The sequence below is a fragment of the Lepisma saccharinum genome, chromosome 21 (genome assembly GCF_977018435.1).
Source record: "Lepisma saccharinum chromosome 21, izLepSacc3.1, whole genome shotgun sequence".
In the NCBI taxonomy this organism is placed as follows: domain Eukaryota; kingdom Metazoa; phylum Arthropoda; class Insecta; order Zygentoma; family Lepismatidae; genus Lepisma; species Lepisma saccharinum.
The window spans coordinates 60,848,979-61,137,336 of NC_139249.1; the positions used below are offsets into that span (position 1 = coordinate 60,848,979).

General features: G+C 37.5%; 4 protein-coding genes and 1 non-coding gene across 8 annotated transcripts; 2 read left to right on the forward strand and 3 right to left on the reverse strand.

The window, feature by feature from the left end:
* Nucleotides 1-803: 803 nt before the first annotated feature.
* TRNAT-UGU (transfer RNA threonine (anticodon UGU)) lies at nt 804-878 on the reverse strand. Its single transcript has one exon. It is a non-coding gene; the product is annotated as a tRNA-Thr (tRNA).
* Nucleotides 879-7,273: 6,395 nt separating this feature from the next.
* LOC146004336 (uncharacterized) lies at nt 7,274-154,307 on the reverse strand. 4 transcript variants are annotated; one of them, XR_014443915.1, is made up of 5 exons: nt 154,144-154,263; nt 132,674-132,850; nt 97,234-97,758; nt 86,789-86,877; nt 67,474-67,556 (listed from the first exon to the last, which is right to left on the reverse strand). XR_014443915.1 is itself a non-coding variant. In XM_083143123.1 (4 exons), the coding sequence occupies exons 2-4, from the start codon at nt 132,802-132,804 to the stop codon at nt 7,364-7,366; spliced, it is 663 nt and encodes a 220-aa protein (XP_082999249.1). In that variant the 5' UTR covers nt 132,805-132,850; nt 154,144-154,263; the 3' UTR covers nt 7,274-7,363. The 4 variants fall into 4 exon arrangements, 3 of the variants coding, with proteins under 3 accessions (XP_082999249.1, XP_082999248.1, XP_082999247.1); XM_083143123.1 differs by lacking the exons at nt 67,474-67,556; nt 86,789-86,877 and adding an exon at nt 7,274-7,370; XM_083143122.1 differs by lacking the exon at nt 86,789-86,877 and having other exon boundaries at nt 64,769-67,556; nt 154,255-154,307.
* A 4,381-nt stretch (nt 154,308-158,688) lies between these two features.
* LOC146004016 (uncharacterized) lies at nt 158,689-169,752 on the forward strand. The gene is made up of 6 exons (XM_083142580.1): nt 158,689-158,776; nt 163,936-164,145; nt 164,818-165,143; nt 165,490-165,785; nt 166,141-166,300; nt 167,387-169,752. The coding sequence occupies exon 6, from the start codon at nt 168,093-168,095 to the stop codon at nt 169,563-169,565; it is 1,473 nt and encodes a 490-aa protein (XP_082998706.1). The 5' UTR covers nt 158,689-158,776; nt 163,936-164,145; nt 164,818-165,143; nt 165,490-165,785; nt 166,141-166,300; nt 167,387-168,092; the 3' UTR covers nt 169,566-169,752.
* Nucleotides 169,753-223,504: 53,752 nt separating this feature from the next.
* LOC146004209 (uncharacterized) lies at nt 223,505-224,602 on the forward strand. The gene has a single exon (XM_083142879.1). It carries the CDS (start codon nt 223,505-223,507, stop codon nt 224,600-224,602), a length of 1,098 nt encoding a protein of 365 aa, XP_082999005.1.
* Nucleotides 224,603-240,633: 16,031 nt separating this feature from the next.
* On the reverse strand, nt 240,634-241,308 carry LOC146004210 (uncharacterized). The gene has a single exon (XM_083142880.1). The coding sequence runs from the start codon at nt 241,306-241,308 to the stop codon at nt 240,634-240,636; it is 675 nt and encodes a 224-aa protein (XP_082999006.1).
* Between the last annotated feature and the right edge of the window lie 47,050 nt (nt 241,309-288,358).

Here is a 288,358-nt window from a genome sequence, read left to right on the forward strand (position 1 = left end):
TAATAATACTACAGTCTGTGTGTTCGAAACGAGGCAGCAAACACATCATGTTTATATTTGTTCGTTCGTGGATTTACCCTAACTCACGTGTCCCTTGCAATGGTTGATATACACAAAATACTCCGTGGTGATGTGGTTAGCACAGCTCGCTACGGCGTCAGGTGTCTCGGGTTTAAATCCTGGCCCAGACATTGGTGTGATTTGTTATTTCATCATATATCCTCATCTTCGCGATTAGCCAAAGGTGGCAGAAAAGCGAATTAAAATAAACCAAATCAATCAATCAATTATGGAGATATTTTAGAATGAGTAATCTTGAATTTCAGTCTGCCCATTTTTTGTCTTGGTCAGTTTATAAATAGGCCTATTGTCAATGCTTCTCACAACATCGCAAGTGCCATTAATGTTTTGGATTTTGCTCAGGAAAGACTGCCAAGTTGTTGTTTTCAAGTCGTCTCTCTTAACGAGGAATGCTAGTAGCAACCCTGCCACGCGCCCCTGGTAGTTATGTCAGAGCAAGCGTTTGCTTTGTTGGGTTGCATACGTACAAGATAGATTTTAAGCGCTTATAGCGCAGAAACTAAGCGCTTTCGAGGTAAACTTTATAGGGAAAAGTTACTTGTTTTTATGATATCTACCAGCACCCAAGCGTTGTTGAAAGAGTTTTGCGACACCCTGTATATACAGAGTGTATCATAAGTGATGGTTTGATTTGGTTTGAGTTGGTGTTTTAAGTCCACTTTATGCACAGTAAGGCTAATCGGAACTGGACCTACAGTTTAAAGTGGGATCCGAACCACTTGTGCCTCCACCGGGTATCGAACCCGGGGCCCCTTGATTACAAGTCAATGACGCTACCACTGCGCCATGGGGGAGGCCCAAGTGATGGTCCTAAATGAAACCAGAGATACATCTCATCAAACCCAGACGAAAGTTCCTCTTACACTTTTCTGAGAGATGCTCAGTGTCGGAGTTAGACATCACCGAAAGTGTGGGAAAATACAGTTTAAACATATGTAGGACGAGTACTATGGCAGTTAGAAAGGCGGTTCCAAAGAAATCATAAAGGAATCTTATGCGCTCTACCAGAAACACACCATGGGAGATCTGTGGGACCTATGTGGAAAGGACTCCCCATAGGAAATGGGGTTCCGCATAGAAAGAATACGTGAATAGGGTATCTGAGAAAGCAAGTGGACGTCAATTACATGATATCCAGATACCATTCACAAATATGGAAACACGATAAACGAAACCGGGATAATTTTAGCATGGTTGCGTTCCCGGAGGTGCAATGGACATAGCAACACTGACAGTAAATGCAAGAAAAATGCTCGTTGGCTGACGAATGTCATCGGAAAACAGTGTTTCGCTGTGGTTGGTAGTTTGTAAAAGATGGAAAGAGTATGATGTCTGAAGGGAGTCGACGAGGGCCTATGACAAAACCTCCATGCCCCCTTTGTGACGAAAGAAACACCTGTACAAAGAAGATAATACGTAAGATGAATTTTGTTTTCCTTTGGTCACGGGAGTTGAACCCTCAACCTACTGAATGTAAGCCGAACACATTACCACTTGGGCCCTGTGACACAGTGTGTTGTGGTGTGAATGCAGGATGGAGGAGGCACAATACCTACGTACATACGTACGTACGTATTGTTAATCGAAACCAAGGATGGTACCAAGCCCGAGACCAGTCTCAGTCTTGTCTCGAATTCAATACCGAGACGAGAACAGGACAGCATATCTGCAGACGAGACGAGAACGAGACCACCACCCTCGAGACGAGACGAGAACGAGACGGCCACCTAGTACAAGAGATGAGACGGACAACGAGATCACCCTTTTGAACTCGAGATGAGACCGAGACGAATGAAAGTCTCACCTCGATACCATCCCTAATCAAAACGTACATGACGTTATTGGAAATCACTGTACTTGATACTGTAGGTACCTTTGAATCACATAAGAGGTACGACGTGTTCTACTTAATACAAAATTTGACATTTTTTGTTGTTGCAAATTTCAATAAATAAAAATTGGTTTTGTCAGTATATGGTAATAATTGCCTTATAATGTGGAAATATTTTTTCTCTCTGAACTGAAAATTTAATTGTATGTGCATGTGAAATTCTTCCCTTGTTTCTATTATAACCTTATATTATGAGAATATTAGTTTTTGCATTGCACTCAGTGTATCAGAATGGTAGTGTTCAAACTTTTTCATCATGAGCAGGGAGACATGTTGGTCCATTAGATTCATCAAAATTACTGATGTTCAGTAACATACACAATAACCAATTATTATTAATTCTCTTCATGGTCTCTGTAAGGGGGTTAGGGGGCATGCCTCTCCTACTCTCCGGACATTCAGAAACTTGTTATTACAGAACTTTTATATTCAGTTAAATTGTTGTGCTTGTTTTTCATCAATTTCATGAATTTATCATTCATCTCTATTGTAGCAATTTTTAGAGAAGAAATTACGAGAAGTGAACGAACTTACAAAAAATGTTCATTCTATCTGCATTACGTTATTCAATGGGAAATGTACCGATGCATATGCACAGTTTTGAGTGATTTTTTTTAGTTTCTTGATAGAGGCTCTTTAATGTGAAATGTGGCCACACAAAGAGTGTGAACTACAATATCTCAGTTTTCGTTCATTTTCCAAAGGAAAATAAACAATTTTTAATATAACATGACAAGCAGTCAAAAGAACGTAAAATTATTCCTGCTTAATTTTATTATTTGTGTTATTAATGTATTTTTATTCTTCATGCACACATCTTCCCCCACATTCCAGGACAATTGGACTGGATCAAAGAGGGTTGGTAACGTTAGACCCTTCTAGTTTGATTCACTTTTTGACTCTCTTTGCATTGATATGTGTACTTGGTTACAAAGTGCAACACTGTGTGTTGCCTACCTTGTTGATTGTTGTCACGTAGTTGTATTTTGTGTTTGCACTACATCCTGAATGCTGCAAAAATGATGTGTCTTTGGAGCGGTGTACATTGCTGTGTATGGTCACATGGTGCGTGATAACTAGGGCTCGGATTTTTATGACATATCATTTTCCCAGGGGCTGGTTTTCTGTGTGTTAAGTTAGTTTAAGCACGTTTCTTGGTGTTTTGAAATCAATAACACTGTTTTTATTGGTCGTATAAATGCATATTTCTACTATATTTTATTTTTGGTTTAGGGCACATTATGGCCCAAAAGTGTGGAATAAAAGCATATTTTCATGTTCAACACACAGTACTTCCAGTGTTTAAAAAGAAATTCCTGGCTTGTTTCGCAAATTTATCTAAACGGCAGATTTTTTTTCAGTTTGTTTTATACCTTGGTTGGAAAATAACCAATGGTGTATTTTTCCTGGATGTGCTTTAAAAAAATAAACAGTGAAACTGTTTTTCAATCGTTCTTTTCCTTGTCTGCAATCAGCTTAAAGATTGTTAGGCTATTGTTAATTCCTTATCGTTAGCTGTTCTGCCCCTCCCCTCCCCTTCTATACAGACAACCAGACAGCATTGGAAGCGTATGTTATTTTCAGTGAGGGAGCGTAGGAGCATATCAGTGCCAAGGAAGCTGAGAAAAGAATCCTGTCGTTTAGAGTTTGAAGCTTCCAGTTCGCAGTCCATCCAAAGACCATCTTTGCTCCAGAAAGTAGGGGAATGAATTTTGTAGGTAACGCATACGTTGTTATAATTTCAAGATGCCGAAAGTGAAGTGCCCAGAGAGTGTGAAATTATTTTTTTTTTTTTGAGAGAGAGTTCGGTGAAAAGTTTTTCAGTACTGATGGCTGAATTTTATTTCGTAAATTGTGTTTCATATATTTTTTAAATGTCAGTCATTTTAAATTTTACATATATCCTATTTGTCATATTTTCAGTTTTTAAGGTCATATTTTGCAAATTTTAAGGGCATAAATGCATGCATATTACAGAAGTTTTTAAGTCCTAAAAATCCGAACCCTAGTGATAACCAATCAAATGAACGTTGAAAGTCATTTGTTGAATATTTGGAGCTTGAATACCATTATTCTTGCGCACAGCATCTACTTGGTTGATCGCATTTTACTTGCACCAGCCTGACATGGGATACACCTGCATTACACCTAGTGTTGAAAAGTGCAGTGAATTAAATTGGGCCTATATCTTGATGGGTGTAAACTTAGGAAATTGCAATGTTGCCATATTTCTCACTACTTGTGTTGCTGATTTCGTCGTTGAGAGAAATTCTAAAAAAACAGCTTCGTACGAGTGGAATTATCTCAATAACAGGGTGCGTCTTATACATGCGTGCAGCCTATACATGCCAAAATGCAGTAGTTGTGCTTCATTTGGTGCAGTTTGGAAAGACTGTGTCGGTGTTTTTTTGTAAGAAATAAATGAATGAATTATATTTGGGGGCTGCTTTAGTACATGTGGCCATTTTGCATCTTCAGAGCACATAGAGGAAAAATGCCCCTATCTAAAATCTCTACCTGAAAGTTAGAAATGGTGTGTAAAAATCTCGAGAAAGGTAAAATGTGCAAAGTTGTAAAAAGAACATACACAACACGATTAAAACGTATGGAAACTAAAATTTTCTTCATGGCTTATGTTTCTCAAGAATCTAAAAACATTATTTAAACACTTATCATCTTCCGATGAGGATTTGGAAAGATGAAAACTTTTTCTGACAATATTACGTTCACTACATTCAATAAGGATGTGCTGAACACTTAAAACTTCATTTCATACACGGCTCAGTGGAGGATCCACTTCTTGCAGCAAATGGCAATGTGTCCTATGTGAAACCAAGTTAAAATGATTTCTCGGCAGGAGGGACAGTATGAGGAACACCATGTGCTAATGGTGGACTTGATAGCACGAAGCTTGTTCCCCATTGTCTCATCCGATCTTCCAGCCACATATGTTGAAGGGAAGAATGAAACGCATTCTTCAGTTCACTGGCTAGCAAAAGGTGAACCAGGACATCGCCATCTACAGCAGTAGCAGCAGCATCATTTCTGTTGATGCTCATGTGTTTTTTTGTAACGCAACAGAAACAAATATTAGGATTTTTTTTAAATGTTCAAGAAACAAAACCAACAAGTTATGTAGTTGGTTAATTGTATTACAACTTAACTAAATGTGCGATTGTGCTTAATCATTTATTTATGTGATTTTTTCTGCATACACCACAACTTTATAAATTATGCATAAGAAAGTCATATAGAATTCTAAAATGTAAGAGTAGATATAAGTGAAGTTCAATGAAGATTTCTCCTAAAGCACTTCCAGTGGTCATATGGGAATGAAAGTACACATCTTTACATGTGACATGTTACAATACAATTTGTAGCCATGAACTAATACATGTTTTTGTTTTGTGGCTGTAAAACTATAGAAAGGTGTGAGGATGGAGCCAGTGGAGTAGAGAAGTTATCAGGTTCTTGTTCCTGAAACACAACACCCAAACAAATTTTCCAGGACATGACGATGATGTATGTCCCAGATGTTACATCCTATGAAGTCCACCAGGCCTCCCTGATGATGCAGTGGTAGCGTTGTTGCCTTGCATTCAAGGGGTCCCAGGTTCGATACCCGGAGGAGGCACATAGTGGTTTGGATCCCACTTTAAACTGTAGGTCGAGTCCCAATTAGCCTTACTGTGCATGAAGTGGACTTTAAACACCAACTCAAATCTTAAAAGCACTGGCATAGGCAATTAAAATGTGAGGTCGGACATTGATGGAAAAGGCCCTCCTACTGCCGGTCGACTGCAGTAGCCATTGATGGAGACAGCACCAACAAAGTTGAGGCTTCACTTACAGAAGGTTGCCATATATACTCCACTGTCAAGGTGATGCTCACCAGTGGCGCAGGAATGGTGGTGTACAGGGGACATTGTACCCCCAAATTTTTGAAGGGGGTACTGTACCCCCATAAATCGAGTTGTACCCCCCTTTGGTAATTTGACAGCAGACGGAAGGTGCTACTGTTAAAATAACCTATTTTAAATTCACCAAATAAAAAAAGTGTATATTGTTTATAACTTATGAGCATTATCTTTCTTACCGTAGAAATTCAATCCATTGCAAACTTATTCTACTACATTGTGCTTTCTACTAGTTAGTTCATTGACCTGTGTTCTTGGAAACCTCTTGGAAACCTTTCACATGTGTGTGGAACGATGGAACCATATTTGCTCTCAGAAAATCACGCTGCAGACGAATGCTCCTTTGCATAAGGGGAATATACTTTGCTAAAGAAGTGGTCGCATCGATTCGAAGATAAGATATAAATCTTCATCAGAAGAGTATATGACTGACTCTATTTTCTTTTGAATGTTTAAAATGTAATTTTCCGAAACTAAATATTTCCACGAACGAGACGAGACACAACAGACCAACTTGCGGGGTACAATGTACTCCTGTACCTCACCCACATTTTTCATAACTTTCTAAGATGGTGTACAGAAAACTATACTTAAACCCATATATAGTCCCGATTAGCCTATTTGAGCATGAAGTGAATCTAGAATAAGTTTTAATAACTTCACAGTGGAAACCGAAACAAAAATAAGCACAAACAAGAATGAAAAGGACCTCACCACACAGGAGACGAGATGAGGCTGTGACAATTCTCGACTCGTCGCATTGCGATATCATTCCTAGGTGAAATTAAATTTTTCCTAAACATTTAAACAGGATGCAATTTGCGATTTATCAGGGGGGACTTATTTTTGCCTATGTAATAGGGTATACTTATAATTGGACATTAATTGCTTATAATCTAATTGTGATATCGAATGCAACACAAACACAACGCCATTTTAAGTTAAACCCTAAAGTCAATTAAGTTAAACCCTAAAGTCAAACTGTAAGAAAATTACATTAGTCAGATGAATGAAAGACATAAATGAGATTTGCTGCAGGTTGGTATATATTGGATTAGATGGATTCACAATTTGCTTAGTTCTATAAGAAGGGTCTGCACTGTGGCATACAATAAAGGGAGAAGTTTGTGACTTGATAACAACTATCTAGAGAAGGATTAAAAAGTGTAAGCCAGGTAAGTGGGTCAGGAGAAATCTTTATTGAACACCCGTCGTATTACTTGCTGAAACTTCTAAGTGAAAGATCATGGGATCATATATTTCTGTCTTTATTAGTTCAATGATGAAAAATCATTTGTTACTATTTCAATGCATAACTTGCATGAGATTGGAGCTTGAAGCAAACCATTACTGTTTAGTTGTCTGATTACTGGAGTCACTCGTTCAATAATATTACTTCCATTGCTCATTTTTATCATCCAATACATTGAATTCTCAGGTGTGTAGTGACTTTCCTTGAAACTGAAATTCCACTTCAAAGTCTGGAATGATAAAGGTAATTCATTTTCAGTGCAAAAAATGTTGTGTACGGACATATAAGTTGAAGCTGCACTCATGCTACTAGTTGAGAACTATTGCTATTGATCAGTTTTAAACTACTGTAATCATGTCCTTTGCATTGTTGTGTAGTGGAAAAATCTGTCAATGGGTCAGAGATAAACCAGTCATTCTTGTCTTCAATAACCTAATTTTCCCACCTCATATAATAATTCCTATGGTAACGCAAGAATCATAATATATGTTGTGTGTAAAAAATATGATGTTTATATTTCTTTTGAAAAAGGTATGGCTTTGTAGTTAAATAAGAAGTAATCTTTGCCAGCACCTGTGGCAGAGTGGTTAGCACATCGCACTATGATGCTAGAGGTCTTGGATTCGAATCCTGGCATGGGTGTTTGTGAATGTCCATTCATCAATTTCATCATGTCATCATTCATTCCCATCTTCGCAAATAAGCCAAAAGTGTCACAAAAGCGAAGTAAAATAAACTAAATCAAATCAAATCAAGGAAGTAATCTTGAGCAACTTTAACAAGTTTAACAAGTTATCAATATCAAATGGTTTTGCTTTCCTCCTCTTGTGTTTATCCTAGAAACATTAATGCACTATCAGCCATTTCAATCATTAACATAACTAGCATTGTATGTATACCTTCTTTAACCCATTAACGTCCATGATCCTCATTTGTGGATCACTCATATATTGCTTCACTGAGAATAATGTATTGACAATTTTTATCTTCTGCACACATGGACATCATTGAAGGTTTTTCTTGCATAACAAACAAGAAAAACAGTTGACACAGAAATTTTAAATATATATTTATAGATTCAGTTATGTTCAAAAATGCAATATTTTCAATAGTCAATTTTTCTCATTTTAACAATAATTTTTAAATGTAGTTGTATAAAGTTTTGGATTTGGATTTTTTTATCCTAGCATGTTTATTCTTTCTATATATCACCTTCATCAAGATCTTCATGTATGAGACGCAAAAACATCGCCTATATTTCATCGACAGTACAAAACATCAACAGTACAAAACATCGACACAAAAACATCAACAGTACAAAACATCGATGCTAAAAACATCGGCGCCAAAAACATCGACACAAAAAACATCGACACAAAAAACATCGACTGCAAAAACATCGACGGCAAAAACATCGCCACCAAAAACATCGACACCAAAAGGTTCGACGGTAAAAACATCGACACCAAAAACATCCGCGGCAAAAACCGACAGCAAAAACATCGACAGCAAAAATATCTACACCAAAAACATCGATGCCAAAAACATGGACACCAAAAACTTTGGCGGCAAAAACATCGACGACAAAAACATCAATGGTAAAAACATCGACACCAAAAACATCGACGCCAAAAACATTCGACGCCAAAAACATCGACACGAAAAACATCGATGGCAAGACCATCGACGCCACAAACATCGCTATTTTTTTTCATTAAAACCATTAATTTATAATGGAGTCATGTTTTATTATTATTGGAGGAAGGCAGAAAGTAGAAGGAGAGTAGAAAGATGGGGGTGAGTAATAGGGTGGAAAGTAGAGGGGCGTTATAACTCCAACTCGCCCAGGTGAAACTTATATCTTGATTCGCTCCATGAATAGCATTTAGTGTTGTGATAATAGCATCATGAAGCTACAGCTCTTCTTTGTTTTGACCAAACATGCCTACATTGGTCGATCTTGTTTTAGATTTCTTATCAGCCATGGTTGTTGCACAAGGCCGGTATTTTCATTGATTCGATAATTTCGTGCTGCACGCACACCTTCCGACAAAACAATATTATTATTAGCACCTGATTCTTGCCCCAAAGCTCAAACAATGGAATCGTAAACAATGCGAAGTGCCATGTTTCCTTCTGGTTTCTAGCAAGCTGCTTTTAACTTCATAGACAGGATAGTTGTATGCTCGTTATATTGTGGATGCGGAAGAAATGTTCCTTTATGACTATGGTACGAAACTGACTGAGGGCCCCTTTGCTTTACCTCCCCCGCCCTCCTTCACACAGCAGACCCCTTGTGACAGCGACTGGACAGAAGCCTTCAAAACATCGTCTCTCACAAACATCAGGGTTTATCTGCATCTGATATCAATTCTGCCAGTCATACCAGAAGGGTTTCTAGAATTTTTGTCACAAATGTAGATTGTGCATGAAGTGTTTTTAACAAACAACGTGTTTTACTTTTTAAAATACACAGCCTTATATGAACTTAAGAAAATAAGGAGAATAATTTAAGGAATTCTGTCCATTGGAATTTATTTAGCTGTAATTTTTTGCTACTAGTTTGTGTTAGACATAAATATACAGGTTGTCGCCATACACATAGGCGGATCTAGAACTTCTTTCTGAAATGATGTCCTCCTGCATCCACATATTTATAGGAAATTTTCACTAACAAGTATCAGTTCCTCTTTCAAAATTGCTTCAATTTATTTCTTCATATTTTCTTTCAATTCATCTGATATATGGCTTCCGGTATAAAAGCTTGGTAGCTTGCCACGATGACGTTAAAAATATGTCTGTTTCTTGTGCAAGGCACCGGAGAGATTTCTGAGGAGTATGTTTCAATCGTGTTCCAACGTCGTCTAGTTTAACCTCAGTAAGCACATGCCGTTTTACCTTAACAAGAGCAGACCCTAATTTGTTCACTGTCTCTGAGTGAAACAGGAACATCTAGGAATTCTGCTGCAAAACGCATTCTAATTTCCCTACAAGAATTCGTAATGACGTAAGAGTAGTATATAAAAATTTCTTGTTTAAAATTGTACGGATAGCGTGGCATTATTAGACTGCAGAAAGAAACTGGTAATACATAAACTAAAAAAAAACTATCTAAAACACTTGTTAACAATTTAACACTTCACACACACATGCAAACTGGACAACAGCTGTCTGGATACTGAAGCACGGACGTGTCCAATGCCAAGGTCAGCGTACAGTTGTGGGTTTAAATGCCGGCAGATGTGCTCTTACTTTCCGACGTGCTAGCCGCCACCCAACGGCCACCTCGGCCATGAAAGGCAGTGTATACGTATATCCTTATCGCTAAAAATTCCGAGAGAGAGAAATACGACGTTATGAAATCAACGAGTTAACAAACTATGAATTAGAAATATTAAAATTGAGCTCCACACCCAGGTAGTCTGGTAATAATAAGACTGTTGCCTTGTAACCAAGTGCACCCATGTTCGATCCCTTGTGGGGGTACATTTCATTAAGTGGCTCGAATTTCACTATAAAATACTGCAATTTGTGCAAAAGTCAGCACGCTTGGGCAAGTTAATGCTCGTCGGAGTCTTAGGAGTATGCCTACATTCCCCAAGCATGCTGATTTTTGCACCATATTGCAGTATTTAGTTGGTTGGATTTATATTAACCTCATTTCTGAGGTTAGAAAATAATTTGTGCACTGTCATAGTAGCCCATTTCGATTCCACCATGTGAATGCAGAAGAGCTACATGTGATAAGAATATTAAAATTATGATTTATTAGTTTCTAAATTAAAGGAAAGCTTTACTAAGGACAGTAAGTGATGTGTTAATTGGATTTGACCGTTTCAATTCAGAAAGTTCCGAATTTATGAACTACGGAAAGCTACAATCTTCTGCCACTCACTACTGTTGTGATAAGGAAGGGAATTAGAAATAAGAACCCTTCAGCAACTGCTTGCAATGGTTGAAACGTTCAAAATTGCCTTTAACGAACTTTATATGCTTTGTGTTATTCATCAACAGTCAAATGCATTGGAGGCGATTGGGTTCCAAAACTTGGGGAGGGGGCAAGAACATTTTACTTTCTCCTCGTACATACGGTTTAGCATAATGCGGGGGCAAAAGCAGCAAAAAGTGTGGGGGGCATCTGCACCCCCATGCCAACCTAATCGCCGCCACCACACTAATCGAGAATCAAAAAGTTGTTACATCCCATTAAAATAATATCCAGGACTATTTTGTTAAATAACTGTTACATTTGAGGGAATAAATACAGCACTCAACCTCCAGTTACCAATCCCATTATGAAGGTAATCCATGATTTGCTGCAAAGTAGAAAAATGTTCTTTCACATTTAACTAGTGGCGGAGATTATGGGAGCATGGGGGGGGCAGTTGCACCCCCCATACATTTTGTCACATTTTCTCTCGCAGTATGCTAAACCTTATGTACCAAGGGAAAGTAAACTGTCCTTGTCCCACCCCCCTTCAGTTTTGGAAACCAATCGACACCACATTTAGACATCATTTTGCCACGTATTATCTATTTTTTTTTTGTTTGACGAGGAATTTCTCTATCCAAGTTCATGGGCGTAACTTGGAATCTAACTTTAGGGGGTCACAATCAAACTTGCCGCTTAACTTTTTTGGGGAGGATTAAAAAGTTTTCTAGGCCATAAAAATAGAATCCAAGATTATTTTTATTTTGTGAAACAACTGTCACATTTGTGAAATAATAAAAATTCCTCCTCTGGCCCGAAGAGGTCAATAAAAGTACCATTGACTTGTAAATTTTAATAAACCTGAAAATTTTAGACGGCCAATGCCCCCCTTGCTTCCGCCATTCTCATTTGCGAAAGCAGTCCTCTTCTATTGCCTTCACTTCAGTTACTTTTGTATTTGAGATTATTTCCTGATGTCAAATATTTACGGAAAGAATTTATGACTGTCATAGCATTCGCACAGCAAGCCCATCTTGTTACAGATAGGATCCTTAAAGGAATAAGTTTCTATCCTGCATCTCTTAAGATGCTTTCGAAGATACCATGCCTTGTTGCACTACTTGCAATTAAGCTATATATGTATTGCATTATTAAAACAAAGATCACACTGTTTACATTATATGTGACTTTAAATTAATCTCTCAGGTTCAGATTCAAAACTACTACACATAATTTATTAATTTCCAAGTATGAGCCATTTATTCGCCAGCCACATTAAGCAACACAGCTCACAACTCACAGCTAACGAATAAAGTATGAGTGAGTGTTAATAACAAGAAATTTCCTAGAAAAGGGAGTGGAATAGTTCAATTATATACAAAGTAATACAAGCAACCCCCTCTCCCGTAGTTGCTTGGACATGTATAGACTTAAAAATAGGTAACATTCTTTTAGAGTATAATATTATAACTGCAATAAGATTACATTGCATTTCTAAGTAAAGGATTAGGGGAGAGAGTCGGCCACCCTTGCCTCCCGTGCGCATGCCTATGAAAATGAATCTTAAAGGTTCGTTAGGTGTTGAACATTCTCCTACTTATAAAAAAAATATTTTCGCACCTGTTACACCTATTCCTAAAAATAGTGATTCAATTTTTGTAGCAAGTTTGGTGAGTAATAATTGGCCAAATGGAAGTTTTTTAATGGAAAATATTGAGTGAGAAAATTTCTAGTTTTTCCTATTTTTGGTTGAAATGTGTCTAACCTACTATAAAAATCTTGGGGAGAAGGGAGCCAGAGATGTTTTGTGGGGCTTCAGTCCCCTAGCCCGCCTGGAACGCAGTCCCTGATGAGGTGGACATAAGAGCGAATATTCTGAGGGAAAGTGACTCACTAGAAAGACAGTTTGATTCAGATGGTCATTGATACCCATGACTGTAACATTTGTAAGAGTGCAGTGAAAAATTTAAAAATGCTTTCAATCACCAGTTACTTTATTTGCAAAAGAAACTAATTTTTCCAGTTGTCTCTGCAATAAACGCAGTGTTACCCTGTAATCAATGGGTTCCGGGTTCGATTCCTAGTGAAAGCACACTGTGGTTCAGATCCTATTTTAAACTGTGGGTCCAGTCCCGATTAACTTCTCTGTGCATAAAGAGGACTTAAAACGATTATTATTATTATTATTTTATGGGTGCACATGTAACATTGGAATTTTCGGTATTTAGAATATTATTTATTTTGTCTTGTATATTTATTTTTTAAACTGAAACATGCAATTCATAGTTTTATACAATATCAATTGTTTGCAAATATATTTATAACAAAAAACAATATATATATTTAATCGTAATAATCGTAATTTGGTGTGACCCACGAAGGGTTAATCTGAACTGAACCTATAGTTTAAAGAATCCATACCACTGTGAAAATTTTCCTCCACCGGGAATCGAACCTCAGACACCTTGATTCAAATACAACAGCAGTACGGATACACAGTGACGGCGCTTCATGGTGCGGCACCCGGGGAAAATGTCTGGACAATATTGCAAGGGGACAGTTATATTACTTGCACACGGTCTGTACCAGTGCATGAACTGAAAGAAAGTCACTACGGAAAAGTCAAGTTGCATATTGGCCCTTTCGGTCTCCTGCATCTAATAAACAAGGCATAACAATAGTCGGTGATCTTTTCATCTTTCACACGGAGGAGCCTTCCTTTCCCTTTCCCCGACCACAAACGCTGCCGGCGAGAAGAGATAAATGGTTACCAGAAACTAAACAATCACGTTCACTGCGCAATCTCATTGTTTGTAATTTTATCAATAATAATAATAATAATAACGTCTTTATTGAGAGGGCGTGTCTCAGCCTCGCGGACCGTTCTTACAACAAAGACCATTATACGTTGGTAGCGGGGTAGCACTATAAGTTGGCAACTTGAGTTTGCTCATTACACATTGTTCGTTTCACTGAAACACTTTATAATTTAGGGTAGGCCATCTCAAAATATTCGGGATTAGATCTGAATTCCTTAGTGTGGAAAACTTTGTCAAAACTTTCTCGACGATGTTTTCGGTGTCGATGTTTTTGCCGTCGATGTTTTTGCCATCGATGTTTTTACGGTCGATGTTTTGGCGTCGATATTTTTACTGTCGATGTTTTTGGCATAGATGTTTTTGGTGTCGATATTTTTGGTGTCAATGTTTTTGCCATCGATGTTTTTGCCATAGATGTTTTGTATTGTTAATGTTTTGTATTGTCGATGTTTTGTATTGTCGATGTTTTGTGCTGTCGATGTTTTGTGCCGTCGATGTTTTGTGCTGTCGATGTTTTGTGCTGTCGATGTTTTGTACCGTCGATGTTTTGTCAGCGATGATTTGACGCTACACCAATTGTCATAATCTCCAATTGGTAATCATGGGCATTTCCATGTGAAATTAATAACTTTTCTGTGGACATAAATTTCCCTTCTGTGTAACAATAAGAGTTTGGTCTTTTATTTAAATCAAGAAAAAACTACCTAGTAACATGAACATTTCTCCCCAGATTAAGCATAATGGACCCTTTCATAAAATCAGCTATACTCTGTCATGGATATCTCTTGAGCAAGGCCGAGAAGAGGAGGGGGACCTAGTGGGCAGAACAAAGCAGTACACACTGTGATGGCTGGTAACTGCAGTCTCTTTCCTCCCCTCCATGCAATCCCATTCCCTCTCATGTGTTCATTGGTGAAGTCATCTCACGTCACTACTTGCACAAAGACTTGTTTTCATTCCCTTGCTCCAGAGATAGGAATCACACTATAAGTCAACAAATGAAACATTGGTGTTTCTCGGCTGAGTCATGTTAAATGCAACAATGAGTCGGCATATGTGTCTGATCTTGTATCAAGCTTTAGATCTTTTGGAAGACCCCGACTTAGGTGTTAGTGGCAGTGGTTCAGATGAAGAACATAGTGGTACAATAGATATTGTGGAAATTCCACCAGAAGACGTGAACATTATTTCAACTGAAACAAATGGGAATATGTGCTACAGCAACTGTTCGCATCAATGGAATGAGTAAGTTGTCAGTAAAAAACAGACAAAACAATGAAAAAAAACCTCGTGGTACACATGGTTTTAGATTTGACATTAGCAATGAGTACCTCGCTATCATAACATACTGGTAAGGTGCGGATTACTCACAATTAAATATAAACTTTAAGCTAAAAGATTAAAAAATCGGCAACTTACGTGTGTGAGTATGAGATATTTTTCGTACTACGTTTCGGAGGTTACACTACCTCCTTCTTCAGGTTGAAACGTTGTTATTCAGACACCTGACATGGTGCCTCGTCGTGAAAGTGAAGGTTAAGGATTTAGGTTAAAAAGTTGCTAGAAGGACACTTTCTAAAAAAGAGTATAAATTACACATCTAAAACCGCGCAATACTATAAAAACAAAGGAACATCCAAGGCTGAAGTCGGCGAACTGCCGACCAATGCACAGGGTAGACGAATGCACAGTGTCAGCCCGTACCTGGGGAAAAGGAACTTCCCCTCCTCAAACCTTCCAAACTGGGGCTCGGGAGTCACCAATCCAAGGAGAAGTCGACCTCCACCTCGGCGGCTTTCCTAACCTCAGGAGTAACATGGAAGCCCATTTCGTCCCTAAACATTGCGGCTTTATCCCATTTTTTAAAGAAATTAACCCAGCCGTCTTCTAAATTCCCATCGTCCCTATTAAGCTTATTCCAATTTTCCGCGCATATATAAGCAGCTTCATATACGTTCCTGTCCAATTTATTGTTAACCTCCCTAATAATTTCCCTTTTAGCAATCCTATGTCGGTTAACCAATATATGTTCAGACAATCCGGTTTTGGGTATGCCTTCCTTTACGTCCTTATCATGCTCTCCCCACCTGACTTGCATACTTCTCCCCGTTTGTCCCACATATTCCTTTCCGCATTCACACACTATCCTGTACACCCCTTTCCGCTCCTCAGGGTTATTGCGTCTATCCCCCCTCCCTTTCTTATATGAAGTAAAGTGCTTTTCAATACTCCGGGGCGCTCTTACCCCACATTTTATTCCGTAACCCCTCACGGACTTTTCAATTTTCTCTGAGACCCCCTTAAAATACGGGATCCCCACGAAACATGCGTCTTTTTCGCCGTTTTCTGTCCCAGTTTTTTTACCCTCTATGTCATATTGCGATGTTTCTTGCCTAACAATCCTTTTGGCTCTCCTAGCTACTTTTTCCAGGTCGCGGATAGTGTACCCATTCTTTACCCCCACTCTCCTTATCCATTCCCCTTCTTTCCGTTTCTCTTTCTCGTCATTGCACAGTCTTTCGGCGCGAATGTAAAAGTTAAGAAAAACATTTAATTTGGTCCTATTCGAATGTTGGGATCTCTTATGGAGGTACAGCTCTCCAGCTAACGGTTTATGAAAGACCCCCGTAACGATCCGTTGTCCGGTTTTAGTAAGGCATAAGTCAAGAAAGTGGATCTTTCCGTTGACCATATCTTCCCTAGTAAACCCAATCCTGGGGTCCTGCTTCCCCAATTGGTCGAAAATGTTGTCAAGTTTGATTTCATCCCCTATGATGAGGATGTCATCTACATATCTCCCATAATATTTTACCTCCCCCCTCCCCCCTACATGCTCCATAGCGGTTTTTTCGACGTAGTGCATGAAGATGTTGGCCACAAGACCAGAGATGGGATTGCCCATGGCCAACCCTTCTTTTTGTCGGAAGATTTTATCGTTAACGTAGAAGTAGTTGTACCCCGTAATGAGAAAAAACCACCGGACGTACTCCCAGGCGACCAAGATTTCAACGTTTTGGTCAATCAACCATCTATATAAACAATCCCCAGCTTTGTCCCGGGGGACACTGGGGTACAGATTAATAACGTCGAAACTACAAATTACGTCCCGTTCTCCTATGGTGAGTTTCTCGATGGTTTCTTTGACCATAAGAGAGTTTTTGACGCTATACGGAGTGTCCATATCCATTTTTCCCATCCTCTTAATCATTTCTTTAGCTAAACCATATCCTGGATGTGCATACATGGGAATGATTGGTCTGAGGGGTATCCCCTCCTTATGGGTCTTAGGTATCCCAAAGGCCGTAGGAATATTTCCTTCCTTAACCCCCTTAAGTAATTTCTTTTTTTCCGCGCTTCCCAAGGTAAAACTGTAGTTTTTGTAGTTTCGACGTTATTAATCTGTACCCCAGTGTCCCCCGGGACAAAGCTGGGGATTGTTTATATAGATGGTTGATTGACCAAAACGTTGAAATCTTGGTCGCCTGGGAGTACGTCCGGTGGTTTTTTCTCATTACGGGGTACAACTACTTCTACGTTAACGATAAAATCTTCCGACAAAAAGAAGGGTTGGCCATGGGCAATCCCATCTCTGGTCTTGTGGCCAACATCTTCATGCACTACGTCGAAAAAACCGCTATGGAGCATGTAGGGGGGAGGGGGGAGGTAAAATATTATGGGAGATATGTAGATGACATCCTCATCATAGGGGATGAAATCAAACTTGACAACATTTTCGACCAATTGGGGAAGCAGGACCCCAGGATTGGGTTTACTAGGGAAGATATGGTCAACGGAAAGATCCACTTTCTTGACTTATGCCTTACTAAAACCGGACAACGGATCGTTACGGGGGTCTTTCATAAACCGTTAGCTGGAGAGCTGTACCTCCATAAGAGATCCCAACATTCGAATAGGACCAAATTAAATGTTTTTCTTAACTTTTACATTCGCGCCGAAAGACTGTGCAATGACGAGAAAGAGAAACGGAAAGAAGGGGAATGGATAAGGAGAGTGGGGGTAAAGAATGGGTACACTATCCGCGACCTGGAAAAAGTAGCTAGGAGAGCCAAAAGGATTGTTAGGCAAGAAACATCGCAATATGACATAGAGGGTAAAAAAACTGGGACAGAAAACGGCGAAAAAGACGCATGTTTCGTGGGGATCCCGTATTTTAAGGGGGTCTCAGAGAAAATTGAAAAGTCCGTGAGGGGTTACGGAATAAAATGTGGGGTAAGAGCGCCCCGGAGTATTGAAAAGCACTTTACTTCATATAAGAAAGGGAGGGGGGATAGACGCAATAACCCTGAGGAGCGGAAAGGGGTGTACAGGATAGTGTGTGAATGCGGAAAGGAATATGTGGGACAAACGGGGAGAAGTATGCAAGTCAGGTGGGGAGAGCATGATAAGGACGTAAAGGAAGGCATACCCAAAACCGGATTGTCTGAACATATATTGGTTAACCGACATAGGATTGCTAAAAGGGAAATTATTAGGGAGGTTAACAATAAATTGGACAGGAACGTATATGAAGCTGCTTATATATGCGCGGAAAATTGGAATAAGCTTAATAGGGACGATGGGAATTTAGAAGACGGCTGGGTTAATTTCTTTAAAAAATGGGATAAAGCCGCAATGTTTAGGGACGAAATGGGCTTCCATGTTACTCCTGAGGTTAGGAAAGCCGCCGAGGTGGAGGTCGACTTCTCCTTGGATTGGTGACTCCCGAGCCCCAGTTTGGAAGGTTTGAGGAGGGGAAGTTCCTTTTCCCCAGGTACGGGCTGACACTGTGCATTCGTCTACCCTGTGCATTGGTCGGCAGTTCGCCGACTTCAGCCTTGGATGTTCCTTTGTTTTTATAGTATTGCGCGGTTTTAGATGTGTAATTTATACTCTTTTTTAGAAAGTGTCCTTCTAGCAACTTTTTAACCTAAATCCTTAACCTTCACTTTCACGACGAGGCACCATGTCAGGTGTCTGAATAACAACGTTTCAACCTGAAGAAGGAGGTAGTGTAACCTCCGAAACGTAGTACGAAAAATATCTCATACTCACACACGTAAGTTGCCGATTTTTTAATCTTTTAGCTTAAAGTTTATATTCGCTATCATAACATTAATGGCACAAGTTTGCGAAAGTGAAAATTTATTTTAAGTTTATTTTATGCTCGGATAGTCTAAACAGGATTGGGCCTACAGTTTTAAAATTGAATCCAAATCATTATGCAATATGTCTCCACAGAGGATCAAGTCTGGTACTTATCCATTACAAGATAACAGCTTTACCACTATGCCATTGGGTAGACACATACATAAAAGTCACGTATGGCAAAAACAATTAGTAGCTACAGGGTATCCAAAAAGTCACGCAACCAAGATTTTGACTGGATGTAACTTTTGTACAAAAAGCGGTAAGGCATAAATCTTACATTGGGCATTAATTTTGTCCATGCAAATATTTTTTAAACATTAAAGTATAAAATCGTGCTGTTCATGAATGTTCAGTATAGGAAAAAGTTATTAAGGTGTAAAATAGTGCTGCAGCAATGGCTATTTGCTCTAGTATCTAATAGTTCGCATGGGCAAAAAGAGCGGTATATGCTCAAAGACCAGTAGTTTACACAACTCTAATTTGTCTGTGGTTGTGGGCCCTCAAATATGGATCTTGAAGTGAAAGACTTAGTGAACAATCATCTCCATGTTTCGCTTGCTCTCGCCCTCTGATTTTCGCTTATTAAAATCAAACTATTGGTCATAATGTAATGAAATTTGCTACGGATATACCTTCATGTATGAGAAGCATGGTGACATCACAGTGAGTGCTGGAAGTGGTCGCCATTTTGCCACTTTAGTAGTGGCCACCTACCCTGCAAAAATCCTTGAACTTATATATTTAAAAAATTGTAGAAAGCAGCTCCTTACTCAATTTTTGCACATATTTAGACTGGGTTGCCAATTATTTTATAATTAGCAACTCACGTTTTTTAGGTTTGTAACAATGATTAGTTTTATTTTTTGAGATATAATAACATGACTAAAAATGAATCATGCATTTTTTATACTACCACTACTTCTCTTTCATTGAAACAGAGAATAAAACATCTACTATGCCATCACCAATAGGGTGGAGTGAATTTTTTTCTTCTTGAGTTTCGAAATGCCTGTAGTCATAAAAGTTGCATTTTGGTATCAGATAGTCAAATAAAAAAATCAGCTCTCTAAGTCAATTTCTTCTGGTGCCCCAAGGCCTCCAAAGTTTTCATATTTCCACTTATTTTAGCGTATTGAAAGATACATGGAGAATTCTGGATGTGATGAAATTATATCTTCATATCCGCCTTTAAAAGCAAAATGAGAAAAACTCAGGAACCTCATGTTTCAGAAATTAGTGAAAGTGTTTCTCACCAAGTGGTAGGAATTTTGATTAAAGCTTCATTGCCATCAGTGTCACATCAGCAAGTCGTTGCAAAAGTGAAAAAATTTCACGAACACTATCGAAATCTCTTAAAGCCCTTTAAGCGTAGACAAAATGAAGAAAACTAGAAGAAAAAATTGCATTGTATTGCTCACATGCTAACTCTACATTATTTGATATATTGTGTTGCAAGTGCAAAGACTTTTCAACCTGTGTTTGTTCTAGAGAGAAGAATGTACCTATTCAAGAAAGATAATTTCCTTTGGATCAAAGAACAACAAGAAAAATGTTCATTGGAAAAACTGATTTAAAAAAATCCAAAGAATTGCAGAAGAAGCAAGCAAGAAAAGCTATGGAAGAAGCAAGACTTCAGAAACATTTGTCAAGCTGTAGTGTCAATGCTGCTACTAGTAGTCCTCAATCAAGTTCATCAACTGAACTGGAGGAAGAAGGTTGAGATACTGACAGCGACACGAGTAAAGTACTTAAAACCAAATCGGAAATGCCCTCCACTTCAGCGAATTCCTCATTAACCTCAAACGAAACTCAAATGTGGTTGCCTCTTAAGAATTTTGCTAGAGAGTGTGACAGACATCACATATCTGATAGAAGTGCAGCTAAAATTGCTAGTGCAGTTCTTCAAGATGTAGGTGTTATTAGTGATGAAGATGTTTCTAAAGTTATAGATGAGAGCAAGGTTAGAAGGGAAAGAATTAAAGTCAGGAAAACAGCTGCTGATAGTTTGGATACTCTGACTGGATTGTATTTTGATGGCAGGAAGGACCAGAGAAGAATTATGAGAAGAGAGGAGTGAAGAATTATGGTCGCATCGTAACAGAAGAGCATGTGACTAGTCCAGGAGCCAAGTTCCAAGTATATAGGACACGTCACTGTATCACTATAAAAAATGAGATCTTGAGCTTCTGTGCTAAAAAGGAAATAAGTATGGACGATCTTTTAGCAGTTGGATGTGATGGTGCAAATGTGAATACAGGAAACAAAGGAGGAGTTATTGTTTTACTCAAAAAATAACTTGGTAGACCCCTCCAGTGGCTTATTTGTTTGCTGCATATAAATGAACTCCCACTGCGCCATCTCTTTCAGAAAATTGATGGATTCACAACTGGTCCAAAATATTTTTCTGGGGAAATAGGAAAAGCTCTACAAACAAAAAAGCTCTCTGCAACATCAGTAGACAAATATGTAGGTTAGGACTAAGAACCATGCAAATTTGTAAATCTTTAATGTGTGTAGTGACCTGTATCTATCTTATTTATTACTATTATATATATATATAAAAAAATGGATGTGTGTGTATGTATATATTTGTTCCGGCATAACTCTCGAATGCCTGGAGCAATTTCAACCAAACTTGGTACGCGTATCACTTGCAATCTGGAAAGAAATACTGTGGGGGTAAGACACCCATGGCAGCCCTAGGGGTGGGAAGGGGACATAAAATAGCATTTCGTTGCGAAGCATTTTCATGTAATATCCTGCAAGTTATGCTTCCTGCTACACAGCACAGTGAAGATGGTTGCCTATAAAGAAGGGGTGATATTGCTATCCTGGAGCAATTTCAAGCAAACTTGGTACACGTATCACTTACAATCTGGATATAAATACTGTGGGGGTAAGACACCCCTAGGGTTGGGTGGGAAGGGGGTGACATGTAAAAATAATCGAAAACTACCAATATTAGTGTGGAATCCATAGTTTTCGGGGTCACTAAGATGAATAGTGACATTCCCAATGCCGTTCAACACTATAGTTAGAATTCATTATTTTCCTTTCTAATAGAAGATTGGGATAAATACCCGGGCAATCAGCTAGTATTATATAAAATGCAAATGAATTATTTTGTTTAATATTATCCATTCCATGAACATTTACCTGAGTGATGCCATGCCACTAAAAATGCACCCATTCAGACCAAATAATTAATGTCCCCCAGACCACTAATTGTTATGTGAGGAAGTGTTTAAAGATAGTACATTTTTAAAAAAAAAATCTACTTCAAGATGAAACTAATCCTAAGAGGGAAGGGAAGGGGAATCAGTTCTTAAAGGTCACAAATGATAATTTTCAGGTAAAAGTAAACATTTCGTATGTCACAGAAACAATGATGCTTCCAAAATATGAAAGCTATCTTAGTAGTATTATGTCTTCCACTCAATGTAATAGTGTATTTTGTACATTAGTGTAAGTTTTGTGAACAATATTTCAATATGCATTAATGCAAGAAAAGACTAAATGAAGGAACAAATTGCACATCACAATTTAAGTGCTGCATGTTCAATTAATCAGTGTAATATATTTTAATTATCTTGCTTTTTGTGAACACTGTTTGGTACTCATTTTGTTATTGCTATTGTTAATGCTTTTACACATCACTGTTATGTGAATCATGGTTATTTGTACACTTGTTTATGTTTCATCAATATTTTAATGAAGTAATTAATAATTTTTATTCCCATGTAACTGTAAGTTGTATGTACTTTAAAATATATACACAACTTCCATAAGAATATTTTTTTCTTTCTCCATGTATTATCATAATTGCTCTGTTCAAACATGAAAGCTTCTCACGTTTTGAAGCTCTAGGTTTGAGTACATAGCAGAGCATGGGTTTGTTGTTTGCTTTTCTTCATCTAATTTGTGTATTTTTGTAGCAACAATTTCACTGCAGCTACATGTTTTCTCAACGTTTTATTATTATTATTATTGTTTAGGCGTTGCTGAGTTGCTGTGCCTGTATGTTGGTTCCTATATGTAAAAAGTGGTTTGCTAAACTTTAAGAACAACCTAGACAAATTTAATGTGCTATAGTTTTGTACAGTAGATTTCTAAATACTTGGCTTCTTTCCCAAAGCAAAAACCATTGAAGTCGCCTGATTACATACATTAAGGAATATATGAACCATTCATGTTTTTCAAGGAATATTTACAATTTTACATCAGATCGGTAGAATATCAGGTACTGGTATCAGTAAAGATTACTAGGGTACTTTATTGGTGACAGTGAAAATTTCATATTTGTCTATCCCTAATCAGAATGTTTGTGTAGAGGGTAAACCTTTTAAATTGTTTGGAATTTCAATGTACTACACATCAAATATAATACAATTTAAAGATAATACAATGAGAGGTAAGTCTTCTAATGTGTTTCTGTTTGTCTTGTGTAGTATTTGTGGTGTATCTGTACGTGTCTTGTGTTGTAGTTGTGCTGTCTAGTATGTTTATTTGTCTTGCGTAGTAGTTGTGCTGTCTAATTTGTTTGTGTTTGTCTTGTGTAGTAGTTGTGGTGTGTAGTTTGTTTGTGTTTATATTGTGTAGTAGTTGTGGTGTGTTTGTGTTTATATTGTGTTATAGTTGTGATGTGCTTGTATGTGTCTTGTGTAGTAGTTATGCTGCCTAATGTGTTTGTCTTGTGTAGTAATTGTACTGTCTAATGTGTTTGTGTTTGTCTTGTGTAGTAGTTCCTCCATTCAAATTGGGGGTTAGGCGTAGAGCTGATAACTCTGCACTGTAAAAAAAATGTCAAGAAACAGCAATATAAGGACATGGATGTTCCCAAGGTAAAATATTCTGGAGGTAAAATAGTCCCCCGTTCGGATCTCCGGGTGGGGACTACTTTGGGAGGTCCCTGGACTAAGGATAAGATCTACATTAGGAATAAGGATATTAAATTAGGCACCTGGAATGTTCTGAGCCTTTACAGTTAATGAGATAGTTAAGTATAAATTAGATGTAGTAGCTGTCCAGGAAATTATACTTTTTTCTATGGTGGTACTGAAAATCATAATTTTGGAACAGGCTTTTTCATAAATAATAGAATTATCTCGGCTCTTAAAACAGTAGAATTTATTAATGATAGGATATCATATGCAGTTTTACAGGGTAAGTGGTGTAAAATTATTTTAATAAACATACATGCACCAATGGAAGATAAAGATGATAATACTAAAGATGATTTTTATACTGAGTTAGAACAGGTCTTTGATAAATTTCCTCAGTATGATATGAAAATTCTGTTAGGTGACTGTAATGCACAGATTGGCAAAGAAGAGACATTTAAACCCACGATTGGTAAAGAAAGTCTTCATGAGTTAAGTAACGATAATAGTATAAGATTGATTACTTTTGCAACCTCAAAGAATTTAATTGTGAAAAGTACCACTTTGAAACATAAAGATATCCATAAATATACCTGGTCTTCTCCAGATGGTAAAACTCATAATCAGATTGATCATATTCTCATTGATAAGAGAAGGGATACTAGTATAATTGACGTTCATACACATAGAGGTGCTGACTGTGCCAGTGACCATTATTTAGTAATTGCTAAATTAAGAGAAAGACTCTCAGTGATAAACCATAAGCAACAAAATCTAAAAGTTATAAAATTTGATACAGGAAAGTTTACTGATGAAAGAATTAAGAAAGATTACCAAATTAAACTGTCAAATAGATTTGATGTTTTGCAGGATTTAAATGATGATGAAAATATAAATGAAGCAGACGTAAATAAGAATTGGGAGCACATACGTAATGCAATAGAATCAGCAGCTAAAGAAAGTATAGGATACCATAAACCGAGAAAAAGTAAGCCATGGTTTGATAATGAATGTCATAATCTAATAGAAATAAGAGATCAGGCTAGACTTAGGTGGTTAAATAACTCTGATGATACAAATCTAAACAATTATAATAGAATAAAGCGAGAAGTTAACCGCACGTTTAGAAGTAAAAAAAGAGATTACTTGAAAAGCAAAATTAACGAAATTGAAACAAACAGCAAAAATAAAAATATCAGAGATTTATATAAAGGTGTAAATGAGTTTAGAAAGGGGTGGCAACCTAAAGTAAAGTTGATAAAAGATAAAGACGGTGATTTTCTAGCTGACCCAAGCGATATTCTAAATAGATGGAAGAACTATTTTAATGACCTTTTAAATGTCCATGTAGGAGATAAATCAGAAGTAAATAAAGTGCACACAGCAGAACGTTTAGTTCCAGAACCTAACTTGACTGAAGTTAAAGATGCTATTAAAAGGCTAAAGAATAACACAGCACCTGGCATTGATTTAATACCAGATGAGTTGATTAAATATGGTGGAAATTCATTAATATGTCAAATTCATAAATTAATTTGTTTAATATGGAATAAAGAAGAAATCCCTCAACGGTGGAAAGAATCCATAATTGTTCCTGTGTTTAAAAAAGGTGATAAAATGAACTGCAATAATTACCGTGGAATTTCTCTACTCTCAACAACATATAAAATATTATCTAACATTCTTTTAACAAGGCTAACCCCATATGCTAATGAAATTATAGGTGATTATCAATGTGGATTTAAACGTAACAGATCAACTACAGATCAGATTTTTCACATCAGACAGACACTTGAAAAAAAGTGGGAATATAATCAAAATGTCCATCAGCTATTCATTGATTTCAAAAAAGCATATGATTCGGTCAAAAGAGATAAATTATATAATATATTAGTAGAGTTTGGAATACCTAAGAAGCTTGTTAGTATGATAAAAATATGCACCAGTGAAACAGAAAGTAAAATTCGTGTGGGTATTAATATGTCTGACAAATTTACAATTCATGATGGGTTAAAACAAGGAGATGCATTATCTCCATTGCTCTTTAATTTTGCCTTAGAATATGCTGTTAGGAAGGTAAAAGAAACTAAAGAAGGACTAAAATTAAATGGTGTGACTCAGTTGTTAGCATATGCAGATGATGTAGACTTACTGGGGGATGATGTGAATACAAGTAAGAATAATGCTAAATATTTTTCAAAACTGCTAAAGAGATAGGTTTGGAAGTTAACAAAGAGAAAACTAAATATATGCTTACAGGCCGAAACCAAGTGTTAGGTAATAATCAAAATCTAATTATTGATAACAACTCGTTTGAACCAGTTTCCAAATTCAAATACTTAGGAGTAATATTAACAAATGAAAATTATATTAAAGAGGAAATAAAAAGTAGACTTAATTCAGGAAATGCATGTTACTTCTCTCTTCATAAACTTTTGTCTTCTCGTTTAATATCTAAGAAACTAAAACTTAAAATATACAAAACAGTAATTTTGCCTGTAGTATTATATGGATGTGAAACTTGGTCCCTTACATTGAAAGAGGAACATAAATTGAGAGTATTTGAAAATAAGATCCTTAGGAAAATCTTTGGACCTAAAAGGAAAGAGGAGACAGGTGAGTGCAGAAGGTTACATAATTTAGAACTACATAATTTGTGTTCATGATGGTAAGAGACCTGTAGGAAGGCCAAGACGAAGATGGAGGGACAATGTTGAGATGGACCTAAGGGAAATCGGTAGGGATGGAAGAGAGTATATAGATCTTGCTCAAGATATGGAAAGATGGAAGGCCTGTGTTGCTGCAGCCATGAACCTTCGGGTTTAAGAAGGCTAGAGAGTGAGTTAGTTAGTCTACAAACTTGCGAAAAACAACCTCTTGTGCAATTCGATCCAATAAATGTTCCTTCTTCTTGTCAGCTTGTTGGGAATGTTGACTTTGAAGATTCAAGTACTGATCAGAGGTATCTCTATAATTGGTGTATTAGTGTAACAAATGGACACTGCAGTGATGAATTAGCGAATCGCAAACCAGGCGCATTAAACCATTCTAGGTGGCTAACAACAGCTGCAAGACTGCTACTGTTGTATGTATAGACTGATAGACCCTCAAATAATTTGACAACTCTTGTGACCTTTGTGGTGATGGTACATACTCCAGTGCAAAGATATGGATTTATCTTTTCAACTATCAAGTCAAGAGCATTGATGAAAACATTTCACACTAAGAAAGAATATAAGTTGTAAAAGTAATTAATATTACGATATTGGGCTATATGTAAATGTAAAAGTTTAACATTGTTACATATTTTGGGTACTAATGGGTACTTGGGTAGTTTATTTTATGTATTTCGGTAGCACAACTTTATGGTTGTATTCAAATATCTATTTTTTGCACTTGTTTACTTAGGAAACAGGGTATTCTGTGTTTCAGTTCAGGAAAATAAATAAAAAGTTATAATTTTCGCTGAGTAAATGCTGATTTTCAACATGAAATCTTCGGTGACCCGGGGCACCACTAAAAATCAATTATTTTTTCTGAAATAGTTGGGGTTAATTAACTGTATAACAACACAGCTTTTCCCACTACAGGCATCTTCATTTTTTGAAAAAAAAAATTGCCCTATATTTTCACTCCACCTTAATCACCAACATCACTATCTACGAATGTTTCTTTGTCATGCTTTAGTGTGCAAGATATCAATTATCTCTCTAATATACTCATCATACTTGTAAAAGAGCTAGGAAATATGTGATTTGTGTATATACAAAATACATAAGGAGCATTTTGACGATGCCAATTTTGAAGTATGATGAGTATATGTCCTTAAAATGTGACATAGTTTCATAGATTCTTCCATGTTTCTTTCTTCTCCTGATCATTATCCTGTTTTTGATATGTCTTATAAAGCTTCGCAATCTCACCAAGAAGATTCATTAAATTCACCAAAGACTCTGGAGAATTGCTCATAAATGTAAAAAGTAATTGCATGGTCAAGATTGTTAAGAACTTTTTGTATTGTTGGGTTGCTGCCTAAAGCAAGTTTGGTGATTTTTGAGTAATTTTCTGCATTTTCAGATATAGCTTTTTGTATTGATTTATTTCAAGAGATTTCAGAGAAAGCAAGCTCTGCAAGGTTTACCATAGATTCTGGTGTCTGGCTGGTAGCCTTTGCTTATTTTATCGCTTGTTATTATGGATAGTACATTGCATTTATTTTATGGATTAAGAATGAAAAGTTTTGATAGAAAAAATCTTGATGTTTTAAGTGGCGCTTATACGTATGTTAGTAACAAATGCAAAAAGAGCAATTGTTAGCGTACACTAATCTGACAAAAGATGAGTGTATATTGTTTCAAAAGTATCTATCGCTTGGTTTTATATTCTTTAAATGAAATATTGTTGATCTTGAGCAAGTTCAAGGCTTACAAATCTTAGGAGATAATAATATTATATATGTGCATTGACAATATTGCGATAGAAAGGTTTTTTAGATCCATGAAATATAATTATATATTTATTAAGGAGTTAAAGGCAGGTATTAGTGATTATATTGATAAATAGAAGAAAAGACACACCTTAAAGACCCAAGTTATTGTAGATAAGAAAACAAAGCGTATAATATGCACAGCATTTTCAAATGGAAAGCATCGTGATTTTAGGTTACTTAACGAATCCAAAACCCATATTAATCCTGAGATCAAAGCCATTACAGAAACAGGAAACCAAGATTTGCAAAAGCTGTAAATTTAATCTTTTTTGGCCACATTGGAAGATCTTTTGTATCTTCTCTTTTCCTCCATTTAATAACGGTTTTTGGGTTAACATTAAATCTTTTTGCTGATTTTATTATGTTCTCTTTAGAATTACATATCTCTCTACGGATCGCCTCCATTGTTCTGGCATTAGCATGTAGTAATTGAATCTTATGCACCATGCATACGATATTTGTCTAAAAGCCTCTCATGTTGTTACCAGTTTCTTCACCAAATATTGAATTGAAGACTTTGTAGGCAGTTTCCAGACCCCAAACCGTGTAATAAACATGCCTTTATGGATGCAATTTACCAGTACACGCAAACAATAAGCACATGCTGTTCCACTGAGTACGGACTCATAATTAACCACATAAATTGTCTGTAATATGTAAAAATTTATTGTTCTCTTATCAATTCGGTATATACCCACAGAGACAGACCATCGATTTACATTGAAAACTTTTTGCAAGCAACTCCATAGCTGTATTGTATCCATGTTCGTTTCACCTTTGTACATAAACTTTTTTGAACCCTAGTAACTTTTCCCCCTTACTGAACGTTCATGAACAGCACAATTTTCTAGTTTAATGTTTGAAAAATATCCACATAAACAGAGTTAATACCCAGTTGAAGATTCATTCATAATTATAATTATTTGAACAAAAGTTACGTAAGTTCAAAGTCTCGGTTGCTTGACTTTCTGGACATCCTGTAGAAGAAATGGCAAAATATGTCTTCTCGTTGCTACACCATGTACAATTATTTAGCTAATTGCTAAATATGACATTAGGAACCTCTAAACTCTTAACTAACAATGCAAGTGAAATGGGTTAGCCGCAATTGGTAAAAAAAAAAGTTTTTTTTCCCAAAAAAGCCGGCTTTTTATCGGAAAAAAACTGGCCATTCAAAAAGCCGGCTTTTTTGCAACTCTAAACACATGCGACAAAATACTGTGTTTAAGGATGTTTTGCTTGCTCCCCTCCCCTACACCTGGTACACGATCTGCATTGTCCATGCATTCTACATGACAATACACAGCCCCTTCCATTTGTATTTTGGATGTTACAATTACATATGCCCCAGCCTCATAGAATAAGATGATGTGAGACCTCTTGAGGGTCCTCATTGTATAGCATAATGCACAAATGCATTAATTTATATCACAAATTATAAAATTTTGAGAGAGAGAGCATTTGCCAAGTCTCTATTATGCTTTGTTACAGGTACACACACAATGACATTTTTATTACGAATTAGCTATGACTTTATATACCTTCAAGCAGATTTGGTTGTTGGGAAACCATCAGAGCAATTACAACAACAGAAATGGTTATGGCAAACAAGATGTAGATCTTTTTCATGATCAGTCCAGCATTTATATCACCTGAAAGGGAAAATAGGTTTACAGACAAGCCTCAGTTTTATGTTTTACAGGGGACCGAGGTGAAAACACCTAAGATGTGGGAGAAATGTAAAATCTGGTAAAACTTTCTAATAATTGTCTCCATTGGAACCATGGGTTGCAGGAGGGGGTGGAACAGGTCGGTGGACCCCCCTGGAAATTGACATTGTTCAGTTAAAGATATAAGAAAGCCGAAAGTTTGTTACTCTTATTGTTAAGAACAGAAATAAAGTTTGTTTAGTTAGTATTCGAACAGAATAATCAAAGTAAAAATGCATTGGATCAAAAACATTGAGTGAAAAATACAGGAACAAGGTTCTATTCAACCATTTCATCCAAACTTTATGAAAAAAAAAATCCCCCTTACATTTAAACCATTTTCTTGAACGTGGCATGCAAAAGTTAATATTAAAAAGGCATTTCAGATACTAACTGCATAAAATGCAAAATAAATAATGGAAAATAGTTGTACTGGTATTCACTCGTTTGGTGGATCGAGTCTCCCCATTTTTATAATAATAATAAGAAGAATTATTATTATTTTGAATAAAATTTATTTTTGTTAGTTTATAATATTTATTATTGTATAATGACATTTATAACTGTGGTAATAATACTTATTATTTTTCTACTATTCAACTTTTATCATTTGCCTGACCCTTCCCCCTGCAAAAATTTCTGGTGACACCCATGATTGGAACCAAGAAGAATGGATGCATAGTGCAGGAAAATGTAGAATATATGAATAAAATTAGGGTTCCACTGTATTTGTATTTTTGGTATTTCGCGTTGTCCCTCTACCACCTTTGGATAATCACAACAATGAGGATGACTGATAATAAAATGAATTTTGTGAAGGGATGCACTCGAGTAACACCCATGCCAGGATTCAAACCTGGGAACTTCTGTGCCAAGAATGAAAATTGCTTACTTAACGTTAGTGGCGGTGATTGGGTTCCAAACCTGGAGGGGGCAAGGTCAGGCGCGGTTGGCCCTATAGCGCACAGGATCAGTGAACCCCCAGTAATATACGATAATCACCTCGAGAATGAACAATAAACAATGTCTTTACATTTTCACATTATTTCGCTAAAAATTCTACACGATAAGTCATGTATTTGTGCCCGTAATACGGTGAACTCTTTTGCTGAGAAGAAGAAACCGCGATTCGGCCACCCTGATACAGACCCTCAGTTGAACCCCCACAGGACAGCTCTTGCCATTGTGAAAGCTTCGTGCGGGAGCAGAAGCTCGAGGAGGGTATAGGACAAAATACATGGGAGGTGAGATTTGCAGAACCTATGTTCAACCCAACGGTCATGCGCAGTTCGTTCTCTCGCAGAAGGCGCGGGACAAGGCTCCGATCTCGCTGCTTCCTCCCTTCCAGTGTTGCTATGTGCGGTTCAAGTTTGAAGCGCACACATTACATATTCAATATTCTCTTTGTATCATTTTTGTACTGAACTTCTTGGAATAAATGCAAAATTGTGGCAGAGATGGATGAGTGGAAACAAATAAAAGCTGGAATTAGATGCGATGAATTAAAATAAAGGAGATACATTACCAAAATAGCTCGTGCATGCATTCAGAGGTTTTTCCTTAAAGGTGGAAACACTTCGGGTTCGCGAGAGAGAAAGAATGGCGCGAAGACGTGACTCGCTGTCGCTCGGTGTCAATCGTCTCAAGTTTGTTAGTTTTTGAAGTGCTTGGATACTTGTTGGAAAGTATTAAGTGATGCTGCGAGTGAAGCGAGGGATGGACTTTACCTAGGTTATGTCACATGATGCAGTGTAGGCGTTGCTGTCCGCGCAGGTAAGAAATGACCGATAGAAATGCACGTAATTAACGTAAACGAACTACCTTGTCCACTGAAAAAAAGCGTGTGCTGGTCGACCAGCCCCAAATTCGAACAAAGCTATCTTGTATCAATGAAAGGGTCTCAGGTTCGATTTCTAGTATGCGCATGCCATTAGTTGCCATTTCCCTTTAACAAATGTAGGACCAGTTCTGATTAGTCAGCATGGACGTCCGGAAGGGGAAAAGGGGGCCGCTCACCATGGAAATTGAATGTAAACCAAAAATTATATATTACACGCATATAATTTAATTTCAGTCACAGTAATTTTTGGTAATTATTATAAAAGCGTTGCAGTAACTTCAGACTGAAGGAGTGTTTTTTGCTCCTCCTGAGGAAAAAATATATTACTTGCCCCTACTTGAGGACGTCCATTCCAACAAAACTCAACTTTTTTCATAAAGGCACAATTTATTGTAGTTTCAGCCCTAAATTTATTCGCACACCCCTAATACAAAACCTTATACTCCCATATAAAAAAAATTCTGGACAAATCTTTTAAGCCCGCCCCCATCCTTTTGTTAGGCGAAGGAAGTTTATTTTGAGGAAACTGAATATATGTCACATGACTTCAGTGAACCCCCGGGTAAATAATGCACGAGCCGCGCCAAAACTTGGGGGGGGGGGGGGAGCAAAGACAGTGTATTTCCCTTTGTATATAAGATTTAGCATAGTGCGGGGGCAAAAGTGGGGAAAAGTTGGAGGGCAACTGCCCCCCACCAATCGCTGCCACTGCTTAACATGTTTGACCTCCAAGTTTCCATGTTTATGTGTTTGAGTTTACATTTTGTAATAATTGCAAACTTAGATATGTCCATGGATGAATGCACATATATTTCCATGTGTATAATTTTTATGTTACAACATTCAAATACTAAAATCTTTTGGATATTTCCTTACATTTTGTTACTTACCATGTAATTGTACATTGCTGGAAGCCTTTAGAAACAGTTTGTCAGTCTAGTTAGCTGTTTGAATTAAGTTTTTAACATTAATTTAACAGTGTTCCTTTTTACCAGTATTGTATCAAGGAATATTACAAGAAGAGATTATGACTTTTGTTTCAGTATTCAGGGTACCATCTCTTCACACATCTAATTTTCTTTCTCTTTAATGAAACAAAGGTGGCCGCGGTGGCTCAGTCGGTAACGCGTCTGACTACCATGCTAAAGGTCCCGGGTTCGATCCCCGGCCGGTTCAAATCCGGGAACTTTTCTAACGATAAAAGCAGCCCCGGCGCCCACCCAGCGTCGAATAACATGGGTACCTGGGGGAAACCCTGGGGGGTAAAGGCGGTCAGGGGCGTGATGCTGATCACATCACCCCCACTCACGACCGGATCAAGAAAGTGTGGGGCGTTACCCCCACACCCCCTATACTCCTTCATGGCATGGTGCTATGCACAGGGGAACACTTTACCTTTTTTTTTACCTTTTTTAATGAAACAACGAATGCTATTGTATTTAAAACTTTTACCAACCCACCTCTGGGTAAATTTAAATGATATTTTTTTAAAATATATGAATACATAAGGGAAAGGTGGGTAAAGTGGCCAGGGCGGGCAAAGTGACCATCAGTACTTTTGTCGTCTGTACATTGCTGCCATCTAACATAATTACATAAATGTGCCCAACTTCTTTCGCAAGTCGCCATTGCAATTGTATACGACACACAACATGGTGGATGGTGCAGTTCTCTTAGCTAATTTGTGTTTTTTGATAAGTTCATGTAAGATAAGTGTAATTTCAGTGATGCGTTTCTCATAGTTATTCATAACGTGAGCACTCTTTAATATATTTCTGTGCAAGCATAATGATTGCTGGTAATTTTGTGCATATGACGAATTCTGAAGTTTTGTGGTTTCAGTCCTACAGAAACATTTCCAAGCAGGCAAAGTGGCCATCGTGAGTTACTCCAAGTATGTAGGCTGTTTGGGCAAGCATACATACATGCATCTATTCCGAGTGTAGCAGTCAACGGATGGAAATGTTGGATTGTACCACTGGATCGTAATGTGTTTGGTGAATTAGATTTTGTTGCTGCTGAGATTACAAATGTAGTCAAAGACGTGACAGAAATGGTTGCAGATACAGAAGACAATGTTCAAGCACAAACAGAAGATGCTTCAGTGTCTTCAAAAGCCGAAGAGTTGACATCTGCTATGCATTAGCATCGACTCATTTCTTGCAACCCAATTTTACGCCATGTGCATTAGCATGGCCACTTTGCCCTACTAGGTTCGGCAAAGTGGTCATTTTACATGATCTCAAATAATCAATAATTACTCCTCACTTATTGTTCGAAACTGGTTCAATCAAATATATATGTTTAACTATGAATGGTACTATATCTATTACATTACGTCTGGTTGATAGAAGGTTATTTGTAGTGGAAACAAAATTAATTTCCTTAGCGTGGCCATTTTACCCACCCTTACCCTATACATATATATATATATATAACATAACTGCTAGCATGAAGGATATGATGGACATCTTTAACATAAAAGTAACCATGGAAATTTAAACTACTAGCTGTTATTGAGTTATTTCTTAAGAAAGAGTTTAATTAACTTATTCATTAAGATATATCTGACTTCAGTAGTATTCAGTAGAAATTCAGTTCATGTACTGTTTTTCCAAATCACTTCTAAATCACTGAAAATGTGTTGTAAAGAATTAAACTATCTATTCCTGGAGCCAATAAATGAGTGTATAACATATTGTAACAAGTATTATGCATTAGCATTCACATAGTTTTTCAGTACAGTAGCCCTATTGTTGAAGTACAGTAGCTGTACAGTAGACCTACAATTGGTTTTCAGTACATTTCATAGTACACAGTAGAAGACATTTTAGAACAGTAGAAATTTCCAGCAGGGTCTAAAAGTGAAAACTATTCAAAACCTCGTTTATGAACCTCTATCAGACTAATTACAGCATTACACAAACCAGTACAAAGTTGTTATACATTTGTATGTCAAATTATTATGTTCCAGGCAAATTAAACCTGGAATAATCACTAACCAGAATTGTTCCTGGGGTTTATAACCAACATGTTTCATGAGGCATAAAAATCACTAACTTTGATGTGTAGAGGACCAGTAGCTCTACTCGTGGATTATATTGCAAACCCCCACTCTCCTTTTCCTCATTCACAACCTCGGGGCAGTTCTTGGTGGAGCTGTGTTCTTTTATGTGTGAGGTCACACATGTACATGTAAGCTTATCACAATGAGTTCCAACTAGTGTGTCTTAGATTCAGGGGCGTGCCAGGGGGGCAAGAGGGGGTGCTTGTGCACCACTACATTCAACTGAAAACCCTAACCCTTAGAGTGTCATATTATGACATGTCGCCATATTGAGTGCCGAATGTTAGGTTATGTACTGTTGTATGTATGCAAAAGGCAAGCACTGACAGGGATGCCGATATACTGCACATACTTCCCATACAGCCTCTATAAAGATCATCGGCCATTTCTTTTTCTTTCGTCAGCATAGTTGTTATGAATTTTTTCTACTTTTGTTTCTTCAAGTGGTCTGTTTGTGGTTTTCAATAATTGCCTGCAGTAGGGTTGCCAGACATCCCGCATAATGGGATTGTCCCCTTTTTTAAAGAAATGTCCCGGTATCCCAGAAAATATTCGCAGGATGCCCATTTGTCCCGTATTTAGCTAAAGAAATAACGAATTCAAATTTCAATGTCATTTTATACAACAAGAAATTAATAACAAAAAAGGTCCTCTTAAAGGATGCCAAGAGTTCACTAAAATAGTAATATATTTTCTCAAAATGTTAAAAATTATGGATTAACAATGCTTTAAACAGCAATTGATTTTGTAATGTTTAAAAATGTTATAAAACATAAATGTAACTTAATCCATGTCTATATAGCTAATCTGTGTGTTTTTTTTTTTATTTTAGAAATCTGGCAACCCTAGCCTACAGCTTAATGTGAGTTTTTTTTTCCATTGTTGATAAACAGTTTATTTTCTGCCTACTTGTTCTTCCTCACACTGGAGCAAAAATTTCAGATGCTTTCAAGGAATCACCAAGTCGTGCTCATGAATTTATTTAATGCGAGTTATGACGTGAAGGGTAGTTTTGAGGTTAATACGTCTTGTGTATTTGTTCCAAGTATAAATGTCTAGTAAACGTACCATTTCAGGCTTTTTCAAAACCCGTTAGAAAGAGGCCCAATGTTCACAAAGAAATTTCACAGTTCGTTGTTGGTTGTTGAAAAGGTTCAAAAATTGTGTTTTTAAAGACAAGGATAATTTCATTTTGTATTTCAAATTTTGTATAAAATAAATATTAAAATAATTAGAATGAATTAATTGAATACTTAGGGAACCACTCCTTATATATCTATATACTCCTTGCCCACCAATAAACTCACTCCATCCACAATCAATAGATTCAATATACCACCTCCAATAGTAAAAGGACTACTAATTAAACACCCAGAAGATAAGACTGCAACGTGTATCTGAATGTTCACACTGTATGACCACTTTCTTGGGGTATAAGACTTAATACATATCATCATGGACATCTGGGGAGGGTAAGGGGGCATAGCCTCCATGGAAAATGAATGCCAATCTAAAGTTATTATATTTCACACATCCCGCACTATGCTAAACCTTATCTACCAAGGGAAAGTAAACTGTCCTTGCACTCTCCCCTGTTTTGGCACCCCTAGTTTTGAAAGGTTGCATGCGTGTTTCATGTTCTCCTTATTTCCAGCATCGCACCCCCTAAATTTGTTTCTGCACCCCCTCATCACCCCTAGATGATTAATCCTGCTTAGATTCAACAATGAACAGCGAACTTTGTGCACTAGGAAGGCATTGTGGAATTGATAACATTAATAGTGTAGTTAGTAGGATGTCATTTTAATTTTATCACATAAGCTTTGTCTCTCTCAAAATATAAGACTTGCATCCACCACCAACTTTTCTAATATGCAGCTTGAGCTGACTCTCAGGCAGTGAATCCAGCTTTTCACAATAGCAATGCTTTGAAATGGAAGTTCTACCATGAAAGTTATACAATTTGATATGTACGTTTGTGGACTTTTTGCAATTCTACATTAATCCTTACAAATATCCTGTAGCAAAAACTAATACCCAATGATTGTGTTTAAGATGGAAAGGTGTGACGTTAATATGGTAGGTAACAGATGTGATACACATGTACACTGTTTTTTAGTTCAGATCGGGATTTAAAATTACGTGTTATCAAGTTATCTGTACATAAAATTGACAGAAGTAATAAGATCTATTGTCATGTACATGCAAGGTTCGTCAAAGCCCACTTTCCCCCGCTCTAGAAGGTCTGGTCATAACAGGTCTTTTTGTCAGTCCCCGTGATTACAACCTCGGCAGGGTTCTGTGATGTCATCAGCATGATACTCTCTGCATGTCTGCTATTTCAGCACTGTAAAGCATGAAACGCTCTTCTTTTTAAGAGGAAAAACACATACTGAAGAGCATCGCAAAACAACTTACACAGAATACATGATAGTAATGGTGTATAGAAAAATTATAAGTATGTAAAAGCATTAACTTACCCACGGCTAGTGCTGGAAAGAACTGGAAGAGCAGCAGTTCTGGGTCCATTGTTTTTGTTTCATGGCATTTCTCCTTTTTATTTCTTGGGTCCTGCAATTCAGATATCGAACTCGGAAAAATGTTCTTGCTCTACAAAACAACTTGAGCATCTTCGGATCTTCATGGGGAAACCTATTTTTCAGAATTTCCAACAGACTGCTTATTACTTTTGCTCCCCAATTTATTGTTTTTCCGTGGAACTGCCGGAATATTCCCTCACACTCTTTTATAACTTGCATCCAAAGAGGAGAAGGAGACACAAAGTTTCTATCCATCCTCCACCCGATGAATTTGATGCACAAATTTCACCAGCTTCGACATTCCTACATTTTCTTGCAATATAGCCCGCAACATACCACAGAGCCTCCTTTTCTTCATTTTTCATCAAGTAAAGCATGTCACTGTTTTCATCTGGCAAGTCTACAGATGATAACGTAAAGGTCACTTCTGGTCTTCAGTCAGTTGTTTGAGAATCGACGAGACCATCAAACAATGAAGCAAGCATCGTGGTCTCCCCAGCATCTTCCACAGGAGCATTCCCCGAGTGAGGCAGGCGGCAACCTAGTATCAGTAAGCGCAACCTGTGCTTCACTTCTACCGGTAGCGGATTGTTGTAAAAATTCCCCATCGCACGAAGTTGAGAGAAAAGGTTCTCCAGAGCATCTTGGTTCAGCTTTCTGGTAAGAATGTATTTCAAACCTTTTGATTTTAAATCATGGTATAAACCTCTTAAGCTGGGAACGGAGACAAGAAATCCTTGTTTAAATGGAAGAAGATTGAATTTTCCCATTACTCTTGCCTCTGATATCGCTTTCTCCATTTCACTAAGCACTTCCATTTGTTTATCATAATGTATGCCAAAGCCACATTTGGTTTTATTGCTAGAATTCAGTGGCACACCTGAATTCATGACGTCAATAAAATTGTTAGCGAGATGGAAAAAATTTGCCTCAACCTCATTCTCTGGGAAGACATACTCAATAAGAGCAGCAGTGTGCCTGGAGAAAAGTTCCATTGCTGGCGCAACCCTTTGTCTGTCGTTCTGTTGCACTGAGTTCAGAAGAATCCATTTTAAGTATCCTTTCTATGATATTTTTCTTCATAACAGTTTCTTTCCACTGGATCCCATTATCGATAAAATGATTCCTCAATAATTTTATTAAGTGTGGCAAATCTGCAAAAACCCAAATTTTGTCCCCTGACAATGGAACTGAAAAAAAAAACCAGCTGCTCACAATTGACACTAAGATCGTTCCACAGTTTTCTATTACTTCCACCTAGATCCGAAACTATAGCGACTATTTTATACCCAGCTACCCCAACCATTGATATAATATCAAACAACAAAGCCTTGGTCATAGCCGTATCAAAGTTATAGTATACTGGCTGTTTCCATTCACCTGTCAATCCTCGAAGCATTGCAACCTGAAATTTCTATGAGGATGCAAAACTCTTGTCATTTTCACTGTCGTAGCACACTTGTCCGTTAACATTCATTTCATCAAACAACAGGACACTCAGTTTTTACAGTTCAGTCAAACACTGTACCTGTTGTTTCATAATATTCAAAACTGGTGCAAAAATTCCCGGTGGGAGTCTCAATTTCTGCACCCAGCGACGAAGTGTTGCAATGCTGGGTAATGGAATTCCGACCTCTGATCTTGTGTGGGTATACAATCGTTCACTGATCGCCCTTTGTGTTAATGCAGGAATTATATCTTCCTGTTTCCACCTCTGCTTTCTTTTCCCCTTAATTAACATGTTGATTTGCCCTGGAGTAAAGGTTTTGCTCAAAATTTGTCTCACTTGTTTGTTCACGATAGTTTCCACTTTCTTCCACTCTCTTGTTTTTAAAGCCACTTTTGACTGCAATACCTTCTTATACCTTGCTTGCCATTTTTGCAAATTGATTTTAAGGTTTTTGATTTCCTCATGACAATTATTTATATCTGTCTTTAGCTTTTCATTTTCCCCATGAAGCACTTCCAAGTGTTTTGTGTTTTCGACTTTTTTCACTTTCTATTGAACAAACGAATGACAACACAGATAAAGGCTTTTGTTCTTCAGGTGGCATGCTGCTGTTCACTAATAATTGTTCACTTACCTTAGAGAGAACCCTTTTCCTAGCACATCTTGCCTTTGCATGTCTTGCACGAACGCTGTTGTCGTCACTGACCTGCACATGTGTGACTGGAAGTAACAATGTAGGAATGGCATCTTTCTTCAGTCTCTTCTTTGGTGTAATTCCTAATAATTCCGATTTTAAATCACGTTCGTAACATTCTGGTGAAAAATGTGAAGAACAAATACTCGAGTAAGCAACCTGAAATTTGTCTTTTTGATAACATTTGCTCTCCCAGATTTTTTGGAACTTCTCGTTGGGAGGAAATTTATGGTAAACAATATCAATTTTTTTAGTTTTCCTGAGATAGTTTCGACATGTGCTCACAGCACAGTTAGACATTATTATTATCACTCACACTACAATATGAAAAACACAACAAAATGACTAAAAATACATGCAAATACACGAATCCAAGAGCAAGGAAAGAACACAGAAACGCGTTTCCCCTGCTAAAACTAACGGATACTAAACTTTCCCCAGCAATCTGTCATTTGTATGACGTCAGAGTTTTACAACCACCTCCGCTTGCTCAAAAGGTTCATTATGAACAGACCTTCCAAAGTGAGCGGCAAACACAGGTCAACGGACCTTGATGTACATGTCTGAAACATGGTGCCCAAAGGGAATAATAACCCATGGTGCAACAGCCCATGAGGGCCAGAGTCTACCTACTGGCTGACGGCCTCACTCCCCCTGCAGAGGTAGGAGATCATCCAACCAGGCACGGGGTGATGTGTGGTCAGCACGACTAACTCCCAGTCATTATTGTAGGTTTCCTTGGCCGGGTTACCCTACTCATTTGTAGCTCCCAAATTTCCAATTGATGCTGGGTGGCCACCAGTCCCATACACAGGCCAAAATCTAAGAAGGAAAGTTGCTATCTTTACCCAAGATGCTCTAATCTGTGTGTGTCCCCTAGCCAGACTTCAAAGCATGACACCTTAGACTGCATGACCACAAAGCAGAAAGTAATAGGCCCAAGGAAAGAGATGGAACATTTTCAATGGAAAACGAAAATCTAAAAATCTTTAGCCCTATAGTAAATCAAGAATAGTAAATAAGAATAAGTAATGAATTGGTTGATCTAAATAAGAATTCAGATTTCGTCAGAAGTAAACAAATAGCGTGTGTAGGACATGTCATAAAGATGGAGATGAGATAGTTGAAAAATGTATTCAATGGAAAACCTTGAGGAAACTAACAGGCTGAAGAAAATAGGGAGGACTGAATGGGCTAGTATCATTAGGGAAGCTAAGATCTACATGGGATGTGAAGTCATTGCTTGTGCATTATTTTAAGTACATTCAACAATTCTAATTCATCTCACTACATATTGAGGAGCTATTCAACTTTGAACCTGATTTACAATATGTTCAGAAATTGTCAAATGTCAAGTGGTATATGCGTTTAGCCAATAGAGAAATGAATAAAGAAAGTTACAGAAATGAAACATATTATATGATTTACAAGATTGACAAAATGGGTAAAATTAACTAAATCACCAATCCTCTTTAGTATCATTTAAAATCCCTTTCCAAAAAAATCATCATCCAGGGAATAAATATTTGAAACCAGGAAAGGGGGGATTGAAATTAAACCCTTTATTCCCATAACTACCACCCTGCATATGGAGAAAATCAAAGAAAAGCATAAACCTATAGTAATAGCTATTGCAATGAAAAAACACTATCCAAGCTATATATTAAAATAATAAGATTACACAAAAAGTGTTTGCCTGACACTCTGTAGCATCCTTACAAAATTTGGAGAGAATCAAGATTTGTATTTAAAAAATGCAATCACAACCTACAAGAGCACTTCATTGGCTACTATAAGAACATCATGTTTGTCATATATGCATTATTCTAATCCCAAACCAGGTGATTGATTTAAAATTCTCTTCTCATTTAACTGCATTTTATATGGGATGGCTGAACAATAAGAACTGCAAACAACCATATTATGTAATAAAATATTTTGCATGAAATTGTACTAACTTTGCATTGGTTGAGCTGTTTTTGTAAGTCCAATTTATGCACAGATAAGTTAATCTGGACTGGATCTACAGTTTAAAGTGTGATCCAAACCACTATGTGCCTGATAGAATCCAGAACTCCTTGAAAAGTTTCCTGAAATTGACATTGTAATTTCAGGATTGGTCAGCACAATGTAATCACTTTTAACGAACTAATAATAAACGTAATCTACCATTTCTTCCTAAATATTTCAAGTAAAATATTTAATTTTAGCAAAGAACAAATGTTACAGCAAAAAGCATACAACAGTTATGGTAGAAACTTTATATTGAAATTATAAAGTTTTTTAACTGTGTATGATGATGTCTGGACCTGGTACCAACTTTCCAAAATTAACCAAGTAGTAGGTAAGAGCAAACAATGTGAATTCACACAAAAATATTAAAATAAGTATCAACTATGACTTGACACATGTGTGTGAATATGAAATCCCAAAACTATTCTTCTGCTGCCTGTAGGAGTGTAGAGCTAAATTTCATTTTGCAGCAAAATCACATCGTTCTTTCTAAATGAATGAAACATTGATTTTTTTTTCTGGTACGGGTTGTTGCATTTATTTCAATGGTCATATGCGAGATACATTGGAGGGTGACTTCACTTTTTGAAAGTCACCAAATTTTTACTGTTTTTGACATTGAAATCTAACTGCGTTTTCAATATGTCACACATTTAACGTTTCAAAAAAGAGCCTTCCACTTCCAAATGGCAGATTTAGTGGGAGGGGCACTTGCCTCTCTCAAAAGGGGTGGCTAAGTATGGTAAAAACTACTGATAGCATTATATTGCAACAAACAAAAATGTTCGAGCTATCTTTTTCCTTATCAAAAAAGAATGAAACAAAGTTTTGCACAACTACATTAATCGGGACTATATTTACAAGACACTTAAATAAGTGGACACTGGAAATCCAATCCACGGGTTGTTGGTTACAAGGCAATAAGTTCAATTGATACACCCAAAGCGAGAGCATTCTATTTCAAATGTTCCCCATGTTTGTTATAGTTTTGCCTGAGTAAATTAATTATCAAGGTGGTCCCTTTCGTTAGTATAATTTATGTAAAGCTACTTGTATTTCCCAATATCTTCTAATGTTTCACCTTGTAATCGAAGGGTTCGTTTTCCAGTTGCTGGATCGAGAAATAAAAGACTTCCTGCACAATATCCTTTTGACTGTATTTTCAAGAACATGTGCACAATGTTGTTGTTATTTTAAATTAGCAACTAGTACAAATATATTATTTGTTTTAAGAAAAAATACAGAAATCTACTTATGAATTGGTATATTACACTATTCCCATAATACATAATTTGAACAGTAACAGTGATAATGAAATGTCTTTCTTCTTATCAAAGATTTTTATCATTAATAAAACTTAATTGTGAATGTTATAAAAAGATGACAGTCACAATAACCTCCCCTCCTGGGGTGAAGAAAATATAGAGGACATACTTTGGTGGCTTAAAAAGATACAAGATCTTAAATATACACATCGAACAGTTACATAACTTTAAAATATTCAACATTCAAAACAACATTTAATACTATAACAAATCTTTCAAAGAATGACAATCAATTCGAAACTACGTTGTTACCCTTGCGCACCCACCTATTTGTTAACATTCATCAACAGCTCGTGTTTCTTCTCCAATGAACAGTGGAAGGGTTTGATATTTTGTATATTGTGTCTACACTTTATCTGTTGTCCATCTAAAGATGCCAAGTTCACAAAATTGTTCCCCAGATAGCACATAAGCTTGTGGCAAGCTTGCGATAGCTTCCTTTTAGCTTGTCAAAGCAAGCTTGACATGGCAAGTTGGACGTAAAGCCTGATGCATGTGATAACTAGCGTGATAAGATGAATTTTTTTAAAAATAAAACAATACAGACACCCATTTAATATAACAATAGAGATACTTAATGAACATAAACAATAGTGACAAAATAAAATAAAACCGAAATACAGTGGAATGAATTCCAGTGTGAATAAAGCACCAAAGCTTTTATTTCATGCTGCTTGCACTAGATGGCAGTGCGACTCAAATATAAAACAAACATAAGTTTTAGTAACATAAATAAGGATAACTTTGATTGTAGTTACTGAAAAAATGTGTTTTATTATTCTTCAAAAGATGTGTGAATATTGAAGTTGCAACGAAGATCAGAAAATAAAATGTAGTGAATAAAACTGAAACTCCCATGATAAATATTTTCATCCCAGACTATATAAACAGGAGTTAAGTATTGGAAAGAAAAATTGATTACCAGTGTAAAGTTTGAGATTGATTAGTTCATGGAACTCTTCAGCCTAACTATTGCCTATTTTGGGGGAGCATGAAAAGTTTTTATAAGCTGCAAAGAGAAACTGTCATATTACAAACATGGGTGTTTGTTGTTAATTAGCCCCAATTGTCTCTAGTTTTGCTGCTATGCATATGTGTGTATACTAGTGATGGGTTCAAGCCGTTCATTTGTGTGAGTCGACTCATGAGCGCTCGCTCACTGAGAAGAGTCGTTCAAAAGAGTCGTCAAGCTTCTTTTTCTCGAAACACATGCCTGAAGGGGGGTAGGAGGTATTGAAGCAGATGATTGTATTTAAATAAACGAACACAACGGAACGTATCAGCCTATGTCCTTCAAGATTAATAAATTGTATTGCATTTTGTGTATGTGTGTGTGTGTGTAGCCGACTAGAAGGCCAAGATTCTGAAGTAATCGACATTTGATCTTGCCACAGAAGTTTCCGGGTCTGGGCAAGGAGTGTCCCTTCATCTATATCATCACGCATCATCCTCATCGTCGCGATTACTTATAATTTGAAGAAAAGCGGCATAAAATAAGAAAAATAGAAATACGAGTCTGTGTGTGTGTGGATATACATATATGTGTAAACAGTAAACACACACACACAAACAAAATTTATTGCACATACTTGTTTTCATTACTCTGGCTCATGAGTGAGATTTTCTATATTTGTATCTTGTTTCAGTTTGCATTTCATGCTGCGGATAATGCAAATTATGCAGTACGATAGCATGCACAGAAATGCTATATAATTAATCATATCAACCTTTTATTAGGAATAACGTGCATTTACATATTCTTCTTTTTTTGTATTCGATCACTGGTTTTAATATCGCAACAAATGGGAGTCAACAAAATGCACTCCAGATCTGCGCTGCGACACATGCTTGCCGACTCTTTAAACAGCACGAAGAGTCACAGCACAGTCCCATGACTCTTTCCCCATCATTCGTTCACAACTCTCCTGGCAGCTCGAAGAGTCACAGCACAGCACCACGACTCTTCTCCCGCCGTTCGTTCATGACTCTTGAGATGGCACGAAGAGTCATGGCGCACCTTAACGACTCGCTCGCCTTAGCGACTCTTCTGCTCCCTCATCGTTCACGACTCTCGAGACAGCACGAAGTAATCGCGATGATGAGGATGATGCGTGATGATATAGATGAAGGGACACTCCTTGCCCAGACCCGGGAACTTCTGTGGCAAGATCAAATGTCGATTACTTCAGATCTTGGCCTTCTAGTCGGCTACACACACACACACCTTAATGACTCACTTGCCTTAGCGACTCCTTCTCCTCACTTATCGTTCGTTCACGAGTCGCAAGCTCTCTTACACAAGGCACGGTGGCGTCAGTCTCGCCAGCAGACTGGATCTACAGTTTAAAGTGGGATCCACCCGCTCGCTCTCCGTGGATGGCTAACAGCTGTGTTTAAGAAATTTATATCGCTCTTGAACATTGTCCATGTCCATCCCAGATAACTGTTTGTTGTTCCACAGTCATTCAATATAAGTTTCTGCCAATATCATAATGTATGATCGAATTTCTATAAAGCGGGCCAAATTATAAGTATGTATTTTTTTTTTTTTTAACGTTGCTTTCTACTAGTAAAACACCTTAACACGTAGGCTCACCGCAGATGGCCAACAGCTGTTTATATCACTCGTGAACATGACCCATGTCCATCTTACGTAGTTGTTCCTAATTCTGCAGTCATTCAATAAAAGCTTTTTTGCAGTATCATGTATGATGAAATTTATGATTAAACTTCTATATTTATTCTTTAATGCTGTTTTCATTAGTAAAATATTTACACGTTAATGTTAATGAAATATTTCACGTCCTATGAAAACGATTTTGTCAGACAAAGTTTAAAGTTCACTTTATGCTCAGATAGTATAATCGGGATTGAAGCTACATCTTAAACTGGGGTCTAAATCACTGGGCAAGGTGCCTCCACCGAGGATCGAATCCGAGACAGGAAGCGATTTCCTTACCAGGATTTAACAAGGAATGAAAGGATGGTTGAATAACATAAATAAAACAAACTCCATGGTGCATGTTCTTTGTTTCTTGGTTTCTATGTTTGCCAGCTTGAAATAATCTTGGAGTGGTGTCGCCCTCCTCAAAGCAAGCCTATTGACACCAAAAGTTCCGGGTTCGAAACCCTGCCCAGAGATGAGTGGTAATCTGTATTTAACCTCCTGTCAATTACTCTTATCCTCCGTCGTTACCTTGTAACAATACCTGGTGGATCCCACTTTAAACTGTAGATCCAGTCCCGATTAGCCTATCTGTACGTAAAATTAATTCATCCTCACTGTCAATACTAAGTAATTAGGTATAAAAGATGCATAAAATACAACAAAGCGTGTTAGGCAGTTAAAATATTAAAATTGAATTAATAAATTATAATGCATGCTAATTTATAAGAAATTATAGCATTTTGAAAAATGTTTGTTCCTTAATGGGAAAATAACTAGTAGCTTATTTCTTCTGTTCATTCTCATGTTAACAAATTTGTTTTCTTGGATAAATAAAATTGAATGTGTAAATTAAAAGGTTTACATGTGCACGAAGCGGAAGAGCAACTCGATCGGGTATCGTGGTGAGACTACATGACTCGGCACATCGTTTCAACTCGTGAATGAGAATGCATATCTTGTTCGCGATTTGATTTCAAGTTAAAACACCTGTCTGGTCTTGTTCGCTTATCGATTTCTAAAGCATAAATCGGTATAGTTACTCCAATGAGACGAGATTCTCGGACAGTAGATTTTACACAGAGTGTCTCTCATCATCTCACCAACTTTGGAAGGGTTGGCCCTGTTTTCATTGTGATTTTGTAATGTCCTGATACTTGTTAAAGTGATTCACTTCCTCCAATTTCAGTAGCTTCTGTGGAGTAGTGGTTAGACCAGTGCGCTAAGAGGAATCCCGGAATTGAGTGTCACTTCAACAATTTTTTTCTGATTCACCCTAATAGCAGTGTTATAAGTCCACTTTTATGCTCCAATAGGCTAATCCGTTCTCCCCGATGGCGTAGTGATAACGTCGCCGGTAATCAAGGGGTACCGTGTTCAATACAAAGTGGAGGTTCGGATCCCACTTTAAACTGTAGGTCCAGTCACAACTATCCTATCTGCACATACACTATATCCCATAATACATAATTAGAACAGTAACAGTGATAATGAAATGTCTTTCTTCTTATCAAAGATTTTTATCATTAATAAAACTTAATTGTGAATGTTATAAAAAGATGACAGTCACAATAACCTCCCCTCCTGGGGTGAAGAAAATATAGACATCATACTTTGGTGGCTTAAAAAGATACAAGATCTTAAATATACACATCGAACAGTTACATAACTTTAAAATATTCAACATTCAAAACAACATTTAATACTATAACAAATCTTTCAAAGAATGACAATCAATTCGAAACTACGTTGTTACCCTTGTGCACCTATTTGTTAAAATTCAACAACAGCTCGTGTTTCTTCTCCAATGAACAGTGGAAGGGTTTGATATTTTGTATATTGTGTCTACACTTTATCTGTTGTTCATCTAAAGATGCCAAGTTCACAAAATTGTTCTTTACTTCCTTTAAAGCAATATTTGTAAGTAACCCAAATATTAAATGATACATTTGGTATTTGAGCAATAAATTAAATGATTAACTTCAGCTTCACAATATTCGTTGCCATAAACTTCCTTATGAATATCTTCTTTAGAAGCTACATAAACACAATCATCCACATGAGAAGATTCAAATGTCAAAGTTTTATAAGATCCAGCTACAGAATGTAACGAGCAAGTATTATTTGTGTAACTTGGAACAAAAGGAGCTGATACTTCCTTACCACTTGAATGAATTAGTTCAACAGTAGTCATACGATAATTAATTATAGCCTTGTAGTGCCACAAAAATGTTGCTCCCAAGATCAAATCGGCATGTAATTGTTTAACTACATATAAACCCACGTGGAAAAATTCATCTCCTAACTGCATAGTGACATATTTAAAACCTACAACTTTTATACGTTGCTCACCAGCGAAACAAGCCAACTGAATTCCCTCTATTGGTTCCAACTTTATACTTGGCAATAAAGAACTTAAGAGTGATCCAAACCTTGTAATCCAACAAATTACATTGACTACCAGTGTCAATTAAATAATTAAGAAACAAGTCACAAATTCTTCCCTGTATTTCTGGTGCTTCAAGTAAAGGTGTAGGAATTCCTTTATCTGTAACAGTCCACTCAGGTTCTGAATCAAACCACTCCAGCAAAAATGCAACAGGTAAAACATCTTCTTTATCAACGCCTAAATATTTAACTATTAAAGTCACCGAGACAAGACTTAACATGCAAAAGGTAAGGATCATAATTACAAGTAAGCTCCATGTGGTCATCCTTTGGCAGGGCGAATTGGAGCGCATTTACCCACCTTAGTTGTTTAATGTTCTCGGAGGGCTCCCACTAGTAACATTAGTTACTGAGGAACATTCTTGGTTTAAACTAATGTCATTGCAATTCATTCCATTTCGGAAATTTCCATTCTTCCTTGCTGAAATCTCTGAGTTAGTGTTAACGGAGTCACCTCGCAATTCTGTATTAGTCGGACTTTGAAATCTTCTATTTCTGTTGTATCTAGGTGCGTCTGTATTATTGCCATTACTAGCGTTCTTTTGAGTGTTTGTTCTTCGATTGTTATTATGAAAAATACAAACTTCGATCGTTACCTTGTCGCCTATAGCTCTCTTGGTTAGCTTCAGATTGCCTATAGTTGTTTCTGGGATTCCTAGCAGCTGGTTGGCCCATAAGTCTCTCTGAAGCTACTGTTTGGGTAGATGAATCACTGCATGACTTATTTTCCATAGACACTTGCCTTACAAAATGCCTAGATTTTTCGAACCTATTCGAGTTGTACTCCCCACTTATATAATCACCAGGTAGTACCAAAGATTTGGTTTTATCACTAGAATATAAGTCCATTGTCCTGAGTTTTTGTGTTAATTGTTTAAGGTTGAACATTTCGTGACAACCCACATTCTTAGAAACTGTTTCTGGCAATTGCTTCAGAATTACTCTTATTATCTCAGCTTGCTTAGGCTTTTCTACAAGGTTGCAATAAGATGAATATACCTTCAATGCATATGCTTCTAATGAAAAACCAGAAGATTTGTTGTATTTACGAGAACGCAAAACTGACAGTTGGCTTTCTAACAAATCATTCGAAGCAAATTGTTCAAGAAACTTGCACACAAAATCATCATATGATGAGAAATTCCGTCTTTCACTATTGAACCAATACGCTGCAGTATTGTAGAAACATTTGTGAATAACTTGCAGGCAATATTGAGAAGATACACCAATCAAATTTAACATTTTTTGTCAGCTGGTCTATAAACTCCCTAGCTGATTGTTTCGAGACGTCACCTCCAAAACGTGGTAACTGGCTTAGCTCATTTACACGAATAACTTTACCCGGGCATTCTCCAAATGGGTTTCCTGCAGAAATATTTGTATTGCATTCTGCATGCGCAGGTTTACAAAACTGGTTTGATACAAAATTTGGAGACTCAGAATTCCTAGAAGCAATGTTAATTGGATCATTCAAAATGTCATTTCTGGGAATGTAATTTTGATTACAAAACATCGGACTCATTGAAGTTGTAGCATTTGTATTACCAGCCACAGTATATATTGGCTTCTCACATGAAGGTGTATGCTGAAAATAATTTTGTGAAATTGGATTATCTGAATAAGCTTTCGTTGTACAACACTGAGTTTCATTATGAAAACTGGCATTCAGAGGACTCCCATAACCATAATGGTTAGTAGAACAAGGTTCATTGTAATGCACTCTATATGTATTCTTCGAAAGTGCGAAGTCCCTATTGGCCAACGGATGTGTAGTGAAATTAGCAGGTGATTCGTCACGTAATGGAGGATCCCACAAATAGGATGTATTGGAAAGCCTATAGGTAAAATCAGTTCCTAAAGAAGTAGCGTTCTGACCTGATTTATGTTTAGTAATTGCAGGTATATCAATATCAGATGAATCATAACCGGAAGAACCAACACCACGTTTGTCACTTCGAGCACTAGCCAGAAATTTAACATTTCATGATCTTCGATTTGAATTTGCATTATTTGTTTCACAAGCCGCATGCTCCGTTTGTTTACTATTTCCATCCTCTTCGCTCAGTTCTCGTCTTCCATTCAAAGTTTCGTTAGCAACACTGTTGCTGATGGCATTGCCTTGTTCCAAAGAAATAACCCTATCTCTAAGGTCATTTACCAAGGTTTCAGAGATACATGTAGCAGTCTGAACTACCTTCATTCTATCTAATTCCGCATTTAATGTTTCAAACCTAACCTCTTGTTGAGCCAATTTCTCCAAAATTGCCAACTTTCCGTCATGACTCTTTATTTGTTCTTGAACACCTGAAACTTCGACATGCATTGCACTAATACCTTCATCCAATTTACACCTCAACTCACTGCTAACATTTTGACAAGTTTGGGCATCATTTTGTAATGAATGTTCAATATGATCAAGCGAGCCCTTAAACCTAACATTATGCTGCTGTAATTCATTTCGAATGGCTTGAAACTTCTCTTCCAGATTTTCATTATTTTGTTGCATATCCTTTTGCAACATTTCATTATTTTGTTGCATCTCCTTTTGCAACATTTCATTATTTTCTTGCATATTCTTTTGTAATTCCTTTTGCAACATTTCATTATTTTGTTGCAATTCACAGCGAATGTTCTATTGCAATCTTTCTTGAAGATTTTCATTATTTTGTTGCAAACTTTGGGTAACCGTAACTTGAAATGCAGCAATAATCTTGTCCAAGTTGGGATTCACTGTACTTGTATAAGATTTTAACAAAAAATGGATCAAAATCTGGTTTACAAGATTTGCAGAAATAGCTTTCATTAGAAGAACTAAATATTACCCAGTGCATTACAGTCAAACCTCTGCACTCCAAATGTTCCCATTTATTGCAGCCATTGTACTTCACAAGACAGGAATCTGCTTATGATATGATATGATTTATTTGCATCCAAAGACTACAATTTTACTTCAATGTTACTGCAACAAATAATATTCTTCATTGGGTCAGCATTTTCTTCAATAGTTTCATTTTCCCTGAAACTATCGACATCGGATCTTAGTAAAACTTCCGTTCTTAAGTTGTAAGAATGTTACTTCCGATCCATTATTTAAAGTAATAGGAGATAACTTCCACACTATATATTCACGAATCCTGGCTGAAGGTCGCCATAATTGTTGATGTTATTTTAAATTAGCAACTAGTACAAATATATTATTTGTTTTAAGAAAAAAAATACAGAAATCTACTTACGATTTGGTATATTACACTATATCCCATAATACATAATTAGAACAGTAACAGTGATAATGAAATGTCTTTCTTCTTATCAAAGATTTTTATCATTAATACAACTTAATTGTGAATGTTATAAAAAGATGACAGTCACAACAACACACTAAAAAACATGACAATCTTCATAATTTTTGCCCGGGTAGTGAAAAAATAACACAGCATAGAACAAAAAAGACTACTACTGCACAGAATACATAGTAGACAATAGTGCCAGGTGCCAACGCACGTAATATCTAACATCCTCCCACCTGAGTTGGCATATCAAACAATAATAGTTTCTTAGGTAATTTTATCTCTCTCCCACTACATGTGGTACAAGGTTTGGTTTCATTGGGAGGGAGAACGTCTGTCTGATGTTTCTTTTTGGTTTGTGGTTTAGGTAATGAACTCTTCATTGCTTCACCCTCCACTGCAGTCACCTCCAATGTATATAATCTCTGTACAGGACGAAGTAGTTCACCATGGCAAGTTTTCAGATGTACCAATCTTGTCACTTGATCCTTACCTGGAAGAATCTGTTACACAACCCAATGGCCAATTATGTCTTTTCATATCGTCAAAACCAATCAACACAATATCTCCTACCCTGACAGACCCACATGCTCTGTTTATGGCTTTTTGCATTAACGCTCCAAGATACTCATTCCTGAAACGATGGCTGATATCTTGTCTCAACTTTTGACAGCAACGGAGATGATTGTTGAGCATTGAAGAATCCACATGCTCACAATCAGGTACACCTGCCTGCCTGATTTCTTGTAAGAACATGGCAGCTGTTAGAGGAACTAATTCTGTCTCACTTTCATACATGTAGGTAAGTCTGCGTGAATTAATATGGCTTCACAGTCACAGAGGATTGTTGTCATTTCTTCGTAGTACAAAACTGATTTCCCGAGTGTTCTCAACAGACCCTTCAGGACACGAACCAATCTCTCCCAAAAACCACCCCACCAGGCTGCACTGGGTGGAATGAACTTCCACTGGATTCGCTGAGCTGTGGAATATTCTTCAACTTTCTTCCAATTGAGGTCAGAAATGTATTCTCAGTTCCTCTGAAATTGGTACCATTATCACTGTAGATTACAGAGGGTCTGCCTCTCCTTGACACGTATCGTCTAAAAGCCTGGATAAAAATCCCAGTTGATAGAACAGTAACTAACTCTAAGTGAAAAGCTCTATATACTGCACATGTAAAAATACATATCCTTGCCTTTTTGCCATCTTTTTAAGATAAACAGGTCCTGCAAAGTCCACACCTGTTACTTCAAATACATTAGCATCTCTAACTCGATCAGCTGGCAATGGTGTTGGAAGGACTTGGATTGGTTTGGCTGCGTGTCTCCTGCAAGTAACACATTTCGAGAGCACTGAACGTATAGCTCTTCTACCATGAAGGATCCAGAAGTTCTCTCTTAAAATAATATGTTCACACCTGCATGACATGCTTTCTTGTGCCAATACATTATCAGCAATTTAATGACTGGATGTTGTGCTGGAAGAACTAGCATCTTTTCTGGCAATAATTTTGGTCTTCAAACAAATAATCTCGTCCTTGCCCTCATATGTGCACAAAGAGGAAAGGGATTTGTCATTCTTTCCTCGGAATGGTTCTTGTTGTATTAGTCTTAATACTGCATTTTCTGCTTCCTGAAGTTCACAAACACCAAGATCTCCAGATCTATGCTTCTACAAATTTCTACTATTATACAAAAATCTTTTGATACATCCAATGGGTTTAATCACTCGGTTATAGTTAGAGAAATATCTGTAATAGCATCTAGACTCAGCATCTTGAGGTTTCATACTAAGCATCGTCGATGAAGGTAGCACATTGCTTCTTTCTCTGTCAACTTTCTCCTTGTTGATAGAAAACTCCACCGGTGGTCACTCACACGGATCCCCTTTAACCAATGAGGTCCCTCCCACCATAAGGATCTCAACAACTGCTTTGCATCACAACCTCTTGAAGGAAAATCTGCTGGATTCATTTCACTGGGTACATATTTTCATGCACTGGGATCAGAGAGTTGTCTAATTTCTTTAACTCTGTTCCCAACAAATACTCCCCAAACTCCTTCTCGTCCAATCCAAGTCAGCACCCTGAAAGAATCAGTCCAAAAGATAATGGAGTTATCTTTTAAACCAAAATGTTCTCGAATCCTGGTTGCTAGCCTTGCTCCCACCATCGCGGCAAGCAATTCTAGCAGAGGAATTGTACTATTCTTTGGAGCTACTCGTGCCCTTGCCTCAATCAATTGTACGCTAACACCTCTCCTCGTGTCAATGCTCATGAAAACTGCTGATGCATATGTCACTTTGCTAGCATCACAAAACACGTGAATGCTCACAGAGTTAAGTTCATTGGATTCATAATCCCAGCACATGGAACTTCTCGGTTACCTCTTTTAGCAGCGGTAACTCCCGTATCCATTTTAAAAACTGTGTTTTTATTTCTTCACTAACTTGCTCATCCCATCCTAGACCCTCTGCCCAGGTCTGCTGAAGTAACAATTTTGGTAGAAGTGTCACGGGACAAGTGAAACCTATAGGATCAAATATATGATGTGCTAAAGATAATATCACATGTTTCGAAACTGTCTTAAGCTCAACATCTTCAATGTCCAAATAAACTGTAATTGTATCAGCTTGAGGATTCCAACTGAGTCCTAACACTGAAGTAGGGCTAATGTCCTCACCAACCCTTTGAGGGACTGAATACTCCCACCCTCTAGTGTCAAAACCTGCTCCAGCCATAACTGCACGTGATTCTCTTATAAATTTATGGAGATTTTCTTGATTGTCTACCCTGGTGGCACAATTGTCCACATAAAAGGAACCTCGTAATTTTAAAATAGTATCTTCTGTATAAGCTAAGTTTTCCTTCCTGAAATGACAACTCTGCAATGCTTGATCCAAATGATGTTCAATAACAGCACCCAACAGAAATGGACTGCTCATAAGACCAAACACTACACGAGTATGTCTGAATTTTTGAACTGTTCCAGTATTAATATCGTGTCACCAGAGAAATCTCAGGTAGTCTCTATCTTTAGGGTGTACAGCAATTTGTAAAAAGACTCTCTTAATATCTGCTATAACTTCTATTTTTCCTTTCCGAAAATGTAATAAAATATCAGCAATGGAGTTATAACCCATATCTGTTACAAGAGATTTGCATATATACGACTTTTTGTGAACCTGTATCAATAAGAACTCTCACATTCCTGCTCTTATTGTAGTTACCTTTCAAATCCACTACCAGTGTCTGCATGAATACATGTGGATTTTCAAGTTGGTTTATCAGTGTATTGTTTACCTCAGTGATTCTTTGCCTTCAGAATAATGGTCAGAATCATTATCTTTGTCTGAAATATTAGGACACATCAATACAACATGCTTCTTGTTGCAAACAATACATTTCAAATTGGCCTTGCACTTCTTCTAAAAATGACCAAATTTTAAACATGCAAAACAATGCTTTTTGTCTTTTAGAACCTTTTGTCTTTCAGAGAGACATTTTCTGGGCTTTAACTGAGGTTTTCGGCCCCTTTGAAGTAAAACGTAACAAGTGTAGACAATGTGGGAAATTCACTTCAGCTCTTATTTCAATATGAAAAGAATTGGGGCTCCCCTTGAAAATATTTGGTGGGAAGTTACATTTTAAATATCACGTGTAAAACTAAAGGTTACGAATTAACAATTTTGATGTTTATTGTAAAATAAGGATTGACTGCTTGAGCAACTGAATATTTCTACTGGATTCATAACTGTAGACAATTGACACACTACACTACGTTTACAACAAACTGCGTAGATACAAAGGTATGAGATGAGGGATATTTTCCTATTGATGGACATCTGCGAGCAAGTAAGTTAATTTTGCATTTCGGAGAGGACATGACAAGTTACTCGGGGCCCCTCTGGCTGAGATAATACATCACTGCTTGTTATCACAGACATCATATATGATGTTACAAGAGCCAGATTTCTGTTTCGTAAATCGATTTTTTTATAAGCGACACTATCTGTGGAATTTCTGCGATTATATAAAAAATTCAAGAGCACATTGTGGGGTCCCTCCACCTCACCCCACCCCCTTGCATTGCGGGGATGTGGGGGTGGCTGCTACGCCACTGGAGCCACTACGTGCCTCTACTGGGTATTGAATCCAGGGTCCCTTGATTACAAGGCGATGACGTCACCACTACACCATTGGAGAGGCCCTGATAACCCAAAGTGTGTAGCTTCTTGCACGAGAACAGTAACAACAGAATCCTGATTCCAAAGAGGAGAATTTATATTTTAGGTATTTTACTACATAATTTATGTTAGTTGGCCATTTTACTGTAACGAAATGAATGTACCGATGGGATCAAAAAGAAACATGCAGCTTCACAGTGTATAGGCTGGTGATCTCAAAGGACGATGTGTAAGATTTATTTCAACTGAGGAAAGGAAAACAGTTATTCTTCAGGGTTCCGGCACATCTGTCAATGGCCAGTGGGCACGACCATTCCATTATCCCCCTCCCTGCCAGATTGTAAAAACAGCGAGTCGGGTTGCAGGAACTGGATAACGATGGTAAGAATATGGGGGGTTTGAGGCTGGGGAAAAAGGAGAATTTTTTGAAAGCAATGTCAGCGCCTCCCTCGTGTTAACTTGGTACTGTTGTTAGATCGGAAATAACGACACCCTCGAAATTTGGATTTCTTTCAACATCCAGCCGAGGCTTAAGAAAAATTGGACAAACAGTCAATAAATCACACTCCACAGTTCAATACATAGTAAACAAATTTAGAGAGGAAGGTTGAACACAGAATGTGCTGAGAAAACTGAAAGAGAGACAGTTGAATAAACGTGATGAACGCTTAATTTTAAAATGAGTGCAAGAAAACCCCCGACTACGTGTTCCTCAATTACGACCATTAGTAGAAAATGTTACTGGCAAGATGATGTCCAATCAAACTGTCGGACGTGCCTTGTGGAAGCATGGATATTATGGCAGAATACCACGAAAGAGGCCGTATGTAAATAAGATGAATCGTAGGAACAGACTTTCATTTGCGAAAGAGCACATCCACACGAGTCCAAGATTAATATATATGGGTCAGATAGATAAATAGGGTCTGGAGGAAATAAAATAAAGTCAATGATCACATTAACACAGTTCCAATAGTTAAACACGGTGGTGGGTCATTAATGATTTGGGGCTGTATGTCGTCCAAAGGTGTTGGTATCATTTATGCATATGTCTATTTGGACATATTGAAGAACAATGTAAAGCAGAGTGCCCAAAAATGGACATGCTGCCTGTCTAGAGATTCTAACAAGACAATGACAGTAAGCATAAGGTGCGAGTTAACATGAATTGGCTAATATGGAAAGTGCTCAAACTACTACAAACACCAGCTCAAAGTCCAGACTTAAATCCCATTGAGCATTTATGGGCAATTTTGAAAAGCCTAGTCCGTAAATCAGCTGTCAAGTCCAAACAAGAGTTGGAAACTGTTGTGCAAGCCGAGTGGAATAAAATAAGCTCTGAAACATATTGGAAACTGGTTAATTCTACGAAGAACAGGTGTCAAGCCGTAATTAAAGCCAAAGGATATGCATCAAAGTATTAGAACTGTCTGTCAATTAGCTCGGAATATACTTTTTTCTTTTATATTATTAAGTGTAATAGAAACGTTGTACAAAAAATGGCATGTTCCTCTTTCAGTTTCATTTAATTTATTATTGTCATTGGTTATACAGAATTTGGGTAACATTTTATGTTCCTAATGATATTAGTTATTAAATTGTAAGGAAACAAAATGGCAGGTGCAAACAATGTAGCATGCAATGAAGGTCACGATTTGATATATACATTGGAAAAGAAACTACCTGAAATAAGAAACTCTAAACTGATCATAGTTAATATACCAACGAGATACGATCTCATACCAGAATCTTGTGTTAATGTGGCCATAAAAGAGACAAACAAGAATATCAGACACCTGTGTAAAAACTTTAGTAATGTCGATATTGTTGATGTAAGCAGGCTAGAGAGAAACAATTTCACAAATCACGGCATGCATCTGAACCGATCTGGAAAAGAAAAGGTGTCAAAAGCAATAGGTATGGTGATAACTGAATACATTATAAACCAAAGAAGAAAGTGCAATCCTATTGAACTGAAATGGCACCCCATAAATAATCAAGAAAGTGAAGTGGTAAATGGGAAGAAATATAGTGATCTGGTAAATAGCGGAAAAGTCTGTCTTGTGATGAATGGTGAAAAATGCAGTAAAATGGTAAGTGATGAAAAAGGTAGTGAAGAAAATGAACATTACAGTGAAGTGAGAAAAGATGAAAAAGACAAGGAAGTGGAAAATGACAAAAGAGTTAATGTAAAACAAAAAGAACCATCTGCACGAACATCTGATAGAATAAGGAGTGTTCCGGGCAAATTTAAAGATGATTTTTTATTGTAAAATGTAAAAATGCAACAAATATTGTAAATGTTAAACCTAAGGAACAGGGTCTTACAACCAATAGTTTCTCTCAAATGAAGAAGAGAGTTATACAATGCAATATTGTGCATCTAAACATTCAAGGTATTACAGGCAAAGTGTTAGATTTAGAAATATTCCTAACCGATGAATGTTTAGATGCACATGTACTGTGTGTTACTGAGCACTAGCTGTCCAAAGATGAAATTACTTACCTTCAAATTTCAAATTTCCACCTAGCTAGTTTCTCATCAAGGTCTCTAATAAAACGAGGGGGAACAGGCATATTTACAAAAAATGATATAATTGCCAAACAAATTGTCCCCAAAACTGTGAAACCTATAGAAAAACATTTTGAAGTTAGTGTTGTACGTCTTGCACAGTATAATTTAATAATAGTATGTTGCTACAGAATACCTGATGCAGACTATACAATATTCATAAAAAATCTGTCAGTATTGTTAGATGAATTAAAAAGTTATACATGTGAAATTGTTGTATGTGGGGACCTAAACATTGATTTTCTAAAAAATACAGGACGGAAACTGCACTTTGAAGCCACAATAAACACTTTTGGCCTAAAGCAAATTGTAACTACACCCACGCGCATAACGAAAGACACACTCTCCCTCATAGACCACATGTTAATAAGTGTACACTCAAAAGAGTTTCAATGTGAAAACATATCAGTCCACTTCTCCGACCATGAAGCACAATTTTTATGTCTCACATGTAAAAGAGAAGCTACTGAATATCATAGAAAGCCACTAAAAATGCAGAAACGTAAATATGATGAAGGTTCTATACTCACATTTATTGGAAAACTAAACAGCGAAAATTGGGAAGATATTTATAATTTAGCTTCCACAAACGAAAAATTTAATCTCTTTCTGAACAAAATTATCTTGTTACACAATGAATGTTTTCCACCTAAACAAGTTATGATATCCACTGAGTGTAAACCATGGGTCACAAACGGAATCAGAATCTCAAGTAGAAAACTAAAAATGCTCCATTTTGAAAGTAAGGTGAATCCCAATCCATCTTTTCTGAAATATTACAAGAGGTATAAGCAAATATATAAAAATGTACTCCACCAATCAAAAATTAATCATAATGACCGTGAAATCAATAATTTAAACAATAAATGTAAAACAATGTGGGAAATTATAAGAAATGCATCAACAAAACACCAATCTTTACGTAATAATACGGTGATATGCATTAATGGAAAAGAAGTCCAACATCCCCCTAATGTTGCGAATGCTTTCAATGAGTATTTTGTAAATTCAGTTCCAAATAGAAGGAATGGGCTTATGGCTGCTCCAGAAGAATGTTCTACACACATAACAGTAAATGACAAGTCCTTGTTCATTTCCCCCATTACTGAACAGGAATTAAAGATAATCTTCAGGCGTATAAAAAACAAACGATCTTCCGGCATTGATGAAATACCAGACTTCCTAATTAAGAAATGTTATAGTTCCCTATGTCAACCATTACTACATATAATAAACAATTCCATTGAACAGGGTATTTTCCCAGACAGGCTAAAGATAGCTGTTGTTAAACCATTACTGAAGAAAAATGACCCAAAGGATTTATCAAATTACAGGCCCATTTCGCAACTCTCAGTCTTCGCAAAAAATATTGAACATGCAATAATGATGAGAGTAGAAAATTTCTGTAGTAAACACTCAATCTTAAGCTTGTCGCAGCATGGTTTTAGGTCTGAACGAAGCACGAAAACAGCATTAGCAGACTTAATAGAATGTGTCACACAATCGCTGAATAATTGTAATCACACGGTAGGAGTATTTTGTGACCTATCAAAAGCTTTCGATTCTGTAAATCACGAGATATTGCTGTGGAAACTTCAAAAACTTGGTATTCGTGGACTACCACAAAAGTGGTTTCAATCTTACCTTACCAACAGAAAGAAAATTATAGAAATCGCTCACACCACAGCAAAAGGATATGTAACACATCAGCACTCCACCATGAAAAGTGTAACATGTGGGGTGCCTCAGGGAAGTATTCTTGGCCCTCTTTTGTTTCTTATGTACATAAATGATTTACCAAATGTTATACCCGAGGCAAATGCAATATTATATGCTGATGATACAAATATTATAGTAACAGACACTTCCAAAGATGCTCTACAATCTAAAGCTAATAACGTATTAAACAAATTAGATGACTGGTTTTTAAATAATAATCTACTCCTCAACAGCAAAAAAACAAATTACATTACATTTTCTACAATCCAAACCAGAAACCAAATAAGCCTCAATCTAATATCTGGGAATACACAACTAGAGCTTAAAAAAAAATCAAAATTTCTGGGTATCATTCTGGATGAACACCTTAGCTATACAGAACACATAAACACGCTACAATCAAAATTAAGTAGTGTGTGCTATTCCCTTCGAGAAATGGTAGACATCTCAAGCACCCAAACTGTAAAGTGCCTTTATATGGCAAACTTTGATGCTTTATTAAGATACGGGATTATGGTTTGGGGTAACAAGGGCCACTCCAATGTCCTATTTATGCTTCAAAAAAGAGCTATAAGAATCATAGCTGGAGTAAAGAAAACTTATTCATGTAGAACTCTTTTCCGTAAACTTAATGTGTTAACTCTTCCCTGCATACACATTTATGAATGCTTAATTTATGTTAAGCAAAATATTTCCAACTTTGCCACAAATGAGGAAATACATGGCCTAAACACAAGAAATAAAGACAAACTTCACATAAAACACTGCCGCCTTAACTTATGTAAGAAAGGTCCCTTAAACTCTTCCATAGACCTCTACAATAAACTACCACAAGATGTGAGGAAAGAACCAAAATTGATGATATTCAAGCACAAGATAAAATCAATGCTTCTGAAGCATGTTTTTTATTCTATAGCTGAATACATGGAAGCGAGTTACATAAGACCAATGTACATAATGCAGTATAATCACATATTTTTCTTGTAAAATTAAATGTAAAATGAAAGTCGATAATTAGTATCACCTAGAAGTAGGCTGCAATGTTCTATATCTTCTCATGTTATATTTTTTTTTGTGATTTTGACAAAATACGAGAGTAAGACCCAATTTTTTACAATTTTTGGCTATATATTTTGTATTTGTAAAATCTATTAATGTAGTATTGTATTGTAATGTAAGTATTGACATGTCCTATATTACCATGTACTGTAATTTGTACACACCGGTAGTCCTTGGACGCAAATAAACTAAACTAAACTTTCCTTTCAGATATTAAAGCATTTTCTTTGAAAATCAGTGTGTAGGAATAAGAATGTTACATACTGTACGTCTAAGTACTGCATGTCCTTATGCTTCAATATGCATTTCTTTGTGAGCAGCAATTTGTTTACTGTCATCTTTGATGTAAATTGCTGCTGCTACTATGTCACATGCTGTAAAGTGAAAAGGGGCTTCATGCACCTAAATGCTTTCATTATTCAGTTGAGGACTATTTAACATTAAAATGTCCCTCAATGCTTCCAACAGCTCTTCATATGCTATCTAGTCCCAAGCATAAAAAACTCCCCAAGCTTCACATGAAAATCCAGCAGGAATCTATGCAAGACAACTTGAAAGAAAAAATGTCTGCCCACTGGGAAGTGTGCATGCTTGCATAAGCTACTTATCATGTTATAATTTATCTAGTAAATTAATACTTGGTGAAATTCTAACTGTGCTAATTAGTCATTCTTACTTATTCTTATTTCAGTATTCTGAAATACTTCCCAACAACTTTCCAAAATCAGTAAATATTCAGAACTAAAGTGAGAATCATAGAACTTAAGACCTTCTGTAAACAAAAGCACGTGTACCCTAACAGTGTTGCAAACTTATGAAAAAATAATAATAATCCACATAGCCTACAAGGTGTAAAAACATTCCATTTGTCAACAGATGCGGAATAAGCAGTGTATCACTGATGACCTGTTGAAAGTTATTGAATGTATGTAAAAAAAAAAAAAAATGTACATCTTGCCTGGTGGCTGACTTCCAGACTCATCACCGAAGTTCCCTGGCTCGAATCCCAGCATGGGTGTTATTTGTGAGTGTCCCTTCATCAATTTCATCTGACCATCACTCATTCTCATCGTCGGGATTAGCCAAAAGTGATAGAAAAGCAACGCTAAATTAAAAAAAATCAAATACAAAATTTACATCTTATCCCCCAGGAGTAAGGTGGTTCCGTACCAAAGGATTAATTTTCTTTCATCTTTTACTAAAAAAAAACCTTTTATAGAAGAATGTGACACATTGAGATAAATTATGCTTTGAAACCGGGGTTTCTTCATTAAATTTATTTGATGTTTGAAATATTATGATTTATTATTATAGCCACGATTAAAGACTTCGTGCCCACTGCAAGACCAAGATCTATGAAATACCCCGTCTGGTTCGACAGAGAAGTTCTCTTTGTGTTAAAAAATAAAAAACAGGGTTTGTACCTATGGAAGCAGCACCCTAATGTTCACACTCACGGTACCTATTGTGACATCAGACGTCATTCAAAATACCTACTCAGAAAAAAATATAGTGAACACATAAATAACATAACAACCGAATGTACTACAAACCCTAAGAGATTCTTCACATAACTAAATTCATGAAAACAAAGCCCACGTATACCTAAAGAAATTGTTCATAATACTGATATTGCTAGTGGAGAGGAAAGAGCCGAACTTTTCAAAATTTTTTCTTGAGGACTTCTCACCTCCCTCAGTTTCCGACCCTCTCCCCCACTTAAATTCTGTGTGTCCTCACACACTATCTTCAATCAAAACATCCCCCGAGGAAGTAAAATACCTTCTCGCTTCATTGCCCCTCCACCGGTCCCTAGGTCCAGATGAAATCCCCACAATATTCCTACGTAAAACTGCCGACTCCTTGGCTCTTCCTCTGTCTGCCTTACTCAACAAATGTTTCTCTGGAGACAAAAAATGTGTAAAATCCTATAGACCAATCTCACTTCTATCGCCACTATCAATTATTTGTGACAAAATCATCAAAAACAGGTTACTCCAGTTTACGTCACCATATATCAACACAGCACAACATGGTTTTCTTCCAGGCTGCTCTTGCCTAACAAATATTTCCATCTTAATTTCACATGCTGCCAGAGCAATTGATAATAACTCCCAACTTGACACTATATATTTGGACATTTCGAAGCCTTTGACAAAATTAATCATAAATTTATTCTTCATAAATTATCATCCAGATTTAACATCCATGGCAAATTTCTCTACTCCAGAACTACCTCCACGAGCGTGAGCAACGTGTTGTTCTTTCAGGTACCTCTTCTAACTTTCTTCCCGTTATGTCTGGAGTTCCCCAGGGGAGTGTCTTAGGGCCGCTCCTATTCCTTCTGTACATGGATGACCTCCCTGAAAACTGTCCTCTCTCCCTATCAATATACTTTTGTTTGCAGATGACTGTAAACTCTTTAAGGAGATCTCATCGCATCATGACATGATGATTCTTCAATGTCATCAGTGGAATTTAGAACTAAACCCTCAGAAATGCTATTTCCTTACTTATTCCCTAAACAAGAACAAAGTGCTGTCTACTTATTCCATTGAAAACAATCCAATCCAAAACGTTTCCACCCAAACGGACCTAGGTATTATCATGGATGAAAAATTTACTTTTAATTATAATATTATAGCTACCACTAAAAAAGCCATGCGCCTTCTCGGTCTTCTATACAGATTTAGCGAAATTCAAAACCCATCCTCTCTTGCTTTATTCTATAAATCTTTCATCTCGCCCATCCTTGAATACTGTTCCCCAATTTGGGAAATGTCCTCAAAAACCAATATCACCAGAATAGATTCTGTTCTGTTTCTTTCTTGCAATTGTTCGCCATAGAATACCTTCCTTTCGACATGTATCCAAATCAGACACCCTGGCTGCTCTGAATATTCCTTTCGACATGTATCCAAATCAGACACCCTGGCTGCTCTGAATATTCACACTCCATCCTTTCGTTGTGATCTAGCTGACATGAAATTTTTATACAAGATAATAAATGGCAAAATCAGAACAGATCTCCTAATCAGTGAATTTACACTTAGGGTACCCCAAAAGCAAATGCGCAACCTGCAACTCTTCCACAACCTAACCACTAGGCTATCCCTTCTACAACGCTCCTTGTTTTTACAGGCTCCCAGAAATCTACAACAAACTTCCCCTGAATGTAGATATTTTCCTTCCAGAATGTAATTTTTGTATATTACTGACCAAGAACATGTAAATCTATCCCATATTGTTATTGTTTTTATCTTTTGTTATTTTTTGTTTCTACTTTTTGTTGTTTCAGTGTAAAATGGCCAAATATGACTGTATCTGAAACTCTGAGTAAACAAAACAAAATAATGAAAGTAAGCTAACACATATGATTTGATTGACTAAATTAATAATTATTAATTAAATAAAAATAATGAAAATAACTCATTTGGTTTGATTGATTTGCTTTATTTTACTTCCCCTCTTGTGCCACTTATGGCTAATTTGCAAAGATGGGGATGAATGATGATGATATGATGAAATCGATGAATGGACAGTCACATTTTATTGAACGCTACATATAAAATAAAATGCATACCTGGTTTGAGTTGGTGTTTTAAGTCCACTTTATGCACAGTAAGGCTAATCGGGACTGGACCTACAGTTTAAAGTGGGATCCGAACCACTTGTGCCTCCACCGGGTATCGAACCCGGGACTCCTTAATTACAAGGCAATGACGCTACCACTGCGCCATGGAGGAGGCCCGCAAAATGCATACTTGCGGGTGAATTTTTAAATATTGTCACATTTTTCTTCTCTCTTGTTGAGAGGTGTTCATTTTAAATCAGCTTCCCTCACCCTACGGCTTGTCCTCCTTCACCCGCAAAAGTATTCCGGAGTGTGAGGATGTCACCCTCTGGTTGGTGAACACCACCTGCATCCCATTCCTCCCCCATCCCCGGAGTATCGTCACTGACAATGTGAAATCACACTATCATATGCCGACATTCGACATACCACTTCCGTTTCTGTACTTGACTTAGTGAGAAGTATTGAGGTTGGCAACAGGCTAATAACGGATTTCTTCCGCATCATGTAGTTCGTTCTATGAAAGTACACTAATGGAAGAAAAACTTGTAAATTACATTGGATTATACATTTTAAAATATATTTTCATTAAAGGTTTCTGTTTATAATAATAATATGTAATTATGGTATAAATTACAATCGATCACGTGAACAGCAAGAAAATAGCGCCAGTTTCGAACATGGCGAATTCCATGTGTGCAGGAAGGTCTCCCGTGTTTTCAGAGTCGTCTTTCGGAAAAACAGAGGTTTGAAAAGTGGCAAGAAGCAGGTTGTTCTTAACGTTTATGTGACGTGTTGTCGGTGCTATCCTGAGCAAGCAGTGAAGTTGGTGTCCAAGTGTAATTGTGTGTCTGCGTCTTTGTGTTTTCGGTGTGGTGAAAGACAGGAAAACGACCGGTCAAGTTGTGAGTCCCGCGAAAAATCAGTTGTTGCTCGTATAAACAAGTACACCGATTTTGAGATAAGCGCAATACAAAGCGATGTGCTTTCGTATTCTTTCAATCAAAGAGCCAGCCTGTCTACTGTGGGGAAGATGTTGATAGTGATGATTCATGACGATCTCCCCAATTTTAGCAGTCGACGTTAAATCGCCTCTTGTGCCACGTTGAGTTCCTTTTTAGGAAGCAAATTTGACAGACCATACTCTGACAGGATGATGTCTAGCGTCAAAAATGCCTCAAGTTCAAAAAGGAACTGCTGAATCAAGGTAAGAAAATACATTACTTGCATGAGACATGCGTAAATAATGTGCTTATTATCGTCTTCTTGTGCACGAGAAACCGAGAGAAAGATAAACAATCTCTTTTTATCCCCCGCCTTATCTTTGTTTACCTTCTGCTAAAACTGGTGGTACATTTGTTGCACAAAGGAGAAAACAATACTCTACATGTCAACAATGTTGGGCAACAATTTGGTGGATGAGGAAGCAATAAAACCAAAAGGCTGAATTTACTGAAATGAATCTCTCACTCTCTTGCATAACTTCGGTGCTGTCATACTGAGAGAGGAGGGGGGAAGGGGGATATGTTAACCCTGTGTCACATAAATGGGACTTTTGGCGTAGAAAAATATGTTCATTCTTGAACAAGAACACGTATTTAATCACTTGAAGAAAATTTATTATACTTCAATGTGTAGATTATCAGTTAAAATAAGAATACATTTAAGCAGCATCCTTCATGAATTCTCAAATGGGTTTTCAAGCTTCCATTTCCAGTAAATCTCCTTTTGAACTGAGGGCATTCATATGGGCGAATTCCTTCGTGAATTCTCAAATGCTTTCAAGTTTCAACTTACAGTAAATCTTTCTTTGCACTAAAGGCATTTATATGGGCGAATTCCTTCGTGAATTCTCAAATGGGCCTTCAAGTTTCCACTTTGAGTAAACGTCTTTTTACACTGGGGGCATTCATATGGGCGAATTCCTTCGTGAATTCTCAAATGGACTTTCAAGTGTCCACTTCGACAAAATCTATTTTTGCACTGAGGGCATTCATATGGGCGAAATCCTTCATGAATTCTCAAATGGAGTTTCAAGCTTCCACTTTGAGAAAATCTCCTTTCGCACTGAGGGCATTCATATGGGCGTATTCCTTCGTGAATTCTCAAATGCATTTTCAAGTGTCCACTTTGAGTAAATCTCCTCTTGCACTGAGGGCATTCATATGGGCAAATTCCTTTGTGAATTCTCAAATGGACTTTCAAGTTTCCACGTGTAGTAAATCTCATTTTGCATTGAGGGCATTCATATGGGCGAATTCCTTCGTGAATTCTCAAATGGGTTTTTAAGCTTCCATTTTGAGAAAATCTCTTTTTGCACTGAGGGCATTCATATGGGCGAATTCCTTCGTGAATTCTCACATGGACTTTCAAGTTGCCAGCATCAGTAAATCTTTTCTTGCATTGAGGGCATTCATATGGGCGAATTCCTTCGTGAATTCTCAAATGGACTTTCAAGCTTCCACTTCGAGTAAATCTCTTTTTGCATTGAGGGCATTCATATGGGCGATATCCTTCGTGAATTCTGAAATGGACTTTCAAGTTGACAGTATTAGTAAATCTCTTCTTGCATTGAGGGCATTCATGTGGACGAATTCCTTTGTGGCTTTTTCCTTTTAATTTTATGTTTTGGATAACTGTTTTCTTACATTGGTTTCTTTTCAACAAAATAAATTCATTGTGTGTTTTGATATGGCACATTAAATTTACTTTCTCTGTAAATGATATTCCACAATGAGTACAATTGAAAGGATAAATTCTATCCTTGATTTCAGATTTGATATTAATATTTCCTTTTCGATTGAGGATATTCCTGTACTTACGTTTAATTAAAGCAACCGATTTATTGAATGATTTTATATTACAAGATACTGACATGGTTTCAATGGTGTGATGATATTTAATACTTCCACCAACAATTTCACCAGCACATATGATTCCTGAAGGTTTCCCACAATTTCTGATGAAAGCAGGTAATATTAAATTTCCTTCTTTGTTCCTGAAACAAAAAGTTTCAATATGTTACAAGAAATTATCATCTAACATAGGCTACACTCTTAAATTTATGCTTGCACAAACATCTGTAACAGTATCTACCTACTGGCATATGAAACCACCTACAACAACAGCCACATGTTTTTTCTATGTATTACTACTCCTTGGCAATTTTCTCTTTACTATACAATTCTACAGCAGCTGCACATACTCTGGGTCATTCCCTGACTTTTCTATCATTTATATTCAAACTGAGAAATTATTATAATTCACAAGATAAGGAGGAAATTTTACTGGGATTTTTCATATACAGGGAGTTTAAAATAAAGGGACATTGCATGTCAAAGAGGCCCTGAACCTCAGTACTTAAATGCAATGCTCTAACTTTATGCTATCTTGTGAGTGAACAATCTAAAATTGTCATTTCGTAAAAATTCAAGTATTATCCGTACAATTAGACTATACTTTTAAATTTACTACTGTATTGTACTGTATCTTACTTGTGACACAAAAAACAATACATTTCTCTTTTATTGTTATGTTTCTTCTCAACTCCACTAGAATAATCAAAGGCCATTTATATTCTCTCTCTGTCTCAAATACTTTATTTTTCATAATTTGACAATTCAGAGAAATTAAAATAATTTCTTAATAAGTGAAAAGGCAGTGTTCCATCTTTCCCACCTCTGACAATAAACTGTTCACTTGTAGCAACAAATCTGGGAAAGTATTTTAAGGGTAGTTTTGTTTAATCAACAGTACAAGTTTCATATTTCATAGAACAGAAACTGTAAGAAAAATGTTGTTTAACTATCAGAAGACTAGTTAGTTTAACATCAAAAATGTAGTCCACATGCCTCACCCATGAGAATGGAATGAATGCCCATAAAATATTTGATTCTTAAAAGATACGTCTAAATGAGATTACAACGAATTTGTTATTTTTAATAAGCGCCATTAATGAACAAAAAATGCAATTTCCTATTTTTTTATTTCTTTTTTGTCTTGTTATCGTTATAATATTAACATTTCAACTGATACTTTGAGATTTCTAAGTTTCTGTTATTGGAACCCTCTGCCATGAACCATAACTGTAAACTCAATTTTCGATGCATCAATGCTTGTATCTTATACATACAAGTGTATAAGTGGGTCAACAGCAGACAAGAAGAAGAAGTAGTGGTTCGTTTAAATGTTCTCAAATTTTGTTACGCTTTTTAGACCGGATACAGAGTGCGGGAACATTATAAAGTAAAAGCGAGTGCAACGTGAAGGCTAAGTGAAAGAACTAGTAGTGTTACTCTGCCGAAATTATTAGTATTTTACAGAGGAATTTTAAAACTGACATGCTCTTCTTCAAAGGAAAAAAATGCACATTTACAAAGGAGAAACAGTGCATCACCTCTTACCGAACAGTACTTTCACCTCTTGAATCTTAATAGTGTGACACTGTTGTCAGGTAGTGTACTGAACTCTTGAATCACCAAATAGCAAATAGCACAGACAGTAACAAATGGTAACAAATAGTGTCTTCTGCATTTTGTAAAATTACATATTTTGTGAACAAAGTTGGAAAAAAAAATCATGAGGGACCAGAAATTGCTACCAGCTAAAAGCACAACTGCAAAAAATTAAGACTGAACTTGATTCAAAAAATATAATCATTGAACTCTTGAAAACTGATTTACAAACAATGGCACCCAAAGAAAAGCAGAATATTTATGCAAGCTATAGGAATAACTACAAAGGGACAAGGAGTGAAATTACAAGATATGGCACAAAATGTAGTTCACGTCCACAAGGAGGTCTATCACAAATAGCTTCCATAAAGAAAAGCTTCACACCCAACCCGACAGTAACTCACCAGTAACTCCTTTGCTATACACTACAACCCCATGATAGCAGAAGATGATATACAACCAACAAAGGCCAATATAAATCTTAGTCAACACAACAATATGTGTAGTGCCGAAAGCAAGAATACACAGAGTAATGTCACTCAAGCTACAAGTATCAAATCCGATGAGAAGAGCATTAATTATACCAAAAAACATAGTCATAGCCTCGGGGAAACAACACTAAAAAGATAAGCATACCACAAAACAAGCCAAAAAGGGAAAATGAGATATAGTCACCAAAAATTCACATATATGGTGACAGTTAATGTCATGGACTAGCTCCAATTTTGTCAAAAAAGACGAACATAGAAGTTTGTGGCACTGTCAAACCAGGTGCTACATTAGAAAATGTACTAGAAGGTGTCGAAAAAGAGTGTACAATATTAGAACATAATGATCAAGTAATAATAATAATCACTGGCACCAATGATGTATCAAAAAATGAAGGTTCCTAAGTAATTAGATCACTACAAAACAACCTAAAAAAAGTTATTGCTACCAATGTTGTTGTAGCTACTATCCCACACAGGTATGATGTGATGGAAAATTCCTGTGTGAACAAAGAAGTACAAACTGTAAATAGTAGAATAACAAAATTGAGTAAAGGGTTTGCAAATGTAACAGTTCTTGAAGTCCACACTATTGCCAGAGACATGTATTTCATCTTAGCAAAAAGCGTAAGGAATACTAAGTGATAGAATAATAGAAACTGTAAACCAGAAAAATGATAAATGCAGTGAACCCATTGCACTTGGAAATTTGACCTACATACTATCAGATCAAATGATAAGGGCGAGAGAGGAATGTCAGGGGAATATAATGAAGCTGATAAAAACAAAATGAGTAAAAATGGGAAAGGGGTATACAAGCAGTGATCGTCTACACGAAATGTACGATTTCAGAGTAGATTCAGTGGGGATCTTTTATGGTAAATACTTCTGATAAAATTACCAAGGTCAGTGATACTACAGCAATGATCGGCATAAATTTAAGCCATAAAAAATGTAAAAATCAAATCCACATCCAACACTTACTCATCATCTATAGACAGTACTAAAACACCCAAATTCAAAATTGCAAATAATGTAGATAGTCAAATCAAATTCGAACATACAGTGACTCAAAAAAGTATTTAACTCACCACAGGCTTCAGACGGAAACATGTACAACAAGCAGAAAAGGAACGAAAATGGAAGTACATGTGTACAGAAGTTTAGTGCATACTATTGAGGTACAAACTACACAGAAAAGAAATGCATTTAGTAGATGACAGAATCAGTACAGAAAAACAAAAGACAAGATGCGTAATTGGAGCTCAAAAGAGTATTCAACTGTAATACTTGCAGCATACAATATTTGGTGTGTGTGACATCCTTAATACCTGCTTGGACCCCCTTTCCTCTTGAAAATTTCCTGCAACTGTTGTGGGACTAATTTCGCCAAGGTATCTGTTGTTTGTCGGGTAATCTCCCCCATTCATCCAACAAAACGCACTTGAGGTCGTTTTTGTTGAAAATGTGGTGTTCTTGGATTCTTTCTTGGAAAATATGCCATACATTCTCATTAGGATTAATGTCTTGCGATCGGGGAGCTGTTTGCATCCAGTGTGGGAAGTTGTACAATAACCAGAGCTTGGTGTTGAGGGCTGAACGTTTCGGTTCATTGTCCAGGGTGAACATGTAGCTACCAGTAAGCCCGATAATCTTCACTGAGTTGGATAGGTGTGACTTCAAAATGTTGATGTAACGTGTGTGGTCCATTGTACCATCAATGAATTACAAATTACCAACATGATTGGCACTCTTACAGTCCCACACTATTACCCTTCCCCCACCGTATTTTGTTGTAGCTGTGAGATTTTTCTCATCTAGTTCACAGATCTTATATAGCGAAGCAATCATGCGCCCATGTGACGGCCCTAGGCTTAAATTTCATTGCAATTACATAACATTACAAGAAAGAATTACAAATGGGCTAATGGGAGTCTGATGTTTTTAAGAAAACACATTCAGGCTCTAACCACAGACATAAAAATATGCAAAATCAAACGACTAGAGTGCGTGTCAAATCTCCTGCATATGGCGATAGCCAATAGCAGCGCACTGCAGCGGTGCCATGCCGAAATCTCACACGGAAAAGAGACAGCGTGGTTGAGCGAAACGTCTTGTCATGGAGAGCACAGAACATTAGATAATATAACATATATTAAACTTAATGGGAGAAAAGAACATACCTGATTATGCCAGAGGGACTGCCAGAGAGGGGCTCCTCATCACTCATTCGCCCTGTGTGTCGTCCTTCAAATTTATTATAATTGGGTCCAAAATTTCATCCCGATGTATCTCCCTTACAAAATCGTTTTCCTGTAATTGTTGTGCATGTTTAACAGAAGCGGCCCATTGTTCTTGTGTTACACTGTCAAGTTCTTCGTTAACAACACATTTTAATGTGTGGTTCTGTTTTACCCATGTCTCGTCAAGTTAAAAGATTGGTCTCGAATCACCAGACACTCGAATTTCGTGCATTGTACAAAGGAATTTTACCCTTGACTTAACAATGTCACTTCTCTCCATCAGAAATTTACGACCGTCAATGGTTTTCCCGTACATGAAGCCTAATTGTTTCAATATTCTCAAGGTGGAAGTTGTAGTGCCTTTGAAAGATATTTTATCCCATAAAGAGTACGTTATCTTTTTGGCAGCAGGAAATTCGCCACGATCGTAAAATTCAAAGACGGTTCTACGAACTACATCTTTCAAAGTCATTTAAGTTTGTCGTTCTTTTCAGTACGTTAATGTGCTTTCTAGGTGATTGAAACATTCGAGCTGGCCCCAATCCACATTGTTTTGCCCCCGAACATATCCGAGAAACAATAGCTTGATTTACACCACACGCTTGAGCTGCTAAAACCTGGCACTTCTTACGTTATACAAATACGTTTATAGTAACAGTGCTTCTACAGAGGGAACGGTATAAGCTACAATCACACTTGTTTTTCGAACATACTCGCAAATTCATTATCTTTCCATCTGTTGAACTACTGACACTTGAAATAATCTATTTATATCCGAGCGCCAGGTACACAATTTAGTAGCAAGGTGAAACAGGTTCTGAACTAGGCAACGCCGCATGTCTGTGATTCGCTGGTGCTGTTCAGTCGTTCAAGGCCATACGTAGGAGATTTGACGTGCACTCTAACTTTTCTGACAATTATGCCCAATAATGTACAATCTGCCACCAACAAAGTAGATCTCATACAATTATGTTTACACAAAATTCAACCTGACATACTGACAGTAACTGAATTTGGTCTCAGGGAAGGTGAATCTCAATTTTATACCCTAGAGGGATATAGCTTGGTGTCAAAATTTACCAGGGTGGAACATACAAGTAAAAGCATTGCCATATATACAAAAGCAAGCCTTTCAAGGACTAAACAGATCAAGTGGCTTAAACCATTATGCATTGAAACGGTATTCAAAGCAGCTGGAATTGAAATCAACATAAATAATCACATTTACACAATAATAACTTTATATAGATCCCCAAGTTGTAATATCAATGATTTTCTCTCAAAATTAGATGATGTATTACAAAGGCTAATATTGCCAAATTGCAATTACCATTCTAGGCGACATAAATATTGATCTCCTTCAAAAGATTACAAAAAGTAAAGAGCAGATAGATCTTGGTCTTTATCAAATTGTAAAAAACCCACCAGGATAACACTCACTACTGAAACTCGTATAGATCATATTAGCATCAACTTTCCTTTTGGATTGATTTGATTTGTTGTTTAAAGTCCACTTTATGCACAGTATGGCTAATCGGGACTGGACCTACAGTTTAAAGTGGTATTCGAACCACTATATGCCTCCACCGGGAATCGAAACCGGGACCCCTTCATTATAAGGTGACGACGCTACCACTGCGCCATCGGGGAGGCCTCAACTTTCCTTTTGACGTGATAAAAACAGAGGTGATTCACAACTTAATATCAGACCACACAGCACAACTCATCTAAGTAAAGTTGCCAATAAACCATAATATAACAAAAATATATGCAATAGAACGTAGAAATATGAATAAAGAAAATATCAAGTATCTATCTTATCTTCTAAAAAAAAGAAGATTGGACAGAAGTGTACCAATCAGACGCTACGAAAAAATTTGTGAAAATCTTATAAATACACTCATATTCTACCTAAATACTGTATGTCCCATTAAAAAGATATATATATATATATATATTTAAATAAAAAAAAGCAAAGCTTGGGTTACAAACAAAATCGTGCAGAAAAAATGAACTGAGAAGCATCCACAAGAAATTCATAGCTACCAAAGAGAAAATTTATAATGATATGTATAAACGTAAGAAAAAAGAATACATATATATATATTTATTTGCTTTATTTTACTTCACTTTTTGTGCCACTTTTGGCTAATTTGCGAAGATGGAGATGAGTGATGACATGATGAATGGACACCCACAAACATCCATGCCAAGGCTGGGATTCGAATCCGGGACCCCTAGCATCATAGTGTGATGTGCTAATTAATTAAATCTGAGAAACTTCACCATGTATCACAAAAAATGAAAAGTAATAGCAAAAAGTCTAAAATCATATGAAATATACTGAACAAGCGAAGAGGGAAAGATAACAAAAAAGCTAAAGAAAATATCTCACTAGCTAGAAATCGTACCGATCTAAAAGACCCACAAACTGTAGCAACAATATTCAATAACACTCTTCTGAATGATAACCCAAACACTACATTGCAAACGGAATAAGCTAAAAATTTGGGCCAATCCACAATTAGCATTCAAAACTCTATCATTCTAGATGAAATAAGTATTATCGACCTAGAAAAAACTATAAATTCCTTAAATAACAAGAAATCATGTGACACTGATGGTTGGTCTAACAAACTAATAAAAAAGTGTACACACTCTCTACTTCTGCCTCTGCAATTTGCTACAAATTCATAAAAAAGAATGGCATATTCCCAAAGATCTTACAAAAGTGTGTTATAAAAACAATATATAAAAAGAGCCTAAAACAGACCACTTAAATTGCAGAAAAATAGCATTACGTCACCGTTCTCGAAATTACTAACTAACTCTCTAGCCTTCTTAAACCCGATGGTTCATGGCTGCAGCAACACAGGCCTTCCATCTTTCCCTATCTTGAGTAAGATCTATATACTCTTTTCCATCCCTACCGATTTCCCTTAGGTCCATCTCAACGTTGTCCCTCCATCTTCATCTTGGTTTTCCTACAGGTCTCTTACCATCAGGTTTCCCAACAAGAATCCTGTAAACTCCTCTTTCCTCTCCCATTTGTGCCACATGGTCTGCCCACCTAAGTCTTCTTGATTTATTTATTCTAATAATATCTGGACATGAATGTAAATTATGTAGTTCTAAATTATGTAACCTTCTGCACTCACCTGTCTCCTCATCCCTTTTAGGTCCAAAGATTTTCCTAAGGATCTTATTTTCAAATACTCTCAATTTATGTTCCTCTTTCAATGTGAGGAACCAAGTTTCACATCCATATAATACTACAGGCAAAATTACGGTCTTGTATATTTTAAGTTTTAGTTTCTTAGATATTAAACTAGAAGACAAAAGTTTATGAAGAGAGAAGTAACATGCATTTCCTGAATTAAGACTACTTTTTATTTCCTCTTTAATATAATTTTCATTTGTTAATATTACTCCTAAGTATTTCCATTTGAAACCTGGTTCAAACGAGTTGGTATCAATAATTAGATTTTGATTATTACCTAACACTTGGTTTTGGCCTGTAAGCATATATTTAGTTTTCTCTTTGTTAACTTCCAAACCTATCTCTTTAGCAGTTTTGAAAAATATTTTAGCATTATTCTTAATTGTATTCACATCATCCCCCAGTAAGTCTACATCATCTGCATATGCTAACAACTGAGTCACACCATTTAATTTTAGTCTTTCTTTAGTTTCTTTTACCTTCCTTACAGCATATTCTGAGGCAAAATTAAAGAGCAATGGAGATAATGCATCTCCTTGTTTTAACCCATCATGAATTGTAAATTTGTCAATTAATACCCATATGAATTTTACTTTCTGTTTCACTGGTGCATATTTTTATCATACTAACAAGCTTCTTAGGTATTCCAAACTCTACTAATATATTATATAATTTATCTGTTTTGACCGAATCATATGCTTTTTTGAAATCAATGAATAGCTGATGGGCATTTTGATTATATTCCCACTTTTTTTCAAGTGTCTGTCTGATGTGAAAAATTTGATCTGTAGTTGATCTGTTACGTTTAAATCCACATTGATAATCACCTATAATTTCATTAGCATATGAGGTTAGTCTTGTTAAAATAATGTTAGATAATATTTTGTATGTTGTTGAGAGTAAAGAAATTCCACGGTAATGATTGCAGTTCAATTTATTACCTTTTTTTAAACACAGGAACAATTATGGATTCTTTCCACTGTTGAGGGATTTCTTCTTTATTCCATATTAAACAAATTAATTTATGAATTTGACATATTAATGAATTTCCACCATATTTAATTAATTCAGCTGGTATTAAATCAATGCCAGGTGCTTTGTTATTCTTTAGCCTTTTAATAGCATCTTTAACTTCAGTCAAGTTAGGTTCTGGAACTAAAGGTTCTGCTGTGTGGACTTTATTTACTTCTGATTTATCTTTTACATGGACATTTAAAAGGTCATTAAAGTAGTTCTTCCATCTATTTAGAATATCACTTGGGTCAGCTAGAAAATCACCGTCTTTATCTTTTATCAACTTTACTTTAGGTTGCCGCCCCTTTCTAAATTCATTTACACATTTATATAATCTATGATATTTTTATTTTTTGCTGTTTGTTTCAATTTCGTTAATTTTGCTTTTCAAGTAATCTCTTCTTTTACTTCTAAACGTGCGGTTAACTTCTCGCTTTATTCTATTATAATTTCTTAGATTTGTATCATCAGAGTTATTTAACCACCTAAGTCTAGCCTGATCTCTTATTTCTATTAGATTATGACTAGAGCCCGGAAGTTCAGGCATTTATTTTCGTTAAAATAGGCAGGCAAAAAGGCATTTATAATGTGGAAAATAGGCACTAAAAATGAAAAAAAAAAAGCAAAATGAACCGAAAAAAGGCACATTTGGAAGTCGCTTACTTTTATCTATAATTTCTTGCGAAATGTTAAAATCTACATTGGGAAGAGCATTTCAATTTTCACCAAATTCACGCACGTAACCATGTAACTTACCACTTAATGGTACACTAAATTTCGGCATAATGACAACTACCCGATCCTTTCCCTCCAAAGTGCAGAACTAAACTAAAGATAGAGAACTTGATTTTGAAATTTATGTAAAGGCCCTTGGGCATTAGTGCTGTTTCTTGTCAATAACGTCCTGACATGGACGCTGGACGATGACGTAATTGTGCAGATGTTCTGCAACAGGTTTTCAGCAGTCAATCATGCACAAGGAAATCTTAACCGAAAGGCAATATCCTAACTCAGCATGAAATACTTTTTTCTCACACTTTTGTCCTTCAGCAATGTTGAAACATGCGTGAGTTCAATATTACTTAAATAAGGCGAAAATTATTCACATAATAAACGGAAGAAAAATAAATGCCAACAACGTTTTTTGGGAGAAAAATAATATATACTTACACTTTTTTTAAAAAAATGGTCCAATTTCATTGAAAAAGGCAAAAAAAGGCATTATAATTAAAAATAGGCAGTGGGGTCCCAAATAGGCAAAATGAAAAGGCTTCTAAAACATTCGAAAAAACATATAAAACGTATATCCGGAAAAATTTTATCAATATATGCAGTAGATAAAAAGAGGCATTTTGCCAAACTTCCGGGCTCTAATTATGAGATTCATTATCAAACCATGGCTTACTTTTTCTTGGTTTATGGTATCCTATACTTTCTTTAGCTGTTGATTCTATTGCATTACGTATGTGATCCCAATTCTTATTTACGTCTGTCTCATTTATATTTTCATCATCATTTAAATCCTGCAAGACATCAAATCTATTTAACAGTTTAATTCGGTAATCTTTCTTAATTCTTTCGTCAGCAAACTTTCCTGTATCAAATTTTAGAACTCTTAGGTTTTGTTGCTTATGATTTATCACTGAGAGTCTTTCTCTTAATTTAGCAATTACTAAATAATGGTCACTGGCACAGTCAGCACCTCTATGTGTACAAACGTCAATTATGCTAGTATGCCTTCTCTTATCAATGAGAATATGATCTATCTGATTATGAGTTTTACCATCTGGAGAAGACCAGGTGTATATTTATGGATATCTTTATGTTTAAAAGTGGTACTTTTCACAATTAAATTCTTTGAGGTTGCAAAAGTAATCAATCTTATACCATTATCATTACTGAATTCATGAAGACTTTCTTTACCAATCGTGGGTTTAAATGTCCCTTCTTTGCCAATCTGTGCATTACAGTCACCTAACAGAATTTTCATATCATACTGAGAAAATTTATCAAAGACCTGTTCTAACTCTGTATAAAAATCATCTTTAGTATTATCATCTTTATCTTCCGTTGGTGCATGTATGTTTATTAAAATAATTTTACACAACCTACCCTGTAAAACTGCATATGATATCCTATCATTAATAAATTCTACTGTTTTAAGAGCCGAGATAATTCTATTATTTCTGAAAAAGCCTGTTCCAAAATTATGATTTTCAGTACCACCATAGAAAAAAGTATAGTTTTTAGTTTTACAATTCCCTTCTCCTGGCCACCTAACTTCCTGGACAGCTACTACATCTAATTTATACTTAACTATCTCTTTAACTGTACGCTGAAATGCCCCAGGCCGGTAAAGGTTCAGAACATTCCAGGTGCCTAATTTAATATCCTTATTCCTAATGTAGATCTTATCCTTAGTCCAGGGACCTCCCAAAGTAGTCCCCACCCGGAGATCCGAACAGGGGACTATTTTACCTTGGGAACATCCATGGCCTTATATTGCTGTTTCTTGACATGTCTTTTTACAGTGCAGAGTTGTCAGCTCTATGCCTAACCCCCAATATGAATGGAGGAACTACTACATAAGACAAACACAAACACATTAGACAGCACAATTACTACACAAGACGAACACAAACACGTAAGGACAGGTTGCTAAAAGAACAGGTCGCCAAAGGACAAATCTCAAAAATACTGTGCAGCATATGAAAAGGCTGCAAAAAGACTGGGCAGCATAAGGACAGGTCGCTAAAAGAACAGGTCGCAAAAGGACAAGTCTCAGAAAGACTGTGTAGCTAATGGACAGGTCGTAAAAATAGTTGGTAGCATAAAGACATGCTGCTAAAAGAATGAGCAACCAAAGGACAAGTCTCAAAAACACTTTGGACCATACGGACAGGTTGCAAAAAGACTAGGTCTCCAAAGGACAAGTCTCAAAAACACTGTGTAGCATGGAAATTCCGCAAAAAGACAGGTCAGCATAAGGACAGGTTGCTAAAAGAACGGGTCGCCAAAATACAAGTCTGACAAACACTTTGTACCATATGGACATGTTGTAAAAGAAAGGGTCGCCAAAGGACAAGTACTAGAAAAAATAATCTGGCATAAAATTCATGATTTTTGCTCCAAATTTAGTATTATAAATCAGTATCAACATTTTTTTCAAAAAGACAAATCAACAAATTCAGCAACTGTACAATTTATAAAAATAATTACAAATAATTATAATGATATTCCAAGCACGGTTTTTTCTAGATCTGTCTAAAGCAGGCATGTCAAACTCAAAATCTGAACTGGGCCAAATAGTCAGTAGTGTTACAAAGGGCGGGCCGCAAGGAAAAAATTAAATTATCTTTAATACTTTATTTTAAAGAATGACTAACATAATACTTAATAAAGTATATTGAACATTCATTGAAACTTGATCATTGCTTCTTGCCTGACAGCTGGCATCTTTTTTCTGCCAAAAACTTAGCAACATCAGGAGACATCTTATTTAAAGCAGCTACTTTCGGAACACAGCTAAGATGAACGTCTGATAATCTGGATCTCGTTGGTGACTTGTTTCCTTTCACGAGTGAGAAAAGTTTTTCACACTGGTAAGTGCTACCGAACATTGAAATTATTTCACACGCAAATTTGCGGGTTTCTGGAAAACGTGCAGGCAAGTACTTGTAGAAGTCAGGGATACACACTTCGCTGTACTTTTGTTTCAAAGTTGAGTCGCACTGAATTTCAATTACTTCCATCTGCAAATGTGCTGCCACTTTTTCTACGTCAGTCGTAAACAGGGCTGAAAACAAGGAGATCTTGTCTTCGAAAGAACGAACATCGTGGAACCTTTTTCCGAATTCAGTATTCAAAAGCTAATTTTTTGTGGCGTACTTTTTGTACAAAACAGGGTCCTTTGAACTTGATCTGTATTTAGAACAAGTTGGAAAGTGCGCCAAGTCTTCGTTTCTTAACTGTTTTTCCCAAAGCAATAACTTACGCTCGAATGTTTTGACTTGATCATTCATGTTGGTGATTAATTGATCTTTTCCTTGCAGTTTCAAATTTAAATCTGACAAGTGTTTCGTTATATCAACAAGAAAGGAAAGATCTTGGAACAACGTTGGTTACGAAAAAAGGCTGGTGTCTTGTTCTTTCATTTCCAAAAATTGGCATATTTCATCTTTCAAGTTCCAGAATCTTTCAAGAACCATAGAACACGATAGCCAGCGCACTTCTGTGTAGTAGCGCACTCCAGAATATTCGCTTTCTAAATCTGCTAAGAAAGCAGAAAATTGTCGCTGGTTAAGCCACGGGATCTTATGAAGTTGATAGCTTTTGTCCACAGGCTTCATCACACTTTCCATGTTGATTACTTTTGAACACAAGACCTCTTGGTGAATGATGCAATGCACATGATGGAACATGTGTTTATCGCAGGTTTCACGAAATTCGTTTTGCAGTTTTGTCACAAAACCATTGTTTTTTCCCGTCATTGAAGGGGCACCATCCGTAGCTACACAGGATAACTTTGACAGAGGTAAATCATACTTCCCCAAAAGTTCACGAACAGCAATAAATATATCCTCACCGGTAGTAGTGTCATGCAACGGTACAATGTCCAATAGCTCCTCGAAAATGTTGAACTCCTCAACACAAGCACGAAGAAACACAGCTAAGTGAGCTACACCACCGATGTCTGTACTCTCATCACAAGCGATGGAATAAGCAATGAAATTTGACACTTTTTATTTAATTTGATCACTCAAATCACAGGCCAGTTTGGTTACTCTTTCAGCAACCGTGTTGCGGGATAGTGAAATGCCTTGAAAAGCTTTTACTCTTGCGGGATTAACTATATCAGCAGCTTTTACCAAGCACCGTTTAATAAACTCGCCTTCGGCAAAAGGTATTGAGTGTTTAGCTATCAACTCCGACTACACTACATTCGTCGACCACCCCAATAAGGGGTGTAAGGGGTGCTCCTTCCACGTAGTGCACCCAATAGTCAACCTCACTTCCACGTAGTACACCCTGGACTGCAGACTAACGAGGCTCTGGCGACTGGCTTCATGGCCAGTATAATTTTGTTTGTGTTGTCCTGCGTTTTGTCCTTATTTGTGCTGAGTGCTTCTTTACAGCCTCAGCTTTTAACGAAAGTCAGAAGATTTTAATATTTTATTTCAGTTATGCAACGTTAGAGTTGTTATGTGCAAAGATAAGGGGTTGGACCCCGTATAATGTGACGGGTGCAAAATAGCCTTCGTGCTGACGCACCCAAAATTTTAAATTCCAATTCCACCCCAATAATGCAACACGACCACCTTTTTTCACCTACCGACGGGTATATCCTGTCCAAGAGGAAAACGTGTGAAATTTCACATCGTGTTACATAATACAGGGAGGTTATTGCAGCATGCCACCGCTTCAGCATCGGCCGCTTGCCGGCCCAGTCATGCAACAGGTGCCGGCAAATTGCGTAACAGATAGCCCGTAACAGAAACCGCTTGTTTTGTAATGTTTCCACTTTTCACAATTACAGTTACAATTACAATTGAAATAAGCACGTACCTTGTCGCACGGATGCAGGAAAAGGTGTCCTCCCAAATACAAATATTTCTGGCACCTTATTTCTGACGTCTAATCTTAGATTAGTCATCGCTACTTTATTCTCAGTTGTCGCGACAGCGCCTGCAGCTTATCGGGGGTTGGGTGAGTTGTCAGCCGCGAGATGGCGCTTCATACTGCACGTGTCGGCAGTGATGCCAACCGTAGGGACATGTCCCTACGCATAGGGACTTTTCACTAAATTTCGCCCGCGTAGGAACGTAGGGACAGATTTTGCCAAATGAGGGAAAACGTAGGTACTTTTTTCAATCTTGGTAAATTACATTTTATGAATTAGTTTATCTGGATACTTTAGCGAGGAGGAGAAAAAAGAACTAACTAACAGATCTCCATCAGAATTTTGGAACATGTTATCGGTTACCAAAAACTTTCAAGGCAAGTTCCTTTTTGAAAACATTTCCACTCTCGCGAAAATAGTGCTAACATTGCCGCATTCTAACGCGGAAACGGAAAGAATATTTTCAATGTTAAGTGATACAAAAACAAAAAAGGGAAATAAAATGGGACCAAAATTGTTAAAGAATGCAGGAAATACAGCATCACCAACCAACATCTATCTCTTCACAGCAGCAGCATGTATGACTTCAAATAACATAATCAACAGTAAACGACTCAACGTTATTCATTAGGGGTGTGCTGGATTCTTTACTTTAAAAAGTCGTTAATTCTCGACGTTTTCTGCCTTGTAAGTTTCTGGAACTTATCGAAAGTTGTAAGTTTTTATTCTAGAAATGCAAAAACAATCACTTAAAGTGAAAATGACTTGTAAAATTCGAGATTTCCAGTGCTTCGGGAAATTTCGAACATTTCCCGTCCAGAAAATTTTCCGACTTGGTCGGGAAATTGCAAATTTTTCAGTCCCGAATGTCGGGATTTAAAAAAATTACCGTCCCAATCCCGTCCCGACCCAAAAAATTCTGTCCAGCACACCCCTATTATTCATTAAGGCAAGAATTTACAATACCGGACCCTTCTGTAATTTCTATGCTACGTCTTATACTCACGAAATAATTATTCGTGATTATTTATCTCAAGTTAACATGTTGGGGTGAGGGGGAAAAAATGTTCATTAACGTGTAGAAGTTGTAAAATAAGCTTTTCAATTCTCGCAATGATTCTCCGTATACAAGTATGGTAGCCATATTTGTTGATATGAACAAATTAAAAATAGTTACGCTGTCTACAGCGTTGCCACACTGTTGATTTCATACTTGGAGAGCATGGATCGTGTAAGAATGGCGGAAGAGAACAGTAAAAAAGTTGTTAATGTTGTACAGATTGTTAGGTGGAGTGTGCAGGAGGATGGCTGTGGGCTAATTAATAAACTTATGGATTTCAGTATATTGCCCAAAGAACGTGCTTACATGTGACAGCGACAATCACGATGTAGAAGAACTGATTTGATTACAGGTAAATTTGGCAACAGTACATCAATCATAAAATTGCAGGATACGAAAATGGCCTTCGATGATGAACGTTTGCCGTTAAAGTGCTACGAAAATAATATTTTTTATCGGTTCGTAATCACAATTACCGCAAAACCATTCAGGAATAGCCCCACTGACCATTCTCGGTAAGTTTAGGTTAAGTTAGGTTAGGCAAACATAGTTAAAATTTGGGCTCGAAAAAAACATGCACGGGTAGCCCAACAAACCATTGACGGATAGCCCCACGAACCATTCAGGTACGGTTAGGTTAGGTTAGGATAGGCAAACATAGTTAAAATTTGGGGTCGTAGTAATATCAGGAATGTATATTTCGTTTTTTAAGTATTGGAAACACAAAATCTTCCGGTAAATAATAAGCAATCGTGCCGATCGCGGACCACTCAATGTCACTTATTTTGCAATTTCTACACGTGACCCCCCAAATTTTAACTTCAAATTCGTGATTAGGAGGCCTCAATTAGTGAGTATGCGAAATATTACAAAAAATCGGGGAGAGGTCCTGTATTGTAAATTCGCTCCTTCATTAATTGTGGAAGCACCGAGCAGAAAGATTTGGTAAGTAAATGTGTATATTTTATCTTCTGTTTGCATGCTCATGAGGTGTTTTTTTTTTAGTCACTTTACTTGGCGTAGGGACATTTGGTCAGTTGTAGGGACATTTTGACTACGTCTGTAGGGACATTGCCGAAAAATGGTTAGCAACACTGTCGGCTACCAGACAGTGAGTCTACGCTCATTCATGTTCACTTCTGTTCGCGTTTATCAGTACGCGTTTTGTTTATACTGTGTTATTGAGTTGGTGTGCTAGTGCTTTATTGTGTGTTAATTGTTATTCATTCATTACTTATGTCGTTAAACAAATATAGTCTTGAACATAGAGTTTTTATGTACGATAATTACGTGAAAACGAATTCTTGAAGAAAAGTGGTCAGGGATTACGATAGACAGGATCTCTTGAACCTAAGAAACGTGTTGTATTGCTGTTGAAGGAAGTCATTTTCAACATCTCTTATAACACAGGAGGTTAGTGATCATCATTATTATTACTTTTAAATATCATTTTACGCTTTCGGTTTGCTTTATGCGCCGGGATGCTGTCTTCCCTTTCTGTCAACTGAGGATAAAGTAGCGATGTCTAATCTAAGATTAGATGTCAGAAATAAGGTGCCGGAAATATTTGTATTTGGGAGGACACCTTTTCCTGCATCCGTGCGACAAGGTACGTGCTTATTTCAATTGTAATTGTAACTGTAATTGTGAAAAGTGGAAACATTACAAAACAAGCGGTTTCTGTTACGGGCTATCTGTTACGCAATTTGCCGGCACCTGTTGCATGACTGGGCCGGCAAGCGGCCGATGCTGAAGCGGTGGCATGCTGCAATAACCTCCCTGTACTTAACACAGATATTTTAGGAACTACTACATCTGAAAGCTCTACTACTTAAAAGCAGGTAATAGCAAAGGGGCCGCACAAAAATATATCGAGGGCCGCATGCGGCCCGCGGGCCGCGTGTTTGACATGTCTGGTCTAAAGCATTTAACTCTCTCAACCACAACACACTTAGGCATAAACTGCATAGTCTAGGCATTCGAGGTGGCACATTTAACCTAATTAAGTCATTTATTTCTGAACGAATACAATCCACTCAAATTGAGCACATGAATGATACATCTATGAAACCTTTTACTTCAGTTTTAAATCGTCAAAGGTAGGTGTCCCTCAAGATCTATACTTGGTCCATTATTATTTCATCCTTTACATCAATGACATACCAAAGAACAACATGACTCAAACTATCACCTATGCAGATGACACTAACATAATATGTAGGGCAAAAACAAAAGAACAATTAGAAATCCAAACTTGCATCTCGATTAATCAAATAACCAAGTACTTAAACGCTAATAGCCTAAATGTGAATCATCAAAAAACAAATTTCATGATTTTTAACCATGGCAACAAGAAGAACTTTGATAGATAACTTGATGGTCTACTTAGATGAAAATGAAATAGAGTATATTAACCAGGTAAAATTTCTAGGATTGATCATCGATGATAAACTAAATTGGGCATGTCATACTGACTATATCTCTGATAAACTCACCAAAAACCTATGACTGTTGAAAATTCATTCGCAGTATCATATCAAGGAAATCATCATGAATCCATATTATGGTCTTATCTATCCTCACTTAGAGTACTGTATCACAGCTTGGGGAGGAGCAGCTCACGTACATACAAAAAGAGTATTTACACTACAGAAAAGGCCTGCTAGTAAAATACGAAAATGTAAATGTAAATGCTAGTAAAATGCAAAATACCGTCCAGATCCACATGCAGAATTGCCTTTTGTGAAAACAAAATTTTGACTTTATATTCACTGTATGTTTATAAATTTATTATTTTCATACTAAATGATGAGACACAAGTTAGAAGTCAACACATCCATGGACATAACACAAGACAAAGAAAAAGCTTTAAGTCCAGACAAACAGACTAACTCTGACAGACAAGAGTTTTACACCACATTCTGCAGGTGTAAAATTTTACAACAAACTTCCTTCCTGGCTAAAAAATATCACTCATTTTAAGAAAAAAAATGCAGTTAATCAAGCAATATCTCGCAGAAAGAGCATTGTATGACATAAATGAATTTTAAAGTAGATTGGGCACAACTGTAAATTATGTATTAAAAAAAATCTAGTAATCTCATAGAGCTTAGTGTTTATAAATACTATCACATAAATTTAAGGAATAATGTATCCAACTTAAGAAAAAAAAAATCATGCATACACTATATATTTTTATTATGGGCATACCTGTTTATCATTGTTTTAAACGTTCAATTTATGTAAATTTGTGTATCACATATGTGCGTTACGTGAACATCTTTGATGATTTTATACTTAAATATCTCTTATACTATATCTTATCTATATTTACATGTATCTGATGATATCCATACCTATGGAAAAAGGGGTCGACAAATAAAGAAAGATTATTATTATGACTTCTGTTTTCGATGACGAGCAAACAAGCTAAACCTTCCACACACGAGAGATTTTGGCAAGGTGAATTTGCAGCTTGTTCGATGCTGAAATGGCAACACATAGCATTCTGCTGGGTGCTAAAAACACATAAACATGCTTCTCGGGACTGATTATTATGAAAGTGAACAATGGAATTGTACAAAACAAAGTGTCCTATTTCCTCACATTATCAGTGGGACTTGTCCTTCCATACAAACATTCACAGTATATACAAGTATTGTGAAAGTGATAACACATTGTTACCATTATTGCTGGCGAAAACAAAAAAAAAAATAAGATTGTGTAAGAGGAATTGACTGCATTGTACCTGCATCTGATTTAGCTAATCTGATATTAAAACAGAAACACACTATTGGTAAGAACTTCTGAAAGTTTCCATGTGAGGGAGATCCAGAAAGTGAATTCACATGGCATCCATACGTGGCACTAGTGATCGGAGCCTGATGCACATATACGTATATGCATATATATATATATATATATACATGATGTGAATCTGTGCACCTCTTTCTTCTCAACTGAAAATGCGGTAACCCCACGAAATATCAAACTATTTATTTTCGTGTGGTAAGTGTTTTCTGTCTCCATCATTTGGCACAAAAGGTGAAGTAAAATAAAGCAAATCAATCAACCTTACAATACATACAATATTATTGTTTGGTTCAAGAATAATTAAGACTTTCAACTCACAGTTATTCTCATAAGATGTTATATTCATTTAGTTTCTTCTACAAAAGTTACTTCATGTCTTCTACCATCCTACCAAATTTCATGAAAATCTGAAATGGTCAGGTTGAAAAGTTTTTTTTTTTCTTTTTGGTGAAGATTTGGCACAGAATGGCCGTATATATAAACCTCGTTTCAAAGAATATTGATTAATAAGCAGAGCAAATTCCACTAATTTTATTTCATAGCCTTTCAGAATATACTTTACCTTAAACTTCAATTTTAAAAAAAAATGGCATGATAACTGCTTTGCCTTATAATGATAATTTATTTATATATTTATTGAAATTTCAAGTACAGCAGAAGCCATTTTAAAACCGGAAAGAAACAACAGTAAAACAGTACACTAGTGTTAAAATGAACACACGAAACAAGATAAAATAAAATAAAATAAACAAATATAAATATAAACATAAACAAGTCGAGACAGTTCCAAGATAAACAGATGTGTTTCACAAAAGCATTATTTATATACAATTTTTTCTATGTTTGTGATAAAAGATGGATATGAACTGAATATATCGGTTTGGTTTGAGATGACATTGAACTGATTTGGTAGCCTATGAAATAGTGAACGTTGAATGAGTGAGAGTATTGGAGTTGCAGTGTGGAAAGTTTCCTTGCTCCGTGTTTTGTGTCTAGGCACTCTGAGGGAGAGTTCGTGGAGTGGGATGCTGCATCTTAGGTTTCCATTAATTATCTTATGTAGTAATTTCATATCTGCAACGTATCTGCGTGATTCTGGAGTATTTATGTTTAAGTTTACAAGCAGATCTCTCTTAGGTAGGTGTCTCAGGGCCGGCACTCTATATCGAACGATGGAGAGGAAAAAACTGAGAACATTGTCGATCTTGGAGGTATGAGAAGGGGCAGTCATGTTCCAGATGGGTGAACAGTATTCTAGAATGGGGGACACAAAAGTTTTGAAGTAAATGGAAAGTGCTTTCGGGTTATGGATTTCGGTGAATCTGTAAAGTAAGCCTAGTATACGCATTGCCTTTTTTGTGATGGTTGATATGTGATTATCAAAAGCTAGTTTAGAATCTATGAGGATACCTAGATCTCGGTGTTGTGCTTCTTTTGTTAGAGTGATGTCGGTGAGTGTATAATTACCTTCAAGAATGTTTTGCTTCAATGAAATTGTTATGTAAGAGCATTTCGAAGGGTTTGTGGTCAGTTTCCATCGCTTACACCATTCAGAGAATCTACGAGGGGCGTATCATGAAGAATTACACTTTATTGTTTTAATGCAAAATGAAATGGCGTAATTCCACGCACTGGGCAGGATGGGCGCATAGGTACCTTGTCTACCGCCAGGTGGCAGCACCGTGTGACAGTGCGTAGTCTGTGGCCTGTGCAGCCATCGAAGCACAACGTCACGAGTGCTGTTGCGGACAACATTGAACAAGATGAACGTGGTCAACGATGGACGAGTTGGTTTTTGTGGAAGGAAGGGGAAACAACGGCATGTATCCATAGACGGTTAGTGGCTGTGTGTGGCGAGTATGCAGTGTCACGGAAAATGGTGTATAATTGGGTAACTGGCTGGAAAAACAGTCAAACATCAACGGAGAAGGGAAAGAGTCTAGGGCGACATGTGAGTGTGGAAAATGTCATACTGGAGAACAGGCGTGTGACGTTTACGGAACAGGAGAGGATTACGGGATTAAGCAGACGAACCCTGCAACGCATTGTGCACAGTGACTTGAAAATGGGTAAAGTGTCAGATCGGTGGGTACCGAAATGTCTTAACGCATGCCACAAACAACAACGCGTAGACATTTCCAGGGAGCTTTTGGAACTTTACGACCAGAATCCAGCTGATTTCATGGGGAAGCTTATGACAGGTGATGAAGTGTAGCTGCATTACCACGAACCGGAAACCAAATCCCAATCCATGCAGTGGAAACATAAGGGTAGGCCCCCACCCAAGAAATTCAAAACAGCGCCCACGGCTGGGAAACAAATGGCCACTGTGTTTTGGGATAGTGATGGCATCATCCTCATTGATTGGCTACCGAGAGGAACCACCGTTAACAGTGCAGTCTACGTGGCAACACTGACGCAGTTGCGTCGTGCAATTCAAAAGAAGAGGCAAGGCAAATGGGGCAAAGGTGTGCTTCTCCAACATGACAATGCCCGGCCGCACACCAGTCATGAAACAACAGCTGCTATTGACCGACTGGGTTTCAAGGTGTTACCACATCCAGCATACTCTCCCGATTTGGCACCATCCGATTTTCACTTGTTTGGCGCCATGAAGAAGCCCCTGCGTGGTCACCATTTCAACAATTGTGAGGAACTCCATGAGGCTGTCCAGCGATGGGTGCACACAACTCCAAAGAACTGGTTTCAAAATGGTCTCGAACGACTTCCACACCGCTGGTGTAAGTGTCTACAGCTCCAGGGGGACTATGTTGAGAAAGTGCATACAGCCGATTAAATGTATCTATTTCTGTATGTATCGAATACAATAAAGTGTAATTCTTTATGATACGCCCCTCGTATTTATGTCATTTTGGAGAAGTTGCATGTCTGATGGTTGTTTTATTTCTCTCATAATCTTGCAATCATCAGCAAACATTAGAATTGTGCTTGAGATGGGGGAATTAAATAGGTCTGTGAGATAATCCAGATATAATACAAATAGCATAGGGCCAAGAACGCTTCCTTGCGGCACACCAGATATAACGGGAAGCCAGTTAGAATTAGTTCCAGGAAGTATAACACGTTGTTGTCTATTTCTTAGATAGTCTTTCACTATTTTTAACATGTTTCCAGTTATATTAAATCTGTTAGCTAATTTATGCAGTAAATAATGGTGATCCACTGAATCAAAAGCTTTGGACAGATCAAAGTACACAACATCCAACTGATTACGTTTAGTAATTGCATTTATGGCATAGGATTGCATAGAAGACAGATTTGTAAGGCATGAAGAATTTGGAAGAAATCCGTGTTGTGCTGGGTTAATGTAAGGGGATGTGAATTTCAGAAGTCTATTTTTTAGAACCTTTTCACAGACAATAGCAAGTGTGGAAAGGAGAGAAATGGGCCTGTAACATGTAGTATCGTTTGCATTGCCAGATTTAAAAATAGGAAATGATATTTGCTTTCTTCCATTGAGTGGGAAAGCAGCCTTCAGAGAAGCACCTATTGTATAACATTGAAAGAGGAGTAGTAATCTGAGATGTTGACATACAAAAAAATCAACATTATAAACAATACAGTAGTTTTTCTTGATTTTCAGTGGAGGAATATTTGTGACAACTTTTTAAATGGGATATACATATGTTTATGAACTTTGGAAAAAAGTTTCAGAGTGGTAGGCCAATTTGACTTCGAGATACAACTATTTCTGTTAAGCACTGCAGGCTCCCACCATGGCCTCAGCATTGACTGATCCATGCAAAATTAGGAAATTTAGCCTCCTGTTTTTCAGGAATTATGAGGGCTACAGAAGAAAAATTGTTCATGGGTTCATACCTTGGTATGGTATTAAAATCTGAATGGTGGGTGTCATTGCCTGGGGTTCTTGTTTTAAGTCCACTTTATGTGCAGAAAGGCTAATTGGAACTAGACCTACAGTTTAAAGTGAGATCCGAACCACTATGTGCCTCTACCAGGTATTGAACCTGGGACACCTTGATTACAAGGCGACGACGCTATCACTGACCCATGGAAGAGGACCAATCATTACCTGGGGGATTTAAAATGGAATCAGTCTGATACAAGTTTCATGAAATTTAACACTTAAATTTATGTGTTTTATTTCATAGCACATACCTCCATATTATATTTACCTGTGCAGGTGAAAATTTGTAGTAGTTTACCCATTCGTTAAAACCAGCATATGCTACTTTCCTACAGTTATAATATGAAGTACTGTGAAGAATATTGAATAACGATATATGCCTCAGAGAATATTAGATAATTCCGAACATTCATTTTAATAATATTCACCAGGGATTTTCAAAGTTTTTGCTGTTGCAGCTCCCCTCAGATGCCAAAATCTGCATTCACCATGTGCCTACCATCCGCAATAATAGATAAATGCAAGTTATGTGACCATAAAAAAAACAACACAAAATCTGCACATGTGTTAATTACTGTTTGTATGCATACAAGTAATGAAAACATAATGATAAATACAGATGATGCAATTTCTTTAATGTTCATAAGCTGAGAGATAAATACAGAGTAAGAAAACCAGGATATCAGGCATATTGCAATGTTTAGCTGAGTCAGTGAGTTGTATGAGCTTGCTTGGTGGCACACATTATAACTAATCTGGGTATATATTTGGAAATGACAAGGATCATCTCAGTCAGGATATTTACTCTTGATTTTTATTTGGACTTGATCACAGTCATGGTTAAAAGTCCAGTTTCACAAAGATATAAAGTCGCAGAAGGAAGCATAATGTGTAAGGCCTTATTATTGTTTAACTATGGGTACTTATTCTTTACGGATGGAACCAAAATTAAGACATTGTCACAGATAGAAACAAACATATACTTCACTATGTTGTCTGAGGAAAATTCAGTAAGCTGCTCCTCTTCTGCTTTGGAAAACATTGATGGAGGGTCTGCATTGAATGAATCTCTCATTCAGTTGTGCAGTGTGAGCTGTGGAAAGTAGTTTTCGAAGTGGATGAAGTTGTGTGAAGTGCTCCACTTCATTGTAGTCCTGTTCCTTCTACCACCATGCTCAGTGTAGGTAAACAATCACCAATGTTTTCATCTTCAATCTTTTTCTTTGAAAGCAGCACTTCCTTTTGAAGGCATGCACAGGATTCTAGCAACCATTCTGACTGTGAGTAATGTACTGTTGCCAGAACTGTCCTCTACTTATGTGTTCCGATTTTGTCAGGGTTGTACAAAAGAACATCTTGTTACTAAAAAAATCATGCAGTTTTTTTCTGAAGATCAAGATATTTATATATATCTTTATTAGTAAGTATAAATTTCAGGAGAAAAGAAATATCTGACAGAAGTTCTCGTGCTTCTCCTGCAAAACTTCGGTGGACGAACTGATTCATGCCACTCACCAATTGAAGGCATAGTCCACACAGAATTTTTGGAGCATGGAACCACTGTAAACTGCGATTGGTACATGAAGACCTTGGAGAAACTCCGTGCACGATTACTGCAAGTTATGCCTGGCAAGGATGCAATTCCTCAATATGACAATGCACACCCACAAACACTACAAACACAGGATGCATTGCAGCATCTCAAATTCCATGAGATTTTACCCCACCAGCCGTACAGCCCAGATCTCACACCTTGTGACTATTTCCTTTTTCCGAGGCTGAAAGAGCACCTGAAGGGACACTGTTACACCTGTGATGCCGAGGTGCATGCAGATGTGCATTCCTGTTGCTGGGAGAAGATGCCTGATTTCTTCGCCGACAGGATGCATCAATTTGTCCTATGTTGGTATTTGTGTGTGGACAATGATAGTGACTACGTAGAAAAGTAGTGACATTCTTGTAGAGGACATTCCAAACTTTAAGAAGACATATACCAGGCTGTCCCAGAAGTCCTGCACAATACAAGGGCGAAAATGAAACACAGAATATCAGAAACAAAGACAGACTTTATTCAGCAAAGTACAGGCCTCCATGTTCGATTACCTTCACTCATCTCTCCGACAACAGTTAAATCTGATGGCGATACCAGGTGGCAGGTTTAAAATTGAAAAACTCGCGACAGGCAGAATTTACCTCCTCATATGAATTGAAGTGCCGACCACACAGGAAATGTGAGAGAGAGTGAAACAAACCGTAATCCGATGATGCAACTTCCAGACTATAGGTGGGATGAGGTAACAACTCAAATCCGTCAAGCTAAGCTAGTGTGTTGGTCACTCTTCGAGACCGGTGACTGGGAGCATTGTCATTTTGCAGCAGTAACCTTTTCCTATTCGTTAATGCCGGGTATTTCCCGTTCAGAATGGCATACACTCGGCGTAATCGTTCAGAATACAGTGCACCTGTTACAGCATGACCTTCTGGAACAAACTCATAATGGACAATCCCGTCAATATTCCATACACACTCAGCATGAGCTTTTTCCCAAATCTATTTTGTTTTGCATGGGCCATGGCCTCCTGTCTCCTTTTCACCCACTGTTTACGTGTATCAGGGTTTTCAGAAACACCCACTTCTCGTCTCCTGTCACAATTCTCCTCCAAAAACGAAGATCATGCAGGTTTTGTAGCAATGTCTGGCAAATTGCAACTCAGCGCTGGTTCTGCACCTCTGTCAGCTCTTGCGGACTTTGTCGATGCTGTTTATTGGTGTAATCCATGTCATGCAAGCAACGGTTTTACTGTCGATTTGGATGCCCCAACCACTCTTGCTAACCCACGTGTGCTGGATTGTGGTGTAGCATTCACAGCATCCTGCAGAGACTTGTTAATGTCCATCGGAGGTCACCCCGTGCGGGCCTTGTCCGCGAGGCGTAGATCACCTGAAGGGATTTTTTTAAACCAATGGGAAGCTGTCGACCGATTCACCACTTCTTCGTTCTCCACACGACAAATTTTCTCCGCTGCCACTTTTGCTGTTAGTCGTTTTTTCCATAAAAATAACGTAGCACTGCACAAACTGCAATATGGTCCTCACTCATCGTGCCCACTTTAGCTTCACGGGAACCCTCGCTACACATGCTGTGCGTGCATTCAATTGAACCAACGAACCTGTCCTCTATGCCTGCCAACAGCCTTTCACCGGTGGCGCCACCTACCCTCTCAAATTTCACCTCTTGGAGCTCAGTACGCTGATGGTGCAGGACTTCTGGGACAGCCTGGTAGTTCAGGTAAGTAGCTTGCATAGGAGGCAGAACTTTTCAAAACGCCCCCATACCACTGTGCATGTGTGTAAACATGTGTAGGTATTCTGTTGATATTAGTTCCATCACAGCCCAAAAGGCGGTAGGCATTTGTATACCCGAAGTGGCATAGGTGAGCAAATTTTCTTTTGAGCAATGTAAGAAGTATCTACAACACAGATTTCCCAATTTAACACTGTTAGATTTCTACCTCTGGGAAACTGAAGAATAATGTGTACCCCACAAAGCCATGGTCATTGGATGACATGAAACATACAATTGACTCTTCCTGTGCTTCCCTTCCTGCAGAAACCATATTTGTTCTTTGTTGATCTGTTCTACAGCACTGCAGACAACTTACTGCTGCAAATGAATATCTGTAACTTTAAGATATGTGACTAGCAAAAAAGTTTATACTTGGTGTTATTAGTGTTCCCATTATTATATTTCAAAGAGTGTAAACACTATTTTGGGACATTCTGTATGTACGTTTCTACTGGCCTCACTCCCACCTGATCCAACTCACTCACTCACCCATGGTGGGAGATCATTCAACCAGTTAGATATGGCATGGAGTGTGGTCACAATGTCTAACCACAGTCTTTGTTGTATGTTTCCATGACCAGATATATATGTATTAAGAGATAGTAAACACTTAAAAAAAACAGAAATCAGAAGTCGATATTTTGCTGCCTAGTCACATTTTTGCAGAAGAAATAGATGAGGTTTTATCAGGATGAGGGGGATGAATTCAGGCCTTGGCCTCTGAGGACTAGGGAGAATGGGATGGCTTTTTCTTTTGCTGTGGAAGGGGTGAGAGATGGAGTAGTGGAGATATTGGAGGTGGTTGGTAGGTTTGATGCGTATGCAGGTTTCTAGGTGATTACCCATGATGTGGACAAACACATCTAGGAAGGTCATCTATGGAGTGGAATCAGGTGAATTTGAGGGTGGTCAAGTTGTTGAGTTGATTTAGAAAGGTTGCAAGAGGGTTCGCCATGTGTCCAGAGGAGGAGGAGGATGTCATCAATGAATCTTAGCCAGAGAAGTAGCTTCTTTGATTGGGAGTCTAGGAACTCATGTTCCAACCTGCCCATGAAGAGGTTGGAACAGGAGGGGGTATTTGGAGCCCATGGCTGTGCAATGTATTTACAGGTACTGCTGGTTTGTGTAGAGAGAGAGTTATGTCAATGGTGGCAAGGATTGTATTGGGTGGTAGGTTATGGATGATGCCAAGGTACTGGTTGGTTTCATGGAGAAAAGAAGGTCATGGCTTGGAGAAGAGATAAGAGAAGTGGGAGTCTATGAAGGCAGATATTAGTTCAGTGGGTGAAATGTAGTTGGACACAATGGGTCTCCCAGTGTTGTTAGGTTTGTCAATTGTGTGAAGAAGACAGAAGGCACAGACCCTTGAGATTAGAGAGGTGGGAGTCTACGAAGGCAGATATTAGTTCAGTGGGTGAAATGTAGTTGTACACAATGGGTCTCTCAGTGTTGTTAGGTTTGTCAATTGTGTGGAGAAGACAGAAGGTGACTGGTGTGTCAGGGATGAGAGTGAAGTTGGATAGGCCTTCAGGGAGGACTCTGGAAAGGAAAAAATCCACAGATTGAGGCCAACACCTCAATTCATCCTCCTCATCCCACCCATAATACAACCTATGCCTGCATCAAACACTAATCAACCATGGCATTTTTGTAACGATTCCATTGAAAGTAAATTACGCCATAACAACCCGAAAGCGTCCGTGGCTTTTTAACCACACATGTACGAGGGGCGTACTATAATGATTTACACTTTATTTTTTTCAGGTCCCATGGTCCACCATTCGAGAAGTGAGGACTGGCATATGAAGCTACGAGTCTAGTCTACCGATTGCAGGCAGCAGGGCCCAAAAAGGATTCCTGGTGTTCACACAGCAGCACGTTCCGTACATCATTGTCAGCGGATATTGGACAACATGTAAAGTGACTATAATGGCCAGCGTTGGACAAGTTGGTTTCTATGGAGAGAGGGTGTGATTACAGCAGAGATTTACAGATGATTTGTGGCAGTGTGTGGTGAACATGCGCCTTCACGGAAAACCGTTTACAATTGGGTGGAAGGCTGGAAAACAGGATGCCCGTCAACAAAAAAAAGGGACAAGTTCTGGAAGGAAAGTAACTGTGACAACACCAACAAACATGACACAGGTTGAGCAAGTCATTCTTGAGAACAGGTGCATCACGTTTTCTGAAATGGAGGTGACCACGGGCCTGTCCAGAAACACTCGGAAGCGAAACGTGCACGATCACCTTAATATGGGGAAAGTGTGCACCAGATGGGTTCCCAAATCCCTGACCGGTGCAATGGCAGCAGCGTGTGAATGTGAGCAGAGACCCTTGTCCCTTTTTCTGTTGACGTGCGTCCTGTTTTCCAGCCATCCACCCAATTGTAAATGGTTTTCCGTGAAGGCACATGTTCACCACACACTGCCACAAATCGTCTGTAAATCTCTGCTGTGGTCACACCCTCTGTCCATAGAAGCCAACTTGTCCAAAGCTGACCATTATAGTCGCTTTCCATGTTGTCCAATAGTAAGCTGATAATGATGTACAGAATGTGCTGCTGTGTGAACACCAGGAATCCTTTTTGGGCACTGCTGCCTGCAATCGGTAGACTAGACTCACAGCTTCAAATGCCAGTCCTCACTTCTCGAATGGTGGATCATGGGACCTGAAAAAAAATAAAGTGTAAATCATTATAGTATGCCCCTCGAAGAAATTGTAGATTATGAAATAGTAGATATCATATGTAATTAAAAATGATGAAGAGAAAGATAAAATGCTTACATAGAATTCAAAGCTTGTTCCTGTATGAGTCGTTCAATGACTGGTGAAATTCACAAAGCACATAGTCCTATGAAATGAGACAGTCATACGATTTGAAGATGACAGTCGATATTTGGCATCAGTTTTACCTAACATTATTTTCATCCTGAATATCCTATATTGTTAGGCTAGTCTTAGATATTGTTAGTCCTACTTCTTACTTAAATGTTCCACCCCCCACCCCCCGTCCCCTGCTTGTCTGTTCCCTTGTAATTTATTTCCACCTAAGATTAAACATGCATTGCCCTCCTGACTCCACTGTGGTTGTGCCACTGCATTCAAGCATACTTTGCAATAAGCTGTAAATTTTAGTCTGTGCACTCTTTCATGACATTACATTGGCAGACCCAACATATGTCAGGAGAAATGTCACCAGAGCAGCTGTGGCATCCCAGGGTGACAGCAGTCTAACAGTGAAGAACTGGAGTGAAGCATAAGACAGGCCATGAAAAACAATTAAGAGAAATTCAATGTCAACTAGATACCTAGTGGGCAACCAAAAGAGTCCATGTTGAAGTGAAGAGATAGTATAAAATTGCAGTTACCAATTTCGATTAGAACAACCACAAGTTGCTCTCTTCTACGTTTTATGTGCCATTTTGACTTAAATCTGTGAAAGAATTTTGCAACACACTCTTTTACTAACATTGGAAAAATCTTATTGACAGTAGTAAAGAAAATTATAATGTAGATATTTTCGATTACCTGGAATTAGTATCTTCATCCTTTACTGGGCAGTTCAAATCCACATCTGTCAGATTTATTATGTTCCTTTCTTCTGTTTTAATAGTTGGGATTTCTTCATCATTATATTTCACATCTTCCTCCATCTTCACATATTCTCTTTTCGCAAATGAAATTTTGCTTTCTTCTCCTACATTAAATTTATTTTCTTCCCAATTGAATGCATTTTCCTCTTCCTTGACTTCTGATTTGGAGACAACTGACTGCTCTGGCATGTTTATATTTCTTATTGAATCAGGTTTTGTATCTGGTGATATCACAGGACCAAAATTATCCAAACCATTCTCACAAATGTCATCAACTTCACGTATGGCATGTTCAAGCACCGAAGTTTTCTCACAGCTTGTATCTTCTGATTTGAAGTGAGCACTGGAATATGGGAATGCTGGTAGAGATTTGCTATCTTTAATACATTTTTTTTGTGAAGTGCTGAAATTGGCTTCCCTTTCACACTCCAATGTTGTACTTCCAGATGATATATTTTCACTGAAATCATCAGACAAGAGAAGATAAACAGTAAAAAGAGTGATTATATCAATAAAACAAATACAACAATTCTTTCTCAAAATTTCTGAGAAGAGGTTGTAATGAAAGTTGTTACGTACCCAATAGGACCAAATAATGTAAATAGTTTGCCAAAGTGGAATAGAGATGGCAGAACCAGATGTGCAAAATTAAAAATTAACACAATATATGTAAATAACTATATAAATAAGAACAAAGCAAATTGGAAAGATGAAACACAATAGAATCTACTATAAGAAGATAAATAATAAATATAAATTGAATAAATTAATGTATATATTCGATTAATCAAATCAGTGATCATATGCAACTTAATCAGAAAACTAAAAAAGCCAAAGCACCGATAACAAAATTTGTGTCTTTGAACAGATCTTGAATCTGTCTTGATTGATTTACCATCCACATAGTTGAAATTTTGTTTACACCAGTGGTGGCGAGTTCCAGTCGATGCCCCACAGCACTTTTGGTTGCGCGTTTCAGCCGTGGCACCTACTTGGATGCACGTGTCAGTCGTTTGGCACCAAGTATACACATTGTTGCACATATTTAGTGTTGGAGCATTCCAATTGCAGCCGCAAGGGAGGAGATTAGTACAGGGTGGCTACTCTAGGACCATGATAAAATTCAAGTATAATTTCCGGTTTTCAAAGCAAATTTTCAAAAAATTCAAGGCCACAAGGAGATGTTTTCTCTATTTCAACCTTGCATATTACCACCTCTCAACACCCACACACACCCACAAACATTTCCGCTACTTTTGTCACAGAAGCTCCCACCATACGCGCACCCACAATTTGCCCTCTTTGAAACTCTTGTCAGCTCAGACATGATTCACTATAACCTGCACATACCGGTCGCTCAACTGTAACTGGCCCATCTGTCAGGTTGGCAAGGGTGTATACCTCGCAGGAAGTGCCAGTGACCACAGTGCCACCTACCATTCAGATGCAAATCGTGTTTGAAATGGCTACCTGTTTTATACCAGGTGTTTCCATATTTTTGTCCATCCCCTGTATGTCTTGTTCATATTTCAAATAAGTCGAATACTTTGTTTATCGTAATTGCAACGTTAATCCATTAATGACAATTGTGAATTTATGCTACATGATTTCATCTAGTCGGGATAAAATTCTGTATTTCGACTGCTTGCAGTGTTGAACAAATGTAAAGTCGAAAAAATGGTATTAGGATATTTTTGCTTTAATGACATATGTACGTTGTGGAAGTTTGAGTGGTGACACATTCGTCTGACCTTGATACCATTCCCAGTAGAAATGAAGCAGCGAGGTTTTTTAGACATTAAAGCAGGGTGCGATTTGTGATTTTATCAGAAGGGAGAGGACTCATTTTACCTATGCATTGGGTATGCTTAGAATTGCACATAAATTGCTAAGAATCTAATTCAAGTTCTAAGGTCTCCTATTGTTTTCTTCATTAATAGAAGCAGTTATAAACATGAGAGTTGTTTGAGAAGAAGCATCCATTCTTGAAGGTTGATGAGGCCAGATAACAGCACGATACGACCCATAAGAAGTTAGTGGCGCTATCTAATGACTGACATGTTTTTGATACTGGGAATGACATCATTTACATCAAAAGAACAGTGTGTCATTAACCATTTTCTTCACCTGCATGGAGTAACACCATCAATATTCATTAAATTGACTGAGACATGCTGTGGTGGCGTCATGGATGTGACCAATGTGCGTTCGTGGGTCTCATAGTTCAAGGAATGTTGAACGTCGTATGAAAACAAACCAAAGGAGCCTCGCCCACGAAACTAGCCGCCAGTTACTTCATTGCTGAGAAAAGGGATGTTTTGGGACAGTGAAGGCGTTATACTCATGCATTGCTATCCTAAGGGTACCACAATGATGGGTAAAAACTATGGAACTGATTTGAGGACCAAGTTTCTTCCAGCATTGCGAAAGAAACTGCCAAAAATGGCTGCAGCTGTGTTCTTTCATCAGGACAACGCACCTCCTCATTGGGCGACCATTGTTCAACGCTCTTCATGGAAAACAAATTTGAAGTGAATCACATGCTCCGTCCATACTCACCTGACCTCGCACATAGCAATTTTTGGCTCTCTTCGACCCTCAAGGACAGTCTCCGTGGTAGCAAATTTTCCAACTGTTCCCCTCTTGCATCAGCGATTATTCAGTATACGGTACAAAACAGACTTTTAAAAAAGCGTTTGCAGAGGCCATGCTATGGTGAAGTCAGCATTGTGGAAAATGTGTACATCTAGACAGTGATTATGCTGAGAAATGATGGCAGTTTCAGCTTTCTGAGGTGAGTCTATTTTTCAAAATAAATTAGGAAACCTTAGAACTTGAATGCCCCTCATATCGAGTACAACACAAACATAGCACTATTTATGGTTAAATTCTAAAGTCAAATTGTTAGAAAATTACATTATTCAGTTGAATGCACGAAATAAATTACTCACTGCAGGTTCAATGATTTGACAGTTGGCTTGTCAAGGACACTGTAATGCTTAGTCTTGATCAAATTTGTTACAAATTTTCTGCATCAAAGCTATGCACTGGGGGTCATTTGAAATGAAAATCAGATTTAAAACTTTTAAATGATTGCTCTAATCTGTTAGGGTAAGGATCTTGGCACTGAACTCGTTTTCAGATTCAACTATAAATATTGGTGCAATTTGGATTGAATTTGCAAAGTCTTTGAGTGAGGTGGGAATGTGTTTTGGATTTTCTTTGTAGATACGAATACATTCCACTGATGATGCGCACATGCTCTCTCTTACATTAAAGTTCACATTTTCATATAAACGAGAAATTAACATGTCACCACAAACACATGTCTGTATCTGAATTTAATGTGAAAACATCCGAAAAATAATCTAAACTTTTCAAACCGGCTCTTCACATTGTCCACCAAAGATTGAAACATAATATTTCGAACGTGTGATTTTCAACTTTGCTTGCTATGAGATCTGAAGGATTTCGGATTTGCATGTGCAATGGTAGTACTTTCCGTGTTTGAAGAGCATCATAAGGTACAGCTTATTACATTACAAATAATTACTATGTCAAATGTTTTATAAATACTTCAAAATTAGATCTCTTGCGAGTTGATCAGGTATCATCTCGACTCAGTATTTCTTTTAAAAGACAACACAACGCTATAGCTGTCAACAAAGGTTTGATAGGTGTTAAGGACGAAGTGGCCCAATATACGTCAAAGACAGGGCACAGTTTTCGTTCGACAGAAAGTACTTTTGAAACACCCTTTAGAAGTCTGAGAAAATACCGAATACATTGCTTCTAAAAGGCACTGTCCAGGGTACATATCTGCAATAAATTAGTTTAATGATATTTTATATATAGCTCTAAAATTAACTGAACTGAAGTGGAATTCTATAAGTATCATATATTTTATAATATGCTTTTCATATTCAGTGGGTGGGAAATGATTATACCTGATTTGGAATTGCACAGGTTAGAGAAGGGGGAATCCTCCTCACCCCCTTTAGTGTGGCATTAATTTAAATGAAATACTAGTGTTGGAGTAAATTTTAGGTTGGGAGCATGCACTTGCCAAATTTTTATAACATTCACCAATGCAGATTTATGTTTCACTTTTTCGTGATAGTATTCAATATATATCCCGTTTTGTTGGATTCTTCTTGATACCTAAGAATAGTGCAATGTCACTGTAAACTTATGTTAACTTGTGCAAAACCAGTAATACGTCAGGATGATGAAAGAAAACCTTCGTAAGCACTTCTACATTAAATAAGGTGAAGTGAGCCAGAAGAGTAATAAAATTCCAGCAGCATATTTGCAGTCTAAAGCTCTTGTTTGTGCATGTGATTTTTGTTGGATGTTGCAACCAGAAGACATCCAACAAAAATCAATTCCATGCGAGTGCCATGCATGCAATTTCTGTCGCATGTTGTAGTGAGATACTTTGTCAGGTGGCGATATTCGACAAAAATCGTATGTATCAATGGAGCCTATTTGTTTCCACATTCCTTCAGTTTGTCCAACAAAATGCCTTACTACGATGTCCGAGAACTATCGGACGGCGCCAGCTCCCACCCCCTCCACCTGTTGACAGTTCTGCCCCCTTACTACTCCCATATGGACAAGAAAAAATGATAATTCAATGCATTTTCCACGTAATATTTAGAGGCTTAACACGTTTTTCTGCTCCTCCGGAAATCTCTCTCTCTCTCTCTCTCCTGCCATCACTGATTTCTGACGCCGTTGTTATGTTGTGCATAAAAGGGGCCTGAAAGTTGAGGCCAAAACTTAGCAACAAGATTTCTGATTTCTTGTTCTCGTGCAGAGTTCCATGACGATATCTTTAAAAGGAAAAAAAAGTCAAGCAAGTCAAAATTCACTGAAATTTCCCTTACTTTGTTTGACACCTCAAATTCCCTGACTTTTTCCGGTTTTCCAGGTCTTACAGGTCTGTCGTCACCCTGAAAGTAAACAGATCGAGAGAATTGTGTTTTATTTTTCACACACCATTAGTTTCCTTTCTTGATAAAAATAACTCAACTGTGAAAATCTTGCCTCAGGGCATTTATCAATATGTATAAATTCAATAGGATTTGGATTAATAAAGGTTGCAATTTTTCACATCTACAGAGATAAATTCAAGCAGAGTCCACGCAGAATTCCCAGAATTCAAGAAATTCCCGGTGAGTAGCCACCCTGTAGTATAATTCCCAGATCTTAAAGGAAAAAAGCTGGAAAAAGGATAAAGGTATTCCTAAATCGTAGAAAGTGGAAATAGAAGGGAATCCAGAAGGAAGACCACGAAGAAAGTCCAGTTCTAAACCCTGCATCGAGAAGGAAGTCCAGATCCAAATCCTCCATTAAGAAGGCAGTCCAGATCCAGATCTTCCATTAAGAAGGAAGTCTGGATCCAGAACATTCATTAAGGAAGAAGTCCAGAAGGAAGAATATACAAATCAAGAAAAGAAATAATAAAGAGCATATTCAGATGAAAATTGACTGTAAACAAGAATTATAGAAGAACGTAGCTTATCATGTTAATATTCTGATTCCATGTATCCTTTGTTTAAATAATATATTTGTTTAACCATCTCCATTCAAAGGCATTCTGTCTGGTTTCATTGCCTACAAAGAACCCTACCCTGAAGATATTCTAGCTGAGGTTTAAGATTAAGATTTATGCACCTTGCACCAAATAGAGGTGGCATTAAAAAATTGGCTCTCCTAATGTGTGGCATACACAAATGCATGTAGTAAAGTGTGTTATCATAAAAAAAGAGGTTAGGTAGTATGAAATTAAGAGCAAACATAGAATAATGAATCCCATGACAAATTATTGTTTTGTACAAGTCATAAGCGTGTCATCATTCAGGGTGCACACAAACACACACATGTATACAAAGGCTTTTTGCTGAAAGAAATGGAAAATATAGAAATTTTTATTACTATTTTTATTTTCCAAGTTTCCATTTATGTACATATGTTCTGTATTAATATTTTCAGATGAATATCTGCAAAGCAACATAACAGACATACTAAAATAAATTTGCAATTCATGCACACAAGTTATATTCAAGCTATGTTCATGTAACAGTTGGGCTGAAAAGTTCATAGGCTGACTCATAGATGGCGTTACTAGAATTAAATCCATGTGATTTTTACTTAGTACTAACCTTCAAAAGATACGTGTATAAATTTCACAGCTGCCGGATAATTAGTTTGTGAGATATAGCATTGTGAGTGATGCAGCTTTTGTTATTGTGAAAAAATGGATAAAAAAGAATTTCGTGTGTTAATAAAGCATTGCTTTTTGGCGAAAAAAAATACTGTTGAAGCCAAGGCTTGGCTTGATAAACATTATTCGGACTCTGCACCAGGAAAATCAACCGTTGAGAAGTGGTTTGCTAAATTTAAACGAGGCGAAATGAGCATAGAAGACGATGCACGCAGTGGATGCCCCAAAGAGGCTGTTACCGACAAAAACATCGAAAAAGTCCACAAAATAATTTTAAATGATCGTAAAGTGAAGTTGATCGAGATAGCTGAGACTTTAAAATTATCAAAGGAACGTGTTGGACATATTGTGCATGAATATTTGAACATGCGAAAGCTGTGTGCAAAATGGGTGCCGTGCGTGCTCACAATCGATCAATGCACCGTGTCACAAATCAATGAAAACGATGGCAAAATTATATGAAGTAGACTACGAATTGATTCTCCATCCACCATATTCTCCAGATCTGGCCCCAGTGACTTTTTCCTGTTTGCAGACCTTAAAAGAATGCTCGCTGGAAAGAAATTTAGCACTGATGAAGAGGTAATCGCCGAAACTGAGGCCTATTTTGAGGCTAAAGAGAAATCATACTATAAAAATGGCATCGAAAAATTGTATGACCGATATAATCGTTGTATCGCCCTCAAAGGCAACTATATTGAATAATAAAATCGAATTTTGTCAAAAAAATATTTTTTACTATGTTAGCCCACAAACTTTTCAGCCCAACTGTTATGATTCCTTGGCCATATACCACACATGCAATGCAATTTGTAACGCATTTAAATATTGGAACTATGAGGCATATTTTTAAAGTAAGTTCCATTTTGATATTACACAAACACAAGGACACATGTAATAATTTTATTTTTACATGAAAGCCTGGGCCTACATCTACCTTTCAAAATAATTGCCACCTACATTAAGGCACTTATCGTATCAAACGACCAGCTTCTGAATGAGATCTTCACAGAAATCAGCCACCTGAAGTGATAACCACTGCAGCATGGCTGTTTTCACATCATTTTCTGCGTTAAAACACTGACCGGCAAGGTGCTTCTTTACGTGCAGGAACAAGTGATAGTCACTGGGTGCTAGGTCAGGGCTATAGGGATGATGATCAATTTGTTCCAAACCAAATGACACGATGTGATCTTGGGTTCGATGCGCCGTGTATTGACGAGCACTGTCGTGAAGCAATACCATCCCTTTATTAAGCATACCACACCTTTGTTTTCGATTACACAATGTAGTTTATTCAAGGTCTCAAATATGTTGCAGCATTTACTGTGTCACCCTGTGACATCCAGCTAGGTTGCAGCACAGGTATTACTTAGGGAATTTTGAAAGGAAACGTGTTATTGGGTGTAAGATGTTATAGCGCTCGTAAACCTAACTGGACAATCTCAAATTATTGGATTTCCTTAAAGGACAATGAAATTAAAAATAAAGGCAAGTCACGAAAAGGATGTTGACATGTGGGTATGTGCAAAGTCAACTTTCAAACAAAAAAACGGTTACTCGTAGATATATTGAATTACATTAATTTAGCTGATCTCCGTACTCTTCCTTATTTACCTAATGTGATGGCAAACAAATAGGATGCATCATAAATTCCAAGAAACATTCGTAATTTTAATGAGCATTATCACAGAGGGCATTGGGAAGAACACCGGAGCACTAATTGGTTCTCTTCGTCAAACAGAATGTTTAGTAACAAATATTTTCCGAAGTGACGCAAACACCGCATTCGTTATTTGCTTAACAAGAGAATGACTGGTGTGTTCGTTCCTTCTATTAAATAAGCACAAGAATTTGTTGAAAATAAGTACACTAAATTCGTGCATGCATGTGGCCACGGTGGCTCAGTCGGTAACACATCTGACTACCATGCTCAAGTTCCCGGGTTCGATCCCTGGCCGGTTCAAATCCGGTAACTTTTCTAACATAGGAAGCAGTCCCGGCGCCCACCCAGCATCGAATGACATGGGTACCTGGGGGAAAACCTGGGGGGTAAAGGCAGTCTGGGGTGTGATGCTGATCAGATCACCCCCACTCATGACGGGATCAAGAAAGTGTGGGGCATAACACCACACCCCCTATATGCCTTCATGGCATGGTGCTAAGCACAGAGGAACACTTTACATTTTTTACCTTTTTACTAATACTACCTTCACCCTGTACTAGGAATCAGTCTTAATTTAACTGTACTTCAATTTACTAACACGTATTTAACAAGAGTACATCACTTTTATTCATGACTTAAATAACAGTTACAATTTGCTCATTCACAATTCAATTATGTTTCAATATTAGATTAGTAAATAACTGTCTTTTGGTTTTAGCACGCAAACGAACAGTACTTCGTGCAATATCAATAATTTTTTAAACATACGTCCATTTAATTGCATACACATACATATAACTTTGGTATATTTACACAACAAGTGAACAACGAATAATTTATGTACAACTCCGTAATTTCAATTTCAAAAATGTTACTGACTCTTATACTACAAGGTAACCAAAAAAAGTTCCTGCCGTTTTTGACGTCCCATTAATCATGTGCTCACAGAGAGAAAACAAAATGACGCACGTGCCTGCCAAGGAGTTAGTCTGACCATCAACTGTCAGTAATACCGGCACGTTGCGCACACACGGCAGTCATAGCTCGTCCAGTGTCGACAAGAAATGGAGGTATCAAAGCAGCTTGTTCGCGTGTGTTTCTTGTATGACTTTAAAGTGGGCCTGTCAGCTGCCGCATCAAGTGGCCGCATTGGCCAGGCATTTGGGGAGAATGCCTCAAACGAACGCACTGCCAGGCATTGGTTCCAGAAATTGGATAACAAGGATCTGAAAGCAGCCATCGAAGATGACATTGGTCTAACTTGTGATGAACTTGCAGAAAGGTTCCATGTTTCCACTAAAACAGTCAGACTGCACCTGCATGGGTTAGGGAAGTCATACAAGTTAAGCAAGTGGGTACCCCATAAAATTGTCGGCAGCCAACAAGGAACAACGAGTGACAGCCTGTTTGTCCCTGCTCACTCGGCACCTGAACACAGCCATATTTGATCGCTTGCTCACTGGTGATGAAAAGTGGGTCCTCTCTGACACTCACAAACGTACCAGACGTTGGTTGTCGCCACGTGACCCTGTTCCTCACACCTCAAGACCACCTCTGCACCCATGAAAGGTTATGCTCTCCCTATGGTGGAATTGTCGGCATGTGGTGCATTACGAGCTCCTTCCAACTGGTCAGCCCATCACTGCTGACTGCTACTCTCAGCATTTGCAAAGGGTGCACCGTTCATTGCGGCAGAAGGAGCCGGCATTGGTGAATCGCAAGGGTGTGCTGTTCCTGCACGACAATGCCAAGCCACATGTGGCAAAGAGGACCTGGGAGACCCTTCAGCAACTTGGCTGGGAGACACAGTGCCATCCACCATATTCACTGGACCTTTCACCAACAGATTACCACTTGATTCATTCTGTTCACAACCACCTCCACGGGAGATCCTTCGCAAATGAGGGAGACCTGCGGAATGCACTCACAGACTTCTTCCAAGCCTCCCGAGTTTTATCGCCAGGGTATTGTGCAGCTGCAGGAACGTTGGCAAAAGGTGTTGTGCATAATTCTCGCTTAAATTACTGTACATTGTAAAAACATAGCTTGGCTCATATAAGATATTTTTTGTTTCTGGGAGTAGGACGTTTGTTACTTTTACAAATTTACTAAATGACTGTTCCATTAACAAAGGGGGTAAGATCGTGAACCTCGCTTCTCAACGTTACTTTCTATGGCTAGTAACTCGTTTCTATCTTATTAAACTGGTTACATTGTGATGTATTGTTCTCGCGTAAGTACTGCACTAAAAATTGGGTTCTATAAAGATGAGCAGAATGCAAAGTAACTCACGCTGCCAATATTTCAAGAAAACATAATTAAGTCCAAGGAGAGAGAATATTCACTGTTCAATACTGTCACTAAAGTTTGCATTAACATACTTTCACAAATAGGAAAAGGTTCTAACTGTGGCCATGTAATTTTAAAGATCACTGTTATGGGATTAACCTGGATTTTGATTAGACATTTTTAACAAAAAACATAGAAGTCCTAACATACCTGTCTATCCGGCGTATTTTTGGTATAACTCACGACAAGTAAACCTGCCATTTTGGGATTATATCCACTTATTGTTCCTGCAATACATGTGCTTTTGTAAAGATGCAAAATGGCCTCCTTCTTCCTTGTCTTACATCGTGACCCAACAAGTCACGTATGCCAAACAACTCAATACTGCGGGAACCCGCAGCAAGTATGCAGCTGTTCTCTCTCTCGTCGTCCAGCGAAGAAGCAACCACTTCGGGGGTTTTGAGATTGGGCAAACAAATGACACAAGAATTTTAGTTACGGAAAGTGCCGTCTGAGGTGGTAACTGTCAAAATAGAAGACAGTGAGAACAGATGACAAATGCCAAAAAGGTGGCAAACAAATGAACTAGATGTGTCGAGAAGCATCACTAGAGCTATGTAGCGGATTCTTGGTAGTACTTAGGAGGACGAGAAAATATGCTACAACCCTGAGGCAAAAATCCACAAGCAACACCCCCCCCCCCCCTCCACCTATCCCAAAACACCATGCACATGAATTTTTGGGCTGAAATTGTTTGCTTGAACTTCACTTTCTTGGATAATGTTGAATGCCTCCATTCCTTGGACTGTTGTTTTGATTCCGGTGTAACATGAGAAACCCATTTCTCGTCACCATTGACAATATGGCTCAACAACTGATCGCCTTCGGCACCTCTCAAGGAAAGTCAAAGCACTGGCTAACTGATTGGTTTTGTGTAACTCAAGACAGCATTTTTGGTACCCACCGTGAGAACAACTTCCGGTAATTTAAGCGTACTGTCACAATTTCATACAGAACACTGTGTGACACTTTCGGAATCCCCATAGATAAAGATGAAATCATCAACTTTCTGCACCAGATCATTGTTAATGATGGATGATCACTCACATCCTTCCTCGTCGTGCATGTTTGTATGGCCATCTTTAAATAACCTCACCCATCCTCTTACCATGCTATCACTCATAGCGTTGTCTCCATACACTTCTGCTATCTGCCAATGGATTTCGGCCACTTTCACGTCTCTATCACTTAGAAAACGAATGACAGCGCGTAGTTCACACTCCGCGCTACTTTCAATTGTCTGAGGTATTGTAACCATACCTGAACAACTGTCTACTCGAGTGAAGGGTTGTGTTCTGCCATCTGTGGCAAGCCCAAAGATGCAGGTCTTCAGCGTGCATGTTGCAGAATGGCAAGTGCAGCGATACAGCGGCCTAATTGCAAAATGGAACTTACTTTAAAAATATGCCTCGAAATTTATTACATGTATCATTGTGAAGAATATTCAAGAACATATTTGTTCAACAAAAATATTTTTGGATGACATTATAATGCTATCAATAAATCTGAGTGTTTGGACAGTAATTACATTTGTTAATAAATGTAAAGATTACAAATAACAGAGATTATTAAATGTCAGCAGCGACAGCACCAGGATTAATCATATAGGGGTGCTAAGTGGGTGCGGAAAGATATTTAGAAAATTTATTTTGAAGAAAAAATAAAACATGGTACATGGATGCATGCATTAATCACTATATCAAATACAAATCAAGTTTTGGCAGGTTTGGCATGTTTTAATGAAACTGAAGAATATTAGTGACAAACTTCATTTTTGCATGACACATAGTGGTCATACTGTGTAAATATAATATCAGGTCATTGCATGTGAAATGTCTGACTTGGTAGTCAAACTTCAAACAACAGTAACTTGTTGGAAATGAACTTTTATTAATCAGCATAGGAACTACTTGATATCTCATTGAACACTTTGTTCAATGAGATACTAGTGCATTAATGCCACCATCGTAGAAATTCGATGTTCTGGACTGAAAGAACTCCTCAAAGGTATTTTTGACAGCTGCTTCATTGGGGAACTTTCTCCTTGCAAACTAATGGTCCAAATGGTTAAATAACTGGTAATTAGTTGGGGAGAGATCTGGTGAGTATGGTGGGTGTGAAAGTCTCTCATAGTAGTAGTCCCATAGTGCAAGCTGTGTAGTTATTGCATTGTTGTTCTTCCCACATGGGGCCTCCCATTGTAGTGAAGTACTAAAACTTCATTTCTGTTGATCAGTCTAGGCTGCTTAACTCTCAATTTTTTTTTTATGTATTTCACCTAGCTGGGTTCAGTACTTCTCAGCATTCATTGTTTCACCACTACCAGCAGCATACCACCAAACACTCACCATTATCTTCCTCGGGTGAAGGGTTGGTTTTGGGGCCTCATCAGCATCCAGCCATTGTGTAGAGTAGGCATGTCAAACTCATGACCCGTGGGCTGCATGCGACCCTCAGCATCCCATAATGTGGCCTGCATTGCAGTTATCCCGCTTTGCTTTCTTCATGAAACAAGCTTCGACTCATCCAAACTTTACCAGACCGATATATTTTTCCTAGACAGGTGTAGATGTAGTGACAACTAAGCAAGCTGATTGAAAGGTTAGTTCTGAACTACAAAAATACCTTGTTGGCTGTAGGAGGGAAAGGTGCATACTTTCAGCAGCCAACGAGTCTGTTCCTTGATGTGTGACGGGTTCATCTTGAATAAAAGTCAGAAGAGTGTCACAGAACCAAGCGTGTTACTTTCCAAACCTTGTGGGAAGAAAAGGACTATAGAAGGGGAATGTAGACTTCTTCAAGTGAAATGGGAAATTGCTGACTTTTGTTGTAAAGTGGAAAGTGCCAAAATTGTGTACCTTGATAAAGTTAATTCATTCAGAAGTATTTCTTTGTCACGAAATACAGTTGCAAACCTCTGTGGCATAATGGTTAGCACAGCATGCTATGCCGGCCCCCGTGGCGGATGGTTAGCACATCATGCTACGACAACAGGAGTCCCAGGTTCGAATCCCAGTCTGGGTATGGTTGTTTGTGAGTGTCCATTCATCATTTTCATCACATCATCACTTATTCCCATCTTCGCAAATTAGCCAAAAGTGGCACAAAAGACAAAGTAAAATAAAGAAATTCAATCAATCAATCACAGCATACTACGACACCACGGATTCCAGGTTCGAATTCAGCCCTGGGCATGTTTTTTTTATTATTATTATTTGTGAGCGTAACTTCATCATTTTAAACATACCACTACTCATCCTCATCGTTGCCATTAGCCAAAAGTGACAGAAGAGCAACACTGTGTAATTTTATAAATCATAAATATAGTTTAGGAGAGGATTGATGACTTAGGAGGGAATGTCAACGAACAATTGAAAGTGAAATTTGCTGGTATTGTTGCATTCTTGCTCAGTTAGCTGTATTCGTTCGTGGGTATGTGATTCTTATCTCCATATAACAGAACTACTTGAATAATTCCTCTCCATGACACAATAAATATTTTCAAGGAAGTGGAGGCCATCTTGCAAAGTTACAGTCTTCCTTTATCTTATGACCTTATGTACATATTAAAGTTACAATTTGTCATTTCCCAACTTCTCAGGAATACAAGGTTACTTGACGAAAGTAAAAAACAAATTCAAAAAAATAATGTGTGTTGGATTTGGAAACAGGTTTCAAGAGTGCAAAGGACAATTTTCTTGTTCACCGTTTCCCTCTTTTCTTTTGATACTGCGTGTGCATTGGAAGAGAAATATCACCAGATGGGTGTTCCTAGATTTTTCTCATATCTCCCATAGTAAAGGGTGTGCCATTTACAACACAATCTCGAGTTGAGGATAGTACAACTTTTGAACCGGAAGTGGTACACATATAACCCTTATACCAAATTGACGCCTTGTTCATGCATATATTTTTAAACCAGGGAATAATTATTGGATTTCATGAGTGTCCATGCAGTGTTGCCAGATGTAACAGGAAGTGTAAATGAATTCTTTTACAAAGCATGTGTTGGGAGTTGCATTGATTCTCTGAAGAAAACACAATCACAAATGCACACGCTGATTCTTTTAAGATATCTATATTCTACCTGTAAAGCACTAACTACATTGAAGAATAACTGAAACGCAATACTGATCACATCAGACGACGATTGTTTTAGGTAATGTCCAGCTGCATGTCACCGCGATTCGTGCCATGTTGCTTCTCACGCCAACAGCTGATACATGGACTACATACATACATACAACAAAAAGAATTTAACTCACATCATCAAAACCAAATAATGAAAACAAGAATAAATTAAACACATTCCTATACATATTCCCCCCTCTTGATTGGATAAATTCCAATCAACAGATTTGCTAATTCAACTGTCATTAGGTAAGGGAATCAATTTGTTTACTGGTCTTTTAGTAAAACCAGTTTTTGATCTAATTTTTGCCACACGCACTGCACCGTCTTTACCAGGAAACGTTTCTTCCACTACTGCTATCTTCCATGTAAGTGGAGGTGCGTTGTCTTCTTTGACCAGAACCACCATGCCTGGTTGAAGATTTTCTGTTGAAGCCGACCATGTACGGCGCTGTTGTAGTTCGTGGAGATAATCCTTCGACCATCTCTTCCAAAAATGTTGTTGTAATTGCTGAATGTGTTGCCATCTAGAAAGACTGTTTTGGGGCAAGTTAGTTAAATCAGGCTCAGGTATGGACATGAGAGGTGACCCTATAAGAAAGTGACCAGGTGTTAAGTAAAAGGTGTCACTGGGATTATCAGATATTGAGGTCAGGGGTTGGGAATTGAGGCATGCTTCTATTTGCATTAACAAGGTTGAAAGTTCTTCGTACGTCAAAGTAGCATTTCCCACTATCCTCTTAAAGTGATATTTCATAGACTTTACAGCGGCTTCGCACAATCCTGCAAAGTGGGGCACGTTAGCTGGAATGAAGTGCCAGTTGATTCCCTCTTTGATTGTAAAATCTTCAAGTCCACCTTTTAGTTGTTCTGCTTTGAAGAGTTGACTGAGCTCTCTCAGCTCTCCATTAGCTCCAACAAAATTAGTCCCATTGTCACTGTATATGTTTCGACATTTTCCTCTCCTAGAAACAAATCTGCGTAGAGCAGCGATAAATGCCTCTGATGTTAAGGAAATAACTGCTTCAATATGCTCTGCCTTAGTAGCCATGCACACAAATATAGCTACATATCCCTTGGTAGTGATTCTGCTTCTTCTGTTTGTTCTTAGGATGCAAGGACCAGCATAATCTACTGCTGTATTTAAAAATGGACGTGATGGTGTGACTCTTGGGCTGGGTAATTGTCCCATAAGTTGATGTGACGCCTTGGCTTGCAACTTAAAACATATTAAGCATTTATGCAAGACAGATCTTAACGTTTGTCTGATGTGTGGAATCCAGTATTCCTGTCTTACAGAGCTTATCAGCAATTGTGACCCTGCATGTAATAAACGACGATGTTCTGATTCAATTATGAGTTGCGTCAGATGATGTTTGGTAGGCAAAATTAATTGATATTTGCTCTCATATGGCAATTCTGAATTTTCGAGTCTTCCACCAACTCGTAACAGTTGTCTGTCATCAATAAATGGATGAAGATCCTTGATAGGGCTATTTTTTGATACTTGTTTTCCTTCTTCTAAGTCATGAATTTCTTGTGGAAATGAAATGCATTGCACAATTAAGATACATTTCATTAGTACTGCACGTAATTCAACATAAGAAAATCTTCCTGTTCTCTTCGAAGCAGGATTCTTAACATTATAAATGAATCTGTAGCATGTTGCTACTACACGAAGCAATCTCTGTACTGTGGAAAATCTCAGCATGAAATCTGCTTCTGTTCCATGTATCTTGCTAAACATTGATGTAACAATCTTCCTTTGTTCTGTTATGCATTCTTCAAGTTCGCTATTTTCCATAACATGTAATGGCCAATTATCTTCTTTAACCATGTAGGTCCATTCCAGCAAATTTCCGAATCCTTGAGGGCTCTTGGTTCTACTCCCCTTGTTATCAAATCTGCTGGATTGCACTTAGATGTGACATGATGCCATTGGTTAATCACAGAAAGTTCCTGGATCTGTGCAACACTGTTACCTACGAAGGTTTTCCATTGAGTGGGGACGCTGCTAGCCAACCAAGTACCATTTTAGAATCTGTCCAAAAATATGTACTGTCAATTGGAATTCTCAAAATGGGTGTTGTTTTCTTAACTACTTTAGCTAATAGAAGAGCACCGTACAATTCTAGTCGTGGCAAAGTAACTTTTTTGATTGGCGCTACTCTTGACTTTGCGCACAGTAATTTAACATTGATTCTTCCTGACTCATCTCTTGATCTGATATAAATGCAACAACCATAAGTTCCTTCTGCTGCATCACAGAACCCATGTATCTGAATGTCACTTGTCTTTTCTGTTGTCAGTACAAATCTCTCTATTTGGATGTGAATTATATCTGGTAGTTGTTGATACAAATTTGTCCATTGGTTTCTTAAATCTGAATCTAATTGTTCATCCCACTCCAATTTACAACTCCAGAGTTTCTGCAAAAACATCTTGTATAAAATGACAGTTGGACTGATAAGTCCCAGTGGATCAAATATGGAGCTAACAATTGACACAACTTGTCGTTTGGTTATGTTCGTTAATGGTGAACAAAAGTCTCCATCTTTCGCTACTTTGCACAAAATTAAAAATTTGTCTGTTGATGGTTGCCATATAAGACCAAATGTGTTTATTTCTGCTTCATTGTTGAACTGAAATGGTAAATGAACTTCTCTGTGTTCTTCTGGTACTGCTTGCACCAATTCCTCACAATTGGAGCATCATTTGCATAAAATGAATCCACCTCGTTTCAAGAATTCATTCAGTTCAGACTGCAATTTAAGCATAGTTTCAATGTCATCACCTCCTGATGCTACATTGTCGCAATAAAAATCCCTTAATAATATGCTGGATGCTTTGGGAAAGTTTTTGTTTTCCTGTCTTGCAAGCATTTGTAATGCTGCAACAGCTTGGTACGGCGATGAGGTTAAGCCATAAGTTACAGTTAATAATTCATAAGTTTGTATTTCTTCGTTTGGTGATTTTCTCCACAATATTCTTTGATATTTAGTGTCCTCAGGATGGACTCTAATGTTGCAAAACATCTGGGCTATATCTGCTATAAAAACTATCTTGTGCGTTCTGAACCTCAGTACAATAGAGTATAGATCTTCTTGGACTGTACGCCCTGTCATTAGAACATCGTTAATGGATAGTCCACTGTCTGTTTTCGATGATCCATCAAATACAACTCTCACAGGTGTTGTAGTACTTTCTCTAATAATAGCATGATGCGGTAGGTAATATGACTCCTTGTTCTCTTCATCAGTTGTCTTAATTTGCTTCATGTGGCCTAATGATTCATAATTGTCCATGAATTCAAAATAGTTCTGCCTGAGTGTTGGCTGTGCTGTTAATCTTCTTTCCAACTGATGAAATCTTTTGCCTGCTTGTTGAAATGAATTCCCTAACTCAGTATGATTTGGTTTGAATGATAGCCTAACCATAAATCTACCATCCTTCTGCCTGATGGTTGTTTCTTGAAAATGTCTTTCACAATCCATTTCTTCTATGCTCTTGGTGGTTGTGAATACTTCTTCTAACTCAAAAAACCTCTGTAATTGTAATTGAAGGCTATCTTCAGTACGAACAAAACATGAAGTAACTGTTGTAGGTTCTTCACATTGTTGAGGCATAGCTCCTGCTAAAATGTATCCTAACTCTGTATCTTGAAGTACAGGATAATTTCCTATTCTTGTTCTTCTATCTGAACGTAGCAGCAAGAAAAATAGTTCAGATCCAATCAACAAATCAATCAACAAATCTATGCTGCCTGGCTGATGAAATGAAGGATCAGCAAGCTGAATATCCTTTGGAAGATTCCAAGTGCTGCAATCGATTGCCTGTGTGGACAAATCGCCTGTGATTTTTGGTAACACAAGACACTTCACTGTTGTATAATTAGATGTTCTAGACTGGATTACAACATCTACACAATATTTAGTTTCAAGACACGAATTGTTTATTCCCTGAACTGGAACAACATAGTTTTCTTTCTTCAGTCGTAGTTTTTGCACTAATGATGTGCTTACAAAATTTGACTGACTCCCACTATCTAAGAGAACTCAGCAATAATGAAATTGTCCATTGTTGACCTTTACCTTCACTAAGGCAGTTGACAATAAAACTTGTGAAGTGTGTCTTTCTTTGACTGTGCAATATGAAGATTGAGGTGCTTCATCTCTTGCCACATTGTTGCTTTCTTGAGGAGACACCATGGAATTCAATTGTTGTCCATTGCTTGTATTGTTACTGAAACTCGCCGATTTTGGTCTTTCAAGTGTATCCCTGTGCAAGAGAGCATTATGTTTCAAATTACAAATTTTGCAATTTCCAGATTTACAAAATTTCACTGAATGTTTTGAAGATAAACAATTAAAACAAAGACCTGTCTTCTTCACAAATTCTTGCTTCTGTTTATAACTTGCCTGTAAGAAAGTCTCACATTGGTACAAACCATGATTTGCGGAACAGTACATGCACTGAATGTTAGTGGATGTTGCTAAATACGTGTTGCTTTGTTTCATGAATTTACCTTGTTTATCATGTGATAGAAACTGCTTAGCATTCGTGTCACTATGTGTCGGTTTCATGTTTTCTAAAGCTTGACACCTACGCTCTACAAATGCAAATAATTCTGACAAGGTAGGAAAGTAATCATGCTCTTGTGATCATTCAAATTCCTTACGAGTATTGTGATCCAAATGAGATACAAAATGTTGTGATAAAATGACTTCATCCAAAGGCACCTCAAGTTTAAGAGCCTTTAAAGCATTCAGATTTGAGGTTGCTGTATTTACAAACTGTCTCAATTCATTTGCATCTTCTTTACGCACCGACTTTATGTGTAATTGTTGACTAACGTAATGTGATGCAATAAGCCTGCTATTATCATATCTTTCAGTGAGCAAGTTTCATGCTACTGTATAAATTGCCTCACTGACTTGCAAGTTTGAAATGAGCTTACTGGCTTGTCACTTTAAAGAGGACCGTAAATAATGAAATTTTTGTATTGCTGGTAATGTACTGTATTGTTATCATGTACCAACACTTGAAAATTGTCCTTGAATGGAAGCCAGTTTTCATAATTTCCATCAAATGATGGTATGGAAATCTTTGGAAGTCTAAGTTGAGACTGAACTGATGTAACAGAACTAGTACTAACATTAGGCTGATTCATTTGATCATGCCGCATCACTATTGTCTCCATTTGAGACCTAATGCTGTAGTACCTTTCTTCAAATTCTATTCTGTGAACTTCCTCTTCGGTTGCTTCCGATTGAAGTTCCAAACTGGTTTGAACGTCATTGAATTAGTCCCACATCTCAGTCAAGTGACTTAATCTCAGTTTAATTTCCTGAACACTGTATATTAATGTTAAATGCATCGACGAATGCTTTCATACGAGTCAATTGCCCTTTGTAGCTTCCTCGCACAACTTTTAAATGTTTAATCTCTGCCTCTGTCATGGTGAAAGGATAACTGATAAGGTTTCACAAGAATGCAATTAATGAACGTAATGTAATGTAAAGAAAGGAAAAGGTACTAAATTTAGTATCGAGATTCCGGAATGTCCTTTCTGCTACCCGTACGAAATGTTCAGTTTGTCAAGTTATATGTACGCTAAGCATTATTGTACATATACACACTTGACGACACTATCCTTGAAGCAACACAAAACTAATGCTATAGCTTATTGTTGTCCCTCCGACAATCAAAATGAACGTTATACTTCTCGCATTTGTTGGCACGCACGAATCACTGCCATGTTTTGTCTGCTGCAAAATATCACGAGCTCTCCGTTACTCCAATGTTGGTTTCGAGATACAAATTTACACAACTGGACCACGTAATGTCAATGTAAAACGAGAACACACCGTTGCACGTTTTCTTCGCCACACAGTTCACTGTTCACAAAGACAGGTAGAGATAAGACATCCTAGGCTTGGAGGACCATAAAAATGTAGGGAGTTGCGTTGATTCTCTGAAGAAAACACAATCACAAATGCACACGCTGATTCTTTTAAGATATCTATATTCTACCTGTAAAGCACTAACTACATTGAAGAATAACTGAAACGCAATACTGAGCACATCAGATGACGATTGTTCTAGGTAATGTCCACCTGCATGTCACCGCGATTCGCACCATGTTGCTTCTCACTCACTAACAGTTTTCTGCTTGGCGCCCATGCCAACAACTGATACATGGACTACATACGCCATCTCTTGACAACAGAAAGAATTTAACTCACATCATCAAAACCAAATAATGAAAACAAGAATAATTGAAACACATTCCTATACACATGAAAAATGGCACATAACACAGATGTAGAACCCGACGCAGCTATCTTTGCCACGGTGCAGATCTCAATTTTAGTTTCATCTCCCTCCCTCTTAGCATCATGTGTTCTACCCTGCGCGTCAACCTTCACCATTGTTGCCAATGTGTCATTCCATTCTTAGATACACTCACCCCACAAAATTTTAAAACAATTGAATAACGCTCCAGCTCGTAGTTCACACCATCCGACAGGGACGATATCAGACGTTAATGTGGAAATATAGCATAAAGTAATGGTTGCTTCTTTTACACATTGCATTTTCATTGGCTAGCTAGTAACTAGTGTCGCCAACTGTACTAAGGAAGCACTATTTCTATCACTGAAGGAGAAAGACAAAGTGGTGGTGAGTTTTATTGGATTGAAAGCGCTATATTATTATTTTAAGTATTTGACCGGCTTGACGTTGTGTGCGTGTATTGAGTGTGTTTGTTAATGAACGTTAAATTCCATAATGCCTCCAGTACTGTTGAAGTTGAAATCAAAAACCTTGCATAGCCAAGCTCGGGAAATTCTATGAAGGAGGAAGCCAGTCAAAGTGTTAGCATCTCAATAAAGAATTTTGTCAAGAGAGCAGCGGGTGCGACTGCCTGAATGCATAATCAGGGCTATCGTGAACGAAAGACAATCTCTTGAGATGTCAGAAGAGATTGACATGCCTACTCTACACAATGGCTGGATGCTGATGAGGCCCCAAAACACATGCCAAAACCAACCCTTCACCCGAGGAAGATAATGGTGAGTGTTTGGTGGTATGCTGCTGGTAGTGGTGAAACAATGAATACTGAGAAGTACTGAACCCAGCTAGGTGAAATACATAAAAAAAAAATTGAGAGTTAAGCAGCCTAGACTGATCAACAGAAATGAAGTTTTAGTACTTCACTACAATGGGAGGCCCCATGTGGGAAGAACAACAATGCAATAACTACACAGCTTGCACTATGGGACTACTACTATGAGAGACTTTCACACCCACCATACTCACCAGATCTCTCCCCAACTAATTACCAGTTATTTAACCATTTGGACCATTAGTTTGCAAGGAGAAAGTTCCCCAATGAAGCAGCTGTCAAAAATACCTTTGAGGAGTTCTTTCAGTCCAGAACATCGAATTTCTACGATGGTGGCATTAATGCACTAGTATCTCATTGAACAAAGTGTTCAATGAGATATCAAGTAGTTCCTATGCTGATTAATAAAAGTTCATTTCCAACAAGTTACTGTTGTTTGAAGTTTGACTACCAAGTCAGACATTTCACATGCAATGACCTGATATTATATTTACACAGTATGACCACTATGTGTCATGCAAAAATGAAGTATGTCACTAATATTCTTCAGTTTCACTAAAACATGCCAAACCTGCCAAAACTTGATTTGTATTTGATATAGTGATTAATGCATGCATCCATGTACCATGTTTTATTTTTTCTTCAAAATAAATTTTCTAAATATCTTTCCGCACCCACTTAGCACCCCTATATGATTAATCCTGGTGCTGTCGCTGCTGACATTTAATAATCTCTGTTATTTGTAATCTTTACATTTATTAACAAATGTAATTACTGTCCAAACACTCAGATTTATTGATAGCATTATAATGTCATCCAAAAATATTTTTGTTGAACAAATATGTTCTTGAATATTCTTCACAATGATACATGTAATAAATTTCGAGGCATATTTTTAAAGTAAGTTCCATTTTGCAATTAGGCCGCTGTATCGCTGCACTTGCCATTCTGCAACATGCACGCTGAAGACCTGCATCTTTGGGCTTGCCACAGATGGCAGAACACAACCCTTCACTCGAGTAGACAGTTGTTCAGGTATGGTTACAATACCTCAGACAATTGAAAGTAGCGCGGAGTGTGAACTACGCACTGTCATTCGTTTTCTAAGTGATAGAGACGTGAAAGTGGCCGAAATCCATTGGCAGATTGCAGAAGTGTATGGAGACAACGCTATGAGTGATAGCATGGTAAGAGGATGGGTGAGGTTATTTAAAGATGGCCATACAAACATGCACGACGAGGAAGGATGTGAGTGATCATCCATCATTAACAATGATCTGGTGCAGAAAGTTGATGATTTCATCTTTATCTATGGGGATTCCGAAAGTGTCACACAGTGTTCTGTATGAAATTGTGACAGTACGCTTAAATTACCGGAAGTTGTTCTCACGGTGGGTACCAAAAATGCTGTCTTGAGTTACACAAAACCAATCAGTTAGTCAGTGCTTTGACTTTCCTTGAGCGGTGCCGAAGGCGATCAGTTGTTGAGCCAAATTGTCACTGGTGATGAGAAATGGGTATCTCATGTTACACCGAAATCAAAACAACAGTCCATGGAATGGAGGCATTCAACATTACACAAGAAAGTGAAGTTCAAGCAAACAATTTCAGCCCAAAAATTCATGTGCATGGTGTTTTGGGATAGGTGGAGGGGGGGGGGGGTGTTGCTTGTGGATTTTTGCCTCAGGGTTGTAGCATATTTTCTCGTCCTCCTAAGTACTACCAAGAATCCGCTACATAGCTCTAGTGATGCTTCTCGACACATCTAGTTCATTTGTTTGCCACCTTTTTGGCATTTGTCATCTGTTCTCACTGTCTTCTATTTTGACAGTTACCACCTCAGACGGCACTTTCCGTAACTAAAATTCTTGCGTCATTTGTTTGCCCAATCTCAAAACCCACGAAGTGGTTGCTTCTTCGCTGGCCGCGGCTTCCCGCAGTATTGAGTTGTTTGGCATACGTGACTTGTTGGGTCATGATGTAAGACAAGGAAGAAGGAGGCCATTTTGCATCTTTACAAAAGCACATGTATTGCAGGAACAATAAGTGGATATAATCCCAAAATGGCAGGTTTACTTGTCGTGAGTTATACCAAAAATACGCCGGATAGACAGGTATGTTAGGACTTCTATGTTTTTTGTTAAAAATGTCTAATCAAAATCCAGGTTAATCCCATAACAGTGATCTTTAAAATTACATGGCCACAGTTAGAACCTTTTTCTATTTGTGAAAGTACGTTAATGCAAACTTTAGTGACTGTATTGAACAGTAAATATTCTCTCTCCTTGGACTTAATTATGTTTTCTTGAGATATTGGCACGTGAGTTACTTTGCATTCTGCTCATCTTTAGAGAACACAATTTTTAGTGCAGTACTTACGCGAGAACGATACGTCACAATGTACCCAGTTTCATAAGATAGAAACGAGTTACTAGCCATAGAAAGTAACGTTGAGAAGCGAGGTTTACGATCTTACCCCCTTTGTTAATGGAACAGTCATTTAGTAAATTTGTAAAAGTAACAAACGTCCTACTCCCAGAAACAAAAAGGCAAGCATAACCTCGCAACGTGCCCACTTTATCCCTCGTAACCTTCCGAGAATACAGTAGCATTAAATAAAGACGTAATACATGCAATAAAGTCTGTTTCAAGAAATAAATTAGGTGCTTTAATTAAATATCTTATATGAGCCAAGCTATGTTTTTACAATGTACAGTAATTTAAGCAAGAATTATGCACAACACCTTTTGCCAACGTTCCTGCAGCTGCACAATACCCTGGCGATAAAACTCGGGAGGCTTGGAAGAAGTCTGTGAGTGCATTCCGCAGGTCTCCCTCATTTGCGAAGGATCTCCCGTGGAGGTGGTTATGAACAGAATGAAACAGGTGGTAATCTGTTGGTGAAAGGTCCAGTGAATATGGTGGATGGCACTGTGTCTCCCAGCCAAGTTGCTGAAGGGTCTCCCAGGTCCTCTTTGCCACATGTGGCTTGGCATTGTCGTGCAGGAACAGCACACCCTTGCAATTCACCAATGCCGGCTCCTTCTGCCGCAATGAACGGTGCATCCTTTGCAAATGCTGAGAGTAGCAGTCAGCAGTGATGGGCTGGCCAGTTGGAAGGAGCTCGTAATGCACCACTTGCCGACAATTCCACCATAGGGAGAGCATAACCTTTCATGGGTGCAGAGGTGGTCTTGAGGTGTGAGGAACAGGGTCACGTGGCGACAACCAATGTCTGGTACGCTTGGGAGTGTCAGAGAGGACCCACTTTTTGTCACCAGTGAGCAAGCGATCGAATATGGCTGTGTTCAGGTGCCGAGTAAGCAGGGACAAACAGGCTGTCACTCATTGTTCCTTGTTGGCTGCCGACAATATGTGGGGTACCCACTTGCTTAACCCATCCGCTTACCATTTAAATGCCAATTTTTTTGCCATGAAATACCATTTAAATTTACCATAAAATCTCCCGTGAAGGTTGCACAGCAAAACAAGATGTCAAATATTGTTTAAACTATCCAAGCAATTTACGTGAAAATTTTATATATTGAAGTGGAAGTATAGTGATAAGTATGCACATATGCAGTTTACTTGAAAGATAATTAGAAACTCACCTAATAAATTTGATCACACACATCTTTGCATTCCATTTCCATTCCTCAACCTTTTATATTTTTCCTGCCACAGCCACCTCTTCCTCACTTTCACTACATTCTTCAATTTCACTAACATAAAATGAACCCCCGTGCTCATCTCCCCTTCCAAAATCCAAATTTTCCTCTTCATCACTATCGAAAAGCAACTTTTCAATCGCAGAATCATCTACAACAAACTTATGCAACATATTTGCAAGACGTAACAAATGAAGGTTCGTTTACATGAGAAATTACTGAACAAAACACGCTTGAAATGGTATGAAAAACTTAGCAGCACAAACATACACGTCATAAGATTTGAAAGATCATACAACCTCTGCCATCTATTAAATGAAAAAGGAACTACGTGATGAAAATCGGGAACCCGTCGATTCGACGACTAGGTACGGGAAACGAACGTCCAGTCAGGCCGTCGATTCGACGACTAGGTAAGTGGATGGGTTAACTTGTATGACTTCCCTATCCCATGCAGGTGAAGTCTGACTGTTTTAGCGGAAACATGGAACCTTTCTGCAAGTTCATCACAAGTTAGACCACTGGCCTCCTCGATGGCTGCTTTCAGATCCTTGTTATCCAACACATGTGGCCGTCCACTGTGAGGTTCATCCGAAAGGCTCACATCTCCCGAACGGAATTTCTGGAACTAATGCCTGGCAGTGCGTTCGTTCACAGCATTCTCCCCAAATGCCTGGCCAATGCAGCGACTTGATGCGGCAGCTGACTGGCCCACTTTAAAGTCATACAACAAACACACGCGAACAAGCTGCTTCAATACCTCAATTTCTTGTCGACACTGGACGAGCTATGACTGCTGTGTGTGCGCAATGTGCCTGTATTACTGACAGTCGATGGTCAAACTAACTCCGGATCGATTGGCAGGCACGTGCGTCATTTCGTTTCCTCTCTGTGAGCACATGATTAATAGGACGTCAAAAACAGCAAGAACTTTTTTTGGTTACCTTGTAGTATAAGAGGCAGTAACATTTTTGAAATTGAAATTACGGAGTTGTACATAATTTATTCGTTGTTCACTTGTTGTGTAAATATACCAAAGTTATATGTATGTGTATGCAATTAAATGGACGTATGTTTAAAGAATTATTGATACTGCACGAAGTACTGTTCGTTTACATGCTAAAACCAAAAGACAGTTATTTACTAATCTAATATTGAAACATAATTGAATTGTGAATGAGCAAATTGTAACTGTTATTTAAGTCATCAATAAAAGTGATGTACTCTTGTTAAATACGTGTCAGTAAATTGAAGTACAGTTAAATTAAGACTGATTCCTAGTACAGGGTGAAGGTAGTATTAGTAAAAAGGTAAAAATGGTAAAGTGTTCCCCTGTGCTTAGCACCATGCCATGAAGGCATATAGGGGGTGTGAGGGTAATGCCCCACACTTTCTTGATTAAGACATGAGTGGGGGTGATGTGATCAGCATCACGCCCCTGACCGCCTTTACCCGCCAGGATTTCCCCCAGGTACCCATGTCATTCGATGCTGGGTGGGCGCCGGGACTGCTTCCTATGTTAGAAAAGTTACCGGATTTGTACCAGCCAGGGATCGAACCCGGGACCTTAAGCATGGTAGTCAGACGCGTTACCGACTGAGCCACCGTGGCCACATGCATGCACTAATTTAGTGTACATATTTTCAACAAATTCTTGTGCTGATTTAATAGAAGGAACAAACACAGCAGTCATTCTCTTGTTAAGCAAATAACGAATGCGGTGTTTGTGTTACTTCAGAAAATATTTGTTACTAAACATTCTGTTTGACGAAGAGAACCAATTAGTGCTCCGGTGTTCTTCCCAATGCCCTCTGTGATAATGCTCATTAAAATTACGAATGTTTCTTGGAATTTATGATGCATCCTATTTGTTTGCCATCACATTAGGTAAATAAGGAAGAGTACGGAGATCACCTAAATTAATGTAATTCAATATATCTACGAGTAACCGTTTTTTTGTTTGAAATTTGACTTTGCGCTTACCCACATGTCAACATCCTTTTCGTGACTTGCCTTTATTTTTAATTTCATTGTCCTTTAAGGAAGTCCAATAATTTGAGATTGTCCAGTTAGGTTTACGAGCGCTATAACATCTTACACCCAATAACACGTTTCCTTTCAAAATTCCCTGGGTAATACCTGTGCTGCAACCTAGCTGGATGTCACAGGGTGACACAGTAAATGCTGCAACATATTTGAGACCTTGAATAAACTACATTGTGTAATCGAAAACAAAGGTGTGGTATGCTTAATAAAGGGATGGTATTGCTTCACGACAGTGCTCGTCCATACACGGCGCATGGAACCCAAGATCACATCATGTCATTTGGTTTGGAACAAATTGATCATCATCCCTATAGCCCTGACCTAGCACCCAGTGACTATCACTTGTTCCTGCACTTAAAGAAGCACCTTGCCGGTCAGTGCTTTAACGCAGAAAATGATGTGAAAACAGCCATGCTGCAGTGGTTATCGCATAAGGTGGCCGATTTCTGTGAAGATCTCATTCAGAAGTTGGTCGTTTGATATGATAAGTGCCTTAATGTAGGTGGCAATTATTTTGAAAGGTAGATGTAGGCCCAGGCTTTCATGTAAAAATAAAATTATTACAACATTTGTCCTTGTGTTTGTGTAATATCAAAACGGAACTTACTTTAAAAATATGCCTCATAGTTCCAATATTTAAATGCGTTACAAATTGCATTGCATGTGTGGTATATGGCCAAGGAATCATACATGAACATAGCTTGAATATAACTTGTGTGCATGAATTGCAAATTTCTTTTACTATGTCTGTTATGTTGCTTTGCAGATATTCATCTGAAAATAGTGAAGTATTAAAAATCTTATGTTACTGTACTTTCTGAGACTTTTTTAACCCAACTTTAAAAAATAAAAATAAAAGGCTTCATTATTCTAAGTATGGAATGTAGCTACTTAACCTTACTTTGCTACATCAGAATTTTGGTCACATACATTACCTCATATTGACCAAAATGAGTTGGATCTAAAAGTTGAGATTTTTACTGTGAGTTAGGTTCAAGCAGGGCTTCCTTTGTGCTAAATTTCAGAATTTTTGAAGAGGACCCATCTGAGATATTTATCCCTGATAACTGTCAAAATTCAATGAACGGCCATGTTTGAGCCCATGCTGTAATAAAGGTTTCCATTTCTAAGCACTGATACTTTATTAGCAGACACCCTCCAGGTAGATCTACACATGAAAAAAAATTCAAGCCTTAGACTAACCCTTCATTAAAAAAATTGGGCTTAAAAATCCAAATTCTAACTATTGTTACCCAAATTTCCACCATAATTTTCGTACTTAGGATGCAATTTTTAGCAAAACATACTTGAATGTCATAGAAAGTATACTTCATTAGATACAGAATCATGTTTCAGGTCTCTAGCTCTAATGGTTTTTTCCCTGTGACGATACGTGACAAGAGTGACAGAAACGCATACTCTTCCTCATGGTACGGCTGAAAATGACTCAGACATGCAGTCATTCTGTCAATCTTTTGTCCCTCTGTCAGTTGATGCGGAACACAATGTGTGCAAATTTTTTGGAACTGCAGGTGATCTTTGATAATGGCATGCATGCACAGAGCCATGACTAATGGAAACCTGAACACGAATTTCTTCCTCTGTGATTCGTCGGTCTTCCCGGATCAGACCATTGATCCTCGCAATCACATCACGCGTAATGGCTCGATGGGCCTGTCCCGGGTGCAGATCATCTTGCAGTGATGTGCGTCCTTCGCAGAATCTCTTCTGCCACTCGTGCACACTTATCAGGGACGTGCAGTGTTCGCCATATACTTCAGACATGCAACGATGAATTTCGCGTGTTCCAGCACCCTCAGCCACCAAGAAACGAACCACACCTCTCTGCCCTTCTTTGCTTGCCTCCATTTCTAATGCCGGACGAACATACTTTTCACTACACTCATCTCCTGAGCAATGACGAAGCAACTGTGTGGACCTGTGCGTTTTCACTATGCATTTCTCCTACCCTACAGATGGCAGTATCGATACCTAACAACAGTGTTGCCAACTTTTGCGAGGAATGTCTTTTATGGTGGGTGTTCGGTTTTCAATTGACAGCCCCTCATATCTGAATGTCATACTTAAAAAAAAAAAGTTTTGAAAAAAAAATATGGACGGTTCAGGATTTGAACCCACAACCCTTAATTTCTACGAAAAAAGATACCTGAGATGCGTGTACTTTACCAATACTCTACAACTTTGCTTGTAGCAAATGCCTTGAAATGTGTTGACTGTGCAATCTACCACTTTTCTGTGCGACGAACACATTTTCACTGGAAATTGCGAGAATTGTTGTTATACAATTTGCATAAACTATTCGAAATTATGCCCTTTTGTGTTTAAACTTGACAGTGATTTCCTCCAGGTGGACCACGAGCGTGTGCAATGTTTCAAACCTCACAACAGTTTATCTGATCCCAATTTTAACATGGTGAATCTCAAGTTTTCTCTTCATGTATTCCTCATACTTGAGTTTCCAGTTTTGTTCTCTATTAATATGTTGGGCGAATATAGTTTCTGAGATAATGTTATAAACAAGACTGTAAATCTTTCACCACGGGGTTTCTCGCCTAGTAGAGGGATCTGCAGTAGAGTTGGCTACTCTCTGCTGGTTTGCCAGAGCTATGTTGCCAAATTAACGATTTCTGGACTTAGAAATCTTTCAGGATGGTCAATTAACATTTGGAGAAGTGTACAAATTGAAACAACAGACAGAATTCTTATTCAGAGCAACAGAGTTAGTCCATGTCAAATCAACCAATTTTAAAATAATTGGTTGCATCACAATTTTAGAAAAAAATAATCTGTAGTACAGTCATGGACACTGTCGGCTTGTAACCATTCCATTGAAAGTCAATGTATTCATCACAAGCCGGCAGTGTCCGTGACTGTACATACGTTTGTACATGTTTCTAGATATCAAAACCAATGTTAAAAAAAAAAAAAAAATGTATTTAGTTCTGGGGTAGTCATTTTTCAAACATGCGCATGTGTTTTTTTGCTCATGTAGCAGTTTACAGAAACTTTAATATCGCAAAAACCATTAGAGCTAGAGACCTGAAACATGATTCATTTTGTATCTAATGAAGTATACTTTCTATGACATTCAAGTATGTTTTGCTAAAAATTGCATACTAACAGTTGGGCTGAAAAGTTCGTAGGCTAACATAGTAAAAAATATTTTTTTGACAAAATTCGATTTTATTATTCAATATAGTTGCCTTTGAGGGCGATACAACGATTATAGCGGTCATACAATTTTTCGATGCCATTTTTATAGTACGATTTCTCTTTAGCCTCAAAATAGGCCTCAGTTTCGGCGATTACCTCTTCATCAGTGCTAAATTTCTTTCCAGCGAGCATTCTTTTAAGGTCTGCAAACAGGAAAAAGTCACTGGGGGCCAGATCTGGAGAATATGGTGGATGGGGAAGCAATTCGTAGTCTAATTCATATAATTTTGCCATCGTTTTCATTGATTTGTGACACGGTGCATTGTCTTGATGAAACAGCACTTTTTTTGCACAGCTTTCGCATGTTCAAATATTCATGCACAATATGTCCAACACGTTCCTTTGATATTTTTAAAGTTTCAGCTATCTCGATCAACTTCACTTTACGATCATTTAAAATTATTTTGTGGACTTTTTTGATGTTTTCGTCGGTAACATAGTAAAACGTCTTTGGGGCGTCCACTGCGTGCATCGTCTTCGATGCTCATTTCGCCTCGTTTAAATTTAGCAAACCACTTCTCAACGGTTGATTTTCCTGGTGCAGAGTCCAAATAATGTTTATCAAGCCAAGCCTTGGCTTCAACAGTATTTTTTTTCGCCAAAAAGCAATGCTTTATTATTAACACACGAAATTCTTTTTTATCCATTTTTTCACAATAACAAAAGCTGCTTCACTCACAATGCTATATCTCACGAACTAATTATCCGGCAGCTGTGAAATTTATACACTTATCTTTTGAAGGTTAGTACTAAGTAAAAATCACATGGATTTAATTCTAGTAACGCCATCTATGAGTCAGCCTACGAACTTTTCAGCCCAACTGTTAAGTACCAAAATTATGGTGGAAATTTGGGTAACAATAGTTAGAAATTTGGATTTTTAAGCACAATTTTTTTAATGAAGAGTTAGTCTAAGGCTTGAATTTTTTTTTTCATGTGTAGACCTACCTGGAGGGTGTCTGCTAATATCAGTGCTTAGAAATGGAAACCTTTATTACAGCATGGGCTCAAACATGGCTGTTCATTGAATTTTGACAGTTATCAGGGTTAAATATCTCAGATGGGTCCTCTTCAAAAATTCTGAAATTTAGCACAAAGGAAGCCCTGCATGAACCTAACTCACAGTAAAAATCTCAACTTTTAGATCCAACTCATTTTGGTCAATATGAGGTAATGTATGTGACCAAATTTCTGATGTAGCAAAGTAAGGTTAAGCAGCTACATTCCATACTTAGAATAATGAAGCATTTTATTTTTATTTTTTAAAGTTGGGTTAAAAAAGTCTCAGAAAGTACAGTAACATAAGGTTTTTAATACTTCACTTACCAGAAATTGAAATTACATAGTATGACAGTTGAAAATCTGTGAAATCTCATTGCAGAATGTTTGATTTATTAGTTACCCATTACCAGTTGCTATTGTCAGCTCCAGTTTCGTATTCATTCTCTTTGTTAAATCAGGCAAAATTCTTTGTTCTTTCACTACGTTCCTAATTAAATATCAGAAACCTTCAGTTCATCACATTGAATTGAAAAAATTAAAGAAAATATTTGAATCTTTGTAATTCAATTAAGATTTATGGTAGCTCAATCAAACAAAAACCATAATTTAGCAAATTTTCTGTTCTTTCATTTTGGTTATCTTCACTTTTTGTGTACAATGCACTGTTTTCGAGATATTAATTTCTTTTTTAAATTCTAAGTTGAATTTTTTTCGCCATTTTCCAAGATGGCGGATTTTCCCCAAACATTTGGATGATGGGTTTTTAATATATTATTCACTATACCATTCCGCACAATCTGGCACAAAAAACATTTATGTTGTAATTATTTCCGGGTGAATCCGTATATTTCCTCTACTAATATGAGACTAGTCAGAGTTGCAGCCAGTCCAGACTTCACATTCATGAACGATAATGCATGTTTGCACTGAGCCAACCTGGTGGATGATTTTCTTGACAGGCTACCGAGGTCAACAGATATGAATCCTATTTTGCATGCATGGTATGCATTAGAGAAACAAGTTGCAGTCCATCAGCTGCCAGCAAGGGCACTCCCACACCTCCATACAGGTCTTTGTGAGGAATGGGACCACCTGCCTGCAATACTCTTGAGCCACCTCATAGAGAGCATGCAACATTGCTGCAAAGCATGTGTGGGCCCATTAGGGTTACCACACTCCTTATTAACTGACCTGTTGTTATGGAACCCTCACACTGACTATATTTATTTCTTTACTTTGTCTTTGGCATATAGTCCTTACCTTAATGTCTTTTTGCATGAGGGTTTGGTTATAAGTCATGGCAAAGATAAAGGTAAAGCTCCCTGTGTACACATCACCATGCCACATCTAGTGGATGAGGAGGTAGGGCTCCACACATTCTCAATCTTGGCCATTTTGGAGGTGAAGCGCCATGCTCTGGCTATCTTTTCCCCAGTTACCCATTGATTTATGACTGGAGGAGCCCCAGAGCCAATTTTATGCAGACTCAAGGCCTGAAAAATACTGACCTTAGATCGCACACCCCAGGAATCTAACTCGAGTCTCACGCCCTACCAACTAGATGACCGTGGCTTATGCATAGTAATAAGTAATAGCAACATTTTCTGGCAAGAATATAGGACCGGAACAAAAATTTGAAATACACAAATAGAAGAGGACACTGTATGGACAATGCAGGTCATAACTGGCAGAGGTTGGTAAGGAAGTGCCAAAAAAATTCATAAAAAAAGTATTGTTCTACATGTGTGTATTAGACACAAGACTACATTGCAGTACAAAAACAAAAGTAACTATAGTACATTACAAGTAAGATCTTGCATTCCGAAGAGTGAGTCACAAGTAGTAGAACATTTTGTCTTTAGATGGCAGTGTGATTGGTTAATTTGCTTTATTTTACTTCACTTTTTGTGTCACTTTTGGCTAATTTGTGAAGATGGGGATGAGTGATGACCTGATGACATTGATGGACACTCACAAACATCCAGGCCCAAGCCAAGGCCCAAGATGCATGAAGCGGCAGGACAAGAAAGCGAATGTTGCGAATGTTGTATGATCGACCGGCTGAAGACGAAGACAAAAGCTTTTAGTTCATTGAACTTTACAGAAAAGACAGCAAACCAATACATATCCTAACTGGATTAAAGACTAAAACGAAATCATACACAAGGCATTTTCAAACAAGTTACTACAACTCTGTAAAATGATTAACTGGATACTCTTCCAGCGGCAAATTATTGTTGTCGTTGTTTGTTCCTGAGAAGGGAGTTTGGAACAGTTCGGGTTTTGTCACAATTTCTACAAATCTAACTGACGTCATGAAAAAACTCGGCCATCTGAATGTAATTATTTCATTGAGGATGTTTGAATTACAAGAATACTCAACTCTACAAAAAAAAAGTCAACGTAATCTACAAATAGAGAGATGAAACAGGATTTGACCAAACATTATTTCCTCTGATCACTCATAAATTGCTTTCATTATTTTTTTCTTTGTTGTGCATCAACAATTTTCTTTTTAATGTTTTCTTTACATTATATCATATTTGCTTTAACAATGTTATTGTCATAATTTTAACCTGCTTCATGTATGTCACTTCTGACAATTTGTAACACATGTATCATATATTTATTTAGTTCATTTCAGTAAGGGTTGAATTTTACTTGGTCTACTGCATTATATTACGACAGGCATGGGAGGTGGGGGGAGGGGGGGCAAGTGCAAGTCACCTGTTCCCCTGCCTGATTTAGCACCGCACGCCACTGCTCACACGAGAATGGTATTGGTATTCGATGCCTCTCACATCATTGGCAGCATGTTGTGAACACTCTGGGGAACTAGTTTAAATAGTTTGAGGATTCATAGGGCAATTTGTGTGCAAATTAGTCTATTGTTTTTGTACTGCCTGTATAGCCTTGTGAGTAAAACACATTTTTTACTAATTTTATATGGCACTTCCCTGACAACCTCTGGTACACATGACCTACAATGTCCTCTTCTATTGGAATTATTGTGTTGGTCCTGCATTCTTGCGAGAAAAAATAGTTGCCATGATTTATGCCCTGTACTTTGATGTACATCAGAGCTCTTTTGTTTCAGTTTTACAGTAATGCCACTTCAGTTGTCAGAAGGTTCAAGCCGTTGCAGCCAGGAGATTTCCAAGTGTGCACCTTTCGGTAATGATCTGTTTTCTAATATTTTAATTTGCTTGACTTTTGGACATGGGTGTAATATGAACATGCCTCAAATTCATATATTTTTACCCCAAATGGAACATGACTCTGAAAGGCACTTAATCGCATGGCCATGAAATTAGGTGGGTTACAGAAGTTTGCCCTGTTGCCACGACGGAGCACAACCCTATGTGTTCGGAGAGTTTAGAGAATGAAAGGTCTCATTGTAGAGTTGGCCTTTGTAATCCATGTGATACAAACTGACAGTATTTGCTTGAAAGGTCAGGGATGACAACTGTATGCCCCAGAGAGAGGTCGGTCTGATGCTCAAACTAGGCCATACAGTCCCGTGGAAGCCACACAGTGCATGGGAACCAATGAGTAATGTGCTTTGCATTTCCAACATGTGGCACCAGCTCAATTCAGTCCAGTCACCTATTTTCATGGCTGTGCGATTAGATGAGCATCTTGCTTACTAGATCTGATTTAGATTCTAGCAGCACTAAAAGTGGACATCCATATAATATGCACATAAACACTGTATTCACATACAAAATAATCGTTAATAATATTTACCCTACAGTGACAACCTGGATAAATTTGCTCAGAATACTATTCATCAAACATCTAATTACAATGATCAGAAGGCAAATCGAGAAGTGGAATAACATATAAACGTGGAAGAGATCGAAGATGTATATAACATAAATTGCTTGTGAAATTTGAAATACATTTAGCATTCATGCAACTCACCTTATATTCAAATGAACAGCTTCATTTCGAATTGATTCAGGCAATTTAGAAAGCTCTGCCATTAGATCCTTTTTCAAACTTTCAAATGTTTTCAATATTTCTTCATCTGTAAGTTTCTGGTAATCATCCATTTTCGTTCTGATGATTTACAGTTATATCTTCAATATATACAAATACCTGTCAAGAACAAAGAAATAACTGCATAAAATAAAAGTGTACTTAACAATTATTTATACAATACTTCCTTATTTGTCTCATTTGAGTTAACCAGAAGGTTTGACCTTTAACACCCAGGTTTCCAAGTCTGTGTTCTTTGAACGTGAAGTGAAGAAAGAAATTTTTTAAAAAACAAAATTATTTACTCTTTTCTCAAAGGATTTGGACCTTGGGTGAATGCAAATTTGCACCATTGTAGTAAAATAACAATCTGTGTAGCTATGCCTTGCAGTTGAGTTCTGGTGTCATCGGTAAAGGCATTCTGTTGTGAGATAATTTACTTATCACTGTCTATGTGAGAATAGGATCCCACACAATATTATTTTTATTTGTACGAATAAGTATGCAACACTCAGAATCAGTATTGAAGTTTTGGACATTTCAATTTGAACGTCTCTGAATTTTATTTAGAGTTATTTGTACAATTTGGTGTCACTTCTCTCATCCCTGGGTGAGAACTGATGGTCGCAACTGACTATCCCGAAGAAGAAGCAGTGTTGCCTAACTTGTGGCTCCAAATATTGGAGTTATGAGAGTGGTGGCACGTGGCAATGCATGTATGTGTGTGTGTGAATTATGCAATAATATGTACTAAAAATGCATGATAGGATATGAGAAGGAACTTAGTCTTGTTTGAAAAAATTCTCCTCATGGTGCACTAAATAAGTGTCAAACAGAGGTGGTCGAAATTTAAAAAACACATATTCTCCATGAATTTTTGTTTTTCTCATACCTTTCTTGAATTTTTCTTAAATCCCTGAAAACGCAATTGTTTTGCACAGAATGAATATTTGTGGTACCGTACACAAATTCAAGAAATTAACTACATTAGGCTACTTAGGAACAGTTAGCTGCCAACACTCTTTTTCCCTCCTGATAAATGTATTGTTTTCTTATGATAAATTACAAGTGTAGAAACATAGTGATACTACATTTTTAAATTTTAATGATCATTTTGGCTTAAAGTGGGGATTGCAAGGGCATGCAAAACATAATTTCATAAGAAAATTCTCTTTTTACTTCATCTAACTCTGCCTGTATCAAGATACAATCTCAACATCATATTTCCTCTGAATCCAATAAACATTTCATTCAAAATTAAACTCACCTTATCTCTCCATGTCAAATAATTCATGCAATTGAAAAGTTCATCTTTCAAAATCTTTAACCATGTAAAGTATTAGGTGGGTTGGAACAATTGTGGAGCATCAAATATGGCCATGTTAAATGCACAACCTAATGTGTACAAATTATTTAACTTGACTAGCATCCGGCCTGCAGTTCAACGAGCCACTTATAGCTCTATCAAGGGTCCCTAAATGGTACTTACAAAAATGCACAAAAACAGAAAACACTTGAAAGGTGAAGTAGTAAATTCTCTTTTGTAACATTCAACCAATTCAGAAATTCGGCAATCGAGGGAGCACATACATCTCTCAGATTAAACACCAAGGTAAATACTACCAGATTATCTACTATCTCTTAATATTAAATGCTGGCATATTCTTACACTATGAGAAAGGAGGGGGGGGGGGGATTTGAAATTTTCGAAACACGATTGCAAAACATGTTCCCGAACGAACTGTCAGTGTTTCAACCTCAATATACAAATATAAGTGTGGCAAACCCTCGATAATTGTATCTAAAGCTGTTTGTAACATATGTGTTACGGCGGTGAACTAAGGGTTAAAAATATATATATTTTAAAAATGAAATGCATTTCTCCCTGGTAGTAATATATTGGAACATTCAATTTGTATTGTTTTAGTTCACTGAATCAAAAACTATTTAATATTTTCTGTTAACATAGTTAAGAATTGAGAATGAAGGTCTCACACCTTGAAATGATTATAAACTAAAAATATACATAAACCGTGCCATACACAATAGACCATTGGGGACCAGGCCTACCTACCAACTGCCGGCTTTACTCCCACCTGATCCTACTCTGAGGTGGGAGATCATCCAATCAGGTATGGGGTGACGTGTGGTCAGAACGATTAAAACCTCCAGTCATCGTTGAAGGTTTTCACGCTACTCATTCATAGCTCCCCCAATTTAATCATGACGGTGAGTGTTCTAACACAGGCCGAAATCTCAGGAGAAAAGTTACATTTCCCCAAGGAGACTAAAACCTACACATGTCCCATAGTTTGAGCCCAAAAGCATGCCCACACAGCCAAAGATGATTAAGTTATCTAAAATACTATATTCTGAAAAATTTGACCAACAGTTTGATTCGACTCTTGCTGGATGGCATAGAAGTTAATAGATCTATGATGAGTTCCAAGGGTTGCACATTGCAATACTATACCAATGCTTGATAGCTTTGGTGGTTTAGTCAACCTCCGTGGCAGAGTGGTTAGCATAGCACACTGCAATGCCAGGGGTCCCAGGTTCGAATCCTGGTTCAGACATGCATTTTGTGTTTGTTCCAATGAGAATACAGAGAAAATAGAGAGAAAACGAGGAATACTACTGCATAGGTGCATTACTTTTATTACAAATTTAAAAAAAAAAGCAGACAGGGTGTCTAACTGCCATGCACAAGACCCAGGTTTGAATCTTGGGGTGGGTGATCCAAGGTCGGATTTTTTCCAGTTTTTGTCCCTGCATAAAGCAGCTCTGGAACTGACCCATCCTCAAATCAATGGGTCATGGGGGGGGGGGTAAAGGCTGCTGGAGGTTGGTTGTGATTACCACCTCCAAAATGGGAGAGATCAAGAATATGTCGGGTCCTACAATCACATCCCCTCCAGCCTTCATAGCACAATGCTATGTGCATGGGGAACTTTACCTTTACCTTCTATACAACATATGTTAGCTGCACACACACTTTTAAATATGCTTCAATACATTTTGATCACAGTTGTGCTCTCCCAATATTTTTGTGGATGTTTCAAGTTAAAATATCTCCTCCATGTATTACCCATGCCAAAATTTTAAGGCTGACATATCTTATTGTCTTTGGTGATTTCATCCAAATGGAATATCATATCCATTCTCCAAAATATCTGGTTGCTATGAAACTAACAGTTCCCATGAAAAAAAAAAAAAAAACATCAGTGACTCCTAATTTGGATCATAACATACATATGCACTATATTTAAAAATAAATATCTGTCAAGCCATATGCCCTAAAATATTTAAGTCTCTTTTCATAATGTCCAAAAATGTACTTTACACAGATATTTGAAAGTGGCAACACAATTTGGAGCTACCTCAGAATATGAAAACTCTATTTTTCATCCACCATCATGAAATGGTTTCAACAAATGCGAATGCAAAATAAAATCATTTCCTGGGAGTATCTATTTGTGACATGAATTTCAGCTTAAAAACTCTAAATTTGCTACAGATATCCTGGTCTCAAAATTGGTGACATTCCCCCACCCTTCATAACCCCCCCCCCCCACCATATTACATAGTTTTTATTAAAAACTTCAAGCCCAAGTAATGTCCTAACGTAGCTGAGACTTGGGTTACTTAATCTATGAAAATCTAATCTCAAATATTGGCATAACTTAAAACTCTCGAAAGGCATGTTAAATCAGTCTGTGATATGTGATATGACACCAATCTTTTAAGTTATCTTGTAACTATAAAAATTGCAACTCAAAAGCTTGACATTTATGGCAAAATGTATGTTTGCGATTTTAGCACCACTCCTCTCCTAAACTATGAAATATAATTTTAAAAGTTTTACTGCAAAATTGCGGACCGATGAATTATCTACAATGACTGATAGTTTAGTTCCTTATACTCTGAAAATGTATTGTAGACAGTTTCGGGGTAAAAGAGATCATGGTACAGAGCATGCATGCAACATGAGGAAAATCAGTTTTTCATTCACCATCTTGAAATACATCCTTTAATTTCACTCACATGTAATACATTTGCAGTCTATCAAGTTTCTAGCAGCAGAAACATGTTATCATGGTCACTAAATAGATGACTTGTCTTTCTTTGCCCTTCAACCCCACCCATGCTCGTTCTAAATTGTGCATTATTTTTCGATAATTTTATTGTGAATTTGCATTGCATGTAATGTCACAATGCTCCTGAAAGTTTTATGCACAAACATGGACATCCGCAGGATTTTTTCCAGGGAGGGGCAAGGAAGGTATTTTTTTCCAGGGGGGGGGCAAACGAAGGCAAATTTTCCCCAAAAATAGTGTTGTTCCCTAAAAACAATGCTTAAATTTGAATTTATGGTGTTCATGCAATAAATAACACATATTATTGTGGCTAAAATGAAATTATATGTATGAAATACATATTTTTTGGTTGACTTTCATTTTCCAGGGGGGGGGCACGGCCCCCCTTGCACACCTTCCGGACGCCCATGTGCACAAAGCTGGAAATTGCAGTCTATAAAAAGATTTGAAAATGTCAAAAATGATCAAAATATGAAAGTATACATATGCATTGTATTTACTTGAGAACCCTACACCCTCTATTTTCAAGGGAAAAAATTATATTGTGATGAGTATGAGAGTGCTCAACTTCTTGGGTATAGAGCTCCTAAGCACAAATAACATTTATCCTACCTGGGCAAGAAACCCATTACATTCAATCAATGCACTGAACTGGAGGAAGGGAGGGGTCACTGTGTCAGTGCAAGGCTTTGGAAAGAAAACAGAACATTTGCACTATACTAAATTTTGTAAAAATTGATTGTCATGGGTAAAACTATGTGGCTTGCCCAAATACGGAAGTGACTGATATCTAAAGTGCTACTACATTTCAAAATTATAAGCTTTGTTTGTTCAATGTTTTATCTAAATATTTCAGACCCTTTTGATTTTCGTTTCTTGGATATATGTTTGTATTATTTGTGTTAAAAGTCTATTTCTAGCATCATTTGAGAAAAAAATCTGAAAAAAAAATTGTGCCATGTTAATTGTTTTGAGTATTACAAGCTTGGCTAAGCCTTTATTTGACAAGTTTTCTCAAACTGTTGACAATTCTAGAACCTCACAATTATTTAAAGCAATAATTTACATTATTTTCTGAAAAAAAAAAACAAAAAAAATATTTTGAGTGTTTTTTTTTAGGTGGGTTTCTCTGAAAAACCCCACATGGGGAAAACTGGACTGGGCCCACCCCTGGCCTTTTCACTTCCTATAATGGGCACATGATGTTATCGTGAAACCTTGGCATAACTGGGCACAGTCAAAATCAAAATCACTTGTTGCTTGCAATAATGCACACTCCTGAAGTTTGGTAACAAGGTCGTTACGTCCAGTCCTCATTGACAAGATACGGAAGGTAGATTTCTGAAGTAGACATAATTACATGTCATGATCCTTCCACAAATAAAAAAAATGTCCTGGTCTCTGGATACGTATCACAAGCAATCTGGTCCCTCTACGTATTCTTTGGGCAAAATGGAAAAAAAGACATCTGCAAATTTCTCACCTGAATTCTCTCTTACATCAAGCATACAATGTACTTGTAGTTAGTAGCGGGCACCAATTCTCAGCCATCCCTTGAAGTCCCAGTAGAAAATCAAGAGTATATCTGCTGTGTGAATCAAGTTCGTATTGTATCGGCGTATACACTGGCAATGCATGGTGCAAGTCAATAACGTGATTGTAGTTCCTACCCAATGTCTGTTGAGCAGGTATTCAAACATAACACTGTGAGTCATCTCTTCCCTCGATTAGAAGCAAGGCTGCTGGTAGGCAGAGATATCTATGAGTTTGCCAGGAAATTACATATAACAACTGAGTAGCGATACTCGCGAACCTACTTAGAGGTGAAGAGAGACCCGAATTGTGATGAGTTTCTACGACATTATTTTAATGAAAATAAATAATGCTTTTTATAATGCAAGAAAATCATTACAACAAATATAAAGCATATTCTTGAAGAAATTTCCACCCCACAAATTGGAAACAAATTCAAATATGTCACACTTTCATACATGTAATCAACAAACAATTAAATTTGAAATAAAAAGAACTCAAACATTTTAGTTCAAGAGAAGTACGAGGGTCATTATTTATATTTTGAGCCTAACAATGAAAAAACAGGAATTTGGCATTGAAAACTGCTTTATTGTTTTTCGAAGTATTCTCCTTTATGGTCAATACACTTTTGCATTTGTTCGAACCATTTGTCAAAGCAGTTTTTCCAATCTTCTTGAGACACCTCCATAATATGGTTTTTGAACGCATCAACGGCGTCTTCCGCCGACGAAAATCGTTGTCCACGCAATTTATTCTTGACATTCGGGAACAAGAAGAAGTCATTGGGTGCCAATTCAGGACTGTACGGCGGATGACCCATCAATTCGATTTTTTGACTGTTCATAAAGTCGGTTGTTAGACGAGATGTGTGACAGCTGGCATTGTCTTGATGAAGAATGATCCGACGACATTTGTTTGTTTTCCATATTTGACCGAAGACCTCTGGCAAACAAATTGTTGTGTACCGTTCAGAGTTGACCATTCTACGTTCCTCTAAATGCACAGTTGCCACATGACCAGTTTTCCCGAAAAAAACAGGCGACCATTTGTTTCGATGTGCTTCAAGCGCGAACAACTTTTGTTGGATTGGGTTCATCTTGAAACACCCATACAGTCAACTGCTGTTTACGTTCCGGCTCATATGCATACTCACGTACTTTCGACGTGGCCTTAGGCCACGTCTTGTATGCTCACATGCGTGTCCTTCGGCCACGTTGTGGGCGCAATCACGTTATAGTTGGGGTTCCTCAATGACCTTAATGACTTTGAAAATGTCTGCATGTTGTATTGGATGATGGGGAACATGTGTACAAGTTCACTAATTTGTAAAGTTTAGAAAGTAACTTTGTGTGTGTATGGGCTCTAATAAGGTACAAATATTCAAAATATTATTGTATATTTTCTTAATAATGAACTGAGTAAGTAATAATCGTTTCAAGATAAGTAGTTGGATGTTTTGCATAAATGAATTGAATAGCGACTAAATTGAAAATTCAATATTTACATATTTTGTTATTTTCACATTTTTGAACGTAATTGGATAATAACTGTTTTCCGTCATTCCCCTCAAATCCCTACCTTGCCTCTGTAATAAATGCTGATGCTCGTATTTTGAAATTTGAAAAGTCTAGCATAATTCCCTTACAGCAGCTTCCGGGGTGAAAATAAACGTTCTTCAAGGTCCCTAGCAACGTCCGTTTCCATGGACAACAACAGGCACGGCAAGCTCTAAGGAATTGCATGTCATTATACCCCCTAAACATTTAGTTAAAACAAGCACAATGTAGATATTTACGCATTGAGTATAACGTAATTGTATCTGGGCTGAAATCCTTATTATGTAGATGTCACCCTTGTTTCAGGCACCTTTTCAAAGCCAGGAGTTCATTCATCTGTGTGCTATTGATCTGTGAGAAATATAATGTAGCCAGACAATTAAGAATTGAAGGAAACAATGTGAGCAAAAAAGAAAAGCCATGGAAACGGTTGCTAAGGACGTGAGAAAAGGGCATTTTCACCCTTAAGGAAGGGCCGATTGAGCGATTTTTTAATTTTCTCGGTCTTTTGGGACGATTTCATGGGTGGTCGTAATCGGGCATTTTTCGCCTCCGGAGCTTCCTTCATGGAGAACATTTATGTCAGTGAGTGGTGGGATTGGGGCTATATATATATTGGATATCCATGATTCGTCACCTCTTACAATCTTATATACTTCTTTTGAAGCACCACGATTGTATTTATTGAGCATTTGTTTGCACCAATTGACGCGAGCGTCTTTTTGAGTTTTTGTCAAATTGTGTGGGATCCAACGAGAACATACCTTTCTCACAGCTAAATGATCATGTAATATTTTATATATGCTGGTGGAACTAATGCCTATGGTTGCCTCAATCTCACAGTATGTCACATGACGATCTTGCAGTATTAGGTTTTGCACAGCATCAATGTTTTCGAAAAACGACAACTGATTTTGGACGACCTTCGCGAATGGCGGCCACGATTAAATTCGTTATACCAGCGTTTCACAGTGGCAAAGGATGGGGCTTCATCGCCAAATGTGGAAGTAAGTTGATCGATGCACTCTTGTCTTGATAATCCACGTCGAAAATCGTAAAAAATCATCACACGAAAATGTTCACGAGATAATTCCATTTTATTGTTGTCGCGCAATCTCCAAGGCAACATAAACAACACAAATCAAGCTATTGACAAAACATTTGAAGTACGTTATGGTTAATAATGCCAGACGATTCCGTGCAAACGTCAAATCTTGCCTAACTTCAATCAGTGTTGCCAAGGCTCAAAATATAAATAGTGGCCCTCGTAGCATGTTAATCGTACGAGAAATGTCACAGCAGTTCTGAAGAGGTTCAATAAAAACATGTATCTGATTAAAATGAAAATAAATGAGTAAGCCTTCTCTCCTTGGATTGTATTACACCAACTCAAATTTAAAAACAAGGTTAGTCCAAAGTCCGATCAATCCCACCCATGGATTACAGACGTGACTGTAAAATGTTCTTATTTCTGATTGTACACCTATTCAAGGTTGCCCATGAATGAACTTATACCCTTAAAGAACGGATAGTAGCAAGCATGTGGAATCATGAATAACATCACACAGGAAAATCAATTATAGGCATTCAAAATAATTGAACAACATGATTTAATGAACCAGGCAGGGGAGATTAGTACTATTTATGTCATCAATCTACACTATGTTGCCATTCGTCACCGGACACCCCATACCAGTACGTTAATCCGGTCGGAGCACCACATCAGTATCATGTAGGGCCACCTATAGCCGCAATGATGTCCGCAACCCTTCGAAGAAGACTTTCCACCAATTTGCGATACGTGTCGACAGGAATCTTGCCCCATTCCTCCTGCAAAGCGGCAAACAGCTCAGTGGTGTTTTTTTTGGGTGGCATAGCCCGGCTCTCAAGCGGTGCTCCAACTTGTCCCAAAGGTGTTCAATGGGGTTGATATCTGGACTTTAGGCTGGCCAATCAAGTTTTTGCACACCCATGTCCTCAAACCATGTATTGATAATGCCTCCCATATGACATGGAGCTTTGTCGTGCTGAAACAGGTATGGGCCAATACCGAATTGTTCCCATAATGTCGGTAGCGCAGAATTGTCCAGAACTCTTTGGTACGCATCGGCATTCATGTTTTCCCGAACTAAAACGAGAGGGCAAAGACCATACCACGAAAGCAGGACCACACCATGATGCCACCTCCACCGAATTTCAGTGTGGGTACGATACAGTCCTGTAAACAGCGTTCACCGGGCATACGCCACACCCACACACGTCCATCGGACCGCCACATCTGGTAGCACGATTCATCACTCCATAGGATGGATTTCCATTGTTCGAGAGTCCAATGGCGGCGTTCCTTGCACCACTGTAACCGACGGGTCGCATTGCTGGCTGTGATATGCGGCTTGTGAACTGCTGCGCGATGATGAAAACCAAGTGTGACGATCTCCCGGCGGACAGTACGATCACTTGCAGCACTACTGAAAGCCGATCAAACTCCTGTGCCACCATCTGTAACGACGCCTTCCGGTTTGACTTCACCACATGTTTCAAGCATCGAAGGTCATGATCTGTTAATATTTCCGGTTTATTGGGTCTGGGTCGGCATGTCATGACCTCCTCTCGCTTCCATTTCACGATAACATCACTCACTGTTGACCGGGGTATCTGAAATTTGTTGGAAATCTCACGGGTCGAATGCCCAAACCTGTGGGCTCCAATGATCATCCCTCGTTCTGCCTCACTCAGTTCTCATCGTCTGTCCATATTGACTGCTGTAGCTGCTATGAGTGTATTCTCAACCGGCAATGGCTTCTATAGGTTGTATGATGTGTACAGACGATCCCAAGCACTTTTTGAGGGGTGTCCGGTGACGAATGGCAACATAGTGTATATTCATGCATCCCTCTGCCTGCATGCTCTGTCTTATCCAAGGGCAAGGTGTTATTAACCAGAAAATGAAGCTTATAATACTCAAAATAATTAATGTGGTACAAGTCACAGTGTTTTTTTTTCAGAACATTTTTTTTTTCAAATCATGCTAGAAATAGACTTTTAACACAAACGATACAAACATACATCCAAGAAACAAAAAACAAAAGGGTCTGAAATATTTAGATAAAACATTGATTGAACAAAGTTTATAATTTTGAAATGTGGTAGCACTTTAGATATCAGTCACTTCCGTATGTGGGCAAGCCACATAAGTTTACCTATGATGATCAACTTTTACAATACATTTTTTCATGTATAATACATTACAAAGGAGAATTATGTAGGTAGGTAGGTACTAAAGTAAATACGAGCACTTTCATATTTTGACAATTTTTGACATTTTCAAACCTTTTTAGACTACAATTCCGAACTTTGTACATAAAACTTTCAGGAGCATTGTGATATTACTTGCACTGTAAATTCACAATAAAATTATCAAAACATAATGCACAATTTAGGAGGAGCATGGGTGGAGTGGATGGGTAAAGAAAGTCAAGTTATCTACTTAGTGACCATGATAACATGTTTCTGCAACTAGAAAACTTGACACACTGCAATGGTATTACATGTGAGCAGAGACGTGGCGTGCATGTAACCAGTGTTACCGCAGGTAACAGCAAAATCTAAAGAAATTAAAAAGTTATTTTTCTCAATAAAATAACAACATTGTTAAATAAGTTAACCGGCAGTGTTGCAGTTGAGTGTATATTGCACAGGACATTTTTTTCTGCAGCCGACAAGAGCGAAGAGACAGGCCGTTCCGCTACCCTCAAGAGGCAACAAGAGGAAAGGGCACCCGCCAATGCAGGGGAACACCAGGGAAAGACTTGGAGGCAAGTGGGTTATTCATATGCCTGTTTAGGGGCCCTGTTGCCGCCGCGGCCTACAGGATCAGCAAGTGTTGTCACATTGGATTTCCAGAAAAGAGCTAAATCCCACCTAAAACGGGAATACTATTTCTCTGAAGCAACAAGAGCTAGACTGCAAAGCCAGAGCTGGATTTAACTACAACTGAGACCGTTTAGTAATAGACAAAAAAATAAGTTCTTGATGCGATTCGTGATTTGGACAAACCTTGATCCAAAAAAACTAAGTTGGCAACAGTAGTACGTACATCTGGAATTCTGTCCTCTGCTCAACGCAGAAACGTCAAACTGACCCGAATGTGTGGTTCTTCTTCCCCTTTCCACCTCTTTGCAAAGAAACAGAGATGGTTGACAAGGCTCGAGTAGTTCTTTCTAGATGTGATTGTGGCTAAATAAATCATTGAGCGGATTGAAAAAAAAAAAATGGTGAATGAAAAACTGATTTTCCTCATGTTGAAGGCACGCTATATACCACGCTTTCTTTTTCCCCAAAACTGTCTACAATACATTTTCAGAGTATAAGGAACTAAACTATCAGTCATGGTGGATAATTCGTCAGTCCACAAATTTGCAGTAAAGCTTTTAAAATTATATTTCATAGATTAGGAGAGGAGTGGTGCTAAAATCGCAAACATACATTTTGCCATAAATGTCAAGCTTTTGAGTTGCAATTTTTAGAGTTACAAGATAACTTAGAGGATGATGTCATATTGTACTTGAGAAAAAATTGTCACCATGTTTAAAGATGGTAGATGACAGACTGATTTAACATGCCTTGCGAGAGCTTTTAGTTATGCAAATATTTGAGGTTGGATTTTTGTAGATTAAGAAAACCAAGTCTCAGCTACATTAGGACATCACTTGAGTTTGAAGTTTTTAATAAAAACTCTGTAATATAGTGTGTGGTTTAGGAAGGGTGGGGGAAAGTCACCAATTTTGAGACCACGATATCTGTATCAAATTAAGAGTTCTTAAGCTGAAATTCATGTCGCAAATAGATACAGCCACGGAATGATTTTATTTTGCATTTGTAGAAAGCATTTCAAGATGGCAGATGAAAAATTGATTTTTTATATTCTGAGGTAGCTCCAAATTCTGATGCCACTTTCAAATATCTGCCTAAACTAAATTTTTGGACATAAAGAATGGAGACTTAAATATTTTAGGGTATTTTTTAAGCTTCTTGACAAAAAAATTAATTTAACAATAAAGTGCATATGTAAGTTGGGATCCAAATGGGGACATTAATTTTTTGTCCATGGGAACTGTTAGTTTCATAACAACCAGATATTTTGGAGGATTGATATGGTATTCCAATTGGATGAAATCAGTCAAGACAATCAAATATGTCAGCCTTATCATTTTGGCATAGTTAATACATGGAGGAGATATATAAACTTGAAACATCCACAAAAATAATGAGAAAACACAACTGTGATCAAACTGTATTGAAAAGCAGATTTAAAAGTAAGTGTGTGTGTAGCTGTCGTATGTTGTATAGTAGGTAAAGGTATAGTTCACCGTGCATATAGCACCGCACCATGAAGGCACATTCAGGGGATATGAGGGCAGGGCCCGACATATTCTTGATCTCGGCGATTTTTTAAAGGTGATGTGATCACAATCAAACTCCGGCTACCTTTACCTCCAGGACCCATTGATTTTAGGCTGGGTGAGTTCCAGAGCTGTTTTGTGCAGGGCAAGACTGGAAAATGTCCAACCTTAGATCATCCACCCCAAGATTCGAACCCAGGTCGTCTGCATGACAGTCAGCCAGCCTGTCTACTTTTTTTTACATTTGTAATAAAAGTAATACCAATTTCTCAATTTTCACATACATGAATTTTCTCTATATTATCGATTGATTGATTTGCTTTTATTTTACTTCGTTTCTTGTGGCACTTTTATGAAGATGGGGATGAGTGATGATTTGATGAATGAACACTTATAAACATCCATGGCTAGACCAGGATTCAAACTGGGACCCCTGCCGTCTTAGTGCAATCTGCCAACAACTCCGCCACGGGGGCCAACTCTCAGTATTATCATTGGAACAAACATCCACGTCAAAACCAGGATTCGAACCCGGGACCCCTGGCATTGCAGCATGCTGTGCTAACAACTCCCCAATGGAGGTTTACTAAACCACCAAAGTTATCAAGTATTAGTATAGTATTGCAATGTGCAACCCTGGGAACTTTTCATAGATATATTAACTATTACGCCATCTAGCAAGAGTAGAATCAAACAGCTGGTCAAATAGCACTGTGGCTGTGAGGTCATGCTTTAGGCTCTGGCTATGGGACATGTGCAGGTTTGAGTCTCCTTGGGGAAATGTAACAGCTTTTCTCCTGAGATTTCGGCCTGTGTATGAGACTGGTGAATACTCACCATCATGATTAAATTGGGGAGCTATGAATGAGTAGCATAACCCGGTTATGAAATCCTAGAACGATGACTGGGGGTTCATCATGCTGACCACACGTCACCCTGTAAGAGTAGGATCAGGTGGGAGTGTGGCCAGCAGTCGGTAGGTAGGCCTGGGTCCTCAATGGTCTGTTGCGGAACGGTTTACGTATGATTTCAGTTTAATCATTTCAAGCTGTAAGACCTTGATTGTCTATTCTTAACTATGTTAACAGAAAATATTAAATAGTTTTTGATTCAGTGAACTAAAAAAATACAAATTGAATGTTCCAATATAATACTGTCAGGGAAAATTGAATTTCATTTTTAAAATATATATACAAACATAACCTGAAAAACCCCAATGATACGGGCAAAATGCCAACCCTGTTATTAACAAACCCCACTCACTCATCACTTATCAGTTTGGCTCCAGGCCTAGCGAAAACAAGTTTTACCTTTAGACCTGATTGTATCCACCCAGTGCGACCTATAAATTTTATATCTCTGATCTTTTTAACCAGCTGCAAGCTGTCTTGTTTGCCATTTTAGAATGGATCTTGCAGAAGATGAGAGGATTTTGACGCTGTGGGAGAGTGTAGGAAAGAATGAACGTAATTGATGATATTCAATGTTGGGAAATGACTTACAGCTTATCCAGGGAAGAAAAGTGAGAATATGCAGCATCCTAAAACAATGCAACGTAGGGGAACAAGGAGAGGGGAGGGTGAACAACATAGACAACCAAACAAGATACATCAAATGGTCATTGCACCCACTGTGACTGGCGTAAACACAGAAATGAAATGGCACATATCAATCATACATCATACATATATAACAGGAAAGGATGCCACACTGGAATCGATACCTGGTGGAGATATGTAATGGTTCGGATACAGTGAACATAAGAAATTTAAAAAACTAAAGTCTTCGGTGTGTTGTATGACAGGAAAAAAGTCAATTAGTGCATACACAGACAATAAAATTATATGTTTTACCCTTAATATTATTTTGTTCCCAGTAAGGGGCTTGCTCCCATATTATGTGATGAACTTGATCAAAAGTTTGCATGTTCTAAATGAGGAGGGGAGCACATTATGTAGCATTTGTTTGTTTGTCAATTTCATCAACATCTGTCGTAAACCTCTTTTGCGGTTATTGATATTGCATGACAGTCGGAATACAAGAGAGACTTTTTAGAATGAACATTTGAATTTCAGTCCACGTTTGTTGGAAATTCTTTGTCTTGGTCAGTTTGTAAGTACTGTAAATACAACTTACAACATTGCAAGTATCATTATTCTTTTGTAATTTGCTTAGGTAAGACTGTCAATTGATGCTAGTGGCAGCCCTGCCACGCGCCCATGGAAGTTATGTGAGAGCGATCATTTGCAGTGTTGGGTTGCTTAAATACACATTAGATTTTAAGAACTTAAGAACGCAAAAACTAAGCACTATGGAGGTAATGTTTATGAGGAAAAGTTACTTGTTTTTGTGATATCTACCAGTACCCAAGTGTTGTTGAAGTGGTTTTGCAACACCACTTTCTACCAATACCGATACCAATACATCACATCGGTATTAGCTCTGCCCTATATATATATATATATATATATATATATATATGTTTGTGTACTTCCTTGTAGGTGTGTAACAATTTAACTGTCCAATCTCAGCCTGTGTGCTCACTGCACCAGCAATTATACATGGAATCTCTGGATTACAAGGTAACAATCTTGGCCACGATATTACCAAGGGAGAATTTGTATTTTTTTTTAAAGTACAAGCATTCATGATCCTACCATAAGTTGACCACATGTGGCATTTTAGCTGGGACAGTACCCTTTTCTTTAGTCTATGTCCCAATTTTTTAAAATCTAAAGTGGGATACCTTTCTGTGACAATAACTTATTGGTTACAACACACTTTCTCTACTATTACAGGTCTGCAATGTTGCAGTTATGTTGAACGTTGATGTGCGGACTTTGGTCGTTCCACATTCTGGGTAAGAAGAAACTTAAATTCTTCTAATTTTAAAGGCCTGCCTGGTTGGGGTGAAATGCATAGCACAATATAATGCATGTTATTTGCACAGTATTATAAATTAGTTTTCAAACATAAGTATGTATGACTACCCAGATCTCATATTAAAATGCTGCATTAGAGACCCTGGTGTTTTACTGTTCAGACACAAAAATATGTTCGCTAACCCTAGAAAGGTAGTGTACGTAAATTTTACGTGGAAGTAAAGGTTAGTAGGTCCCCCTCCCTCTCTTCTCCCTTCTAGGTGCTCCCCCAAGACAGCAGTGCTTTCTCGTGTCAGTTGCCGACTGACCGGTATCGAGTGCAGGTGGACTCTGCGTTCCTGTGTTGTATGTGGATATTTTTTTTAGATCTTATATGCCAGTTTTACGTGTCCCAAACCTTAACGGCTTTAGTATGAATTTACAATACTGGACCCTTCTCCAATTTCGTTCATATTTCACATACTCACTAATTTAGGGATCCTAATCACGAATCTGAAGTAAAAATTTGGCGCTCTCGTGTGGAACTTTCAAAATAACATGTAGAAGGTTGTGATTTTACAATACAAAAAAAGGCATAATTTTGCTAATAACTCTAATACTCACTAATTATGGAGTCCTGATGACGTATTTGCAGTTAAAATTTGGTTGTCACGTGTAGAAATAGTAAATTAACGTGCAGAAGTTGTAAAATGACATTGTGATTTACCATGATGATTTTCGAAACATCAACAACAATTGGAAACCATATTTGCTCAACAACAAGTGAGGTTCGAAATTCGTTACGTTATCTACAGCATTCCCACACTGTTGCATTGTTATTAGGATTGCATTCAGGGTGGAACAATGGCAGAAGAGAGAATTGTTAATGTAATACAGTTGTATAAGTGGAGTGTGGAGGAAGAAGGGCATGGACTCATTAAGAATTAAGAAACTAATGGATTTTGGAGTTGTGCCTAAAGAAGGGAATTATATGTGTCCACGTGGGCACATATTAAATTTGAACAAGGATGATGCGTCAACAGATAAGTATTCATGGAAGTGTAAGGGGAAGGTTGTGTTAAAGAAGAAAAAGTCATTGCGGTGAAATTACTCCGTATCAATTACAAAGGAAACATTCTTCTGTAAATCAAAATTATCATTGTTACAATTATGCATTTTTGTCAATCTGTGGGCGTCGAATTGCACATTAAACATTATTTGTGATCAGGCTGAAATTTCATCTAAAACAGCTGTTGACTGGTTTTCATTTTGTCGGGAGGTTGTAGAGCACACATTCTATGAAAATCATGAGAAAATTGGAGGTGTCGGCAAAGTGGTAGAAATTGACGAGTCAAAGTTTGGCCATAGAAAGCACCATCGGGGTCATCGTGTTGAAGGGCAGTGGGTTTTCGGCGGAAATGGACGGTGCTTTCTAGTATCAGTCGAGAGGAGGGACGCTGACACCTTAGTGAATATAATTATGGACTGGATTTTCTTGGGGGTTCACCAAAATTATGCAAAGTGGACTTATCTAAACCTTTTGAGACACTACACGCTTTGGTTCGTAGAGATAGTACTGGGAAAATTATCAAATTTTGGCCGGTGGATTACTGACAAAGTTAATTCGCTTTATGTTCAGATAACAGTGACAGCACCAAAGAGTGTGTGTGTAGGGGACGATCATTTTAAGTTAAGATTTTCGTATGGTATTGTATTTAGGGGTACCTCAGAATTCAGAAAATATTCTCGCCTCAATTTTGTCTCTTCCACTTTTGCCAACATTTGACTGGATCCTGAACCTACACTTAAAAATACAAATCTCTGCCTGCTAAAATGAGTATGTATCAGTAATCGAACCCAAGACCACTTGATTACAAGATAATTCTTATATAACTATTCGAAAGTATATCGCTAAATCAAAGACATTCGATTCCATTCTATGCAATATCGTAACTTCTCACACAGCAACAACTACACTCCTTCCCATACACAATCCACCTCACTCCACTCAACGTATCACCATGCCAAATATATTTGAATCACCAGCCACGCACTTCAAAACAAGCTAACAGTATGGAGACAATGACAGGTAACAAAGTCAATAGCGCGCGTCCCCTCGAACACCATCTCGCGCTAGAGTATAACTGATCGCACAAAACCCAAACAACTTTTTGGTCGTCTTCTGACGTACGTGCGAAATGCCTTCATTGTTAGGTTAGGCTTGAATAAAGTGTAAATACTACATTTTTGATCAAGCACGATAAAGCCCCGAAAATTGCAGTGTATATATTCTAAGACAACTAAAGCTAAAAAGCCTAACATGTGAACAAAAGCATTTAGTCTGACGTAAGAAGACCAAAAGGTTGTAAGTCTTGTCCGACAAGCGACCCCTCGCCCTCTATCTGACTTTTCGGCTCCTTCCACCTGAAGTGTTTCATTCTTAAAGAAGAAAACTCTGAATGTGTAGGCAAGTTGTTTTCTATCATATTTATCTTATTTGTCCCATCATCTTTACTTCTAGCTTTCGTTTGAGGTCACCTCTTCATTAATCTAATAAGTCTTGTAAAATATAAATAATACAATGAGAATGCCAAATGAATTCAAATTGAAACACATAGTGCAATACTGGAAGAGAGAAGAGTGTGGTTCACTCCAGCTCGCTGGTGATACAACGAACTGCGGATGTCCGTTTTGACGCGACGACCTTCCTCCAGTATCAGACTACATGTATTTTCGCCATATGTACGCGTCGAGCTTCTGCTAGCCATCATATGCTTTTAGCATGGTAGGGGTTGCCTTGCGGAGGTTCAGCGGAGAGTTTGCATGAAACGGAACTAGAGGGGAGCTGAGTGGCTCTTGCCCGTGGTTTCTCCTTCTCAATAAGAGAATTTGGCACTCTACGCTTATGAACATCTCAGTTATTGTTTATTTTGTATATTACTGGGGGTTCACTGCACATTTGCGCTATACAGCCAACTGCACCTGGGTTAGTTTGGCAACGGTGTAGGGAGCGTTCAGTTGTTCAGTAATCTGTGAGTTGTTGGTGGGAGGAAGACGGCATCTTTGAAGGTAGGAAATGAAGTCATTTCGAAAATTTTGCTTTGAAAAAAGCTATTTCTTAGTCACTTTCAGTTGGGTACATATTAATAATACTGCGGTATTCGTTCATACTTTGCATAGTCAATAATTTAGGACACTTAATGACGATTGTATAGTTAAAATTTGTCGCTCAAGTGCTACGAAAGACATTTTTTAATGGTGCCCCACAACAAAAACCATTCCCGCATAGCCCCACAAACCATTCATGGTAAGGTTAGGTTAGGCAAACAGTTAAAATTTAGAATATATATTTCGTTCTTAAAGTATTCAAAACTAACATTTCTTAACGGTGCCCCACAACAAAAACCATTCCCGCATAGCCCCACAAACTATTCATGGTAAGCTAAGGTTAGGTTAGGCAAACATAGTTAAAATTTAGAATATATATTTCGTTCTTAAAGTATTCAAAATGCAAAATCTTCCGATAAATAATGAGCAATCGCGCATTGCCGGTTGCGATCACAGACTCCTTTTTTTTTTTTTTTTTTTTTTTTTTGCAAATTCAACACGTGAGCGCCAAATATTAACTTCACATTTGTGATTAGGAGCCCTAAATTAATGAGTATGCGTAATATGAACGAAATTGGAGAAGGGTCCAGTATTGTAAAATCGCTTCACGGCTTTTTTCATACACGCAAGTCTGACGTATCGCTTACTTTGATGGGTGTTTTTGTTGAATGTTTGAGTACAGTTTGCATTGTTTTCTGGGCCCAAGTTCCTTTTGTTTTATTGAGATTTCATCATGAAAGGAATGCAATTTATACATGGTTCGATTTTGATGTACGTCTGTTAACACATACTGCAGAGTTTTAGTGATTACTGAAGGTTTTGTTCAATATATGCTTTCGTGGTTAGGTTAGGCAGGTTAGGTTTGGTCCCTTAGCATTAAAATAAAGTCCCTAAATGCATTCTATTTAGGTTCCGATTTACTTCTACATTCATTCCCACGCTTCTACGATATTTACTGTTGCTTGTCGATGGAGAATATCTTGTCCATGAGAAGTGAGTAAGGTAATTTTCAAGTTGTTTCTATTCAACATAAATAACTTTTTTCGAGTCCAAACAGTGCTCATTACTTTAAGGAAGGTTCAAATTTCGTGTGACAATGATTTCCAAAATTCTACGATAATTAGTCTTTGTGCTAGGAGAAATCATAAAACAATCGGAACCGTTACCGTTTTCTGTGTTATGTCAAGTAATTGGAAGACTAAACCAATGTCAAACTTTTGGACAGTGAAGATGCAATATTGGCTGCTCTCGACGAGGCAGAAGAAAGTTCCGAAGTTGAAGTAAATTCGGATTCAGATGAAAGCTGTTACGATAGTGATGCTGGCCCCGAGTATGCACCGGATGAAAATGACTTAGATTCTTTGGAAGTAGAAGTAGTTCAAAAAAATTGAAATTTCTACAACACCAGAGCAGCCTCGGAAAAAGAAAAATGATACTCTTTCAAACGAAAGTAAAAAAAATAAAGCCAACTGTACCAAAAAGTGGTGAGGAAAAACTATCGGAACTGTTATAAAAGTGCAAGGAGAAACAATGACGGGCAAGAATGGGTTTGTTTGGGATACGAAATGTATACGAACACCAGCCAAAAATGTTATTCATAAAAGGCCAGGACCCACAGCAGCAAACAACTCCCGTCAAGCCACCTCTTCTGTGGAATGTTTTAAACTGTTTTGGTAACACTTTATACCGGAGACGGATTTCTTCAAATTTACAGGAGAAAGTACTTACGCAAATCATTTTCTGTAGCATTGTTGATGTTCGGGAATGTAGTTTTGATCCATTTTAATGCGAATGCATGTGGTTTTCTACGAAAATCTATTTCTGACGTGCTATTGCTGCTGCCGCCATTTGCTTTCTGCTCGAGAGCACAATACGCTCTCGTATTGTCCGTATATGCTAAATTGAACGAAATGAGTGCTAATGGAACCTAACGTAACAGGCCTAATCTAACCTAGTAGGCATACCTCGTCCCCGTGATGGTTCGTGAGGCTATCGTGAATTTTGGGCTAATGTCAATGGTTTTTGGGGCTACCCGTGGATGGTTTGTTGGAAATAAGGAACAACAGTAAGTACTCGTTAATGTAAGAAATAGACATTATTTTCGTTAGAAATTCATTTTCACCTAAAGAAATGTTCCACAATGCAGAATAGCATGTTAGCAACGTAAAAAAAAAAAGCGAAATAAATCATTGATAGGTGTCTCCGGTATAGTAAAGTAGTACCCGAAAATCTATTTCCGACGCGCTATTGCTGCTGCCGCCATTTGCTTCCTGCATGAGAGCACAATACGCTCTCGTATTGTCCATATATGCTAAATTGAACGAAAGGAGTGCTAATGGAACCAAACCTAACAGGCCTAACCTAACCTAGTAGGCATACCTCGTCCCCGTGATGGTTTGTGGGGCTATTGTGAATTTTTGGGCTAACATCAATGGTTTTTCTGGCTCAAGGAACGATCAACGGTAAGCTATCGCCATGTTGTGTGTGGAAATAAACAAGAACAGTAAGTACTCGTAAATGTAAGAAATATACATTACTTTCCTAACAAATTCAATTATTTCACCTAAATAAGTGTTCCGGAATGCAGAATAGTACGTTAGCAATGTAAAAAAGTGCGAAAGAAATGATTCCCAGGTGTCTCAGGTATAGTAAAGTAGTACCTAGTAAAGTAGTACCACTGTTTTTTGTGACGAAATACTTGTGACTATTCTTCAATATACCAATGAAGAAATAAAATGTACCCTAAAAAAAATATAACAACAAATCAGGATTACAATCTCATGATTTGTCCTTCCTTATAGCCTACACGTCTATCTGACGTGTCACTAATAACGTACATGCCGAGAACCATACCTTTCTAGCGTTAATAATACTCAATTCGGAACTGTGCATTTCTCACTTTGTGTTCCTGTTCTGTAAGAAAATATATATATTTTTCTTACGTTACTTAGCAAAGCCAGTTACCTGCATCGGAATCCATGTTGTAAACACACAGTATGGCCAGGTCGAACTATTGCTAATTAACGTCATGAATAGCGACAAAGTAGGGAAATTTCTCCGAAGCTCTGGAAATCTCGAATTCTACACGTCATTTTCACTTTAAATGATTGTTTTTGCATTTCTGGTACAAAAACTAATAATTACAGATAAGTTCCAGACATTTACAATGCAAAAATCGTGGAGAATTAACGACATTTAAAAATGACCATTCGGTATTTTCCGATTGCTCGGGATCCCGTAAAGTTGGGATCGGGATTATTATTGGTACGTTTATCCTGGCACTTTCTCCCTCCAGATAAAAATTCGTGGTTGCGCCTCTGGCCTTATCTTCCACACTCGCCTTCCGTATCATCACGTATGCAACTTTCAAAAACCATTACACAATCGGAACTCCATTTCTAAGTATCGCTTCATTGAATATTGAGTGCAAGATAAGATTTATTAGCTTTGAAGTTGAAACATCGTCCGCGAAAATAATACTTTGAACATCTCGTAGGTAGCGAACACTAATTAACAATTGCACTGTTACTTTACTTTATGTGCGTTTGTTGAGAAATTGTGCTGAAAATATAATGTACGACTTACAGGACAGGCGTTTCTTCCCTGCACATCCTTTCAATCTTCTCGTCAATCAATCAGAAGAGCTGTCATGTAAATAAGGACCAAAGAAGCTATTCAATCAGGCCCGTAGCCAGGAATTCTTTGTAGGGGGGGGTCAATCCCAGAGGGGGCAAATTTTTAATATATTGTGTCGCATTGGCACATATTATAGTAGGGTACACAGGGGCACTTGTCCCCCCCCAAAAGCTATAAGTAACAGAAAAGTGATGGTATCTTGAAACTGCAAAAAAAAAAAAAAAAAAAAAAAAAAAAAAAAAAAAAAAAAACAAACTTCGAGCAACATCAAATAGCAATATTTCGATAATGACCTTTCCAGGTTGCCAAAGAATATAAAGTTTAAAATAAATAGGCTAATAGGGACTGTACCTACTTGATATTGTAATTGATTTATTTGGTGTTTTAAGTCCACTTTATGCACACTAAGGCTAATTGGGACTGGATCTACAGTTTAAAGTGGGATCCGAACCATTATGTGCCTTCACCCTACTTGATATTTACAGGTCCATAATGTTAATTGATGACTAACAACAGCTTTGGGCCTCTCTGTAGAACTGATTAAGGGAGCCCTTTATAAATCATGCTTCATAATGATTCCCTCTAGTTTCCAGTATGCAAGATTTTTTACGCACAAAGGAATCTATCGAGAATCCAACAACACCATTGTGTTGTGTTGTACAAGCAAAATCGGATTAATTACATAATAATGGTTAGGATCTGCACTTTGATGAATTGTGGAAAAAAATGTCCCACGTAGCACACATTGTTGGGCCAACGTTGGGTGTTTGTCGGCATGGTTGGGAAGTGGTTGGTAGTTCTTGCCAACAAATATCTTACGTTGGGCCAATGATTCATATTGTTGGCAGACATGGTTGTCAATTACGCCCATGCGCGCCGACTACGTGGGTGCTCCGGGGCCCGAGCACCCACATAAATAATCTTGTGGGTGCGCCGCACCCACAAGATTTTTAGTTTGGTAAAAACAAAGTAAAATAAATATTTCTCACTTGCCATTATCTAAAAATAATAAGCAATTAAACATTGAGCTGGAAGTTAAAATTTCTAACCTCTAAAACATTATTGTTTTAAATGTGTTTGTGCAAAGACAACCAAGCAACACATTCCCCCCTTCCTTGCCTGTCTCTGGCCAAGTCAAAGGCAGTCCCCACAATAACAATGGAAGTGTATCGTATTGTGAATAGAATCGGCTTGCTTTGGTGTTTCCTTACAAGTGACACACTACAATACGCCCACTCCATTCGTCAACAATTGTTTTAAAATAACTACTTGCTGATATTGAGCACTAATAAAGAATAAACCGAATGGTGATTCTTCGTGAATTAATATAATTTGTAAGGCATTCGCCAAAGAGGCTAGCAGTGTTTCAATCGCTACAAGAAGACAACGAAGATGGTGTTGTAAAAAACATTCCCAGACTGACTTTGCGACCATTCGGTCCCACAAGGTGGTGTGTGAGGGTAAAATCACTACAATCGTTGGAAAGCAATTATGACGTTCTCTTGAAATTTTTGGAAGATCTGTCAGAAGAAAAAAGTGAAGTCGGTGGGAAGGCTAGTGGATCTTTTTCAAACCTATACCAATTCAGATTTCTTATTTTCCTGAAAATGTTAATTTCAGTTTTCGGCAGGATTGAACAACTTCATTCTTCTTTTCAGAAGAAATCATTGTCATACCGAGAAATCAAAACTTTGGTGGAAACTTTGTCTGCAAGTTTAGCTTCACAAAGGGATATATTTTTTGAGTTGTGGAATGAAACCATGAGGAAAGGGAAGGAATTGAACATTGATAAACCAGTTTTGCCTAGAAAAAGCAAGATGCTAGAACGCTACGACGAAGGTAGTGATCCTCATACGTATCAAACGCCGGAGGAACAGACAAATATTTTTTGAAATAATTGATGTGGCTGTGGATTTGCTAAATCGTAGATTTCAAACAAAGGTTTTGGAACTTATTTCACAACTTGAAGCTTTCGCTATCGGTGAAATTGGTGCTGGTCGAATTCTGCAGTTCTATGGGACAGACTTTGATAAAGACAAGCTAACATCGCACAGGGACATGTTTGTAGATGTATGCAGAACGAACAAAGAAAAAGTGGCCAACTTGTGAGACATTACAAATATTTTAAGTAGAGAAAACAGTGGTCGTATGCGTGAAATGCTCACAGAATTTGTGAAGTTTGTACGGGTGATTTTAACTATACCTGTTACTTCTTGTACTTCTAATCGGTCATTTCCAGCACTTAGACGATTGAAAACGTTTTTGCGGTCAACAATGACGCAAAAAAGATTGAATGATTTGGCAATTTTGCAAGTTCATAAAGAAATGACTAAAAATATTGACATTACCAAACTTGCAAACAAATTCATAAGTGCAAATGACGTAAGAAGGAATGTGTTTTATATTGAAAGTTAACATGTCATTATTATTATTATTATTTGGTACATAAAATTAGTCATTTTGTAGTTTCTGTTCACAACAAAATCCTTGCATAGTTCTATCTGCAATACAATTAATATTATTTGCATTTATGAAGATTTTTTCATTTTAATTTGTATGAATGTGGTATTTTCTTTTAGTAACGTGTTGATAATATCATTGCATCTTGCAATCATTGTGCATGTAAGTTCTTTAAAGTATACAATACTTGATAATTACAGATCTAACCGCCATTGATATGCACCCACAGAAATTTTGCAAAGTCGGCGCCCTTGATTACGCCCATATTGTAGGTTGGCCCAATGAGTGAATATTGTTGGCACACATGGTTGTCAATTATGCCCATATTGTAGGTTGGCCCAACATTTTTTCGTAGGTGCATTCAAGGTTTGGTACAGTGACCAGTGACGTTATGCCAAACGGAAAAGGGGGAGTAAAATTCTCCCTGTCGATCAGAAAGACCCTACAGTGAGCTAAAAAAATTAAATTCTGTCTAACGTAAAAAAAGTGTGCATATTTTAACTGCATTTTGGTATATATATATTGCACTCCACAAATACACCCATATCATTGCTTTGTGGTGATTTTGAATTTTCTAATTCTAATTTTCTAATAATTTAATTCTTGCTCTATTTCTTCCACTATGAGCAATTTATGGGCAGCAGATTCAGGAACGGATGCATATTTTTGTTTTCCCGGGACTAAGCACAACTTCTTTATGGTTGTATAGACAGAAGAAGGGTTTGGGAAATGATTTCCTAACATTTCAACATCACGATCAGTAGGAATTATCATTTTTTAAAGTGGCTAATTCTCCGTGTTTTCTGCACAGTACGTAGAAGTTGTTAAACAATCACTGGACGGAGAAACAGCGTGTAAAATTCGAGTTTTATGAAGTGTCGGGGAAAAATAAAATATTTTTCGTCCCGAAAAATTTCCGATTTACTAGGGACATGGTTAATTTTCCTTGTCCCGAAAGTCGTGATCAAAAAAAATTTCCGTCGCTACCAAAAATTTTCCGTCCCGCGCTTGCCTAATGCTAACGATTAGTGCGCTACAATGTAAAACTTAGGGCAACCAAATGACGGACGAAATTCTTTTAGGTCACAACGAGTCTCGGGCTGCTACCGCAAAAGATTAGCAAGATTAGATTAGAACATTCCCAATGCATTTAGTTAAATATAAACGTAAAAACGATGGCGTGTTCTTTGATTTGTTCATTCCTCGGAGAAATTTTAAAATATAAAAATTTTACATCACGATTTATATCGAAATGCGTATAATCGATGTGTGTTTCGAAAGTCGATTGTGACTGTGATAGCACGTGACCAGAGTACTTGGCGGGATCCTGGATGTTTGCTTCATTTTTGACGACTTTATATTTTCTTTACAGAAAACAACGTTGAGAAAGGTAAGTGACACACTGATTTAGTTCGATAACAGTACAGATAATGAAAAGTAGTGTTATAAATTACTTGCAGAGTTATTCATATTTACATAGTTAAGAAACTTATGCATTCCGAGGCAGTTTTTGGTAACGGTTAGTTTTTTAAGAATGTACTCAAAATAGCATTATACGTATGTATCTACGTTTTCACCCGGATTTCAATATTAGACATGTTTAGAAACCTAGTCTCTTAATTGAAATTATTTCCTTGTTAAGCATAATGAGAAACATTGGCGATTTTTTCGAGAGATACTCCGAATCGGCTCAAGTTCCTTTTGTTTTATTGTGATTTCGTCACGTTGCGATTGCAATTGTTACATGGTTTCATTTCGATTTACTTCTGCTAACACATACGGCGGAGTTTTAGGGATTGCTTAAGATTTTGTTCAATATATGCCTTTGTACAACATCGAAATTGAACCATGTAAAAATTGCATTCGTAGCATGATGAAATCGCAATAAAACAAAAGGAACTTGGGCCATTCTTTTAGAACTCCAAACTACTCATTACGTTAAGAAAGATTCAAATTTCATGCGACAATGATTGCCAAAATTCTACGATAATTAGTCTTCCTGTTAGGAGAATTTGAAATAATCATAAAACAATCTGAACTGTTACCCATCAAACACAACATTTTTCATTTCGGTAACAGTAGGGTAAGCCGGAGACACTTAATACTCGGTTGTTTTCAAATAAAAATCATTGCTACTTACCTCATATGCATAGCGGAAGATTTTTCAAGCTGGCGATAACTTTTTTTCCATGAAAAACACGTTAATTTTAACATTATAATCATTTATTGGTCGTTGCTAATTCTGCGGGCAAATTTTGACTCACGTTGTCTGTCGTCAGCAGATATGCAGTATTGTCAGATGATGTGCAGTGTTGCCAAACGTATGAACCTATAAATGTCGCACAGGCTATTCACAAAAGGTTTTTAAGCGAAAATTGAGGCTAAACTGTACTTTACGTCCTTATCTGCATGGTGATTGCTTCTTTGCGTTCGCGGTGTGCCGATAAATGCCGCACAAACTATTCACAAAAGGTTTTTAAGCGAAAATTGAGGCTAAACTGTACTTTACGTCCTTATCTGCATGGTGATTGCTTCTTTGCGTTTGCGGTGCGCCGATAAATGCCGCACAAACTATTCACAAAAGGTTTTTCAGCGGAAATCGAGGCTAAACTCTACTTTACGTCCTTATCTGCATGGTGATTGCTTCTTTGCGCTCGCGGTGAGCGATCGTGGTGCGTCACCCGGCATCTCTTCGGGAAAGTACCTTTTTCTTTTTACACTTTCTTTTCACGATAGCCCCACTATCCATTCACGGGGTCGAGGTATGCCTACGAGGTTAGGTTAGGCCTGTTAGGTTAGGTTCCATTAGCACTCATTTCACCCCTAAATATGTGCTTCATTATCTAAAAAATTCCTTAGTACGTTCAATTACGCATATCCGGACAACATCGGTTTTTCTCGATTTACTCTTTCAGGAAATTTTTCCTACCTTTGGGATTTACGTTGTTCAATTCCTTATAAAATAAGCTTTCCAACGATATATGACACGTATTCCTTAGGAAAAGGACGTAAACTAGTGTGTTACCTTAAATTGGAACAAAAAACCCGCTCACACGTCATCTTGTAAAACTACCGCGTGGTTGCTACACTGTGAGGGGGTTACATAACCAAACGCACGGAACATTTGATTCACGTAGTCGACGGTAATGGCGGCACGAGCTATCGCACAACGGAGATGCATGATTGACGAAAAATACCTTATTTACGGGCAAGAAACGTAGCACGATTCTAAAAAACAATACCTCCGGCTTCGGAAAGTCCTCAAGAACACAATTCCGTAAGTACTTTCTCGTCTTTTCTCCTGTAAATTTTAAGAAATCCGTCTCCGGCTTACCCTACCGTTACCTTCATTTCCACTCTTCTTTGAGTGAAATACACTGAATCGTTAGGTATGTAATTCATGAATAATTCGGAAAAGAATGAGTTTGTAATCACACTTAAGAAATTCAAGTACCATACAAATTTCTTAAATGATGTGTCTAACTCGTTATTTGGGTAAATTTCTCGTATCGGACAAACGGCTGAAATTTGCTAGTTCATTTAATTTGAATATTCGTACTTACGTATTCTGCATTGAGAAACATTGCTGAAGGTGTCATTTCGCTTATTTCACGGAAATAAGCTCTATTTGCGACATATCGCGTAAGTTTTCTTCGTTTCTTTTTGCCTTCGGTAACACGCAAAATGGCGGTCACAGTTTCACTACCGTACTCGGCATGCAGTGTTTCCACCCCACTGCACCCAAAAATACCTACGTAGCCCCACAAACCATTGACACATAGCCCCACGAACCATTCATACATAGCCCCACGAACCATTTCCGGTAAGGTTAGGTTAGGTAGGGTCACTATAGGTTACAATAGTGAAAAATTGGTTTCGAAAAAAATATGCGTAGCCCCACACACCATTCTCGCATAGCCCCACGAACCATTGACGCATAGCCTCACGAACCATTCTCGCATAGCCCCACGAACCATTGATGCATAGCCTCACGAACCATTGACACATAGCCCCATTGACACATAGCCCCACGAACCATTTGCGGAAACGTACCTTCTTCAGTTACAAAAACACGTGTTTGGAAACACTGACCGGGATTACGTCATCAGACACAGGCTACATTCACCTGGAAGTAAATGGATGCAAGAGCTTTCGTGCATTGGTCACACATTTATATCGAAAAATAATGATTTACCGGCAAAATTCAATGAACGATGCAAGAAAACACTTCCCCGAACTTCCACAAGTCTAAAGAAACTGCATTCGGTAAGTAATTTCTCCTGTAAATTTGAAGAAATCCGTTTGTCCGATACGAGAAATTTACCCGTTATTTGTTATATTATTCTGATAAACATGTTTCATAGCCATATTTAATCAAAAGCAGACTACTATACACAGTGTGGTATACAATAGCCAGTGCAGAGGCATGGGTAAAAATCTGATATTCCCCGGACACCTATAACTTCTTCGTTTTGTCAATTTTTGACATTCGTACTTACCCATCTGCTTCGCGGAACATTCTTGAAGGTGCATTCACGTTTTTTTGATGAAAGTAATTGCAATTTTTCTTTTAAAAAAAGTGTTTTTGTAACTGAAGAACATACGTTTCTGCAAATGGTTTGTTGGGCTATGTGTCAATGGTTCGTGGGGCTACGCATATTTTTTTTCGAAACCAATTTTTAACTATTGTAACCTATACGTGACCCTACCTAACCGAACCTTACCGGAAATGGTTCGTGGTGCTGTGTGTCAGTGGTTGAATTTCCGCTATGAAACATTCCCACATCACACAAAACACCTTCCAGATGTTAGACAATGCTACAGTAACTTATTACCATACATAGTTTCTTCTGTAAAAATGAAGAAATCTGTTCGGGGAATATCAGATTAGTACCACCGAGGCATGTTCTGTTTCAAATGTGATACGCAGTATACTATAGTAAAATGTAAATTCAAGGCAATATACTAAATGAAGAAACAATGCGCAAAACTAGGCAGTCCTGGAGGTGCCCCGACATGTAAATGACCCATGAAATGCCTTTATAATTTATTTGTGTGCAGTGTAAAAGTGTAACCTACAAAAAGGCTACACAATCAATTTTGACTATTTTCATTGATTTTGTTCCTAAGTTGTTTTGCATGGCAAGCAGGCTATTTTTTTAATATTTTAGTAGAGAGAGTACTTTTTATATCAGAGGAATTAGTTTGTATAATTAAATTCAGAATGCATGGTAAAGGACAGTCCAGCATTTATCACATAGAAAATTAATAATTTCGGTAACAGTAGTATAAGCCGGAGACACATTAAACTCGTTTGTTTTCAAATAAAAATCATTGCTACTTACCTCATATGCATAGCGGAAGATTTTTCAAGCTGGGGATCACTTTTTTCCCCATGAAAAAAGCGTTATTTTTAACATTATAATCATTTATTGGTCGTTGCTAATTCGGCGGGCAAATTTTGACTCACGTTGTCTATCGTCAGCTGATGTGCAGTGTTTCCAAACTTATGAACCGATAAATGCCGCACAAACTATTCACAAAAGGTTTTTAAGCGAAAATTGAGGCTAGACTCTACTTTACGTCCTTATCTGCATGGTGATTGCTTCTTTGCGTTCGCGGTGCGCGATCGTGGTGCGGCACACAGCATCTCTTCGGGTAAGTACCTTTTTCTTTTTACACTTTCTGTTCACGATAGGCCCACTATCCATTCACGGGGTCGAGGTATGCCTACGAGGTTAGGTTAGGCCTGTAAGGTTAGGTTCCATTAGCACTCATTTCACCCCTAAATATGTGTTTCATCATCTAAAAAATTCCCCATTACGTTCAATTGCGCATATCCGGACAACATCGGTTTTTCTCGATTTACTCCTTCAGGAAATTTTTGCTCGCTTTGGGATTTACGTTGTTGAATTCCTTATAAAATAAGCTTTCCAACGATATATGACACGTATTCCTTAGGAAAAGGACGTAGAGTCTTACCTTACATTGGAAAAAAAAACCGCTCACACGTCATCTTGTCAAACTTCCGCGTGGTTGCTACACTGTGAGGGGGTTACATAACCGAACGCACGGAACATTTGATTCACGTAGTCGACGGTAATGGCGGCACGAGCTATCGTACAACGGAGATGCATGATTGATGAAAAATACCTTATTTACAGGCAAAATACGTTGCACGATTCTAAGAAACCATTTCCCCGGCTTCAGAAAGTCCTCAAGAACGCAATTCCGTAAGTACTTTCTCGTCTTTTCTCCTGTAAATTTTAAGAAATCCGTCTCCGGCTTATACTACTGTTACCATAATTTCATGTAGATAGTTTTCACTGTGAAAATTCATTTTGCATACATTTAAAGTTACCCAAGTGAGAATTCATCATGTATATTTCTCAACAACAAATAATTCAATCTTTGTTATGAGCTAGCTATGTGACACTGTTGAAGCTTTTCTAGATGAAACCTTGATATCAAGAAGTAGGAATGGTCGAATGTTGATCAAGTTCTTTAACCCCGTGTTTGAATATATATTTGATTGGTTATCATTTAAAGGGATGTTCCATGTTGTGGAGTTTGGCAGTGGTTGTGGTGGTGGTTTGGGACTGGTGAGAGAAGAATGGCTTACTCCAAGGAAAAAAGAAACATTTTGGCCGCCTCATAAGTTATCTTCACAGTTCAATAGATGCCTATTGAATAAGGAAAACAGTGGCCCAAATGAACAGTGGCAACTTTGTCCAGTGAAGAAAATATTTTACAGTACAGGTTAGTAATATTTAAAATACTATAGAGCGACCACAAGGGAAAAAACCTTCGCCGAAAGGTGTCAGCGCAGCTTTCCCTTCTTCCGTTCAGCTCGGGTCATAAGAAAGCATGCTTTACTCTGCCCCTCCATGCAGGAGTACCGTGCATGGGAGTCGCGGGTCTGCGCAGGTTTCTTTGCTTGTGGTTCCACTATACTATTATTTGTGTTAGTGATATATACAATATTTACAGCCACTATATTATGTCCCTTTATAAAAATATGTTTTCTTCCATTATGTTCATTCAAACATTTTTATAGCATGTGTGTATAGCCCAAGTTAATTTTGATGATAAAACTTTTTTTTTTATTTATACATGAATGATGGGCATACATTATAATTATAGAACAAAGAAACAGGCTAAAAAAAAATTCAAAATTTGGAACCAAATTTTGGAAATTAATTTTTAAGGCAAGAGGTTATTAAGAGAAAACATCAGCGTTATAGGTCATAATTACTAGACTGCAACTAAAATTCTCAAAATTGTAGCATTCATTCTTTAGTAGAATAATCATGAAAGTGGAGAATCATTTTGATAAAATTTATAAAAACAAGAAGTTTGTGAAGTTATTTTCACCTGCCATTATGTTTTTTGTCAATGTCTATATTTTTCATAAAATGAATCATCTTTTAGGTGACATTTTGAAGGCTAGGGAGAAACTGAAGGAAGCTGAAAGTGAATCAGAATTATTGTCCATGACAGAAGAAGGAGATCTTAAAAAAAGGAGAAGGAAAAGAAACAGATTATTGTATAGCAGTGAAAGTAGTGATGAAGAGGAGACAAATTATCAGTCCAGAAAAGTAACAAAAAAAGTACTCCACCTGAGAAACCACTGGTATTGCCCTTACCACCTGATATTTCAAGCGCACATGCATCTCAATCTGATCCAGTTGGTGAACCGAATAATGAGTCTGTGAATGTAAATTTGATCGACGAAATCGAAAAAGCAGGACATACAAGTAAGTTGTGTTTTTTCTTGAAGTTTTAAAAAATATTCCAAACATATTGATGTCACTAATTTCATATTTTATTAATTACTCAGTGTTTAACATCGCCAACTAATTCCTTGTGTTTTCATTTTTGTACTTGTTCTCATGGACATAAAACTGGAAACAGGTGTTGCATGTAATGTGAATTTATGTGCATTTTTAAAAGTAATTTTGAACATTTGCTGATGACGGAAGATACACTGACATGTTTGTAACTGTACAACAACACTGTAGCTATTTTCCTATTTCAATTGTAATATGTATGTGCTGATTGCAAGTGATTGATTTTTTGCTTTTACTGGCATCTTCATTCTAGGTGAAGGCAAAGCAACCTTGGCTCTACAATCTACATCTGGGTCAGACAAGAGCATTCCAAATTGCCAGTTTCATGGGAGTAGTTTATCTGTTATTTCACGTCATCTAGCAAAAATTGAGAATAGACTGTTAGAAATACATGAAAATCAGAAGCTTATTTTGGAAAATTTGAATCCAACATTGATATCCTTCAATCAGCCCTTGCCTGAAAATCTAAAGCTTCCTTGTCAAACAGACGATGACATTCAGAGAGTGGAAGAGTGGTTACTTTCTTCTCCTGAGCACATGAAGCAGATGGTAAGTTGACATATTCCTGTAATATTTCTGTGAGTGAAATTATTAATGACAAACTTTTTTTTTTTTTTTTTAATCGAGCAGTTAACATTTTTAGCATAATTAACTGTAGCTTAACTTGTAATTTAAGATGTATGAATTACATTCTAAGCTCCATGTGCTTCTTTTTACATCAATATCAGTTTCACTGAAAAAATCTTGCAAATTGACAAAGTATTTCAGTTTTCTTACTAGTTGAAATTCAATAATCTGAGCAACAGATACATCTGAATTTTTGGAAGAGGAGGGGGGTGCAAAATGTATACCTTGTATCATCCACAGTGCAGTGCTTCTTGATTGAATTCATATTTTGTTGTAGGAATCATACATGAGTTTTATTGGAGGCAAGAACGTACAGCAAATTGTGCGAAGAATTCTGGAAAAGATATTTTCTAACACATTGGCAGCACGTCATAACTGGACTGGAAAACACAATAAAACACCTCTCCGAAATTTGAAATTAATGGAACTTGTACCAAGTAAGTTAGAAGGCTGTTATTTTTTTTTTCTTTTTTCAATTCATAACTATATTAGACAGAAGGGCCATTACTTTTTGATGTAAAATCCGAATAATGTACAGATGGAAAGTTTTATAGCATTTATTATTAACAGTGTGCATTCTTTACATAAATCTTTAAAAATCCTCTAATAAGGAAATTGTAAAAAATATAAGAAACAGTTTTATTTAAAAAAAAATATTTGTTTTATTTGACCATTGTTTTTGGTAGATTTTTTTTTACTTCAGCTGTTTTATTAGCTTAATAGGAAGAACTAATATTATTTCATGTAACACTGGAATATTCTGCTTTTACTAGAACAGTGTTCATAAGTGCAAACTCATTTCCACAATTCAGCAAGCCTGGCTCTGTGAGCCTTCACTTTTTATTCAGAAGGTAGTGAGTTAGATCTCAGATGAGGTCAGGCTAGCCATTCAAGTTTCTTCACTGCAGTTTTACATCACTCACACAAAATGAATATTGTGGTGAATCTGTAATTTATGGAAATTTCCTTCCTCATCCTTTTCCTAGCATATAGTATAAGTAACTGACTAGATGTAAAGGATTAATGTCACCCCACATAGATAATATGTCAATATTAGTTTCCTTTAATGGGGCAGGGAATAAGTTTAATCCTCATACTAGAGATGGGTACACATATATGGCAGGGCTCGAAAAGTCCCAGTCGCCATGGCAACTAAAAATTCCAGCATGGGGACTATGATCTTTTGCTGTAATATTGCCATTTTTTAAGTTTCCATATATGAAATTTTGAAGAGTAAGTTGAAATTGCAGTACAGCGTAAGTTAGCAAATGATTTTTTTTAACAACGTTCTGAACATTCTATAGAATAGGTAACAATTTTTTACTCTTTGTCCCCCAACCCCATTTTCCACTTTATCACATGATTTAGCGATGTTTTGAATATGGTGATACTCAGCTTCTTATAGCATGCATGCCTGATTTTCAGAGCTGGCGCCTAGCTCTGAAGAAGATTTTTCGAGCACTGTCATATGGTATGTTACATTTTAGTTCATCCATGGATCTAACAGTTTGAATTGTTTTTAGTTTCAGTTCGAAGGAATTCATGTACATCAAATGCATCAGATTATGAAATACACTCAGTGATACAAAACTGGTTCCGCTTTGTCAAAGATAGAGATGGCGGCCGAGAGCAACGTAGAAAGGAAAAGGCAACTGCAGGAACATCAAGAAATAAGTAAACAAGTAAAGACTGGTGATAGTTTTTCAGCAAGACATGAGAGAAGAGTCATTACTAAAGCTGCAGAAATTATAATGAGTGAATTTCACGAAGTTCCTTCTGTTTCAGGATCTACAGACATAATTCAAAGTGGTTCTGTTGTTCAGACTACAAGTTCAGTTTCCAATACTTGATGAAAGTGTGCGTGATTTTTCAAGTAGTTCATGTAGTGGTAGCAGTAGTGAGGGTAATGTAACTGATTTGGAAACTGACTCACCTCCTATTTCAGAGCATTTAATTTCTTGGGCAAAGAAATACAATATTTCTAATAGTGCAACCACAGATCTTCTCCACATTTTGCAACCTTACATACCAGACCTTCCTCTAGATTCAAGGACTCTTCTTAAAACCCCTAGAACAATAGATTTGAGAACATGCTCAGGAGGTTCATTTGCTTACTTTGGTGTCAAAGAAAACATACTAAAAAAGGCATCATCAGGGTTACTATCTACACCACATTATCGGATTTTTGAAAAGCAGAAAAGAAATGAAAATTTTAAACAATTTTTAACCATGAAAATTAATGTTGATGGACTTCCATTGCATAAAAGTTCCACAAAATGTTTTTGGCCTTTGCTGGGAATTTTAGATCAGGCTATTAACAAATCTCCATTTATCATTGCAATTTATTATGGGGTATCAAAACCAAGCTCTTCAAATGATTTTTTCCTTGAATTTGTTAATGAGTGTTCTGAATTGGAAAGAACAGGTATTTTGATTGAGGATAAACTTTATGGATTTTCCATAAGTTGCATTGTAGCAGATGCTCCAGCAAGGGCATTTTTGAAGTGCATTGTATCTCATAACTCATTATTTGGCTGTGAGAAATGCATTCAGGAAGGAACATACTTGGGGAGAACCACATGGCAGTATGAGCATGTTTTAGTTCTAAGGACAGATGCAAATTTTAAGAACATGCAATATGAGGATCACCAGCAGTTTCGAAGCATTTTATCTGATTTGCATGTAGGCTTAGTTTCGCAAGTTCCGCTTGACTGGATGCATTTAGTTTGTCTTGGTGTTGTTAAAAAACTTATTAGTGTATGGGTAGAGAAGGGACCAAAAAAATGTAAATTGAGTTCTTTGCATACACAGAAGATTTCTGAACGACTTATTGTCCTTGCTCAGTATACTCCAAAGGAATTCTCCAGAAAACCACAATCGTTGAAGCTGTTCAAATTTTGGAAAGCTACTCAATTTAGAGCATTTCTGTTATATTTTGGGACTATAGTTTTGAAAGATGTGTTGCCAGATCATTTATTTAATCATTTTCTTGTCCTGCATGTTTCTCTGTACATTTTGGCCAGCACTGACCTTAGTCAAGTGGAAAGATGGCAAAATTTTGCACATGAACTTCTTCATTGTTTCGTTAAATATATTCCAGAGTATTATTCTCCTGAACTTTTGATATACAATTTTCATAATTTATTACATGTAGTTGAAGATATTTCTAATTTTGGTCCTTTAGATGAATATTCTGCATTTCCATTTGAAAATTTTATGAAAACAATTAGGAAGATGGTTCGTGGTCCACAAAATTCTTTGGAGCAGGTAGCTAAAAGACTAGGAGAAAAATCTGGCCAACATAGCAATAGCCATAGTATTAAACATTCCCCTGTTTATAGGAATGACTGCATCAAATCTATACTTTTGAATGGAAATGAGAATTGTATTGTGGGAATAACCTCACCTGATAATTGCTTCTTAACGAAAGATGGTGATGTTGTTCTTGTAAACTCCATTGAAAAGGATTGTATAAATGATGGTTTGTATAATTTAAATTGTAAAGTTTTCATAAACAAATTGGATATTTTCACTTCACCTCTTCCAAGCAGTAGATTGTTTATGTTTAAGGTAAAAGAATGTAAGAACGGAGTTATTGTATCCTCATCTTATTTACATAAAAAGTGTATTCTTACACCAGATTTTGCTGACACATCAGCATTTGTATGTATTCCATTTTGTAATAATAAGCTATTCTATTGAAATGACATTGTATGATGTTCTTTGACACTTGCATTGTCAACCTCATGCACCTTTTTCCCTTCAATAAATACAATAGCATGTTGCTACTTTTTTTGTAATGTATGAAGGTAATTTAAGTGTGTGTGAAATTCATTTTGCTTTTTGGCTCCGCTAAGAAAGGTTTTACTTTTATAAAAGATAAATACATAAGTTTTCTATAATTTCTTGTATTTTTCTCCTGCTGTGTTTGAAAATGTCTTAATAATAAAATTTTATAGCTACTAAAAGTGATACAATTAATTGTTTGTAAAATATTTAATATTATAAACATAAACATTGGCATATAGTTTGTTGGTTTTTGGATTGAGGGTTAATGGTTGGGAATGTTTTTCCGCTGTAGTTAGCTCAAAGCTGGGAAATAGATTTGGTTGGGGGTTTGTTGGCAAAGTTTTTCCATCGTAGTTGGGCCAACGTTGGGAAATAGATTTGGTTGGGAGATTGTTGGGAAAATTTTTCCATTGTAGTTGGGCCAACGTTGGGAAATAGTTTTGGTTGGGAGATTGTTGGCAACATTATTCCATTGTAGTTGGCCCAATGTTGGCAAATAGTTGGTTGGGAGATTGATGGCAAGGCGGACATCACCAACAGTTCGCCAACCGTTGGCACAAAAAATCTATAACCATTTACCAACGTTGGCCCAACCTTTCTGTGCTACATGGGGTAATACTTTTTTTGACCTTGCTAAAACATTAAAACATGGGTCCCTTAGTCCACCACGAACTCTATTTCCTTCAAAGGGGAGACTCTTGCATCGCTACAGACAATGTTTGCCTACTGGTTACGTTAACCATTTTGCAAAATATTGTGTGAATTGTATTATATTATAGTTGAAATGCATGTTTCGACACCTGACAAAAAATAGGAATCCCTTGATTGACCAATTACTTCTTGGATTACAGTGTCATCATTAATATTTGATATTAAGTTTCATAGAAAGAAATTGTTTTAATAGGGCGCAAATAATTTTACGGGGGCTCGCAGGGCCGACTCCCGCTGCCCCATATAGCTATGGCTCTGAACTTGGACTATAAGAATAGGAGAAATTGTGAGCGAAGCGAGCAAGACAATTTTACGAAATGTATTTTTATTTGTATAAAATTTTAAATCGAAGGGTGCAATTGCCCCTCTGTGCCCCTTGCAAGTACCCTTGGCCGTCTGGAAGAAAATTGCAAGGAACACGTCCTCCCCGATGGCGCAGTGGTAGCGTCATCGCCTTGAAATCAAGGGGTCCCGGGTTCGATACCCGGTGGAGGCAAAAATTGGTTCGGATCCCACTTGAAACTGTGGATCCAGTCCCAATTAGCCTTACTGTGCATAAAGTAGACTTAAGAAACCAACTCAAACCAAACCTACCTGTATTATTAGTAAAACACATTTTATGTGTGTGTTGGATATGGTATGAGATTTAATTAGGAAAAGCGATGGATAATGTAATATTTATACAAAGTAAATTAATGTATTATGTTCTTACAACAAATGTAACTATTACAGAATAGGAAGCCAGTGACGAAATTAACCGTAAGTTTTTTTTAATTCCTCGCTGTAGTAAATATTGTTACAAATAAAATCCAAAAATTTAGATCCTCAACTCAGGTGGATAAGAGATCAAATTATAATTCTCAGCTTGCATTTACCTCCGATTATTAGAAGTATCATTCGACCGAAAAACAGTCTCTGACTGTTGGCTGATAAATGCGACGTGCGTAAAATACAGGAAAACGTAACAGCATAATCGTTCCATTATTCTTGTTTTGTATTTGTATTGCTTTTGTTTTATTTCAAGTATAATTTACCCCTTGGCTAATCGCAAAGATGAAAATGAATGGTGAGTAGATGAAATGGATGATCACAAATCCATGTGGATCACAAACAGTACAGAGTACTACACAGATTGTTGGTCCACATGACAGAACCTAGTAAGCCCGCAAGATTGAAGTTCCTAGGATATATTACCTGGAAGAAATATTGCTATTTGAATGTTTCCCGAAAAGACACCATTTATACAATAGCCATGATCTAATTCATTCGCCGGCTCGGTAGCCGAGGGCGTTAAGTGGTCGACTTTCGATTTCGCCTCCGAAGTTCCCGGTTCAAGTCCCAGCATGGGCATAGATGTTCTCTCCAAGTCAGGCACGTATCCAGGAATTCCTTTCGGGGGGGCTAAACACCATATTTTAAGGGTTATAGATAGAACCTCACAATTGTATGTTTAAGGCTAATAGTGGCAATTGGGTTCAAAACGGGAGTGGGGGGTGCAAGAAAAGTTTACTTTCTCTTCCCTTGGTATACAAGGGTTAGCATAAAGAGGTCATAGTGTGAAGGCAAAAAAAATGGGGAGCAACTATCCCCAAAATCGTCGCCACAGTTCAAGGCTGCCAAATTATTCAGAACGTGAAATCGGAACATTTTTTACCACTCAACTCCTCTGTTTCCATGGATTAACATTGTGTGCCGGAACCATCTCAGTATGTGTGTTTGTCCATTTCTTATCATCAGACATCAAAACATCTATGGCGTCTTCGAGTGTTTTTACGAAGCTGTTACACATGCACGGGATGGACAATCCACTCGACAACGCGAGACTCAAACTGTGGGCTGCGAACTGGGCGCAGAAATTTCTCGAATATTTCTCTCTGATTCGAGCCTGAACACCACTACTGTGTCTTGTCCTCCCATGTTTACAGTTCTTATAAAAGCCGAAACCCACCAAATTATTCATATTGAGGCCTAAGCACTCGCAAGTGTTCACAATTGTCTGTCACAACTTCCGCAGTCTTGTCATATATTGGCACAAAACAAAGTAAGTCTTCTCGAATACAGTTCGAAACAATTAATTCACAATAAAAACCCTTCCGATCCCAACACATCTAGTGTTTCTTCTCTCAATATGATTAAATGCTTACTCATTTATCTCCAGTGACGTGCCCAAGGGAGGGTTGGTCATGTCATAACCCAATTTGACCAAGTATTCCTTAAAAAATTGAACGTCAAAGAGAGGAAAAGATGGCAAAATGAGGACTGACCACCAAAAATAGTATGCATAATCCTCCTCTTCTAAAATTCTGGGAAAATTTGGTCCGGGCACAACTCAAATCTTTGACTTTCAGTTGATCTGTGCAGCTTATTTCTTTTTTAATTAACCGCTCCAATACCCGTTACTGCTTAAATATTCACTTTAGAGAGAGACCTTCGATCTCTTCGGCCCTCGACCCGAACTAGCACTACACTGAGGCTCCGGAAATTCCGCTGTCGTTAATGTCTTCTGCTTTGGACCCGAACTGGAACTAGTAGTAGACTTCGTTACATGATGGTATTTAGTCCTTTTCATTTTCGAATCACCAGATCTTATAAAGCCACCAATAGACACTGACTGATCACTAATCGACTGTATGAACTATCACACTTACCTTTGAATACTCATTAACCGATTCTGTTGTACAGATCAACCTGGAAATTGAAGCCACGTATTTTAACCTCATTATATTCTAGAACGTTTCACAGATAAAACGATTCGTTAATGTTACCAGTAGTTCGACTCCTTCTCTTATTCAAGAACGTTCCCTCTCGCACTTTCCAGAGATTAAAAAATTACAATGAATCGTCCTACGTGTGGCGCTACGTTTGCAGCTTCCAAATGCTGACAAGTCTTTGCATAGTGTTACGACAACACCGAAAGTGCAAGAAAAGTTTTAATGCAATATTATCAACAACAGGGTTATAGAACATTCTCCGTGTTGCCTTGGTAAGTATTTCTCTCCTTATATATTATCGGCACACTATTCAAGAAAACAAAAACCTAATTTTGCAGGACCCTGTGGCTGAGTGGTTAGCACATCGCGCTGCGACGCCAAGGGTCCAGGGTTCGAATCCCGCTCGGCCATGGTTGTGTGTGAATGTCCATTTATTATTTTCATCATTTCATCACTCATTCCCATCTTCGTAAATTAGCTAAGAGGAACAAAACGCGAAGTAAAATAAAATAAATAAAATTTAAAAAAAACAACTAATTTTATGTAGTGTAAACTGAAAAAATTAAGGGGGCTCCAGACCCCTGATCCCACCTTGGGTGCGCGCTATTAACAATAACAGGGTTATAGAACATTCTGTGTCTTGGCTCGAAAATTATTTATCTCAAATTATCATCACATTATTTAAGAAGCCATGAACCTAATTTTATGTAGCGTAATTTCCTGAATGGGGTGCTGGAGTCCCCTGATTCCCACCTTGCATACGTGCTTGACTCGATAATTATTTCTGTCCTTAAATTATCGTCACGTTATTTTATTTCACATCACAAGAAACCAAAAACCTCATTTTAACTATTGTAAACCGCAAACTTTCGGGGGGCCTCGAGCCGGCTAAGCTCCCCCTTGGATACGTGCCTGCTGCGAGTGTCCCTTCATCAATTTAAACTAATCATCACTCATCCTGTTCGTCGCGATTAGCCAAAAGTGGAAGAAGACACTAAATAACAAAAGCAAATTTATCCTCATCATGGCAATCAACTTGAGAATCTGAAAAGTAGCGTAAAAATATTAAAGGGAAATTCCAGGATATTCAGTAAAAAGTCATATCAGAATATGCCCGGACAAGAACTTTCCTTAGAATTAGACATTTAAAATAAATGCAATAGGTTACTGGAAAGAAAAGCCGGCAGTGGACTACAGCCTACAGGGACAAGATATCACGCATATAATGTATGAAAAATAAACTATGCATTGTTTCGGAATAAGTGTATTCTTCTATCGCGTATTTGATCTCTTGTTGTCAAATTAAATTAACAGCTTTGGTGTATAATATCAAAAGATGCATGAAAACACAGCGTTTCATGGGCCATCTGCTACATTCTACGCATAGCTTTCTTCCGCTCGTGTCCGCTTGGTGATGTCACAAGCTCTAGCCAATAACATGCAAGTCGCGGAGTGGCCCCCTCTGGGTAGTGCCAACGTGATCAAGAAATCGAAAAAAAAACCCTCTGCAATGCCACCCCCCCCCCCTTGCGGTTTCGCCACTGGCCAAGATGTTTATCCTCGTTTGGTAACGTGGAAAACAACGTGTGTTTAAGTAATAACGTACTAATCCGATTAATCTTCACTCACTAACCTATCTTTATACACTACAGGACACTTCCCTAAAAATATAACAATTACAAGAGGAAAGGAAAAACAAATTCCATCACCTTCTCCTCCTCCATACACACGTATTCTAACTGGATGTCGAAACTATCTTTGTTATGAAAAGAAATTGTCGAAATGCCAAAGGAAACTCGCATCATCATAGTATTTTTTACTTTTATATTTTTTAAAAAGTCTGAATGGCCCTCTTTCTGCATCTATCTATTATCAAAAACGTTCACTTAGCTTTGGAAAAGTACTAGGTTCATTTCTCCAAAAGGGCAGCAATTACTTCCCTTCCCCAACGGGTCTTACAAATCAGTCATATTTAGCGACTTTACTCTGAAGGTGGCAACTGTGTCAACACTGCTAAAGTTCCCCCGCCATGCCAGGCCAAGACGGGCACGGTTTCTTATGGGCTAACCCCGCCCCCTGCCACTTTGTTCTCGGGTCATGGTGGAAATGTTCCTCGCTGAGACTTCTTCAACCCTCTGCACGTATGTCAACTTGGTTAGGCCAGCTCTTGGTCGGCACGGACTGTTGCCTCGCGAGGGTATGAACGAAACAGCTGGCGATGAAGTGAGGAGGTTGGGGCGGTCGTCACGTCAGCTTGACCGATTGCAAGATTCGAATCTCCTTGTCTCTAAACTATCAATGTATTCATTTAACAATACTTGGCGAGGTATGCGTTTCTTTTGAGGGTAGTGCCATGGCACGGCGACTCTACCCCTTGAGCCGCCTCTGACTCATGCTAGGACATAAGGACGCCAACTCACCCTTTTTTTTTGCCGCCTAAAAGCTTGTAGGAGTCAAGCATTACTCATTTCCTTTATTGTTCCTGTGAAAGAAATGTGGTTATCTGTGGATGTATCATGTGTTTCAAATTACCAAAGGCTAAGACAGTCCTAAATATATTAATCAGTGGCGTGTCCGTGAGTACCCCTCCCAATCCCTTTTCCCCAGTATTTTTAAAAGAAGAACATCAAAGACAGGAAGAGATGGCAAAATAAGAACTGACTGCATAAAAAAAAATATTTTCCCTTTCGAAAATTCTGGGCAGGGAATCGTCAGTTAAAGTGGCATGCGCAAACCCTCTGATTGGGGGGTGCGGATGGGTTCATTGATGAACGTTATGGAAAGAAGAACCTCATTCATGCAAATTAAAGGTGCGTATATTTACACAGACAAATATTGGATAGCATATGAAACACTGTTGGTCCAACATTAGAATGAAGTAGTGCAGTCTAACGAAAATATCCTACACTACAGTGTTGCCTTCTTTCAGTTGATAGTACAAGAGTCTTAAATATCTCCATACCTGCATGGCAAGATTTTACTCAACATAAGGCAACATTAGAGAACGTATGAAACGTAAAGAAGAAGAAAAAAGTTGTGCTGGATATTCACTCATTTGGTGGATTTATTGATTTGTTGTTTTATGTACACTTTATGCACAGTAAGGCTAATCGGGACTAGACCTACAGTTTAAAGTGGGATCCGAACCTTTTGTGCCTCCGAGTATCGCACCCGGGACCCCTTGATTACAAGGCAACGACGCAACCCCTGCGCCATCGGGGAGGCCCGTCTGTGGATTGACTAAGCCGCCTCAAGAATATAATAATTATATTATTATTAATAATAATAATAATAATTATTATTATTATTATTACGGAGCAAGGTTGTTTTATTATTATTAAATTTTAATTATTATTGTATAATTATTGATATTATTCAAATTTCTGGTGACGCCCATGGGAACAATTATGAATGAACCCTCTGAAATTTTTTCCTGCCTACGGCCATGCTGGTAAGCGTAAAAAATATTAGAAGTTGTTGATTGATGTGATGAATATTCTAAGATAGAAATCTAAAAATAGTCTGCCAATGTTTTCGACATTGTGAAACCAAACATCGCTGAATATGCTTCCTAGTTCCTGGGTGTGTGGTTTCGCGTATGTCAGTTTCACTCTGGTACAAATGAAATATATATGGAGACTTAATTATACTTTAATAACCTGAAGCATGTAAAATAACACTAAATATAATGAAGAGTTCCTCACAAATGTACACGAATATGACGAGGCGTACAACACACGTACAGTGGGATCCATGAGTATTACCGTTCACACTGTCCATGACTATTTTCATTAAATTTTCTCTTACATCCTGTATGTTTTTAAGCTATGGATTTTTATGTATGCTGGTGCAGAAGTTGTCAACAGCTTGTTGTGAGTTTTCTTTTAATTCTTAAAGCTCTTATTGGGTCAAATAAAGTGCACGAACATAGTAATGGACAATTTGCACGGTAATACTCATTGATCCCACTGTACAGCTGGCAGCCGACGAGAAGAGCGCTGGCAGAAGAGGTGTGACGTACTGCCAGGCGACTCCACTCTTTCACGTGGGGGAGGTGCTCTTCCGCCAGAACTCTTCTCGTCAGCTTGACAATGACACGCCAAGAAGAAAACAAGACTTCCTTCTCCCCGACCACCCCTAAATTCTGCAAATGAACCTGACCCTCCCTTTCCCTTTGGCGAAATTTCTTTTTCCACATAGGACAGGACTAGCATCGGAAGTGCTAATAAAATCCTGATTAAGGGGCCTCCCGCACGTCACGGAAACAAATGAAGATCAGTTGGCGAAGTGCGTTGTTTTGTGTTGTCCTATTCTGTGTATTAATTGACTCATGTTATTTATAAAGAATAATGTGAACATCTTGTTCAATTGATATCATTTCTAGATGAAATAATTTTAAAAAGTCCCGAAAGTGAGTAGACAGTTTGAATCAATAAGTAATATACAATAATTGGAGTACAAAATTATGATATTGAAAACTATTCAAGAGGAGCTGGGACGAAAGAAATATTTGTAAACGAAACCTTAGCAATGATATAATCATAAGCTGTACGAATTAATGATATTTTAGTGCACGCTTCGATACCCTTGACCCTCTGTATCCCCGAGAGAAAGTGAAATATCTTGCATGGTTTATGAAGATTTTGTTGTTTAAGATTACCTTAGCATGTTACTTTACTGCCAAGCTGAACAACCCGAAGGCTTCACGCAAGTGAGTATAGGATCCGAAACGACTTTCCACAACAGCAGATATAATTTTACGTAGTTAGGTTTGGTAATGATAGATATTTTCGGCGTGTTCTTTCGCTAGTTTTGTGGGTACCAGTTTCATAGATCGGAGACACATTAAAATCGGATATTTTGTGTTTCGCATGGTTCGTACTTACCAATTGTGTATTGCGGAACATAGTTCAAGGTGCCATTATGCTTTTTACACGAAAACAAACACTTTTACCAGTTTCATAGATCGGAGACACATTAAAATCGCATGGTTCGTACTTACCAATTGTGTATTTCCGATAAAATTAGGTTAGGTTAGGCAAGCATAGTTAAAAGAAAAGGGGTTTGAAACACTGATAGGGCGTTACGTCATCAAACGTATGCAGCATCTGGTTCACATAGCAAAAACTACTTACAGAATGAGTTCTGTAAAAGTTAATAAATGTGTCTCCGATATAACGAACTGTTACCAGATATTCTTTAAATATGCAACAAGTTGATATGAGTGTGTTCTGTTAGGCAGTGATTTATCCGCACAACCCACACATTTTTTTTTTTTCATAAATGCCCAACTTATAGTAATTTTGGGGCTCAAGTTCCTTTTGTTTTATTGCGATTTCTTCATGCTAGATATACAATTTTTACATGGTTCAATTTCGATTTACGTTGTTAACACATACTGCGGAGTTTTAGCGATTACTTACTGCATGTTTCATTGACACTAGTTTTTCACTTCCATATACTCCTACATAATTCTGTACTTGACAACAGCCATTTGTAACTATCAAAATCAAAATGTTTGTCTGAAGATTTTGTTCAATACATGCTTTCGCAGTTAGGTTAGGCAGGTCAGGTTTAGTTCCATTAGCATTTTAATAATAACCCTATATGCTTTTGTTGCTAGGTTAGGTGGGACAGGGTTAGTTCTCTTAGCATTCAAATGATATCTCTATGATTGCAGCCCACAAGGTACCTCTAAGATCTTACTTTACCAATAACATTAAACTTTTTGAAATGAAAACTGTGCTGATTAGTTTCAGGAATGTTCCAAATTCCTTCTACATTCATTCCTACTAGTCTACAATATTCTATCAGTGGAGAGTGCCTGCGTAAGGTAATTTTCAAGTTGTTTTTTTTTAAACATAAATAACTTTTTTCGAAATCCAAATAGTGCTCATTATTTTAAGGAAGGTTCAAATTTCAGTAAAAATGTCATAGCGGGGAAATGGATTTCTTCAAATTTACAGGAGAAAGTACTTACGGAATTGAGTTTCTGTGTAATTTCGGGAGGTCGTAGAAATGTTTTCTCGCATTTTTCAATGTATTTGCCCTCTAAATCATGTATTTTTCTATAATAATGTCCGTCCGATGCACGAAAGCTGTTGCTTGTATTTCCATCCATGTACTTGAATGGTAAGTGTTTCCAACCACACAGTTTTTTCACTATATTGCCCAACCTAAAGCAACCTAACCTAACCTTACCATGATGGTGAGTGGGGCTATCGTGAATGGTTTTTGGGGCTATTCGTGAATGGTTATACGATCCAGAATGGTTTATGAGGCTACGTGGGAATGGTTTTTGGGGCTATGCAGGAATGGTTTTTGGGGCTATGCGAGAATGGTTTTTGGGGCTATTCGTGGATGGTCATACTATCCCAAATGGATTTTTCGGCTATGCGGGAATTTTTCTGTTAAGAAGGTTGAAACACTGCTTTGCCGTTAGAAACACAATGCTAGTCAAGATTTGCCCGCCATTTTGCATTTTGATATGTTGACAATAGATACTAATTTCGTTAAAAAAGCGAAATCCCTTGTTAAGCAATCTTTCGCAATGCAGAATATGTAAGTACGAATGTCTACAATTACAGAATAAACGAGTTACAGACATTTCCCGGCTTTTTTAGTTTTACCCAAATTTCTTGTGATAATGATTGCCAAAATTCTACGATAACACTGGTCGGCAAATTGGAACATTTTTTCCTCCCTGGCAAAATTTAAAGTGATTCTTATAAATTTTGAGGTCCTGATCAGAATCTGAAAACTATTTTCCTCTATCACCCACCAGTTCTGAAATATTTCACTTTCAAAATTTACAAAAATTTGTACTAAAAATAAGAAAAAGAAGAAATGAGTAAACATTTTGGCTTAAAACTCTAATTTTATAAAAAGAAAAAAAACATACATGAGGGCATTTAATTTTAAACGCAAAACTTACATGTAAAATTATCAAATATTTCATACAGTTAATAGCGTGAAAAATTTACATATTCATACTTAATGGTCCAGATTAAATTTCTTCACATGTGGATACATTAAGAGAACATATAAGTGGCACAAAATGTAAGGTAAAAAAGTGTAACATTTTCACAATCTGCAGACATGCTTTATCCACACACATAGGTTCGTAGAATGTTATCTTGTTGTATTTTTTAAGTCCGCACATATGTTCCACTGATGTTCTTGGTAACATATTTTCTGCAACATTCGGTCAAGGTTTGCATACGTCTCTTTCATGTGAAATGCATAAGTCAGCGGTATTGATGGCAACTTGTTCCCATTATGAAGTAAAACGGCCTTCAAACTAACCTTTGATGAATATAAAAAGTCTCCATTGATCAGAGTCATATTCGATCTCAAGTTCCTTCATCAATCCTCTAACTCTGTTAGTATACACTAAGTCACCCTCCATTGAAAACCACTTTGCAATCGTTGATTCCCTCTTCCTGAAGTATGACACATTTACATCACTTTCCAAAAGGTTCCACTGTTGAAGTCTGGATCCAAGCAGTTGCACCTTTGTTTTGGGTAAATCCAAGTCTCGAACTAGGTCGTTCAACTTAGCTTGAGTAATTAACTGCGGGATGTTGATCATGGGTGGATGAAACTCATCATCTTCTTCTTCTCTCATTCCAAAAAATGCATCTCTTGCATCATCTTCCAGTTCTAAATCTACGGTGTATTGTTCCGGATGCTTTGGCACTGGCATTAAGTTATTGTGACGGATAGGTCTGAGAGCAGATGGTATGTTCGGGTACTCCAATTTTAATTTCAATTTGCTGGAGAAACCGCTAACGTTCACCATACAAAAATAACAGTCATCTAGATGATTACGTGGTTCACGCCAGACCATTGGCACAGCAAATAACATTCCTTTATGGGTACCGTTCAACCAACCAATGAGAGTTCTCGAACAAGTACTGCAACATATTTTGGGGGCCCATGCTTTATCTTTATCACCAACCTTGCAGCCAAAATAAAGCTCATAAGCCTTCCTCACAAGAGGAGTTAAAGGTTTCCTTTCAGATTTTAGTGTTAACTCGCCGCAAATGTAGCAGAAGTTCGGTTGGTTACGACACGTACGAGACATTTCAGAGAATTCACTTCACTTAATACTTTGACGGTAACATAGAAAACAAAATTTGCATAGATTGAATATATAGAAGTATAAGAAAATAAGTTCAGTAAGAAGTAATGCATTTGCTCAACAAATACATGTTTACTGTTTTCTTTTAATTGCTGATACAAGATTCTAAGAGGAAATTGGATGCTATATTAAATACTTGTCCTTATGAGAATCTCTGTAGACACTTCTTTAAAATTTAATACAATAGTTATTCACTTAAATATACAGAGCAATCTTCGGAGCAGATTATAAAAGCCTGATATTTTGCTTGATGATGAGCTCATTACAATGAATCAGGTAGCCCTTCCAGTAATATGCCAAATTTCAAATGTGTCAAAAATTGTTAGTTTGTGGACTTGGTTGATTTCACATGGAATGACAGTGTTTAGAATTTACTACACATGCCTATTTAACCCAGTGTTTTGTGATTCATACATACATTCAGTGCTAAAAGCAAATACTTTCCCAAATTATGTGTTACAGGGCCACTTCTATTTCGTGTATAATGGATAGCAAAATCATAAAAAAAAAATAATTCTAAACATGAATTTAAAATGTGCACAGAGAGTGATGCAGGAGTCTCTTTAAACTTTGGGATGGGGTGCAGTACCCTCTAAAGTCATCAGTCCAGTTTTATACCCTTCCATGCCCCATGAATTTATCTGTAAAATGCAACAATCTGATGAGCTGACCATTAGGAAAAGTGACAATGGCACATCATATATTTCAATTTAAAGTAAAAACATTTGTCATTCTGTATCTAAGTAGCACAGATTGGGTATAAATTTCTTGGATCTTTTATAAATCTCTATACTCATTAGAGATCATTATTCACTTTCTTTAAAAATGTGACACATCTCCCCTTCCCAATAGTGGTTTATTTAAGAGGTTTCAAAATACGCAATGCTAGGCTCATTGGAAAGGTTAACAGATAGAGAAAGAAAGGATCAGGTAAATAACCTTAGAACATGCTATTCAGCTTATACTGTTCCAAAGTTATAGTGATATTTTGAAATTAGCAATTTTCAAAATGTGATCTTTGTGCCTCCTCACCCTGAAAGGAACGTGTATTAATGTTCCATCATATTTATTCATTCAGATTGTAAGGTTTAACAAATATTATCAATATGCCAGGGAGAAATTAAAAAACAGATTTATAAAATTCATAATAATGTTTATTACAAATACGTACTGTATATGGTGTTCGTCAATGACATTAAAACAGCTACAAGAAATTGGGGAGCTTTGAATGAGTAAGCGTAATCCGATCATGGATACCAACTATAACGGCTGGGGATATGTCGGGCTGACACCCCCCCCACTATTCCAATACTGGTTGAAGATCTCCACGCTTAGAGGTGACGAAGGAAAGCGTGGGAGGGAGACTGGCAGTCAGTGGCCCTTCATAGGCTGTTGCGCAAAGGATTATTATTATTACAAGAAATCAAATTATGACTGACAAAATTTAATGATAAGTTACAGGACACAAAGTCCATTATGCCCATGAAGATCAGTACCAACATTAAAAATATACTTTAGGAAATGAGTTCATGTTAATGCTAGTATAAATTCTGCTTTTTATACAGTAACGCACGTATTCTAAAAATTTGACCTGGTTTAGCACAACAATTTTTATTTATTGTATGTATTTATTACACACTCCATTTAGATTATATATGTAACAGAATAAAAATACCAATGAAGGCATGCAAGAAAAACAAAAAAATGAAAATCCTACAACTTCAATTTTTTTTATAAAATCTCCCTTTTTACCTAAAATTGGGCCTAGATTTTCCTTCACATAGCAACACTGCCTCTGCCAAGCACTCTGCAGACCTCGTGTTTTTAAATAGCCACTCTCCTACTTTCTCCTTGCCTTCCCCACCTACCCCCACCTACAATCTGGTAGGAAACCTGATCATCAGAAGGGTGCGATGGAGAAGGATCAGTGGCATGCATAAACCAGGTTCTTTTAAAAAAAAAATACTTAAATTCTGGTTTAGAAGCTTGTTTTAATAGTTTGCAGAATACATAATGAGCAAGAAACCATACATGAAAGCTAAATATATGAAAAATGTTGGTTTATGTGAACGTGGAAATGTGGAGAATACGCCACTGTAAAGTACATAAACAGAAATAAGATAACTTAATTACTCTTTACACTTTATTTATTTCAAAGGGCTAGGCAATACCAAATTCAAAAAGTTACATATATTTTCAATCAGAAATGATGTAAGTATTATTATATACATAGCGTAAACAGTTTTTAAATATCACTAAAGAAATTATATGGGTCATTCCTTGTCAGACCAATTTCAGAAAGTTTTGGATTTTGATGAAATTTGGGATGATGGATGGTAATGGAAGGGCCCTATACAAACATTAGGTTCCTCTGAGAAATAGTTCCAATGCTATATATAGCCTGTAAAGGAAGGTGGTGCGGAACAAAAAATGTGACCCATATTTGACCAATAAGCATTGGAGCTAACTGCAGGGCGCAATAACTTTGGAACTATTGATCAATTACAACTCAGTGATGTTTACGTACCCAAGAAACACACACATTGAATAAAAATACCCACAGCTTGTTCAGCAAATACAAGATCAAAGGTCTTAAAAGGTTAAAAGATCTTACATGTCAGAACAGGCATATTTTGTGTGTATGAAGTTACAACTAATCCACCCAGGAACATGGTACAGTGCTATCCTTTTGTATTTCCGGACGGTGGGGAGGGAAACTCTCCTTCCAGACAGGTAAGACGTTGTTCGCTGGGTACGAGCCAAGTAACGTCTCTGTTGAAAGGTTTCATCCACCTGACGCTCGTGAAATAGCAGGCGAACAACATTTGCAAAACCGGTTTCTCGTGCTGAATGGGGGGAGGGGGAGAGATAGATGGAGGTATACAGCGAAATAAACACCTGCGTGTTTGTTACTTTTAATGGCAGCACTGAAAAATGCACATGTATATTTGAAGAGCAGGAAGGTTTTAGATCGTGAGTTTGAATCCTCTGAAAAACACATTTTGATGCCATGTCAGCTTATATGCCTTGATAGTTCATTGGTATAGCACAAAGGAAAATCAAAATATTTCGTGTTGAGAAAGGAATCTTTAATGACTGCTCAATCCAGTTATTATTACAAGTATTTGCTAAGAGAAGAGGAAGGAAGCTGTAACAGGAATTTGACCCTCCAGTAGACTTGCCAACTTCAAAAAAATAAAATTCCGGGAGATTTCTTTGCAGCTTTTGAACGCTTTAGATTAAAATGTTATGGAAGATTAATGCCCTGAATGTTAGCTGTGGACTTTCTATTGCAGGGTGCGAAATCATATAAGACTGTTGCGGGTGGGGGAGAAAGATCTTAATCTACAAACGCCCCTCCCCACAAACACACATATAAATTATACGATATACATATTCATAATGTTATTAAAAGTAAAAATAAATTACTAACTTAAAAATGTATTATTAATTATCCATAAATAAATACATTTGTTATTTTTAAATATCAGATATTATAATGTAGCAAACTACGTCCTTTACTAATTGGTTAAAGATGTTAATAAATTATGAAATAGTTGAAGTGGTTTTATTATGTGTAAGTTTTTATTAAGTTTTTGCTTTATGTTCATGTAAATCAATTAGATTTCATAGTTATTATTGTTTTGCATTCTTGTTTTACTTTTATTGTGTGTATTGAAGTAAAATTTGTTAATGATCTCTTGAGAGAGAAAAAACATTGAACACTCACAACTACACTAATTTGTGTATGTATTCGATATTATTCTTAGCACAGTATAGTTCAAATTAAAAGTAATTGCTTATCTCTTGTTTGTTGTAACAAAAACTCTCCCCGCCCCCGAAAATGTTTGGTGGGGGGAAATACCCCGTCCCCCAGGATTTTGAAACCTGTTTTATTGGGAATACAAAATTTTATCAAAGCAACAGAGCAACCACAATTTGTAACTAAACAGATCAAAATTAATATACTCTACAGTCTTACACGTATAGGGCCTCTACATTCCTTTTCAAACTGACTCTTTTAACCAATCGAAATAACTATTCCACGCATTATTGAATTGCATTGTAGTAATACTTTCTTTTCTTTTCTCACGATCTGAAACTGGTAATGACAAGAACTGATAACCACACTGTGCAATAACGAACTAAATCTGAATAAACAACCAAAATTGGGTGCAGGGAAATAAGGAAGTCTCGAGACAATGCCTTTCTCTTCGTTTTCTGCCCGACCCTGTGGCCGAGTGGTGAAAAGTGTAAAGTGAGAAAAAGAGTGAATGGTGGGGGATACCTCCGTGTAGGGGGTATTTCCTTTTTTTAAAAAAAAAAAAAAATGGTTAGCACATCGCGCTGCGACGCCAAGGGTCCCGGTTCGAATTCCGGTCGGGTTTGGTTGTTTGTGAATGTCCATTCATCAATTTCATCATTTCATCACTCATCCCCATCTTCGCAAATTAGCCAAGAGGCACAAAACGCGAAGTAAAACAAACTAAATCAAATCAAATCAAATCTTCGTTTTCTGCACCTGTGGTGTAAACGCTTTTTCTATCTCTCCTTCATCTCACTCAGATAAATATGGACTAATTTTTCATGAACCTTCGAAATAATATTTTGAAGTTTAATTGTTTCCTTTGCAATAACAAGTCTCTTAACTCTGTTAGTGAATACCAATTGAAAAAAGAAAAATGATAATAATGAAAATGTAATAATACTCAATCTTGTCATGCCGGGAGAAAACAAAATTTGTCCTGGAGACCGGGAGAGTGAGTTCGGTCCCAGGAGACTCTCGGTCATTCCGAGAGGGTTGACAAGCCTAGTTTCAAGTCAACTTTGTGCACAAATAGGCTAATCGAGGCTAGACGTCGGAACCCCTTCATTTTGTTACACTGGGGAGGACCTAGCTGCAACATGTGAACCACATGTCAACTTCCATTATTTACCGCGTATATTTTATTATAAATAGTTAAAACAGTTGGGAAAATATACATTAAACGTGTGTATAATCAAAACCCATCTACGCCAAGGGTCCCGGGTTCGAATCCCGGTCGGGCTTGGTTGTTTGTGAATGTCCATTCATCAATTTCATCATTTCATCACTCATCCCCATCTTCGCAAATTAGCCAAGAGGCACAAAACGCGAAGTAAAATAAACTAAATCAAATCAAATCAAAACCCATCTACAATAAGATAATCCAACAGCCACAGCAACTTTGCTAGAGGCGAAATACAAAAAATAGTTTATTACATTGCGCAAGTCTACGTAATTGTAATGTAGGCAACTGTTTATCTACACTTGACAGTAAGTTTATTGCTGAGAACTAATATGTAAACATCTGTCTCGAGCAACGTATCTTCGCCATCGTAGAGCTACATTAAGAAAAGTAATAATGTGTTGATTTTGTTTAATGCTCCAATTAAGAAATTTTGGCGAGGAACATTAATTTTGCGAACACGATAACACTAAGACTGAGCGGAAATTGTCATAGCTGCTAGATACTTCAAATGGTCGGTTGCGTATTGTGAATGAGAGAAATCAGTTGCAGTGTTTCACGACGCCAGAATTTAAACCTACTGCAACAAAATGTTAGCTCATACGTTTGGCGTGCATGGGAGTCGTCATGAATTTTATTAGAGGTGGTGAGTCCATGACATAAAATGTAATGATGTAATTTATAACAATAATAGATATCATTATAACTAATAAACTATCATTTTATTATATTTATTATTATTATTTAAAACTTTTAAAAAGTAAAATGCTCCCTTTGCTTTGCACCACGCCATGATTAAGGCGCACGGGGAGTGTGGAGTTAGGGCCCCACACTTTCTTGATCCCGGCCTAAGGTGTGGGTGATGTGAACAGCACCACGCCACTGGCCGCCTTTACCTCACAGAGTTTCCTCCAGGTGTCCACTTTATACGATTCTAGGTAAGTGCCGGAGCCGATTGAACAGGTGGAATAAATCCCTGTTCACCACCGCCGGGATCATACCCGGGTCTCTCGCATGGTAGTTATACGCCCTAATGACTGAGCTATTATTATTATTGCCTTCGGACAAACTTCTATTCGAGCCACTACACGAATGAAAATCCGTTATATTTAATACACTGAAATGCGTAGTTATTTTATTTTGTAATTAACTTTTACGCAGCTAGTTTAACAAAAATCTTTGGCACTAAAAGCAAAATTTTAATCATATATTTGTGCTTTGTAACTTGTTACATCAAAATCTTCATAATTCAATTTTTTAAAACTCGTGGATCCATGTAGAACTTGCATTAAGTAGTAGAATATGAAAACATGAAGTTCTGATTTGGTTCATGTATTTTATACTTTTATTACTCTGGTGGCATATTTCGTTTATCGGTTACAATATTAACTAGCTTTTATTTTGATTTAAAATGTCATTTTCCAAGGTAGTTGCAGAAACCGGTTTGCTCCCCACCCCCTCTCCAGATGCCCATGTGTTAGATGCACCCAAGATATCTTTTCCAATGGACCCTTTGCCATGTTTTACAAGAGACCGGGAGTGGAAGTGTTTATTATAAGACGATAATGTAGGTTTATATTTGTTAGTGTATTTAAATATAGAATGAACACTTTTCTGTAGTCTGTAATTTAGTCCATAAATTAAAATCTTATTTATTAGCACTATAACCTATTTATTCTATTCACAAATGCTTCTCACTCTGTCTTTCCTGTTTCACTCATGAGTAAAATTACGAACATAATATTATAAAGCAAATACAAAATCAACACAGTACAAATAGAGTGAAACATGTTTTTGTCATCAAGTTTCTTTTTTTTTGTATTGTTCCTATTCTTTCCCGTATTCACCAAATAATTATTACAGATTATTCTACAAACTACTATTTCAGTTAAGTCACACCCTTTACATAGAAAATTACAATTGCAACAGGAACTTTTCTTTGCTTTCTACACTAATATTGTGTATTATTTAATAATGTGTCCACCATCCGTCACAATCTATAACCTCATTAAGTCTCTTAGGAACAGACTGAACTAGTCTCTGACAAATTCGTGGTCGGTTTTGAACGGTCTTCCACACGTCCTGAACATGGGCAACCAACTCTTCTCTTCTCTGTTCTTGCCGTGGTTCCCCTCCCTTACAACCATCGACCAGATGTGCTCGATAGGATTTAGGTCAGGTGATTTTGGTGGCCATTGTAAAGTTGAAATTTCCTGGTGACTTAAAAGCCAATGCTTGGTTACATGAGATGTGTGGACACTGCTATTGTCGTGTACAAAATTAATGATGGGCATCTCCTCAACTGGGTATACTGTACGGACAGTAGGAAGCATACATTCTTCTAACACTGAAACGTACTCCTGTGAATTCATTCTGGGAGAAATTTCTATCAATTCACCCATAGTTGCACTGCTCATCCAGGCCCAAAATGCAGCACTCACCCTTCCACTTCTTTTCTGCGCCAAAACATGTTGTTGAACGTAACGAGTATTTTTTGGTCGCCACACCGTAAGTTGACCAAGTTGATCTGAACTGAACACCTTTTCGTCACTCCATATAACTGTGTCCCAGAATTCTGCAGGTTTACTCATATATTCCAGAGCAAATCCAATTCTTTCATTTCTGTGATAGGTTGTCAACATTTCTTTCCTTGCTGGCTTTCGGCTGTGAATACCTGCCGAATGAAGACGCCTCCGGACAGTTGATGCTGCGCATGGCAGGTTCAGATCTTGACAAATTTTTGATGCTGGTAGAAATGGGTTCATTCTATTCATATTTAATATTTCCGCATCTTGTTCCATGGTGGTTTTTCGTTTCGGGCCTGATTTTCTGCGAGTTTTTAAACCATCTTCACCCTCCTCTTCATATCTTTTAATCCAATATTTAACACAAGATGGGTCTCTGCCAACAGCCATAGCGATATCTTCTACTGACCGGCCACATTCCGACATTCCGATCATTCGACCCCTTGTCACCTCACTTGTATACGGCATCACTTAGAAGTAACAAAGGTCTCTTCAATATTGGTGTATTATTATTATTAATATTAATGTAATTTTTCATTCATACAATCCGTCCTAATAGATAGGGGTAAAGTACAGTATTTTGTATTAGTCAACGACTTACGTAAGGCTACAATTTTATATTAATAACAAGTTCACGTCGAAAGAGAGGTTGGTTCCAATAGGTTGAGGATATTCTGACCCTTCATACTTTCCCCTGGGATTGTCTAGTTTTACTTTTCTCCGATAGCGGCGCCACTGTATGTCGACTGCTACATTTGAACCAACGATTTATATAAACATAGCTAAAGAGCACAAATACATTAGCTAAATATATAGAAGTTAACGCAATTTACAATATATAAATACTTGCGAAGTATAGAAGTGTTTAAAACATTCATATTCATTATTTTTCACCCACCACTGTAAACTAATTTATGACTCGGCATGTTAGTTTAGGGCACATTTACTCTGTGACACGGTGTCTTACGTAATGTAAGAGCACAGAAAAGTTGCCTACTACAGTGGTTCCCTCCCCAGGAGATCAATTTCAGATAAGGAGGTGGAAATATAGTCTGATGATATTGAGATGTTTATATTCTTCCCCGGGAGAATAGCATTGTTAATAATATCGAAAATATTAACAAAACTGTAGCTTAGATCTTCATGAATAAAAATTCACTACCATTATCTTAGCTACATTTTCAGTTCATTGTTTTGACTTATGAAATAATGCAAATCAACAAATTCATATCCAATCACCTAACACAGACTTGTTTCATTATTTTATTAAATCGATCGTATCCCCTTTTCGTTTGTGTGTGTGTGTTTTGCAGCAATCACTACTTTTGTAGTCCTTTTGGAAACACGATTACTTAAGAGTGAAGTTATAATTTCAAATTGTTTTACCAGTTTGAATAATTTCTCGATCCTTCTCCTCAAAACACTGCGCAGATCGAAATAAATCTTTCAAATAAAGAAATATTTTCAGGTGGGCATATATCAAGAATACTAGGTAAATATTCTGTGTTAGTATAATTCTAATTTCTCAACAATTAATAGATTGGTTGGGAGTGGGGGGGGGGCGAAGATTTGAAATTGAGAAACTCACTATTGTCTAATTCGTATGTGGACGAAAATTAAGGGGAAAACTAAAATACAAGTAAATGTATCATTTTCATGCTTTTTTTACACGCCAGCCAGTTTTATAAATATACACATATATGCCATACGGATAGGTGATCTAGTGTGTTAATTGGTTGACGCAGTCACACACCGAAGTTCCCAGTTTCGAATCCTGGCATGGGTGTTCTCTGTGAGTGTATTTTCAAATAATTACTCACCCTAATCGCCGTGATTGATTAAAAATGACAGAGAGCGTGGCGTCAAGCGTCTATGAGTTTCAAAACTCGCGAAGCCTGGCCAGTTATGCTACGACACTCACTATTTCGCAGTCGCTTCTAAATTTTTAATCAGAAAGGAAATCGAAAGTGCTCTAAATGTAGTATCTGTATTCGATTATGGGCTCTCAAGTATATGTTTTTTACCAAAATGTGCAGGCGTCACGGGCCGTTCATGTGAATCATCGCTTACTTTCTTTCCTGTCAACCATAGCCAGGAGCTTGAGCTGCCTGTGCGATATGACGTAACAGGCAGGTAGAACCACCTGACCAGGCTCGTCCCTAGCGACATCCACACAGCTGTCTGGAGAAGGAGAAGGAGAAGCTTCACTCCCCGCCTTCCGGTAGTTTAAATAAATCCCGCTGTACTAATATTTCTAGTAACCCTGATGTCTGCTGAATAGACACACATTAGATTATTTCAATATCTATCACATGTGGCTGAATATACTAAAAATGGAAAAATCACTGGAAAATGTAGCACAATAAGGGTGATATCCAAGCCAAGTTACACACACTATCTAATCAGACTTTTCCTTAATGTGTGTCATAATACTAACTTGTTATTGCAAGGCATTAATGCACAATAAAGGTTTAAAACTATGTATTGGGATAGGTGATGTAAACAAAGTTCTAAAAATTGTTGATTCGAAATCTCCTACATCACCATGATCTTATAAGAAAATCATTTGTTAATGAAGATTTGTTGAAGGGGAACAAGAAAATAGATGCTCTCTACAACAGTGGTTCTCAACCTTTGTGAGTCCACAGCCAAGTAAATTCATACTTTGAAAGTTGATGCTCCAATCCCAACAATTTTATTCGTAAATATCGTTCCATTTTTTTTTAAACTTTATACATTAATTAACATGTACCCTTGAAATTTAACATTAATAAATGAATTATGGAATATTCATAGAGAGTATTAGTTCGATTATGTCTAGGCTTGTTGACAAATATAAAGTTTGCTTTAAACTTGATAACAATTGGATCTAATGGAAACCTTTAACTTTCCTCTGGCCAGTGTCATAAAATTAATTTTGTAAGTGCTGATTTTCAGTGGAATGTTCTATTTCAAACACCAAAAATATTCCAATGAATCAGAATATTTCCACTTCAGTATATTTGTTAATCAAAATTGCTGTGCAAACTAAATTGGCCATGGTGTCCATCCAGCAACATCCTAATTTGCAGGTGGGAATCTATGCGGTTAGATGGTATGAGCTGTCATCACCACTGTCATGAAAGCATTTGTGGGAAACTCCAGAAAGCATCCAATGGAAACTCGATCAACAAGCTATCTTGCCAGGTAGTTGCTAGCTTGGTGTGCAAGTTGCTTCACCCTTCTGGCTCTGACTCGAGAATGGCCCATGATGGTTTAAAACAAGGAGATGCATTATCTCCATTGCTCTTTAATTTTGCCTTAGAATATGCTGTTAGGAAGGTAAAAGAAACTAAAGAAGGACTAAAATTAAATGGTGTGACTCAGTTGTTAGCATATGCAGATGATGTAGACTTACTGGGGGATGATATGAATACAATTAAGAATAATGCTAAAATATTTTTCAAAACTGCTAAAGAGATAGGTTTGGAAGTTAACAAAGAGAAAACTAAATATATGCTTACAGGCCGAAACCAAGTGTTAGGTAATAATCAAAATCTAATTATTGATAACAACTCGTTTGAACCAGTTTCCAAATTCAAATACTTAGGAGTAATATTAACAAATGAAAATTATATTAAAGAGGAAATAAAAAGTAGGCTTAATTCAGGAAATGCATGTTACTTCTCTCTTCATAAACTTTTGTCTTCTCATTTAATATCTAAGAAACTAAAAGTTAAAATATACAAAACAGTAATTTTGCCTGTAGCATTATATGCGTGTGAAACTTGGTCCCTTACATTGAAAGAGGAACATAAATTGAGAGTATTTGAAAATAAGATCCTTAGGAAAATATTTGGACCTAAAAGGGATGAGGAGACAGGTGAGTGGAGAAGGTTACATAATTTAGAACTACATAATTTGTATTCATGTCCAGATATTATTAGAATAATTAAATCAAGACGACTTAGGTGGGCAGGCCATGTGACACGAATTGGAGAGGAAAGAGGAGTTCACAGGCTTCTTGTTGGGAAACATTATGGTAAGAGACCTGTAGGAAGGCCAAGACGAAGATGGAGGGACAACGTTGAGATGGACCTAAGGGAAATCGGTAGGGATGGAAAAGAGTATATAGATCTTGCTCAAGATAGGGAAAGATGGAAGGCCTGTGTTGCTGCAGCCATAAACCTTCGGGTTTAAGAAGGCTAGAGAGTTAGTTAGTTAGTTAGTTAGAATATGGAGATATCTAGGGTAGCAGTGGCCAACCTTTTTTTGGTTTGAGGGCTAATTTACATTTCAAGAATCACTGGCGGTCCACTTATCTTATTAGACCTAACAACAAGAGCCTAAAAAGGGAAGCAAAGGGCCAATATCATAAATTGGATATTGATTATTTTATTTTATGTATTTTTTATTTATTAAATAAATTTTGGCTTCAGTAGTGTGGGCCTGACACCTGTTTTAGGCTGTATCTCCCCATTTCATCATTAGCATCTTTTCATCCTTTTAAAGAGAAGGTAAACATTTTTTTTTTACATAAACATAATTACTACAATTTTATTCTTTCATAAACACCCATTTTAACAAAAGTATTTCACTTGTTGCTGGGCATCAGTAAAAAAATTGCACAACTATTTTGTACTTTTCAGCAGTTAGTTCACTTACGAAGAAGACAGACACACTTGTCTTTTGCCATAATACGTGGGTGAATCAAATGTGAATGCCACAGTTTTGTGGGGTTTCAGAGGTGTCATTTTAATTGATTATCTTCATGAAAGAACAACAGTAAATGCTGCTTACTATTGTCAACTCCTGGAAAGTGTTAAGGCTGCTTATTGGACCAAACGACGTGGTACACCCATCAGAAGTGTTCTGCTGCTACATGACAATGCCAGACCTCACAGCTGGTGCAACAAGTGACAAACTGGACGAAATTCGTTGGACACCACTTGAACATCCTCCATACAGTCCAGACTTATCCCCTTGTGATTATTACTTGTTTGGACGACTGAAAGAAGCACTCGGAGGTAAGCATTTTCAGGATGACGCAGTGGTGGAAGAGTTTGTGTGCAACTGGCTGCACACACGACCGAGAACTGTCTGAGACAAAGGGATTGCCAAACTTACTATCCGCTGGCAAAAGTGCATTTTAGTTCAAGGGAGCTATGTAGAAAAGTAATCACTTTGTTTTGTATTTGTATTTTGTTTCAATAAATTATAAAAAATAAATTCCAGTTTATATTTGATTCACCCTAGTAAATAAGAACTCTTGCTCCCATTCACTATGATAGTGGTAAATCTTTTGTTTCTTCTTACCTGGTTCACTCAGGACTTGGCAGCTTGTAGCACGACTAATAAACTGCCGACAGCGAGTTTAGTCTTATGATCGCGAACTTTCGACAAATGTCACAGCATTCCACAGGGTTGCGAATAACTGCCTACTGGCCCAGTATTTTGTGAAAACAATGTTGCATCTAAGAATGTAATCAAACCGGCCTTGTCACTAACAACAATGTAGTGTAGGAGAAGAAAGCTTTTGATCACCCATTGTTCAGTCTTTCAATAACAAATTGTTAGTTACTCCGAACGGAGAAGGCAAAGAATATTTTCATTTTTTTATGGTTAATTGTTATGTGATTCAACAAAGAAAGAAATTAACTGTTACAACAAAGCTCTTTTGCTGATACAACAGTTGAAATCATAGAGAGGCAAGTAATAAAATGTTTTGTGACTATGCATAATAAAATCCGTATAATATGACAGACCACCGCAGGCTACCTCTCGCGGCTTGCCGATCGACTGGTAGACAGACTTGCCGATCGACTGGTAGACAGACCGCTGTCGACATGTTGGCCACCCCCTGATCTAGGGTATGAAAATCTCAAGACAGGGCTTCTCACCAGGAATTCCTTGAATTCTGGGAATTGTGCGTGCGTGCATTCTGCATGAATTTTTCTCTGTAGACATGAAAAATCACAAGTTATTAATCCAAATCTCCTTGAATTTATACATACTTACAAATGCACTGAGGCACGATTTTCACAGTTTAGCTTTAATTTTTATCGAATAAGGAAAATAAAACAGAATTCTCTCAATATGTTTACTTTGTTAGTGTCCTTTGCAGAACAATCTATCTGACAGGTGGAAGATTATTGCAATATAAAATATCTTGAAGTTGATGAGTTAAATTTGAGTTTGAAATTCTTATATGAGGCGATTCAGGGAAGTAAAAATACAACGGATATTTATCTTAGGGAAGTTATGTAAGGCTTTGGTTGACAACACTGACAGTAACCTTGATCCTTACTCTTTCCAGTAGTGTTCATTCAGAGTGTTGTGTGAATCACACATGCTGGAAATGGCTGTGATGATAAAGAATCCCACCAAATGCGAAAAGCAGGCTGTGATGTGTTTTTTGCAGGCAACAGGCAAATGCCATCCAGCAAACATTAATCGTCACATTGCGGAAGTTGATGGGACGGCTTCTTACCAGGCAGCTCCTGCTTAACCAACTTAAGCATTTTATTATCTGACGCTATCAACTCTATATCTGAAAACTCTCAACTGGATGTAATATATATCTGGATTTTTCGAAAGCTTTTGACTCTATAAACCACAATTTCCTGCTTCATAAATTATCCCACCGTTTCAATATTCATGGAAGCTTTCTCTCTCTGCTCAAGCACTACCTCCAAAACAGACAACAAAAAGTTGTTGTTTCCGGAATGTCTTCTTCTTATCAAGCTGTATCTTCTGGTGTACCTCAAGGCAGTGTTCTTGGACCTCTTCTCTTCATCCTGTACCTTGATGATCTTCCAGAATATCTTTCCGATTCATGCAAAAACCTTCTCTTGTTCGCTGACGATTGCAAAATATATAGTAAAATCTCCAATTTCAGTGACATGACACTTCTGCAAAAGAATTTAGATTCTCTAATAAAATGGTGTGAATTATGGAACTTAAAACTCAACCCTCAAAAATGTACCATCATGACCTTCTCCTTGAAGAAAAACACATTTAATACTAAATATTTCATAAAAAATAATTGTGTTCAAAGAGTTGCCGCACAAAAGGACCTGGGCGTCATATTTGACGAGAAACTTTCCTTTTCTGAGCACATCTCTACAGTCACAAGGGGTTCAATGCGTATGCTGGGTCTTCTCTATCGTTTCATGCAAATAAACAACTTGACTGCCCTCAGCACCTTTTACAAATCTTTTGTGTCACCTAAAATTGAATACTGTTCTCCGATCTGGTCTATGGCATGCCCCTCAAATTCAGATAGACTAAATTCCGTCCTAAATTTCTTCCTGGCCATTGTTCGACACCGAATTCTGTCCACAAAACACTTGCAAAAGTCCATCCTCCTGCAAATGTTAAATATCCAAACTCCTCAAGAGAGACATAGACTGGCTGACCATATATTTCTACACAAAATAGTGAATGGCAACATCAGAAGTGACCGCCTTCTTCAGGAAATTCATTTTCGTGTGCCTGCCCGCTCAACAAGAAGCACTCTACTTTTTGCTTCTCAGAAGCCGAGATTGTGCCTCATCCAGCGCTCTCTGTTCCATAGAATGCCCAGTGAATACAATAATCTAGGAAGCGAAATAGACATTTTTGAAAATCTGGACCGTTTTAGAAGAAAGTTAGCTAAAAGTATGTAAGTCTCTTAACCACATGTAATTTTTCTGTTATTTTTTTTGTTGTATTATGTTATTATTTTTTTTTGTCCTTATGTTCTATAAAATCGTTCCAATGTAAAATGGCTAACGCTGTATTTGGAATCTTCTATTAAATAAAATAAATAAATAAATAAATGTGACGAAATGGCGTCAGGCCTTCACAGGAGATAGGACAGATATCCATGACGAAGACAGGAGCGGGAGGCCATCTGTGATCTCTGATGACCTTCTTAAAGGAATTGATGGCAAAACACTACTTCATTATATCGTGACGATTAAATAAATAAATAAATAGATTTATAATGTTAGCACAAACTGCCGCAATGTGACGATGATGTCCGCTTGACTTTCTCCTTTTGCCTGGAGAAACCTCATCACAGCCTGCATTTGGCAGGATTCTTTATCACCACAACCATTTCTAGCACGTGTGACTCAAAACAAGACTCAGTGCAGCACTGCGAATGAACACTATTGGAAAGAGTAAGGTTCAAGGTCACTGTTAGTGTTCTCAACTTATGCCTTATATTTTTCCCCTAAGATATATATCAGTTGTATCTTTACTTTCCTGAAACGCCTTATACAATTAACAATTTTTCGTATTTCTTTTTGTATATACCATTTAATTGAATTATGTATATGACATAACATTTGTGACTTGTGTTCGTAGATATATTTCAAGTCTTAGTATGTTAGATGGCAAATGTAAACTCCACACCTTAAAAAAATATTTTCTTTTATGTATATACCATTTAATTGAATTGAATTAGAATTTTTGGATACATTGGAATCACACAAACCCTTTACATTGTTTGTATATCTGTGTTAATGTGTGTGGGTGGTGAGAGGCGGTAGTAATATGTACGATTGAAATAGAGGAAACATCTATCTGCATGTACCCTTGAATTTTTGGAAAATTCGCCTTGATAATCAGGAATTATTCTAGAATTTTACCATCGTCCTAGTGTGGCCACCCTGCAAAATCACCTAAACAAAAAAACAAATTTGTGTTATTTAGCATTACTTTTCTAGCACTTTTGTCTACTTGCGATGATGAGAAACTACACAAAACTAAAGACAATAAATTTAATAAGTTTTACAAAACAAAGAAAATTAATATAAAAGCTTAAAGTGAGAAAAATATGAACACCTCACATTACATTAAGAATAATAGTAATGAGGCAAAAGCAATTTGGAATATCATAAATGAACAGAGGTAAAAGATTCAATAAGTGTAATAAGAATTCTACACTAGTTGATTATGAAGTAGTAACAACTACTACAATCAACTGCTAATATTTCTAATATGTATTTCACAAACTACTATCTAAGCTGTCCATACCACTGAAAATAAATCAAAAACAATATTGAACTTAATTTTTCAGCTGAAATAACAGTAAATGAAGTAGAAACTGCCATAAAAAATTGAAATATGAAGAAATCAGCAGGTTTGGTTACATTGCCTAATTAAAAAAATGTTCACAGTTTATTATATTACGATTAAATATCCAATAAATACCTCAATATTTTCCAAGAAGTATTGACAAATAGCATAATTGAAGCAATAATAAAAAAAAGGATCCAAGGCTGATATATAAAAATTACAAACTAATAATGATCTTGTCAAATTCCTCTAACTTGATTGAGAAAATCGTATGTAATAAAATATGTAATTCTTGAATCCAGTGAAATATAAAAAGTCAACTCCAACATAGATTTGGAAAAGGTAAATAGAGAAGTAGAAACACAAATAATTGATATATATTGAAATAAATATATCTCCAAAGCTTTTGACTCCTGAAACCACTCTATTTTTGTACAAAAATTGTTCAATCTTGGCATTAGAGGGAACACATATAAACAGAAAAAAAAATCTTTCCTCATACTCATATCCAACACACTCAAAATTTGCTCCTTGGCTGTTTATCTGGCACTGAAAATGCAAAAATAAGAGTCTCTCAAGGCTACATGTTATGTCCACTACTGTTTGTACTACATATCAACAATACATATACCCCAAACAGAAAAGCTCAATATATGCTGATGACACAACTATAACTTGCAGTGCCAAAACACAAGAACAGTTAGAATTACAAATCACCATAATAATATAAATTATCAAGAAACAATGAACATAAACTATCATATAGCAATATATGTACATCACCAACCCAGGAAACATAATTTTGAAAATATGAATATACATACTAATAGATTATAATGAAATCAATTATGAATATCTTAGGTTTAGTAATTGACAACAAATATCAAGTACAAATGCAAAAAAGTAGGATAATCCTTATACCCTCTAAAATTCCTAGCACAATATGATGTATCTGAAATAAACAAAATTCACTCCTAGATTACCTAGATTTTTGTATAATGGCATGGAGACATACATGCTACACAGGAGTGTATTTTGCAGTAAAAGAGCAATAAGGTATATGCTTAAAGTACCAATTGGAGGCTCATGTAGAAAACCACTCAAAAAGGTAAAGTAAAAAGGTAAAGTGCTCCCCTGTGCATAGCACCACGCCATAAAGGCGTATAGGGGGTGTGGGGGTAACGCCCCACACTTTCTTGATCACTCAAAACCACTCAATTATATTCAAATTATGACTATATTTCCTATATATTAATGAAGTATTTGCATATGTACTGGTATAAGGTACGATAGAGGGGAAAACTTGATGGTCCATTAATACAAACACACGAGAGAACTATCATATGCTATCTCATAGACTTGCCCTTTTAAAGAAAGCAACACAAGTGACAGGAATAAAATACTATAACAAACTTCCTTCCATATCAAACAAGTTACTGACATACACAAGAGATGGAAATCAATAAAGAGTACATAACCAAAAAAGCACTATATAATGTTTATGGTAATTAATAAACTTGTTTCTGAACCTGTGATTAAAACCTTCTTCCTTAATTTAAGCAATTGTATCATTCATGTAGAGTCATACTAATTCTTACTCATCTATGCAAATAATTTCCAGATTCCTACATACTTAATGGGCATGTTTTATTATTGATTATGGTACACATAAAAATGGTTACATTCCACATAAAACCTTGCTATCTCGACCCAGCATGATGTACACTCTCTGTTAGGATGTAAGGATGCGCACTGGGTAAAAATTTCCCAGAAGAAAATTGCTTCTAAAAACCAAATTAAAATTGTTTTAAAGCATGTAAGTAGTAATACCTTCATTGATTAATGTATTTTATTAATTTTAAACATCTGCATTGAATCACACAATTAGCTCACGATGGGTGAAATTTACTGAGATACTGTTTCTACAGCCCTTTGAGCATAACTAACATAACAGCTGATTCAAGGTCCCGACACTTGAAAGGGTTCACTAGAAAGGTACCGAGAATGATGGCCTCAGACCCTCATCGAAAATTATACATGCACGAGGGGAGAAAAATTCGAAATAGGCTGTGAAATTTTTACCCACATGTACATCCTGACTGGTTAAAGCAGATGTCCTCATATTCTACTAGTTTTGGGTTTAAGCAGACAATACTTAATCTTACTTCTATGCAGTAGAAACACATCCTTTTGGTTTTGTTAGCTTTGTGTGACATGTAATTGAACTCGATGAAAGTAGCATGAGTTACAGATGGAAAATAAACTGGTTTTTTTTCTGTATTTTTGCACAACACAACATACCTGGAACATAGTTGTTAATGTGCTTTTCCTATTGAAATTTTCTGTTCCACACATGTGGCAACACTATGGGGAGCACTTCTTTTTCTTTTTGGTAGAGATGATTTTCCAGAATTTGATTGAGTATAGTTATGATCTGGTGAAAAATTACGTTTTGGCACTCTTCCTGCTTGTAAACACTTTCTCCCACCACAGGCAGTTTTCCTACGAGAATGAGCAGTAGGTTGAACCCCAATAGATTTTGTTCCAGGTAGCTTTGAATGTTTTGACTGACGGAGTCCACTGTACTTCCCAAAAGTATTCAATGCTGACAAAAAACTAGCATCTGTCTGCAAATACTTTTCATATTGTTTTATGAAAACTTTTGCACCTGACTGAAAATACTCAAAATCATTATCAATTCTATTTTTAACCTGATTCATAACATGATCAAATGTATGTAACAGTTGTTGTTTTCTATTGATGCATTCCATTTCCTCAGTTGGATATTCTGATGATCCTTCTTCACAACCAGAGGTAGTTGTAGATGTGTAGCTGATGGTCTGGTCATCTGAAGGTAAATCTGTTTGTGGATGTGAGTTGTCTCTACATTTTAACAAGGAGTACCATTCAGTGCCAACATTTGATGACCCTGTGGCAATGTAATGTAACAAATTCTTTGTTCTTTCCTCCATTGGTAGATCCATGTTCACAAACAAATTGTACTTTTGAGCCACAAAAAACTGGTGCTTGCATGGTCTACCTGTTACACCAACGAAACATGAACATACTCCTACATCCATTGCAGTTGTGTACTGTTGTCCAGTACTGCTGTTTTTCACAACAAATATTGTTGGAGTTATCTGTTGTGCATCCAAGTGCATCATCTTTTTTTTGTCATGAGCAAATCGCTGTTTTAAATATGGTTCAGCTCGATTTGAAGCTACATCTATTAGTTTCCTGCTGTAAAAGTTGGATAGGTCGAGTGTAATGAAGGAAAATAGCTGGACAACAGAGTATGCTTTCGTACGGTGAAGAATTTTGTCTTTTAGTACTCGAATGGCTGCCTCACAGAGGTTGTTTGTGCTCTGCCCTCGAGTCAAGAGTTCCTTTCTCAAGCACAGTGCCCATTCTTCCCTTCTTTCATACAATTTGGCAATATGGGTCATCAATTTTGAATTGGAGATGACAACTGGATGGCTGACAGCACTTTTGTATTTATTTTCCAGTTCCTCCACACTTTCTGCATACAGCAACTGTTTTATGCTTCTGAATATTTCTTGCCTGTGTAATAAATGTACACCATTTTTACTGTCACACAGGTATCTCCACAAGGCCTGTAAGACATGAAATACACAAAGCAGGAGGTTGGCACTGGGAAATGCTCGGTGTAAGCTATTTCTCTCTGCAGAGCTGTCATCGGTAATTATCACATTATGTCCAATTTTTCCTTTTCCATGAAAGGAGGACTTGTCAAGTAATGACTTGTATGTGTTAAAGCCACGAAACAACACATCTTCAGCCTCGCTTGAAGTCAAAAGAACTCCTACTGGTAAACCACCTGCACAACTATTTACCATCATGAAAAAAATCCTGCATCCAAATCTTTCAACGTTTCCAGATGAATCTACAAACATAACTTCGGAACTTTCTGATATGTTTGCAGAGACACGTTTCATCATTGGTGAGCATATAGCAACAATGAAATTATTGTCTTCATGAGTATACTTCTCACAAATTTCACCACATTGTTCATTGTACTTATGAATATGGTCAACTAAAGACTCAAGCATTTTCTCACCATAACTGTCATCAAATTCCTCCCTAAATGTGTTATAATATAACTTATAAACCCATTGGGAATCAGGACATAAAGATCTGTCTGCAGCTGCTTGGTAGTAATTATCTTCATGTTCCTCCTGTAAATCTTCTTTGTGGATTTGCATTGCCTGTGATGGTGAATGGCCGGCTTTGAACATCTTCAAAAAATTTTCTCTTACATCATCTGAGGGTTTCCTGTATCTTAGAGCATCTGCTGCATTGATTACATGGTTGTGTGTATTAATCAGTTTCACCTCCAAAGGATAGTTTGCATGTATGTTTGTCATTCTAAAAAGAAGAAGAAAAAAGTGTTAAATATCATACAAAAATGAAGTACAGTATAATAATAAAATATGTTTAATGTGTGAATCTTTTTGCTTTAACTGCATTGTAAATATTTTCAGTTTTTATTGTATGAAAATATATATGATATAATACATTTCCATTCTCTTTTCCTAACTTTAAAAACCCTAAAAATTTTGTAACCAATCTGTGCTAATTAAGAGTAATTTTATTTATAGGTATTTTACATTTTCCTTCTGTAATAAAACTGCCTTGCTGGTCGTGAGCACTAGGTGCTTCACTTATAATCTTGCCACTGAAGATTCTGGGTTCAAGCCCCAGCCAGGGCATGGGCGTTCTTTTTCTTTTATGAATATCATACCAAACTCTTCAAATGATAAGGCATTTTCGATGTGTGAAGTTTATCAGTTTAGTTGCTCCCAATACTTGCAGCCAAGCACACACTTGCATAGTCTCTGTAAGAGCAGATCTAGGTGTAATTTTTTTATAAACAGAGATTGCAATCTGGTGTTGTGTGGTATAAATATGACAACAGATTAGCTCATTAAATATTCAGTCTTGGTTGTAACGAGCTTTCTTCCATGTGATTGAATATATCATGAAATACCTATACATTTTTCTAAGTATTATACGTAGATGTGATGTGGATGACTTGCAGAAAAACGTGTAGTTGGTGCCAAGTCATTATTCTTTGACTGATAACAGGAAGAAACATAGAGTCTGTGTACTCTAGTTTTTGAAGGTGTTGCAAATCAGAGTACAAACTAGCATTTGCAGACATATTTAAATTTACTTCCATTGCCACAACCACTTGAACATGTACTCTTCCTTGCAATAATTCCGTAGGTAGTTTTCTCTAGGGGTTAGGCGTAGAGCTGACAACTCTGCACTGTAAAAAATAATGTCAAGAAACAGCAATATAAGGCCATGGATGTTCCCAAGGTAAAATATTCCAGAGGTAAAATAGTCCCCCATTCGGATCTCCGGGTGGGGACTACTTTGGGAGGTCTCTGGACTAAGGATAAGATCTACATTAGGAATAAGGATATTAAATTAGGCACCTGGAATGTTCTGAGCCTTTACTGGCCTGGGGCATTTCAGTGTACAGTTAATGAGATAGTTAAATATAAATTAGATATAGTAGCTGTCCAGGAAGTTAGGTGGCCAGGAGAAGGGAATTGTAAAACTAAAAATTATACTTTTTTCTATGGTGGTACTGAAAATCATAATTTTGGAACAGGCTTTTTCATAAATAATAGAATCACCTCGGCTCTTAAAACAGTAGAATTTATTAATGATAGGATATCATATGCAGTTTTACAGGGTAGGTGGTGTAAAATTATTTTAATAGACATACATGCACCAACGGAAGATAAAGATGATAATACTAAAGATGATTTTTATACAGAGTTAGAACAGGTCTTTGATAAATTTTCTCAGTATGATATGAAAATTCTGTTAGGTGACTGTAATGCACAGATTGGCAAAGAAGAGACATTTAAACCCACGATTGGTAAAGAAAGTCTTCATGAATTAAGTAATGATAATGGTATAAGATTGATTACTTTTGCAACCTCAAAGAATTTAATTGTGAAAAGTACCACTTTTAAACATAAAGATATCCATAAATATACCTGGTCTTCTCCAGATGGTAAAACTCATAATCAAATAGATCATATTCTCATTGATAAGAGAAGGCATACTAGTATAATTGACGTTCGTACACATAGAGGTGCTGACTGTGCCAGTGACCATTATTTAGTAATTGCTAAATTAAGAGAAAGACTCTCAGTGATAAATCATAAGCAACAAAATCTAAAAGTTCTAAAATTTGATACAGGAAAGTTTACTGATGAAAGAATTAAGAAAGATTACCAAATTAAACTGTCAAAAAACACATACGTAATGCAATAGAATCAGCAGCTAAAGAAAGTATAGGATACCATAAACCGAGAAAAAGTAAGCCATGGTTTGATAATGAATGTCATAATTTAATAGAAATAAGAAATCAGGCTAGACTTAGGTGGTTAAATAACTCTGATGATACAAATCTAAACAATTATAATAGAATAAAGCGAGAAGTTAACCGCACATTTAGAAGTAAAAAAAGAGATTACTTGAAAAGCAAAATTAATGAAATTGAAACAAACAGCAAAAATTAAAATATCAGAGATTTATATAAAGGTGTAAATGAGTTTAGAAAGGGGTGGCAACCTAAAGTAAACGTGATAAAAGATAAAGACGGTGATTTTCTAGCTGACCCAAGCGATATTCTAAATAGATGGAAGAACTACTTTAATGACCTTTTAAATGTCAATGTAGGAGATAAATCAGAAGTAAATGAAGTCCACACAGCAGAACCTTTAGTTCCAGAACCTAACTTGACTGAAGTTAAAGATGCTATTAAAAGGTTAAAGAATAACAAAGCACCTGGCATTGATTTAATACCAGCTGAGTTAATTAAATATGGTGGAAATTCATTAATATGTCAAATTCATAAATTAATTTGTTTAATATGGAATAAAGAAGAAATCCCTCAACAGTGGAAAGAATCCATAATTGTTCCTGTGTTTAAAAAAGGTGATAAAATGAACTGCAATAATTACCGTGGAATTTCTCTACTCTCAACAACATATAAAATATTATCTAACATTCTTTTAACAAGACTAACCCCATATGCTAATGAAATTATAGGTGATTATCAATGTGGATTTAAACGTAACAGATCAACTACAGATCAAATTTTTCACATCAGACAGACACTTGAAAAAAAGTGGGAATATAATCAAAATGTCCATCAGCTATTCATTGATTTCAAAAAAGCATATGATTCGGTCAAAAGAGGTAAATTATATAATATATTAGTAGAGTTTGGAATACCTAAGAAGCTTGTTAGTATGATAAAAATATGCACCAGTGAAACAGAAAGTAAAATTCGTGTGGGTATTAATATGTCTGACAAATTTACTATTCATGATGGGTTAAAACAAGGAGATGCATTATCTCCATTGCTCTTTAATTTTGCCTTAGAATATGCTGTAAGGAAGGTAAAAGAAACTAATGAAGGACTGAAATTAAATGGTGTGACTCAATTGTTAGCATATGCAGATGATGTAGACTTACTGGGGGATGATGTGAATACAATTAAGAAAAAAGCTAAAATATTTTTCAAAACTGCTAAAGAGATAGGTTTGGAAGTTAACAAGGAGAAAACTAAATATATGCTTACAGGCCGAAACCAAGTGTTAGGTAATAACCAAAATCTAATTATTGATAACAACTCGTTTGAATCAGTTTCCAAATTCAAATACTTAGGAGTAATATTAACAAATGAAAATTATATTAAAGAGGAAATAAAAAGTAGGCTTAATTCAGAAATGCATGTTACTTCTCTCTTCATAAACTTTTGTCTTCTCGTTTAATATCTAAGAAACTAAAAGTTAAAATATACAAAACAGTAATTTTGCCTGTTGTATTATATGGATGTGAAACTTGGTCCCTTACATTGAAAGAGGAACATAAATTGAGAGTATTTGAAAATAAGATCCTTAGGAAAATCTTTGGACCTAAAAGGGATGAGGAGACAGGTGAGTGGAGAAGGTTACATAATTTAGAACTACATAATTTGTATTCATGTCCAGATATTATTAGAATAATTAAATCAAGAAGACTTAGGTGGGCAGGCCATGTGGCACGAATGGGAGAGGAAAGAGGAGTTTACAGAATTCTTGTTGGGAAACCTGATGGTAAGAGACCTGTAGGAAGGCCAAGACGAAGATGGAGGGACAACGTTGAGATGGACCTAAGGGAAATCGGTAGGGATGGAAAAGAGTATATAGAACTTGCTCAAGATAGGGACAGATGGAAGGCCTGTGTTGCTGCAGCCATGAACCTTCGGGTTTAAGAAGGCTAGGGAGTTAGTTAGTTAGTTAGTTTTTTCTCTGCAAATACATGTGTGGGACAGATCTGCAAGTCTTTGTGCAAGTTTAGCTTACGTGCTGTACAGTAAATAAGTGGCAACTGACATTATTATTTTTATTTTTTTTGGTCAGGAAACATGATAAAAGCTGTAGTAAAATGTGGAAACAGTATCATATTAGCAGACACACTGGCACTGTGAAGTCACAAGTTCTATCACCACTGCCTAAAATCATGCATGTCTGACCATCCTAAAATGTGTTTCGTGTCCTACGTTATGTTTCACAATACTGAAGGCCTTCATAAGTTTTGCACGGATGTATTATATACCCCGGAGGCACAGTGGTCTAGTTGGTAGGGCATCTGATGCCATGCCGGAGATCCAGGTTCGATTCCTGGGGAGAGTGATTTAAGCTCAGATTTTTCCAGCTTTGTCCTTACATAAAGCAGGGGCTCACCCAGCCTCAATTAAATGGGCACCTGAGGGGAGGGGGTAATGGTGGCAGGAGCATAGTGCTGATCACATCATCTTCAACATGACCGAGATCAATAGAATGTGTGTGTCCTTTTTACAGGATCATGATGACATTTTCACATATAATTCCCGGTTTTCAAGGCAAGCTTTCCAAAAATTTAAAAGTATGAACAGATGCTTTCTTCATTTCAACCTCTCACTCCTTTGCCCCCCCCCCCCCCACATACAAATATAGCCGGACCCTGTGGCTGAGTGGTTAGCACATTGCGCTAAATAAAATAAATCAAAAACATACAAATGTATTAACAATATAAAGGGTCTGTGTGGTTCCAATGTATCCAAGAATTATAGTTCAATTGAACGGAATTTCCATTTGCCATTTTACATACTTAGACTCGAAATACATGTACAAACGCAAGTCACAAATGTTACTAATCTACAAAAAAATTATAAATGTATAAGAATTGGAATTCAAACTCAAATTTATCTCAAGATATCTTATCTTGCAAAAATTTTCTTCATGTAAGATAGATTGTTCTGCAAAAGACAATAACAAAGTAAAGGATTGAGAGAATTCTGTTTTATTTTTCATGCAGTTTCCTTTTCCTTCTTTGATAAAAATTAAAGCTAAACTAAGTTGTAATTTTTCATGCCTATGGAGAAAAAATTCACATATAATTCATGTAATTTCGGGAGCCAATAATTCACGGATAATTTCGAGAATTCAAGGAATTCCTGGTGAGTAGCCAACCAGTTTTATTTACTACAAACAAGTGGCCTTTGTATTAATTTGTTAACTATCTTGACAACTATATTCAATTCCTAAACAACAAAAAATGAAACTGGCAACTGTGAATCTAGGTAGCTCAGAATTATGTGGTCTCTTGTCAGTGCTTTGTTCATAATGTTGTCCTCCTCACACTGAAAGCTTTTCGATGGTTTACAGTGTCACCCTCTTTGTATACAATTAAGTCCATCATTACATGTGATTCAATGATTTTTTACAAGGGAACTTTTATGAGTCCCCACCTGCCACTCTTGCTCCCTGCAGAAAAGTATTGTGGTGTTATCACTGCTTGTAAGGAAAAGTCTTAGTCTCTTATGACTGAAAAGAAGATTAATGTTGGAAAATATGCAACCATACTGAATACAAAAATTCCTTTACATAGGTTTAGTTTCCTACGAGTAATGTTTATTGTATGTTTATGTGATGCATGTGAAGCTTTGCACACATACTATATATACACACAACCCCTGAAATTAGTGTTAATTTAAGGCTCTAAGAAACCAGGAGTTCAGGCCTGAATCTGGGGAAGGAAAAATGTTTCATCATACAGTACTGTCTATTGTCACTTTTCATCACAGTAGCCAAAATAGAGTGCAATGAAACAGGTATTATAGTGTGTATTGTCAACTGTGCTTTACATGAATAAAAATCCTTATTTGAATATAAAAGACAATAATATATGAATCTTACACTGATGTAGTAGAAGATTTTTGGATTCTCAAATGCAATTTAGCAGGGCAATCTGTATTCTTCTGTGAAGGTTTCACTAGGTGACTGCTAGATCTGGTATTATGTTGACACCTATAATGAGCCTGAAGGAAAAAATAACATTGCATAATAGTAGTCGATTGCTAAGTGTTGTTACAGTTGAATACCTTACATAAACCAAATTGATTTAAGACACTTCTTACATCATGTGCAGAAAGCTTAATTCTCTCCTCAATAATCGTCCAAAGGTCATGTAAGATTGTAACACAGTTCATATACGCTGACAGAGAGGAAACGAAATGACGCACGTGCCTGCCAAGCGATTGGGAGTTAGTCTGACCATCAACTGTCAGTAATACAGGCACGTTGCGCACACACAGCAGTCATAGCTCGTCCAGTGTCGAAGAGAAATGGAGGTATCGAAGCAGCTTGTTCGCGTGTGTGTGTTGTATGACTTTAAAGTGGGCCTGTCAGCTGCAGCATCAAGTCGCCGCATATGCCAGGCATTTGGGGAGAATGCTGTAAACGAACGCACTGCCAGGCATTGGTTCCAGAAATTCCGTTCGGGAGATGTGAGCCTTTCGGATGAACCTCGCAGCGGACGACCACATGTGTTGGATGACGAGGCCCTGACAGCAGCCATCGAGGAGAACAGTGGTCTAACGTGTGATGAACTTGCAGAAAGGTTCCATGTTTCTGCTGAAACAGTCAGACTGCACCTGCATGGGATAGGAAAGTCAAACAATTTAAGCAAGTGGGTACCCCACACATTGTCGGCAGCCAACAAGGAACAACAAGTGACAGCCTGTTTGTCCTTGCTCACTCAGCACCTGAACACACCCATATTTGATCGCTTGCTTACTGGTGACGAAAAGTGGGTCCTCTATGACACTCCCACGAAAGGTTATGCTCTCTGTATGGTGGAATTGCCGGCAAGTGGTGCATTACGAGCTCCTTCCACCTGGTCAGACCATCACTGCTGACCTCTACTCTCATCAGTTGCAAAGGGTGCACCATGCATTGCGGCAAAAGGAGCTGGCATTGGTGAATCGCAAGGGTGTGCTGTTCCTGCACGACAATGCCAAGCCACATGTGGCAAAGAGGACCCGGGAGACCCTTCAGCAATTTGGCTGGGAGACACTGTGCCATCCACAATATTCACCGGACCTTGCACCAACAGATTACCACCTGTTTAATTCCCTCGACAACCACCTCCGTGGGAGATCCTTCACAAATGAGGGAGACCTGCAGAATGCACTCACGGACTTCTTTGCATCCAAGCCCGCCGAGTTTTATCACCAGGGTATTGAGCAGCTGCAGGAACGTTGGCAAAAGGTGTTGGATGCTGATGGAGATTACTTCGAAACCTGTATTGCTTTTTGTTTATCACTGCTCTAGAACGGCAAGAACTTTTTTGGTTATCTTGTATTTTTACTGATTCTGATATCTCTACATAGCTTTTAATTATGTGCAAAATCTACCATTTTCTTATTTTTTATTATAAATGCATAATTTATATACCATGACTGTGTAAATTAAATGGCTAAATGTGCAGTTTACTTTTCAAAAGCAAAGCAATTGTAGTCATCTGGTTATAAACATTAATTGAAGAGGTTAATGAAACATTAATATTCTTCAATGAACATTTACAACTTCATTTCAGATCAGCAGAATATTGATATAAGTAAGTTTTAAGATCAAATTTTTCACATCAGACAGACACTTGAAAAAAAGTGGGAATATAATCAAAATGTCCATCAGCTATTCATTGATTTCAAAAAAGCATATGATTCGGTCAAAAGAGATAAACTATATAATATATTAGTAGAGTTTGGAATACCTAAGAAGCTTGTTAGTATGATAAAAGTATGCACCAGTGAAACAGAAAGTAAAATTCGTGTGGGTATTAATATGTCTGATAAATTTACAATTCATGATGGGTTAAAACAAGGAGATGCATTATCTCCATTGCTCTTTAATTTTGCCTTAGAATATGCTGTTAGGAAGGTAAACGAAACTAAAGAAGGACTAAAATTAAATGGTGTGACTCAGTTGTTAGCATATGCAGATGATGTAGACTTACTGGGGGATGATGTGAATACAATTAAAAATAATGCTAAAATATTTTTCAAAACTGCTAAAGAGATAGGTTTGGAAGTTAACAAAGAGAAAACTAAATATATGCTTACAGGCCGAAACCAAGTGTTAGGTAATAATCAAAATCTAATTATTGATAACAACTCGTTTGAACCAGTTTCCAAATTCAAATACTTAGGAGTAATATTAACAAATGAAAATTATATTAAAGAGGAAATAAAAAGTAGGCTTAATTCAGGAAATGCATGTTACTTCTCTCTTCATAAACTTTTGTCTTCTCATTTAATATCTAAGAAACTAAAAGTTAAAATATACAAAACAGTAATTTTGTCTGTAGTATTATATGGTTGAAACTTGGTCCCTTACATTGAAAGAGGAACATAAATTGAGAGTATTTGAAAATAAGATCCTTAGGAAAATATTTGGACCTAAAAGGGATGAGGAGACAGGTGAGTGGAGAAGGTTACATAATTTAGAACTACATAATTTGTATTCATGTCCAGATATTATTAGAATAATTAAATCGAGAAGACTTAGGTGGGCAGGCCATGTGGCACGAATGGGAGAGGAAAGAGGAGTTTACAGGATTCTTGTTGGGAAACCAGATGGTAAGAGACCTGTAGGAAGGCCAAGACGAAGATGGAGGGACAACGTTGAGATGGACCTAATGGAAAATGGTAGGGATGGAAAAGAGTATATAGATCTTGCTCAAGATAGGGACAGATGGAAGGCCTGTGTTGCTGCAGCCATGAACCTTCGGGTTTAAGAAGGCTAGAGAGTTAGTTAGTTAGTTAAGTTTTATATTGCTGCTTCATCATATCGGTAATACTCAGTCGATTCCTAATAACTAAAGGGTGTTCCATAAAGTGTGCAGGTTTTAAATCACTTGTCATTTTTTTGCTTAAAGTTTGGCAAGACTGTTCTTATCCTTTTCGTTATATCTTATCATTCCGATTATTAATTGAGCAATTGTTTTTTTTTGTTTTCCAGATGTTCAAGGTGGTTCACTATCGAGCAATGCGTTGTTATTTTTAAAACACATTACAGAAACGGGAAGTGCTACGCAGAGACAGTTCGTAAACTTTGCGCGAACTTCGGACGTGACTATGCCCTAACTGCAACAAGAGTTATGAGGTTGTGAAGAAATTCGAGATATCCGAGTCAGTTGCTACCGTAAATTTGCTTGGGTGAAAATGTAGTCGTCGCACAAAAGAAAACGTTGCAATACTGCAAGACACTATGAATGTTAGCCCCGCGAAGTCGCTTCGCCGTTGTTCACAACAGTTGGGAATATTGGTGTCCTCATTGGAACGAATACTGTAAAAAGACCTTCGTATGCACCCATACAAGGTTCAGTTGACACAAGAGATCAAAGCAACCGATCATGCAAAACTAAGAAATTTTGCACAGTGGATTTTGACAAAACAAGAAGAGGATGGGAATTTTCACTTTTAAATAGCCTGGGCATATACCAACAGACATTTTCTCTTTTTCAGTATGAAATCGTAGTGAATATGGAAAATAATAAAAATATAAATAACAATTTTGATGCAATTTAGGCTGAGTTATTGCATTTTCAAAACCTGTCCACTTTATGAAACACCCTATAAAAATACTAAAATGTAAAGAAAACAAAATTATGAAAAGTTTGATTCATGCCCTATAAAGGTTGGTTTGAATAAATAGAAGGCAAGAGGACCATTTTTCATTAACAAAAAACTGCAATTTTCATGAGTCTCAATGTCACAGACCACACCTGGATGAAAGCAGCACGAGATCTGGAATCCGCGTATTTACAGAGTTTTGTGTGATCTAGTTTGTAACAATTTTAGTTTATGAAGACAGAGATGTTGTACTTTAGTTCTGGAAACTTTTGGCATCCAACAATATTAAGTTCATACCTGGGGGACTTGGCAGAGATTCCCAATGTGCTGGGGTCATCAACACTTTGTCTGCAGGTAGACAACACGAGAATATCCAGTGTTTGCACCTCGTGGAGTTGAGATAACTCAACACTTTGTCTACAGGCAGACAAAAGAGGTATGGACTAACATAAAATGACTGTATTAGCAAAATCTAAGTGTATATATCCCCGTTTTCTGCAGTCTCATACTCCTGTCTTACATGTTTTATGACATAATATTTTATTTGGTTATAATAAAAATTGTTGGGTATAAGTTTCAGTAAACTATTGAAAATGTCTTGACATATCTTTCTGAACATACTGCCATCAGTAAGATACATAAAGGTTAGTACTTCACCATATTTGAGATTTCATTTGGCGTTAATTCGTTTACATCATAATTATTAGTATTTTGGAACAATCGGATCTACTTTTTTGGTCATATTTAATCTTTTAATTATCTACCTTTATATTTTGTACCTTATACAATTCTTCTTCTTTTTCTTTCTTGTTGTTTTATTAACTTTATCAAATAATACAAGGACGTGACAACTGTAATATCTTCCTTTCTTCTGGGAAGGCACATTGCAAGATGCCACAAGAGCAGAAAATCATAGTGCATGCATCACACTTTTTGTTTGAAGACTGTGACGGTTGATATACATTATATAAATATCATCCTGCCACAGCTTCAGGCAAGAAGAGAAGAGACAGAAAGAAAGACGAGAAGATGAAGAGAAGAGACGGAAAGAAAGACACACTCTTCTCTTCACATACGAGAGTGATATATGTCACGCGCCAAATAAGTCACTGATGGTTATGTAACGTATCAAGTTGCGCAGCCTTCTCGATAGAGGGCGCTCGCTGCCTCGGCACGTAACTTCGCGCATGCGTAAAATATACTTGTCGACAGAGCAGCGTTGGGAACTGGGTGAACGAGAGACAGACACAGTACAGTTCCGATAGACTCGAGACCAAGGACAGACCAGCATTAGATGCCAGCCGGAGCGGAGAGACTACAGGTATATCAAGTAGTTCGAGCAACAAGTGCCCCACCTTTTACTTCCCCTTCGTTGCGTAATTGGCATGGCATTTTAGCTAACGTTATACGTTTGAGTTGCCATATCTTCCAAATCATCTGGATTCTGCCATGTTGCGTAACGGGGAAGGAAGGAGGTCAGTATGGGGCTTTTGTCTAATTCAGTTTCTGTAATTCGCCTACATGACTTATTTAGTAACAAGAGATTTAATATTTCTAAATTGACGAGTAACTTGAATTGACTTCCTTACGACAAAAAAGAAATCGAGCATATATATATATATTTGGTCTCTCCACTCCGAACCGGCTGGATTAGTATATATATATATATTTTTATAAATAATTCTATCAGTGACTTGTATGTATTAAGGCCTAAAAGAGTGCCCTTTATTTATGACTTTGAAGGTCATTAGTTTAATATAATAGTTTATTATCACACCACCTCAAATAGTGTATGCATGTGTTTCAAATGAGTGAATCCATATAAATATATATTGGGTTTTAATATTTGAATGAAGAATTGGGAGGGGGATTGAATGCATGTGTATATATAGAAATTAAATTTGGGAAGAGTTCATTGCTATTTATTATAGGCTGTTTAGAATAGTAAACGACAAAAGTAAGGGATAGAGTGAATGCATAAATGGTATTTGAGGTCCGCTGGACATTAAATTGTGAACACTATTGACTCCGTAAATATTCATTGAATTGATATATTCCGGGGAATTTAAGATACTGAACTTATTGTACTGATCAAGTCGCTGTTCTTATTTTTTACAAAGCAAAAACTGTTCTTGAATAAAACCTTGTTAAAAATTGAGTACAATTTTTAATCAATCAAAGAGTAGACTAAGTTATTATTGTTTTGCAAATTAGCCGTTGACGTAGAATAATCTAGGGCAAAAGTGATAATTTATCTGGGTTGTTTTTGGGCGTACGTAATTTTCTTGGGAGGGGGAACTAGATGATTTCCCCAATTCTCAATAAGATTGCGTTAACCCGGATTTATGCACTCAGTGATTTGAGTTCTTTGTCTCCTGGAGCAAGCCAAAAATCGATCCACGTACTTCAGGGTAGTATATTGGGCTGGGCGAAATTATACTAAGGTAGCAGCTTCCTAAACATCATACGCTTCAATATTGTATTTAGAGAATTTTAGTATCGGGTAGCAGTGGTATATGCAAAATTGAAGCGTAACAAAAAATATGATAGTATTCACCACAAGACCACTTATATATATCCACTGAAATGCTTATTCTTATGTATGAAAGTTCCATATAACAACTGTAATATATGTTTAAATAAGAAATATTTAGGTATGTGGTCTCTTTTTTTTTATTATTGTGATATTAAAAGGAATGTACTTATATGTGACAAATATGCTTGGTATCTAAACCATGAAATATCGGCATATGTTTCCTTGCTTTTGCTTAAAAATCCTTATTTTTGTTATAATATGCTACAACCTTTTTTTGCAATTTGACAATCCTTTCCTTCTTTATAACAAAAATGTATTGATGAAGAATTGTAATTGTTTCTTAAAATTATACATGCATTTTAAAATCCTTGCTGCCTCATTTATTGAATAGAATGCTGGACATCCATTTTCTTTCATCTAAGTTTTGTTTTCTGAAATTTCAAAGTACATACCTTATAAAGGAGATAGGTTGAATCCTCTGGAAATGTTCTATCTACACAATATGTTGTTTTGCTCTTCATTGAAAAGCTTTGAAGCCAACTACATGCTTCATTCTTTGATGTACAATTTACCCTGAATCTGAAATAATTTTTTATTTAATTTTTAGAATAAAATATAATTAACATGTGTTTACCTGCATGTGTGTGAGATAGAGAATGCTTTATATTGGGCCAACAATTTTTTTTGTTCATACTAGAGCTGAGCCGATACCGATGTTGGTCTGATGTATCAGTATCAGCCAAATCAGTGGTATCAGTATCGGAAATTATCGTTTGGAATTCATCTACCAATACCAGCCGATACTCTTCCGGCATGTTGGTCCTTCATGGAATCCATAAAAATACCGTGCGACACTTTTGTGGAGTCTAATTATCCTGGAAACTATGCGAAACTCAAACTTTCTTCTTATTTTGCACCAATATTGGATGAAAAACTGTATTTTGTGATTACATAACTTCTATTTTAATCTTGAATATTCTAAACCAAATTTCTTGGTAAGTTAATGCATAAATAATTGGAGAAGAATATTTACACACCAATATTGATCAGTATTTTGAACAAATTTTAATTATTGGAATTTTCAAGTATCAATATCGGTATCGGTGGGAATTGGAAAGAGTATCAGCATTGATTCAAAGTGGTATTGGTTCAGCCCTAGTTCATACTTATAGTATAGTCTCCAGAACAAGTGTGGGTTAGCCATTAAGGTGGCAAACCCACACTCAGGAAGTCACATTTCAAGCCCAGTCATCATCAATAATCTTTCTCCAGGATTTCTTCTCCCGCAATGGGACTTTAATAAAAGGAATGTATGCTTGCTTCCGTTCCTTGTCCCTTTTCTTCCACCCCTAGGCCTTGGGTAAACCAAATGCTAGAAACAAACAATATTAGTCTAGAAATCAATCACATGCACACAATCTACTTATAGTACACTTATAAGTATGTATTTGAAAATGCATATCAAAAGCAGCGTAACAGCTCTGTGTCAGGCTGTACTGTCCATGCAGCATTTTCCAAGCAACATGTTTAACATACAAGTGTTGACACATCTGGACACCCTATCAAAGCGTATAGTGATTGTTAGTACTAAAAAGACACACAAGCTTGGCAAAAGCACTTTATAAGACTAGTTCTCCACAATTGCTGCAGTTGTTGTTTGTACTTGAGTGGGAGTGAGCCACAAGGTAAGGGTGTAACAGAAGGTGACTATGCATAAATTTCAATTTCATGTGCAACAAAACATTACAACTATGAATTATTGATACCATAATATTAGCACTTTTATCAATATCCTGACATTGGCTGATAATAACTTTCTTCTAGGAACAAAATGATATTAAATTTTTACTGGCACTGATAATGTAAGCTGCTTCAGTGCTGGGCACATTTAGTGGTTGACTTGCAGTCTGATCACTGAAGGTTCCAGGGTTGAGTCCTTGCATGAGCCTTCCATTGTGAATGTCCCTACATCAATTTCATCCAATGATCACTGTTGATATTAGCTGAACATTGCAGGAAAGATACATAGAAATATAAGATGCTAACACGTGGCAATATGAAACATACTAATAACCATCAGTGAACAGACCTGGTAGATAGAAGTAAATATTCAGTACAGATCTTGAATGATATACTTGTTCTATTTTTAAACTTGAACCAAAACCAGTGTGCATTGCTTATTTCTTTTTCTATGAGGCTTTTGTAATTGCTATGATAAATATGATATCACGTTTTAAGCCTTAAAATAGTTATAGAACAAGTATATTCTAATTTAATAACAGAATACTTAATAGCATTTAAACTGTTGAGTAAACTCTAGCATAATTGATACACAGTATGAATACTCACTTAGCACAAAAGCTATCCTTTTCTTCATCTACTGAACAGATAACATAACTATAGTTGTCAGGAAGTAGCACCTAGAAATATGAGAAGAATTCAAAGGAACTTATTCTATGGATGTAAGTGTGTTTATTTTATGCCCTTCAACTTTAAAGAAACTTATAATGAGGTGCATAATTTATACTTTTGTTTTGGGGGTTATACTTTTGAATATACTTGATGTTGTTTTAAAAGCTTCCCAATGATATTTCATTGTTACTTGTCCTTGTACAAAATACATGATTATATTATAGAAATCATTTCTGAATCCAATGGGCTCTCACGTATCCAAGTTGTTCGCACTCTTGCTTTTGGTGCGAGCGATCCTGGGTTTGATTCTCGGTGGGAGCCCCCAAAATGTCGGCGCTGACCCAGCATCGTGAGGACAATTGGGAAGCTACGTGAAAAGAAGTAGCGGACTCCGGTCTCGAAAGCCAGAAAACAGTGGCGATGGGATCCGATGCGCTGACCACGTGTCACCCAATGAAACACCGCTCTGGCAGGCCCTGGCACTTCGAGGACTGTTGTGCTACGGAGTGTAGTGTGTGTGTGTGTATTTCTGTATCCAATTGTAAAATTGAGCTTTACTAAAAACACGCTTCAGGGGTGACTGAACCACGGCTTGTAAGCCACACATGGTTCTGTGACAACCAATGTGCATTAAAATATATTGAATGAGCCACTCTTAGCGTTGTAAACTCAGAATTCACAGGATTAATTTGAATGGAATGGTATTTTTAATATCTCTATTTTATTTAAACTGCTATACTTTGACCAAATATTAATTATGACAAATACTAAAATATCTATGTCAACCCCATTTCCCCTTCTGCACAAGCTTAAGACATATATTTTAATAGTTAGGTTATACCATATTAACCACTTACCTTACACATCAGTTTCCATAGTATGGTCTGAAACTTCTGATTTCTATACCTTTTCTGCATAAAATGGGCAATTCTTGTTACTAACAATACATTTTTCTTGAAAAATAATATTTATTTAACTTTGATTTTATCATCTTCTATTAACTTTGGCTCCATGAAGATGTATAGAAATGTAATGTACTTATCAACGTAATGTACATAAATGTATATATATTTTAAAACAATATTCTGTGCTCCACCTAAATATTTACTGTACTGTCCTTCAAAGATGCTTAACAACTTGATTTGAGATAAGACATAAAATGTGCATATGTAGCTTTCCTGGGTGAACTGTCTGAAGTTTACTCTGGATAGTAAGGGAAGCATTAAACAATTAAAATAAATAAGTCAGGAATTTAAAAACATGTATACTTCAACCTTCTTTTGTTTTTAAAGTTAGTACAAATTAACAGTTTAAAAACTAAATACACAAATAAAAATTATTGTAATGGGCAAAATTTATGCGGCAGGTGTAAATTGACAATAGTAGATACAATTCCCTGACATAAGCAAAAATTTTATTATGCAGATTCTTTGTACATAACAAATTCACAAAGATTTGTGGACTAATTTGTGATACTTCTTCCAGAAAAGATTGAAGGAAAAGATACCAACTCTCTCTCCTTGGTAAATGTCATGGTTTACGAATACAGGATGTGGCCTAGCAATGTGAGTAAATGTGAGTTAATCTGTGATAAAGGGTGACTATAGCTAAAGCCATGAAACTAGTCCAGTCAAGGTCATGCCACCCATATACAATGTTGCCAGTAAGCTACTATTTCATCTTTCAATAATAATTCCGAAAAAAATGTTATAGAATAGTACTTAACATAAAGAACATTACGAGGCATTTTTTAAACAGAAATATTTTCTTGGCTATTCAGAAAAAAATAAAAACATGTTTCCATAAAAATCACAAGGAAAATTATTTTTTTTTACTTGAAGTGTAAAAACTGTAAAAGATAATGGAAGCAACGACACAAGAGGGTTGAAAAAAATAGTGAAACATTCTTAACCCGTAAACAGAAATATCGGTCTGCGAGACCTTTAGTGTTTTCTAGTTCTACAGTGTGGCAACACTGATCCCCCTCCACAGTACCTTATTATCAAACACTTGCCTACACTCTGCACATGTTACTGCTCAGTTTGGGACTGTTTGTTACGAGAGACTTATTGTTGTTTGATAACGTGAAGGTCTAACAGACTGGGTGTTTCGCATTACATATTCAATGCCAAGGTTGGAAGTGATTTACATAATACATTTTATTAGTTTTGTTCCCATGTAATTTTAGTTTTCAATAAGTTTGAGTTACGAATCATGATTTTGCTCTTTTATTGTCTAAAAAACTTTAAAAAAATGTAATAACAAATATTAAAAAATAAGGTCTCTCAGACCGGATGTTTCTAATTATGAAGTATCACATGTGCAATATCAAATGAGTAAAAGTTGGAAGTGATTTACATAATACATTTTCTAAGTTTTGTTCCCACGTAATTTTAGTTATCAATAAATTTGAGTTATTAATCATAATTTTGCCCTTTTATTGTCTAAAAAAACTTTAAAAAAATGTTTTAAAAATATTAAAAAATAAGGTCTCTCAAACCGGATGCTTCTAATTATGAAGTAAAGACCTATGTTTCTGTTCATAAATACCTACAGTACATATTTTACACACAAAATGTGTAAGCATTTGAAGTAAAAAAGTAAAATGTTCCAAGATTTGCAAAACTTTTTGGGATATATAATGTAAAATATCATTGCTGGCTAACTCGCTTTCTATTTGATCACATAAAAACTTTCATCGAGAAAGTGTTCACCTTAATTAACTTCTATCAGTGCTTTACACATTGGTCAGCTGTTCTGTCTTGAGGGGTGAACAAAAAGTTGGCATCCTACCACAAGTTACTTAATTCGTCATTTTGATATTCTGCTTCTATATTTAAAGACCAGTCACTACATCTGAATTAATTATAGTAAAACAAAGGTGAATAGGTAGTCAGACCTCAAAATTTATTCGAGGTACGTTCAATAATTATCAAAAATTTTAACAGCACAATACATAAGTTGCATTCTTCTTGCTTTTGGGACATTTTGATTAAAACTGTTTGTACGTGGTTTTATATTTAATTCAATATGAGTGAGCCTCCAGTTCGGCTCCTAGCATTGTAGGCGAGACTCGCAAAAGACCATGAAAATCAGTTGAAATTCGTCGGAGTTTTTTTTGTGGCTCAGTCGGTAACGCGTCTGACTACCATGCTCAAGGTCCCGGGTTCGATCCCCGGCTGGTTCAAATCCGGGAACTTTTCTAATGATGAAAGCGGCCCTGACGCCCACCCAGAGTCGAATAACATGGGTACCTGGGGGAAACCCTGAGGGGTAAAGGCAGTCAGGGGTGTGATGCTGATCACATCACCCCCTCTCACGACCAGATCAAGAAAGTGTGGGGCTTTACCCCCACATCCCCTATACGCCTTCATGGCATGGTGCTATGCACAGGGGAGCACTTTACTTTTTTTTTTTTTTTTTTGGCGGCATTAGAGTTGGGGTTCTTTGGTGGTGCTAGTGTATAGTAGGGTGACCACATCATCAGCAAACCATCTCAGTGGCACTGTAAGAATTAATAGTGTTTTCGGTTAAACATGGATTTTGAAAAGTGATGCAGAAGTAAGGGGTATGCAATCACCCTGTATCGCTGCACCTGCTCTATAAGAAAATAAATGCGACTAAATACGCAGGAAAATTTAATAAGCAAAAAGCACAAATAGAATAAAAATCGAAGAATGTTCAAATGCGAATGAAATTCAATTCCTTGAGATATTTAATTGAAATATGACTTATATACGCATAAAACGTTGAGAAGCTCATCTAAAGTGGGGCTAGTAGAGTTGTCACATTGAAAAGTAATTTCAAACTTTCAGAAGGCAAAGTACTGAGTTGCTGAACCTGATCAAATAAATTTTACGACAGAGATCAACCTGGATTTTTCTAACTGTAGGGTATTTTCCTCGCCTTTAGTACTCTAGAATGGTCCTGTGGACTACGCTGCCATTAAATTTGTTCAATTCAGTGCTTTTGTGTTCCCGTGTATAACTCTTCCTTGGTGACTCAAAGACAACATTCACACCTCAAGCCTCTGCCAAAGTTAAAGTACTGTTGATACGTTGTACAGACTTTTCACAAATCCCGCAAGCTTCCACCATTGATATTTATACTTGTACAAAGTTGATGTTCTTCCTTGATTTTTCTTTACATGCAAGATTTCTGAGAAACATGTAAACGTTTCCAGTGATTACCTTAATTTGTTTTTTAATGTCTGGTCAGCAGGCACATACACCACAATTATTTCCACCTGCTAATGTACCACACATAGGACACTGCTCTTCAATGTCATTCATAATGAATACAAAACCAACAATCCTCACATAATACACCAGCGAAGATGCAATCAACCCCATACGTACAAAGCACGAAGTGTTGACTGAACACCTTGGAAGAAGTGTGGCAATCCTGGATGGCCAGGGGTGTGAAAAAGGCAAGGGGAAACTCTGAAAACACGTGACCTTAGCTGTACTATTTTTATGGAGAGAGCAATAGGTCAGATAGAGATTACATGGTTTCCTAAGAGACCCAAGGTCTCCACATGCTCATGTGTTCATCCATCTCCTCCACGTGCATGAGATAGTGATCACACTAATAGCTTGGCCTCTGAAGAGCAAGACAAAAGGATATGGACTTAAGCGAGAATGGCCACTGGAACAAAAAGGTTACCTGAGGGTTAGGGCAGGCAAGTACCGAGACACACTGACTCCATGGTATAAAAACCCTCCCTTTTAGTAAACAGCATCCTGTGCTAGGGGAATTGCTGCCCAAGGCTGACGGTGTTGCTTCTGCCAATCATAGGTAAAGAGACTATTATTTTGTTTGTATTGCACTTTAGGTTCTCTCCATGCAGTTACTATAAAAATAACACCTACAAATGAGCACTTAGTACTTTAGAACTTACCATAACTATGAATTATGTGTGATTTAAAACTATAAACTTGTGTGTGAACTTAGAGAGGAATAAACTTTAGTAATGTACATAACCAAGTTGTCAATGAACCATTCTCCATTCTGAGCTACTAACCCCGTGTAGCACCAAAGCTCCCCCTTGTCGTTGCATTTACATCTGCATATATTTCAGAATATTGATATAAACATTTCAAATAAAATATGTATGTGAACTTGACATAAAAACATATGTGATAAACATGTTCTTATCAATCAATTCAATTCACTGAGAAATGCAATATTCTTACCTGAAGGCATGGGTATTTTTCAATAGAAGTATCTTCTACATTGTGTGAGCAGGACTTGCCAGTTCCTGCTACAATTGGAGTACCTATAAAATAAAGTTATTTCAAATTGTGTTGTTGTGACATGATTTCTTGTGTTTTTAAATCGGAGCTATTACGAGTAAAATGTATTGTGCCCAACTTGGAAGCCTACATCAAAGGCAAGACTGAAGTGCTGCACCCAAACGTGACATCGAAGGCATGTAACTGCCTAGTAGCCAATGGTATGTGGAAATATAAAATAAAGTATTCATTGCCAATTCTTGCTCTAAAACTCTTGGGTAAGAACGTGGACGTTTTCAAAACCAGCATTACCATCATGCTGAGCTGATTCCAGAGTTCTTGGAAAAGGGATGACTATCACTGTGAGGAGGGAGGGTTGTGGATTCCTACCCTTCAGTGTAAGTCTTTTGTGTGACTGCTGGCTGTACTTACACTGCAGAGACTTGTTTTTATTGCACATCACAGAAAATAATGGACAGCAGGGCATAAAAGCCAGTCAATTGAGCCTTATTATATTTCTGCATTTGAATATATTTTATGCCATTTCCTCCCTCCCCAGGTTAACCCAAACAACAAGAATCTTGCTTACATTAAATTGAATAATACATAATCAATAATCAAATTAATAATCCATCGATTTTTTTTCGTGTAACTGCAACACTTTATAAAGGCTTGCAACATTTCAAAAACTTCTTCTTCTTCTTTTTGCATCCTCTGGTCTAGAAAGAGATTCACATAAAATGTCGGAAGACATTCTAAAGTGCTATAATGCTACTTGAGAACAATTTGCAAGTTTTTTAATGTCATTCATCTGCTGAGTTGTCGTAACTCAGTAACTAGCATTTGTTATTTTAAACTGGAATTATAGAATTACACAGCCCTGCATTTTGGGGAAAAGAAATTGAATGATTTCAAATCAATAGGTGATTCTGGAAGTATTTTGAATGCTGATCATGGAAATGACATCCATTTTTTTCCATCATGTCATAATTTTTCACTATCAAAATTCTCGTATTTGCCATTACATTACATCTATTACCTAACGCTTCAAAAGAAATTTATGCAAGGGAAATTTAGGTTGTTTTCAAATTAATAAGTGATTCTGAAAGTATTTTGAATGCTGATGAAGAAAATATTATATAAATTTCTTCCTATCATGTGAGGAATTTTCTCCACATCATTAAGTTCAATCAGCCTACTGTATTATAACACTGAGTTTTGAACATTTTGTGAAGGAAATTTTTATGAGTGATTTCGAAAATGGAACATACGTAATAAATGTTTACAATTTTCATGTCAATGTGTCTTATGAAGATAGAAGGTGGGTTAAATGCTTACTATTCTATGTACATTTATACAGTGTGATCGAAAAGTCCCCGAAACCAAACTTCAAAAAAAAATTTCACCGGTCGTTATGATGATAATGTAATAATTTCTGTGGAAGCTGGTTTGCGAGGGTCTTGGCTGTACACGACACAAGAGATGGCACTAGCAGTCGTTATGAGGAAATGAACTACGAGCAGTGCTGGTAACAAAATAATCACGCCAGTTGCAAGGATGAGTTTGTCGGTGGAGAAGCGTGTGTTTTTGTTAGAGGAGTATTTGAAAACGACATCATACAGTGCTGCGAACGAGAAATTTGAGAGGCGTTTTGGCCGTTCTGTGAGTAAATCAACTCTTCATGCATTAATCAAGAGATTTCGTGAACATGGTAGTGTGCACGATAAGCCGCGTAGTGGGCACCCTTTAGTTGTGACGAATGATGTTTTGGAAGACGTCGCCGCACGATTAAAACAATCACCGCAGAAAGGACTGCGGCGGTTATCACAAGAGGTCGGCGTATCTAATGGCTCAGTACACAAGGCAACAAAACAGTTAAAATTACGGCCATACCACGTGAAAGTGGTTCAGGAACTGCGACCAGGTGACAATGGTGATCGAATTAAGTACTGTCGGTGGTTTCAACAATTCACTCACAACAATATTGCTGTCCTTGATAAGGTATACTTCACGGACGAGGCCTGGTTAGATTTGTCAGGTCATGTTAATGCACAGTACACTTGCTACTGGTCCACAGAAAATCCACAAATTTTACACGAGGTCCCCCTCCACTCGCAGAAAATTGGTGTCTGGTGTGCCGTGTCCAGATCACGAATTATTGGACCATTTTTTTTCGAAAACCGAGTGAACTCTATTGTGTACCAGGACATTATACAGCAGTTTATCGCGCTTTTGGACACCGATGAACGAGATGTGTGGTTACAACAAGACGGGGCAACATGCCATACGTCCAATGCCACCATGGCATTTATGCGTGAATTTTTTGATGACCGCCTGATTTCATCAGGGCTTTGGCCGGCAAGATCACCTGATTTAACCTCACCCAATTTTTTCTTGTGGGGTTATTTGAAGGGGAAAGTGTACGAAAATAATCCCCACGATTTAGATACCCTGAAAACCAACATTGCCCAGTGCATTACTGCAATTAATGTGCCTATTCTGCATCGCGTAGCAAGAAACATGTGCCGTCGCTGCAGCATGGGGAACACTTTCAGCATCTCTTGTGATGTGCCTACATCCACCCAGATATCTAATGAGAAAGATCTACACGATCACGCAGGTAAAGTCCACTTGTTCCTTGCTTTCACAGTTTAGGTTAACTGTTGGTTTGGTTTACCTGATTATTTTGTTACCAGCACTGCTCATAGCTCATTTCCTTGCCACGACTGCTAGCGCCACTCCCCAGCACCATCTCTTGTGTCGTGTACAGCCAAGACCCTCGCAAACCAGCTTCCACAGAAATGTTAACATTATCATAATAACGACCGGCGAAAAAAAAATTTGAAGTTTGGGTTCAGGGACTTTTCGATCACTCTTTAGTTCAAAATTGGAGGAATTGTATTGTAGAAAAGTAATATTTTACCACCGTCTAAACAGAGCCATGTATTGAGGTAGTTATGGAACTACACATTTTATTGTGAAATTAAGGTAGTTAATATATTGCTATTTTCTAAAAAAAGCTGGACGTGATGGATAAAAATGGATTTCATTTTTGGAATCAGCATTCTGAAATTATTCAGACAACAGTCATCCAAACCCATGTCAACTGGTGTTATCAGCATCAGTTTAAAACAGTCCGGGTATCTGTATTGGTATCGGCAAAGAGGGATATCGCTTCAGCCCTAAAAATAGTTATATGACAAAATTATAAACAACCATAGTCAAAATAAAAAAAAAAGTATAAAGCAACACTATATATGGGGTCTTTCATATTCACTGCAAAGAAACATATAAACTACATACCACTACCTTCAGGGAGTTCTACCCTACAACCCAAAAGTTAAACCTTAAAGCTGCGGTCACATAGGTCTGGTTTGTCAGCTGCTGGTTGCTTTTGCTTGCAGCAACAGCAGCAAGCAGGATCTGCTCAGAAGTTCACGCACTGCTGGTAGGAAATGGTAGTACAGAAGTTATTGTTAGAAGCTGTCTTCTGTAGGATCGTGAGGAGAGGGTTAGTAGGATTGTTGGGAATGAAAGAAGATAACTTGCAAGCAAACGTTGAAGAAAGGGGCAATTCTATAGATATCTAAGGAAACAATAATGGCATCCCCAGTCAATTTAATCTTTGTAATGGTTCCAGAAAGAAAAATGAATGGAGAACAGATACTCTATGTGATCAAAAGTATCCGGACACACCGCGAAACGTTTGTTTATCATAGAGGGCGACACAGTACTGCCATCTACCGCATGGAACACATAGTCAGGGAACTCAGTAGTCTGCAGACAGTGTGAGACAGCAGTATGGGATGGTCTGAGGAACTTGCAGACTTTCAACGTGGTCAGTTGGTTGGGTACCACTTGTGTAGGAAGTATGTGTGTGAGATTTCCACCCTCCTAAACATTCCTCTGTCCACTGTTTCCCATGTTATAGTGAAGGTATGTGTACAACCCAAAAGCGTGCAGGCCAACCTCCCATGTTGACCTCCAGAGACCATCGAGTGTTGAGGAGGGTCGTACAGCATTATCGTCAATCATCCATCGCCACCATCACACAGGAATTCCGAACTGCATCAGGATCTACTCCAAGCACCATTACTGTTTGGCGCAAGGTGCGGCAACTTGGTTTCCATGGCCGAGCATCTGCCCATAAGTCAAACATCACACAGACAAATTCCAAACGCCGCCTCGTGTGGTGCAAGGAGCGTCGAAACTCGACCATAGAACATTGGAAAACCGCTGTGTGGAGTGATGAATCATAAGTACACAATGTGGCGATCCGATTGTAGGGTGTGGATGAGGCGAATGCCTAGTGAACGACATCTACCAGCCTGTATAGTGCCGACAGTGAAATTCGGAGGTGGCGGGGTTACAGTGTGGTCATGTTTCTTCTGGAGGGCACTTGGGACCCTTGTTGCTTTACATGGCAATGTCACGGCACAAGCCTACGTTGACATTTTAACAGCTTTCATGCTGCCTACCGTCAAAGACCAGTTCGGGGATGATAATTGTGTCTTTCGACACGACCGAGCACCCGTCCATACTGCAGGGTTTGTGGGGGAGTGGTTTGACGACAACAACGTCCCACTAATGGACTGGCCTGCGCAGAGTCCTGATTTGAAATCCATAGAACATCTCTGGCATCTTTTGGAATTCCGACTTCGTGCTAGACCACACCGATCCACATCAATACCTCTTCTCATTTTGGCGCTCTGCGAGGAATGGGCTGCCATTCCTTAGCAAACCTTCTGGCACCTTATTGAAAGTATGCCTGTGAGAGTGAACGCTTTCATCAAGGCTAAGGGTGGGCCAACACTGTATTGACTGCCAGTGTTCCCGATGGAGAGTTGGCCAAACTTGAACTTTATTTTCAGGTGGGTGTCCGGATACTTCTGATCACATAGAGTATATTTTCTGTGGAGTCACATTTCATATATCTCTAAATATTATAGAAACTGTGAGAACATTTCTATATCTAGTTTATATTTTGTTTGTTTAGAGTGTAGAAAGAGGGACTGGACTGACCAGTTGCAAAGACATCTAATCAGCTTTACCATTTTTCTGTCATCATCACTGCAGCACAAGGGAATAAGACCACAATGCCAACCACCTCTGTCGTACTACAGCATTCAGAATGGCTGTTGGCTGTCACCAGTAGGTCCTGTTTCAGCAACGTGTTCAGCTGATGGCTGCTAAAGTTGAACATGGGCTACTTCAAACAGTCAGCAGCTACCAGCAAACAATATAATGTGACTGTGGCATAAGAAGCATCTACTTTCCAAGCAATAGAGCCTGGCTGTGTGTCTGTTGTAAGCAATTCTATTCTACTCTAATAAGGAAGCATTCATCACATAATTTAAATAGCACTACTCTAACAAAAGGTACTATTGCATGAAACTCACTACAATGAGAAACTATATTACAGCTATACCTAAAGTTTGAGACAGCTCATGTATACAAGTGCACATGCAGGTGTGTAAAGCAACTTGAAACATGTACGTGCATTATGCTCAATAAGACACTGAAATTTACACAATGTACTAAAGACATTCATATCAAATGTACATCTTGTACCTAACAAAATATATTATACCAACACCTTCCAAAACACTCAATGTGTAATGAGAAGAAAGTAACACATACCAATAATGTTTCCTCTTTGGAACAGTTCTTCATGTTAAACAAAACATTCTGTTTCTGTTTCATTTATATAAGGGTATATAAAAAAGTAATTGAGTAATTTTTTTACAGCCAAACGGAAATGTATTCACAAAAACGGAAATATACATTTGGAAGTTCTGTATTTTGCCACCTTTCCATGAGGTGTCGGGTGAGTGCACCTCGCGCATGCAGAGAGGCAGTCGTTTCAAAATGGCAGCTACGCTTGAGACGTTCAACAGAGTTGAGCTGCGGAGTGTGATTCGGTTTCTGTGGTCAAAGGGACAGAAACCACCTGAAATCTATCGTGAGTTGTGTGCAGTGTATGGTAACACGTGCATGACATTCAGAAATGTCTGTAACTGGTATGTGCAAAGTTCAACGCAGGGCATGTAAATATCTTCAATAAACCCCGTTCTGGACGGCCTCACACATCCCACAGACAGAGCAATGTTGACACTGTGGAGGCATTGATTCAGGAGGACCCACGGTCAACAAACCAAACAACAGTGGACATTTCATACGGCAGTGCATACTCCATTATCCATGAAGAACTTGGGTATCGCAAAGTGTCAGCGAGATGGGTCCCCAGACAGCTCACACCACAGCATATGGAGGACCATATGGGATAGAGTCTTGATCATTTGCCATAGCGCTGGAAATGCATTCCTTGACCGCATTTTTACCAGGGACGAATTGTGGGTTTTTTGTTACACTCCTGAACAAAAGCGACAGGGTATGGTATGGAAACACACAAACTCGCCCCCATCCAAAAAATTCAGGACAACCCTGTGTGCAGGAAAGGTTTTGCTTGCCTTTTTCTGGGACAGCCAGGGTGTCATTCTTGCTGATTTAGGCGTAAAAGGAGCAACAGTAAATGCTGCTGCATATTGTGCCACACTGGATCGTCTATAAGCTGATCTGTGCCATAAACGTCCAACAAAATCTCTGGAGAAGGTCATCATTCTCCATGACAATGTTCGTCCCCATGTGGCTGCATCAGTGACGCAAAAAGCCAATTCCTGGAATTGGGAAATTCTCAAGCATCCAGCATACAGTCCAGACCTGACCCCATCAGATTTTCACCTGTTTGGCCCACTGAAGGAACACCTTGTCGGCAAACACTTCAGCTGCAACACGGAAGTTGTGACAGTCGTATATTGTTGGTTACGCGTCCAGCTGAAAGATTTCTACCGCATGGGCATTGATATATTGGTGTCACGGTGGGACAACTGTATAAATGTGAATGGATGTTATGTGGAAAAGTAGAGTAATGTTCAACCTTCAAAATGTATATTTCAGTTTTTGTGAATACATTTCCGTTTGGCTGTAAAACATTTACTCAATTACTTTTTGATATCCCCTCGTACATATGTGTATGCATATGTGTGTGTAACTTGCTCTTCAGATTGGCCCTGGAAGAAAGTAGTTTTTGGAAATGTGAAAACATGAAAGAAGTGCAGAGACGATGGCGGGCAGAATTTGATGTACGGACTTCTTGGGGGAACTTGTGAAGTTTGTACCACTGCTTCCATCTCTCTTTCGTCCGATACTGATTTCTTCCTGTCAGTCCATTCCAGATCACACACAGTTCCTTCCCTCTCACACTTGTCGCGTAATTTCGTAATTGTTACACGTGACGGTGGCACAGTATCAAATTCTGCCCGCCATCGTCTCTGCACTTCTTTCATGTTCTCACATTTCCAAAAACACTTTAAAATCCACTTTCGTTGCTCAATGGAAAGGTTCCCAGCCATCTTGTCACTACTGGCAACTGAACTGACATTCAAGAAAAACAAATGAATGGCAACAAGCACTAATCATGACAGACCTAGACACAAAAAGTTCCATCAGGTTATCTGTAGTACTTTCTCTGTTATTAACATTCAAATAGTGTAAACCCCTTTGTGGGACACACTGTATTAACACATACCCTCAAAATTCAGTTGTAATAGCCATATTTACCAATGGTTTGTGGTGGTTGTGCATGACCAACATGGGTATGATAATAAAATACAGTTATGTGGCCAGTTTCTTCATTTATTGTGGCTTCAATTCTTGCTGGACAGTTTACACGTTCGATTGCTGGCTGACAAACGTACCACTGTTTCATGCATCCATCCTGAAGTGTTTTTTGTCCTGATCTGGTGAAGTGGTTGGTTGAATTCAGTTCCTGTTTCCACTTCAAAAATTCTACAAGAATCACACAAAACGTAGCAGTGAATGTAATAATAGTAAATATAATGATGTAAATTATACATGCTTGCACTTGTAAATAATGTAATCAGTGAGTTAAAACGATGCATGGTAATAGAACCACCATCACATCAGATAATAAATACTTGGGAGTAGTGGAGTGTCAATAGAGACAGGGGAGACAGTGTCTATCTCAAACTTTTATAATTACTGAATGCAAATAAAATGATTTTTTAAATGCTATATTTGGCAAAAAGGTATGAGTGTAGTGGAGCTCACAGTAAAAACAGAACACTAATCCAAAACAAACCAAACCATACCTCCTTGGAGGCTGCAGCAGGAATGGGATGAGTACTGATGTATGATTTATGTTTCTTGTATTTAGACAGGTTCTTTTTGCTATGCAGAAGTAAATGAGCTGATTGGAGGAATTTATTTAATTACTACGTGGGTTGCTAGAAAAGTTTCTGCAAACTACCACCATCAGTGGCGCTTGTGTTCCGCTATTATAAAAATCGGAAGAATAGACCTTTTTTTATGTTTAAATTATCTTTGATTGTTTGTTTAAGCCTATTAGTTTATTTTTCACAGCAGTTTGAAATAGTAGTTTCGTGTGAGAAATGGAAATTTCTCGTGAACACTTTCACGCAATGATTTTTTATGATTTGAAATGTAGTTTAACATTGAAACAATGCATCGAGCGACTTCATTTGGCTTTTGGGGATGAAGCACCATCCAATAAGACTGTGTACAATTGGTTTTCCGAATTCCAGCATGGTCGCACATTTCTCAGTGATGAATTTCGTAAAGGTCGTCCATCCACGTCTGTTGTTGGGAGTAATGTTGATGGTGCGTGAAATGATTGAGAGAGAGATTGGCATGTGACATACCGTGAAATACAGGCATCCTTGAACATTGACATGAAAGCAATACATACCATTTTACATGGTTATCTGAACGTACGGAAACTTTCAAGCCATTGGATCCCACACTTGACAGAAGCTCAAAAACAGGCTCGTGTAAATTGGTGTAAAGAAATGGTCAAAAAATTTAAGCGAGGAAAGTAAAATTTGGTGTACTACATTGTTCCAGGGGACGAAACTTGGATCTATTCATACGAACCAGAAACTAAACAGCAATCCACTGTTTGGGGGTTTCAAAGTGAGCCAAAACCGACAAAAGTTGTTCGTTTGAGGAGTGTTGCCAAGCAAGTGATTGCTTGTTTCTTTGGTTATACTGGACATGCGGCAACAAATGCTTTAGAAGATCGAAGGACTGTAAATGCTGAGTCGTATACAACAATTTATTTGCCAGAGGTTGTTATGTACCCGAATGCAAAGATTACTTATACAGCGGACAATAGATGGCAGGGCACAGGAAAAGATCAAAGAACACTGATTGTTGGGATAACGTGCGAGGAAAACATATGAAAGTAATTGTAAATAGTAAAGCTATTTATAAATGTTTAATCTGTGAATGAGTAATAATAATGAATTGTATCGAGGCATCAGAAATAAAGGATTGCCATTAATATCGTATATGGTTTGGCAGGAAAGGTAAAGAAGCCAAATGACAAGTATGATTCTAGGTCTTTATTGTTTAATGGGAACGACCTTTTCCGTTAGACCTTTTGGTCGTTTGTCCTGTGGTGGCACCAAGTCCCGGCAGCCCCCAAGCACTTTCGTGTAGCACATTTATAGCAGCTCCAAGTCGAGGTTGAGTGCGGGATCGGCAGCACCCTTCGATTAGCCCTTTTGGTTGAAGTGGAAATGAAGTCTGGAGCATTTGCTATGAGAGCACGCTCCATTTCTGTGAAAAAGGGGTAAAAACATCAGCCAAAGTGTACCAGCAGACAGTGCTTGTGAGACTAGTCAAGAATGTCAACAACACTCTCTTCCATGGTCAGAACTGGAGCTTCCAGCAGGATTCAGCCCCAACATATGGGGCCCGAATAGCACAGCAGTGGCTGGAGGCAAATGTTCAAGACTTTATTTCCAATTCAGATTGTCCTTCTGCAAGTCCGGACCTATACCCTTTGGACTACAAATTGTGGTCCAAGCTTCAGCAGATGGCTTGCAAGAAGAGACATCCTAATATTGAAAGTTTAAAGCGGTCTCTTCTGAAGGCAGTTGCTCATCTTCCAGTCGATGTGTTGCGTAATTCACTTGATGCGTGGCCACAAAGACTTACGGAATGTGTGCGTGCTAAGCATGGCCATTTTGAATAATGATTTGTGATTTTGATTTGTCATGCATCCATTTCAGTAATGTTATTAGGATATTACAATATCTCTCAGCATTTTGTGTCAATTTACTTAAAACTTTGTGACAGTATTTATGGTAAGACTAGGTAGTAATAAAACTGACACACTGTGTGAGAGATTTGCATCCTTCAAGATTCTTATTTGTTTCTCAGACAGTGTATCCACATGAAGTTATTGTGTTAAAATAATAACATAGCATGAAGATGTTCCATTGGGTTTGTTCTATAGAAGAATACAAGTTTTTTAGAGATCTTAGGGATAATTCACTCCAAAGTGACACCAAAGCAACAAGTGACTGGCGAACTTGTAGCTTGAGGATTTCACCAGTCAAATGCAGGCTTGTACGGCTTGCAATAGTGCTATGGTGTGAATCATTGCTTCTGGGCTCGGTCCCAAGCGGCATGTGTAACACTTTGCTTGGGTCTGAAATCTCCCTCAGTCTTATCTTCATGGACTTAATCACAGTACACCCAATCTGATTAATATATCATTGCACAACAACTATTATCTACAGTTCCAGCCAGTGTTTGCTTCATCTCTACTTCTGGATATTTGCCTTCTGTTATTAAAGGCTTTGTAATTTTTCAAGTGTATGCAAATGTCTATAATTCACATACACACATGCATGCATGAAACAATATTAACTAATACTAAGCACTGTCATTTTAAATGTTCTGTTACATTATAAGAAAGTGATTATGTATTTAAGACTGACTGTAGTTCAAGAATAATATGACATCATGACATCTTGGTTTGAGTATAGATAAATGCTCCATGCATCCTACAATATGTTGTTCCCATAAAACATATCTTCATTTTCTGTTCATGAATCACTCAGTTTTCTGGAAATGTTTATTGCATTCTTTGCATTAACTATCAGCAGTTAATTCCAGCTTAGTGCCCTGGTTTAGATTTTACACTTCTTTGTGAAATGCTAGTTTAGTGCATCGGAATGAGATCCCAGTACTATTACCCATGGCCAACACTTGCGCTACGTTTCCTATTGAAGGAAATGGTGTTCGCTGACCCAGATCCTTACAGAAAATGTGCGAATCTCTCTACCTGCTCGGAAGACACCCAACGACCGCTTGAAGATCTGGTCATAAAAGGCCTTTTTTTTCCAGCTCCCATGTTTACGGCAGGGTTTCTCTGAAGTCATCAGGATTAAAATTTTTCTGAGTGCTATTTCCATCATTGTAAAGCATGCAGTGCAATGATCTAATACACGTAATTAGTGATGTCGTGAGTGAAAAAAAATTAAATAAACCGAAAAATCAGACTTTCTTTCAATTATGTTAGACGAACCATCTAATGTTAACAGTAAGTCCCAATTGTCAACTGTCTTGAGATCTGTGCATAAGGAGGAGGGTTAATTTGTTTTACTCATGTGAGTGCCGATTATATATCTGAGGAGTTATTTGTTCATGTAAAATTTGCTAATAAGTAGAAATGGAAGGATAAATGTATCATTGCTTAAACTCATGATGGGTCAGCAATTATGTCGAGAATTATGTTTGCAAAAGAAGGTCCAGGACGAGTACCTGAAGGCTTTATTTATGCATTGCTAAACTCAAGTATAGATTTAGTGTTGTCCCAGAGAATGAATGAAATACCATGTATTCTTACACCCTGGACTACAGACTAACGAGGCTCTGGCGTCTGGCCCCATGGCCAGTATAATTTTGTTTGTGTTGTCCTGTGTTTTGTCTTTATTCGTGCTGTGTGCTCCTTTACAGCCTCAGCTTTTAACGAAAGTCAGAAAATTTTAATATTTTATGATTTTAGTTATGCAACGTTAGAGTTGTTATGTGTAACGATAAGGGGCTGGACCCCGTATATTGTGACGGATGCAAAATAACCTTAGTGCTGACACACCCAAAATTTTAAATTCAAATCAAATCAAACCATGTATTCTTATCTACTTTGCCTCACAAGAATGTTAAAAGAAAACCATGGCATCCTTTTCACAACCCAGGTGGTGTTATAAATCATGCTTAGTTAACAGTTGAACAGTACAGGGAGCCAATAATTGACATTCTTTTAAATATTTGATGACAACTGAAATGGACCGAGCAGGTGTGCACAGCGTATGGATTTGTACACTTTTTGCAATGCTTTCAAACAATATTTTTACTGAAGACATTTTCTCCTTTGATGAAAAGATTCTCTCGGGTTATCGACCAGGTGAGTTGTGGAGAAGATTCCAAGCTTTCGAGAGCTTATGTCACTCTCATCTTCAGGGTAGAAGTGAGAGTGACGTTAGCATCAAAAGCTTCGAATATTTTTGGCGTTTACTGAGGAGAAATATTGTGGCACCCACCCCTTCAGTCTTTGTGACCATTTTGTATCCTTCTAAGTATACAGGGAAAATCCCCTTATCTAAAAACCCTTACCTTGAAATTAAAAAAAAAATAAAAAGGTGTGTAAACAAACCTTGGAGAAAGGTTAAAAACTCAAGTTGTAAAGGGATTTCCACAGGACAAACATGAATTTTTTTTTTTTTAAAAAAAAAAGATAGCCTAAAACTTCCTCAGAAACAGTGTAAAAGGCCCACTCTTCTCAAAAAAATAAAAACATTTGGTAAAACACTATCATCATCTCCAAACATGAATGGATGATTAATCGTTCGGCAGGTTAAAACTCTGTCTGAGGAAATTAAAATCAGCACATGCGAGAAGAATGTGCCGAACACTTAATACAACGTTAAGATGACTTATTTTCGGCGAGAGCGAGAACAAGAACAAGGTGGACAAGAAGGTCGCCATCTGCATGAGCATTCAGCAGTAGGATAAGCTCCTTCGTTCCCTTTGATGCCTACTTACATGACTGGGGACCCAGCATAAGCAAAATAATTGTTACTCTATTGTTATGGGCATATCTGTGTATCCGTAATATTACTGATGATTTTAGCCATTTTTTATTACTTTCATGTATAAAAAAATACAATTTGTATGTCATGGTTTTGTGAAGTAAATGTCTAAATAAGCAATTCATTATTAAAGTAAATCATATTGAATCACTTGGTTACATACATTAATTGAGGAGGTGAATGAATGTGATGCAAGAATAATTTGCAATTTTGCATTGGCTCAGTTATCGGAATCAGTAAACATTGTATCAGTTCTGAGAAATACTTCATATCAGTTCACTTTCTGAAACCAAACTAGCTAAATGAAGAATCCCTGTGCACATATAATTAAAGACCACGGTTACAGATATTTGTCTGATTTAACACCTTTTCCAACTGTATTGCAGTGCACAAAATAACATTCCAAACATACCACATACAGAGCAAATATTTTTCAAACTTTTGAGAAACAGAAATTTACAAATGGACACAGGTACCAGTTTCATAGATCGGAGACACATTAAAATTGGATATTTTGTGTTTTGCATGGTTCGTACGTACCAATTGTGTATTGCGGAACATAGTTCAAGGTGCCATTATGCTTTTTACACGAAAAAAACACAATTTTTCGCATAGAGAGTAATTGCTTTGACTCCTTTTTTCGCTTCCATAACACAGAATATGGCGGGAAATCTTGACTACCGTAGTGGGCATGCAGGTTTCCAACATCCTTGACCGAAAAATACCTACTATCGTGTTCATCACTTGTGCAAATTGTACATTATGCACGAGTAGCTGACGGATAGCCCCACAAACCATTCACGGATAGCCCCATGAATCATTATGCACGGTAGCTGACCGATAGCCCCACGAACCATTTCTGATAAGGTTAGGTTAGGTTTGGTTACATTAGGCAAGCATAGTAAAAAAAAGGGGGGGTTGAAACACTGACAGGGGCTTATGTCATCAAACGTACGCAGCATCCGGTTGTCGTAGGGCAAGCAAATGAAAGCAATGGCAATTGTGTGTCGGTGGGATATTTCTCTTGAAAAATACATGATTTCCCGGTCAAATATATTCCACGATGAAAGAAAATACCTCGACGAACATTGTAAACCTTGGAGAAACTCATTTCCGTAAGTAGTTTCTTGTGTAAAATTGAAGAAATGTGTCTCTGATGTATGAAACTGTTACCATGGTACCATGGACACAATATCAATTAATCTGTAATGGAAAATAAACATATGCTACAAGCCTACTTCTTCAAAACAGCCTGTGTGAAGAAAATCAACAGATAGGAGCATATTCTAGCCCTTCAGGTGTACTTCAATGTGACTCATTGATCAATTAGGTGACTTTCCCTGAGAATTTTACCTTTTTCAAATTCCCTGAGATTTCCAGGTTTTTCCAGGTGTTTGGGAACCCTGATGTTATACGGCCAGCCCCTTGCACTGCCATCAACTCCCCTGACATTACGCAAAACTATTTTGTATTCTAATTTGTTCTCAGTGTAGAGTGAAAATGTATACAGCAGATATTACTCACATTTTCTCACAACTTAGTGAAAGATAAATTCACAGCAACTACTACATTTGTTAATCTATGAGCAGAAGTCTTAAGTAGTGGCAAGTATTTAAATTCTCTAGATTTCAGAAAGTTCTTTCATAGGGGAGCTACTTTATCTGTGCCTTCACTGCTCCTGTTCCGGCCTCCTGTTTAGACAGAAATCTGTGAATTTGACCTTGACGTCATCATCCACATTCCTTCCACATCTGCAGCAAAGGTCAACAGCTCACAGGTTTTGGGAACGAAGGCATGGAATGTATGGTAGGCACTATGATTGAATATTGTGCATTTTTTCTTGTATTAGGTAAATATCTGTATCATCAAAAGTAGTAACCGATTGTGTAGTAATTAGAGGATGAAAAGTAGTAACTGATTGTGTAGTAATTAGAGGATGATGTCAGTAGCAGTCAATTAACACTTTGAAGAGATGTTTTAGAAGATACAATAGAAAAAAAATAGTATTTGTATGCTATTTCTAAATTTTATATTAATTTAATGACCCCCCCCCCCACACACACACACATGCAATTTACCTTCATTTAAAACTGTTAAATTTTGGAAAAATGTACTTGGTTTACAAAGCCCTTCCTCATAACCCGTGAGCCCCCTGGAGATCAATTCTAGCTATGGGCCTGGTATAGACTGATTTTTCACTCATTACCTTTTCCACTTTATTGTCGCGATTAGCCTCGTTAGGTACAAGTTTTCTAAAATATAGAAAGCAGAATGGGCACACTGCATCTAAAGTAAAAGGAAATATACTAAATGTTGACTCTAAACAAAAACTGAAATTCAACTGAACATTTAAATTTTGACTGATTTTACTCTGTCTTTTTTCCTTCCTGTAGAGGTTAATCGCAACGATGAAGATGAATGACAACGAAATAAAATATAAATGCCAGACTTTTGGCCAACAAGATTGTTAGTGATATAAAAGAACTTGCCTTCCAAAGAATTGAATTCCACCAAATCTCTCTTGCTTGCATGAATATTGTGTATTTCCTCCAAATGATTTCCAAGCGCTTTATATCGGTGCGCTTTGAAGCTACAGAAATCCATTGGACATTTAATACTACCTTAATTTGGTGAACATTCATGAGCTGATTTGGCATGGGCATTTAGTGTCTTTTTATTTTTGTATGTTTTTGCACAAACTTCGCAGAGGAAGAATTCAGGATGCGACATCTTTGCCACCAAGTTTGTATTTGCGCGGGTATTTGCGCCTTTCAGTCACATGGTTGCTAAACTAACAACTCTATTTTTTGTTTAAAGTCATGGCTAATTTGCATACAGGCGTAGCTTCTTTCTTAACCAATTTCTTACTTCGGGTTGGCAACTCTGATATTGTGAGGCCCCAGAATCGGGATTTCATTGGCACTTCCGGTGCGGGTCCTGGGATATGTGGAATAAGAAATTTCGCTTCCCTCTGTGCCCCGTCTCCCTTCATTCAGCGATCTTCTCGATCTTCTCGTCGGCTGCTGGCTGTACGTTGTGTCATGACTCAACCCAGACTCACACTGCGCATGCGCACACTGCATGGCAACAAGCTTAATGAGAATGACAATTCATCTGAACATCACGGCTCTTTTGGAAGATCAGCTTCCAAGATTAGCATATACAATAATTATTATTACCCTTTGCAATATAACATATTACACTTGAATACATAGATTACAATAAACACAAATTTTCTTTCTGCTTAAACATTTACACTTTCTCAATTGGTAGAGGTGCAAGCTTCATAATAGGCCTCTTTAGTCCACCGTCTTTAGTTTTAACAATTTCAACTCTTACAAAACCATCTTGTCCTTTGTGAGTTTCGATAACTCTACCTAATTTCCACTTCAATGTGGGTACGTTATCTTCCTTTATCAACACTAAATCATTGACTTGAAGGTTAGGTAAACTCTTCCGCCACTTCGGTCTACTTTGAAGTCCAGAAATGTACTCCAAATGCCATCTTCTCCAAAAATGCTGCACGATTTGTTGACGCCTTTGCCAACGCGTCAGGCGGTAAATCTTGCTCTTGCTGTAATCATCTTCTGGAATGTTTAGTAGGTTGTCGCCAATCAGAAAATGCCCTGGCGTAAGTGCTGTCAGGTCATTGGGGTCACTTGACATGGCTGTGATTGGACGAGAGTTCAAACAACCCTTCTATCTGCACCAATACTGTGTAAAGCTCTTCAAAATTCAACCCAGCATTGCCCACAGCACGTTTCAAATGATATTCAATGCATTTTATGTTACTTTCCCAAATTCCGCCAAACCAAGGTGAGGAAGGGGGATTAAAATGCCACTTAATTTCTTCATTTGCCAGACAGTTATGCACAGTTTCTCTATGGTTAGGTTCTCTCAAAAAATACATTTTATGCAATAGTTTGTCAGCTCCTACATACTGAGTACCACAATCAGAATACAGGTTAGCAGGTTTTCCTCTATGAAATATGAAACGTCTCAAACATGCAATAAAAGTATTAGTAGTTGCTGAAGATACATCTTCAATGTGAACACACTTAGTAGCAAGACATAGAGACAAAACAATGTAACCCTTGATTGTTTTATGTGATTTCAAAAATCCAGACTTAATTGAAATGGGACCTGCAAAGTCAGTGCCTGTGTTAACAAAAGGTCTTGCTTCGTTTACTCTAGGAGGCGGTAAACTTCCCATCAATTGTTTAGCTGTAATAGCCTTGACACGTCTACAAATAACACATTTGTTCACAATGCTACTAACCATATCTCGAAGCCCAACTATCCAATATGTTTCTGTCACAATAGCTTGTAACAGTTGTGGATTGGCATGGAGATTCTTCACATGTTCATGGCTCAATAACAGTTCAATAAACAGATGATTTTTGGGTAACACTATAGGATGTTTCTTATCTGAAGACACAGACGCCCACCTACTCGTAACACAGAATGTTTGTCAATGAATGGACTCAACGAAAGAAGTTTACTGGATATGGGGAGCTCTTGTTCTGTTTGTAAACAGTTAATCTCGCTCTCATATGCTTCACGTTGGGTGACGTTGACCCAGAACTCAGTTGCAGCTGATAACTCTTCTGTTATCAACGTCTGCTCGTTTCGCTGCATGGAAGGTGTTCTACAGTGGTTTATGAATCTAAACATCCAAGCAGTAACACGTATTAATCTCAAGAATGATGAGAATCTCTGCAATAACTCCTTACAGTCAGAGATTGTAGATAACAACACACGAATCTTTGTTTTTCTTCCCTCCTTTTTCACTTCTTTACTTTCCACTACAGATGATTCATGCATAGGCAACTCAGGCGAGTAAAGAAATGATGGACCATTCCACGATAAATGAGCTTCACACAACTGTGTAGGGAAAGCACCACGACACCCAATGTCTGCAGGGTTTTCTTTCGAACGCACATGAAACCACTGTTGAGGATTCGTCAGTTCGTGAATGAGTGAAACTCTGTTTGAAACAAAGGTACTCCATCTTGATGGATCTGATTTAATCCAACATCAGGTGATCTGTGAATCAGACCAAAGGAAAATATCGTCTATACCCAATGACAATGATAACTGCACAACACTAATCAATTTGGCTAACAACACAGTAGCACATAACTCTGAACGTGGCAATGTTACAGGTTTTATGGGTGCAAGCTTTGTTTTCGAAACTAATAATCTGACTGTAACAGTGTTGTCATCATATACTATTCGTTGATACACAATAGCACATGTACCTTTCTCACTGGCATCACAAAAACCAATCAGTTGACACAAAGTTGGTTCTCTACATTTTAAGCATCGCGGTAACTGTATGCTCTGTAACACATGTAATTCAGCACCATGTCTTTCCCATATTTCTCTTATGTCACTAGGAATAGCTTCATCCCAATTTAACTGTCCCTTCCACAGTGATTGAATCAATATTTTAGCTAACATTGTTACTGGGGCTAGTAATCTGAGTGGATCAAATATGCGAGCTACCTCAGACAACAACAACCTTTTGGTTAATACAGGGTGTTCACTAGGTGGAATAATAATGAAACTCAAATGATCAGTACCCGGGTGCCACACAAGCCCTAGTGTTCTTATGAATTCACTGTTATGGATGGAAGATATTGTAGGTTTCTCTCGCAAATGTTCAGGAATACTGTTCAACACGTCAGAATGATTCGAGGTTCACTTATGCAACTCAAATCCACCTTTTCTCAACAATTGTGTCAATTGTTGCTGCATCTCTATTGCTCCTGGAACACTGTCATCTCCACTGCATACATCGTCAATATAAAACTGTTGCTTTAAGACTTCTGTTGCAATCGGGTAATTTTCACCTTCATCGTCTGCTAACTCACGCACCACACTCGTAGCAAGAAAAGCAGCTGGTGCCATGCCATACGTGAGCGTATTTAAACGATAAACAATCACAGGTTGACTGGGTGACTCTCTCCACAAAATTAATTGGTAGTCTCTGTCCTGAAGATTCACTTTTATCTGGCGATACAACATCCGAACATCACTCGTCAATGCAATAAGATGACCACGAAAACGTAACAAAATGGATAGTAACTCTGGCTGTTGTTTACCTCCATTCATTAACACGTCGTTCAAGGAGACGTTTGAGCTAGTTTTACTCCATGCATTAAAAACTACCCCCATTTTCTTACTTGAGCTTGTCTCTTTTGTTATAGAATGATGCGGAATGAAATAAGAATCAGCGGGGGTGCTTGGTGGTTCACAGTCCGCTACTGGTGTCATATGATTCAAAGCAATATACTCCTGCATGAATAACTTGTATTGTTCTAGTCTCTGGCTATCAACTCGAAGCCTACGCTCTTGACTAAGCAAACATTTCATTGCCTTATCCTATGAATATCCTAACTCGTCGCGGTTGACCTTAAATGGTAAGCGGACGACATACCGACCATCATCCTCGCGATAATGTGTTCGTACGAAATGTTCCTCGCACAATTGTTCTTCTTGACTCGGCACTCGTAAGTTAGGAATCTCCTCCGATTCAAAAAACTTATTCAGAGTTTCGTTCAGATCATTTTCTTGTACAACAATGTGATAAGAAGACAGAGATTGTTGAGGAGCTTTGCCACAAACAACCCATCCCAAGGGGGTATGAATACCCATTCTCCTCTCTCTTCTTCCACTCATTAGTAACAATGGGAAAAGATCAGCCCCGATGAGCAACTGAATAGTGTCAGGTTTGTGATATGAAGGATCGGCAAGTTGAATGTTACGTAAATGTTTAAAACTCAGGGTGTTAGGTAAAAATGCTTGTGGAACTAAGTTGAATATTTTCTTCACAACTAAAGGCGAACAATGATAGGATCTGTCCCCGTTTTTAGAGAGTATGTTCAAATCAACAGTAGAGTGTGAATTGCCAGCGTTTACACCCGAAATTCCAGTAACCGAGACGAAACACTTTTTTACGTTTCAAGCCTAATAATTGGGCTGCGTTCTCGCACAAAAGGGATTTTTCACTAGCACTATCCAAAAGTGCTCGCAGGGAGTGAAGCTGATTTTGTTTATCCTTTACTCTCACAATAGCAGTCGGTAACAAGACACGCGTTGCGTCACACTGCGAATCAGACGTTATGTGCGATACCACTTGTGCGCATTGCCACATTTTTACTTACCTTAGCTCTTTGCGAAGTTTCATGATGAATAGAAGTGTGGTGAAACTTACCACAAGACTTACACGAGCCTGATGTACACTTATTCAAAAAATGGGAATTATCTAGACAGTTGAAACACAAGCCCCTTGATTTCACAAACACTTCCCTCTCTGGGACAGACAAGCTCATGTATTCTTTACATTTACTCACAAAATGCGATTCTCGACACATAGGGCAAGAGGACGACACGTGAAATGAAATAGCACTACTTCTAGCACTGGGTTCACTATGGGGGTTGCGGGGTAGGAAGTTGCTCGGACGACACGCTCAGCTCCCATTGTTGCCTCTAAGTACTGTCCAATTTCTCCACTATTTGAAACACTAGGATAGCGTCCCAATGCTGCACTGTAGTGATGGGTCATGGCAGTTCCTTTTCGGGAAGCAGTTCACCGGAGCTCGCTCACCGAAAGGAAGCGTTCACCGGAAGTCATTCAAAGGAACTACAAAGCCACAGAGCATGCTCTCGGACGAGGCAGTTCCTTTTAGAAAGGCAGTTCACTGGAACTTGCTCGTGAAAGGAGTCGTTTACAGGAGGAGCTACCATACCAACACAGCTCGAAGTTGGTTTCGTTGGGCGGAGGAGGGGATGTGAGAGACTGCTTCTGGAGTGGGTGAAAAGAATTAGAGGGGAGGAATCCGCCTTCGCGTACATATTATACAGCTATAGGAAACAGTGTATCTACTGACCGACCGAGGTTCGGGAGCTGCTTTCAGGGTGGGGGTGAATGAAAATACATTTTAATGGATAATTGAACTTTAGCGGACAAGAAGTCCTCATTGGAAAGCAAAAGTTGAACAAGTTATATTCTCCCCTCTTCCTTTCCAAAAATGAATTCCTACCCCTTGTTGCCGCAGTGCATTACAGCACCTGGTGATAGATGAGGAAAAATAATTGTAAATATTTTAAACATGGACGTCTGCTGTATTTTTTCCAGGGAAGGGCAAACAAGGCATTTTTCCAAGGTGTCAAACGAGGCATATTTTCTTCCAAAATAGTATAATCTCCTAAAAATAACAACAACTTCAGTTTGAAGTTAGCATGCACCTGTAACGCCCTTCTAATAATTAACAAATTGAGATTGAAATGTAATTATACGTATGTGTAAAATGTACAAATTTTAGGTTGAAATTTATTTTCTAGGGTGGCCGTCGCCCCTCCCCACCTTTTCAGACTTTCATGCAATTAAATGGATACACGGTCAAACACCCGTAAGAGAATGGAAGAGAAGATGCTAAACCTTTGACTACGAAGAATAGCATTCGTATTTTTCAAGCTCTGTCCGCCTCCCGGCCCCACTTTTACTTTACGATAACGGAAAAGCATGGAAACGGAACGTTGTCGTAAGTTTGATATGATGATCTTCTATCTGTCAAGTTCCTTCTACAGTTCCTTGCAATGCGAGTTGCGAGGTGAATTACTTGCCCATCCCTCTCTCATTCTTGAGCTTCTGCAGCATTACTGTAAACAGAGTTGCACGCATAGCTACGTGGAAAACCGCCACTATCAACAATCAGCAACAAAAGACGGGACCTCGCGCTCTCTCTCTCTCTCTCTCGATGGTGAGTGAGTCATCGACTGGGATAGTTGGGAACATACAAGCAAAGCTCACGACTTCCGAGGAACTACCACGGGTCATGACAGTTCCTTTTCGGGAAGCACTTCACCGGAGCTCGCTCACTCAAGCAGCCATTCAAAGGAACGAACGACCAACTCCTCCCGATGTTGGTTTCGTGCAGCTGAAGTGAAGGGGGTGGGGGAGGACTTGCTGGAATTAGCTTGAGCGAAAAGGATTAGGGGAGAGGGAACTGTGCTTATTACTCGACTTCCCACAAGAAAACATACACAGCAGTAACAATACACGCAAAGCTCACGGCTCCTGGAACGAGGAACTACCACAGAGGAACTGCTCGTTCACTCCGAAGGAGCGAGCACTTCACAGTTCCCAAGAGGGAGTAGTTCAAAAGGAACGGTTCGTTCACGAACGACCCATCACTACTGCACTGGAATGTCCAACACACGTAAAACTCGAACACATTCTGTCGTCACGTCCACAAGCTTGCGTACGCCGACAGTAGACTCAGTTTGTAATGAGGGTTGAGACACAAGCCTCTTAACCCTTTCAGCCCTGGTGTTGTTCGTGAACAACGAGATGTTTAAAAATGTATTCTTTGTAAAATAAGATTATGCCGCCATTTATTCCGATTTTGTTTTCATAAGAGAAGAATGGAAATTGGTCTCTTGCAAGAAAAACAGCCTGTGTCTTCATTTTGCCAATTTTTTACGCTGTTTCTTGGTTGTGTGTTTCTCGTGTTAAAAATGGCCTTGCAGGTTGACTAAAATTTGTGGCATTGTTGGGTTCACCTTTCCATTTATTGTCGAGAAACATATATTCTTACAAAACAAAGACTCGCTGGACTGTGATGTTGAAGTATGTTTGTCATTGTTTCATTTTTATTTTGCTGTGCGATGTTGCCAAATTTGTTGTTGTTCACAGACAACATTGGGTTATAATGGTTACGTTTCTTTGCGATTCCGAACAGCACAGTTCTTTGTCAGCGAGCAACGTGCAGTGAGTGAATCTCTGCAACTTTGAGAGAATCGTTCCCTATACTGGCAATATAGCAAGATGAAACCTCTTGGATTATCTGTAGAAGATATATGGGTAATTATAGCAGATGGTAACCTGTCGGAAGTGGGTGACATTGGTTCTGACATTGACGACGACGAACTTGATAGATTACTTGAGGAAACGTTTCCAACGGATGAAGTGCAAGGTAATGAAGATTATGGCTGTGACTTGGAAAATATTTCTGGACATATTGTGCCTAGTAGTCCAGATTCTCCTCAACCCAGTACTGAGGCTAGTTCGTTACAAGATTCTCCAATAGTTGGATGTAACCAATCTTCCTCAGACAAAGTACGATCACAAAAAGACTCCAGAATGAACAAGTGGAGGTTCAGGAAGTTGGACTTCGAGTCGCCTGATGTAAGTTGGAAAGGCTGTATGCCTACTCCTTCTGATAATGATTTTACACCATATCAGTATTTTAAGAAATTTATTCCTGACTGTATTTTGAAATAAATATGGGAACAAACAAATCTGTATGCACATCAAAAAGATGGCACCCTGTTGAAATGTTCGAAAGATGAGATCGAACAGTTATTTGGAATATGGTTGTAAACTGGCATAGTAAAGATGTCAAACTTTAGGATGTATTGGTCTTCTCAATGCAGGTACCCACCTGTTGCTGAAGTAATGAGCAGACAAAGATTTGAGCAATTAATGAGGTATTTTCATATTAGTGACAACAGCCAACAGAAACCAGCAAGTGATCCAACCCATGACAAACTTTTCAAAGTCCGTCCCCTTCTGAATGCAATTTTGACTGCCATGCATTCTCTTCCACCTGAAGAATATCAGTCTGTGGATGAACAGATGATACCTTTCAAAGGACGCAGTCACCTAAAGCAATATGTGAAAAACAAACCACACAAGTGGGGTTACAAAGTATTTATGCAAGCAGAAGCTTCTGGAATCATGTACAATTTCAAAATATATACTGGAAAAGGCACTTGCGAGGAGACTGGTCTAGGAATGTCAGGGGACATAGTGATGGCTTTATGCGCTACACTTCCGTCGGGTCAGAATTTCAAAGTTTACTTTGACAACTGGTTTTCATCACTTCAATTGGCAGTGGCTCTCAAGAAAAGACAGATATTTTGCGTTGGAACTGTTCGAGCAGATAGAATTGGAAAATGCCCTTTGGACAGTGAAGAAACTTTGAAGAAGAGGGGCCGTGGAAGTCAAGACTGGAAAGTGGAACTGGAAAACAATATTGCTTTGGTGCGGTGGTATGATAGGAAGGCGATCAACTTTATTTCCACCTATGCAGCTATTGAACCAGAAGGTAAAGCTAAGAGGTGGTGCAAATCTGAAAGAGCACATGTGGAAGTAAGTCAACCGTTTGTCGTCAAAGAGTATAACAAATTTATGGGAGGAGTGGACAAAGTGGATATGTTGCTTGAGCTCTACAGAATTGATCTACGGTCAAGAAAATGGTACATGAGGATTGTGTATTGGTGCATTAGTGTAGCTGTGGTGAATGGTTGGCTCATCTATAGGCAACCACGTGCACAATTAGGTCAAAAGAGCGAATACTCACTGTGTCAATTTCAGTCAGAGATTGCAAGTTTCTTAGTGAAAGTAGGTAAAGCAGAAAGGAAGAGAGGCTGCCCAAGTGAAGAGGAGAATGTCCAGAAGAAAAGAGTGAAGGTAACACAGTCTCCAGTGTCTGAAGTGAGACATGATAACGTTGGTCATTGGCCCGAATATGATGCAAAGCAGGGAAGATGTAAATTCTGTCCAAATGGTTATGCTCACATAATCTGTAGAAAATGTAAAGTTAAATTGTGTTTGACAGTGAAGAAGAACTGCTTTCTCAACTTTCATACGAAATAATTGAATGAAACTAATAAAATATTAAGATTGTGATTATGTTTACCTGTTATGTTAAATGCAACCAAATTGTGAATCATTATTAGTGCCACAATAATATTTATACATGATTTGTACTTCATTTTGTAATAAAGAAACAATTTGCTCAAAACAGAACATAAATCCTGAAGTTGTTTCTGAACAACAAGTAAATTATTGACAAAATGTACCTTAAGGTCCAATGTTGTTCAGGAACAACATTACGCACACCCCCACCTTTTGAGATTTTGGGGGAAAAAATGTTATTTTGCATTAAGGGGACCCAAAGTATAATGAAAATTCAAAAAAATATTTTTTTCACAAATACAATCATTGTTTGGTCCTGAAAGGGTTAATTGTGTCATTCACTAGTGCGTGTTTCTGTTCATATCTGTCAATCAGAATGTCCCATGCTTCTTTGTAATTCGAATCGGTTATCGTTATAGACTGTAACAATAACGCGGGTTCACCACGGACGCTCGGTTTCAAATACTGCAGTTCTTGCGCGAGCGAAAGTGACGCGTTGGTGTGTACTGAAACCACGAACAAGTCTCTAAAAGAAAGCCACTGCTGCAGATTTCCTGTAAAAGTAGGCAAATCTAACCTCGGTAGACGCACATCACTCACTGCCTTTATCTTGGTTGCTGTCGCGGTATTTTGCTGTTTTTTCGCGATGTATAACTTGGCCAATGCTTCGTCGAGCCTGTCCTGCACTGAACCAATTTCTTCATCATATTGATCAAACTGTTCATCGGTGAACTTTTCTGAGATTTCACGGATCAGTTTTTGAGTGTCTTCGGTCAATTGTAAAGCTTTGTCTATCTACACTAAAATATTACCTTCGTTGAGATCATCTGCCACCACTTTCTTCTCCAAACATGTGACGTCACATTTGAGAAGACGTTTGTTTGAAAGTATTTGCTCCATATTTAAGTCTCAAAACACGTAAAGTACACAGACGAAGATCACAGACATACGCGGCAAGGAATACGGTGCACTGAATTGCTGGTAAGCACAAAAACACTGTCTCTCGAAGCTCAAACACAAAGCCGTTAATAAGGCGCACTTTCTTAGCGGGAAGCCAATGGATGACCGGGCCATAACGAATCTAATCAACCATTTATCCGGGCACAGGAGGACCATGAATAGGCTTCCTAGTTCCTGGGTGTGTTTTCGCGTATGTCAGTTCCACTCTGGTACAAATGAAATATATATGGAGACTTAATTATACTTTAATAACCTGAAGCATGTAAAATAACACTAAATATAATGAAGAGTTCCTCACAAATGTACACAAATATGACAAGGCGTACAACACACGTACGTCGTGTCACGACTCAACTCAGACTCACACTGCGCATGCGCACACTGCGCATGCGCACACTGCATGGTATCAAGCTTAATGAGAATGACAATTCGTCTGAACAATCGCAATATCTGCATGACAATCACATATTTCTTTAATTTTTCTATTGGCGAAAATAGTTTGTTCGGCACTTGACAAATAAATAGAAACTGTTTAATTAATGAAATATTTCCTCATTTAGAGTATCAGGTGCAAGCGAATATTCCACTGTTTCCCCTATTGACAATGACGTCACTGGAACCACATTTGTTAAAATAACAGCATTCATATCACTCCATTTACCTGGTAGAGGTTAAATCAACAAATTTTCTTGACAGAAAAGAAAATGAACTAAATGTTTTATAATTACAAGGTTGTGTTCTCAGAGACTATTTTACACAAACATGGTTTCGTACAGGAGATTCCAAAGACTGATTCACTGAAATTGATACTCCAACTTTGAAAGTCAAGATGGCAGATGGTTGACGGAGTACGTTTCTTCGCTCCTCAGGTTTAGCCTGTGTTGTTGTAGTGTTTTTTGCATGGAGGTAAGAAAGGGGAGGAGGAAGCCCCGCGCGATTTTTCTGAAGCCGGGTCACGTGACAGTACCGGAGAAGTCGGACCAAAACATTCGAAGACACCCTAAGAAAGCATGCAATTTTGGGTACTTTTGAATAGGATTTAGGAAGCAATGGTGCCTGCTCAGCACACGGCTGAACAAACAGAAGCTAGTTATAGTTTGTTTTCTAGTATTTAAGTGTAAAGTAAAGCCCGCATCACACGGAACTGGATTGCCAGTAGGTATGCCCTAGTTGGAGCTGGACTGGCTTCAGGGGCGGCGCCAGTTTCGATCGGGTGGGCAGAAGCTCCACATTGATAAATTAGAGTGGGCAGTATAAATGTATGACCATATATAGTATATACGCATGTGTATGTAAGACGTATGTATCTTCTCTCTCTTACACTCCCTATTTTCCTTTCCTTTTCTTGTTTTCCTATTTATTATTTTCTAATCAATTCTCTAATCTTGTTCCATTTCCTTTCGCTTTGTCTCTGATGGACACAATTATTTCAAGGAAGTGTTTACCCATGCGCAGCCATACATTCTAATCACATTCCTTCATGGATGTTAATACAGTGAAATAAACGTGAATCAGGTTTAAGCTTGTGTTGCAAATAGAAGGCACATACTTGATTTTATGTATTCGGCGAAAGTGATAGAAAGTGCGATGATAGATAACCGTGAAGTTTCTCGTAATTTAAATGCATGTTCCGGAGCATAGCATTTTTGTCGTATGAGTTTTTGACTGAAAAAGTTTTCTTACTCCTTGGAGGTCACTTTTCTTAGCATACAAGGTTTGTACAACTGACAAATCTATCTGAATGTTTGTAATAGCGGCGATTGGGTGCCAACATTTGAGGGGCAAGGACAATATACGTTTTCTTGGTAGCATAAAGAGGCCATAGTGCGGGGGCAAAAAAGTGGCAAAATGTGGCTGGGGAACTACATCCCCCACTTCCCTTTCCTCCTAATCGCCGCCACTGAATGTTTGAATTAAAATGAACGTTTTATTAGGAATGATTTAAAACACACACGGAAAACCAATTCTTTGTTCATTGTCCATGAAGTATTCCTAGGCTAATGAAAGGCTATTTTGACAAAATATCACTCATAAGTAATAAACAAGTAAGATTGAAGAACCTGTTCAGAATTGAAGAGATTATTAGCTAAGTTGCTATTCGTTTTCTGAACAGTCATGTTAGTAATGTGGGAGAAACAATACACGTATGGTTACATGAACATATTTTTTGAGGTAACAAAATGATTTAGGAGACAAGGAATTCATCGAAGTTGATCACCGTACCAGTAATAATTCATCTATTTTTCATAGATGTCTTGGGTTGAATGGCATGACCATTTCGAACCCACTAGAATGGCAACCTCTATCCTGTGCAGTATACCCTGGAAACTTTATTCTTTCAGGGCAACGAGTCTGTCAAACTTAAGCTCCACCCACTGGCTTCAAAACGAAAGCAAGGAGTAATGCGAGACTGCAGGCACCTGTTTTTTTGTGCCATTTGTATCTTTCAACGTCATGAAGCTGTGAAGTTACACCCTGGCTCGTCATTGTGGGCTAGGGATCCTGTGATCACCAATTGTGTACTATCGAAGTTACTTTGTTCCAGCTATTCAAATTGTTCCCAAGCTCTCCGCAGCCATGTCTCAGCGGCCGGTACAATGGGACCCGCACCCTCCAGGTAAGTCAACAACCCTCGCCAGCTACCGTCACTTCCTGTGCCTCGCGCTCCTGTGTGGTGGCGTTCATCTGAATCCCGGGCCCCTCTGGCTGAGATAATACGTCACTGCTTGTTATCGCAGACGTTGTATGTGATGTTTCTGTGGAATTTCTGCGATTATATAAAAAAGTTCAAGAGCGTTGCGGGGGTTGCGGGGGTGGCTGCTACGCCACTGGAGCCACTACGTGCCTCCACCGGGTATTGAATCCGGGGTCCCTTGATTACAAGGCGACGACGTCACCACTATGCCATCGGAGAGGCCCTGATAACACAAAGTGTGTAGCTTCTTGTACGAGAACAGTAACAACAGAATCAGAGGGCCCCGGGTTCAATAGCGGGTGAAGGCACGAAAATGGGAATCTCTGAACCACCCTCTTCCATCCTACATTTTCTTCAATTCCCATTATGATGCATAACCTAGATATGTAAAAAAAATCGGAGAGCATCACAGAGTGTCAACGAAGTAACTGGCTTTCTTGTTTTGGATCAGACTTGTAAACCGACGTAATTTGTGTAAACTAAGTGATGGCGATTCACTTCCTCGACTTGCAAGACTGTCTGTCTTGTATTTTGAAAGTAGCCACCCACTGAAGGAATGAATGCACTTCCCTGAGTTTCCAAAGTCTTTGCGCGGACAAAACATAAACCAGATGTCAAAGCAAGACAAGTTTACAAATTGCGGTGTGAAACCCTCCCCTCTCCTTCCCCCCTCCTCCACTCCAAGCGGCACATGACTGGTGCCGCAGATGGGAAAATACACATTCAGAGGGTTGCTTGCCCAGAAGCGACAGCAGCGCCATAAGCGGAAAATCCTCGAACTTTCAGAAGGCGTATTAACTAAATACTTGTCTTTTTTGTAATAAAATTATGTAATTTCTATTGAAGATATTGTGCAAACGCTTGGAATTATCTATATAAATTCACGACACTAAGATGCACAATATTGAACCTAAATGGTAAATTGGTTTAAAACTCTTCAAACGCCCCATTTAAAGCTGCTTTCACATCCAATTAATGCTGCATTTCCAATTTTTTGTACGCCAAAATAGAATCCCAAATCGATTTTGTATTCGGTACATCACTTCGTGTATCCTTCTAGAAAAGCCTTGCAGAGTATCACCGAAATTGGAGGCATATGTTAGGAGATTTTGTCAAAAGAAGGAGAAGCAGTTTTCAGCTGTTGAGAGAAACATCCAGCCGAAGCTTAAGAGACCAAATGTCCGTAAAAACTTGCGTGCCTGCATTCGTAACGGATGTGCCCACTTTGAGCAAGACGTGTAATGTTCTTTAATTGCATTGTTCATTGATTCCATTCACATGAAGATGAATGAAGTATTATTTCTTGTACACAAATGTGAATGTTAGCAACATTTGTGCCTTGTTGGATAGCTGATGACACAAGGAAGAAATTTGTATGCTTCGTGTCATACCATTTATGTTATTAATACATTGCCAAGTAAACTAAGAGTGCATTTTTTATCATCACTTGTAAGTTTAGACCCACCCGTTACTTACATGTGATTGTTATTTGGGAAAAAAACTTTTTTTTTCAACGAACCACTTATTTGTTAGCTATCAGAAAATGCTGATATAAGTTCCATACAATGAGCAGTTTTTTCTCAATTCATCTTTTTATGTGGAAAATTGTCATTTTTTTAAGGAGCAATAGAAATTCGATTATCTCGAAAACTACTAATTTTCGGATGGGGTATCATATGGTCAAATTTATTGCAAATTGTCTCTACTTTAACCCCTTTCAGGGAAAACATCTAATTACCAGTCACCCTGTATATCCAATAAGAACAAAAAGAAACAAGACAAATAATAATAATAGTAAATAAGTAAGAAAGATGAAGAAAACATATGGGTAATTTTAAAACATATAAGAACTGTAAAGATACAATTAATGAGTATATAGCCTATACACATAAAACTACATAAAACTAAATTTTAAATACACTCATTATATACAATATTAAGTATATATACTATATATAGGCACACACACATGTACACGTAAATTCTTATTTGGGCCCGTTCTGAAAGTCGCACGAGTTTAACACCTTAAACGAGTTATGGTAACTTGCTGTTGTCTCATAAGTGCTTTTGTGAGTTTCATTATGCTGTCCCAAAACTCGCATTCTGTGCCTTTCGTGCAAGAACGAGATTCACCAAACGCACTGGCCAGGAGGCTGGTTTGTTCGGTGAGAATAGTCTGCTGCTTCCAGGGAACCGCGCGTGCTGATGGATTCAAACTGCACTAGTTCGGAAAATGTATTATAATTTTAACAGAGAGCGATATGATGCAACATGCACCAGATGAGTATGCCTTAACTATTCTTAGAATGTGATTAAAATGAGTAACAGTGTCCACAGTAGAGTTCATTTCTGCCATAAAGACCTGTGATATGGACATTCTTCCGCTGGACGCAATGTGGAAACTTTCTCCAAACAAAACGTTGCGCCTCCGCTTTTGCCTAGAGTGTACCATAAGTACAGCGCCTTGAATAACGTAGTGTGGAAAACGGCACGGATCTGGGCTCTCTGGCTGGTTCCACTCCAATATGATACCACTAGAGGCGCTAGTGTTGGTCTCGGTGCATGGTATTCGTCTGCTTATAATGGAAGTAAATGGAGTTTTCGCTGCAACATCTGATTCTTTTATATGAAGCATTTCTATGAATGTGATAATTGATATGATATTTAGTACAGTGGTCGCGAAGATATTAACGAACATTCTATACAGTCAACCACGTCCTGTTCTCGTTATACTTTCATTAATAATACGGGAGAAAAAATATGCGTGGAATGCTCTTGGGAACTAAATTTTTGTGTATGAATTAGGTTCATAATTATTACCATCATCATCATTTCTTTTAAAGATATACAGCCTGAAGCATTTATATTTTTTATATTTACTGTCTCTTCTCTTCTGCTTTAAACTAATCGCATCAATGATGATAATGATAATTGCATGAAACGACAAGGGGAAACCCACAAAATGTCCTTAATGCCATCAACATGAGTGTAAGGAAACTTTCAGACCAATGGGACAAGCGACACGGGATGTTTACACTGGTGTGACTAGTGACACAGACACTTCCAGACTGTAAAATAGCATTAATTGTGCATGAGGGTCGAAACAGCAAACGACACGTTCATATGTCGTATTTGCATGGTACTTGTTACTTCGGTCGGAAAGCTCCTTAAAGGAAGGGTGCTCAGACCGAAGCGACATGCTACAGGGGGAGTTCCCAACTAAGTGACAAGCGACAGACTTGGAGCGGAACTTCAGTCTATTAGCAAGCGTTTGCTGCTAATTGTGCGAACAACAGATCTAGGCCACACGATAAGCCACACGTGTCGCTTTGTCGCTTGTGTGTCGCTCAAACTGGGCCATTTCCTCAATAGCTTGCAACGTGTTGCCATGGTTTGTTGTTCGCGCATGCACGATGCAATGAGTGTCTTGCTTTAGGGATATTGCGCACCAAAGCGGCACGCAACACTTATCGCTTGAGGATTTCACCAACCGAACGCTGGCCTATGCTGCCCATCATGCCTTTACAATGTGAAATGTTGTTGTTGATTGGCTTGTTTCCAAGCAACATGTGTGCTTTGGTATGAACTTGCCTTGGACCGAAGGACTCGTGTCGCTTTGGTGTGAAATCCTCGTATTGTTTGTCTCGTGTCGCTTTGGTCTAACATCTCCTTGAGGAAACGGTGCAGTCAGAGCTTGTGTCTGTACGGTTCGAAAGGCTGCATTGATCACCGACTGCTCGCTTTCAAGCGACACTTGTGGTTTGTCGCCTCGGTATGAAATATCTCTCAGGAAACTATTTATATTCTAATAACATAGAAAAATAAACTCTAATACACAGTCCAAGACCTGACGTTCGGAATCACATTGGGATGTATATTCTTGTGTTACGCACGCACACAGAGAACTCAAAATGCATCAAAGCGAATTTGATGCACTTTTAGTGCATCAAATGACACACCTAAACGTGTAATCTTGGATTATTGGAAATTGTCTTCGGATTTGATGCACTTTTACTGCATCAAATCAAATATCGACTGTGGAGTGTGTCTTTTGATGCATCTTAGTGTGTCAATTGCCCATCCGATGGGATTTTATGCATCGAAATGCATATTTCTCAATTTATACACTTGCATGCATAATTCTTACGAAGCAATTGTTCAGTGATTTTACTTAACTTATACAGAAAATAAATTTTGATATTACGATAATGTGAAAGGAATTCTTAATTTATAAGCTCATAAATTGATCGAAGTAAAAAATATAAAGTATCAAGAACAAAAGTAAATTTATTTTTAAGTAACTAAATTATATTTCCTATAATTGAAATATCAAAATTGGTGCCATACTTGCATGTTCAAGCCACTAATAATGTTCTTTTGATGCATTGTTTCTGCACAGTAAGTAATTTAAACTCTTTGATCAAGCACTGCATTGTAAGGGTGTGTGCAGGATTTTTTTTTCTCGGAGGAAAGAGGAGGGGTCACATCTTGCCCTCCAGTCAGAGAAACTTAAAATTTCCGTTTTATTATTGTTAATCTGTGCTTTCTTTCTGGGAGGAAAGTTCCATTACTCTTCAAGTTGGTTTGTTCTTGTGTTCATCATAAAAAATACTCAAAATATTTTGGCATCTTCATGAATAACAAGGTGCCAGAAAAAAGTGTTTGTTATTATTATTATTTTACAAAACATAAAATTGAAATTATATTGAAAATACTTTGGCGTTGTTAACAAGTTCAGACTTGTGTACGCTATTTAGGTAGAAACTAGATTCGCTTTGCTTGTTTCCATAAGCATCTAAGTATATCACTTTCTTCATGAACAGTTCTTTGGCTTTTTTGTACTTTTTCACGATATACACATATGAAAGATCCCTTAATCTGCTCCGCAGTGGAGTGATTATCACAACGTTCTACGATGTCAGGGGTCTCGAATTCGAATCCCGCACTGGGGATTTTTTTGTGTGTCTCTTCATCAATTTTATGATATCATCACTCATCTTCATCGTCGGATTAGCCTAAAGTGTAAGAAAAGCGACCTTAATAACAAAAATCAAATAAAGTCAAAAGATTTTTGGGGTATTCACTACACCCTAACTTGATGTTAGTAACATCCACCTAACATTTTTCGCATAGGCCCAACTTATGGTTATTTTGGCTCTAAATTTAATGTTATTTCAAATCCCCACCATCTTCAACTTGCCCGACACGGAAAGTTCTTTGTAAACAACTCCTGGGTGACTGACTCATCACTGACGGGTGCACACTGACGTTATGCCCTTTCACCACCAGAAGCGACCAGAAGCGTGCATTCCATTCAGTTTCCGTAGTTGGCGTCTTGTGAATTTTGTGGTGATACGTGGTTTGTTGGTGTTTGTGTGTTTTTCAGTTGTTTGCATATTGCACAAGGAGAGAAGATCTACAGATTTTCGGAGTAAGAAAAGTAAGTATGTATGCAGGTTATTTACAATTTTATATTTTGCTTTTTCCATTGAAGTTCTGATTTCAGTACTTAATTCCAAATGTTCGAGTAAAAATGAAACACGTTTTCCGTCCCAACGATTGAATTAAAATGGGAGATCAGCTTCAGGACCCAATATTTAACATAGCACAATAGTTTCAATCTAAGCTTCACTGTAATCTTAAGTTGCAAAATCTACAAGGTGTTAGGTCTGAATTCAATGTTTCTTTGCTTCTATCTGCCTATTTCATAATTTATTATTTTTGCAATTGAGTACAAACCCCAGTGTCATGCAGCGAATACATGCATATAAAATTTGGTTCCGAATTTCTTTCCTCTTTTTCGAACCTCTTCCTTCCTATTTACTTCCTCTCATCTCAAACATTTCTTTTTCTATATTTCTCCTCACATTTTCGGTCTGTGTCTTCATTATTCTTTCTCTCCATTAATCTCTTACTATTCCTCTTCCATCTGTCTCTTTCTGGCTGCCTTGCCTCTATATTTTTCTTTCTCTCTCGCTCCTCTTTATTTCTTTCTCTGTTTTCTATTTTTGTTTGCTCTTTTTCATTTCTTTCTATCTCTCTCGCTTTTCTATCTGTGTCTTTTATTCTCTCCCTCTCTTGTTTCTCTATTTCGTTTGTTTCTCTATTCTTCTCTCTCCTTCACTTTCCTATTTATTTTATTTGCCTCTCGCTTCTCTGTTTCTTTCTCACTCTTTCATGTCCTTCTCTCTCCCCTCTCCCTGCCTAGCTTATGTGTTTCGCCTCCTTTCTTTCTTTCGGCCTCCCGGTGGCGTAGTGGTAACGTCGTCGCCTTGTAATCAAGGGATCTCAGGCTCGATACTCGGTGGAGACGCATTGCATGTTGGTTCGGATCCTACCTTAAATTGTAGGCCCAGTTCCGATCAGGCTATCTGTGCATAAAGTGGATTTAAAAAAAACAATTCTCTTCCCCTCCTGTCTCTCTGAAACGTGTGTGTGTATGTGCGTGCCCGCACCTCACTTCTTTTTTTCTTTATCTTTCTCTCACTTGTGATTCTCTTCTTTCCTTCACTCCGTCTGCCTTTTTAAATCTCTTCCTTTCTCAAAAATCGGACAGAGAGTGAAGTAAAGAGAAGAGAATCATAAGTGAAAGATAAAGCAAAGTAAATAAGCGATACACAGACATACACCGAAGATGTGGGGGGATACAAATCTGGGGAAGAGAGGGAGAGGCCGAAGGGAAATAAAAGACATGGGAGAGAGAGAAATAGGGAAGCAAGAGGGGAGGGGCATACAAAAATAGGGAAACGAGCGAGAGACAGAGAAAGATGTAGAAAAGCAATCTGCGGGTTCCGATTGTCGCTACACCAATCACCAACCACATCGAATTTACACAAACTGAATTTTTGTTTCTTTTTTAAAAATTGAAATTACATACAGTAAAAATCTAGAATATCTTAATCTTATTTACGAAAGTTCAGAAATATTATTTTAATATCCCTGAATGTTAGAGACAAAAGTTCTACCTGTGATTTTTTTAGTAGTCTGTCCTAATTTTGTCATCTTTTTCTGCATCTCACGTTCTTTGTTCTTTTTTTAAGAGCACTGGGGCAAAGGGGGGTTATGACTTCCACAAACCAATTTCCCCTGGGCACGCCACTGGATTCTACTTTAGCATGCAATGTTAATTGGATATTATCAATTGTCTAGTGCTTTAATATGTGTAGTTTCAAGAACTACACAATGTATAATGTCGAACTAGCATATCTCAAACAATAACAAAAATTTTAATATGCTATTTCACTCATCTTAGTAATTAGGAATGAAATGATTGTTCTAGCACTTGTATAAAAAATTACTTTTGAATGATCTACTTGTCTGTTATTCATTAATGTTAACTGTACCATTAAAAATATACTGAACTAGTAATTTGTTTTGATATCACTAAGTTTCGTTTTTCTGCTTATGCCAAGTAGATGTTTTATGCAAGTTTTTTTGTTTATTTTTAAGGTACTTGTTGTTTCCTTCATGAAGACAATACAGAAATATTCAGAAGCTCTTTTGCAGAGAAATGTGAAGCAAATGAACCGACTGAAGAGGGATTATTCTCTGGTTGTTGTTGATACCCACCAACAATGCAAGCAAAAGGTTAGCGTGTGTTACATATTGTTATCCATAACATGAACATGTGCTAAGAAAATCTCACTATCCACAGAAAATTTATCATGGTGCAAGTGTTGAAATTTTGGCTTGCAAGTTAACACATATAAGTAGAATTTTTCCATGTTCAATTAATTTAAAATGTCTTCAGAATATTCTTTTCATTTGATACATTTTAGGTTCATTAAATAAACTGCTTCACATAACATCCAGTGGCGTGCCGAAGGATGGTTTGTTTGGAATCATAACCACCTTTTTGGCCAAGTATTTCTAAAAAAGAGAACACCAAAGACAGGAAAGATGGCAAATTGAGGGATTATTAATAAAAATAAGTATATGTACCCCCTTCTAAAATCCTGATAACTGATAACATCACTCAAAATCCAAACAGCTTCTCATTGGATGACATAATGATCAGCTCTTAAGCCCTTTATCACCTTTGATACCTACTTTTTATATCAGACTGGGGTTAATTTAATATGCTTAATTGTTAATGTTTGTTGCCTCTCTCTCTCTCTCTCAATGTGTGTCTAAATTATTCGGCATGTGTTTCATACTTGTATACAAAATCCAAAGAGTTGATGTTATGTTTGTTTCAGTGGTGGAGTTCTTTTGTGGAAAATGATTTCTATACTTATAGGCATTATAAATAAGAACCTTGTGTCAATTTCATGTTTAATTTTGCTTTTTAACTGCTAATGACATAAGGTCATTTTGGCTCTAAATTTCCCCTACCACCCCTAAATACAAGCTCACACCCACATATGGAAAATTCAGGATACACCCCTGAAAATATTTTCTTTTAATGCAACTGATAAATAATTTTAAGTAACTATATGTACATAATGGTTAACACAAGATTGTCATGTATTTTCTGTTTCATTTTCTTAATTGCTTGAGATACGCAATGAATGGGTTTTAATATTTTTTTTCATTAGCATACATAGTTTTAAGCACATCGAGCTACACATGAAAGGCTTGGAAATCAAACTATTACAATGACATTAAGTCATGGAAAGCGGTAGAGGTGGAGAGAATCTCTTTCTCCCTTAATTTGTTTTTATTTTTCTGTCATTCTATCTTATTTTTCTCCATTTTCTTTCTTTCCACCTTCTTTCTCTATTTTCCCTCTCACTCTTTGTCAGAGAGACATAGACTCCTTCACTCTCTTATTTCTTTCCTTCCTTCTTCCCCCTATATCTCTCTCTCAGTCCATTTCTGTCATTATTCTTCTCTCCAAGATACAAGGGGTGATCAACTACAACCCGTTCGTTCCATGTATTATTGGTATAGTGTGTAGGAGGATATTGTTTGTCCAATAGTGTGTAATGGCTAATGTCCCTGTGTGTTGGGTGTAGGAATGTTGTTTATACGTGTTTCCGTTTTGCAGGTATAATGAGTGAAAGATGGCGTTCAACATCCCCAATCCGTCCAAACAGGACCAGCGTGCTGTCATCCAGTTTCTGAGTGCCGAAGGTTGTCAACCAGCTGAAGTTTACCGGCGTATGAAAGACGTGTATGGTGATGCATGCGTGTCCAAAACAACAGTGGTGGACTGGGCAAGAATGTTTCGGAAGGGGCGTGAACAAACCACTGATTATCCCCGTCCTGGTCAAGCCCATGTTGTTGCCACAGAAGACATGTGTGAAAAGGTGAATGCGGCAATATCTGCAGATCCATAGCAAACGAGTTAAACATGGGTTATGGTACTGCTCACAAAATTGTGAAAGCTCTGGGTTATCATAAAGTGTGCGCGCAGTGGATACCCAGGGTATTGACGGAGGACCAAAAGTTGGAGCGTATGGGATGCTCCATTGAACATTTGTCACGTTACCATTTGGAAGGTAACGACTTCTTGCTGCGCATTGTTGCTGAGGATGAAACTTGGTGCCATCATTTTGAACCGAGTTCAAAGTCTTCCACTATGCAGTGGAAACACCCCTCATCTCCACGTCCCAAAAAGTTCAAGATGCAACCGTTTGCGGGGAAAGTTATGGTGTCTGTGTTCTTTGATTGCCATGGACCATTATTGCTCAACTTCAAGGAACCAGGACAGTCCATCAATGCCGCAGGCTACTGTAAGACCTTGACACAGTTACAGAGAGCCATCAAAAACAAAAGGCCTGGTTTATTGACCGCTGGAGTCATTGTGTTGCATGACAACGCGCGTCCACATGTTGCAAACGAAGTGCATGATTTGTTTCAACGATTCAAGTGGGAAATGTTGCGACACCCACCCTACAGCCCTGACTTTTCACCTTGTGACTTTCACATCTTTGGGCCTCTAAAGAAGGCTTTGAAAGGTCAGAGATTTCAGTCTGACGCTGAAGTTCAGGACGCTGTGCGTGATTGGTTTGAGATTCAGCCTTCGCAATTTTACATGGACGGCATTTGTAAGTTAGTGATACAGTGGGACAAGTGTCTCAACGCTCATGGTGACTTCTTCTGAACAATATTTTTACTGAGCGCTAACCATAGACGCCTCTAGACAGTGTACCAGTTTCAGCTCGAAATAAAATTTATTTCACGAATTATGACCGCTGAACGGGTTTCAGTTGATCCCCCCTTATATATATATATATGAGAGTCTCTCTTTTAGAAAGAGAGATAAATAAATATATGTGCTTGTCATCTCTCTCTCTCCCCTCTCCCTTTTCCTCTCACTGCATTTCTTTCCTTTTTCAGTCTCTCCAAGAGAGAGAGGGAGAGAGATTGCAAGAGAGGAGAGAGAAATATGTATATTTGAGAGAGGATTATCTCTCTCTCCTCTCCCTCTAATCTCTCATGCTTGTTATGTGGGAGAAAGAGAGGTGATGGGAAGATGAAAAGGTGGAGGGAAGAGAGGGATGAATTATAAAGGGTTTCTGATTTTAAATCGTATACAAATTACACCATTTAAAACTATGTAATATTTTCAGTTCTGCTTGATCTCATCTGTTTTAGTCCACATATGTCCCTAATTATTTTATTTTTAAACCTCCAAATCGTTCCTCTGTGATAAAGTAAATTTTTTTCAACCCACTAAGGAATTTGTAAGTCATCAGTGGGTTGGTGAGAGACTTTGATATTTGGAGACATTTACATTATAGGTATGTTTTCAATACATATGTAGACAAATTCTTAGGTTTCCAGGGTTTCAGGTTAGGTTGTATTGGGGTTTGAGATCTGGCTTGGCATCATTCTTCTCAATATTTCATCTTTGAACCACTGCTTGAGCCTTGTCTACTGAAGCCATTGGTTTTCTGTCTTGGGATAGAAAAGAATGACTCACTTCTCATCAGTTTCTCCAACAAAATCCTGTTGCCAGGTGGCATGTGCAGAAATTTCAAAGAAAAGTGTGGCAACTTGCTGAACTTCATCTGAGGTCATGCCAAACCATTCAAGGTCAGCTGATGACAAGGATGTTGCAAGTAGCAAATGATGCATAGCCCTCGTCTGTTGCTAATTGTCATCTGTTGCTTCCAGGGTGCTTTAAATGGGACCTCAGTATTGGTGTAATGGTGGTTACTGCTCGTGGACACCTTGCTTATAGATAAGACTGATATCTTCAGACCAAAAGAGTTAGATTTCTTTTTGCACTATCCCTTCAGATGCTATGCTATAAATTTCCTTCACCATTCAACCCATTTTTTAAGCAGTGGTACACAAACAAAAGGAAACTCCTCAAACATCTTAATTGCTATTGTTAAGCCCATGCGTGTATACAGATGATGACCATTACCCACTTTACTCTAGTACACATGTAACACCTGTTTGGAGGAGTTTCGGCCTCTGTTCCACAAAATGCTACAAATTTATGATTCATCCTGATATATCTATCTTATTTCTATTGGATTTGGATTATTTTACATTACTTTCAGCATGTCTAGGTTAATTGTGATGATGAGGATGAATAATGATGTCATGAAATAACGATAGAACAAATACAATGATAAATCTATGGCTCACCCAAGATTTAAACTTATGACCCCTGGCTTCGAAGAGCATTTCACAAAACCATTCCAACACAGATGTTAGCTTCAATTCACCAATTTCACTTACACATCTTTCATTCATATCATCACAAATTAACTATAGAAGTAGAAGAGCATTATGAGGATGAAGCAATTTCAGAATCAACCACTGATGTAAACGCAAGTGTTGCAAATTTTTCTGTTAATTTTAAGGACAATGTAGACCAGCGACTAGTGGTTTGAGACTATGGGTGTGCATCTCAGTCTCACATCCAGAAGAGGAGATTTCAATCCTAGTTTTGAAGACATATGATGATAATTGTATTAGAAATTCAAGTGTTCCGGACTTAACAGAATCAATTGATTTTCCAGAGTAGGGAAAAGGTTCTGTGATGTTCATTAACTGTTTTAATAGGGATGAAAACATTGTCTCATTTGCTTCAATTTCTTCATAATACACTACAATGTATCAAGCTGTAGCTCCTTTGATGTTTCTCTGAAAAGCAAGTTTTTGTTATAGACAGATAAAGGGGTAGTGTGGGAGGGGCATCCTTCAAGAAATTATAGTATTTTTCTTCAAAATATTGAAAGTATTTTAAATAACACTTTTTTCTATACATAAGTAAATATATATAGTAAATAAAATCTCTATACATACACAGTTAAAATTAAATATGAGTTTTGAACTATTTATGATTATTCGCAAAAGGTTCAATGTTGTAAGTTCATTATGGAAGTTAAATTTTGTTAAAGAAAGCTCGATACAAAAACAAATTCATACTTCCATTAATATTACATCATTTGGTCATTGTAGCTCACTAAACTTTACACTGTCAGAAATTTTAAAAAGGAAATTGAATGGAAGTGTAATGAACATGTGCTTCATTTATTTATACACATTTATTGTACATCTATTTATCATGGATAAAGATGAAAGCAACGAGATTTTCACAGCACTCTTCATTTTACAATGCAGAAACAGGGTAACAATAATGTAAACAGCTGGTTGCTTCATTCACATCCTCGCTGTTTGAGCAGATTTGAAAACTCGATAACAGCAGTAGAGGTTTCTTTTTTCTTGTGGTACAGATTTGCACCATCACCATCGAATTTCCCATTTCTGAGGGAGGAAAAATCTCGATTCACAATGATATCTGAGTTGTAACACTATATGATGAGATAGGAATGTCAGTGCATGACTGGCGATAGTTGCTCACAGCTGGAATATCCACTGAAAGGAATCCTTGGAATTCAGTCACTGCAAGAGATTAACAACAAACAAAATTACTGGTGATATATGGAAACAAATGGAATGCGAAGCGGCTGGCGAATATTTGATATTTCTTTTAAGAAGACTGCTCTCAATGAATCAGTATATTAAAAAATAATAGGTTCATAGCTTTATTTGGGTTAGCATGTATGACTGTGCAAGTATGAAGAAGCTTCCATTGAGGTAGACAATGGTTATTTCTAGTTCACCCAAGCATTTCAACTTTACTTCATATTAATAGGGTTGTGAAAGTTTCATTTTAACAATAACACCAAAAAAACTGAGGAAAGGAGTAAAAAGTGTGTAAATATGTTTTGAAAGGTTAACGAGACAGACTGTTTTGCTTTTGGTCTTTCAAACTACAAAGTAATGTAATTTTTTTGCATTTTCCCAGATTAACATCAAATTTTACATGTTACATTAAAAAACAAAGGAACGTGAAACCCACTCAAGCTTTGTCTTGTCAGGAGGAAGAGAGTTGCATCAAATTGAAGGAGAACATTTTACCATGAAATATGCAAAAATATAGTAATTTTGTGCTACAGTGTATTAATGATGACAAACTTTACTACCCTGTTTTATTTTTAAATATAAAAGAAAAATAAACTCACCGACTGTACTATTCATCTGACGGAGCTGTTAAACTATGATTGCTTGGTGTTTACGGAGACTTGGCTGAACGACACTGTTCCAGACAATGAATTGCCTTTTGCGAGTCACTTCAATATTTTTCGAAATGATCGGCCAGTTGGAAGAGGAGGGGGTGTGATGGTGTGCGTGAATGTGAAGTGGAAAAGCAAAATTCGAAAGGATCTGAACCGTGACTGTGAAATCGTGTGGGTTGAACTTAACATTGAGAAAGGTAGAAAAATTTTAATTGGTTCGTACTATCGACCGAACAGAAACTCTCCCGTGCAAATTCTGGAAGCCTGCAGGGATTCAGTCTTGGCAGCCTTAACGTGTGGTGACGTAATGCTTTTTGGTGATTTTAACCTTTCCATAGATTGGAACACCCCCACGTCTGGTACTCCAAACTGCCCGGCTGATCAATGGTTCATGGACACATTCGTGAATGGTATTGGTCTGAAGCAATTCAACATGCATAAGACACGCGGTAACAGCAACTTAGATTACGTCCTGGCAACCCTGCCTGATCCAGAAATAACCCCGGAAAGAAACATTTTACCATCGGACCACGACTCGCTAGATGTCCTTGTGTACCTGCCCCCCGTGGAGAAGAGAAAGTTTCGACCGCAAAAGCAGCCTTATCGCCTGTGGCGGAATGCACCCTGGGAGGACATTTGCCGAGCTCTTCATTTCTACCCGTGGTGTCTGGTGCAGGATGATGACGTCAACAAATCAGTGGAGATGTTTGTGGACGTACTGCACGCCGTGATTGATGACTTCGTGCCGGCCAGGAGACCGAAATCGACAAAATATCCGTTGTGGTTTGACAATGAAGTTCTCCTGGTGCTAAAAAACAAAAAGGAAGCCTGGAACCTGTGGAAACAAAGCCCCAATGTGCATACACACCAAACGTTCTGTAATATTAGACGTCACTCCAAGTATTTACTTAAGAAAAAATATAAGGACTACGTAGACAACGTAACAGCACAGTGCCTTACCAACCCAAAGAAATTCTTTACTTTGTTAAATTCAAGAAAGCAGAAACCACGCGTCCCCATGGAAATCAAGTACAAATCGGAATCAGCCTGTGGAGATAAAAGAGTGCACTTATTCAACAGTTTCTTTCACGAAAACTTCACCTCGCATGCTTCAACCAACCCACTCCCCGACGTGCAGTCGGTCTGTTCACACTCTCTATCAACTATCAAAACCTCTTCTCATGAAGTTAAATCTCTCCTTGCCTCATTACCCATACACCGCTCTTTAGGACCAGATGAAATTCCCACAATTTTCCTCCGTAACACTGCCGACTTCTTGGCTCATCCTCTCTCTCTCTTGCTAAATAGGTGCTTCTCTGAAGGCGTGTTTCCTCAGATGTTCAAGAAAGCCAACGTTGTACCCATTCACAAATCTGGAGACAAAAATAGTGCTACATCATACAGACCAATATCACTCCTGTCACCTCTGTCTATAATCTGTGAAAAAATCATTAAGGACAGATTATTCAGATTTACATCTCCGCATATCAGTACTGCCCAACACGGGTTTCTTCCAGGTAGCTCTTGCTTGACTAATCTTTCAGTTCTCCTTTCACATGCCACTAGGGCTATTTCCAAAAATTCCCAGCTAGATGTGATATACTTGGATATTTCAAAAGCCTTTGACAAAATAAACCATGCTCTTCTTATTCACAAATTACGAACTAGATTTAACATACATGGCAAATTTCTCTCCTTAATCCAGGATTATTTACACTCACGGACACAGCGTGTCACCCTTTCAGGCGCCTCTTCTGATTTTCTTCCTGTCCTGTCTGGGGTACCACAAGGGAGCGTCTTGGGCCCTCTCTTGTTCATCCTATACATGGACGATCTCCCTCAAAGACTTTCCTCATTTCCTGTCAATTTACTCATGTTTGCTGACGACTGTAAACTTTTCAAAGAAATCTCAACCACGCAAGATGCTGTGATTCTCCAGAATGCTCTTTCCGAACTTGTCACATGGTGTAACCAGTGGAATCTACAACTTAACCCACAGAAATGTTCCTCCCTCACAGTTTCTTTAAAAAGAAAAAAATACATTCTCATTATGTTCTTGAAAACAATTATATTACTACAGTTGCGGCCCAAAAAGATCTAGGTGTTATCATAGATGAAAAGCTGAACTTTAAGGAACACATCGCAGCTGCAACTAAAAGTGCAATGCGCCTCTTAGGCCTCCTGTACAGATTCACTGAAATTGATACTCCAACTTCTCTTAGCCTGTTTTTCAAGTCATTCATTTCTCCGATTCTCGAATACTGTTCTCCAGTCTGGGCCATGGCTTCCAATACAAATCTTTCTAGCATGGATTCCGTCCTCAGCTTCTTTACCGCCATTGTTCGTCATAGAATTCCTTCTTTGCGGCATCTTCAGAAACCTGACATCCTGACTACTTTGAACATTCAGTTACTGCAGACCCGACGCGATATGGCCGATATGAATTTTTTCTATAAAATCATCAATGGGAAATTAAGATCTGAATCTCTTCTTACAGAATTCAACTTCAGAGTTCCCTCTCAATCGACCCGAAACACTGAATTGTTCCACACCTCCACAGCTAGGCTTTCCCTTATACAGCGCGCTCTATTCCACAGGCTGCCCCAGTTCTACAATAATTTACCCATAAACATAGACATTTTTGCCCCTGAAAGCATTTTCCGATCTTCCCGAAAAATGAATATGTAAATCTTTGTTTCCTTGTTTATGCCTTATGTTTATATTTAACTTTTCTTGTTTTTACCTTAAACCACCTTGACTTGTTCTTGTTATTTGTTAGAGTTTTCAGTGTAAAATGGCCTTAAAAGTGCTGTATCTGAAACTTTGAATAAATAAATAAATAAATAAATAAATAAACTGATAAAGTACATAGTTATGATTACAGAACACATCACTCGGATGCTCACCTGTGCAACCTGTTGATCAGGCACAGTGTAGCAGGTATTTGAGCAAATAAGTGTGTCTGCCAGTCACATTGGCACAGTAGCAGCTGGAGTGCACATCGAATATTTGGTTTCACACAGTAGAATGGGGTTCGAAAGAGGGCAAATTGTTGGTGCTCATCTCGACGGTACATTAGTAATGGAGACTGCAAGAATCAAGAGTCATGGCAGCATATCAGAATGAAGGAGTAACCAATCCAGGAGGAGTAACTGTCGGGGGAAGCAGCAGAGTCTGTCTCACAGGGATGTCAGGGTATTGAAGGGGATTGTGTCCAAAAAGCATAAAACCACAGCTGAAAAAGTCACCGCAGAATTGAATACATACTTGACTGAACCTGTTTCTACCAAAACCATCTATCAAGAACTTCATAGGGCCAACATCCATTGCAATGTTGCTATACTGAAACCCTTGAACACTAGCACCAATGCCAAATAGTGGATTGATTGGTTCCAGCAGCACTAATCGTGGACGTTAGCTGACCTCAAACATGTCATGTTCTTGGATGAGCTCACCTTCACTGTTTTTTCTGACATGTGGAAGAGTTTACATGTAGAGAAGTCCATCCAAAGCATACCAACCAGACTGCTTAATCCCCAGAGTGAAACATGCGGTGGATCCATGATGATGTGGTGTGATATATCGTAGCAGTCTTTGGGACCACTGCTTGTTCTAGAGGGACATGTCACTGCCAAGGACTATAAGGCCATTCTGGAGGAGAATCTGCACCCTATGTTGCAAATATTGTTCCAGGATGGTGGAGAAGTACTCCAGGGTGATAACTCACTGATACACACCGCTAAACAGGTCACAGAGTAGTTCGATGAGCATGAACGTGAAGTTGAAAATCTGCCATGGCCTGCCCAGCCTCTAGACCTGAACATTATTGAGCTCTGGTGGGCTCTTTTAGAGGATCAGGTGTGGCAACGTTTCCTCTCCACCAACAACATGTCGTGAAACCATCGGTGTGCTTCAGGAGGAATGGCTGCAAATTTCTCTCACCACTGTGCAAGACCTCTATTGATCCTTCCCCAGACAAGTTCCTGCTGCTCTGGCGAGCCAAAGACTACTCAAAACTATACTAATAAAGGTTAGTGTCTGCTTTCCAGGTGTTGCAGTTGCAATATCCACCACCTGTATATATATATACACGCATAATATGTTTTGTACTTACCTAAAATTAAATATTTATTATACTTTCCTTGGCATAGATTAATTTTCTCCACCACCATATGCATGGAAATGTTTTCTTATAGCCATTGGCAATTTTTATCAATCTTTGTTTTGTTCTGTCTACTTGCCGTTATGCGAGTGCAAGAGTCACGTTTCATAGTTACATAATTGTCATTCATTGTTACAATCATTTTTACCATTATTAAAACTCTAATATAGCAAATTAATTAATTCAATTGCAATGTTCCATGAGTATCATTTTACTCTTCTAAAATTCTGTTCAAAGGACTGCTGATGAGTTATCTTGAATCAGGAATTATAGTGAGGACATTTTTAGACAAGCAGATCACAGAAGAACTGGATTTAGATATATTCTATTGCATATTATGGTACTGACAGAGAATGAAATGGTAATTTCTATGATATGATATGTAAAACTGGAAAAATGCAAGATATTTATTTAAATGGATTTTATTTAAATATTGAACACCCCCTCCCAGACACACACAGACACACACACATACATACACACACAAACATGTATGTTTTTTCATGTTCCGATTTTTTAAACTCTTTATTCTTATAATATTTTCCCCTTTTCCTGAAATCCTGTTGCTGATTTCTGATCCTGACATAGTGGTATATTTAGTTTAATTCAGATTTACAGTTGTAGACATTCCTTCTGATTTGCTCACATATTTCTTGATTGATTTATTGATTTGGTGTTTTAAGTCCACTTTAGCTCATGTATTTCTCTTTTCATAGTACATGTTATCAGTGTATGTGACATGTTTTATTGGGTATTGTGCCTCCTTGATGCATAACGTTTAGTACAATGTGTGAAGGTAGGATTAGTCTGTTGCTAAGCCATCAACTTCTTCCACTCCTCTGTTGATTTATAATTCTTAATTGATATCATTATTGCTTTTGTGGCATTCCTTGAAATAATTAATAATAATCTTACTAGTTTATTGTCTATATTTCCAATAGATTTATTTAACTCTTTGCTGTTTAGGACTTCAAATGTCTGTTTATAGTTGATAAATATAGAAGTTCATGTTCATAGTGTATTTTCTTATCTGTTTGATGACAAATAACTAATCCATTGTTTCTCTAATAGGGTGAAATCTATGCATTTTTGGAAATCACTTGACACTTCTCATTTCTCTTTAGCACTGATTGGCTATTAACTTGCACACATGGAAAATGAGAACAATTCTTCAACTTAGACATTTCAACTATTAATCCCTCTGCTCCATATTCCTTCCTCTGGTTTCATGGAGAGAACCCTTACCATCTTTCTTGAAAATGAAAGTAACATGTTTTGCATAGTGATTTCCACTTGAAAGCATTTTCCGAAAAGTTTGCCTACAACAAACATGAACATAAATGAGAATGATGTCCTCAAACACATTCATTCACATTAACTATCAATCATCTTCAGTATATGCACTTCAACAGGTGCTATTCCATCATCCCAGAAAGGTCATATTTAAACCACAATAATACAAAAACATTTACAATAACCAGAGATTTTTTCATCAACAAACATCTCTGTAAAGGCATGATACAGACTTTCCACAAAACGCAAAATTTCAATTTGTGATCGACCTCCTATTTTTATCTCTCAGCTTCAACAAGTCTATAGAAATCCATGAGAGTCATTCAAGTCAAACCAAGACTATCAATTTTTGACAGAACATATTGACATTTTGTGGCAGTTTATTTCCACTTAATATTTACAGTTGATATTTAATTGATGTTTCATGTTAAACTGTGTTGGGTTGCATATGCACAGGATAAATTTTAAGTGCTTATACCACAGGAACTAAGTGCTTTCGAGGTAAACTTTATAGGGAAAAGTTAGTTGTTTTTATTATATCTACCAGCACATAAGCATTGTTGAAAGAGTTGTGCGACACCCTGTATACATATTTTTACATTCTGCATCATATAGTAGCTCATGAGTGGTGACACTTTTTAATAGATTTTCTTGTCATGTACTTAAATTATTCTTCTACAAAATCATAAGAAAAATGTAAACATAAAATGCAAAGATAGGTTAGGATTTATGTGTCTCGGGAACCACCTAAGCACCCACGTGAGCACCAAATCCTGACACCACTTTGAGAGTCACCAAAATATTTTTTTCTGATTAGATAAGTGTATATTTGTCTTAAACTGATTTTGATCAGTTTGGACAAGATTTATTGAAATTACTGCTGCAAAACTTAATATGTTTCTTGCTAAATCATTTAGCAATTTAAGGTAAGAAATTACTGTTATTTTGTTATCATTCTGTAGGTGTTAAATAAACACATATCTACACTAAATGTGTTCTTTAATAGCAAACATTTTAACCTCTTGAATCTCAGCGTATAGATAGAGAGCAGAATCCCATGACCATTCTATGGAGAGAACATTAGGTGACACCCAGCAATAGTGCAAACAAATCATCTATCACATTGGTTGCTATTTCCATAATTTTTGTATTCAAATTATTAGAATGAACATTATTTTGAATGTGAATTTTTAATTTAAAATTTTGGGTCCATCAACACTTAGGCTATTTTGCATCCGTCATATTATATGAGGTCTAGCCTCTTTCCATATATAAAATAGCATAATTGCAATGTCGTGTTACTAAAACATTAAAATATTTTGACTTTCGGTAAAAACTGAGGCTGTAAACATGCACTCAGCACACAAGGACAAAAAAAAACAGGACAACACAGGCAAAATTTTACTGGCCATAGTGCCAGTCGCCAGAGCCTCATTAGTCTGCAAAATGCAGTCCAGGGTGTACTACACGGAATTACCATGAATTACCAGAATTAACATTATTCAGTGCCCCATCAGACACATGTAAAGGGGTGTTGAAAAACAAGTAAACAAAAAAAAATATTGTAAAAATCCAAAATATATTGAAGAATTGAATACAGTGTGTGGCTAACATGAACATTGTGTTGTCTTTCGGTTCAACAGTCTTCCACATCGAATATATCTGAATATTCAGAGTCACTACAGTCACTCTCCTCTTCTTCCTTAACATAATCCGACAAACTACTATCCTCCTCCATATTTTCCTGCTAAAGAAACGCCTAACTAATAAAATGCCTAAGTAACGCCTGAAACACACAGGTCTCCTCAACAGCACAGTTACATACAATTAGCAACAGATGGAGTAACGAGCATGCTTTGATCATTGCTTGTGATAGTCACGTGCTCAAATGACATCACAGCCACACATAGACTTAGATCCTTCCCAACCAGAGGCATTCGTACGTTTTCTTGGCCATTACCATGCAAGAAAATTTTCTATTCGGCCAATAGTACCCAGCTACATACTGGTAGGACAGCATGCAGGCTCGACTACGTAGTGGTAGTCAAGAGGTTAAGTTTTTTTAATATTTTTTTAAAAAATAAGACTATTATATTTCGTCACTAATCCTCAAAATAACAAACATGGTCATGGGAGAACATGGAAAGTTCCCACAAAATCTACCTTTCTCAGGTGAAAATTTTATCTTGAGTATCTCCTGCAAGAATGGGTCATTTAATAGTGCAATTATTAAAATTTTACTATGAGAAGCCAGGCACAACATAGTGCATGATATTGCTTCTCTCATTTATTCATCAGTTAAACATTGAATATGGTTGTTTTATTGTCCTGAAATTGATAATGTGACAAAATATATTTGCTTGAGTGAAAAATCAAACAAAGTTTAACTTGGTTTCTCTTTAAAGTTGGCATGGAATTCTGATAAAATTTATGTTTATATGAAATGAACAAAGTACAGTATCACTCACATTTAAGTTTAATTGTACACTAGCGTGCAAAAGTCTTTGCCCAAAGGTAATAACTGCCAAAAATGAACCAAATATATCAAAAAATGAGATAAACTTTATTTGAAATGTTATATTATGTCACATTTGAACAAAATAGAAACATAGAGGTTCATTAGTTAACATAAACAACGTAAATAAACCTATATTTTGCTCTCATCAATATGGCCCCTTTAGCACTTATCACAGCTTGACATAACTTGGCATTCGAGGCACTAAATTTTGCAGTGTTTCGTGTCCAATATTTTTCCAGGCATCTTCTAAACAGTGCCACAAACTTTGAAGATTCGTTGGAGCCATCATATTAACCTTTCTGTCCAACTCGTGCCACAGCTTCTCACTCGGGTTGAGATCGGGTGATTGTGGAGGCCACAACATCACTTTGAGAATTTTTTGCCTCCTTTGTTTTTAAATAGTTCGTACACATTTTGGACGTGTGTTTTGGGTCATTGTCCTGTTGAAGTATAAATCCCTTTCCAATAGTCTTCATTCAGGATGGCACTGCATGACGTACTAAGATATTATGGTACATGTTTTTGTCCATAGTTGACTTTATTTGCACCAAATCTTCAACTTTTCCTCCTCCAAAACCAACCCAGACCGTGACATTACCTCCTCCATGTTTAGTAGTGTGACTCAAACAACTGTCAAGCATTTGTTCTCCGACCTTTCTTCGAACGTATAATCGTCTTTTTGTTCCAAACAATTCAAACTTCGATTCATCAGTCCATAACACTTTGTTCCACTGTCTTAATGTCCATGTTTGATGTGTCAGCCCACTTCAGACGTTTCACTTTATTTTGAGGCCACAAGAAAGGTTTTCGAAAGGATATTCGACCATTTAAATTTACGCTACGCAGTCACCTCTTAACTGTATCAAGCGAAATCAGAGTTTTTCTAATTCTGTTTGTGTCTTCTACAATTGCAGTTGCTGGAAGTCTTTGATTTCGCTTGCTCATGACGATAATATGTTTATCTTCCATTCTTGTTGTGCTTTTGGGCCGTCCAGAATGTTTCTTCGTCATATTTGTCCCTGTTGCTTTCAGACGAGCTAACATATATGTAACACTTCTCCTTGGAATATTCAAACGTTTTGCAATTTTCGCATGAGTATAACCTTCTTCTGATAAAATTTGTATTTTAACACGAAATTCAGTTGAATATTCATGTCTTTTCTTCATTTCGTGAATATTATATTATTTCACCTGCAATAAGAAAGATATAATTCCAAATAATCTATTAAAATTACAAAATGTATATTAAATGTAAATTAATGTTAAGTATATCTTTAAAAAATAATAATAGAACATATTCGTCAATATACACACTGAAATTTGATATGAAACAAGGAATAAGTGCAACATTCAGTTTACACATACAGGTTCAACTTGTCGTCGTCACGACGTCTGTCTGTGTTTTCATATAAAATACGGCTGTGTATGCTCCAAATTAAAATGTAGGCTGGTCTAACTTGTTGATATACATCAAAGACATTCCAGAATAGAGTCAAAACTGATATTTATTTGAGTTTCATAACATAAATCACAGATAATGACTTTGGGCAAAGACTTTTGCACGCTAGTGTATTTAATTTTATTTTATTTTACTTAAGCAAGGAAAACCCTAATCCAAGTCATTTATCTTCACTGTCATCATCACATAACATGGGAAACCAATTGTGTCTCGTTCTAATTTCTTCCTGTTACTGTTCTTCTGCACATATTCTATAAACAATTAACATTACATGTACTTATTTATGATTCACTATAACCTTTGATGTGGTAAATGGCTATATTTTCAGAAAGTTTTCAAGTGTCAATCTCTCATTCATGTTGAACACCTGGAAACTGTATTTTTGCAGACTAATGAGACTCTGAGGCCTGAATGTACAAGCAATCCTCTGTGGTGTTTGTAATAGTACCTTTATTGATTTAATCTCATCGTTATTTAAACGTGTCATCACTTTTAACCAAAGTTGGTGGGAAAACAAGGTAAAATAATAAATACAAATGTAACTGCACATCTCCAAAATAATGGAAGTGTTTTCCAGACAGAAACCAAGACTCACTTCTTCTCTAACTCTAATTCAATGTGAACCTTTTTGTCTAGGAGCATTGCGTTCTTTTTCCTCATTGTTCTCATTCATGAGTATTGTGCTGCAAATGTGTAGTTGCAGTAACTTTCCCCAGAATTTATACTAATTCAAGCAATATGCCTTCACTACTTTTTTTTTTTTCATGTAGTCAATTATCTTGTCATTGACCAATCGGTTCCGATAGTGTGCCTAGAAACTCATATTGATTATCAGAACCAATTGCAAAAATGTCATGGCGGGTTTTACTTGCATACATGCATTGTTGCTTCATTTCTATTATATCTATTAATATATAATAAACATTTACAATAAATATGAAATGTTGCGGTAAACGAGACCAAATTTTCAGAACATGCCACAGATATTTCAGACACATAATTTCATTTCAGAAAAAGTAATTTATGTTAATTATTAGAGTGGTGTTGTAGTGATAATGTCTTCACCTCGTAAGCAAGGAGTCCCAGGTTCAATACCTGGTGGAGGCAAATAGTGATTCAGCTCAAACTTTAAACTATAGGTCTTTAGCATTTCTGTGTAAATTAGTATTTAGCTCCACTCCCAGTTAAGTCTCTTTGTCTAAATATCTCCTTCTCGGAAAAACAGATTCCGTGGCATTTAAATTCTATTATGTACAATTGGTTGTATACCTGTATGTAATGCCACCATCCTGACAGATATAGTCTAGACCTAAACTAACTAACCTAGAATACTTCACTGTAGCAGAAATTCAGGTTTTGAGCTCTTGCCGATAATAAATATTAGGACCTAAGCATGGCTTAAAATAAGAAAGTAAAATGGTTTCATTTAGTAAAATACAGTTAATAAAGAAAGTTATTATCAATTTATTTAGCAGTGCTCAAATAAATTTCAAAGCATTCACCTTTTGGGTTATGAGAAAGCTTTGCTTTTTTGTTGTCATTTTTTGTTTTGTCTCCAGACAACTTTCGTGGCAGAGTGATTAGCACATCATGCTACAACACCAGGGGTATCAGGTTAGAATCACAGTCTGGGCATATGTGTTCTTTATGAACTTCCCTTCATCAATTTCATCATATTATCACTCATATGTCATCCTCATTGTCACATTTTGCCAAAGGCGACAAAAAAACGATGCTACATAACAAAAATCAAATCACATCAAATGTGTTGTCCCCAGAAAGTCTTGGGTTCAAATGTCAAATGGATGTTCTGTCTCACTAGTATGAACTTTGATGGGGATTTTGAACACCTCTTTATAGTGCTACCTAGAAGAGTCGTTCTGAGATGTTCATTTTCCAAGTATTTTTTTAGGGGAAAGTCTCTGCTCTGTTAAATCTTCCCCCTTGGCTGGTATCAGGCACGTATCCAGTGGGGGGGCTCAGGGGGCTCGAGCCCCCTCCGAAATTTTTCGATTTACACTAGATAAAATGAGGTTTTTGGCTTGTGTGTGTGAAATAAAATATTGTGATTATAATTTAAGGAGAAATATAATTATCGAGGAAAGGCGGAGAATGTTCTAGAACACTGAAGGATAACCCAGTTATTGATAATATTGTATGTAAACTTTTCTTGCTCTTTCGGTATTGTCACAACGAACTTGAGTATTATTTAAAGATTAGTCAGCATTTGAAAGTTGCACAACAAAGCACTGTTGAACCTAGCGCCATGAGTCGGGCGATTCGTTGCATTACTACAAAAAAAAGTGCGGAACATTCCAGAATATAATATGGATATAAATACGCGGATTCAATTTCACAGTTGGTCTGTACAATAGAATAATTCAATAAGACTTCACGAGTAAGTGTGACAGTCGATTAGTGATCAGTCAGTGTCCATTGACAGTTTCATAAGATGTAGAGATTCGGGGGAGGAGGGGGGAAGAGGACTAGTGACACATTTCCCTGGAACGTGCTGAAGTCTACCACTATTAGTACAAGTTCGGGTCCAAAGCTGAAGACGTTGCCGACAGTGTAGTGCTAGTTTCGGGTCATGAGCCGAAGAGATCGAAGGTCGCTAAAGTAAATATTTCAGCAGTAATGAGCATTGGAGCATCATTTTTTTTTTTAAAAAAAAAAAAAGGAAATAAGCTGCACAGATTGACTGAAAATCTAAGTTTTGAGTGACGATTTATTAGTGACCGGACCAAGTTTCGTGTATGTAGTCAGAGAGTTTCGGGGGTTAGAAAAGGACTTTAAAGTCAACTGTTTTGGAAAAACACTCAAACACTAACTACCACAAAGGGGCAGCCATGAAGGCCGAAAATTTTATGAATGTCGATAAGAGAAAGCAAGTTGGAAATTTTAGCGGAAAAAGCAAGCTCGACCATGACACGAAAACCAGGGTATCTGGCATATACCGTGCCATTCTTTGTTCTACCAAGTGAGCTACCGAGTCACCCTTGGCTTCGCTTGATCTGTAGCTGTCGCTGTAGAGCAATGGCACGGTATGCCTGGTGGAGTCAGCATTTTCCGCTAAAATTTCTGCATAGCACATCTCTTGTGTATGCCCAACCATAAGATGTTGCCTGTATAATTAACAAGCACAGAAAAAGGAGATAGAATAAAACTAAGGGACATTCCCACCGGTTGACAAGATATTTTTCGTCTGTGGTCAACACGAGCTGCCGTTTCAAGGTGACAATGAGATTGACCCACCACGTTTCACATCGAAGCTACAAGCTATACGTGTCGCTTGAGGATTTCACAAATCGAACACAGGCTTGTGCAGCCTGTCGTGCCGCTACGGTGTGAAAAGTTTATGTTGATTGGGTCACTCATTGCAAACGACGTGTGTGTGCGCCTTCGGTCTGAATTCTTCCTAAATCTTGAAGATCCAAGTCACAAGGATGGGAAATTAGGATTTTTGTTAAGGTTACGTTTCGAAGGCAGGCGACAACACCATAAAGGATCATTTCCAAAACTGGGAGAACACATTCGAATGGATTGTCCATTGCATAATAGCTTCGTGAAACGGACACACATACACATACTGAGATCGTTTCGGCACAAACACAACGTTCGTACATTGCAACAGAGGAGTCGAGTGATAAAAAATGTCTCGATATCACGTTCTGAAAGAAGAAAAAAAAAGAATAGAAGAAAAACAGCACCTTAAACAGTGGCAGATTTAGGAGACAGTTGCTCTCCATTTTTTGCCCCGCACTATGGCTTTTTAATGCTAACCTTTGTCTACCAAGAGAAAGTAAACTTTTCTTGCCCCCTCCCCCCCCCCCCACCGTTTTCGAACTGAATCGCCACCATCGACCTTAAACCTTGCGAGGTTCCATCTATACCCCTGTAAAAAAAAAATGTTTAGCCCCCCCCGAAAATAATTTCTGGATACGTGCCTGCTGGTATACATATGATGCTCCTCCTACACAATGGGTTTTGGATATGCTATAGTATTAGGAGCCATTATTTTGAAATTCGAACAAAAAAGGGATATTTGAATAGTTTTTTTTTTTTGATTGGCATCACTTTTTTATATGTTGAAGTAGGTCATGAGAAATGAATATTGTGTAATTTTGAGAGCTTGAAAATTTTTTCCCTCCCCTGTAGAAAATGTCAAAGTTCAAGGTCAGACTGCCCATTTTTCATGAAAAGTGAAACATGGGTAAGTTCGGAGTGCTGTATCTTTGGAAATTAACAACATCCAAAAATTTTGTTTTGATAAACTGTTAATAAAAGACTGGTTGCTTATATACATTCAATTGTTTTGATGGGACATTGTTACTTTCCATTGTTATGCAGCAAGAAAGAGAGTCCAAAGTGCAGGGTTTTTTTTCTGTTTTCGGCCCTTAATATCTTGGTTAAGCAACACTACCCCAAAGATTTGTTTACTGGTCATTGAAGCTCACTATTAGGACAAGCTACGTGATATAGCACATTACTGGGTTATTGATGCTGTTAGCAGATATAATATTTTGAATACTCAAGAAACCGCATCTTTAGAATTAGGCCTATCTCAAAACAGTATCAAGGTATAAATACACTAAGTATGCCAACTTGTAAGTGAATATATGTACTAACACCAGGAAATGAAAAAAACTTTGGAGCCTTGTCCCATTTTCAAGATAATAATTTTTAAAATATTAGGAAATGTCAATGTAAATTAATTATCACACTTCCTCCCCTATGAGAAAGTGGAACCGACCTTTCTCCTACTTTTCTTTGTTCCAAATGGAACAGCCCATGTCTTAACAAGTTGTGGGACAGTTTTCGTTTTTCTTTCTTTGATGGATAGCGTAGTGGTAACGTCACATCCTTGTAATCAAGGGGTCCTGGGTTTAATGCAAGGTTGAGGTAAAAGTTGTTTGGATCCCACTTTAAACTGCAAGTCCCCAGTACCAATTAGCTTTCCTGTGAATAAAGTGGGTTAAAAAAAAGCTCTATATACAGTGGCATACCAAGGATTTTATGCACGCCATAGTCTATATTGCAATAAGAGTTTGTTTGTAAACGATTCTGTATTATTGTACCAAATACTAAAACATAACTTTCTTGTTATACATAACTTGAGATTTCCAGAATAAACCAATTTCAATTCAGGTAGGGCTAAGAGCGGACCTTCGTGATGGAGTGGTTATCACAGGAATCCACGATGCCAGAGGTCCAGGATTCGAATTCCGGTCTGGGGATTATTGATTGTTCTTTGTGAGTGTCACTTCATCGATTTCATAATATCATCACTCACCCTCTTTGCCATGATTAGTAAAAAGTGACAGAAAGGTGACGTAAAATAACCCAATATCAGACAATCAATCTGAAATAGGCTTAGGAAAAGTAGGTTTAGGATATTTGCATCATCTTTAATATTGTTACTCCAAATAACGAAGGTGCTCTTTTATCATCATGGCAATTCTTTTAAAGAAATTTTGAAACATCAGGCACAAATTTATATTTTAAGGTGCTTCACCTTTCAAGCATAATGGTGTATTCCAGATTTTCTTGGCTTTCTTTGAATTATGGTGCGAACAAGCCTTCAAAAAGTGACCAGTTCTCTCGTCTGACAGATAGGGATGAACAATTTCAAATACAGGGCTACTATAAATGATTCATTCTATTTCAGAAGAGAGTACGGAAAAGAACCACCGTGTAAACAGAGCATTTGTTTATGTACTACCACTGCCAAGAACACTGGTAGAGCTCAGGGAATACATCAATGCTTCTCTGATGACCATTGTCAGGGGATTGTTACAAAATATATGGGCGGAAATCGACTTGGTGTTTACAGATATTTTTTGTATCATACATATCTGTTAGCACAATACTTTTGAAAATACAATGTTTTGAGTGAATCATTTATAGTAGCCCTTTGACTTAGAACATGAACTTTTGGGAATAAATGAATACTAGTGCCAAATAAACTGACTAAGAAGGCACATGGTGACAAGAAGTTAATGCTGACAAGGACATTTCCTATTCAATGAAATGTGTCATTATCTTACCTGCACATTTCCTTCCTTTGTCATCTTGATCTAAGTCTGTAGAGCTGTAGAGGGTATGCAGTAGGCATTGTCTAAAACATGGACACTTGACAGTGGTAGCACACAAGATATCACAATGTGACAAGAACAACACATTCTTATTCCTCTCCTATTTCTGACTTCATTGACGAAATGAGAGTAGATTTTGCTACCAGTCCTGTGGTGAAAGTATTAGTAACTAATGTTCACTGATCACCTGTTCCACATTAATTATGTGCACATAATAAGAGTTCCAATCAGTAATGGTGAGGAGTGCAGCACAACAAATAGATCACTTTGAGAACAAAGATGAAGTAGAATCACTCTTATAGCCATGCTAATACAAACAATTACTTCCTAAGGATAAACGTTACAACAATGGCATATGAAGTGAGTCGTTTTTAGTAAGTTTCCTAATAATATACACTGAATATGATGCACATATAATGTAATATCACTACTCTGACATTCCTGTTACTGGTAATGGGCACAAGACCAAAATCTGTAAAATTGACCACTAATGAAGAATATTTTGCTTAAATTTGACCTGACTGTAGAAGTAATGGTAATCTGGAACACGCAATCTTCTCTCGAGGGAGAGGCAGGTTTTGAATTCATAAACTGCATTCTTCCAACTCTCCTCCCCTACGTATCAGATCCATATCGGCAGGGCTGCCAGCCCCCTCTGGCACTGCTGCCAGCCCCCTTGAAATTAGGTAAAACTATTTTGTATTCTAATTTGTTTGAGGTGAAGAGTAAAAATGTAGACAGCAGATATTATTTCGCTCACAACTTTGGTGAGAGATAAATTCACAGAACATGAACAGCTGCTATTACATTCATTCAATCTTCTTTATGAGCCGAAGTCTAAGTAGGAGCAAGTATTTAGAAGATTCTCTACACTAGTGGTCCCCAAAGTGTGCCCCGCACTGCCCTGGGGATCTGTGGTTAGCTTGCAGGGGAATAGCGAAATGTTTCAATATTTTCACAGAAATGATATGATTTTTCTAAATATGTGCTTATTTAGTACTTTATACACATAAGATGTTTCTGAATTGATTGATTGATTTGTTGTTTTAAGTCCACTTTATGCACAGTAAGGCTAATCGGGACTGGACCTACAGTTTAAAGTGGGATCCGAACCACTTGTGCCTCCACCGGGTATCGAACCCGGGACCCCTTGATTACAAGGCAACAACGCTACCACTGCGCTATCAGGGAGGCACAAGATGTTTCTGAATTTGAAACGTGTGTTTATTTTTTAACGTAAGGCAAGCAACCCAACCACACTAACTGAGCATTGCAAATGTTAGATAGGTCGACATTCTGACTTGGGCTCGGTGAAAAAAAAAAATCTTGAAATACTAAAGGCACCGTGAAATGAAAAAGTTTGGGAATCCCAGTCCTAGACTTTAGAAATGTCTTCCAGAGGGGAGCTTCTTTATTTGTACCTTCCCAGCCCCTGTTGCAGCCTCTTGTTTGACAGAAATCTGTGATTTTGACGTTATCATCCACATTCCTTCCACATCTGCATCAAATATCAACAGATCCCAAATTTTGGGAAATAAGGGAAGTTTTATTACATCGGATGGGGCTGGAATGTATGATAGGCACTATGATTGAAGTGAATATTGTTCATTTTTACTTGTATGATATAAATAATTGTATCATGAAAAATAGTATGGAGTGTGCATTAAGAGATGGTGTCAATAGATGTTTTAGAAGATATACAAATACTAGTTCTTTCAGTATCTCTAAATTTTATATTTTACATTAACTTAATGACCCCGACACATATAATTTGCCTTAATTTAATACTGTTAAACTTTAGAAAAAATAACTTTGTATATAAGCCCCCCTGATAACCTGTGAGCCCCCTGGAGACCATTTCTGGCTATGGGCCTGCAGTTGACAGAGAGAGAGAGAGACAGAGAGAGAGAGAGAGAGGAGCAACTTCTTAAATGTCTCATATCTCTACACAAATACAATTTATTTGTAATCACTGAAAGAGGATCCTAAACCAATGTTATTACTTTTTATTATTATTTCTTATTTTTTAATTTTGATCCTTTCATACAAAGCAGTTTTGATTAAATCATTTCAGATAGCAGAGCAGGACTGGCCTACCGGGACACTGGGCATAATCCGGGTGTGCCCTATCGTCTTGGTCCTTTCCGAAAACACATATTCAGTGCCTTTTTATTCCTACTTTTCACAATCGATTACAGATTTAACAGTGGTGAATAAACATTTTCCTTGCAGTTCCCTCATAGACTTACACAGGGGCAGCTTAAGGTCCGAGAGAATGGGACACCACACTCTGTGGAGGGGGTGCAAAACAGGAGTGTCCCCCTGATTAGCAAACATTCAAGATTTTATATTTTAGTTATGATAAATATTACAGTAAGTTCACGATCATTAAATATGTGGAACCAACAATCATTGATCTGATGTTTCTGTAAGTACTACAATGTAAATAGGCAAATCGGGTAAAAATTTTATCTTGAGCCTCCCCTGTACTTAAAGAAAGTAGGACTAAGTGGCCTGGTGTCAACTGAACAGAAACAATGACTCAAAAGGATTAGTAATAATCTAAAAATAACATGTGCATATACAGCAAAAAAAATCCGAAATTCAGCTAGGGGTGTCCGCTCCCTCCCCTGCTCATACCATGGCACCGTCATTAGATTTCCTTTTTAAATTACCCTTGCAGGTCAGAAATAAGGACAGAAATAAGGAAGGGTCGAGTATAGTGGTAACATAAAATCTGCTTTATATGTGGAATTATGTTCATGTTGATTGTTTTTCATTTCACTATATCTTACTATTTGTTTTAATATTTGCAACGGCATAGAACTTCCTGTAAGCAGTGTGGTATTTTTTTTTTTTTTTAAAAAAAAGAATTTCCGGTAGGTGTGGTGCAACCACAGGAGGGCATCAACCCCCCCCCCCCAAACCTTGGACAGTGTCAGATTGACTGCTAAGGCAACTGTGAGGAGGCACAGAGTGGCAATTGCCCCCTGCCCTGCAATATCTACTTACTCCAATTAAGGTCAGAGCCATAGCTAGGGGGAGGAGGGTGTCGTCCCTGGGTGCCGATCGATATGAATTTAAAAAGCTGTAAAAGAAAGATCGTCATGGTGCCCTGTGAAATAATTTGCATTCTATTCTAAACCATTATTTTTTTCCTTTTAAAAAAAATTGGATCTCAAAGTTTTCTTGCTCGCTTCTCACACAACATGGTTGTTTTATGTAATTTATTGCAAATTACCAGAGAGAGAAGTAGGACTTCTCTTCATTTATTTTGTCTTAAATTCTTGAACAATTGTTTGGGCGAAAAGGAGCATGCACATTTGAAAGTCAATTTATTTCATTTTTGCTTTTGTTTATTATGAGGTGGATGAATTGATTATGTAATGTGTTTAAATAATATATGTTGTATACGTATGTATTAAATAAGCTTTGCATACGTACAGAATTTAGTGTTAACAGGTTGCATTTTTTCATCTTACCTTGCTCTATGTTGCATATGTGTAAAACATATGTTGTACATGAAAGTTACAATGTCATAATTATATTCAAATTGCATTTATCGTGCATTTTCTGCCATTCAAAAATAAGTTTTGTGCTTGTTTTCTGATAGAAGTTAAGAAAAAGATAAAATATTGTAGAAAAGATACTGTGAACAAGTCGAGTTGGAGAGATTGTCTTTTGTCTTTGTTGAATGTCTTTCATGTAGTTTATATAACATGAAGTTATAATTTAAATAAATGTTGTTTTGTTCGTTAACATTTTGCCTAATTTAAAGATCATTACAATTGGCGACGAGGATAAAAATGGAACGAAGGTAACAAGAATAATGTGTTTAAGAAGATTAGTCTTATTATGAATAAGAAGCTATGAATAATGGAGGTTAGTAATCATGTACAGTTTTTTGAACAGTTCGATGTGGAACGTGGCAATATTCAAACATACATTGAAAGGTTTGAATACTCTTGTTTGGAAAATAATATTGCAGCAGATAAAAGAGTTTGTACATTAATTTCGGTAGCTGGCGGAAGAGTGTACGATATACTAAGTGATTTAGTAGCACCAGCAAAAGTTCCACACAAGACATATGAAGAATTATGTACTTTGTTACTAACGCATTTTAAGCCTAAAAGAAATGTCATAGCTGAAAGGTATAAGTTTCATTTGTTGAGACAAGAGGAATGGCAAACGTTATCTGAATTTGTAATATGTTTGAAGCATCAAGCAGCTAATTGTTCATTTGGTACGTTTCTTAATGAAATGATGAGAGACCAATTAGTTTTTGGCATACGTAGCGAAGTAACAAGAAAGAAATTATTAGCTGAACCAGAGCTTGATTTTATGAAAGCAGTATCCTTATCATCAACCATGGAAATGGTAGAACAAGATGTAAGGTTATTTTATCAAAAAGATAAGACTGTATCCAGTAATGTACATCATCTACAAAAAGATAGAACAGTTAGTCAGCAAAGTAAGAAAGGTGCTTTTAAATGTTCCAGGTGTAATAATGTACATGAAAAGTACAAATGTCCGGCTTGGAATGTACATTGTTTTAAATGTGGATTAAAAGGTCATTTTCAGCAGTGCTGTAAGAATAAAAATAGCAGTGTTATTAGGAACGAAGCTTCAACTAAGGTGAGACAGGATGTTGATACATCTATGAAGCCTTTGTTGTTAAACGGCGTACATGTGGAAGTTAAACAAACTGTGTACGGTAATAAGAAAAGTAGGTTAGACTTAATGAGTCTTAATGAGAATTCAAGTGAACCTTCACATGAGAATAATGTACAAAAATCGGATGTTGAAATGAGTAGCTCTGGAAGTGAAGCTGATAATTGTTTAGTTAGGTTGATGTGCAATGGCAAACAGGTCCAATTCGAAGTGGATACGGGTGCAGCAGTATCTGTTTGGGATGAGGAATTCCATACAACGAATTTTAGGAACAAATTCAGTTATAAAGAGTGTTCTCACTTTACGGAATGCAGATGGGAGACCACTACCAATAGTAGGGAGAGTTATGCTGGATGTGCAGTTAGAAAATGGAGGATTAAAAATGCCCTTGTACATTTCCCGAAATAAATTGAAAATACCTATTTTAGGAAGGACCTGGTTGGATAAATTATGGCCAGAATGGAAATCTTGGTTTCAATTAACGATTTCTAGGGACAGTTGTTTGTTAACAGTATCTAAGCAACTAAGTTTTACTAATCAGAAAGTTGAATACTTAATAAATAAGTACAAAGAAGTTTTTTCTGGTAATATTTGTGAGCCTATTAAGCAATCTAAAGCTACAATACCAATCAAGGAGGGAGCAGTTCCAATATTCAAGAAAGCATACGAAGTTCCATACAGTTTACAACCGAAAGTAAAGGCTGAATTGGATAATTTAGTTCAATTGGGAGTTTTGTCACCTATTCAATATTCTGATTGGGGTACACCTTTAGTGGTAGTAAAGAAAAATAATGGTGAACTACGGCTGTGTTCTGATTTTAAGGTAACCGTCAATAAAGTGGTAGAAAAAGTAACTTATCCTTTGCCACGAGTGGATGATTTACTTAATTCTTTAGTGAATGCAGACACATATGTAGTGTTGGACCTGACCAAAGCATATCTTCAACTATTACTCGATGAGAGTGCTAAAAAGTTATTGGTGCTCAATACTAAATGGGGATTGTTCACTTATAACAGGTTACCAATGGGTTTAAGCTGCAGTGCACAGATTTTCCAAAGAACAATGGATCAAGTACTGTTAGATTATACATTTGCCAAATGCTACCTGGATGATTTAATTATAACAGGTCGTGGAGAAGAAGAATGCTTCAATAACACACAACTAGTTTTGGATAGATTGACATATTACAATATAAAAGTTAATCTCGATAAATGTCAGTTCTTCAAAAAAGAGGTAGACTATTTAGGTTACAGGATATCTAGTAATGGTTTTCAACCTTTAATCAAGAATAAGACAGCAATATTGAATTGTCCAGAGCCAACAAACGTTAAAGAATTGAAGTCCTATTTAGGAATGATTTCATTTTATCATAGGAGCATGCCTAAGTTCGCTATGAAGATAACACATCTTTATGAATTGCTAAAGAAAGGAGCAGTGTGGTCGTGGACAGATCGACATAAAGCGGAATTTCTTGAATCCAAAGAAGCATTGCGAAAAGCTGAGATATTGACCCCATACAATCCAGATCAAGATATTGTATTGATTGTAGATGGAAGTGGTGTAGGAGTTGGGGCTCAGTTGTGTAATAAGATTGAGGGTGAATTGAAAACAATTGCCTGCACTTCGGCGACACTAGCGACTTCAGAGAGAAATTACAGCCAATTTGAAAGGGAAGCGTTAGCTTTAGTGACGGGCATTAAGAAATTTCATAAATATCTTTATGGAAAACATTTCATAGTTTATAGTGATTCTTTACCTGTAAAATATATTTTTGGAGAAGCAGCAGCAATTCCATCATTAGCTTGTTCACGTTTGCAGAGATGGGCCTTGTTATTATCACAATACTCATACACAATTGTTTACACAAAACGTGTAGATGTAGCAGATTTTTTATCTAGATTGCCAATAGAGGAAGACACAGGGGATGCTGAGGAATCTTTAAATTATATTGACACCTTTGAAATTGAACCTCTATTGTTAGATAACATAGTAAAGAAGACGAAAGAAGATGACATTTTACAAAAAGTTGTACAATGGGTTGATGTTGGGTGGCCTAATTCACTTCCAAAAGAGTTTCAAAATACTGTGATCTTACATTATTACAGAAGGAAGAATGAAATAACAATTAATAAGGGATGCCTTATGTGGGGAAGACGTATAATAATTCCTAAAGAATGCAGGGAAACAGTGTTGAAGCTGTTACATGCAGAACATGTAGGTACACCTAAAATGAAGATGATGGCTAGAGAATTCTACTGGTGGCCTTTAATAGACGAGGATCTTGAAAGGTTGGGAAATCAATGTGTAGAATGCAATAGTTTTCAAAGAAGTACATCCAAAAACAAATATGTCGGATGGAAACAAACAGATATTCCTTTTGAAAGAATACACGTTGATTTTTTTGAATACGGAGGAAGGAAATTTTTGCTATTCATTGATAGTTGCTCTAGATGGACAGAAATATGGCAGGTGCGATCGACAAATGGAGAAGAAACTATAGAATGTTTAAACAGAAATTTCCAGATATTTGGTTATCCTTCTGTTATTGTGTCAGATAATGGACCGCCTTTCAGGAGTAATCAATTTGAGAAATTTTGTGAAAAGCATGGAATAAGATTGCTACATTCACCGCCTTGGAATCCGGAAAGTAATGGTTTAGCGGAAAGGTGGGTGCAGACTGTTAAAGGCTTATTAAGAAAGAAATATTTTCAAAGTAGAAATGAGGGACGTAGAATTGACTGGACAAAAAGTATAGATAGTATTTTATACTATCTAAGATTTTCGAAGTGGCAACGATTAGGAATGTCTCCAGCAGAAAGAATTATGAGTTATCAGCCGAGAAGTATATTCAACTTACCAAATTGCCAAATAGATGAAAAGATAGAAAATAATAAATATGAGGCAGAATCTTGGATGCCAAGATCAGGAGAGATAGTTTGGGTAAAAAATTTTCCATCCTTAGTGCCTAAGTTTATAAAAGCTCAGGTGATTAAGAGAGTAGGAGCAAGGCTTTTAGAAGTGAAACTTAGAAATGGATTTACAAAAAGAGTGCACAGACATCAAGTGGGAAAGCTTAAGAACAACTATAAAGGTCAGAGATTGAATGTTGAGAAGAAAGAAGAGGAGTTGGATGACTTTTGGACGTTTCCAATGTATACAGAGGCAGCACCAGGACATGGGGAACCAGAGGCAGTTGTACCTGCGGAAGCGAGGAACATAGAAAACAGAGAATTTCGAAGATCTTCTAGAAACAAGAAGGAGCCGGATAGACTACAACTTACCTTTGGTAACAAGACCTATGAATGATTTTTTTTGTTAGAGGGGGAGAATTGATAGAAGTTAAGAAAAAGATAAAATATTGTAGAAAAGATACTGTGAACAAGTCGAGTTGGAGAGATTGTCTTTTGTCTTTGTTGAATGTCTTTCATGTAGTTTATATAACATGAAGTTATAATTTAAATAAATGTTGTTTTGTTCGTTAACGTTTTGCCTAATTTAAAGATCATTACATTTTCTATTATGAGTTAATGTGAAATTGAACGTTTTGAAGAAATATTTCAAATCGTTTGTTCCGACACAAATGCTTTAGCACCAACTTCTACCTCCTCTTTGCATAATTTACGAGGATAATAATGTATTTGATACTACTACTATACTAATGATGATGATAATAATAATGTCACTATTATTATTATTATTATTATTATTATTGGTACCTTTATCCTGGTACTCCCCCTCCCCCACCAGACAAAAAATCATGGTAGCACCTCTGCCCCAAAGTACAAAGATTTACAATATATGAGGGGGTGCATTAATGATAGTAAGAAATCAACCATACAAATCCCACTCTGCTTACAAGTCACGGAAGAGCATTTTTTTTTCTCATGAATTGAAAACTTACTGAAATTATTCCAGAACACATCAACACATGGTGCTATGATCCTGTTCTATGTTGGAAACAAACAATCTCTTGATTTGATTTGATTTGATTTAGTTTATTTTACTTCGCGTTTTGTGCCTCTTGGCTAATTTGCGAAGATGGGGATGAGTGATGAAATGATGAAATTGATGAATGGACATTCACAAACAACCAAGCCCGACCGGGATTCGAACCCGGGACCCTTGGCGTCCGAGCGCAATGTGCTAACCACTCGGCCACAGGGTCGGGCAAACAATCTCTTGAATTTCATATGTCTAATTTTAATAGACCCTATATAAATAAATGTATGATTCAATCCAGCCTTTACTGTAATGATAGAGCAATCAGCGATTTTTAGGCGCTGCTGCTTGCAATCGGTAGACTTGACTCATACCTTAATATGCCAGTCATCACTTCTCAAATTGTGGACCATGGGAACTGAAAAAAAAAATAAAGTG

Excerpts from the sequence above, each read along its gene's own strand:
- LOC146004016 (XM_083142580.1), top strand. The coding sequence starts at position 168,093 with ATGAAAATTAATGTTGATGGACTTCCATTGCATAAAAGTTCCACAAAA.
- LOC146004336 (XM_083143122.1), bottom strand. The coding sequence starts at position 132,804 with ATGGATGATTACCAGAAACTTACAGATGAAGAAATATTGAAAACATTT. Across the intron at positions 97,759-132,673 it reads GCTGTTCATTTGAATATAAG|TGAAAATATATCATCTGGAA; the intron begins GTGAGTTGCATG and ends TGATGATTTCAG. Across the intron at positions 67,557-97,233 it reads GATGAAGATACTAATTCCAG|GAACAAAGAAGGAAATTTAA; the intron begins GTAATCGAAAAT and ends TTTTTGTTTCAG.
- LOC146004209 (XM_083142879.1), top strand. The coding sequence starts at position 223,505 with ATGAGTTTGTCGGTGGAGAAGCGTGTGTTTTTGTTAGAGGAGTATTTG.
- LOC146004210 (XM_083142880.1), bottom strand. The coding sequence starts at position 241,308 with ATGAAATGTTTGCTTAGTCAAGAGCGTAGGCTTCGAGTTGATAGCCAG.